The sequence below is a fragment of the Phodopus roborovskii genome, unplaced genomic scaffold (genome assembly GCF_943737965.1).
Source record: "Phodopus roborovskii unplaced genomic scaffold, PHOROB, whole genome shotgun sequence".
In the NCBI taxonomy this organism is placed as follows: domain Eukaryota; kingdom Metazoa; phylum Chordata; class Mammalia; order Rodentia; family Cricetidae; genus Phodopus; species Phodopus roborovskii.
Window position 1 is genome coordinate 8,596,629 of NW_026126578.1, and position 285,424 is coordinate 8,882,052.

The window sequence follows — 285,424 nt, forward strand, 5'->3', positions numbered from 1 at the left end:
TGGGATATTATGCACATAATAAAATTACTCCTTTTACAATACACTTCTCAAGAATATTTAACATATTGAGAGTTGAACACCATCATCACAGTCTAACATTTTCATTACCTCAAAAAGGAACTTCATACCCTTTAGCAGTTAGCTCTCAATTTCTCTCTCCCCTCAACCCTTGGCAACCACTAACCTTTCTCTCTCTGGGTTGATCTATTCTGGACATTTCATGTAAATAGAATCATATACTCTGTGCTCATATGTGACTGCCTTCTTTCAATTAGTGTATTTTCTAGGCCAACCCATGTCCTATCACATATCAGCACTTTATTCCTTTTTGGTGCATACTAGGCCAGTGTGTGGTTCCACAACATTTTGTTCATCCATACGTTCGTTACCTGATGGACATTTAGGTTACTTCTGCTTTCTTGGGCATCATGGACTAACGCTATAGTGCACATTCTTGCACATTTTTTTTTAAATCTGGGCACGTTTTTATTTGCCTTAGTTGTATACCAAAGAGAAATCTTTCAAGCGGTGCCAACAGAGGTGACTACAAAGCAAAATCTAAAAGAAAAAATATGCTGCACAGGGGAAGTGATATGACCTAGAGGAATCACTCACCATATGCTGGGTACTGTTTTACAGTATCTTCTTTCATGTGTGAAGAAAGCTCAGAGAAGCTAAGTAACTTGTCCACGAGCACGCAAAAAGGATATTTAAGTCCGTCTGGACAAGGACAACTCAGAAAGGGAAGTCTATCCCCTGAAGTGCTAGTGGGTAGCCAGATGAGTTTCAGATTTCTACCTTCCCCTTTTCCCTGCCTGCGAAAGTGTGGAAAGTGGCCTTGAATTTGACCGGACGGCAAATAATTTTAGGCGGATCTACACTGTGAATTGAAACCAAGCAGGTTAGCAGGTGTATGTATGACATTTGATGATCACTGAGTTTTTGGGCCAGTCACACAAACCTCTTGCATTTTCAACAAACCGCTATGCAGCAGGGAGGTCGTCCTCTGCCTGCCTTCTTGTCTTTCTGCCTCCCATTTGGTAGGCCACGCAATTCCTCAGAGTGGGCCCCCACTGGTACCACCCATCTCTTTCGCTCTCCTGGAGCACTCTTAGCATCTTCTTTCTGGACAAATCGTCATCCCAGCTACTCAAATACAGTAAATCCACAGCTCCCTTTCGCAGGCTGCGCGTCAGGTCACGTGCGGGCGTCATCACATGATACGGACCACGTGACACCACGGCGCTGGATGGGCGGTGTAGCTCTGGTGACTTTAGAGCTTGCTGTGTGGTGATGCCTTCGTGGTGAGGACAGCGGCCCCGGAAGGCAGGGCTGGGACCTCCTCTTCCCCAGACTTCAGCGCTTCTCATTCTTCCCGCTGCAAATGAACCGGACGAGCCCCGACTCGGAGCGGCCTCCGGGTTCCGAGCCCGTGTGGGAGCGGCCCTGGTCGGTGGAGGAGATCCGCCGCAGCAGCCAGAACTGGTCGCTGGCGGCCGACGCTGGCGTGAGCGCAGGGCCCAGGACCCAGGGAGGGGCAGAGCTGCCGATATCCTAAAGCCTTTCTAGTACTCAAAGGCGCAGTCCCAGACATCCGGGAGGGGTGGCCCAGTGGGCTTCTACCAGCGCTTTGCAGCGCTGACTTGGGCTTCCTTCCGTGCTGAGACTTTCCAACCTTGCCCTACACACCATCCTGCTGTCCAGAACCGTCTCTGCCCTGTTCAAGGATTGCTGTCTCTACCGAGGGCCTTCTGTATTGGGCTAAATAGGGCAACAGATAATCTGAATAGGACTCCTCACTCCCGGAACCCGAGAGCGCAGAACTTTCAGTTTCACAGTCCCACCATATAAGTAGGATTTGGGTTGTTTTGTTATGTTGCACTGTGTGGCCCCTGGAGAGTGACAACAAAACAGGCCTATATATAAAAAAAAAAATCCCTCTAGAAATGTGATAACAAGTGTTTTTGAGCTGGGTGCACTTACCTGATGAGCTTTGATAATGCTTTTCCGTATCACCTGACTCCAGATCAAAAGCACCATCCCATTTACATAACTACCTGGATGAAAGGGAAGGATTCACCGTGTGTTTGTTGTACCCCACATGTAATGTTGGTACTTCTGTATGTTCCTTTTCAAAACAGCTACTACAGTTTCTACAGGAATTCTCACAACAGACTATCTCCAGGACCCATGAAATTAAGAAGCAGGTGGATGGATTAATTCAAGAGACCAAAGCGACACATTGTCGTCTGCACAATGTCTTCAATGACTTCCTCATGCTCTCTAATACCCAGTTCATTGAGAACGTGAGTTGTTTTATTACATCTGACTTAACCAGTAGGTAATACCCAGTTCATTGAGAACTCGAGTTTTATTACTTCTGACTTAACAAATATGAGCTAATGTAATCTGACATGGTAATTAGGTTCTCTTCTAAGTTTTGGTGGATAGATTAGTTCTTGGTAACTGAAGCTCCTTTCTGTAGAATCACTGTCTTTTTTTAGTGAAGTTTTTGGCTCTTCTAAGCACCCTACAGCCCCCCTAAAAATCAATAAACTAATGGTAAGGTTTGCCTCACTCTGGCTTTTTTAGTTTTGAGGGCAATGAACAGTAGAGCTGTACTGTGTGCCTCTCCGAAAAGCTCCGGTGCTCGTCTAGTAAGATGAGCTATTTATCTGGCCTGACCGTTTGAACACCACTTTGCCTTCAGTTACTGATTGGGTCTTTATGTTTTAATCAGTCATGTAAGTGGAGGCAGATTCTTACTTTGCGTTTTTGTCAACTACGATTTTCTTGACATGGCTGAATCTGTGACACAGAATCATTGGCAGTAAACATGTTGCTGAGCTTTAGCTAAAGCACGTTTGAGTTTTCTTTTCCTAGTGAGTTTCTGAAGCTGCAAGGAATGAATACACAGGTAATTATCATAGCAAAGCTATGATAGAAAAGACACACGTGTTCCTGGAGCCAGTCAAGCAAAGGGAAGGCTGTTGTGAGAATGGGGATGAAGCTTACTTAGTTCCCATGATCAAAGATTTCTTTCTGGATTAACGTGTGAAAAGGCATCTTCTTCTGGGGGCAGGTTTGGTCTTTTGTTTTTGTTCTGAAGGGTCTGGAACTTGCTGTGTAGGCCAAGCTTCCCTGAACTCACCTTGAAATTCTCACCTCTGCTTCTCAAGGACTGGGGTCACTGGTGTACAGTCCTACACCCAGCAGTGAGAAGAGAATTACTTAAGGAAGCTGTGTTCTGAAATTATGTGTAAAGTGCTAAACATAATTTCCAAAACAGCTAAGGTCATAAAGCTCATGATTTAGGGTTGTGAAAATACCATCATGCCCTGTGCGCTGTGATATAGCATGTTTGCATAATTTAGTAGCTCCATGGTGTTTGAGACATGGGATTTGGTGAGGGCTCTTTGTTTACTACGGCATATGCCAGACTAGCTGGCTCACTGAGCTGTTACTGCACCAATTATTTCTTTCTTTCTTTCTTTTTTTTTTTTTTTTTACTGGCAAAGGGAAACATTGATTTTGAAACATACCATGTCTTCAAGAAAACCCAGGACAGACTGAATGCACCTTATCTGTCAGGGATACTTGGGACTAGAAGTTGTTCAGATTGCAGATTTTTTAAAATATGGTCTCTTTGCAGACCTGACAGGTTCAGCATCCCTAATCTGAAAGAACCCCATGTCCAAATTGTTTTGACTGTCCTGTCAGTGCTCAGAAAGTTTTGTATTGCACAGTTGTGGATTGGCATGCTCAGCCTGAAGACATCTCTGATGTGCACAGAATCTGCCTGGTGGCCCTGAGCACTTACCTCTCAGGGAGCGTCAGTTAGGGGATAGCAGCAGCTCCACCGCTTGTCATCACACTGGACTGGCTGCTCCTACTCATGCTGTTCTCACTATGCACCCTTTCTCAGCTCTTCTTGCACTTAATGTTGGAGCTGTCAATCAGGCAAGCAGCAGGAAGTTTTCTTTTGTACTTGATGTGCCTGTACCAGAATGGTACCAGATCCCACTTTTTCAGGAGGAGGAGGAGGCATCGTAAACTTCATTTTTTGATCACAGACTTTAGTTAGATCTTCTCCCCACTCCAGAGTCTTCTGGCAAAATTGCCTTAGAATTTTTGACAGCTTAGGTTTTGTGAAAACTTGTTAATTGTCCTTCATGTCTACTTTTTTTGTGGATTCTGTATTTCCATCCATCTCTCTGTCTCCTCATGATAAGTTCCTATCCCTCTACCCTTCCATTCTGCCATCAGCTTTCTCCCTGAGTGCATTGGTGCCATACCAGATGGAACTGTTTCTAAGACCTTTTGTAATGCCACATGGTACAGTTTCTTCCTGTTTGTGGAGCAGGTGATGATGTTCAGGGAATTGCTAGTGCTTAAGAAAACACCTGGGGGCTGGAGAGATGGCTTATGGGTCAAGAGGACAGGCTGCTCTTCCAGAGGACCCCGGTTCTTTCCAGCACCCACATGGCAGCTCACACCTGTCTGTAACTCTAGTTCTAGGGATTCAACACCCTCACCAGTGGACATTAAAAAATAAAAAGGAATCATCAAAAAATTAAAAAAAGAAGACACCTAACAAAAATACATGTTGCATGTGCTGCTCTCCTGTGTATTTTCTCAGTTGTTAAAAGAAAAAAAAAATTACAGTGAGTTTTCAGAGTGACAGATAGGTCTTGGGAAATTGTTAGTCATTTTGCCTTTTTTTCCCTCTCTGAGTCATATAAGTGTAAAAATTTTCAGTCATTTTAAGCAATAAAAGTATAATAATAAAAGTAAAAAGTAATTTTTACCTTTATCACATTCCTTATTCATTAAGGATATTTATTTAGTTGGTAAGTTATACCAGTTGATATTGGCAGTGGTCTTGGATGAAGGTACCTGTTAGAATCCTTCATTAGGTTAAGTGAAAAAAAAAAAAATGTACCAATTGGGTTCATAGTGGTTTCAGAACTCTCTGATCTGCCAATAGTTCCTCATGTTTCTTAGTCATCCATGTAGGTCTCTTTTTAAAATTTACTTTAGGTGCATTAACTGCTGTTCTTTGTTATTCATCTATGAGCGGTTGGTAGCGGTCCCAGTTGCTTCTCTGAAAAAGTCATTTCCCTGCATTTAAGCATTCTTCTTTGACTTGAGCTTTCACGTGTGACTCCGTCCCAGTGCTTAACTATGTAAACTGTTCTGCTTCCTTACTTAGCGGGTGTACGATGAAGAAGTGGAGGAGCAGGCACTCAAGCCTGAGGCAGAAACATCGGAACAGGTACTTGTGTTCAGCCGCTCTTTCTTTGAATTATTAACTCTGAGACGCGATAAAGAAGGTGATGAGGACTGGGAACGTGGGAGATAACTGCCTTTGGCAGTGGGCCAATAGCACTCTTTCATTTTTCTCTGAAGCTTAGCCTATTACTATGTGGATGAAATTCCGGAATTCTGGTGTAGAGTAGGGCAGAGGGCAGAGTCAACAGCACAGGATTACAGGCCACAGAGGAAGCTTCATCCTGGCTTCCTCCTTCTGCTTCCTCCCTTTTCTCTCCCGATCTTCCTATCTTTCCTCTTTTTTTTTCTTCCTACCCTTTAAAGATCTAGAAGCCCCTCTTCCTCAAGGCCATACAGAAACAGGCCACATACTGTGCTTTGGGAAATGAATGTTAGAGGTGAGGTCTCTGAAGACCCAGTTTCCCCGACTTTTTCTGTGACTGTTTCAGTCTTGTTCTGTCAAATCGAAACTGCATAGAAAGGTCAATATAGTTTTTGTCCATGCATATTTGAGGGCCCCATGGGTACTACAAGATGTGTTAGGACAGAGTGGGTGGTAGAGTGAGCAGTTGTTGATTCTGTTATAGGACTGCAGGGAGCTGATGACTTAGAACACTTGCTCTCAACTGGTTTCATTGTCTATCGAGGCCATAGTGGTTGTTGATCTGAACTGCATTGCATGGTTGGTGTTTTGGAAGTTCACACAAGGAGACACCTGCTGTTAAAACTAGCTGGGGAAAGCTTCAAGGATGAGATTTTTTCCAGACAAAGAAAGAAGGGCCAAGTAAAGAGCAGTGGGTAGGCCATGCCAACAACAAGAGAAAGCCATGTGCTAAGGTTGTTGCTTTGTTCTGTGTGCATAGGGCCTCATGCACACTGGGCAAGCTTTCTCCAACTGAGCTTCATCCCCCTCCCCATGGACTGGGTTTGTGGAAGTGGAGGTCAGAAAAGAGAAGGAAAGGAAGGTGTGGTGTGTGTGCTTTGGAAAGTAGGCCAAGGGATCAAGGAACAGCAGTTCCTACCTCTCCTTTGGTGGCTTGCCACGTGGCCTGTGCATACACATCCTTGCTTATTCCACATTGGTGTCCACAACCAAGAAAGAGATTCAGGGCCTTATTTTATTGTGCTCTGGAAGGTGCTCCCTCCTCTCATTCAGGAAAGCCTGGCAGATTTGAGTATGTTTATTGTGGAAGTCACCTTCAGTCAACTCTGACTTCCTCAGAAAGAGTGTAAGTCTCTTGGAAAGGTTGATGATGTTCTACTAAGAAGTGAAACTGTCAGATTAGGATATTAGAGTCCAGCTGTGGCTCTTTTTGTTCCTGGCATTTGTAGGAAAGTGAATCTTATTTTAATAGTACTCATGCACTTGCTACTCAGCAAAATGCAATAGCGTGGTTATATCAAGTGGTTAGTGTGTAGTGGAATATTTTCTGAGCACTACAGGACTAGAGGAACAATTCATTAGCAGAGTGCATCCTAACATACATCAGACCCCAGGTTCTATGTCCACTAACCTAGAGAGGTAAGAGGCATTAAGCACATTTTGTTCAAAATGTGTTTTCACTCTCAGTTTTGGTTTTTAATTTGAATGTTGAAATTCTAGAATTTAAATGATTTGATGTGTGTCCAGATAGTGACAAAATAGAGATTTAAAGCTTGTGCATTTACTCCAAAGTCTGTGTCAGAATATGACTGTGTTAACATTTTGAATTAAAAGTTCTGGAGGAGGGCATGACTTGAGAGTTGGCATTCTGGAGACACACTGAAGGGTGTTTTGTTTATAGGAGAAGACTCGGGAGCAGAAAGAAGTGGACCTGATCCCTAAGGTCCGGGAGGCTGTGAACTATGGGTTACAGGTGCTGGATAGTGCCTTCGAGCAACTTGACATAAAAGCGGGGAACTCGGACTCGGAAGAAGATGATGCCAATGAGCGGGTGGAACTGATCCTTGAACCAAAGGTAAAGGTGTTCAGTTACAATATTATGACTTGACTGCTTTGCCAGGCACAGGATGTGTAAGGCATAGGCATTCCCAGATTGACCCCTCTGAGAGCCTTACTTGACACAGCTTTTCTGTGGTACAAGGTAGGTAAAACAGGTATGCAGAGCATACCTTTTCTTGAAAGGTTTTTAGTATAGTCTGTGGGAAAGGAGGGATTTACCTGAGCAACCATTCTTAGAACCCTGAGACAAAACTGACTTACAGCTGAGAAGGCAAGGTGAAGGATGAGATTTTTAATTGGATTTGGTTAGTTTTTAAAAATTTTATTATTATTATTATTATTATTTTGGTTTTTCAAGACAGGATTTCTCTGAGTAGCTTTGGAGTCTCTCCTGGCACTTGCTCTGTAGACCAGACTAACCTCAAACTCATAGAGATCTACTTGCCTCTGCCTCCCAAGTACTGGGATTAAAGCCGTGTGCCACCACTGCCCAACTAAAATTTATTACTATTACTACTATTATTATTATTACTATTATTTCTTGTTTTTGTTTTTCTAGACAGGGTTTCTCTGTGTAACAGTCCTGGCTTTCCTGTAACTCACTTTGTAGTCCAGACTGCCTTGAACTCACAGTGGCCCCTCTGCCTCTGTCTCCTGAGTGCTGGGATTAAAGGTGTGTGCCACCACTGCCCAGTCAAATTTAATTTTTTAGTACTTAAACTTTGTCATTGATGTGTTTGCATGGGGCATGCATGTCCCATGGCACATGACTGAGAGAAGACAACTCTGGAGTTGGTACTCTCCTAACTTTCCATGGGTTCAGGGGATTGAACTCCAGTCTGCAGGCCTTTACCCACCCAACCATCTTATGGCTCATTTTTATTTTAAAACTGAAGTTTTATTTGTTATTAATTTTTAATAAAAGAAACATATACACATATATGTATATATCTGAGATATTTGGGGGAGGAAATCAGCTTTGCCTTGCTATTTTTGCCTAGGATCTAACGTTTTAAAAAATCACTGATGTTTTTAACCTTACATCGTATTTCCTATTTTCTACTTTTATTTATCTCCTTAACTTGTTTAAGATAGTCAGATGCAGCAGAATGTCCTGTAGAACACTTGGCTTTATTTATTTATTTCAGGTGATAGACAACTTTATTCAGTGCATCAGACAACCTGTACTCTGAGGTTAGGAAGGTCCCTATGAGTAATGTTCAGTCCCAAGGACAAGTTGCACATGGCAGAAACACGTTCTATGGCAGAAACACGGTCTTCCTTGATGCATATGAATAAATAACAGTGGCCTGCTGATAACCTGAAGTTACTCATTTCTAACTAGCTACAACACCTGGGAGAGGCATACAAGCACATTTCAAGAATAATTCTTGAGTTTTTTTTGAAGGAACTGAGGTCGTAAGACTTTTGTCTTATTTTCCTGGAGTTTTCATTTTTCCCAAGCACTCAGAAATCTCACATGACTCTATTCTTGGACTGTGTTCAGACTCTGGCTTTACTTTGAACGCATGTGTTTAATGGTTGTGCCCTTCCCTTCCTTGAAGGATCTCTACATTGACCGCCCTTTACCCTATCTCATTGGGTCAAAGCTCTTCATGGAACAGGAAGATGTAGGGCTCGGAGAACTATCCAGTGAAGGTACTTTCTTGCCAATGTTTCTGTCATGTTTAACATCTTAACTTTTTGTGTTAAAGTAATTAAAACTTTACGTTAATGTTACAAGAGCAGTGGGTAGATCAGTAGATTCTCTCGAGTTTGCCAGCTCATGGTTTACTCTGTGTTTCCATTATCTATAGTCATAGTTCATCTGACCCTCCTTTACCCTAGTGTTCTCTGTGTATTTTCTAAGAGCAAGGACATTTTCTTAACATAACCACACTGTAAAGTCAATTTCAAGTAATTGTACTGTTATCCAGTCTTTGGTTATATTCAGATTTTGTCTCTTGTCCCATTTCTGTCCTTTACTACCCATGTCACCTTCTTTGGTCTAAGACTTAAAGCATTTAGTTGTTAAATTGCTCTAGTCAGCTTTTATTTTAATTTCATTTTATTTTTTTTTATTTTTTGTACGTGTGGTTGACCTATGGGAGTTCGTTTCATGTTCTAGCCTGTGATTTCCAGAGACTAAACTCCAATCATCAGGACTGGTGGCAATTGCCTTTACCTGTCATTGCTAGTCAGCTTTTAGTCTGATATAATTTCTTCATGTTTTTGTAACCATGATATCCTTGTAGAGTAAGGCCAAGTTATGTGTGGCTTTTTTTTTTTTTTTTTAATGCATGGAAGGTACTTTGAAATTGTGTAATTAACAAAGATACTTTCATTCACTAAGTGGCATTGGCTTTATTAAAGTCTCTTTGGTGCTACTGTGGTTGGAATCTGAGAAGGAGCTACAGGTATTTCTGGTGAATGGTGTTGACTTTTATACTTCTTTCTGACAGAAGGCTCTGTAGGCAGTGACCGGGGAAGTATTGTGGACAGTGAAGAAGAGAAAGAAGAGGAGGTAAGGACATCGTATGACCAGGTCATGGTGACAGGGAGCCTAGGCTGTGTGGTGCAGGCTAAGCATGTGACATACTCCAGTTTTCATAAAACTGAAGGGGCAGAATCTGAAGTATTTTCTTAGGGTTGAAATTCTTTTTTGTAAGTTTTACAGAGAGAAGTAAGGGAAACTGCTTTGATCTCTTTTACTGTTATCTACCTCTCCCCCTTTCAACCTAATTCCTTCACATCTCATTATATTTTGAGGAGAGAACATCTTAGACACTGTGGTACAGTCTGCCTGAAACTTAAGTGTTGGAATGTGTTCTCCTTGAATAATCCTAGAAAAAATAAAGAGCTGCAATGAACAACTTTTTATAAGAGGATGATGGTGATTATCATTGTGTGTGTGTGTGTGTGCACCTACACAAACAGTTTTAAAAGATTTATTATCACCAGTGTCATGATTACTACTGTTATCTGTGTGTGCATATGTGTGTTCGAGATCATGCACACATGTGAGTGCATGTGTGTGCTGATGCCTGTGGAGACCAGATGTCAGATCCCCTGGAACTGGAGCTGCCCGATGTAGGTGCTGAGACCCAAACTCTAGTCCCTTGCAAGATCAGCATAATCTCTTTACCACTGAGCCATCTCTTCAGCCCCTGAATAATTTTTAAAGCCCTCTAATCAAAGCATGTACTTCATGTTTGCTTGCTAGTGTCTTAAGGTCACAGAGTAAAATGTTTATCTAGGGTCTAGGGCCTTGAGTTGTTCCTTCAGACAATGAGTATGAGATCCTAAAAGGAGACCTTTTTGTGTGCCTGATTTTCATTTCTTAATTGTTCTCCCCCTGTCTCCTGCATTTCTTCCTTCAGCCCTGCAAGTAGAAATCCTAGCAATAGAAATAAACTTGCCTGTTACTTTGCTATAGATAATTAACTGCGGAGTCCTTTGTTTTTAGCTGTAGCTCTTTACCAAATCAGTGTAGCAAATGCTGATGTTCAATTCTTGAGCTTAATAAAGTACTTATCCTACTAGAGGGAACACAGAGATTGTAGTCCAAAATGTAAAACAACCTTAACCTACCTTCTGATGCAATTAAAAGAGCTTTCTTTAAATTTTAAGGGTTGGATTGGGAAATACAAATGATATAAATGAGTCATTAGAGCTATTTAAATGAAACATCAATATTCTGGCAGCTAGACAATTCTTGTAGTATTGCCAGTCATTCATCTTGTCTACTATTTATGGTGACTGGGTGTAAGAGCTTTCCCTCTGCCTCACACAGTCAGCTCACCTTAGAGACTGACTTGGTCTTTTCTGTGTTAATAGCAAAGCATTTTCGCCCACAGGAATCAGATGAAGATCTTGCCAGTCGTAGTGACAATGATCAAAACCAGGTAAAGCTCATGTATTGAATTGAATTACTTTTAAAGCTTTAATTGAAGCATAATGTGTATACTAAAATACTAAAATGGCTTTTCTTTCTGCTTGGCACACAGGATTGAGCCTAGGGTCTTAGATGTGCTTGGCCAGCTCTGTATTGTCTTTGTCTCCCAAGTCTCCTAAAATGACTTTTGAATGATATGTTGAAGCATTTTCATGCTCACTGCTAGTGTTGAGTTTGTTGTGTATTTAGGGTTGTCACCTCCTTTGGATATTACCTTTTCCAAATTTTGCTTCTTTTTATTAGCCCCTTTTAATCATCATTTCCTGTTCTTGTTGAGAGTAATTTACATTCCTCTAATAATGAATATTTTCAATATTCTAATTTCCTAATCTTGTATTCTTTATTTTTATTTTTTTTAATATGGCATGCTTCACAAATTTGCATGCCATCCTTGAACAGGGACTATGCTAATCTTCTCTGTATCATTCCAATTTTTAGTATATATGCTGCCAAATCAAGCCCAATCTTGTATTCTTATTAAAAAGTAAAGGCAGGCAAATCTCTGAGTTCGAGGCTAGCCTGGTCTATAGAGCAAGTTTCAGCTCATCCAGGGCTACACAGAGAAAATCTGCCTTGAAAAAACCAAAACCAAGGGGGAAAAAAAAGTAAATCCTTTCTTTTCTTTCTTTTTTTGGGGGTGGGGTTTGAAATAAATAGATTTCCTCTGTGTAGCCTTGGATGTCCTAGAGCTAGCTCTGTAGACCTGCTGGCCTTGAACTCACAGAGAAGTACCTGCCACTACTTGCTGGGATTAAATGTATGCACCACCACTGCTTGGCTAGTTTCTAATAAATAGTGTGGAATGTGTGTTCCAAGTGTGGTTCCTTTTTTTAAGGGGAAAGATTAAAGACTGATAGTGTCTCCTTTTTAGTTTGATGACTTGCATTTAGTAATCCTGTTTACATTCTCAGCACACTGCACGGATGAGTGATGAGGAAGAGGATGATGATGGTGACCTTTTTGCTGACTCTGAGAAGGAGGGGGATGATATTGAGGACTTTGAGGAAAATGCCAAGTCTGTAAGTATATTTATCCCTTGATAAGGTCTTAGAAGCAGTGTTTGTACATTGATCCTTAAGATGGCCATTTATATTTGTAGTCATCTCTTCTTACATCATATTTGTAATTTGTGTGTGTAGCCAGAAGCAAATGGTGGATGACTTCTTCAATCACAATCCCCCTTATTTAGAATCAGGGTCTCTCATTGAATTTAGGGCTTAGCAATTTGGATAAACTAGCTGGCCAACAGGTCCCAGGGATCCTCCTGTTTGTCTCCCCAGCTCTGAGTTTACAGGCACACATAGCCACTTCTAGCTTTTTGTATGAGTGCTAGGGGGTCTGAACTCTGGTTCTCATTCCATGCAGAAAGTATTGTATCGATTGAGCTATCTCTACTGCTCACGTATTTGTAATTGAATTGTTTGTTTTTAAAGATCTGCCTTATTTTTTAAGTGTGTTTTTGGTGTATCTTTGTGACTGTATTTGCACATGTGTGTGGGTTTCTGGGGAGACCAGAGAGGGTATAGGATTTCTCAGAGCTGGAGTGATAGGTTATGAGACACCTGACAGGTTCTGAGAACCAACCTTAGGGCCTCTGAAAGAGCTGTGAATACCGTCGCTCTTGTCCCTTGCTTTAAGTTTTATAAATAGCAGTACATGTCCCTGTGTCTCTATTTAATTATCGTATGAGTGCCAGTTTTCTTCTAATGCTAGGGATTATTTTTAAGACAGCTCATTAGGGATATATTCAGCTCCAGAATTTTGAGATCAGATACTCCTCCATCTCCTTCCATACATTCATGTTAGTTTTCTTACAGAGACTTTTCAAGTATTAAAAAAAAATAAAGATGCAAGATCATCTCCTTTTAAAGGAATACTGTTGTTTAGTTGAGCTCTGTAGGTCCATGTGTTCAAATTCATTGAGAAAAGTTCTGTTTTTGCATGTGTATTGACACACATAAATAAACCTTAAAAAAAGCAAAAAGCCCTGTTTTGTTTGTAGTTTGATTACTTTATGACTGTTGATATAATTTTGTTAGGTGTTCAGAAGTAAATTGTACTAATTTGTTAGTGGTTTGTTTGTTTGTTTGTTTGTTTATTTAGTTATTTATTTATTTGCCTGTAGAAAAGACCTACATCTTTTGCTGATGAGCTGGCAGCTCGGATCAAAGGAGATATCTCAAATCAGCTGAAAGAGGAACAGATAGGTAAGCTCTGAAGGCAGGGTAATGGGTGGTTGGTTGGTGGCATTCGGTAGTTTGCTTGTGCTAACTCATACACATGTTCTCTGTCTGTGTCTATGTGCCTTTCTTTTTGAGACTGGGTCTATGCTGGCCTCAAATATGCAATGCAGGCTAAGGGTGGTTTTAAATTCCCAAGCTTCTTGCCTTCTTTGAGTGCTGGAATCATAAACATAAGCCACCATACTCAAACATGGGGTTAACTAATTACTAAGACCTGATAGGCTTACATTTTAGTTCTTGACCTTTTGTCATTGTTTTCTTAGACTTCTCTATGGTTGTTGTTTTACATTTTATTCATTTAACCAGGGAGTGGTGCCATGTACATGACTTGATGTGTGTTCTGAGTTGGTTTTCTCCTCCCTCCTTCTGCTGAGATATGAACTTGAGTGTCCTACTCTTGGCCTGTGTCGTGAGGATGAAGACTCGAGCAGAGAATCAGTAGTTGTATAACAAGAATGTTGAATATTGTTGAAACTGCGAGAGTCTGATAGGTCTTATCCTCAGCAGATGGAAAACCTCAGAAGACAGTGAAGGAGAAGAAGGAAAAAAGAACACCTCCAGATGGTAAGCTCTTCACTCATTCAAAGACTTTGTGTAATGAAAAGTCTCAGTGCTGACAAGTAGGCTGTGTCTCCATCTGAGTTTTCTTAAAGCATCTGAAAACACGTTTAGAGTTCTCAAAGGCAAGTGTGAAGTAATGTTTGTGAGTATTTGGCTTGCTGGTCTAAAGTAGCCATTGCCTGTCTTTCTAGATTTTTTTTAGATGTGTAGGAACTATGGGTTGCTAAAGGTTTTTTTTTTTTTAGTAAAGATTGTGTATGACACTTCCATATTAAGTAGTGACATCTGTTCCCTTGCCACTGTATCCTTCTATAGGATTGCTTTTCCTTTCTCAGACTTACATGTGGCAATTGAGCTATATCTTTGCTTTCAACTAAATCAGCCTAAGAGATTGGCCTAAAGAATCACTGTTGTCAAAACAGACACCCACAGCTAAACACTGAGCTGAACTCCTGGAATCCAGTTGCAGAGAAGGAGGAGTGATGAGCAAAGGGGTCAAGACCAGGCTGGAGAAACTCACAGAAACTGCTGACCTAAAAAAGGGAGAGCTCATGTATCCCCTGGGATGCTGGGAAACAAGCATAGGACTGATAGCTGGGAAACCAGCATAGGACTGACCCAGACCCCCTGGGTGTCAGTTAGGAGGTCTGGGCAGTCTATGGGGCCTCTGGTAATGGATCAGTATTTATTCCTAGTGTACAAATAGACTTTGGGGGCCCATTCCACATAGAGGGACACTCCCTCAGTCTAGACACATGGGGGAGGGCCTAGGCCCTGCTCCAAATGATGTGACAGACTTTGAACACTCCCCATGGAAGGCCTCACCCTCCCTGGGGAGCAGAAAGGGGATGGGATTGGGAGTCCTTGGGGGGGGGGTGGCAGAAGAGTAGGGGAGGGAGAGGGAACTGGAATTGACATGTAAAACAAGATTGTTTCTAATTTAAATGAAGCAAAAAACAAAAGGAAAGAAGGAAGGAAGGAAGAAAGAAAGGAAGGTAACATTCTCTTCAGTCCTGTCTCAGAAAAATGGGGAGGGAGCATGGCAGAAATCCCACAGTGCTGCCTGACCAGAGAGGCAGCAAGCATTGACCTAGGGTTAAAAATTTTAATCCCATTACTCAACTATTTCCTTCAATGCCAAAAAGGTGTATGAGATAGGCAAACCAGATGTTGCCACTCCCAATTCAGAAAGAATTAAAAACCTCAGCAAGGTTATAGGCTTCATTTAAAAAAAAAAAAAAAAAAAAAAAAAAAAGGATCGCTGTTGACTCTAGATATTGCTCATTTGAGGATGTCAAATACTCCTTGTGAGCTGTGGCTTCATTAAAGTCCATGCCAACACTGCATAAGGGATAGAGACAACTCCAAGAATTTGAATTCTGCTGGACGGTGATGGTGCATGCCTTTAATCCCAGCACTTGGGAGGCAGAGGCAGGTGAATCTTAGTGAGTTTTGAGGCCAGCTTGGTCTACAAAACAAGTTCCAGGACAGCCAGGACTGTTACATAGAAAAACCTTGTCTCTAAATAAACAAATAAATAAATAAATAAATAAATAAAAATAAAAATTTTTGGCTTCCTAGCCCATCTCCCTCCCCACCCCCATCCTTGTGTATTTAAGGCAAAGTCTTGCTATATAGCCCAAGCTAGTTTGGAATTCCTATGAAGTCCAACCTGGGCTCCATCCCATCATGCCCACCCAGGCTGTTCTTGGACTTTGATTCCTCATATCTTAGCCTCCTGAATGCTGGAATTGTAGGCAATGTGGCACCACCTCGTGCACACCCATTTTAACAGGCCCTGTGCAACATTGCTTTCTGTCAGATGAAGAGGACATCTTGTTTCCACCCCCCAAGCTGACTGATGAAGACTTCTCACCCTTTGGCTCTAGAGGTGGTCTCTTCAGTGAAGGACAGGGACTTTTTGATGATGACGATGAGGTGAGGTGGGCGAATGAACAAAGCTCTTTGTGTCTGTGTCATTGTATATGTAAGGAAGAAATCCCTGTTTTTGTTTGAAAAAAAGTAGCTTCTTGTTAGTTACTCCTTTCACTTTTGGGAACATGTGTCGTTCAGAACCACAGAGTGAGAAATACTATTTAATCTGATGTCCTATTGTCCTTTGATGTAAGGAGAGGCTGTGAGAGTATCAATAGTGGATAATTTACTTGAGTTACCCATAAGTAATTCTTTTCCATCTTTTTATTTAATTCCTTATAGGCCCAAAGTAAGTTTTGCTGTAGTCTGAACTTTGCGGCCATTTCTTTGACAGGACAGTAAACACATAGCATCAAAAGTATGAAATACTTGTCAGAAATCTTCAAATTCAGCTTCATTTATCTCTGTATTTTAAAATATCCTATGCCTTCTCACAACCAGAGTGACCTCTTCAGAGAAGCCTCCCGGGATCGGCCAGCACAAGCCCCTGTTAGTGAAGGTAGGCTTGGGAATGACAGCTTTTTCCTTGTGTGCTGTCCTAGTTTGCTGTTTATTGCTGTGATAAATGCCATGACCAGAAGCAGCTTGGGGAGGAGAGGGTCTAGTTATCTCCGTAGCTTATAGTTCATCAAGAAGGGAAGTGAGGCCAGAACCTCGTGGAAGGCAGGGTCTGAAGCAGAGGCCATGGAGGAATGCTGCTTCTTGGCTTGCTTTCCAGCTCATGTGTAGCTGTTTTTCATTTTCTCTCAGGACCATCTAGCTACGGGTGGCATTGTCCACAGTGGGCTGGGCCCTCTACATTCATCATTAATCAAAAAAGTGCCCCACAGACTTGCCTACAGGCCAATCTGGTGGAGGTAGTTTCTCAACCATTTTCTTTCCAGACAAACTCTAGCTTCTGTGGTTGAGAAAACACTACCCAGCAAACATGTTCTAATGCCTTTTCTGTTGGGAAACAGAATACCCAAAGCTTTATTTCTGTTAAGCTGAACATTGTTTTTGCCTTGAAACAGTTGAAGTCAGTTTGCCTTTGCTAATTACTATCTTAGGGATAGGCAGCAGTACCATCTTCAGACCCACAATACACATTTGCCTCTTAGAGGTCAATAAAAAAGTAAAAACATAGTTGATAGCTTTGCTGAGGCTAGCTTCACTATAATGACATTTAATTAAAGGGAACATTACTCATGTTGAATATATTAGTTGGTCACCAATAATTCCTCAAGGTGGCTGGCATCCATCTGAATCATCTGTAGGAGATTTTTTTTAAGCCCGAAGTATTTTTTTTTCTTTTTAAGAACTACAATTTTTATCCCATTAGATTTGAAGATCTGAAGGAGGCCGTTAGGCATTGGGAGCTGCTGTTTTAAATGACAGCCTCCTGTGTAGTCATTCTTTGTTGGATCCATCCCCATCCTTATCTTGCTGTCATGTTGCTTTACTTATTTTCTTGTTTAATTTTGTTACTTTTATTTTCTTCTACATCTCACAGGATTTTGCTTTCACTAGTTCATCTCATTGAGCTGGAAAGGGTAGTACTAGACCTGGGCTGTTTGTATTTCTGAGACAGTTTTGCTATGTAGTCCTGATTAGTCTGGTGCTTACCATGAAGCCCTGATACACTGTCATGCCTCAGCTGCTCAGGTCTCATGTCCTGCCATGCTAAACAAATCTGGTGAAATGACTGACCTTTCTTCCTTATTGTAGAATCTCCATCTCCAAAACCAGTAAAGAAAATCCCAGCAGGGGCTGTTTCTGTGTTTTTAGGTAACGGGGTTTATTTCTTGTGTGTGTGTATGTGTGTATTGTATGCCCATGTGATGTGAGGGGAAGCATCTGCCTGTGTGTGTTGAGGGAGATATAACATGTCCTGCTCTATACTCTCTTCTGTATTCCCTTGAGACAGGGTCTCACACTGAACCTGGACCAGGCTGGTGGCCAGTAAGTCCTAGAGAGCCTTTCAGCTCCCTGTGCCAACACTGGGGTTCCATGCACAGCCACAGCCACACCCTACTTGTTTTTACAGTTCTGGGGATTTAAGCTGAGGTCCTCTTGTTTCTAAAGTAAGCATTTACCTGCTGAGCCACCACCCCAGTGGTCTTCCTTAAGAACTAAAAATTCCATTTTGTTACCTTTTTATAAGGGCTGACTAGGAATTGAGAGGTACCCAGGAGCCCTAGACGGCATTGGCATGTATAACTACAGCTTATTTACTGATGATGTGAGCTCACATTCTATTAGAATTCAGAGGTTTTGGGGCTGGGGATGTGATGGAGTGGAAGAGCCCTTGTTTAGTATACACATAACCATGGTTTCCTCTTCAGCACTGCAGAGGCTGCAGGTGTGAGGGAAAGAGAGAGGAAAAGGAGGAAGAAGAGGAGAGATGGAGGGTGGGAAGGAGTGAGAGGATCAGCACAGTTTCAGATGTGGTCAGGCAGTCTTGAATTTTGATTTAGTTCTCCAGCACTAACACAAAAGTTACATCATTTTCTAAATGTGTTTTGTGGATGAACTTAATTCAAGAGTGGTGCTGTAGACAGAAGATTCATAACTCTGGCTGTCTTTTCATCATAGACACTTCTGCCCCATCCCTGAAGGAGTTCCAGAAACACGAGCAACCCACTCCAGGAAAAAACCCACATCTGCCAACTCCCTCTGGCCTCTTTGATGATAATGATGACGATGATGATGACAACTTTTTTGTGCCATCTTGTAACAAACCTTCCAAGACTGGTACCACTTTCAGCTATTCTGGGAATTTAGATAAGAACGTTGAGCTTGTGGGGCAGTGGTGGCACACGCCTTTAATCTCAGCACTCCACTTGGGAGGCAGAGGCAGGCAGATCTCGGAGTTCAAGGCCAGGACAAGTAGGCCTATAAAGAGAAACCTTGTTAGAAAAACAAAACAAAAAAGAAGGTTGAGCTTAAGGGGACACTGTCTTCACGTTCTGTGTCACTTCCAGTTCCAGATTGTCTTGCTGAGCATTGCTGTCACTGTCTTGTCTGTGCTTAAATTGTGCCACAACCCTGGGGTTCCTAACAGGCCAATATTTTCTTCATTGGAAACTAAGTACTGAGATTATATTCTTTATAAGGACCTGAAATTCTTCTGTATTCTTTTCTCAAAGTTTCTGCTTCTGCCTTTCAAAATTCAGATAGAAGTTTAGTCATACTTCCTCCTAGCAGCTCTAGGTAATTACTTGAGCAGAACATTGCGTGCTGGTTGATTAATTCCTACCATCTCTATTTTCTGCCAGAGTTCAGATTATCCTTAGCCTTGTCTCCCCATGGCATTTTTGGCCTATTGTCTGCTCAGTGCTCTTCCCTTCTCTGAAGTCTGTGTTGAAGTCTTTCCCATAAGTCCTTTGTTTTAATGTGCAGATGTGTCTCCGAAGGCTGAGTAGGTCTAGGGTGGGGCCTGAGAGGCTCCATTTCTGACACCCTCTGGATCACAGCTCCAACTCTAAGTTCACATTTGCAGGAACGACACTTATATTGATCAGGTATTGCTCTAGAAGAGAAGGGTAGATCCTGAGGTGCACATAATTTCAGCAGTTGGACAAAGGAGAAGATGGCATCAGGAAATGATACAACCAGAATGTGTTAGAACATGATGCCTGGTGTAATTTTCCAGGGTAAGGGGCAGAGTACGAAGACAGAAGCAGGAGTGTGAGGGAAAGTGATAATCTTTGTAGAAAAGTGGAGAAATATGCAGTGAGCTCAGTGGACAGACTTAAATGGCAATAAGTGAATGCAGAAGTGCCTTCTTCAGCTTTGAAGCTCTTGACAACTTAGCCAGCATTTCTACAACTCTGAAACCATGCCTTACTCACTGACACATGGCTATGCTTGGGGAACAAAAAGTAGCAAACCACTCAGGTTTTCCCCGCCAGGAAAGTGGTGGTCTTCCTGTTTAGTGGATTCTTGCAAAATTGTTGACAAGAATGAGGGGCTGGAGAGATGGGTCAGAGGTTATGAGTATTTGCTATCAAGTCTGGGGATAAGACTCCTATCCCAGCATCCATGTAACAAACCTGGAATCAAGTGCATGCCTTTAACTCCAGCTCTAAAGGGGCAGAGATGGGATTACTAAGGTTTGCAGTCTTCCATAGAAAAAACACAAGCCCCACGTTTAGCAAAGGACCCTGCCTTGAAGGAATAGGTAGGATACCTCCTGACCACCCTGTACATGCACAGATCCACACACCCACCCCTATACATGAGCACACCTCCACACAAACACATAAATAAATATCCCCCATACATGAGCATACACACACAACCACATAAATAAATATCCCCCATACATGAGCATGCACACATGCAAACATATAAATAAGTAAATATTCCCTATACATGAGCATACACACATACAAACAAATATTCCACCATATGTGAGCACACACACACACACAAACACATGAATGAATATACCCCATACATGAGCATTTGTGAACACATAAGTGAGTAAATATCTCTCATGTATGAGCATACACACATGCAAAAACATAAATAAATATGGATGTATGGATCTCATGGAGGTATCTACTTTTTTTCTCAGGATTATTTCCTCTGTATATTATATGGAAGCTCAGATTATTTAAAATGTAGTCTCATGAATAGTTGGCATTAGTATATGAAGTAGTGGGTTTAGACACATGTGTACCAAACTCCTGTCTTGTGAAGAAAGAGATAAGGAGAATTCCAGTATTTGCTTTCATCTATTTCTGTATAGTTTGCTTTTTAATAAAAACAGGAATCAACATTCACATCTCTTCCCTAGAACTATTGACTCTTTGGCCCTTTAAAGTGATCTTTGGTTTTTAACCCCATCTTAAATGCACTCAGCATAGGGTGCTTCTGTTTGGGTAGGGGTGTCATTCAGATGGTTAATGTCTGTCTTGTGAGTACCAGGGAGAAGGAACTGGGGAGAGTAGCTCAGCAGCAGAGCATGTAACTGGCATGTAGCTCTCCCTGCTCAATTCTCTGAATTGCAGGGAAAATGAAAAGGAAAAATACTAAAGGAAGACTATGATTCCATTTACTTTGTCTTTCTCTGTAAGTTATGAAGAAATAAGATGCCTTTCATATTTATCTTTAGGAGCAGATTTTTTTTTTCTGTGAATTTTGTAGTTGGATTTTGATGCTGGTGTAATTTTATGCTGGTTTTTTTTTTTTTTTTTTTTTTTTTTTTTAAGACAAAGTCAAATCTACTGCCATTATCTTTGATGATGAGGAAGGAGATCTGTTCAGAGAAAAACCAGCACCTTTGTCAGTGGCTTCTGTGAGTCAGGCAGATGAAAACACAACACGGGCAGATAAAACGGTAAGTAGGAGCACATCAGGATATTGGCCTGAGCATCTTACAATAGCAATTTGTCTGGATCTCAGAGGGATAAAGAGATCTCTTTTGTGTTTATTCCTTTAGTGTACTTTCTGTTGCTGTGATAAACACTGACAAAAGCAGTTTAGAGAGGAAGAGGTTTATCTGGCTCACAGGATGTAGTCCATCCTTAAGGGAAGAAGCCAGGGGAACCACTTAAGAGGAGGCTGTGGAGGACTGCCTCTGACTTAACTTGATTTCGTTGACTTGCTTAGCTACCTTTCTTACACAGCCGGGCCCACCTGCCCAGAGCTGGCATAGTAGGCTGGACACTTCCACCTCAATTAGCTATCAAGAAATGCAAGCCCATTTGATGGAAGCAGTTCTTCAATTTAGTTCCTACTTCCTAAATGTGTCAACACATTTATATTAATAACTTTGAATATAAACTCCAGATAACTGCTAACCAGATTCACGTATAGTGAGGATTTGCCAAATAAGTGTCTGAAACTTGTGCAACCTTACTTTTTTCAGAACTATTTGTAAGTAATTTGTAGTCATTACGATGTTTTAGACGTCTCAGCTGGTCTTCATTGTATACCAGAATCCCAAAGAAGTAGGCTCCAATGCCAGTGAAGGAATGGATTTGCCAGGGAGAGTGAGGGCAAGCAGGCAGATTGAGAAAGCTTTCTTCTCCTGTGTCCTTTATATAAGCTGCCAATAGAAAGTGTGGCCCATATTAAAGGATTCAAAATGTTTGGATTGGTGGTGTATCTTCAAAAGATCCAGATTAAAAGTAGGTCTTCCCATTTCAAATGATGTAGTTAGGAAAGCAATCCCTCACAGGTATGCCCTGCTACTTGGGGGTTAGTTGACAGCCAAGAGCAGCATCACACATGTCTCATTTTGTCACATCTTTGTTTTGCCCTCACAACTACCAAATTGCCAACATTCAAAATCTAGGTCCCTCAACTAGCTTTTCCTTTTGTCTGTCCCTTTTGTGCCCTGCTGACAGAGTACATGCTCCCATGTACACAAGATGTGCCCCATGCTCTATCTTGTTTGTATTATCTCACTGTTCTGGGGCCTCATCAAATCTGAGAAACTGACTTTCCAGTGAGTCTTCTCTGTTGTTAACTTTTACCAGTGTTTAAATTCTTTGTCATAGTACTTCTGAATAAAATCTTTGTGTGAACATTATGCAAATGAAGGTTCAAAGCATGTTTAGTCCCTTGGTTTGGTGCATTCTCATAGTAGAGGCTGGGGGCATTTCCTGAATGAATGAATGAATGAATGAATGAATGAATGAATGAATGAATGAATGAACGAACGAATGAATGAGCGAGCTTGTTTCCATGTCTCTTACTTACCATGTCTATTTTTTTCCTCTTTTTTTTTTTTTTTTTTGGTGGGGATCCAACTAGATCACCTTACCTTCCAGCAAAAATCTGAAGCTTATATCAGAAACAAAGACTCAGAAAGGCTTGTTCTCAGATGAAGAGGACTCTGAGGTATGGAATTCTTTTTAGTTCTGGGGGGTCATTTGTAGAATAAAACATTAATAATTTTCAGATCAGTTTATCAGTGGAGGTTTAAGACTTTTTGTTAAATAGTTCAGTTCTTAGTTTGAAAATAATCTCGGGCTAGGAATATAATTCAGTGTTATAAAATGACTGGCATATACTAGGCCCTATATTTTCTTGAAAATACGTGATCTTCAGAAAGCGATATATATACAGTATCTTCAACTTTTGGGTTTGAATTCATCGTATTTCCTTTAACATGTTTAAATTTAAGACTTTTGTTGGTTCACAATTGTGGTACTGTATGAGAGAAGAAATCAGCCTGCTGCTTCCTTTAATGGCAGTGACGTACTAGTGAGTTTGTTCCCACTGTGGTACATGTTCAACACAGCTTTTGCTTTTCATTGCTGGTGACAGATGACAGGTTGTGGGTAGGAAAGCTCTTGGGCTTCCATCCCTACGTGGTGGGTCTTTAAGCATGGCAAGTTCAGGAAGCAAGGCCTTTCTGGTGATTCAGATCGTGAGAGTGTCAGGCAGAGGCTGTGCTGCCTTTCTATCCTAGTTTTGGAAGTTGTCTTAGTTAGCTTTCCTTAGCTGTGAGAAAACACTGATCAAAAGCAACTTGGGGAGGAAAGGGTTTATTTCCTATTACAGGTTGTCCATCATTGAGGAAAGGCAAGGCACGAACTTGAGCAGGAATCTGGAACAGAGACCAAGGAGGAATGATGTTTATTGGCTTACCCTTTCCTGCTTGTACTCAGCCAGTTTTCTTATATAGCCCAAGACCACTTGCATAGGACTGGCACTGCCCACAGTGGGCTGGGCCATTTAAGAAAATACCCCACATATATGCCCACAATGCAGTGTGATGGAGTTACTCAATTGAGGATGTCTTCCTTGGTGAGTCAAATGACAGCCAAGATTATCCATCACAGTAGTCAATGCTTTTTCTTCTGCCTTGCTGCAACAGTCCTGGGATTGGAAGCAGGATACAAATTCCATTGAGTGTGTGTGTGTGTGTGTGTGTATGTGTGTGTGTGTGTGAAAGAGACATACCAGGCATTGAGCTCAGGGTCTCGTACATACTAGGCAAGCACTGAGCTATATTTCCGGTCCCCCAGCTTGATTTCTTGATGGTAGAGTTTAATAAACTAGAGGTTTGTTTGAAAACCACTACTCAAGGCTTTGTTCCAAAGGCATCATAGAATAAGTGTTTTTTTTTTTTTTTTATTGAATATTGTTAGAATTCTAGGCAAAGAGAAGTAACATAAGGCAGTCTGGGACATAAAACATTGAATTGGAAGGAATATGTTTTTTTTTTGTGGGTATCTGTGTCTCAAGTATGGACAGGAAGCTTGCCTTACTGAATTATTTTTGGGAGGGCATATTTGAGGTAATAAGTGTGTTTTTTCTCCCTGCCAACAAGGAAGGTCCAAAATGCAGAAATCTCTTTTTTGTTCTCTGGTTGAATTATTTTGATATTCTTAAAATTGCCAGCCCATTTGACTGTGTATAAACTGCAACTGGGCTGTAGAACACTGGAGCCTCTTCGCCTTTTGTCTGTAAACAGACCAGTGTGACTCATGGAGCCAGATGCTAACCAGTGTGCTAAGAATTCTCTCTAGGTCAGTGACCTCATTAAGTTTGTTGATGAGTGGTAGACATTGATTGTGTAATAAAAGATAGCATCCAAAGAGGTCATGGAAAATGTTCTTGTTTTGTTTAATTATCTGGCTCTTGTATTGAGGTTCCTCTGCCCTGGGGACAGTTGTCCTAGTTTATGTTTCTAGTTCATGTAGCTCAGTTTGCAGAGTATTCCTTGTGGTTTAAGCTGACAGTCCATTAAGTTTTGAGGACAATTCATAACTTGGCAGATCTTTTGCAGCATTTCATAGTTAAAGTTCAAGTAGAATAGTAGACACTTTCAGCACATGCTCTACCACTGAGTTATCTTCCCAGCATAAACCTTTTAAAGTAGGAATTTAGTTTGCATTCATTTAAAAGATGCAATCTAGTTTCTGGGAAGAGAGATCTTAACAATAGCGCAGTCACAGTTCTAGCATGTGGCAAATTTAGCCTGTTTTGTGGTAGAATGTGTATGCTTTTCTTTGATACTTTAGACTTTTGTCTCATGATAGGACTGACTGGGAAGTGTCTTCCTGCCTTACATCCTTCAGGTAGAAATATGCTTGCCCTACAGGCTCCAAAGAGCCTACCTGAAATATCCTGTGGCTCTCCCTTGCTCCTTGTGCCCACAAGGGCAGATGCCGAGGTCCCAAATCTAAATGCACAAAGCCATTATGTTGTAGTCTACTGTACTGACTGGATGTTAAAGCTGATAGGCTCTGCTAACCAGCAGCTTTGATTTTGATTCAACAGGATTTGTTTTCTTCTCAAAATTCAAGTAAGTCAAAAAGTACATCACTTCTGTCCAGCCAGCTTCCCACATCAGTCTCCCTTTTTGGTGATGAAGATGAAGAGGTAAATGTTGTTATTGCAGCACCAATAATTAGCCTAGAACAGTAGAAATTTGGTTTTTATATATACAGTCAGAGTGGCATATAGAGACGTGTGATGGAGGAGTTCCTAGGTTACCAATGTCTGGTCACATTGGTGATCCCCCAGGTGTTTCTAGTAATAAAATTAGGAAGTCATTAAGATCTTGATTAGTTTATTGAGTAAAGCCAAATAGTTGTTTGTTTGTTTTTAACACTTTTTTGATAAATAACTTTAGAGAGGATGATACCTTATACCAATGATGTATGAGAACATCTTGGCTGCAGTGGCAGTAGTAAGGAGGAGGCAGCCATGTTTTAGGTTTACATTTCCTGTTCTCTCTGGGTATAGAGAGTGGTAATGAAAAGGTAGAGGCAAAAAGTGCAGTGGTTGACCCATGTACTGTGGTTCCATACTCAGCTCCATCATTGTAAACCTAGACTTTCTGCGGGTACCTTAGCACCTTCTTCTTCTATGGGTTAAGGTCACTAGGTTCATTATAGCCACGGAAATAAATAATGTCACATCTTTGCACAGTGGTTGGTAGAGGAGTGAGATGTGTGGTTAATGAAAGCTGTTGTCACTAACATCCCACTGGACCCAGAGTGTTATCTATCTTTTCTACCTTACCAGGCTTTACTTACAGACCTCCTTTATCGGTGTTCAGCTCAGGATTGTCCACTGCCATAGTATATACTGTTAAGAGTTTTGTATCATAAGCCAAACTTGGGCCTGCTGGTGGTTTTTATTTAATTACCTTAATGAAAATGGGTATGCAATAGAATTTCTGCTGGGCCTGGGAGTGGTGGCAGGATCTCATAGGTAGTTCAGACTGTTCTTTAACTGACCGCGCAGTCCAGGCTGGCTTCAAGTTTATACTCCTGCTGCACTGGGTTCATGAATCCAGTGATCACAGGCGATGCCACCACACTCACTTCATATTTGATGGAGTGTTTGACTGGGTAAGAATTTATAAATACCATTGGATGTCCTCAGGATGACAGGGATTTTAGTTAGTAAACTGTTCCATACCTTTGTATTCTTTACTACAAATTAATTGTAAACAATTTCTTTTTCCAACTTAGCTGAAAAAACTCTTTTTTAGCCTTAATTCCATTTCTAAGTTTTAGAAAGAGGTGTGTGATTGTTGGTTGCTGCCAAAACTCTCATGCCCACAGGTGGACTGCAAAGGGCACCTGGTGTTTCTGTCGTCTTGACTTTCCTTTGTTGCTTTTGCTCTCTCAAGCCCTGGTCGGGTCCTGTAGTAACTCTTGAAAATTGTCCTCTGCGCTGTACACATACACTGCCCCCAGCTCACATACCCCTGTGCACAGTGCACACGCACAATAGTAATTTCAAAAGGATTTTTTAAGAATCCTGTGGTACTCTTGTTTTCCTTCTGTGGGTAGGGGTTGTAATTTGAAGAGGTTGTAGACTGAGATGTGCAGGTATTTTGTGATTGTTTCTCCTAGACCTGTGCTCTGCTCCTCACGTGAGAATGACTTGCTCAGGTTTCATGTAACTTGAACTGGTGACACCTTTGTGCACTTTCCTACCATTTATCCTTTTAGGATAATCTTTTTGGGAGTGCACCAGCTAAGAAGCAAGTTTCATCTGTACAACCTCAGAGTCAAGAGAAACCAAAACCTTCAGAGCAGCCCAAAAAGAAAGCATCTGCCTTGTTGTTCAGCAGCGATGAGGAGGTAGGTTAAGGTTTTCCCACACATGAGGTTTTGATGGGAATGCAGAAAGAGTCAGAGCTGTCCCAAGCATGTTCTCTTTCTGTTCTGTACCCACTGGAGCTTGGTCACCAAAAGATGGTGTTTATAAGATTGTATCTTTTCAGCACTCAGGAGGCAGAGGCAGGCAGAGGCCAGCGTGGTCTGCAGAGCGAGTTCCAGGACAGGCTCCCAAGCTACAGAGAAACCCTGTCTCAAAAAACAAAACAAAACAAAACAAAAAAAAGATTGTATCTTTTAAAGAAAAACATTTGTATAATGTGTTAAACATCAGTACTTTCAAAATGGAGTTAATATGGCCTCTACCACAAAGTTTATGGCTGAAGCTCTGGAACAAGAGATAGCGAGGAAAAATCATTCACTTCTCAGGTATATTTTAGGTGATAAGGAGCCTGTGGTGTGTTTTGCTAAGTATGATAGAGAACGGAGAGCTGGGGAGAAGCATGCTGGGATTGGAGTCTGGTCTGCAGTGGTAAGCTGAGGGGTGTAGCCAGGTCTGCTCATTCAGGTTTTTCTTTGTGTCTTCAGAAATGGGGCTATTTTTCATCCAGTACAGAGAGGATAGTCTTGGTCCTGCTTCACAGTAGATATTTGGGGTGTTCCTTTTTGTTCTGCTATTAGGGGAAGGGACAATGAGAAGGTCATTAAAGACTCGATACCTCTGCTTTCCTCATTGCTAAGGTGCCATGCTTGGATCAGGGAAATGTGTATTATCTTGTTAAGGACTGCTTTGTGTCATTAAGTTAGAATTACAGCTAGGCAGGCTAGGACCCAACTTCTTTTCTGTAGGACAGTGGATGTTTAAATTTGTGATTTGGATACAGATTAGCAAAATCAATAATAGCTTAATCATTATTCAGATTTAGCTTAGCAGAAGACCATAAGTATAAATGAAATTTAGATTTACATTTTATCTTAGGAGAATGAGAAGCAATCAGTATAATAAAACTTTGTGCCTTGAGTGTGAAAGGTCTCTCTGGCGCTACACATCCAGCATGAGCAACACCCCAGTTCTATGTCCAGCACAGATAAATAATAAAATAATAATAATACCACAAACTGTTAAAAGTGCTGGTGTTGTAGCCAAGAGGTAATTAGGGTTTCTATTGCTGTTATAAAACACCTTAACCAAAAGCAACTTGGGGAGAAAAGGGTTTATTTTAACTCTCAGATCATACTCCATCACTGAGGGAATTCTGGGGCAGAACTCAAAGTAGGAACCTGGCGGCAAGAACAGAGATGGAGGCCATGGAGGGGAACAGCGTACTGGCTTGCCCCTCATGGTTCACCAGCCAAGAGGTGGCACTGCCTACAGTGAGCTCTGCCCTCCCAGTTGAGTTTCCTTCTTCAAAAATGACTCTAGATGTGTCAAGTTGACACAAAACTAGCCAGCACACCTAATGTATTAGAAAACCTGGGTTCAACCCCCAGGTACTGGCTGTATTCCTGGTACTTGAGAGGTGGAGGAGGAGGTAAGTTCAAGGCTGTCCCCAGCCACATAGTGATTTAAGGCCTGCCTGGACTATTTGGGACCCTTTTCTCAAACGAAATATATTTAAGCGGAAGATATTCCTATTTAATGTTTGCGCTTTCATTATAGGGATGTTAGGAGGGCACCAAATTACAAATTGTAACTTCAAAAGTATTTATTGAAAGCAACTTAAAATGACTTAATTTATGTTTTCTGCTCAAATGTGCATATTGATTATAGATTACCCATCCCCCACTTCTCTCTCTCTCTCTCTCTCTCTCTCTCTCTCTCTCTCTCTCTCTCTCTGTGTGTGTGTGTGTGTGTGTGTGTGTGTGTGTGTGAAGTACAGGAGGAGGGGCTTGCTCTTTTCCATATGTGGTTTGGCTAACCTGGGATCCATGTATCTCTTCTCCCACCCCCCGTGCTGGGGATACTGGCATGAGTGGCCATACATGGGTCTTTTACACATAGGATCTGGGGATTTGAACTCAGGTCCTCATGCTTATGTAGCAAGTGCTTTTGCCCATTTTGTCAGCACTGCCCTGTCTGTAGATTTTTAATGCATGTTTTATGTTTTAAGGACCAGTGGAATATTACTGACTCACATACCAAGTTAGCATCTGACAAAAAGTCCAAAGGAGAACTGTGGGACTCAGGGACCATCCAAGGCCAAGAGGTGAAGGCTGTGAAAAAGACCAACCTATTTGAGGAGGACGATGATGAAGTTGATCTGTTTGCTATTGCGAAGGACAGGTGAGAGCTTTGCAATTGCAGAGAGAGGTTTAGTGAGACAGTGTTTCTGTTGCTAGTGGCTGATGTTTCATTGTCACACATACATGAATAGGGCCTGCCCTTGCTTTTCAGTGGGAATGTTTGACTTGATTTTTTTTCTCTGATTTTTTTTTTAACTTTGAAAGAGTTTTTTCCTCTTAGGGGAGATTGTCCCCCCCCCCTTTTAGAGTTACCCTAAAGAAGGTTATTTAAAAGTTTATTACTTTGATCAAAATCGTAAAGTGTGGAAAACCGTGATATTAGGAGTAGACTACCAGCAGGTGCTGACTACACCTTCTGGTCTAAGTGATTGTCTGAGCTGAAGCTGGTGGCTTGTGAAGAATGACACGGGCTGGGCTATCTGTGCTGCCTGGATAGCTGTGTATTCAGAGTGACTCCTGCATTTAACCCTTTTCCTCTGGGAGACTTATACGTGATTACTTGAAGCTCCACTAAATAGTAGCAGAATAAACAGGCAGTCCATTGAATGTGGAAATACCATGCTTTATGAGGTGGTCTTCATGAATGAATTAATAAAGTACCTCAGATCTCTCTAAATAGTTACATCTCATCAGGCATTATTGTTTTTCCTTTTAGGTGCCCAATACTTGACACCTGATGAATCTGTGGGCTCTGGTTCAGAGTAGAGAATGTCTGAAATCCTAATAAAGTTTTCAATTCTGACTCTACAGTTCTTATCTGAATAATTTCTCTTGCCTCAGATTTTTCATCTCCCAAAGGTCTATTGACATAATCATGTATCTGTGATGTGAAAATCTTTGTGAGGTAGCTGGCTCATGGGCAGGCTTCATCGTAGTGCAGGGAAATGCTTCCTTCTTTTTTTATTTGTATTGTTCTTTCCTGGGTTACTTTTCCTGCTTTTACTGATCACCTTGTGTCAAAGGTTAGTGCGAGTCCTCTTTTAAGAGCCTTCTATAATCCAGCCTTGAGGGAGGGAAGAATTTGGGGGCTTAGAGCAGAGGCATGCTCTGCCCTTACCTGTCCCTCTGTATCTTCACTGTAGTTGAACACCCTGTACACGAATGCCCTACCACACACATTGCCATGAACCTGATGACCTGAAACATGCTCCATGTTAGGTCTTGGTGCCAGCCACACAGTTCCTGGCTTTCAGTGATGATTTCTTTTTTATAAATTTAATTTATTATTTTACATGTCGATACCAGTTCTCTCTCCCTTCCTCCCTCCCTCCATCCCTCTCTCCCTACCTCCCTCCCTCCATCCCTCCCTCCCTCCCTCCTCCCTCCCTCCCTTCCTCATTTTTACCCTCCCTGCCCTCTCACATGCACCCTAACCACCCTCCCCTCCCATCCCCCCACGCCAATTCCATATGTAGGGCAATGCCATCCATGTGGGGTCATATAGATCTGACAGGTCATGTGAAGTAGGGACTAGGACTTCTCTCCTGTCTCTAGGTTAAGGCAGTTATCCCTCCATGGGGGATGTGTTCGCAAGGTCCTTTTGTGCACCAGGGATACATCCTGGCTCCACTGTCTGAGGTCCCTTAGACTGCTCAGTCCTTGTAGCTGAGACTCATATTAAGGGGGGCCTGAGTCAGTCCCATGCTGGCTTCCCAGCTATCAGTCTGGGGGCCCGTTTGCTCCTCCTTGTTCAGGTCAGCTGTCTCTATGTGTTTCTGCAACCTAGTCTTGTCCTTTCCATCTGCATCTGGGTTCTAGTTTGACTCAGTGTTTATGTATGTGTGTTTGCTCCTGTTTCCAACAGGTATTAGATGAGGGCTCCATGGATAAGTTAGTTGTTGATTTCACTATCCGGGAAGGGCATTTATGGTAGTCTTTTCACGGATGCTCAAATTGTTAGTTAGCGGCAGTCTTTGTAGTTCTCTAGACCTTTCTTTGAGTTCAATTTTCTCTTCAAACCAATATTGGCTCCCTCTTTTATGTTCTCTCTCTCTCTCTCATCATCTATTCCTAACCAGGCTCAATCTTCCTAGTCACAAGTGTTTTCCTTTCCTCCCCTTTGCTTTCTCCTACTTCTCTCTCCATTCGCTGCCCTCCCCACTTCCCCTGTGCTCTGGGGGACTTGTTCCTTCCCGCTTCTGTGAGAGACTTTATATGAATCTCTTAGAATACACCTTGTAGCCTAGTTCCTCTGATGGTGTGAATTACAGGCTGGTGATCCTTTGCTCTAGATCTAAAATCCATATATGAGTGAGTACATACCATGTTCCTCTTTTTGTGACTGGACTACCTCATTCAGGATGGTTTCTTCAAGAGCCATCCACTTGCCTGTGAATTTCAAGATACCATTATTTTTTTCTGCAGAGTGGTATTCCATTGTGTAGATGTGCCACATCTTCATTATCCATTCTTCAATTGAGGGGCATCTAGGTTGCTTCCAGGTTCTTGCTATTACAAATAATGCTGCTATGAACATAGTTGAACAGATGTCTTTGTTGCATGGATGTGAATCCTTTGGGTATATGCCTGAGAGGGGGATTGCCGGGTCCTGTGGTAAACTAATTCCCATTTTCCAGAGGAACTGCCATACTGATCTCCAAAATAGCTGCACGAGTTTGCACTCCCACCAGCAGTGGAGGAGTGCAGTGATGATTTCTTTATACCTCCAATTATTCTTGAAGGTGCCTATGAAATGTTGTGTGTAGAAAGTAATTCACAGATTTGATCAGATTTCAGAAAGGATTTCGTATAGGTAAAGAAGTGGATGACTATAAAATGATGTATTCACTTAGGAAAATGGTTTTGGTGTTTCTTTAGAATGTTAAGCCTGAGTTACCATGTGATCAAATAATTTAACTCTTTGGTATACAATGAAAATCTGCTGAGATAAGAACTTGTATTAGAATGCATATTGTAGCATTGATCTGTAAATATCCAGAAAGTAGAAGCAACCTAAATGTCCATTGGGTGATGAATGTATAAACAAAATATGGAGCCACACAATGGCCTATTATTACTATTCAGCAAGAAGGAATAAAGTGCTGATATATAATAGGACATGAATTGACCTAGAAAATACATTAATTGAAGAAGTCAGTTACATATGATTACAGATTGAATGATTCTATTTATATGAAATGTCCAGAATGGATCAACCCAGAGCTAGAAGTAGGTTGGTGGTTGCCAGGGGTTGAGGGGAGATGGGAATTGAGAGCTAACTGCTAGCTAGTGTGTATGGAGTTCTTTTTTGAAGTAATGAAAATGTTAGACTGTGGTGATGGTGAACTCTCAATATGTTTAAGATTCTTGAAATGTGTGTTTTAAAGAGAGTAATTTTATTATGTAAATTATATCCCAATAAAGCTACTCTGGATCAAGGAAGTAGAAAGCATGAAAGAGGTTTACATGGCAAAAGCTGACTCTGGTTCTGTGGTCTGTGATTCAGCTGCCTTCTTGGCCATGCTGGAAGTAGGCATTGCTACTCTTAGTTTATTCTCTGTTAGAGGAGGTGCTAATGGAGAATTCTGTGCTTGTGACTACCAGGAGTGCAGTGTGCCCATGAGACCTAAGAGATAGTGCAGCTGCATCATGTAGAAAGTGGCTGACAAGCTTCATGAGCAGGTCTCTGGGCTCTGGTGCATTAGGCTCTTCTGATAGGCACATGTGATGGCCACATCCTAGGGGTGTGGCTTCAGGTGTGCAGTCAAGCTGCCTGTAAGTCTATCTAAAGGTTTTTTTAGATCACCAGCTTTAAACTGTACAAAGTCAACAGATGATGGGAGGTTAGCTATTGTGGATATGGCCAAAAAAGAACAGTAGTTTTGTTTTAAAATTGTGTTCCTCCTGAATTTGATCTTCTATTTGTTCGTATAGCCAAAAGAAGACTCAGAGGACATCCCTCCTCTTTGAAGATGATGCTGATAGTGGAAGCTCTCTGTTTGGCTTTCCTCCTGCATCTGTTCCTCCTGCAACAATGGTAGTAATTTTCCTAGACCCAGAAAATGCCTGTAAGATTGTGCTACGTGAGTAGAGATGCCACTTGTCAGACTGAAAGCCAGACCCTGGAGTTGCTGTGACAACACACTTAACATAAAGAAGGAAAGGCTCATTTTGGCTCATGATTTCAGAGGGTCAGCCCTTAGTCCTCGGTTCTGTTGCTGCAGGACCTACCTGTATCAAGGCAGAACATCATGGTAATTGAGGCTATCCAGTTCATGGTAGACAGGACCCAGCTAGAGGGACAGGATATGGGAAGGGAAGACTTAGCTCCCAAGGACACGTCTTAGTGACCTTCTTCCAGCAATGCCTTATATCCTAAAGTTTCCAGAACTCCCTCAAATAGCACCACCAGTTGGGATCAAGCTCTCCATACCTGAGCCTTTGGGGGTACTTCATCTTTAAAATGTAACAGTCTAAGTATTGCCTGTTATCTTCTGCTTTTTTTTTTTTTTTTTTTTTTTTTTTTTGGACACAGGGTTTCTGCATTCTTTGTGAACTTATATCTTCTTTGTTTTCAAGTTGAAATCAGTCCTCTCACCCCAATTTTCATTTGTCATGTTTTTAATTATGTTAGTATTGTCCTTTCATAGTTTCCCACATCAGCCTTCCTAACTTGGTTAGGCATTGCTTCCTCATAGCTTGTTGGCTGTGGGTAACTCCAGTTTCCTACTCTCTAAACTCCACCCCCTGGCTTCCAAAGAATGAATTGATGTGCTGAGCTGAAGGTCTTGCAGACTTGAGCAACTACTTTGTGTAAAATGCTGTGGCTGGTCACTTAGTCTATGGTGCTTTCAGATAAGTGGACAGGTAGATAAGTAATAAAGTAATGTAAGGACCAGGTAAAGAGTGAAACATTCTGTTTATTCAGACAAGCAACTGATACTGAAGGGAACAGAGACCCCTTAAGTGAACATTTGCATCTGGGACTTGCTGTACAATGCAGATAGTCTTCAGACAGAGGAACCGAGGGAGTGGCAGTGTGAGAGTTGGTATTAAGGATGGCAAGCAGAGAGGAGCTGCAGACAAGGAGAGGGGCACAATGGGTTGACTGGTTGCTGTGGCTTAGTGCAAAGAGCACAGATTTAGAATAGCAACTACTGAGTGTTTTCATACAGGAGAAGTGAGAGAGAGAGACCAGTCATTGTTCTCCCAGTAACGACGTCTGAAGTGCTGTGATCACAAGTCTGAAGGAATCCTGTCTGTTACGTCTTCCATATTGAGGCCACAGTTATTATCCTGTCTACTCTTCTTGCATTGTACTTAGCTAATTCCTGAATGGACTGGTTTTGGCTAGCTCTATACATCACTATGTTATTCAGACATTTTTTTTTTTAATCATTGTGAATGCCATTTTCTCTTCTCTTGATAGAAAAAAGAGAGTATCGCTGAGGTGCCATCATTGTTCAGTGATGAGGAGGAGAATGAGGTACCATCCAGTGTGAAATCTGTGGATGTGAAGGTTGATAACGGCGAAGTGTCCCTAGAGGCGGGGAATGCGGATATTCCTAAAGTGGTGGAGAAGGTAAGCTGCATCTTTGGTTTTCCAGTCCATTTGTAACATATACACTCTCCTACATTTTCCAACACTGAAAATGCTTTTGCAAAAATACATATGTTTGTAGGAAGACTAGAAAACAGTATGGTAAAAAAAATTTTTTTTTAAAAAGTAAATAAAATAAATAAATAAAAATGGCCTGTGCCTTTGCTTTTCAGGGAATCCTCGATCGGGTTCACCTTATAGCTGAACTCCTGTACATAGTGAAATAAAAATCTCTTCTTTTACTTTAATGTCATGTTGGATAACAGTGCATCTTGCATCTCCGCAGAGTGGTTTTCCTCATCTCATTTTTCATGCTTACTGTATATTTCCTCTACTTGCTTTTCTCTCATGTCCCTGTTTTTCTTGTTCTATTGCCCTCACCTCTGAGTGCAGATACCACTTTCATGAAGTTAGGTTGCCATGCTTTTACTTCTGGTGATATTGACTAAATCAGAGCAATGTGAAGTGGGTTTTCCGCTAACCCTTACCTTTCTGTTCTTTTTGGAGGCTGTCAGCTAATGCTGCTGGCTATGACTGGGGACTCATGTCACAGTTGCTTTCTGTCTGTGGTGTGCCACATTTTCTCTGCACTCTGTGTACCTAGTTCTCTGTACTCTGCAGGTTCAGCTGCTCAGATTTAGTTTCTCCCAGGGCCTACAGCGAGTGACTTGTGTGTACCCAAGTCATTCTAGTCCTTCCCCTCCTAGTGGCTCATGTGGATCTGAATTACTCTGTCACAGCTCATTCTACCCAACTCACACTGTTATGTTGCCCTGCCCCTCTGTTAGGGTCAACTCCTTGAGGATTAGGTTTTTAGTTTTCCTTTTTATTCTTAAGCTCTTAGTATATTGTCTTTCACAAAGTAGGTATTACTTTATATAGTACCACTTCTCTAATGAAACATGCTTTTCCACTTTGAAAGCTAGGATACATTGTATAGTCAATAGTGTGTTTAATTGGAAATAAGTTTTTTCTTTCTTGGTGATACATATAATGGCAATTGTTTTGGCCAGTAGTATCTTGCCTAGGTTGTGATACTATGGGATTAATGTACTTTTAATGTCATGTTAGAGATTGTTCTATGTAGATGAACAATGTAAGGCTACGATTTGAGTGTGTGATTTTTCAGGTTAAGTTTCCCTCTAAGACTGAAGTATTAAAACTAGAAATTAGGGTCCATTTCTTATGATTGACATTATAAGTTAGAAATTTTTTTTCTAGTAAATAAACAACCTGTGTACATCAGGGTTAAGCCTCTGGCTTAACCTGATTGAAAAAATCACCTTTAACTGTGTGTTGTCTATACGAGCTCCTTGGTGACTGTGTCGTTTGATCACGTGATAGTATGTGATAACCTGTGTAGCGCTGAGTCATGTAAATGTGGCAGTTAATGGATTACTGGTGAACTTGTGAGGGCCATGTAGAACTTTAATTTCTAGTTATTAATTTTTTTCCTTATTTCTGTTTGTAGGAAAGACACTTGACTACATCCGATCAGGAAGCAGCTGGGCCTTCTGATTTATTTTCTTCTTCTCCATTGGACAAAGGAACCAAGAGTAGAACCAAAACTGTCCTTAGTTTGTTTGATGAGGAAGAGGATAAAGTGGAAGATCAAAGCAACCCGTGTGTGCCACAGAATGAGGGGGAAAAGGTGAGCAAAGATGAGCCTCGGTGAGATCGTTCCCCTTCAAAGGGTGCTGCTGACCTAGGTGCTAGGAAATCTTGATTTTTCCATACAGATGTTAAGTGAGTCTCTCCAGTCAGATGTTGATTCCCAATGACATCCGTGGCTTGCCCCTTAAGTCCCTCAGGTTAGATGGGGAATTAGAATCTGACGTGCTTCTTCTGAGATGTCCAGACCTTGTTGCTCTTGAGAAAGTTGACTAATTATAAGAGTAAGCAGTAGGAAAGGTAAGTTGGGACTTCAGTTATGCTAGCATTCAGCTTTAGAACTATTAGTGGTAGAAGGGCCTTTTATCAGTTCATCAGGTTTCAGCAAACCTTTTTTCTCTAAAGGACTATATAAAAACCGTGTTAGCTTTTGCAGGCCATATGGGTTCCCTTGTAGTTGCTTATCTGCCATTGGCTTTGGATTTCTGTGATGGCCTCTGCTGCACAAAGAGTTACACAAGGACAATATTTAGAATATAGTTAGATATTGTATTAGTTTAGGAAAATGTCAGTCGTGGTTCTCCTCTGGAGTCTATGACCTCTCTAACTGCAGGTAACTGCAGGTATTAGCCTAGGTTTACAGCCCTAGGCGTCTGCTGTAAGTCCAATTAGACAGCTGTTGGTTACAGCCAGAATAATAGTGCCACTATTATATCCCTAGGGAGGTCTTATTGGAACTGTCATTGTTGTTGATTTTTGGCTCTGTATCCAGTTAGGACTACCGATTGATTTTTCTCCCTTGGTAGCTTGCATAGCACCTTCCAATAGTTGTGAGAGGTAGTCATCAGGGAAGGTGGCTTCCAAGTCATGACTAGCTCAATTCCTCCAAGTCCTGTGTCTGTAGTATGTAGTATCTTCGGCCAGAGGATCTTTCTTTCAAGTTCCGGGAGGCAATCGAGGACAATGGCAATAGCCTATATTATTTGGGTTGTCTCTTGGATCCCCTGACAGCAATGTGAAGGGAAGTTTCCTATGCTTGGAACTGGTGGTTTTGTTAGTTTATTGTAGAGAGCTGCGAAGTGCTGCGCCTTAAAGATGGCACTGGCTTCCGCCTTCCACCTTCCTGATGGTGAGCGCTCTCTGTCGTAAACAAGTCCTTATTTGGCTAAGCCTGTTCAGCTTGCTTGCTTCCGTATAAGAGCAGCCTATCTGCAGGGTCCACATGGCTCACTAGGGTTGGTCAGCGCAAGGGGATTTAAGACTGTGCAGGCGTTTCCTCGGAGTTAGAAGAAGCTTGTTCAAGGATCCTGATTAAACTGCTAGAAGATCTCCCCTGAGTTGTGTCTTCCTTGCTGGTCGAGGTTGGGCGCGACAGTTTATGGCTCTTGCAGGGAGCATTATTACCCCATGTGTGTAGCTCCATTTAAACTATATGTACATACACACAAACATGTATACACACACAAATACGTATTTTTAGTAACTTTGTAAAATACTGCATTTCCCTTTTTCAAATACCCTTAGTGTTATTTACTCTGTCCTCACTCCTCACTTCCCCTCTGTGTTTCTTTTACTGCTTTTGAGATTCATCTTACCCTAGTCAGAACGGTCAAGATGAAGAAAACAGTAGGGCAGTGGAACCCTCGTCACGGTCAGTGTGGCCTCAGATTGGTACAGCTACTCTGGAAATCATGCGGAGAGTTTTCAAAACCCTAAAAATGGACCTATCATATGACTCAGCTATACCACTGCTTGGTATATATCCAAGGACTTGACATCCTACTCCACAGACACTTGTTCAGCCATGCTCATTGCTGTTCTATTCACAATAGCCAAGAAATGGAAACAATCTAAATGTCTTTCAGCTCATGACTGAGTAATAAAAATGTGGTACATATATGCAAAGGAATACCATTCAGTTGTAACAAAAAATAAAACTATACAATTTGCATGAAGCAGATGGAACTGGGCATTATCATACTGAATGAGGTAACCCAGACCTACCCAGACCTAGAAAGACAAAAGGCATGTATTCCAATAATTTTACTGCTGAACACAGTAGCCTTGTTCTGTGAGGCTGCTATTGTTTTGAATTCAAACTAGACAGATATATCATTTTAAAATTTTATTTTGTGTATATGAGTGTTTTGCCTGCATGCATGTCTGTGTACCACATATGTGTCTGGTGCTCATAGAAGCTAAAATAGAGGATCAAATCATCTGAAACTGGAGGTACAGATGGTTATGAGTTGCCTTGTGAGTGCTGGGAAACCAACCTGGTTCTTCTGAAGAGGGGCCAATGCTATTAACCACTGAGCCATCTCTCCAGCCCCAAAACAGATATATCTTAAAAACTACAGACTGATGTTTTCTAAAACATGGTAAAATACTCAACACAGTCCTAATAAACCTACTTTAGGAAAATCAGGGGAAAACCCAGCAGAAGAGGGATTTCTCTTAAGAATGCAAGGGTAGTTGATTGACTATATGAAAATCAGCCCATGTAATATATTGTATTAATAAATTGCAGGATGGAAAGCACATTGTCATCTTGATAGATACAGAAAGGGTATTTGAAAAAGTCCAAGCCTTTTCATGATTAAAGAAAGCAAAAACAAGAGCGTTTACGAAATTAAATGTAGAAGGAAGTGCCCTCAGTTTGGTCAGCACATCTATGAAAACCCACAGTTGACATGCTTAAGGCTGAAGACAGTTTTTTTTTTTTTTTTTTTCCTGGAGATTTTAAGACAGGAATACTTCCTCTTGCCATTCTAGTCAGCCTCGTACTTGAGGCTCTAGGTGAGGTATCCAGGTTAGAAGCTGTCCATGTCAGATAATAGGAAGTCCTAAAAACTACAGAATATCTAAGCAACATTTGCAGAATAGAAAATCAGTATATAGGGGTCAAGATCATGATTAGGAAAACCACAGAGACAGCTGACTGTAGCTAGTGGGAGCTTCATGGACTATGAACTGACAGCATGGGACTGAACTAAGCCCTTTGAATGTGAGTGACTGTTATATGGCTTCATATGTTGGCAGGGGTGGTGTGGGGGGGGGGAGTGGGCTGACAATGGGACCAGGACTTATCCTGGGCACATGAATGAGTTTTGTGGAGCCCACTCCCTATGGTGGGGTACCTTGCTCAGCCGTAATATGGGGGAGGGGCTTGGTCCTGCCTCAACTTGGTAGCCAGACTTTGTTGACTCCCCAAGGGAGGTCTTATCCCCTCTGAAGAGTGGTGGGGATTGGGAGGGGGTGGGAGGATGGGAGAACTAGGGCTAGTATGTAAATTGAAACAATTTTAAAAAAGAAAATCAGTTTATCAATATATTACCGTTTTATATAGTCTTAAAATTAAGAAATTCCATTTACAGCATCAATGAAAAGTTAAAGTACTTAGGAATACTTATTGAAAGCATTGCAAGACTTACACATGCAAAACTGTAGTTCAGGGGCCAGTGAGAGGGTTATTGAGAACAGGTGCTTGCAGCACAAGCCTGAGGACCTGAGTTGTCTTCAGTGGAGATGGAAGGGGAGAGCAGCATCCTTTACATGCTGGCCAGTCTTTGTGGCTCCAAGTTTGGCCCTCCTCCATTGATCACTAACTGAGAAAATGCCTCACAGCTGGATCTCATGGAGACATTTCCTCAACTGAAGCTCCTGTTTGATAACTGTAGCTTGTGTCAAGTTGACACACAAAACCAGCCAGTTCACCTAGGTCGTCAGCCACATAGGTTAGTGTTCTCTGAATGTGGTTGTGTGTGCAGGAGGACATCCATGTTTATGTGCATGTGTTTGGAGGCTAGAGGTTGGCATTGGGGGTTTTCCTTTCTTGCTATCACTCATTTTTGTCTCTCACTGATGGTTCAGGATGATGGGCAGCGAGTTCTTCCTTGTTCTTCACCCCTCTGCCCTGCCCCCAGTCCTGGGGCTATGGATGTGTACTGGCGAGCCCAGGTTTTTGTGTGTGGTGGGATGGTGGGACCCAGGTCCTCACGCTCCTGCTGCAATCACTTTGCCCACTGAGCCATCTCCCCAGGCCTCCTGCTTTAATACCAAGCCAAATAAATTGTCCATAGCAATTTCTACATTGTTCTTCCTTTCAGAAATGAAATGGAGAACTTTGTGTGGTTTGTCTTTACCCCCCTCAGAGTGCTGCTTCTTAGTCATTATAGAGCTAATGGATTAAGATTGGGTTATTTTTTTGGTGTTGGTGGGGTGGGATGGAGGTAATAAAATGTTTAGGTAACTACATAAAGAAAGAGTGTGCATATGTTATCTGTATTTACAAATTTATTCACCACTATTTTTGATAATTCATTTACCACCATGATTTTGGGTAGTCTTTCTCTTGCTGATTAGCACATAGGGTGTGGTCAGGTCATACTTTTACTGGGGGGGGGCATCTTTGTTATTCATTTTTGATCTTGCCTTTTGCCCAGGGTCTCAAAACTGATGGCCGCCCCAAGAGCACAGGTGTCTTCCAGGATGAAGAGCTGCTTTTCAGCCATAAGCTGCAAAAGGACAATGACCCAGATGTTGATCTTTTTGCTGGCACCAAAAAAACCAGGGTTAGTTCCTTCTGGTTCCCACTGTGTTAGGGACCGGGTGGCTCACAGCTGTAGGTAAATTGCTTTACTTTCGGATGTGTGATCGGAGTGTCATCTTTTTCAGTTGTCAGTGCCACGTGGTGGGAGCCTGTTTGGAGATGATGAAGATGATGACCTTTTCAGCTCTGTCAAGACTCAGCCTGTGGTACCAGCTTTTTACTCTTAGGCACGGGGAGGATAGGAAACCAGTCTTCGGTTATAGATGAAAGGAAATTAGCACAGTTTTGTAAGGCTCACTAGTAAATGAATGTCAGATGATGTAAGGAGCGGTATGTATGTAGGATGTGGCTTCTAGCTCATAACACTAACTGATCCCAATTCTGATTGTGGTTCACACTTGTTCAGTTTTTTAAAGATTTTATTGACCGACCCTTGCATAGAACACAGACTACATTTTTGTGCCTTTCTAATACAAACCTTTAAATCTGAGTTTTAGCCCATGTGTATTTTTTCCTCCGCTCTGTTAGGTTTTGTATATCCCCCCCCCCCTTTTATTGCAGAAAGTCTCCTGTATAAGTCACAGTCTTTTATTTTCCCCCTTCAAGATCTGTGCCTGCCAGCCAGCATCCTTTTGCCACTGAACTGCATCTCAGCCGTAGAAAACCACAGTGCTTAGGATGCTATTTCTGAAATGCTACTGATGAGTTGGTTAACCCTTATTTGTGTATGGACTTTAAAAACCCAGAGACCAAGTTCCTCTTTTCATTATTGTTTAAAATTCTGAAGATACATGATAGACTCTGGTGGTTTTCTTTTTCTTTTTCTTTCTTTCTTTTTTTTTTTTTTCCTTTGAAGGTACCAGAAAAAAAGGGAGTACTGAAAAAAGACCAGCCTGTTTCTCTAAAGAACGAGGAACCTCCTGAGTCTACTCAAGGTAGCAAAGAGAAAAGCTTATGGAAAGCAGAAACACCACAGGTTAGAACTCTCCTTGAGGGCGTTCAGCTCTCACCCCCTCCCGCTCAGACGGTTCCATGGCACAGACACAGGGTTACTCAGAATTCTTAGTTAAGGAGGGAATAGCAACCAGCACCTGCCTGTCACTATATCCACTTTTCTCCCCTGTTGAGAAATCGGTGATTCTGTATTTGATCATTATTGTGTTTAGACCAAATGCCAAATTCAGTTTCCAATTTGATGTTAAGATAGGATAAAAGATCATTTTTCAGTAGTGCCTCCGTTTCTCCCTCTGGGCTTCATTGGGGTTTAATTAATATAAATAATTCCCAGTTTCTTGGTTCCTCCTCCATCACTGTAAAACCTCCCACCTAGGAGTCCTCTTATTATGAATGGGGCTTCTCCACAAAGGAAGCCAGACAATTGCAGTTGTGTCTGGAAATGTCACTGAGGCCCCCTTGCCTGTGCTTGGAAAATGAGGCACTCCGTTAGCGTTTCTCTTAACTGGAATGCAGATGCTTTTGTGTTTAGAACTCGTGCACCAGGCCATTGGAGAGCTTGTGTGCTGTTTTGATATTTGCTATGTTGGATAACTCATCATGATATGTTCTGATAAAACTACAGCTGTCTTACTCATCGTCAGTGTCACACTTTTACTCCTGGTGCCTGTCAGATAGATGACAGACTTCCCTTTTGCATGCTGAAGGAGGTACCAGTGGAGTAAAGCCAGCAAGCCAAATTCCCTGAGGCTGCGGGGCGGAGTCAAAGAGCAGAGACAGCTTTTCTCCATCACAGATTTACTTACAGATTAGAATGTAATCCAAGAGACAGTTTGTTTCCTGTTCCTTCAATGGATTTTTAACTAAATTTAATTTCACGCAGGATTCTCCAGGTCTCACTCCATTTAAAAGCAGAGAGCCATCCAGTCGGATCGGGAAAATACAAGTAATTATATTGGATCTGGAGTCTTCATTGCCTGCCTGTGGCACCTATAAAATTTGTGGATTTTCAGTTTTTTTCAGCTGCTATCAAGCATTCTCTCATCTCTTCCCCTGCCAACACCATACCCTCCACCCTTGCCTAGTTGTTGCTTCTTACGCGCTGCTCTTTAATGTCTTTTGATCCCAGTGATGGGCACAAGTATGTGCCCCACTGAGCCTGGATCAGGTGATTTTCCTACATTTATATTCTCTTGTTTTCTACAATGTGTACAACACAGATACCATGTGTCACAGAAATGGTAGTCTGCCCCTGTGTTTAAGAACAAGTACTGAGTTCCATTTTTCTTCTTTAGGCAAATTTAGCAATTAACCCAGCAGCCTTGCTGCCCACAGCAGCTCTGCAGATCCCAGGAACAAAGCCTGTTTCATGTGAATTAGCTTTTCCTTCATCTGAACCTGGAAGGATCCATGGCCGGGAAAGTGTGCCCACTCTTCCTGGGAGTGAGGAGGCTGGTGTGAGTTTCGATCTTCCAGCCCAGGCAGATACCTTACACAGTGCAAACAAGGTGATCCAACTCTCTACTGTGTATTTGTCTTTTATCCAGACTAACCTGACAGCTGCTTTCTAGACCAATGTGCAAACTTGGTGTAGCCCAGCTTTACCTCCCTGCTTGAAGGTGGCATCTCATCCTTTGCTTTGTCCCCCTCCCTTCTGCCTCTTCAGTTTCCTAATTGTGCTTCTGCTTTCTCAATCACACACTTCTGTTCCAGCTTTGCCACTCATCATTAAATATTAGTCAGACCAGGCGCCCTGTCTCTAATCATATGCTATGTCCTGTTGTTACCTACTAGCCTTGGTGCTTTTCCCGCAGTGCTATAGAGCGCCATGCCAACCTCACTTCTGTGGTTTTCCCTGCTTGCCGTGGCTTGGGCCCTCTTCCATGGGCCTAGTAGGAAAGCTGTTGCAAAGGGTGTCCTTTGTGGGCTCTGAATGAACTCTTGGAAGTTTTCTTTCTATTTTAGTGAGTTTTCTTTTTCTCTTCAATCTCCCTTCTCTCTGAAGTCTTAACAGGTGTCCAAGTAGGCAACAAGGACCCAGGGCAATAAATAATTTTTAGTGTTTTCAGGTTTATTTTTCCTGTATTAAAAAAATAGTTATTTTTGTTGTCTTTCAAGCTTAAATTAGCTACTTTTTTTTTTCTAAAATTGTGGGGATTTTTTTGTTTGTTTGTTTTTGTCTTTTTAAGAGACTTTATTTATTCTTTGGCAAGTTCATGCATTGCATGCACTATATCCTGGTTATCCCTACCTCTGCAGGCTGCCAGCCTCATCACTCAAAGCCTCCTAAAATCATACTTCTTTGGAGCAAACAGACACAGTTAAGTATTTTGTCCAAAATAAGTTGGATCTTCTCAAAGCAGGACATGCTTTTGTATTTTGGAAAACATCAGAAATATTAAATCCAAGTCATTAAGAGATTGCTTTTTTGAGGTTATTGCAAAGATTCTCATGTTCCAGCCACATTTTACATCAATGTGTAATCTAATACTTGGTGTCTGTTGACTTAGAAAAAAAACAGCACCATTGGTCATAGATCCTGATAAAGTTGGTGCTAGAAGAATCCCTCTCTGTTTTTTTTTTTTTTTTTTTTTTTGGTGAGGTACCTGACTTTAAGGGGTATATAATATGTGTGTTTTGAGTTACAGAACACCAGCAACCAGCATACCTGCTTTCTGGGGTTTCGACAACATTGAAGCTTTTTTGCATGAAACTATTCTCAAAAGATTAAAATAAAGGAGTAGGAGGTGGCTCAAGTGGCTAAGAGCACCATCTGTTCTTTCAGAGGACTTGGGTTCAATTTCCAGCACTACACAGCTGCTCACAGCCGTCCATACTTCATTTCTGAGAGATCTGATGTGCTCTCTCTCTCTCTCTCTCTCTCTCTCTCTCTCTCTCTCTCTCTCTCTCTCTCTCTCTCTCCAAAACAGGGTATTTCTGTGCAACATTCTTAGCTGTCCTGGAACTAGTTCTGTAGACTAGGCTGGCCTTGAACTCACAGAGATCCACTTGCCTCTACCTCTCAAGTGCTGGGGTTAAAGACATGTGCCACCACTGCCCGCTTGCTGCTCTCTTATGGCCTCCTCAGGCACTACATGAATGTGATATGCAGACATATATGCAGGAAGAACACCGGTACACATAATTAAACTAAAATATATTTTTGGAGAAAAAAGCTTAGAAACAGAGAATACTAAAGTGTTAAGGATTGAGTCCCGAAGTAGTGGGAACCGGTTAACTCCATTTTAGAAATCGTAAAGGCCAGAGGGATGGCTCAGCTATAAAACTCTGGGCTCACAACAAAAAAATCATCTGAAACAACTTTTATTTTCCCTTAGGCCATTGGTTCTCAACCTGTGGGTCACAACCACTTGGGGTCCCATATCAGATATTTACATTATGATCCATTAACAGTAACAAAATTACAGTTAAAAAGTAGCCACAAAATAATTCTGTGATTGGCAGGGATCACCACAGCACAAGGAACTGTATTAAAGGGTCACAACATTAGGAAGGTTGAGAACCACTGGTTTAGGTGATACCTAATTGAAGTAAGCCAAATAGCTTTATGGTATTTTGAATTACTGAGTCTTTGCTATGTTAGCCTTGAACACTTTTCCATCAGATCATGGTGTGTGGGTATGTGTTTGCCTTTGCAGAGTCGTGTTAAAGTGAGAGGAAAGCGTAGGCCACAGACCCGTGCTGCTAGGCGGCTGGCTGCCCAGGAGTCCAGTGAGAGTGAGGACCTGAGTGTCCCCAGAGGACCTGTTACACAGCTGGCCACTAGTCCCATCTCAGCGAATGGCCACCAACCTCATCTGCAGCCCAGGATGGCCAGTGGAGAGATCAGCTCTCAGAAAGCCATGGCCCCAGCCGCTCCACCTTGGGAAAGTGGTCCTGCGTTGTCTCCAGTGGACAGAAGCTTTCTTGTGACGCCTCTGCCTCAGACTGGAAATGAGGCTGACCTTTTTGATTCTGGGGGCATCTTTCCAAAGAGTAGAGGAGCACAGTCTGTGGAGGGAACAAAAGTCAAGGCAGCAGTGACCCCAGCCCACTGGTCAGGAGGAAGTAACGAGAAGAACCTCGTGTTTCCTGCTCTCAGTGAGGCCAGCAGTGCCGACGATCTCTTCCAGACTGTCAAACCAAGACCAACAAAGAAAAGGAATCCCGTCCCCCTCCTTGAAGATGAGGATGATCTCTTTGCAGATCAGAAAGGCAGAAAGAATGAGTTGAAATCTGACAGCCATCAGAACATTGTATCAAAAACAGAAGACATTTTTGAGGTAACAAAAGTATTTCATGTCTGGGTCTTTAAGTAGCTGGTTGGCTTCTTGAGCTGCTGTGTGTCATGCTTGTCTGCTGTCTACTTGCTTATCAATCATGTTTAGGTCTCTTGTTAATAACCATAAGGCTGGTTCTTGCATGAGCCCTGGGTCCTCGTTTTTATATAGAGTGCATGTGGGTGTGTGTACATGTTTTCAATCATTTTTGTTTGCTGTTTTTTAAGGTTTTGCAGAATGGTGCTTTCAGCTTTGCTGACATGTAACACATATGAACTTCATTGGTACAGCTTGTGTGTTTAAGCTCTGGTTCTGGCTGGGACTCTGTTTTAGCAGAGTTTGGACGCCAAGGCTTTTGTGGTAGTTGTACAGCAGGTGTTTATTGAGCATGGTGGTCCTGGGGCCAGCAGGAGAGCTAGGACAGGCGCTCTGTCCTGAGATTTCAAGAAGACTGAGACCCAAACAGAGCAGTAGGGAGTTAAGGCACAAAATGCCATGAAGAAAACTGCCTAGGGCAGAGGACACTCACAGTGGGAGGTGGCTCTCCAGTCTGGGCTTGGTGGGTGTCTCACTGTGGTATTTGCATTGTGACTCGAAGAATGGTGAGGACAAGTTGTATAGAGACCTGGAGGAAGTCTGGGCTTGAGCACCCTGCTCACTGCATTTCTATAAATCAGTCAGCTATTTTTAATCTTAAAAATGCTTTTATTTATAAAAAATTGTTTTTGGGCTTATCTAGGATGATATATTTGCTACGGAAGCAGTGAAATCTTTTCAAAAAAAGAAAGAGAAGGAGAAAACTTTGGAACCCAACTTATTTGATGATAATATTGACATCTTTGCTGACTTAAATGTAAAGCCCAAAGAAAAGTCCAAAAAGAAAGTGGAGCCCAAGTCTGTGTTTGATGACGACACAGGTGAGTGTGGGTGTCCCACCGTTCTGTAAGTATGGCTGTATGCAGTACACTTAGAGGGCATGGCTCTTCACTGGCTGAGTGTGCTTTGTCTTGCTTGCATTCGGTTCACCCTTTCTTGGACTGTGTTCCTCAGTAGCTTTTCTTTGCTGTGGAAAGTCTGGTTAGTCTAAGAATATGATGTGTAGATGGATTAATCATTTTCATGAGGCAGCCTTAGGCTATGCTTAGTATCAAGGTTTAAGACGGTACCCAGCATTTGACCTGAAAGCAGAAGCTAACTTTAACTTAGTGCTTACCATCATCATCTGGCCAGCGCTATTTCTGAAAGGAGTATCCATAAGAACCTTCTTTCACATGCTGTCAGCAGGCCATGCAGTTGGTTGAGTGAGAATAGCAGCTGGACAGTGAAGGACAGCAGTACGAGAGAGCAGGGCTGTGCAGGGGGGTCACATATGAGATTTGGCCTCTCCCTGAGTTCTGTGTATATGGAACACGCTGTACCCACTCCTCAGCTAACAAGCAAGCCATAAATGTTGGGCTCCTGCTGGATCCTGTGCTGGACTGGATCTTGGACATGTCTTTTCTCCCTCTGTCCCTCTAAGACTGTACCTTGGGACTGGCTGGGAAAGCCTTTGTTGCAGAGCCACACTGAGTCTGTCCCCCTGACAACCCTGGCTCTATCCTCATGTGTGCTACTGCATGGAATGTAGAAGAAATTTCGGGTACTTGTTCATTTTTGACACATGATTTTGCTATAGCCCTGGCTAACCTTGAATTTACAACTCTTCTGATCTTAGCCTTCCCAAGTACTGGGGTTTCAGGCATACATGACTTTCTTTCATTTTTAAATTGTCATACATGCTTATGGGAATAGTCATACACAATAGAAAATTTTATAAGTGGAGGGACAAAAGCTTACAAGCTAAGCAATTAAGTTTGTTGTACATCCTTTAAGACATGGCATTCTTATGTATTTATATAGACTCAATATAAAAATAAATAAGAACAGACTTTACCTGCTCTACTTCTGGTTTCATTAGCACATAGAAATCTCCTTTGATTTCAGTGTTTTGAGTAATACCGCTTTGTGTTTAGCTGTTAACTTATTAAGGACAATCTAGATCATTTGTAGTTTCTGTTGTTAATCCCATGGTCTTCATAATGTTTGTACACCTGTCTTTACATACAACTACTTCTACATTACCGGGTAAGCAGCATGGTTAAATGTCTGAGACTTTATTCTCACTATTGAGGTGTGCCCCAGATTGACTCCTATATTCTGTATTGGCCTTTCCTTTGCACCTTCTCACTGCCCTTAGAAGCCAGAGTGGAAAGAAGCTAGAAGTCAGTTTCGTGTCCAAGGCTGAGTTAGAGAGCCAGTCCACCGTCCCGTTTCTCTTTATGTGCACAGACATACTTTCGTAGCTGACAGACTTATACTTAGAAGAACCTGGTTTACATATTATAAAACATGGGTGCCATGAACTGAGCCAGGACCAGAACCTAAGAGATTCCACTTTTGTAATGGTACTCTATAGTGTGTAATCAGAATTGGGTATTTGTATTGGTACTCTATAGTGTGTTATCAGAATTGGGTCTTTGGCAGTTTGTGTGGATGTGTCTTAAATTCCCATTTTCTTGCCTGTCTTAACTTCTTTTTTCTTTTCAAAGATGATATTTTCTCCTCTGCTCTCCAAGCTAAGAAGTCCAAACCCAAAAGCCAGCCTGCAGAGACCACATCTGAACTAAGATCTGATCACAAAGCGTGCAACATTTTTGATGACCCCCTGAATGCCTTTGGAAGTCAGTAGAACGTTTGGGGTCTTCACACTTCATCTTCCCCTTCTATTTTCAGTTAGTGATGCAGTCTTGTACACTCACTGCCTTCACTGGATTCCAAAAGCAAATACGGAAATAAGTAGTTCAACTGTTAACCAACGTAACTAATATTTTTCTGCACTGATTTTAATTATGCTTAAAGTTACAAATAAAAAATAAATGCTTCACAGTTTATTTTTTGTAAATTAGATTGCACAGAGGTCATGCTAGAGAGGAAATCTCTTTGTGGCTTTCATATATGGGTAGGGAATATGGAGACAGCCCTTGCCAGAAGATCTGAAGTCCTTGTACTGTGGCTGGGGCTCTGAATGCAGTGATGGTCTAGGCAGGTGAAAGAAAGGAGGTAAAAGGCTATGTGACTATGATTCTAAACCTGTGAGGTTTTCATTAAATTCCAAAAATGCCTCTGCAATCATCTAAGGGGCACTGTGCTTCTCTGCTGTCTTGATTTTAGAAAGAAAGTTTTATTGGAACACAGCCATACACATCCTTGCCAAATTATCTGTGGCTGTATTCTGGCTGCCTGTAATGCTGGAGTTCAGTAGTTGCAAGAAATGGTTTAATTGTAAGCAAATTTTTGCCTTTCTTAGCTTTTCTTTCCTCCTTTGTAAATGGTTTCAGTACTGAGCCTACAGGGTTGTTGTTGAGAATAGGTAAAGACCCATTTATCTGTCTGCCCCTTAAAACGGTAGGTGATGACTTATGGCTTGATGAAGTAATCAGTAGAAGCCAGACATCTAAAGTCAAACACTGGGTGCCAGAGTTACCTGTCAAGATTTCCAGCACAGGGATTCCTCTAATCTCTGACATTACCATCATGGCTCAATAGTTTGAAACTATTAGTGCTGCTCTAATCATGGGCTGAGTTTCAGTGCCACTGGCAAGAGGCTGACAAAGGACAGGGCCTCACCATACCTTCTACCTCAGTGTTCAATAGGTGGAGCTGCACAAACTGGTGGGTAAAAACTCAAGTCTCAGAGAGTGGGCAGATGGGAGAAGACTGGCCTGAGTCACAAGTTGATTATCCGAAGTTTCCTGGTCCTCTTCAGCAGCCCACCTAGTAAAACGCTTGAGTTGAACCACCCGTGAAGGGAATCAGTAGGGGCCCCATCTAGGTGGAAGGCATGTGCTGTCTTACAGCCAATTAGCTTATGTCCCAGTTTAGCAGTCTGGTGAGCAGCAAAGGCATGATGAGTTTTCAAGCACAAGGTGCCGCCTGTTTGACTTAAAAGTCTTCAGTAATTACTCAAAAGCAAGAGGCACACAAAGTCACCAGCCCCTATAAGTAAGGCATAAGAATATCCCCATTTTACAGATGATACAATTGAGTCATAAATGTTAGGAAAGAGTGGAGCACAAAAAAATAAATAAATAAATAAATAAATAAATAAATCTGTGTTTATGTCAGTCTAGCCTGGATGTTCTTTAAGTGCCCCAGACTCTGGAGAAGTCATGAGCAGACAGCAAATGTCAGGAACCCTTCCAGACCCAAAGAACTTTAGATGTGCCCCAGCCAAGACGCTCCCCTGGCACCGGCTCTTCCCCTTGGACTGAGGCAGGTCTCCAGCCTTCTGCCTTGCCCAGCCGGCTCCCGCATCAGTAATAAAGGGTCAACATCCGGGCCTCTTCCAACCGACAACCCTTCCTGAACGCCCGTGCGACCCCGGCATCCGAGCAACCGCCAGCCTCGGAAGGCTCGGCCCCTCCCCTCGCAGACTGATTGGAGGGCGCCGCCAGCGCTGGCCGGCGATTGGTGAGCGGTGTCACAAAGGGCGGGGCCTGAGCTTTGCAGGCCAGCGTCGGCCGTCGTCGCGGGCGCGCTCACCCCTATCGGCCTGCGGGCAGGCGAGCGAGCGAGCGGGCGGACGGGACCACCGGAGGGCGAGCGGGTGAGGGGCGCGGCGGGGCGGGGCGCGGCCGGGCGGGCGGGCGGCTGAGGGGCCCGCTGCGCCTTCGCGGCCCGGGCAGGCGGGACAGGTGCGCCCGCCTCGGCTGCAGCCTGGTCGCGCCCTCCGCGCTTCTCTGCTCCGGACTCACGGGACCCGGACAGCAGTGGCCCTGGGTACAAACTGGTCGCGCCCGCGACTCCGGGCGCCGCTGACCTGACTTTGGGTCTGAGCATATTCCCTGCGGGGCGTGGTCTCTGGCCCCAAGGCATCACAGCCCCACTTGGGCATCAGTCTCAGGCTAAATGAGTGTGACTCCACTCGATTTTCACACATCTGTAAATGTACAAGTGTCAGCATTTTAAATGGCTGCATCGTATTGTGGTTATTTTTATGTTGGGCGAAAATTTTAAAAGCTCACTCGTCGTGTGGCTAAGTTCCTTTGGACGAGAAGGAAGCAAAAGTCCAAGGTACTGAAACTACTTACTGCGTGTACTTATTGCTGCTTTTGTGGTTGTGTATTTAGAAAATTTCTAAAGATGAAAATGTTGGAGAGTCATTTTGAATTTTTCCTCCCAGTTTTTAATCTAATTTGTCAATTTTAAGGAACGTTTTATTTTTGTTTCACATCAGTATGAGTTGTCATTATCCATTGGTTTTCCAGTGCTCATTCATGCAGGCCACATGCCCCTCTCTTCTCAGTGAACCCAGTTTTAGTACTTGAACTTCCATTTGCCCCTGTAGTATTCTATTCTGATTTTGACAGGGTGCATAGCTTCCTTTGTCCTCTGTTACTTTGATTTTCATTGCTGAGAAGTATGACAGTTCTGTACATAAATGGTTTCAGTTATGGTTACTCCTCTCTGTCCTTTTTGTATGTAGAAAATTATCTCACTGACTGGGTCCAAACTTAGACGTTCCAGTACCATTGATGTTGTATTTACTGCAACGCTAATTTTCTTCTACTCATGGTCACTTTACCTAGACTTGTTTCAGATTTAGGACTTCAGGATCAGTCTGTATTTTCAAAAGGTGACTGTGTTTATATGTTATGGGGGGTACCAATTGAAATCAAAACCCAGAACACTGCCAGTTCAAAACAATGTGATAGCATGAAATGTTAGGAACTCTTTATTGGTACTGGAAATACAGAATTATTTGGCCACTTTTGCATATTGTTTCACAGGGTTTTTAAGATTTATTATTAGGTATACAATGTTCTGCCTGCATGTCTGCCTGCATACCAGAAGAGGGCACCAGATCTCATTATAGATGGTTGTGAGCTACCCCTTGGTTGCTGGGAATCGCACTCAGGATCTCCGGAAGAGCTGGTGCTCTTAACCTCTGAGCCATCACTCCAGCCCCTTGGCAGTTTTGTTTTGTTTTTTGTTTGTTTGTTTGTTTTTGTTTTTAAGAAAACCAAACATATTGGGGCTGGGGATGTGGCTCGACTATTGAAAGTAATATGCTAACCGTACCTGCCTGAGTATCTTAGCTTGGATCCCCAGTACCTGCATGAAAAGCTGGGCACAGCAGTGTGCACCCATTCCAGGCCTGGGGTGTGGAGTCAGTCAGGAGCCCTCATGCTTGCCAGTCACTCAGTCAAGCTGAATTGATGCCTTAAAGGATCAGTGATGCCTTAAAAACAAAGTAGATGATAAAGATATCTGATGTTGGCTGCTGGTCTGCACATGCACACAATGTACACCCATGCACACACTGTTCACACGTGTACATATGAACACGCACACAATGTACACCATGCACACACTATTCACACGTGTACATATGAACATGCACACAATGTACACCCATGCACACACTGTTCACACGTGTACATATGCACATGCATACAATGTATACCCAAGCACACTAGGTACACACAAGCACATATATATATATATATGCATACAGTTACACATATGCACATATACACATATATGCACTCAATGTACACACACGTGCATAAAAAGTGGAAATACTCTTATAATAAAATCTAGCCTAAGTAAGTTAAAAATATATCAATACAACCATGTGCAAAATCTATAACAAGGTTGTTCAAAATTACCAAAAAATTGAGTATGTAAGATATTTCTCAGGGGGAGAATGGATAAATGTAATTGTATTGCATCCAGACAATATAGTTTATACTTAAAGGAAAGAATCCATCAAGCCATGAAATGGTACAAAAATGCCGTAAATGTTTGTCCCTTAGAGAAACTGTGTATTGTGTGACTCCAGGTGCATGACATTCTGGAAAGGGCAAAGCTATGGAAACACTAAAAAGATCAAAAGTTGTCAGGAATTCTAGGCATGGGGAGGGATCAATACCTCCAATACAGAAGTTATAGAGTATGGAAACTACCCTGATACTGTACTGGTAAATACATGTTTTTATACACTCGTCCACACCTGTAGTGCACAACACTGAGAGTGAACCCTAATGTAAACTTTGGGCTCAGGTGACAATGATGTGTCAATTACTCAGTTGTTAATAAAATACAGTGTTAGTGTAGAATATAGGTTAGCTGGAGGTGAGGAAGGTTCAGATGCAAGGGCACTCCTAATTTCTTCAGTTTTGATGTGGATCTAAAACTGCCCTAACTTATTAGGTAGAAAAATTCATTTTTTTAGTCAATACAAAAAACAAACAAACAACAACAACAAAAACCTAAGAAAACAAAATGAAATACCACTCAAAAACAAAACAACCCCCCCAAAACCCCATATCTATAACCAAATAAAGCCACATAAAAAACTGTGGATTCCACTCCACTAATGGATCAGTTATTAACCTTTACCCTAGTGTGCAGAAGGCCTACCTCTCTGCAAGTCAGAGAGACTGGGAATGCAATGAAGTCAACAAGAAAAAACATAGTCTTCTTTTTCTGAGGGTTATGTTTCTCTTCTTTATCTTATTATTTTTTCTGTTGTTCTGTTCTCTTTCGTTCTGTTCTGCCCTGAGGTTTGCCATCTGCTTTCCTGATGACTTCCTTCCTTCTCATTACGTCTTGGTGTCGTCCTTTACATCTTTACTTCTACATCTTTTTTGGTGTTTTTCCTTCTAACTTTTATTTTTCCCTTATAGCTTGTATACCCCAGCAGAATCTTTTAAGCAGTTTAAAAATTACAATGAGGTTACCTTTTGTTTTTTAAGTCAATGTTGTTGGACATTTTTACTTTTTTGGTTTTGGGGGGAGCCCAAATAAATCACACATTGAGGCTTATTCTTAGTTATGAATGACCAGCTTTAGCTTGACTTGTTTCTTGTCAGCTCTTCTTAACTTAAATTATTCCATCTATTTTTGGCCTTGGGTCCTTTATCATTCTCTATTCCTTTTTACTCTGTTTGGCTGTGTAGTTGGATGGTTAGGTGGCCAGCCCCTGAAGTCCTCCTCCTTCCTCTCTCTTTTGTTCCCTAATTCTTTCTCTCCCAGATTTCTCCTCATATTTATCCTCTCTGCCTGCCAGCCCTGCGTATTCCTCTCTCTATCTCCTGCCTCACTATTGGCAGTTCAGCTCTTTATTAGACCATCAGGTGTTTCAGACAGGCACAGTAACACAGCTTCACAGAGTTAAACAAATGCAGCATAAACAAAAGTAAAACACTTTAAAATAATAATCCCTAACAAGTGTAGCACGAGTTCTAATAAGTCTTAATAATAAAAGCCCAAAGTCAGAGATAGGGGGAAATGTTGAGAGATCAGAGAGGAAGGAGCAAACCACACCTACCTTACCTACTCAACTTCCCAGCCAAAGAGTCTGAGCTCTGGTCTCTTCCCACCTAATCACTTCCTCTCTCTGTCCACCCATATCACTTCCTGTCTGTCTATACAGACCTCCAGACCTCTATGGTTAACAAGTGGCTGTGGTGATATATTGTTTATGATCTAATAAAGCCACTGGAGGTCAGAATACAAAGCCACACTAGTTAGCTATAGAAACTGAGCAGTAGTGGCACACACCTTTAATCCCAGGACTCAGGAGACAGAGGCAGGTGGATCTTTCTTGAGTTCAAGGCCACCTAGGGCTACATGAGAGTGAATCAATCTAAAAGATTAACAGAGCTCATGCCTTTAATCCCAGCGTTAGAGAAGGAAGAAGCAAAGGGCCTCATGTAGCAGTTAGTCTCCAGCCACGTTGAGAAGAGCATTGCAGTCTGGGAGTGCAGTTTGAGGCTTGGCAGAAAGCAGTGAAGTCAGCATTTGCCTCTGAGGATTCATGGAGACAGGATCACCCAATGCAGTCTGAGATAGAGGTGAGAGTTACTGGCTAGCGGCTTTGCTTTTCCGACCTTCAGTTTGAACCCCAGTGTCTGTCAGGGTTTGTTTATTTTGTTTTTGTTTTTAAATCAATCATGTTACAAATGGCTAGCTCCATCCTCTGAACTTCAAACTTTAGTTGTTAGAGTATAAAGAAGATATCAACAATTTCCCCCTTTTTGCCTAAAATAAAAGGCTATAATTAATAGAAAAATTATATATTATATACAATAACTATATACAATATTACAGGAAACAACACATCAGCAAGTGTCTAGTCCATTAACAAATTCAGAGAAAATACTCCATATCTGGTCTATCGTGGTGAGTCCAAAAGGTTATATTTAATTCATTTTCTATTCTAACTTGCATTACCAAAACTATCATTCTATGTCTCAACCTTACACACTTTATATTTCTTTTGTGTATTTCTTTTCTGAATCTGGAAGCAAAGAAAACTATAACTATAAAGTCTTCAACTCCATCAGAGACTCAAGAAAGCAATATTACCTGAATAAGCAGGAAGTAAAAGCAAGTGACTTCCAAAAAAATTGTGAGAAATCACAGAAACAGCTTGATTCCTGGGCAGCCACCCAAGGTCCTTCTGCAGTGTTGGAGCATCCATCTTCAGCCTGTATGCCTAGCATATCTGACAGACTTTCTGTGAAGCAGGATATTCTGAAGGGCTGTCCTACCTTGTCTTGGCAAAGTTTGGAAGTTCTTTCTTTTGTGTTCTGTCTCTCCAATTTGAACAGCATACTGTCAGCAGTTGAGACAAGAGCACTTTCTTACCCAGTGGTGTTTCTTCTTTATCCATCATCTTCTTTGAAGTAAGAGTGGTGCTGCCAGAAGCAGACTTGTCTCACTGATATATATATATATATATATATATATATATATATATATATATATATAAAACCTTTGTTATTATCGAAGGTTAACATCTTAAATGTCAATTCTGTAAATCTCAGAAGTGTTTGAAGATGACTTGTCTACCTAAAATATATCTGTTTGACCTTGAAAACATACCTTATATGACTACAAGTTCGATTGTAATAAGTGACTAATTGCTAACCTGCATTTCCTTATTATCTTAAATAGCTGGTAATAATAACTTTCAAAGACTATACATCTGCATAACATTGCTAAATGAGTTTCATAGGACAACACCTTGTGCAAGATTAGAAATGTATGTACACTATGTTCTAACAATAATCTTAACTTTGTAGCAATATACCAAAAAAATCCAAGACATGTAAATATTTAAAACTAGTAGTTGTTTTTTTTAAGTACATTCAATCTTACTTTTTATTCTATTTCTATATTCTCCCCTTAATTCTTATCAGAGTAGATTCAGTAATCTATTTACCCTTATATCCTGTCATGTCCATATTCCCCCCTTTTCCTTTTCAAACAAGGACTCTGAATCTAATCTTCTTTGTTCAAATTTCTTCCTGACCATAATCAATAACAACTTCTAACCAACCCCCCTAAACAATGACAAATATACATAACCTATTGAATGACCAAAAATAACCTGGGAATCATATTCTTAAATTTACTTTCTGCTGTCTTGGGGTGGGGGGGGGGGAAGCGACAGCATCTTTAGGGGATCCTGAAAAGAAAAATTTGGGTTAATTGACAAGTCCTGGGAGAGGCAGCTGTATTATTTGTTGCCCAGTCTCTGTCTAATGGGAAAGTGCAGGGCTTGTCTGAAGTCCTGGCTAGAGAAGTCTGTAAGGCTGGATCGTCTCAGCTAGCCACCTTGAAATTGTCTTAAGCAGTTTTAGTACAAAACCAATTTTGTGTAGTGTTTTTCAGCTTAGTGACATTATCACAGTCCTTATGGACTCATCTTTGTGGGGCCCCATCATCATTTTGAGACTTCAAAGGTTACTGTTAGGTGTGTTCATGGTTCACTGCAGAAAACTTAAATATTTCAAATATATGTAGCAGATCTCAAAGAAGTTAAAGATCAATGTTTGTTATGTACATCCAGAATACAAAATCTTAATTCCTAGTTACCTAATAGATACTCAAAACCAAAATCATGTATAGGAAGGTAGATGAAGCCTTTTTCTAGAATTAAATTAGTATTCTTTATGACCATTAATTTTATGACTAAAGAATTTTGAGGCAATACTTATGAAATTAGTGGCAATAAAATAGTCCTAATCAAGGGGTGTCTCTTGTTCAAATTTAATCTTTATCAATTTTGATGGTATCCATAGCTTTTCTTCTCCTGCGGGGGGGAAAAAAAGCAAAGCCCCTTCCTAAATGTAACACCCTGGTTTCCATCCTAAGGTCAGCACATCTTTAAAATACACAGGCTGATTTAATTCTGTAGGTTTTTTTCTATTATCCAGTGTCTCTCCATAGCTAACGTCTCCATTAGCATTCAGAAAATTCAAATTTAATACAGCATTATGCCATTATGCAATCTATTTCTGGGGATCTTTTTTTTTTTTTTTTTACCTCTTTCTGTTTATTTAGCATGTCCTTTAGCATTCATTTCTATAACTGCTTGCCCTGTAGGATTGTGTGGTATATCTGTAATATGCTTTATATTGTAATAAGCAAAAAACTGTTTAATTTTTTTGAAAGGCTTATGCTGGAACATTGTGAGTCTTAATTTGCATAAGTATTTCAACAATGGCTGTAACTTCTAACAAATTTTTGATTACAGAATCAGCCTTTACAGAATTCATAGTAGTTGCCATAGATATCAATGGTGTGGTGTACATTTTTAATTTTCAAATTCTACAAAATAAAACACATAACAGTTGCCAGATTTCATTCCATCGAGTACCCTTTGGGTTACTTCCTGCTGATAGTGGAGTTTGGGTATATAAAGAACAAGTAGGACACTTCCTTGTAATTTTTTCCTTGTCTTGTTGCCAAGTGATGGAAAAATCTTTTTTCAAACCTTTGCTATTGATATGGTGGGATTTTTGTTTGTTTGTTTTGTTTTGTTTTTGTTTGTTTCTTGAGACAGGGTTTCTCTGTGTAACAGTCCTGGCTGTCCTGAAACGTGCTTTGTAGACCAGGCTGGCCTTGAATTTATTGAGATTTGCCTGCTTCTGCCTTGGAAGTTCTGGGATTAAAGGTGTGCATCACTACTGCTTGACAATATGGTGATTTAATTTTTAATGAATTTCTGAGACCTCCAGCACATTTCCTACCAATAGTTGATGAATTTCATCATTATCTCATGCTAGAGGGCATGGCAGACTTGTATGGGATTGGATGTTAGATACACACACACACACACACACACACACACACACACACACACGATTCCTATTTCTGATTATTTCTTGTAAATGAATAAAAAGTAAAGTCAATTTTGTATCATCTGGTATAAATTCAGCAGTTTTAATATGCAAAACAACTTTTTCTACATATTGTAAATCAGTAATTGTTGTGTTGAGAGTTTCCATGAAATTCATTAATACCATGAGAATAGCATATAATTCTGACTTTTGAACAGAATTATAAGGATTTAGATCCACTTTCTTAAATTTTCTGATTTGTAACTTGCCTATCCTGATTTATTTGCATTAGTATAGAATGTAGGGGCTCCAGATATTGGTGTTCCCTGTAAAAATGAGGAAGGATTCAGTTAGTTCTATTTATAAATTGGATTCTCTTTTGGGATTTTTTGTTGTTAATCTCTTCCCAAAATTAGGGCAACCCCTTTGCCAGGGTTCACTTTCTGCCCTTAATTTGTCAATTTCTTCATTAGTAAAAGGTACTGCAATTTATGCTGGGTTTATTCCTGCTAATTGATGAAGTCTCAATTTTATTTTAGAATCAACTCAGAGACCTTTTCCACGTAAGTTTTTAATTTACTCTGTTTTATGGTAAAAAGATCAATTCTAAGAAAATATCTTCCCTCTGCATTAATATTCCTGTAGGAAAATGCTTAGAAGGTAAAATAACCCAAATGCAATGTAGCATTGGATCAAAACAATCCACATGTGCATCCTGTAATTTTTTTCCACCAAAGCTAATTTTCTCTCAGCTTCAGCTAATAATTCTTTTGGACTATTCAAGTCCTTGTCGCCTTCCAAGGTTTTGAACAAATTACTCAGTTCATTTTTTCAATTAGTGGGCCTTAGATAGGAAATGTCTCCTAGCAATTTTTGAAAGTCATTAAGAGTTACCAACTAATCTCTCCTAATTTACACGTTTTGGGGTCTAATTTTCTGTAGACCTGTTTTATATCCTAAATAATTAATATAATCTCTTTGTATTTTTTAGGAGCAATTTGTTATCCCCAACAAGACAAATTTTTCTTCTTCATTCTTTCTAAAATCTGTACACTTGAGTCAGCTAGTAAAATATCATCCATATAATGATAAACTATAGATGAAGCAAATTGCTTACATATTATTTCCAATGGCTGACTTACAAAATAGTGGTACTGGGTAGGGTTATTTACATTCCTTGTGGGAGTACCTTCCATTGATATCTCTTAACAGGCTGAGAATTATTGTAAGTAGACACTCTGAAGGCAAATTTTTCTGTCTTTTTCTTGTAAAGGTATAGTGAAAAGCAATCCTTTTTTTTTTTTTAAATTTTACATATCGATTCCAGATCCCTCTCCCTCCTTCCCTCCCTCCAAGGCCCCGGACCCCTCTCCCATTCCATCCCCCCCCCACTCCACAGGGAGGGTGATTCCTTCAAGGAGGGATCAACAAAATCTGTCAAGTCATTTGGAGTAGGGACTAGGTCCTCCCTCCTGCCTCTAGGTTAAGGGAGTATCTCTCCAACTACTCAGTGGAAAAAAACAATCTTTTAAATCAATATGAGAAGTTATCCTTTGAGTAATAGAGAAAGCAAAGGTCTCCTAGACTATAGAGACCTCATTGGTTGAATCATGTTGTTAACAGCTGTTAGATTGGTTACCATTCTTCATTTTCCGTATTTATTTTTAATAACAAATACAGGAGAATTCCAAGGGCTGGTTGATTCTTCAATATACTGAACATTTAGCTGCTTCTGTACAAGCTGTTCTAAGGCCTGAGTTTCTCTGTTGTTTAAGGCTATTGTGTAACTCACACAGGTTTGTCTATGAACCATTTTAAAGGTAGGGTTGTTGGTGCCCTTGAAAGATCAGCAACTGTTATGCCTTGTTCTTGTACAACCTGAATGGTTGGTGACTGTTCTTTATAATACCTTCTAATATTTTTTCCAGAAACATATGTTAATTTGTGGTTTGTTTCTGAGATTGTAGGAATGTTAATCTGAGTATTCCATTGCTTTAACAAAGCATGTCTCCATAAGTTCATTGCTATGTTAGCCACATGTGGCATAGGTTTTCTTGTTGCTCTGAAAAGGAGTTTCCTCCACAGTTATAGGAAATGACTGAACTGAATTTGCCGTGGAGGCCTTCTAGAGGCCTCTCAAGGCATTTCTTGACAGCAAAGAGTGACCTTAACTGTTCTTTTTTAACCTACATTTATTTGTTTAATGACGACTGCCTTTGCCATACCTTCTGTAAACCCAGAAATGAGGGGTATTCTGTGTAACATGAAAATTAAAAACCCAGACACTGATATTGAGATTTGAGCATCAAGCTGAAAACCAGAAAAGCAATGCAGTCAGTCACTATCTCTTACCTTTACCTCAGGCTGAAAGGGCTATTCTCTTCTTGGTATGACTAGAGAATAAATTTCTCATGAGACATTTTAAAAATATATTGGTTGGTTTAAATCTTTAAAAATCCAGTATCTTTTAACAGCTATAGCTTCTTCATCAGCAATCAGAAAATTTAAAGACAATACAATACCATACAGAATCCATACTCCCCATGTATTTTCCATCTTTATGTGACTTTGTTTTAGACTTGACTTTATTATTTTAAGCTTTTTTTTATGACTGTCTATATCCTTTCTCTTTTCTTTCCCAAGCCTATGTATATTTTAAATCACACTGCAACCCATTTAGAGTTTTCTTTTTCCCCCATCTGGATCTGTCTTTACTGAACATCTATATTGTTTTCTGATTGGATGAGATGAATCTTAAACTGCTATGTCAGCTGATGGCATTATGCAGCTTAGTATATGGCAGTAGTGCATAGTGGTTGGCAGCTGGCTCCATCTTGCAGGCAGCTGCCGGGAGAGTCATCTCTGTGCTGCAGCCAGCATGAGATCTACAAAGACTAGGAAGCCACATTTGGCTGTGTGTGTGTGTGTGTGTGTGTGTGTGTGTGTGTGTGTGTGTGTAGAAACTTTTAAAGCTTTCTCAGGTCTTATGTGGATGTAGGTGCTGGACGTTTAGATGTCATATGTAGATAGACTTTTCTGTCCTGCCAGCCAGTTTCCAAATAACCACAGAGAAACTTATTATTGATTATAAATGCTTGGCTGATAGCTCAGACTTGTTACTAGCTAACATTTACATTTTAAATTAACCCATATTTCTTACCTACCTTCTGTCATGTTATGGTACCTTTTTCAACATAGCATGATCATCTTTTCTCCGAGTCTGCTCCTGACTCCCATGACTCCACCCTTTTCCTTCCCAGCATTCTCTTAATCTGGTTTTTCCACTAACCTTATCCTTCCTAACTATAGACCAATCAGCTTCTTTATTAATCCAATCACAGTGAGACATATTCACACAGTATAATGGAGTATTCCCCAGTACGGAAATTTGGGAGTGATAGCCATTGGGTGCAAAGCTTTTGGGGATTGTAAAAATATTGTAAATGTAACTGAAAGAGGTTGTTGGTGTCACTCACTTTTAGAGCACTTTGTTGGCATACCCAAGGCCCTTGCTCAGTCCCCATTAGTGGAAGAAATAATGGTTGTAGTATTTGAACATTCTTAGTCTTAAAAATGAGTGAATTTTAGGTATTGAGTCAATTTATGGTATGTGAATTATATTTCAACAAAATTACTTGGAAAATGAGAGATCATCTCTCTAGAAAGATGCACATTTGTGTTGTTTAAGCTTAGCTCATCCACCCCCATACAAAATCTTCAGATAACAGCAGTTTTCAGTGCTATTCTATACTATTAACCTACTTTATGCATCTACCTGTTGTGTTTGTCTCTCATACTCATTAGCCATTGCATGCTTATGAGTAGAGATTGTCTAGTTTCTACATGTCAGGATGGTTGACAATCCCTGTAAGCCAAATGCCCATTTGTTATTTATTTAGTGGATCAAATTTTAATGGAAAATGTTAAGATGTTTGCCATTCTTTTTATCCAATGTAATTATGTATAAGACTCTAAAGTTTTATATGGTTTAAAAGAAAAACATAGTTTAGGAAAGGATGTACATACACTTGCAAAGTTTATAAAACTATATTGATATGTAGAATTTAAATATTAGCAAAAATGTTTGTCAACCATGTACCATATATTAGCAGCAATGCTAGGCTCTGATAAGGTACTGTAAAAAAATCAAAAGCATATCTATTCTACATGAATAGTCTACTTCAGGAGCAATTTCAGAGGCAGGCATGAAAATTTCACTGCCAGACACAGGTAACATTAGTAAAGTAAATGCTGAGCCTGTTTGGAATACTAGAATGATCTAGAATTATTCAGAAAACCTTAACAAAGAAGGGACTTTCAAACAGATTTGTTTTAAAAAGCCAATTTCTGTTTTTTTTCAGGTAAAAACTCAAACATGAACAACGATACATATTACCAATGTTCAAAGCTGATTTGGGTAGAACTAGAATACAGTTGTATACAACATATTCCAGAGGAATTAGAAAAGTCAAAGTAATGGATAACAGAAAAGAGCCTCCATTCTTCAATGAAGATAACGTGGGACCATTTTACCTCAAACTACCTTTCTATGACACCATGGAACTCTTCATCGAAACATTGACTGGAACATGTTTTGAACTAAGAGTTTCACCCTTTGAAGCTGTTATCTCTGTGAAAGGAAAAATTCAAAGATTGGAAGGTACTAGTCTTTGTTTCTACAATATAAGGATTATACATTTTAGAAGTATTTTAGTGGAGAAAGATTTAAACATGACATTAAAAAGAATAGGATAATAAAATCCCCATTATGTCTTCAACAGTAACTAACTTAGATATTGCCTCCTTTGAATTCCTTGTTTCCTCTGTCTTATCTCCCTCTACAAGATTTCCTCAATTTAGACCTCTGGCATCATGTTAATGGTACGAAATATTTCAGAATAGTTTAGCAAGTTGGTTCAACCATAACTATTTTTATTGGGAAATGTAATTTATTTCCTTTTAGAGAACTTTTTTTTTTAAATCTGTTCGTAAATCCTTTTTTTTTTTTTTTTAATGGAGAGTTTCTGAATGTTTGGGTATATATTCAATGTTCTAACATAGCAAGGAATGTATTTGTGGTGTTATAGGTTACTTTATGTTAAAATTACTCTTCCAGATTTTAGATTACCATTTGTTGTTGTCCAGTTTAGACTAGAAAATTAACTCATCCCATATAACATTAAGCAGCTCTTTGCTGATAGTCAAGTGGGACTTGTTTGTGACATGAAGGCACTAATTAGGATTGCTCTCCAGCCAACTTGAGTGCGGAATTACAGAAGGATGAGAGTGGGTAGATGTTTGTGAGATCAAGGACTCTGAATATTCAGGTTTTGAATATTTGCTTTTCCTTCATCCCTTCTCCTTAGAGTAGTTTTAGGGGGTAGTTGCATCTGGAACCATGTCAAAGAATGGCACATGCACACCTGTTTTCTAAGTGAAGAAGGCAGTGTCAATCATTGTTTGTGTTCTGCAGGAGGCTTCAAAAGAACAGTCTCCCTGGAAAAAGCAATCAGTTTTAATCCTTTTCTGGATGGCCTTTGTCCTTCCTCACTGGATGTCAGTCAGAGCTAACATGGGAAAAAGACTCTCAAGTTCAAATTAGCAAGATGTGGCTGGAGAGGACAGACGGGTCAGTGCTTGAGTTAGTCCTGCAGCAGAAATGTGTGCCTGCAGAAAGCTTTTTGCCTTTGGGTAACTTTTGATGATTTCAGAACTAGTGTCTGGTGGGAGGGGAGAGGGAGTGAGTTGTGGAGGAAGGTGAGGAGACTAGTGAACTGGGAGCACTTGCATTGAAGCAGAGAGAAAAGTGGTAGCTGTCGGAACTGTAACAGGTCTGGAAAGGGATGGAAGTGCCAAATCCACTCAGCAAATCGACATTGAGTTTTAAAATCTCATTTCTACTTATTTTATGTGTATGAGAACATAATGTACATACTGTATACTTGGGGAAGGCTATACCTAGGCTCTCTAACTTTCTTTCTGGAACTTACTAACCAGAGCGGTGGTTTATGAAGGTGTGGACATCGCTTCTAGAAGGTGTGCAAAATACTGCAGTGGAGCTGGGAAAGAAGTATGTGCCAAGGATTGCAGGGGTTACCTGGAGGGTGGAGTCCCTAGATGTGCCTTTAGTTTTGGCATTGCTGCTCCCTAAATAAATGTTTCTCCCCTGTACGTGGAGGAGGGTTGTTTTCTTGGTTCCTTATAAATAGTGGAGCTGTATTATTTAATTATGGACAATGAGCTACAGATAGACAATCATTTTTATATGACAACTGCTGTTCCATCAACATGGGTTCATGAAGGACCGCAGTGAGCAGACTCCCTGTGCTGTAGTGGAAGAGTAACGCAGGCAAGAAAAGATCTCTTTACTTTAAACCATTTTTTTAAAGAGTAGTTTGCCATTTGTGCATAACTTTTTTTATTTTAACATTAAATATTAGATAAGGGCCAGATGTTTCCCTGTGTTTTTTCACTAAAGTGACTTCATATTCATTGTTTGTTATTCTCCTGACCCATTTGTCAGTATTACGCTGTCATATTTACCAAAAGTTTTGATAATTTTTTTCATTTTTTTTATAACCAAGTCCATTTAAATGAAAACAAACATTTATAGACAATATTTGGGCGTCGTTCTTTCCAAACTACTTCCTGCTGGTAAGGGGCACTGTCATGGGGGATTCTAAGAAGATGTAGTCTGCAAGACTGCTTTGTCCAGCTGTTTTGAATGTAGGATCACCTGGTACTGTTTCAGGTGGTCTGGCTTGATCAAACCACATTAGTCTGGAAGGAATCCACAGCTTTTCATTTTCTGTGGAAACAAAAATAGAAATCCTTTTCCCCAGTAACTTGTCCTTGAACTTAAATTTTGGAGTCAAAGCATTTTTTTTATTTATTATTTTACATGTCGATCCCAGTTCCCCCTCCCTCCCTCCCTTCCTTCTTCTCTCCCTCTTTCCCTCCCTCCCTCCCTTTTACCCTCTCTGCCCTCTCACATGCACCCTAACCACACTCCCCTCCTATCCCCCCACCACAATACCATATGTAGGGGAATGCCTTCCAGTTGGGGTCATGTAGATCTGACAGGTCATGTGAAGTAGGGACTAGGGCTTCTCTCCTGTCTCTAGGTTAAGGCAGTTATCCCTCCATGGGGGATGTGTTTGCAAGGTCATTTTGTGCACCAGGGATACATCCTGGCTCCACTGTCTGAGGTCCCTTAGATTGCTCAGTCCTTCTGGCTGAGACCCATATTCAGGGGGTCTGAGTCAGTCCCATGCTGGCTTCCCAACTATCAGTCTGGGGGCCGTTAGCTCCTCCTTGTTCAGGTAAGCTGTCTCTATGTGTTTCTGCTGCCTGGTCTTGACCTCTCCATCTGCATCTGGGTTCTAGTTCGACTCAGTGTTTATGTATGGGTGTTCGCTCCTGTTTCCAACAGGAGCATTTTGCTCCACTTTCTTACTGATTTGCATTCTCTTTCTTTTTAAGAACCTGTCTCTGTGTGTCTGTGCATGTATCTGTATTATGTGTGTGGGTATGAGTGTACCACAGTGCCTGTGTGTAGTAGAGGTCAGAGAACAGCCCCATGCATGCACACATATAGTAGAACACACCCTCACATGTGCATATGCACTCTTATTCATTCAACTTTGTTTTCCTGTTAGTATTTTGAGAGTCCTGGTAAGTTTAAATTTTTCCCTCATTTTTATCTTCTTTGATCTGTGATTATTTAGAAGTATACTTTTATTTCCAAACCGGAGAGGCTTAAAACATCTTACTACTCATCAATTGTGGATGATGCAAGTAAATAGAACTTTTATGGTAAATATGGTAGTAATTTGTGGAGGACTGCTTAAAATTTGTGTATTATAATGAAGAAAATAAGAAAAAACAAGTGCAATGACTTTCACTGATATGATAAATTCAGATTTAACTTATTCAAAAATAGAGAAAAACAGACTTCTGCTCAGCCAGGTTATTCACAAGGCAAAAGCAAGAGGATCAGCTCAGGGGATCAGCTCAGGAGGCTGAGGATCGGCTCAGGAGGCTGAGGATCGGCTCAGGAGGCTGAGGATCGGCTCAGGAGGCTGAGGATCAGCTCAGGAGGCTGAGGATCGGCTCAGGAGGCTGAGGATCAGCTCAGGAGGCTGAGGATCGGCTCAGGAGGCTGAGGATCAGCTCAGGAGGCTGAGGATCAGCTCAGGAGGCTGAGGCCAGCTTGACCACTTTGCAAGACTCCATTTTTTTTAAGCAATCTGTTTTTAATTTTACATACCAATTCTAGTTCCCCTCCCTCCCCTCCTCCCACTTGCCCCGCCTCCCCCCCCCCCCCATCCACTCCTCAAAGAGGATGAAGCCTCCCACGGGGAGGCAATACTTCCATTTTTAAAGACAAACCAAAACCAAACAGACTTTTGATTCTGACTTTAGGGTATAAATTCTTCCTAGTTCTTTATGCATATAATTCAGTTACTGTAATATATCAGTAATGTAGTGTTGTATAGTTGTGTATGAATGCATGAAATATGTAATTTAAATGAAACAACACAATCCTTGGCAAAGCTTTTTTTAAAGAATGTTTTTAAATATTTGTTTGAACTTATATTTAGTGTCTATAATGGAAATAGAGCCTGACATAAGGAAGTATGATTCCTAGATGGACATGGTATTACATGTCTGTAATCCAGCACTTAGGAGGTCCAGGCAGGAGGATCAAGAGGACATCCTTACTACATACTAATTTGACATCAGCCGGCTGCATGCTGCCTGTTTCAAAAACAAAAGCAGCCATTGCTAAGTTTCTCATGCTCCAGAAAATAACACCACATCCATGCCATGTAGGCAACCCCAATTAAACTTAGTGGGTTGTTTAAAACTCATAAAGTAGAAGGGAGACCTGCTGCAAAGAAGGAATTAGCTGGGAGATTGAGAGAGGATGAGGGAAGTTAGTATGATCAAAATACATTATGAAACTCATTAAATCATTACATGTTTTTCTTTTGAAGTGAAGGAAAGAGAACTTTGTGAGGAGTTCAGGGTCCGTATACTTTTGCTTTCCTTGACAGAGATTTGAGCTGGAGAAGACTTGCCTCTGTGCAGTCACAGCAAGAGACAGAGGCAAGCCTTTTGCTGGAGAGGAGTGTGTATATAGGTCCTGCCTTTATGGGTCTGTGGCATGGATGCTGGTCCTGGCTCACTGATATCCCTGGGGTGTGGGGAGGTCCAGGAATGGGGGGTTGTTGACCCATCTCTGTGTAGTTCCTCTTGGGGCAGGTTTGGGGTTCAAGAAGCAGCTGAGCCTAGTAGCTAGCAGGGTTGCATGTACGAGTCTTCCTCTGTGCTGTTGGATGGCCCTTTATCTGTCTGGTTGCTCATGGCAGTAGGGCAGACAGACATTTGTGTTGGTTCTGTTTCTGTGTTGCCCTTCTGTGTGTGATGTCTGCCTCTAAGTCAGTGGTTCTCAACTTTTCTTCATGTTGAGAACCTTTAATATAGTTCTTCATGTACTGGTGAATCATAATGTGAATATCTGTGTTTTCTGATGATCTTAGGCAATCCCTGTGAAAGGTTCATTTGACCCCAAAGGGGTTGTGATCCACAGATTGAGAACCATTGCTCTACGTAGCTCACCAAATTTTCACCTTTTGGGAAGCTGTGTGATTGTAACTCAAAGTTGTCCCCATCCCCAGTCCTCAAATCATAGTCCCAAGACAGATGCCCTAGGTTCCCAGAGTGAGTTAAGCAGGATGGGGTCTTGCTCTCTAGAGCTACATAGGGGCTGACTCAGCAGGGATCTTTATAAAATGGGTTCTGCCACTGCTGCAGTCACATCCCAGAAGAAATGGAGATTTCCCTAGAACCATCCTGCCCTGGGTAGGTGCTGCCCATGAAGTCTGTCTTCTACCTTTGCTTCTCTCTTGCTCTGCTCCTTCCCTTCTTACCCCCTCCCTCTTTCTCCTCTCTCTCTGATGTTATTGAAGACACATTTTTAGAGGCTGTGATCTGGAGCAGAGGTTTCAACCCTCTATGTCATTCATTTCCCTCCTTTTCTAGGAAAACCACACTCACCCGTCAGGACCAAGGCTTTCACATTACAATGTGCAGTTTCTTTCCTATTATGTCCCCCAGAACCTCCTCCTACTCTTTCTTTCTTTTCTGATAAAGCTAGTGTGTTCTTGCTGTCAGGAAGGCGGCTTTCCAACCATCTCCCTTTTATTCTACCCCAGGGGTTCTAACAGTTGATGCACGAGTGTAATATGCTATCTTCTATCCCAATTGAATCTTTAAAAGAAGGCGGTGGGTGGGTGGGCTGGAGACATGGCTCAGAGGTAAAGAATACATATCACTCTTGCAGAAGACCTGAGTTCAGCTCCCAGAACCTGTGTCATGCAGCTTACAACTGTAACTCCAGGCCTAGGGGATCTGAAACCCTCTTCTGGCCTTGGCTGGTACCTGGTATTGGTACTCACATGCACTTACTTTGGTCTTTTTATTTTGAGATTGCAATTATGTCATTAGAAAGACGTGTATTTAATATCTGGGTATTTCTATACTAAAACAATATATCATCAATTGCAATAACATAAGAAATACAATTCTATACATATCAACCATGAAAATTTTACCTAGAAAAATAAACACAAGGCAAAAGATAACCATAAGACCACACTGTAGGGAGAGGTAGAAATTAATTAGAGTATTTGAAGACAAACAAACAAACAAACAAACCACTTTTAAGTTTCCACCCCTTCTTTTTCCATTTGACTACTGGAATCACTAGAGAAAAGTATAGTTGAGTTCTTGAGGTAGGCTTGGATTAGCTTAACTCAGATTGCCCTTCCTTACTTGTTGAGCCATCTTGCAGGCTCTGAAATAACTGTTTTGTTTTGTTTTTATGTCAGGGCCATCCTATTTTTCTTATAATAGTATATGGCTTTGTATTATAATTTGAAATTAAGTATTGTAATACCTTAACATTTGCTCAAGATTGCTTTGGGTTTCTTTGGGTCTTTTGTGATTCCACATGAATTTTGGGATTGTTTTTCTATTTCTATGAAGACCAGAAATTTAATGGGGATTGTATTGAATCTTTTGGTTCCTTTTGACAGTATATCCAGTTTTACAATGTTGATTCTGCCAACTCATAAGTATGGGGGGGCTCTTTATATCTTCTGGTGTCTTCAGTTTTCTTAATTATCTTAGATTTTTCTTTTCAGAGATCTTTCACTTCCTTGGTTAGGTATATTTTATTTTTATTTTTGGGGAGCTATTATAAATAGGATTTCTCTCCCTGACTTCTTTCTGAGCAAGTTTGTTATTAATATATAGGAAAGGTGCTGATTTCTGTATCTTGATTTTGTATCCTGCTACTTTGATGAGACTATTTCTTTCATATGAATTTTGGAGTCATTAGTATCTTTTAAGTTTAGGATCGTGTCATATGCACATAGGAACACTTTGGCTTCTCCCTTTCTTTGTGTCCTTTTTACTTCTTTCTCACCTTATTACTACTGTAGCAAAGACATTGAATGGGAATAGCAAGAATGAGCACTCTTACTCCTGATTTTAGAAGCAATGATTTCGAGGGTTTTTTTTTTTTTCCCCATTTAGTGTAATGTTGTCTATATGTTATATATGGCCTTTATTATGTTGAGGTGTGTTCCTTCTGCTCCTACGTTGCATGTATCCTTTACTATGTTGTGGTATTTTCCTTCTGCTCCCATGTTGTATGCAGCCTTTACTATGTTGTGAAATGTTCCTTCTGCTTCCATGTTGTATTCGGCCTTTATTATGTTGAGATACGTTCCTTCTGCTCCTAGTTTCCTCAGGATTGTACTATGAAGAGTTGTTGAATATTCTGTGTCTATTAAGGTGATTGTATGAGTTCTGTCCTCAACTAGCTAGAGATTCTGTTGATGTTATTTTCATGATTCTCAATGTAAATTTAAATGTTTTAAACATATATCTGCCTAAATTGTTTAAGAAAACCTCATAAGAATTATATTTAAGCTGTAATATGTAAATTCACACCATGATGACAACTGATCTTTTTTGGATAGTGGTTCACTGTGTATATAGTCAGCTCACAGAGGCCTGGCGTATCTTATATAGCCTAGGGTAGCCTCAAAGTCACTCTTTTGCTGTCTTAGTCATCTGATTACTGGGATTATGTGTGTTCCCATGCCCACTTCTATAATTCTTTGGTTGAGGCCTTAATCCCCAGTGTGATGGCACTTATAGGTTGGGACCTTTAGCATATAAATTAGGGCTACATGAGGTCATAGTTCTTAATGATAATATCTTTGTAAGAAGAGACATGAGAGTTCTTTCTCAGTGTTTTCATAGGAAGCAAAAGCCATGTGAGTCTATAGGGGACTGGTAACTACTTACATGCCAAGAAAAGTGGCCTTAGAATGAACCTGCTTGAAACCTTGAATCCATGGGCTAGTCTTAAGAACTACTAGATACACATTTCTGTTGTTTAAGCTACCCAGCCTATGGTGCCGCCCTCCCCCACCCCCAACCCCGGCATCCTGAGCAGATTCTTTCCATTTCTGTCTCATATATTATATATGTGGATAATCAGATATAATGCATCATAGCAACCTAAACAGTAATCAGAGATTATCCTAATATTCTTGGAGAATAGCATTTCAGTGGGAGTGCGTATGCCATGGTAAACCTTGAGTAAAGAAATTTGGGCAAAGGAAGCTTTTTAAAGGTAAAAGTGATAATGATTACAAAAGACACTTGAAGTTGTCATTCTTGACCACAGATAAATAATAGTGGTGCCAGTCATACATTGAAGAAGACAGTTGTTGGGCCAGAGTCCTTAAACCAGAGTTTGTTTAATTCATAAATATTCTTAGTTCTTTAGTGAAACAGCATTGTATCATGCTCTTTAGATATGGTGTTGAAATTTTAAACACATTTTATTATCACCTTTCCTTAAGGTATTCCCATCTGTCAGCAGCACTTAATTTGGAATAACATGGAACTTGAAGATGATTATTGCTTGAATGATTACAAGTGAGTGTAATTACATATTAGCAGCTTTATAGATATTCAGTATATTATAACTCCTCATGCCAGTGTTTCTTCGTGTCTCTCCAAGAGAGCTTGATCCCAGCTTTCATTCTGAATTCTGACCTCTAGATGTGCTGGCTCAGTACCGTCTTTGTTCTTGAACTTTGTTCTCTGATATTTGTAGTTCAACTTTAGTTTTTCATGCCGAGCTGTTAGTCCCTGCCTTCTTGCATGATTATATTAATTTGTCTCCTTAGCTTTTTTCTGTGAATATGGACCCATTGTCACCTGGCCATGTTTCGTTTCCTCCCATTTTCGCAAGTTTTGGGTAGGAGAGAGTTGCTCTCCACTGGGTCTGTGTTCATTAGGCCCCTTTCTCTTTAAGAAGTGGTACTGTGTGCATCGGTGGCTACAAATGTGCTTTCTGGTGGTTCACCTTTCTCTCTCTCATGTAATTTATCACACTGAAGACAAAGGCAGAGAGGTGGAAGAACGCCAGGAGTCAGCAGAGCTGCTGGACCTGCAGTGTTACTTTTACTTTTATTCTACCGAATGAATTTTCTGTTTCTTAATTCTTTGGGTTTTGACTAAGTTTCTTTCTTTCTTGGGCATCTTTTATTTTATTTTATTTTTTATTTTTCAAGACAGGTTTCTCTGTGCAGCTCTGGCTGTCCTGGAAATTGCTCTGTAGACCAGGCTGGCCTCTAACTCATAGGGATCCACCTGCCTCTACTTATGGAGGGCTTAGATCGAAGGCACACACCAACCACTGCCTGGCTGGGCCTCCTTTTCTAAAAAGCTTATGAGAACTTATAAACTTTCTATAATTTATACAGGCAAATAATTAATATATTTTTATTGCTGTATCTTTCTTCATATTTTAGGGAATATATGGTAGGACTAATAAATCAGCACATAATTAATGGTTCATTTGACACTGATTATTTTTGGTGATTATAGTTTATTTTGTGCTACTTATTCACAGCATTTCAGAAGGTTGTACCTTGAAGCTGGTATTGGCTATGCGTGGTGGACCAATAAGTACTAGAAAAGGTAGGCATACATTAAAGCAATCTCAGTCATTTGTAAGTAATTTAGCAGTATTCTTTTTCAAAGGGTTAATGTCTTTATAGGCTCTATTTTTAGCCAAGTTCTTTTTCTGCATTAGGTCTTTGATTCTTTTAGGCATTATTCTTTAAAACCTAGATATATAAATACTGAACTTCCAAAATATAATCCTAGAATGAACCCACAATTCTGGATTCTGTCCAGGGATATTTAAAAATAAGTCTTAGTAGTAAATGGAGGAGAAATGGAATGGTAATATAAATACCACATTAGCATTGTATTTAGATTCATGTCAGTCTTGCTGCTTTTTAAACTGCAAGTTTTAAATTCTTGGGATAATTATTTGCTATAGGAAATTCCTGAATTGCCTGTTTACCTGGGACGAAACTGAATTTCATAGTCCTGTTGAATCCTTTCTCAGAATATGGGTGATTTCTGGAATCCATTCATCCATTCATTTATTCATTCAACAAATGCATCTACTGCATTCTAAAACATATTTTATTTTAATTTTAGTGATATGTATATGTGTGTGTTTCTGTGTGGATATGTGCACATGAGTGTGGGTGCCTGCAGAGGCCAGAAAAAGGCATTGGATCCCCTGGAACTGGAGTTTCAGGGTGGTTATGAGCCACCCAGTGAGGGTGATGGGAACTGAACTGGGATCCTCTGCAACAGCAGTATGTGCTCTAACTGTAGAGCCATTTCTCCAGCTCCATCAATTGAATTCTGAGTGACTGTCCCAAGTGCAGTCAACAAGGGAGACAGAGTTTCTGCTTCATAACCACGCCTCCAATAAATATGAGAGATTGATGGATTCCAGGTGTTGTGAGTTCTGTGTGGGAAATAAACAGGATACTGTGATAAGATCTAGAGAAATATAGGAAAAAATCTGTGGGAAAGATGACATGAGCAGAAACTTAGTTGGTAGAAAGATTTGTCTTAGTGTTAATGCTAGTGTTAATGCTGTGAAGAGACACACCATGATGATGGCAACTTTTATAAAAGAAAGCATTTAATTGGGGCTGGCTTACAGTTTCACAGGTTTAGTCCGTTATCATCATGGCAGGGAGCATGGTGGCACATAGGCAGACATGGTAGCTGAGAGGTCTACATCCAGGTCTGTGGGAGCAGGAAGGGAGAGACTCTGGGCCTAGTTTGAGCTTTTGAAACCTCAAGAGTCCACCCACAGTGACACGTTTCCTCTAATAAAGCCACACTTCCTAATCCTTGTCAAGAAGTGCCACTCCCTAATGACTGAGAATTCAAACATAGGCGCCTTTGGGGGCCATTCTCATTCAAACCTCCACAAGGTTTTAGCCCATGGAAGAGCTGGGAGCATGCTTACTGGCCCCCCAGTCAGGTTTGTCACAGGCATCGCCAACACACAGAGCCATGCTCAGAGTAGTCCTGTTCCGTGGCCCTAATTTTAGGAAGGCCTTCACACTTGTTTGCTCCACCACAAACTAGAAAACTGGAAAGTGAGTATAGATTCCATTGCTGATTTATTTCCACATGTCAAATTATATCCCCGTGCTTTATAATTTTGGTTAAAATTGGATTATTGAAATGTTTTTTTCTTCTTTTAAGATTTATTTGTATGTTCTGTATATAGTGTTCTGCCCAGAAGAGGGCACCAGATCTCATTACAGATGGTAGTTGCTGGGAAATGAACTTAGGACCTCTGGAAGAGCAGCCAGTGCTCTTAACCTCTGAGCCTTCTCTCCAGCCCCCCAAAATGTTTTTTCTTATCTTCCTTAAGAGCAGGTTGTGAGAACTGTTAAACTATTTTGCATAAGATAGAGAAAACTAAGGAAATGATCTTAAAGCTGATTAACTAGTTCTCTGACATCAGAGATTCTCTGTTTACTGATTTCTGAAGTAGTCTTATGGGATAGAGAGATGGCAGCAGCTGAGATTGCTTGCTTCACAATCAGAGGACTAGAGTTCAGATCCCAGCATTCATGCAACCAGCCAGGCATCCCATAAATGCCTGTCACTCTGGCTCTGAGGGATCTAACCTCCACACCCTCAAATGCATATGTAGGCACACTCATGCAGACACATGAGTAAATAAATAAGTAAATAAATAAATAAATTTAAAAAGGAATGATTGTATGCCATACTGCCAATATTTATTCTGGTGAGAATTGTTCATAAACTCTGTTTACTGAGCCATTATATCAAGTTAGTGTTAGATAGTATTTAATGATTTGTGCATTCTATTTTAGGAAGTTGGTAATATGTTTTATTACATCTTTAAAACTCATTTAGTCTCTCTGATTCATCATTTGGAAAACACCTTCATCATGAATTACAATAATATTTAGCTTTTAAAATAACCATTATCTAAACAACATGGAGAAGCAGGCATGAATGGTGTACATGTGTAATCTGAAAACTCTTGAGGCTAAGGTGAGATGATCACAAATTACAGGCCAGTTTGGGTCATAGAATGTTAAGGCTTTGCCTTCAAATAAACAGCGCAAGAAAACAACCTTCCCTTTCTAAGCTTATATCTGAAACTCTATTGCTTTTAGGTGACAAAATATTTTTTTCTACAATTTTTATAGTTACATTACAAACAATCTTGTTTTACATTTCAATTTCAGTTCCCTTTTCCTCCCCTTTTCCCCTGCCCCCCCCCATCAACTTCCTGTCTCATCCCCTTTCTGTTCCCCAGGGAGGGTGAGTCCTTCCATGGGGGATCTTCAAAGTCTGAGGTGACAAAATCTTAATGAGTGTTCAGTTATGAAGAGCATGTACACATAGACAACTTTTAGTACCTCCCTGCATAAGACATGAGTTTAAGAAATGCTTTTAGTAGCTGTGGTAATAATTCTTAGTGTTGTAATATGGAAAGTGGGACTTTTAAGTTTTGAAAATAGTTCTGGATACTGTGGTGTTTGCCTGTCATCCTGGCCATGTAGGAGCCTGAGGCAGGAGGATTGAAAGTTCAAGTGAGCTCAGGCAACATAGGTGTTTCAAACAAGAAGGCAAGAAGCTATGTGAATATTATCTTTTTAACATTTATACATTTTATGACTGAAAGAGCAGATCAAAATGTTATGCTTCAGGCCATAGTGGTATTAAACTTAGACTATGGGGCATCTTTGATACTTTTACTTCATTACTTTCAGAGTTTAATATTTTTCTGTTAGTGTTTCTTTTTATTGTATTTTCCTTTCCAGTGCTGGCAGTTGAGCTTTGAGCCTTGTGAATGCTAGGCAGGTACTCTACCACTCGGCTGCATTCCCTGTTGGTGCCACTTGTTAAGGGCATTGCACTGTTCCAACTTTGTTAATAAGTAAATGAAAGTTAGGTAACTTTGAAAATTGAGGACAACTGGGTCTCACTGGTCTACCAGTTATGAGGAGTGTCAGAGTGGCTCCAGTCAGCCTCTGTGAGTCTCATATGCTCTGATTGGATGGACACACACACCCTGACCAAGACACCTGGCTCATGAGAGGAGCCTCTCAGGAAACACATATTGCTCCTTCCATACAGGGCAATTTTAGCACACTAAAACACCTCCCTGTGCGATCCTTGTGCACTTTTAACTATGTCAAGAAGCAATTATAAAGTCTATTCTCATATAAACCTGAAGGAAGAAAACTATTTACTTGCTTTTTCTTTCTTTGTTGCTTTATTTTGTTGTTTTCTTTTGCTGCTGCAGACTTTACCTAGGACCTTGGGCATGCTAGATACTCGCTCTACCATCAAATATTGTCTCTAGCTCTTTCTTGCCTCTGATTTCTTGATTCTGTCCTCTAATTATATGTATGCGTGCACGATTATTTTATAATCTAAACTAAGTGGGATTTATAATACATTTAAGTGATTGATTGTTTGAACCAGTAAATAAAAGCACAGGAAGCTAAAGGGGTCTAGATAAAATAATGATAATACTATATGCCCTCATGTTTTAAGTTAAGCCCTGTCTTTGAACATGTAACATAATGATGCATTTTTTCTCACATTAATACAAAACAATCCATGAATTTGAGAAGATGTGCAAGAGACATAGGAAGGATTGGAGGAAGAAGGGGGAAATGATGAAAATACAATACTCATTAAATTCTCTAAAAAATTAATAAGGGATACTTATAATATATAAAAATATCAGAAGCCTGGCTGCAGAGTGTCTTTTATCACATGTACAGTATGGTTGTATAAATTTAGCATATGTATTCCTGTTACTATAAGAAGATGCAAAAGTGTTGCTATGAATTGAAAGCCTATTTATCAATCTTTCCATTTGTAGTTCCTGTGGAAGACCCACTTAGGGAGCTGGCTGAGTACATGGACTCCAGTCGAGACGAGGTCTGGGAAAAGACCTCTTGCAACAAACAAGTTACATTTTTGGTATACCGGGAAGGAGATCAATTGAATTTCTTTCGTGTAGTAGATAGGGGAGATGGCACTTTAACACCATTATCTGAATCTTTAAGGTAAATAGGTTTCATTTGCATGTTTCACTTAGGAGACTATACAGAACACTTCAGGAGCCTTTGTGTGTTCTCTGGGATATTGAAGTAGCTGTAGTGTTTTAACAAGACCAAGTAAGTTCCATGTGTTTCCCACCCCTTTCCTTCCTGTATTGAATACTTAAAAAGGAATTACTAAATTTTAATTTCTTTACATGATAGTTTTTTAATAAAAATGGCTTATTTCCATTTCTATGTGAAACTCTAAGATGAGTATTAGAATATAGTCTTGTGATAATAGTACATTATTATATAATCATGACATAGCAGAAAGGGTTAATCCTAAAGTTGGTATCATTTTTAACTCTGCTACTTAGAAATGGGTAAATCTTTTTTATTTTGTTACTATGTAAGAGGACATAAATTATATGTTACTTTTTTTAAGAAAGGAAAATTCTATTAAAACCTAAGGAAAACATTTAGGTTGGCAGTAGAGAATGAAAGACTTGTGACAAGATCATTTCTTAAGTTTCTGTGCATTTTAACTTACTATGAGTCATTCCTTTCACTTTTATTTTTAATTATACTATTTATTTGTGTGTATGTGTGTTGGCATGATTGTCCCATGGTGCACATGGAAGTCAGAGGACATCTGGGTAGAGACAGTTCTCTCTTTCCACCTGAGGGTGGGTCCTGAGGATTGAACTCATGTAATAAGTCTTGGCAGCAATTTCTTTGGCTGGTTGAACTCTCTCTTTAGGTCTCTTTTCACTTTTAAGTCATTAAACAGAACTGACTGTTTATAGCCAGTACTAGCTAACATAGAGGCACCAATGTAATAAAGAGCATCTCCACCTTCACTGAGCATTCATCTACTAGCTCCAGTCCTGATGCCGTAATGTTGCATAAGAATATGATCTATGGGATCAGATGAGGTGTACTTCATTTCACCTGAAATGTAGAGTTAGAGATGGCCTGGCAAACTTTAAACAAATAAAGGAAAGATTCTACAGATAACTGAGGTGAGGCTCACAAAAAACTAAAAATCTAGTGCTAAAATTATTCAAAGAAACCCAGCTTGTGATCTGGAGAGCAGTGTCTTGGGGTGAGATGTCTATGTACAGGATAGCTTTGTTTTGGACCCCCCCCCCCCGTCACTAAAGGTGACAGCAGTGTGTGTTCTGTAGTTTTGTTAAGGGAAAGAACCTGCTTTCACCATCATATCCACAATGTGATAGAAGTCACAATAGTGATTGAGGGCCCTGGGTTTTTCTGGCTGCTTGTTGGCTCGATCTCTCTTTTGATTAATCAGAACAAAGTGATTTGGGTCCTAAATGACATCTTCAGAATCCCTTTACTTTTGTAATATTCAGTTGGGCAGACCAGTCAGATTGGTTCATACCCACGCTCAAGGACAGAATGCACTGGATATAAACACCAGGGGTGGAGAGCCATAAAATTTCCCCTAAGATTCTGCTCAGAGTGTGGGAAAGGTTAGAGCTGTGGGGTGTGTATGTGTGTGTGTGTGTGTGTGTGTGTGTGTGTGTGTGTGTGTGTGTGTGTGCAGAAGGCCGACTAACAATCAGAGTCTATTTTCTTGGTGGGTCAGGATCTGGGTAGCACTAGAAGTGTGACACTTGCCTTGGACTAGACATGGAGAGAGGTTAGCAATGAGGATTAATGAAGATCACTTACTGCCTTGAATCACTAGCAGAATTCTTTTATAAGTTTCTTCACATGTGAGACCCTTGATAATATGTCATCCTCAGATTTCTAGGCCTTTTCATATGCCATGTTTTTATATTCCTTTTCCTATTTGCTTGTAATGTCATTTTCACATCTCAATTTCATTTTCATTCAGCTAATTTCTAATATGCCTTTTCTGAAGCTAAGGCTGGCTTTGAACTTTGAACTCAGTAAGTAGCAGAATCTGGCCTTACTTTCCTTCCTTTACCTCCCAAGTGCTCAGAAATACAGGTGTGTGCCACTGTGCCTGGCTCCACTGGCTAATTTCTGGTCTTGTTATTTCCTTTTATTTATTGTGAGTATATGTACTTGTACTGTACATACATGCATTCGGATGTTTATGTGGAGGTCAGAGGGAATAGGCAGGAGATGGTTCTATCTTTCTATTACATAGGTCACAGAGATGGAGCTCAGGTTGTTAGTCCTACCCAGAAATTACCTTTATTTCCTGAGCTGTCTTGCTGGCCTATAATTTCAGTTTGTGTTTATTTATTTAACCCAAATATTGTCATGAAGTTCATGAGGTTAATGCGTACTTTCTGTACAGGTCACCAAAAATAGTGAGGAAAAACATGATGGAGTGATTGTTATGGTTTGAATTTAAGAAGTTCCCAAAGCTGCCTGTTTGGAGGCTTCAGTGTCAGTTGATGGGCTTTTGGGAAGTGATTGAATCCTAAGTATTCAGACATGACTAATAGATTTGTCCCTTGGTGGGTTTATGATAGCATATTGGTTGGTGGGGCCTAATTGAGGAAATGGGTATGAGGGGTATGTTCTGGAAACCATAACCCTGGCTGTGCCATTTTTCTCTTAAATATTTATTTTTGATTTGTGTGTATGTATATGTGTGTAGAAAGTGGAGGTCAGACAACTTGCAGCAGCTGGTTCTCTCCCCTATGGGTCCTGAGGATTGAACTCAGGGTGTCAGGCTTGGTGGAAAGAGCCTTTCCCTCTGAAAGCTTTCTTCTCTTTCCCTCTGCTTCCTTCTGGCTGTGACAAGGTGAGTAGCTCTGCCTGCCGTGTGCTTGCCACCATAATGTTTTGTGTTGTGATGGTCAAGGAATTACAGAACCAAGTGGCCATGGATTGAAACTTCTTAAATCATGAAGCAAAATAAATCTTCCCAGCTTATAAGTCATTCTAATTATTTGTCACAACAATGGAAGAGTTGAGACACTGATAAAAAATTTTGTTCCCGCTAAGCCATCCAGGTGATGACCAGTAAACCCATGAGAAAAGTGAGTTTAACTGCTGTAGTGATGCATGATGGATTTGTGTATTTATCAGATGTATACTATGGTGAGGGTCAAAAGAACAATTAGAGGCAGCCAGCACTCGCCCACTTCTTCACAAGTTGGAATTAAAACAGCTAGGGAGTAGCTTCTCAAGGAGATGAGACCGAGAGCGTGAGAAGTTCTAGACAAAGAGACATGAAGAAACACAGACTCTGAAGATTGGAGCAGAGACTGAGGAAGTGTCTCCATGCAGTGTGACAGCAGCAGCACAGCAGATGGAAGAGGTTCCCAAGCAGGCAGACAGCTAGGAAGTGCAACCAGCATGGAATTAGCAAGGTGCGGATGGGCAATCTCAACATTGCCTTTTAGGAATCCGAAAATCAGGCTGCTGGTAGACAACCTTCCTGCCTTTCTCAACTCACATTGTTGGTGCTGTTGTGAGGAGGACAGCAGTGTTCTTGAGAAGGTGTGTCAGAGCTTGTGGCTTCAGGAAACAAATCCCTGTACTTTACTGTCCCTTTCTGTATTGAAACCTTCTACAAACATGAATATGCTTTCAGTGAATAGCTTTGAAAACCAGTTTGACCATAGAGGAGACTGTCCTACTGTTCCAGAGGTACTTGGTGGGCAACAAGAAAAGGTTTCAGATTTCCATTAACACGGGAAGCTCTGGGGCTGGCTTAGGAAACGGATGAACCAATCAGACGCACCTGATTAGATGGCAGTTGAGAGAGCAGTTGTGGCTTGCTGGCCTGCCATCCCAGCTCCTCAGTGCAGATGGCTGCTCTTACTCTAGTTGGCCTCACAAGGGTCCTGCAGTACCTAACCTCAGCCTTTGCTCTCTCAGAGACACAGAACTAAACAACACATGGAAATAAGAGCTGACTGGAATAGTAGCGGGTGTCCACTCTTCACACATGTGGACCATTTCAGTACAGATAATGCTTTCCATTTTCTTTTTTTTTTAATTAGAAATCTTATTTTACATATCAATCCCAGTTCCCTCTCCCTCCTCTCCTCCCATGCCCCCCTTTGACTCCTCCATCCCATCCCTCATCCACTCCCCTGGAGGGTAGGGTATTGCTTGAGGGATCATCCAAATCTGTCAAGTCATTTGGGGTAGAACCTAGGCCCTCCCCTGTGTACCTAGGCTAAGGGAGTTTCCCTCCATGGGGAATGTGCTCCTGCAGTCTGTTCATGCTCTAGGGATACATCCTGGTTCCACTGCCAGAGGCCCCATAGACTGCCCAATCCTCCCAGCTGACACCCACATTCAGGGGGCCTGGTTTGGTTCCATGTTGGTTCCCCAGCTGTCAGACTGGGGTCTATGAGTTCCCCCTTGCTCAGGTCAGCTGTTTCTGTAGGTTTTCCCAACGTGGTCTTGACCTCTGATCCCTTTGTTCATCACTTCTCCCTCTCTGAAACTGGATTCCAGGAGTTTGGCTCAGTGCTTAATGCTTTCCTTTTTTTATTAAGATTATTTCGTTTGTACATCTGTTTTACTTCACATTTTTCTTTTTATCTTTCAGTACTTTTTGTTTTATTTGTATTATTGACTTTGTTTCTATCTTTCTCTTGTTTACTTTCACTCTTTTTCTCCTGCCTGGGTTTGAGTCCAGGGCTTTGCACATACTAGGCAGCTGCAAACAAGGAGTTAGCATTCTCTTTTAAAAATTTCCAGTGTTTTGTGACCTTTTCTCTTTGTTTTACTCTTAGGTAATTTTATCATTTAAAATTTAAAACAATTTACATCATTTTTTATTTATGTGTGTGCATATCTGCATACATGGTGGGTAGAGGACAACTTGAGGGAATTCTGCCTGTGGGTTTGAGGGCTTGAACTCAGGTTGTCAGGCTCAGCAGCCAAGTTCCATTGCATACTGAGCCATATTTACAGCCTTATCTTTACTTTGTATTATTTGACCTGCCATTCTAGTTGTTGGTGGCATTTTATATGTTGTAGTTCTCCTTTGCCTTTTACTTTGTTTCTGTGGCTGGTTTGCTTGCATTTAGCATGTTCCTCTTTCCCCATAGTGCTAGGACTTGAACCTAATGCTTGGAACACTTTGTGTAGATGATTTATCACTGAGCCATTCTCCATCTTAGTAGGAGAAATTATATCCTGCTTACTGTAGTTCATCTCTGCTGGGACTTTGGAATATCTCTACTTAAAAAATAGAGAACTTCAGGGCCAGCAAGATGGCTCAGCAGGTTGACCAGTATTTGCTGCCTGATACAAGCCTGAGAACGTAGGTTGGACCCCTGGACCTCACATCAAGGTAGAAGACAGGCACAGACTCTCTGGAGCTCTCCTCTGACCTTGGTATGTGTATCATGGCACTCTACCACACACACACACTAATAGTAATTATTATTAATTAGAAAAAATAAGTCATAAAAGGCCATACCTAAGAACTAGGTCTCAAGTAAGTACAGTTAAGGGTGCCTGAGGATCTATTCCTGGATATTCATTCCCATAGCACCAGGAGAGAGAGCCAAGATGGTGGATCTCATATGTCTAAGGGACCTCAGTACAGCCATTCCCATATTTCTTCAGACTGCACATTACTGCAAAGAGGGTTAGCCACATAGCTAGAGCTCAGTCCATATAAAACTGCCTAAACTGTCAGAAGGCTATCTCTTCTTATAAGACCTACAAAGAAAATAGGGATCTGGCTTCCAAATATTATCTAATCATTTCAGTTCTGTCTGATATAACATGTGTATGCTTCTAAGTCCATTTTTAATATTTTGATATATTTGATGAACACTGATTTTTTTTTTTAAGTTACAAAATAACGCTGGGCATGGTAATGCTCACCAGCAGTTTGGGAAGCATGAAAGAGTGGATCTCTGCAAGATCAAGATCAAGGTCAGCCTGGTCCAGGCAGGCAGTTCTAGGCCATCAAGCCTACCATGGCCTTGTTTTAAAAAAAAAAAAAGGAAAGAAAGAAAATGGTACCAGTACTAATACACATGGCATCAAAATGTGGATGAATTCTGATTGTATCACTAATTTGAATGTGCTAGCTTTGATGTGCAGTGCTAAGTATTAGATAACACTTAGCTCTCTGCTCTAGGAAACCTGGGTTCATGAGCAGATCTGAATTCTATATAAGTTTGTGTGTTAAGCAAATATGATTAAATTTTTTCTATTTTAACGTGTGAAAAATTACTCTTAATTCATGAGCCCACATAGGTGACAGGTTGACTTTGACCCATAGCTCTGTTTTTGCTAAGATACTTAACAGGTTCATTCACATACAAAATAATATTAATATTTTTAGTTCCAAATCATTTTAGTGACTCATGCTGCCTTGTTTTTTAAGAAGGAAATATAAGCATACATTGTAAGGATTAAATGATAACTTGCCCAAGATACAGGGTCAGATCTTGTGTTTGAAAAGCAAAAGTCAAATGAGAACTTGGCTTTGGGATAAACAATATTCACATTGAAGTAAATGCCCATCTTCAATCATATTATGAATAGTATAGAGAATATTTTTATCTTTAAAATTCAAGAGACTATTGGAGTATTTAAATATAGGGACTGGAGAGATGGCTTCATAGTTAAGAGTGCTTGCTACTCTACTTCTAAAAGACCAGAATTTGGCTCCCAGCACTCACATCAGGTGGGTCACAACCACCTGTAATTCTAGATCAGTGGATCCAATGTCCTTCTCTGGCCTCTACACATACCCCCAACATGGTTTATACTCCTTCCCAAATACACACACACATGAACAAAATTAAAAGCTTAAATCTTTAAAAAAATGAATATTAGGGACTCAAACTATTAAAAATTACTTTAGTCTAGTTTTATTTTCCCATTAAACATAAATGATTGGTTTCTAACTGATCTCATGAATCTATGATTGTTGAGAAAGTATACGAATATGATTCCTTAACAGGCATGTGGTACACATCTGTAATCCCAGCATTGGTAAGACAGAGGCATAATTGGCTAAGAGCTCAAGGCCAAAATGGTCTACATAATGAGTTACAGACTAGTTAAGGCATCATAGGAAGAAAGACTCCGTCTCATTCCCTTTCATGACCATAAGATTGTATTAGAAAGAACTTAGAGTTTTCCTTAAATGGTAAAGTTAAAATACCATAGTCCATCAGAGGAAGGTTTAGAGTTAAAATATTTTAAGATAATACCCAGGCAGTGGTGGCACATGCCTTTATGTCCAGCAGAGGCAGGCGTATTTTTTAGTTCCAGGCCAGCGTGGTCTACAGAGTGAGTTCTAGGACCACCAGAGCTGATACATAGAGAAACCCTGTCTTGAAAAATTTTTTTTCCTCAAGATAATCAAGACTAGAGTATACTGAATCATTCCTTCTGACTTCATAAGATAAACTGATAGAAATCTTCATGTGTCTTCATTTTTCAGGTATGTTGATATATAGAGATGAAGCTATCACATATTATTTTAATTTTGTCACTCATTGTCAAGCATGATACAGTAACATGTGCTATTTGTTACTCGGGGAAGCTACAGGAAGTAATAGGAAAATTTAGTTTTGGAACTAGACAAATTGACTGTTTGGATCTTGGGCCTAATATCCACTTTCTTTCTGGTCTTGAGCCAAATCATTTAACCTCTTATTTTTTAAAACTAGTTAAAGTTTTTTTTTTTTTTAAATTAGATATGGGGGGGGGGGGTTCATTCTGCAGCTCTGGCTGTTTTGGAACTGTTTTGTAGGCCAGACTGGCCTTGAACTCATGAAGATCCAACTTCTCAGCTTCTTACCCACTGCTGTCAATCTGGGACTCCTTGGGATCTGAACCCAAGTTTGAATGGGAGCTTTAAGTAGGCTCTCCCAGAGCCAATTCATCGGCACCTACTGTGAGCCTACCCACCACTACTGGGCCTTGCTGAGCCAGACTTAAATCCTACTCAAACCCACTCAGAGTCAGTGTCTACATGTGTCATCTCCTCCTCTGTTGTCCTCTGTTCACCTACCAGTCAGATCTGAGACTGCTTTGAGTCTGAGCTAGAGTTTGAATCAAAACTTCATCTCAAATAGGGACCCCCCTACACAGTTTCAGCCAAAGATTGAATTTGTAGAGCCTCAATTCCCAGCCTCCTACCTACCAATGATCCCTGAGACCCCTTGATCCCAATCAGAGGCACAGTTAGAGATAATCCAACCCAGGCCTCTCCTTACCCACCGATCCTTTCAGATCATGTGGAATCTCATCTGGAGCCCCTGAGTGGCCACAGGACTGAAAACACAAGGTTTCTGTTGCTGTGATCAAACACCATGACCAAAAGCAACTTGGGGAGGAAAAGGTTTATTTTAGCTTACAACTATCAGATTTCACTCCATCCCTGAGGGAGGTTGGGGCAGGAACTCAGCACAAACTTGGAGGCAGGAACTGAAGCAGAAGACATGGAGGAACTCTGCTTACTGGCTTGTTCAGCCAGCTTTCTTACAGCACCCAGAACCAACTCGGTGTGGTACTGCTTACTGTACACCCTCCCGCATACATCATTAACTAAGAATATTCCCCACAGGCTTGCCCACAAACCAGTCTGTGCAGATATTGTCTCTGTTGAAGTTTCTCTTCACAAGTAACTCTATTTTGCATCAAGTTGACAAAAAGACATATCAGGTAATAAGTAAGGAAATGAGATATCACCATTCCTGACTTTCAGTTGTATTCCAGAGCTACAGTAATAAAATCAGCATGGTATTGGGAAAAAATAAACAACTGAAAAAAAAAATCAGACAAGTTGGGGCTGGAGAGATGGGTTAGTGATTAAGAGGACTGTCTACTCTTCCAGAAGATCTGGATTTGATTCCCAGCACCCAAATGGTGGCTCACAACCATCTGTTTCTAGGTGATCCATCACTTCCTGTAGGCTTCCAAGGGTGCCACATGCACATGGTACACAGACATACATGCAGTTAGAAACCCATATTCATGCAAAATATTTTTTAATTAAAAGAGAGGCACTGATTAACCGAATAGAATTTAAGGTCTGCTCTACAGGACCCTTGATATTTTACAGAGAAAGCAAAAATACACATTGGTGAAAAGACAGCATCTTCAACAAATGGTCCTGGTCAAACGGAATAGTTACTTTTAAAGAATGAAGGTACACCCTTCTCTCTCACCCTGTACAAAGCTGGATTCCAAATGGATCAAGGACCTAAATATAAGACCTGATATCCTGAATCTGATGGAAGAGAAAGTAGGAATCGAGTTTGAACATATAGTCACAGGAAAAAAACTTTATGAATCAGGCCCATATAGCACAGACATTAAGATTAAGAGTGCATAAATGGCAAAGGAAATCCTCATTTGAAGAGGCAGCCTAGAGAATGGGAAAAATATTTAGCAGTTCATCAAAAGATGAAACACAAGTGGCTGAAAAACACTTTGAAAAGTTTTCATCATCCTTAACAATCAGGTACACACAAAACTGCATTGAGATTTCATCTTATCCCAGTCAGAATGACCAAGATTAATAAAACGACAGCAGATGCAGGGAAAAGGGAACCAGGTATTCACATCTTGTGAGAATGCAAATTGGTACAGTAACTATGGAAATAGATCAGTGTGGAGGTTCCTCAAAAAGCTGAACGTAGATTTACCACACGATCCAGCTATACAGCTCTTGGGCATATGCATCTTACTACGGAGGTGCTTGCTCATCTGTATCCATTGACTCTGTATAACAGCACCCGGAAACAGCCTAGGTGTTCAACAACTGAATAATGCACGATGGCAATGTGGAACATTTGTAGATGGAATATTATTCAGCTGTTAAGAAAAATGATTCTGGAAAATTTTCAGGTGAATGGATGGAACTGGAACATCCTGAGGTAAACTAGAAACAGCAAGCCTAACACTGTGTGTTCTGTCACATGTGACCGTTAGCTTTTAAGCTCTAGAAATGTGTGTTTCATTTAGAATGCCCTCCTCTAGCCAAGAACATATTCACAATTAACAGCTTCTGGGAGAGGGAAAATCCATTTTCTTCAACGGAGTGCCACTGGGTACATTAACTATAGTCCAGGGTAGACCAACCCAAACCAGACTCCATGGCTTCTGTTTGTTTTTAAAGAGAAAGGGAGAACATGAGGTTGGGTGTGTAGGGAGGTGCGGATTATCTGGGAGGAGTTGGGAGAGTAATGAATGTGATCAAAATATACTGAAAATCTCAAAAGAATAAATGAAACATTATCTTAAAAATACTACTCTTTGTTTGTTTGTTTGTTGTTTTAGACAGTCTCACTATGCAGCCCTGGCTGGCTTGGAGCTCACTATCTAGACTAGTCTGGTCTCAAATTTACAGAGATCCACACACTTCCACCTCTAGAGTGCTGGAATTAAAGGCTGCATCACCAGTCCAGGCTTTACAAGTTTAAATTTTATTTATTTATTTAGTGTGGGGGGAGGTGGGTATGTGCCTGCCATTGCACACATTTGGAGATTATTTACTGCAGGAGGGGGATGTGCCTGTTGCTGCACACATCTGGGGATTATTTAGTGCTGGGGGTGGGTATGTGCCTGCAGCTGCACACATCTGGGGATTAGAAGACAACTTTCAGGAATTTGTTTCCTCTTTTTCCACCCTGTGAGTGCTTGGGATTGAACTCAGGTGATCAGGGTTAGTGGCAAGCACCTTTCCCCCCTGAACCATGTTGCTGTCCCCTCCCTCTTAGTTGTGATTTTTCATTTGTAAAAGGGCATAGTATCTATAGACTTTTGTAAAGGACCAGTCTTCAGGGAGCGCTGATAGAGCAAGCGTCCAGCACCCAGCAGGTGGTGTGTGAGTGTACTGCAGTGCTAGCGGGAGCTCAGCTCCTTTGTCTCAGCAGTGTGGAGTAGTGATGCAGCATTCCCCTGGAATGTTATCTCCTAAGAAACGTTTGTGTGAGCTATGCGTTTGTGCACATGTGAGTGAGTGTGTGGCACTTGTGTGTTGGTGGGTTTGTTCTTCAGGAGCTGTCCACCTTGTTTTTTGAGATAGAGTCTTTCATTGGCCTAAAGTTCTGTGGGGAAGATAGACTGGCTGACACTGAGCCCCAGGGTTGTGCCTGTCTCCACCTTCCCCATGCTAGGATTTCAAGTCCTTCATACCCAGCTTTTAGAACTGGATTTTTGGAACTAAACTCCAGTACTTGTGCTGGCAAAGCAAGCAATTTACCCAAATTGTTTTGGATGTGCTGGATGTGTAGCTCAATATCTAGCATGTTTGCCTAGCACACACAAAACCCTCAATTCAGTCCCTATGAGTACATTGAACTAAGTGTGGGTGGCACACACCTGTAATCCCAGCACTCAGAAAGCAGCAGCAGCAGGATCAAAAGAACAAGCACTTCCTCAGCTACATAGCAAGTTTCCGGCCAACTTTGGGCCAAAGAAACATTTTTGAAATTTATGTTCTTTCATTTACAATGACAAAATATAGTTAGTATTTCCCCCATAGCAATTGCTGTTGTGCATAGGACTGTTAATTCTTACCTGGTGCCAAGCATGTTTTAAGTCCTTTCCATTTTCTTTGCAGTGGTGGTTCTGTGTATAATTTATATACAGATGAGGATGAAGAAGCGGAGCCTTCTCCTTCTGGGCAACAGATCATTGAAAATTCAATAACTATGAATAAGATGAAGCTGCTGAAGGCTAAGATGGAGAACATGAATCTCAGCAAAAAGGTGAAGCTGTTGGCTCTTGGCCAAGCTTTTCTCTAGCTTAAGTGGTGGGACTCACGTTGCTGAGGTCTGCCGGTGACTATGGAAAACTATAAAATATTAATTTTTTCACGTTTCTGGTCTCAACTTATTTCTTAAGATGTGACAAATGAACATTGAGGTGTTTAGTCTAGCAACACACTTGAAAGGGTTATGCACACATCTTTAAAAAGTCATAGCTGTAGCATGAAAAGGGATAGTAAAAGATCGCTTAATCTTTCAATAATTTCAGTAATAGAAATATGATTTCAAGTTTACTCTCATAGGCACTGAGATAGGCACACTATAGCCCAGGCTGGCCAGAACTTCGTATATAGCCCAGATCTGATGAACGCTCAGCAGTCTTCTCTCCGTGCTCTGAATGCTTGGGTTATAGGTATGTGCCACCATGCCTAGGAGATAGTTACTATTTTTGCTTCAGTGATGGGCCAGTTTTCTAAAGCAATTCCAAAGTGAATAACCGACTTACATTCTTTCCAGCACTGGGTGAGACTTGCAGTTTTCCACATTCTTGACAGTTGTCTTTGTTTCTGGATATAAGTCTGTCTGTTTCTGTCTGTCTCTCCCCTCTTTTTCTCTCCCTGACACCACACCCAGCTGCACTATTCCTTGTCTCTTTCCCCTCTGTTAGTGCCTCCCCATATCAAGTACACAAGTTTTTAAAGTACTGCTTGAAACCTGGCCAGATGATCAGCAAATTAGTGTACTTGCCACATCCCTACAAGCTCAGATTCAATCCCTATTAAAGGAGGAGAGAACTGAAAGTTGTCCTCTGACCATGACAAACCACTCTATAATAATAATAGTAATGTTAATAGTAAAATTTAGGCTCTGCTTGATGCATTTTTGTAGTTAAATATACTTATTTAGCTATAACTCAAAGTAGTTCCATGTTTTCTTTTGTGTTTCTCTTTTATTTGATTGAAATAGGATCTCACTGTGTTTGCCTGGTTTCTTGGAACTCACTATAGATCAGGCTAACCTTAAACTCAGAGAACTGCCTGCCTCTGCTGGCATTAAAGGCAAGTGATACCACATCTAGTTCCCTGCCTTTTCCTGTAAAAAATTCCTTCACAATCTTCCCTAAGATTATCACTAGTGTTACACATATTTTCACAAATAATTTTTGTGCACTATGGAACTTTATATAAATAAACACCATAAACAATCGTTTTTTTTTTTTTATAAAATTCCAGTTTATTTTCTTCAATATCAATTTTGAAAACATTTTAAATGTATTGTACAATTACACAGTGGTTCTTTTTGTTTCTCTTTTCTATGGTCAGCATTCAGGTGTCTGAGTTTTGGCCTTTATTAATGGAGCCACTTGGAGCATGTTTATACATTCTTTAATGGACACAATGCACTTTGTTCTTTTTATCATATACTTAGCAGGAAACTTACAGTCACAGGAAAGATAAAATGTTTTCTGGAAACAGCTAGCTGTTTGATGTATACCATAGTATACTGCACTTCGTAAGGTATAGGATTATTCTGCCTAAGTAAGTTCTATGCCAGTTTAGACTACCATAATGAGTCCCTGTCCCAAAACAGACAAACAGAAAGAATTTACAATGGCTGCTTTGTATAGATTTTTCACCAGTTCATACTTCCATTAATAACAGAGTGTTCTGGTTTGTGCCAATCCTTGCCAACACTTAATATTTGTCAGTGTTTTCATCTTAACCATTCTTGGGATTGTGTACTTTTTTAAAAATAAGGAGTAATGTTAACTTTTAAAAATGTTGGCTCTTTATTTGGTTAAAATTCTGTCCTTTGTACATTGCTAAATATTTTGCTCATTTTAAAATTAGGTTGCCTTTTATTTATTGATTTGTAGATATTTAAAAATGTATTTTGGAGCACTCATGTAATACCAGGCCTTCGGAGGTGGAGGCAGGAACATCAGGGGTTCAAAGTCAGCCTCAGCTGTATAGCATGTTTGAATCTAGTCTGGGCTACACGAGGCCTGTCTCAAAGCAACCAACACACATATATTTATATGTATGATATAAAATCTTGATCAGATGTATGGTTTGCAGTTTCTATTACTGTGTGACTTGCTCTTTCACTTATTTTTGATGACTGTTATTAATTTTAATGTATTATAATTTATCAGTTTTGCTTTGATGATTGGTATTTAACAATTTTTTATGAAATATTTCCTATCACAGGTCTTGAAGACATGCTTCCATGTTTTTCTCCAAAACTTTTAGAAGGTTATTTCTTTCCAATTTAGATCTACAATTCTTCTGATTTTTAAAAAAATATATAAATTTGGGAAAAGATCATTTGTTTTTACTCAGATGTTGAACAATTGACAACAATTAGAACAACAAACTATGTTCTAATTTTTGTTTATATAGTAACAACTTTGATGTTTATGAAGCAAAACTACAAGAAATAGATGAGTGTTTATCCTCAAAGATTTTACTCAGCATAGCTGCTAGAACAGAGAATTGGAAAGGTTTCCGAGAGGACCTGAGGAACAGTATCAACTTACTTGACCCAGGTGGCATTTGCACATGCTACAGCAGAATATACATTTCCTTTTAAGGAAATAAATGTAGAGCTTTAACAAAAACAAAAACAGTAGTTTGTACATAAAATAAATTCTAATAAGTTTTAGGAAGATTCAGATCATTAAAAAATGCTCTGGTTTACAAAAGAATAAACCTTAAAACAAGTGATAGATAACTGGGAAAAAAATCTGATGTAGTTCATAGGTCAAAGAAATAGGAAGAGAAGTTGAAACATATTATACTGAATAAAACAATTCTGGTAGTGCAGGATAATGAACTTTTTAAGAATATGAAATAATTTTGTGTTGTTGGCATGACCCACTCTTGGTTATGATGTATTTTCTTTTCTATGTTTCTAAATTTTTGCTAATTTTTTTCTCAGGATTTTTATTTGAGGGGAAGTGATCTTCAATTTCTATCATACAGAGAGGACACTATCACCTAGTTACTATTTTTAACTTATTTTTATATTAAGTAATGATAAAATATTTGAAATTTACTATCCTTCTTGTTTATGTTTTGTTTGTTTATGGACAGAGTCTCACATAGCCTAGGCTAGCCTCAAACTCTCTGTATAGTTGAGGCTGGTCTTGAACTTTTAATATTCTTGTTTCTACCTCCCACATGCTGGAACTATAGAAATGAGCAACCATGTGAGCTTTAATTGTCTTTAAATATAATCCTGTTAGTGGTGTTAAGTATGTTTACATTTTTATCCAATTACTCTTTAAACCTTTATCTTACAAAACTGAAACTCTATATTCCTTAAAACCATCTTTCTATATCACTCCCTTTAGCCTCAGGCAAGTACTATTCCACTTCTGTTTCTGTGAGTTTGTATACTGTAGACAACATACATAAATGAAACACTGGAGTGCTTGTGGCTCGATCACTTAATTTAGTATGACCTCTCTGAGGTTCTTTCATAGTGTAGCATATGTCAGAGTCTCCTTTCTTTTTTAGACTGAATAATTCCCTCTCACATATGTACCACATTTTGTTCATTATTTTACCTATCAGTAGACATGTAGGTTGCTTTCACATTTTGGTATTGTGAATATTGGTGAAATGAACATGGGTACAAATATCTCTTTGAAAATTTGGCTTCACACACACACTTTATTCTTAGATATTTTGACACATATACACAATGGGTAATGACCTTCTCCCATTTCCTTACCATCCCTTTCCAACACCCATTCTCTCCACTGAGTTTAACCAGGAGCATCTATCTATATGACCATAAATTTGAACTTGTCTAGTGGAGTCTGGTAAGATCAGCAGTGGTTACACAACTGGTGACAATTTTATTAGATATTTTAAGGAGTATAAGCCCATTGTTTTGTAAATTATTCTTGTTTTGATTTGTCTATGTTACGTTATGATTAGATACTGGTTACTTCTTTGGCATACATGTCTCATAAAAGATATATTCTATGTATAATACATTCATAGAAACATTATATCAATTGATATTATTTTAAATTTACCACTTTAGGATTTTCCTCTTAGCTCAAAAGTGGTTGAGTAGATTTAGATATGTTTTGCTGGCTGAGGCCTTTTAACTTTTCATTTATTTAATTTTTAGTTTTATTGCATGAAAATCAGACAATGTCATTTATAGTTCTGCTATTTAGAATTTAATTATTAGAGATCTGATATTCTCCTTATGTATCTAGTATATATTCAAAAGATAGTGTATTCTCTCTCCAGAGTAGAAATTTTATAGGTCTCTATCTGTAAGACCTACTTTATTGATTGCTTAAGTATGATTCTTATTTTTGCCAGTTTGGTATCTTCTACAATGAGAATCATGATACATGAAAACCTACTAAAGGTTTCTTTGTTTCTTTTCATCTTACAGGAGTATTTGCTATGTGGTCTGACAAGTATCAGTAGCACTTTGGTTATGCTAACCCTAAGGGTCAGGGGAGACTTGCTGTCCTGAACTGTATCTTTAACACTTGCTGTCCCCATGTCATCCCCAGAACTGACACCCTTTGCCTCGTGCACATTAGCTAAGCAACAGACAGAAAACTTACTTCGCTATCTCCTTTCTTCATTTTGTTTCCACTTTCTTTTTTAGATGAGTAGCATTTCTAATTTTAAAGAATATGTAATGGAAATATTTTTTCTATTCTTAGCCCTGCTGATGTTTTAGTATTATTGCCATGGTTGCTAGAAGTCTTTTTATTGAACTTTCCCCCCATACCTTTTGATTAGTTGCATATCTTAATAAATTCCACAGGAAAAACTTGGAAGTATTGAATTTTCAGAAGTCTAAAACTTAAGAAAAAACCTTAAGTGCTAATTTGAAGACTACTTTCAGGGATCATTTCTATTAATTAGTGACTGATGATTTATTCAGAACAATGTTGTTCTGCCATTCCGCTGCTTTTTATACTGCAAATGAAGTCATCTTGCCAATGTACCCCACTTTTTTTTGTAAATGACTTTTTAAAATTGTATGTGACTGTTTATCTTAGTGTTCTTGTACTGTGAAGAGAAGCCATGACCACAGCAAGCCTTATTAAAAACAAAAACAAACAAAACAAAACAAACAAACAAAAAACCATTTAATCAGGGTTTGCTTACAGTTTCAGAGATTTAGTCCATTGTCATCATGGTGGGGAATGTGGTGGCCCACAGGCAGACATGGTTCTGGAGAAGTTGGGAGCTTCAGGCAGGAAGAGAAAGACACTGGGTCTGGCTTGGGCTTTTTGAAGCCTAAAAGCCCACCCCCAATGACATACTTCCTTCAGTAATGCCAGACCTTCTCCAATAAGGTCATGCCTCCTAATCCTTTCAAATGGTGCCATTCCCTAAGCAATCAAATCTTTGAGCCTATGGGGCCCCATTCTTATTCAAACCCACCGTAATTTTATTTTTCAGGTTCTTGCTATGTATGCAGACTGGCCTTGAATTTGCAATCTTTGAGCCTCACTTTACCTATCAGGTTCTGTTGGTTTTTGCCCTCCTCTTATGCCACTTCCCTCTCACTTCCCTAGTCTAGGGTCTCAAACCCAGGGCCTCACACAGGCTAGGCAAGCACTGTAACACAGAGCTACACCTCCACTACTGGCTTTGGTCTTTTAAAGCTATGAATTGGAGATGAACTCTTCTAGGTCAATTTCACTGCATGCTTATACTCTTTAACATGAAGTACTTCACCATTAGTTCTTATCACTTGTTAATTTTGTAACGGCTATCCTTTTTATTAATTCATTTTTTACATTCCAAATGTTTAGCTTTTATTTCACTTTGATTGTAGGAAGCTTTCTTTATATGTTGGGACATCATTTTATAGTAACTATTTTCTATTATCTTTTAAAAATCTTCATTATTTTCATTCTTTTGGATCCTTAATTGATTAAATGTTTTGTTGAATCTGGTTTTCTTTGGGTGTCTTATGGTTTAATTTCCATTTTGAAATGATTTCATTTTTACTGATTATTTCTAAGGTTGGCCAGGTTATATAGTGCCTTCTAATTTTTTTTATTCATTGTACCTTTTATGATTTGATGTATTCTGTGAATATTATCTGCAAAAGCTGAACACACTCCTGTAACCCTCACACTGAAGAGGCTGAAGCATAAGTTCTAGGCCAGGCTTGACTTTCCCTTTCCCCAAAACCAAGACAGTCTTGGGAGACTGCAAGTATGAGGACCTGGGTTCAGATCTCCAGAGCCCACATAAATAGCCAGACATGACAGCCTGCATCTGTAACACAAGCAGAGACAGGCAGCTCCTAGGCGTTCACTGGCCAATCAAATATAATAGTGAAATCCAGCTTCAGAAAGAGACCCTGTCACAAAGAGTAAGGAAGGCAGCAACTAAAGATCCCTGCATCAACCTCTGACTTCCACATGCATGCACAGACATCTACCTGCATACATATACCTACATGCACACACCAACACATTAATAAACAAAAATATGAGTAATAATTTAAAAATATTTCATTTAGGTTGGAGTATTGTGGTGAAGTTTTCTTTTGCTATGTTTCGTTAGCGGGGACTTTGAATGTGCTAAAATGTTCTGATTCTCACTTTCTGCTTTATTCTAATATGGATTCGTTGCCCCTTTTCCTCTTCTTTTTCTTATAGCTTTATTTAGGTAAGTATTAAGAGTTATGGGTTAATACATAAAGTAAGGATATTATGTAGGGAGGTAATTTATTTAAAATGCACTCTTTTTGTGTTTTTAAATCATTGATGCTCCCATCACAGGGAAGAATAGGTGGGTCTTTTGATTCTGTTATTTCTGTTTTTTCTCTATACCCTGTCTGCACAGTAGAACCTCCTTAAAACACCATCCACCATTAGCATAGACCCCAACAACTTCACCTTGTTCCCTTTGGGCTTTTATTAGCCCATTTTGATATCCCTGACATTATACTCTTTTTGTTTTTTGGTATTTACACAGGTGGGATTTTCTCTTATGACTATATTTTATTTTTATCCGATCAGCCTACCTCTCTTTTTTCTTTTTGAAGCTCTACATTTTTGCTTGTCACCATAGGCATAAGCTTTGCATATGAACCTCCTACATTGATTATTTTCAACCTTATGGCTAATTTGAAGGTCATACTCTCTGTTTCTTCATTTGCTGATGATTTGGGTCATGGGTAATTTTATTTGCATGTACTGTTGATCTCTTTGGATGTCTGTGTGCTTATTTATTTGGGAGCATACATGTTGTTATTTAGGTTTTGACAACTGTTGTCAATTTTTAAGGCCTAGAAAGCAATCTCCATTTTTGAAAAATTATATTTTGGTAGATATATAGCTACATGTTGGCAGGATCATGACTTCAGGGTAAAAGTGGCTGTAAGAGCTGGCTGTCTTTTGCAAAGGACTTGCATCTGTCCAGCCTTTCTAGTTCTCTGAAGGTACCTACTGGCCAGGCTGTTGGAATGTCATCCTGTGTCTGCTGACCATCCCTGTGCTCAAGGGCCCAGGGTCCTGTCCTGAGCTCTCAACTTCACTCTTTCTGTGATAATTGCTCTGTAAACTTTCTGTGTTGGGAGTGGCGGGCAGGTCGTGTCCTTCGTTTACTGTCATGCTAGGCTCGGTTACAATATGCACTTGCACTATGGCTAAGACACATATTCAGCAAAAGGAAACAAAAGCAAAATTAACAGGGAGAAGTATATGGACCCAAGTCCAGGTGAAGCAGGCACAGGCATCATAGAGTCCTCCCCCAAAGTAATCTTAAGACAGGCTTGATTTCTCTGTCAATGAGTTGTGACAACCCATGTTAAATCTCCTCTCAGGTTACAAAGGGTTTTTTCTTTCTGTTTTTAGGCTTGTTTTTTTGTATACCCTCTGCCTGCTATGTATCTGTACATTTAGACTCAGAAGGAAAGCAGGTGCTCATTATAAACCATTTCCATTGCACAAGCAATTGAGACTCAACTACGTGATAGGTTAGGGTAGGAACCTTTCCTGAAATGTACACAACAACCAACAGAGAACAGTCTTTTCAAGATCAGAAGTTTAGTCCTATTAGCTTTATCTCTGAGTACCTACCTAAACACAGTCATCTTACTAGGAAAAATGCCATTATCTTATATAATCTACAGTCTCTTCTTAGTAAAATCCTGAGGAAATAAAACAAAATTATTTTCCCTTAAACACCTTCAGAAAATTATGCTCAATAAAGTAATATAACAAGTCCTTCTCCACCATAATCTTAAGATTTTTAATATTTTAAACATTTCATTTGTTTGTGTTGAGATGACTCATCTTGTGATCTAGGCTGGCATGGAGTGGACTCTGTAAACCAGGCTGGCCTCAAACTCATCTCAGACATCCTGCTTCAGCCTCCAAGTGCTACTGTGATGGGCGTGGGACACCACACCCAGCCTTTTTGAGCACTGTAAATTGAGGTAACAAAAATGCCAATATGGTAAGTAATATTTTCTCCACTGATTTTTGCCGAAAGACAGAAATAACAATGTTGAAGAATTACATGTACACTCTTTTCTTGTAGCCTAAGAAAGTTGTCAAGGTAAAACCTCGTCCACCTGTAGCTCCTCGTCCTCCCAGCAGTCCCACAGCTGCAGCCAGGCACAGACTGTTGAGAGTCCTGCCTCACATTGGGCAGTCTTGTTTACCTTCTCCTGGGAATGCACATCTCCCCGAAACATCCAGGAATGCAGCTCAGGCCCCTGCAGATAGACCAGTGTCATCTCTCAGGAATGAACTGCTGAAGGAGGATGATAATTGGGAGATCAACACACTGTCTCATCCTACGGGTAGCATCAGACTGCTACCTCAGATGGCCCACATAGAACTGGAAAATGACAAAGAGCTTGCAGATTCCGGGCTTCATCTTGGATCACCTCTGCCTAGGCGGACGAAGCTCCTTTCAGGGAACTTGCCATCGAGTAATGAGGATGATGTCGTCTTATTTCCACCGTCAGAAGAGTGTGTATCTGAAGAGTTGCTTCTCCCGGAAGTAGGTCCTTTTGCTCCATTTGCAGAAGGAAATGGTGTGGAGCAGAGCAGTGGTGTAGAAGGCATAGGGAAGGTAACGCCAGAGTTCCCACTCACTAAAGGTGATAGAGGGCTGAGAGCAGCCGAGCAGCCCCTGAGCCATGTGGCCAGAGTGTTGAGCAGTGACCCAGTAGACAATGCAATTCTTAACCACCACCGAGAGTCGGGCTCTCACAAGAACAGACTCCTGTCGCCACTTCTCTGTGCTGCACCAGTGTCACTACACAATTCTCTGGTGAAGCCACAGAGACAGTCTGGCAACCCCTCAGCGCCTACTTCATCACAGAACGCCCTGCGGGAATTGGACATTCGAACCATAGCCGATTCTTCTTTCTCTAGGACTGCTCGCTTCCGTGGTGTTAAAGTCGATTCGCCTGGGAAAAGATCTGATGTTATTTCCAAAGTCGAAGCTCGGGATATCACAGAAATGGCTAACAAAGCTTCCAAAGAACCTGTTGGTTGTGTAAATAATAATGGCTTTTTGGCTTCACTGGCACGGAGTGCAAGCAGAGACAGTTTGCAGAGCACACGCGGGGCAGGCAGGCTTCGACCCTCTGGAATTGGATTGTCTACAAACTTCCAGCACTTTCAGGATGAAAACATTAGGAAAAGTTCTCCCCAGTCAGAACCTACAGAATTTTTTTTAGTAAGTATTTTCTTTTCAGTTGATTCTTTTAGATAGTTTTGTAGTGAATGTCTATTTCAAATTTAGGCTTCTGTTTACATAAAAATACCTACAATTGAATTGTTTTTCCATTCATTTCACTAAAATATTTACCTAATTTGTAGGAAATCCATTGATTTTTTTTTTTTTTTTTTTTTTTTTTTTTTTTTTTTTTTGAGACAGGTTTCTTGAGTAGCCCAGACTGGCTTGGTACTTTGGGAATGCTCTTGAATTCAGATCCTCCTGTTTCCAGCTCCTCAGTGCTGGACTTACAGGCATTATTGCCGTGTTCATTGTTATTCTGTAGTTTTCACTGATACATAGTCATTAAGGTTTTTTCCAGTGTCAAGACTTATCTAAGCTATCAAATTTTATTTGTTTAAGGAAAAATAACAAGCACAGAAAGCAAGTTAATTTAATCAAGAAAAAAATAGAATAAATAATTTACAGTGGCTGCCCACCAGCATTTTAGTAATAGAATACAGGTATCTGAGTTAGGTGATCTGCGTGCATTGACTCACCTCTGCAGGTGTTTTGTGTTTTAATTGCAGTCTGCTCGTGGTATTGGAATGAGTGGAAATAATGCAGCAGCAGGGAAAAGAGTAGGTAAGCTCCAGCTGATTTTGGAAACTACCTAAGAATTACATTAACACACTCTTGAATTTTCCAGGAGAGATGGCAAGGACGCTCTCAGTGGTATGTACAGGGTAAACTCTCCTAAACAGTTCATGTCATAAAATAATTTGTGACCTCCCTATGAGGACAGCACAATGAAAAGAAAACCATTTTGTTTATCCATCAGTCAGTACACACATGGGTTGCACCCACATTTTAGTTACTGTAATACTACTATTTCCAAATTATCACAGTATTTCTTTTCTGTATCATGTTACAGTCCTACTAACAGTGCGTATTGAGTGTAGTTTCTCCACATTTGTACTTTGTTTTCTGGTTTAGGCTTACTTTTTGTTTCTATTGGAATGAATATGTGATGATATGTTACTGTGTTCTGTATTGGTTTTCTGTAATGATTAGTGATACCACTTGCACAGTGTGCTTACTGGACATTTGTCTGTCTTTGGGGAAATACAGTCATTTACCTATTTTTGATTCAGGTTGGGTTTTTACTGAAGTCCTTATTCTATAAATGACTTTTTTATTCTCTTGAAAACATCTTTTGTGGGTTACCCAAGTGCCTTAGCAGGTAAAAACATCTTCTGCCAAGCTTTATGATTATCTACCTATCTATCTATCTACCTACCTATCTACCTACCTACCTACCTATCTATCTATCTATCTATCTATCTATCTATCTATCTATCTATCTATTCATCTATATATTGTTTTGGATTTTTGAGATGTGGTTTCTCTGTGTAGCCCTGGTGTCCTGGAACTCACTTTGTAGATCAGGCTGGCCTTGAACTGTTAGGGATCTGTCTGCCTCTGCCTCCCAAATGCTGGGACTAAGGCAGTGTGCCACCACTGCCCCACAAGCTCTATAATCTAATCCAATCCCCAGGATCCACATGATTGAAGGAAAGAATTAGCTCCTGCAGGTGTCCTCTGATCTCCACATGCATGATTGAACATGTGTGCACCCAAATAAAATTAGTAGATGTAAGAAAACTTTTTAAAAAATGAAAATATCTTTTGATGTACAAATTTTTAGTTTAATTTTGATCAAGTCTATTTGTCTGCTTCTCCTGATCCATCTTTTGATGTCATATCTAAGAAATTACTGCCAAATCTAATGCTAATTCTTTTTAATTTTTTAAAAAATAAATTTTATTTAAATTAGAAACAATCTTATATATCGATCCCAGTTCCCTGTCCCTCCCTTCCTCCCATGCCTCCTACCAACCCCCCCCCATCCACTTCCCAGGGAAGGTGAGGCCTTCCATGGGGGAATCATCAAACTGTCAAATCATTTGGGGCAGGAATTAGGCCCTCACCTAGGCTGAGAGTATCCCTTCGTGGGGAATGCCCGAAGTCCTGTTTGTGCACTAGGGAAAAATACTGGTTCCACTGCCCAGAGGCCCTATAGACTTCCCAGGCCTCCTAGCTGACACCCATGTTCAGGGGGTCTGGTTCAGTCCTATGCTGGTTTCCCAGCTGTCAGACTGGGGTCCATGAGCTCCCACATGCTCAGGTCAGCTGTTTCTGTGGGTTTCCCCAGCCTGGTCTTGACACCTTTGCTCATGCCTCTTCCCTCTCTACAACTGAATTCCAGGAGTTTGGCTCAGTGCTTAGCTGTGGATCTCTGCTTCTGCTTCCATCGGCTACTGGATGAAGGCTCTAGGATGGCATTTAAGGTAGTCATCATTCTCATTATAGGGGAAGGACATTTAAGGTAGCCTCTCTGCTATTGCTTAGAATGTCAGTTGGGGTCATCCTTGTGGATTCCTGGAAATTTCCATACTGCCAGGTTTCTTGTTAAGCCCATAATGGCTCCCTCTATCAAGGTATCTCTTGCCTTATTCTCCTTCTCTGTAGTTCCTCAACTCAAACTTCTTGATCCCTCATGTTCTCCTCCCCTACCTCTATCTTTCCTCTTTCTCCCCCCCCCCATATTCCCAATTTACTCAGATCTTGTCCCTTTCCCCTATCTAGACTTTTAATTACTGATTATCTTTCATTTGGTGTTAGGGGTCTGTTTAAATTGATTATTTAACCTTGATTTAACTTTAGTAGGTCACATATCAAGGAATTCATACATTTCTTAAGATTTTTATTGCTGGAATACAGATTTTTAAACTATATATTTTGGTTTTTCTGAAATTCCTTGGCATCTGTTGTAATGTCTCCCTTCTCTCCCTTTTGGTTACTTTGGATAATGGTTCTGTCAATCTTGTTGATTGTTTTAAAATAACCAACTATGGGTTTCACTGTTTGTTTATATTGTTTTGTTGTTATTACTTCTATTTAATGAAATTTAGCTCTGCGATTATTTTTTCTTGTCTGTTGATCCTGGTCTTGACTGAATTTGCATTCAGTATGAGTAATTTAGTTTCCATGAGTCTGCATACTTTATTGTTTCTGTTGTCAGACAGGATGCAGGATTTTTTTTTTCAATTTTTCTGTATTGAGTTTGGCTTTGTATCCTAGTATATGGTCAGTTTTGGAGAAATTTCCATAAGCTGATAAGAAAGTACATTTCTTCATTAGTGTTTGGGTGTATTGTTCTTTAAATATCTTATAGATTCATTTGATTTATGATATTATTTAATGCTAGTTTCTATTTAATTTTGCCTGGATGATCTGTCTGTTGGTGAGAGTGGAGTATTGAATTCATGCACTCTTACTGTGTTAGCATCAATGTGTGGTTTGAGATATAGTAAATAGTGTTTTTTTTTTTTATGAAAGTGGGGGTTTGTGAATAGGTGTTTAGAATTGCAATATCTTCTTGGCCAAATTTTCCTAGGTCTTCTGATTTAGTTTTGTTTGAAAGTTGTTTGAAAGCTTGCTTCTTGGCTTTCTGTAATTGGAATATGGTTTTCTATCATTTTACCTTAGGATAGTTTCTGACGGTTAGGTGTGTTTCCTTGGAAGCAGTAGAAAAATGGATTCTGTTTCTAATCCACTCATCTAGTCTCTCTCTCTCTCTCTCTCTCTCTCTCTCTCTCTATCTATTTCTGTCTCTCTCTCTGTGTGTGTGGGGGTGTGTGCGTTTTAATTAGGAAGCTGAGACTATTAGCATTGAGAGTTATTATTCAGTGTTCATTAATTTCCATTTTGTGCTTTGTTTGAGACCTTGAGACCTGTTTTGGTTAACTGTTCTGGGATTGTTTGTTCTTTGTGTTCTTTTGGGTATAGCTAATCTTTAGACTGAATTATCCCTTCTGATATTCTCTGTAGAGCTGGGTTGGTAGACAGAAATTGCTTAAATCTGTTGAAAGCCCATGGAGAGACCCACAGCCAGTCATTAGTTGGAGCTTGGGGGAATCCTCCATCTGCTTCCATCAGTTGCTGGTTGAAGCCTCTCTGATGATGGTTATATTAGGCTCTGATCTACAAGGACAGCAGAGTATCATTAGGAATCATTTCATTGATTCCTCTCCCCCATGCCTCTATTGTGTATCCTTGGCCTCTGGGCTATCTAGACTCTGGTTCCAGGCCCTCCATGCAGTGTCAGGAATGGGCTCCCTCTTGTGGCATAGGTCTCAATTTGGACCAGTTGGATGCTTGCACAAGTTCTGTACCATTTTTACCCTAGCACATCTTGCAGACAGGACTAATTGTAGGTTGAAAGTTTTGTGGCTGGGTTGGTGTCCCAGTCCATCCACTGGAAGCTTGCCTGGTTATATATAGAAGATGGCTAGTTCAGGTTCCGTTTCCCCATTACTAGGAGTCTTGTTTAGGGGTGCCCTCATGGAGTCCTGGGAGTTTCCATTGGATGAGGTTTCTAACTCATTTCTAAAATGTCTCCCCAATTCCAGTCATTTCTCTCAGTCCTCTCTCCTTCCACTCCTCTGCCTAATCCCTCCTGTTCCCATCTCCATGTGCTTCCAGTCTACCCATGAAATCTATTCAATTCCCTACCCCTAGGGATGTTGTTGGTTGCTTTTACTATTTACTCTTTAAACTTTTTGGAGAGATCACCACCCATCTCCCAAATAAATCACACACTGAGGTTTATTCTTAGGTATGAATGCCCATCCTTAGCTTGGCTTGTTTCTTGCCAGCTTTTCCAAAATTATCTCATCTGTCTTTTGCCTTGGGGCTTTTATTCTCTATTCTTGTATCCCTTTTCTTTCCTTCTTATCCTTGTCTGCCCATGGAGCTGGGTGGCTGGCCCCTGAAGTCCTCCTCCTCCCTCTCTCATGCCCCAATCCTTTTTTCACAGATTTCTCCGCATATTTATCCTTTCTGCCTGCTATCCCAGCCTGTTCCTCTCTTCTACCTGGATATTGGCCGTTCAGCTCTTTATTAGACTATCGGATGTTTTAGACAGGCACAGCAACAGAGCTTCACAGAGATAACAAATGGAACATAAACAAAAGTAATACACCTTAAAATAATATTCCCCAACACAGGGATATTCATAGTCCACCCTAGGGCCCTCTTTGTTACTTAGTCTCTCTGGGTCTATGGATTGTAGCATTATTATCCCTTACTTTATAATAGCTAATAGCCACTTACTTACAAGTAAATACATACCATGCTCCTCTTCTTGGCTCTGGGTTACCTCACTCAGGATAATTTTTTTCTATTTGCTTCTATTTGCCTCAAATTTTATGCATTTTTTAAAGCTGAATAATATTCCGTTGTATAAATGTATCACATTTTCTTTGTCCATTCTTTGGCTGAGGGACATCTAGGTTGTTTCCAGTTTCTAGTAAAATAAAGCTGCTATGAACATAGTGGAGCAAGTATCCTTGTGGTAGGATGGAGTAGCCTTTGGGTATATGCTCAAGAGTGGTATAGCTGGGTCTTGAGGTAGATCTATTCCCAGTTTTCTGAGAAACCATCATATTGATCTCCAAAATGGCTGTATAAGTTTGCACTCCTGTTAACAATGGAGGCACATTCCTTTCCTTCCACATCCTCTTCAGCATGAGCTGTCACTTATGTTTTTGATCTTAGCCATTCTGACAGGTATAAGATGAAATCTTAGGGTTGTTTTGATTTATATTTCCCTGATGGCTAAGGATGCTGATCATTTCTTTAAGTGCTTCTTGGCCATGTGAGATTCATCTTTTGTGAATTCTCTATTGAGATCTGCACCCCATTTTTTAGTTGGATTACTTGGTTTGTTAATGTCTAGTTTCTTGAGTTTTTTTTTATTTGGGATATTAGCCCTCTGTTGGGTGTGGGGTTGATGAAAAAATTTCCCCATTTTTGTAGGGTGCTATTTTATTCTGTTGACATTGTCCTTTGCCTTACAGAAGCTTTTCACTTACATGAAGTCCCATTTATTAATTGTCCATCTTAGTGTCTGTACTATTGGTAGTCTGTTAAGGAAGTTGTCTCCTGTGCCAATGCATTCAAGGCTATTACTTTCCCTTTTATCATCAGGTTCAGTGTATCTGGGTTTATGGTGATGTCTTTGATCCACTTGGACTTGAGTTTTGTGTAGGGTGATAGATACAGGTTTATTTGCATTCTTCTACATGCTGACATCCTGTTACATCAGCACCATTGTTGAAGATGCTTTCTTTTTCCCATTATATATTTCTGACTTATTTGTCAAAACTCAGGTGTCCATAGGTGTGTAGATTTATGTCTGGGTCTTCAGTTTGATTCCATTGATCCATGGGTCTGCTTTTATGCCAATATCAAGCGGGTTTTTCAAGCTATTTTTATTACTATAGCTCTATAATAGGACTTGAAGTCAGGAATGGTGATGCCTCTGGAAACTCCTTTATTGTACAGGATTGTTTAAGCTATCCTGGATTTTTTGTTTTTCCATATGAAGTGTTGAGTATTGTTCTTTCAAGGTCTGTAAAGAATTGTGTTGGCATTTTAATGGAGATTGCATTGAGTCTGTAGATTGCTTTAATAAAATTGCCATTTTTACTATGTTAATCTTACTGATCCATGAGCATGGGAAATCTTTCCATCTTCTATCTTCTTCGATTTCTTCAAAGGCTTGAAGTTATTGTCATACATGTCTTTTACTTGCATTGTTAGAGTTATCCCAAGATACTTTATATTATTTTTGGCTATTGTGAAGGATGTTGTTTCCCTGATTTCCTTCTCAGCTCATTTGTTGTTTGTATATAGGAGGGCTGCTGATTTTTTTTTGAGTTAATCTTGTATCCAGCCACTTTTTTGAAAGTATTTATGAGACCCTCTTCCTGCTAGATTGGCTAAAATTAGAAACACCAATGACAACTTATGCTGGAGAGGATGTGGAGAAAGGGGAACACTCCTCCACTGCTGGTGGGAGTGCAAACTCGTACAGCCATTTTGGAGATCAGTTCCTCAGGAAAATGGGAATTAGTTTACCACAGGACCTGGCAATCCCCCTCTTAGGCATATACCCAAATGATCCACATCCATGAAACAAAGACATGTGCTCAACTATGTTCATAGCAGCATTATTTGTAATAGAAAGAATCTGGAAGCAACCTAGATGCCCCTCAACTGAAGAATGGATAAAGAAGATGTGGCACATCTACACAATGGAATACTACTCTGGGGATAAAAAAAAAAATGGAATCTTGAAATTCACAGGCAAGTGGATGGAACTTGAAGAAACCATCCTGAATGAGGTAACCCATCACAAAAAGAGGAACATGGTATGTACTTGCTCATATATGGATTTTAGACCTAGAGCAAAGGATCACCAGCCAGAAGAACTAGAATACAAGGTGGATTCTAAGCGATTCATATAAGGCCCCTCACAGAAGGGGGAAGGGACAAGTTCTCCAGAGCACATGGGAAGTGGGGAGGGGCAGTGAGTGGAGAGGGAACTAGGAGAAAGAGAAGGGGAGGAGAGGAAAGCAGCTGGGACTAGACAGATTGAGTCAGGGGAGGAATAGAAGATGAGAGAGAGAGAGAGAGAGAGAGAGAGAGAGAGAGAGAGAGAGAGAGCATAAAAGAGGGAGTCATTATTGGTTTGAAGAGAAAACTGAGATTAAAGAAATGTCTAGAGACCCACAAGACTGACTCCAACTAACAATTTGAGCAACAGTGGAAAGGCTACCATAAATGACATTCCCTGATAATGAGATCATTAACTAACTTATCCACCATCATGGAGCCCTCATCTAGTACCTGTTGGAAACAGAAGCAGATTCCTACAACTAAACACTGATTCAAACTAGAACCCAGATTCAGAGAGAGAGGACAAGACCAGGGTGCAGAAACACATAGAGACAGCTGACCTGAACAGGCCCCCAGACTGATAGTTGGGAATCCAGCATGGGACTGACTCAGGCCCCCCTGAATATGGGTCTCAGCTAGAAGGACTGAGCAGTCTAAGGGACCGCAGACAGTGGAGCCAGGATGTATCCCTTGTGCACAAAAGGACCTTGCGGGCACATCCCCCATGGAGGGATACTGCCTTAACCTAGAGACAGGAGAGAAGTCCTAGTCCCTCCCTCAAATGACTTGATAGATTTAGATAACCCCTTCTGTATGGCATCATGCTACATGTGTGGGGGGGGATTGGAAGGGAGGGTAGTCAGGGTACATGTGAGGGGGGGAAAAAGGGAGGGAGGAAGGGAAGGAGAGGGAACTGTGATTGATATGTAAAATAAAAATAAATAATTAATTAAAAAAGAAGTTCCCTGGTAGAATTTTTGGGGTTGCTTCTATATAGTATTATGTCTGCAAATAGTAATAGCTTGACCTCTTGTTTTCCAATTTGTATCCCCTTGATCTCCTTTGGTTGTCTTATTCCTCTAGCTAGAACTTCAAATACTATATTGAAGAAATATGGAGAAAATGGACAGCCTTACCTTGTTCCTGATTTTAGTGGAATTTCTTTGAGTTTCTCTCCATTTGATTTGATGTTGGCTATAGGCTTTCTGAAAATTGCCTTTATTATGTTTAGGTATATTCCTTGTAACCCTGATTTCTCCAAGACTTTTATCATGAAGGGTGTTGGATTTTGTGAAAGGCTTTTTCTCAGCATGTAATGAGATAATCAAGTGCTTTTTTCTGTGATTGTTTATATGGTGGGTTACTTCGACAGATTCTCATATTTTGAACCATCGCTGCTTCTCTGGGATGAAGTGTACTTCAGCATGGTAGATGTTCTTTTTGATATGTTCTTGGATTCAGTTTGTGACTGTTTTATTGAGTATTTTTGCATCAACGTTCATGAGGGAAATTGGTGTATAATTCTCTTCCTTTGTTGAATCTTTGTGTGGTTTGGGTATCAGGATGACTTTAACCTCATAAAATGAATTGTATAATAATCCTTCTGTTTTTTGTTTTGTGGAAAAATTTGAGGTGTATTAGCTTATCTTTGAAAGACTTTTAATGACTGCTTCTATTTCCTTAAGGATTATAAGTCTATTTAAATTGTTCATCTGATCTTGATTTAACTTTGGTAAGTGGTATGTATCTATCAAGAAAACTGTCATTTCTTTTAGATTTTCCAATTTTGTGAAGTACATGTTTTTGAAGTATGACCTAATGATTCTTTGGATTTCCTTGGTGTCTATTGTTATGTCTCCCTTTTGTTTCTGATTTTGTTAATTTGAATGTTCTCTCTCTTTTAGGTTGCATAAAATTTGTCTATCTTGTTGATTTTCCAAAGAACCAACTCGTTTCATTGATTCTTTGTATTGTTCTCTTTGTTTCTATTTTATTGGTTTCATCCCTCAGTTTAATTCCTGCTGTCCACTCCTCTTTGGGTATGTCTGCTGCTTTTTATTCTAAAGCTTTCAGGTGCATTGTTAAGTTGCTAGTATGATAATTCTGCAATTTCTTTATAAAGGCACTTAGTGCCGTGAACTTTCCTCCTTGCACTGGTTTCATTGTATCCCATAAGTTTGTGTGTGCTGTGCATTCATTTTCATTGAATTCTAGGAAGTCTTTTATTTCTTTTCTTTCTTTCTTGACCCAGTAGTCATTTAGTAGAGAGTTGTTCAGTTTCCATGAATTTGTTGGCTTTCTGTTGTTTCTGTTTCTGTTGAAATCCAGTTTTAATCCATGATTGTTTGATACGAACGTTGCAGAGAGTTTTCTCAATTTTCTTCAATCTGTTAATACTTGCTCTGTGACTGAGTATGTGGTCAGTTTTAGAGAAGGTTCCATGAGGAGCTGAGAAAAAGGTGTTTTCTTTTGTGTTTAGGTAAAATTTCTATAGATATCTGTTAGCTCCATTATTTCTCTGTTTAGTGTTTGTTTGGATGACTTGTCCCTTGGTGGGCTTAGGGTATTGTAGTCAATGTATAAGGGTTGACATATTTAAGCTTTAGTAGTGTTTCCTTTATAAATGTGTGTACTGTTGTGCTTGGGGCATAGATGTTAATTGAAAAATCATCTTGTTTGATTTTCCTTTGGTGAGTATGAAGTGTCCTTTTTTTGTCTCTTTTGATTAACTTTGGTTTGAAGTCTATTTTGTTAGATATTAGAATGGCTATACCAGCTTGTTGCTTAGGTCTATTTTCTTAGAAAACCTTTTTCCATCCCTTTAAGGCAATATCTATCTTTAGTGTTGAGGTATCTTGCAATCAGCAGAAGGATGAATCCTGTTTTTGCATCCATCCTGTTAGTCTGTATCTTTTTATTGGGGAATTGAGTCCATTGATACTGAGAGATATCAATGATCAATGATTGTTAATCTCTGTTATGTTGCTATTGGTGGTGGTGGTGGTGGTGGGGTGTGTGTGTGTGTGTGTGTGTGTGTGTGTGTGTGTTTCCCATTGCTGTGTTTTGCTGTTGAGAGATTATTTATTGCCTGGTGTTTTGTTTTTGTTTTGTTTTTTTTTTTGTTTTTGTTTTTTGTTTTGTTTTTTTTGTTTTTTTTTTTTTTTTTTTGCAGGTGTCCTTCCCGTACCTTTTGTAGGGCTGGATGTATGGGTAGATATTGTTTGAGTTTTTATTGGAATATCTTGTTTTCTCCATCTATGGTTATTAGAAATTTTGCTGGGTATAGAATCTGGGTTGGCATCTGTGTTCTCTTATAGTCTGCAGGATATCTGTCCAGGCCCTCCTAGCTTTTAGAGTCTTCATTGAGATGATGGGTATAATTCTAAAAGGTTTACTTTTATTTGTATTTTCATATTTTTTGTTTTGCAGTTTTTAATATTCATTCTGTGTGTTTAGTGCTTTGATAACTAAGTGGTAAAGGGACTTTCTTTTCTGGTCCAAAGTATTTAGTGTTCTTTGAGCTTCTTATACCTTTATAGCCATGTCCTTCTTTAGGTTAGGAAAATTTTCTTTCTATAGGTGCTGATTTCTGAGTTTGCCTTTGTTGGATGGGTATTTTGTTCCTTGGTTTCTGTTTCCTCTCTGATCTTGTTGTCACAGTGGTCTGTGATTTAGTAAAGGGTCTCCACTCAAGTAGGGCGCTGGAGATCTGGCAGCCAGAGTGGCCTCTGGTCTATTTGGGGTCCTCTGGGGTCCTGGGTGGCAGTGTAGCCTCTGGGGATCTGAGTGCTGGGGGAGGGGCTTCTACTGGAGGTGTGGCTCATGACACACACTCAGGTCTGATACCACGTTTGGGGAGGCTGCACTGTTATCATCTCAGCCTGCTGGCCTGTTGTTCTAGCACCGTCCGACCTTCCTTCCACCCACCGCTTTCCTGACACCAAGGACTGTGGTTGTACATGAGCTTCAGGTCCTTAAAGCTTTTCATTTCTTTCTCTCATTATTTCACCCTTTTCCTTTTCACACGATGCTGAGGACTACACTCAGTGCCTTGTTCCTGCTAAGCGCATGGCTTACCACCTGCTTCTCTTTCCTCCCCTTTAATTATAGAACTTAAATTACTGTAGTATTTGTTTTTATTCACTGTTTTTCTTCTTGTTTAGGCTTTGGTTCATTTTGTGGTGGTGGGGATCAAATTCAAGCCTTTGAGCAAGCTTTACCAGCAAGCTGTATCCCAACCCCTTTGTTAAAAATCTGTTTGTACTGTTTTAAAATTTCTTTCTGTCTCCATGTAACATTTTTGTTGTTTGATCTAATTTGTGTTCAAAGCATCAAGAGCTGTCAACAACCCATGATTCCTCAAACTAGAGCCTATGACACCTGCTGCTGTTTCCTCAGCCTGGGTACCTAGAAGGAACTGTATATCTTTAAAGTAAATTACTAAGTTCTTTTATCTTTTATCAGTTATCCCTTAGAGATTTTACCCATTGTTGTAGCTATAGCCAGCAGCTTCAGACAGCTGACTATCAAGCTTGCATTTGGAACATTAATTTGTTACCCTTTGGATTTCTTTCGGCTGAGTGATTATTGCATTAGATCAAACATTTAGCTAGGAAACATAAAGGAGTTAGTTATTACAAATGCCTTTCATCCTGTCTGAAAAGTAACTCCTCACTTGAATGTTATTTCATTTTATTCATGTTTGACAGACTATGAAAGAATGCTCTAGAGAATAGTTGATAATTGATTATGTTTTACAGGATAAATAGCATTTTATTAGAAGAAGAAATTACGGATATTATCTTATTCAGGGGAAAGCTTAAAATGGTAAATGGTAGGAAATGACTCTGGGAAGTTAGCCTCCAATACTAGTACAAAGAATATTAGAATGGTGTATATTAGTAATGACTCCTAGCATGGAATAGATGACTAATAGTTATCTCTGAGCGGGGTAGAAGCGTTCACAGCAATTCTCACAGAGACTTAACTCTCATTCTGATTTTGTGTTGTGTTACTCCTTATTTGTCACAACTGTGTTTTGTCTGTGTGAACACTTACAGAAATACTTGAATGAAAAAAGGTTGAAAAATTCTTGAGTTAATCATTCCAAAGGAAAGAAAATGTTGAAAATGTGACTCTACTGAACTAAGTTATGTCAATAGATTTCCCCACCATCAATTAAGAAAGAATATAGTAAGTCTGAATTTCAAAAACAGTTGCCTGTAGATGTTCTCCCATCAGCTGTTCTGGGATAGAGCTCCCATGGTCCTGTGTAAGAGCTTCTTTATTTACACATTTGAGAGCTAGAGATTAAACATGGGGCCATGTGCTTGCCCACTAAGTAATTCCCTCGGTACTCTTTATTATTTCTTTAAGAAGTAAAAATCACTCCATCAAGTTAGTGACATATCTTGGATACTTCCAATGGCATTTGATAAAACAAGCTTTCATTAATTAGATTAGTGCTCCACACACCATTAGGATTGTAACTCAAATAAAAGACTCAAAGACTCATATTGGGGTTCAAGATTCAAGCTGAATATCAGAAAAATCAAAGCAGCCAGCCACTAGCTTTCACCTCTACCTCAGACTGAATGGGCTGATCCTGTCTCCTCAAGTTCTCACCAAGCCTCAGACTGTAACCTCTCCTCAGTGTGGCTGGAGAATGAATGCCTCTCTGAGACCTTGCTTCTGTCTTATATACTTCCCTAATGTTGGGGTTAAATTTGTGATCTGTAATTCTGTTTTAGACTGATTCACTCTTGTGTAGATCTGGGTAGCCTTGGACTCATAGAGATCCATTTACCTATTAATCCTGAGTCCTAGGATTAAAAGTGTGTACCACCACCTCCTATCTTCTGGCTGCTGGGATTAAAGGTGTGTGCCTGGCTTCTATAGCTTGGGCTGACTTTGCTTTCTGAGTCCTCAGTCAAGCTTTAATAAATCATAAACAGTGTATCACCACAAGAGTCATTCAGTTGTTTCAATTTTGTTTTTCTAGCTTTGTGTAAGAACCAGGATTGCCTTTAAGATAGTAATAAAGCAGATTTATTTTGTTGGGCTTACAGCTACTCAGTATCTGTTTTTCAAAAAAGCAAACACAATGCATCAACTAACTGAAAAATTCAAAATACGAACCCCTAAAGGATCTCACAAAACTTTACCAAATAAAGATTAATCTCAGGCCTTTCACACCTTTTTCTGTGATGGAGAAAGGCCACTTACCATAAGAGTGCTCTGCCCATTCCTATGACTTGTTCTTGCTGTCTTCCTTGGCCTTTGAATACTACCAGATATCTCTGTGCACTTGTATTGCTCCTTCTTACAACTATGGACAGCAGCTTTGAGCCTCTCTGCTAAAGATCTAGGGGTTATTAATATTTTGGTCCATTTTAAATCTGTATAACTTGTTAATTAATACTTGACTTACATTTATTTTCTTCATTACAACAGATGTGCTCCTATTTTAAAGTCAAAACGTCAAACATTCAGATAGTATAGAATTTAGTAAGTATATTTGGAAAGCTAAAAGTACTGTAGAATTTAGCCAAATATTATTAGTCACTATTGGTAATATATTTTATATAATTATAACACATTTAATATGTTCAGAGATGGCTGGGCATGATACAGTTTTAATCCCAGCATTCGGGAGACAGAAGCAGACAGATATCTAAATTTGAGGTTAGCCCAGTCTGCATAGTGAGTTCCAGGACAGCCAGGACCATGTCTCTAAAATTAAAACAATACCAGAAATAAAATATTCAGAGGCTTTTTACATTATGTAAACTGAGTTGGCATTAGATGATCTTAAAGCATTGTTTTACTATGTCTTTTAAATAATTTTTTCGTTACTTTTGAGATTTTCATGTGTGGATATGATAAAATACAATTATTTGTGTTCCCCTTTCTCCCCTCCCGCTCCCCTCTCAACAAGGACCTCTCCCACGAAGAAAGGGGGCAGGTGCACACCATGGTAGAAGCCAGGACTCGTGTGTGGGTTAGTTTTCTCTTTCTACCATGTAGGTCTTAGTTATTGAATTCAAAATGTCTTTGCCTGCTAGGCCCTTTCACTAGACCCTGTGTTCTGTCATCTTAAAGGTATTCAAATTGCAAATTTTGAAAAAAAAAGTGGCCTGTTTAATTTGACAAATTTACTTTCTGTGGTGTAAAAGACCAGTTTCATGATATTCTGGTATTTATTGATATATACAAACAAAATTATTATATTATTTCAAGAGGGTTTAACAGATGGGATCTTTCTTAATTCTTTTTAATGTTTGCTGTACTATATTCAGATTATTAGATATAGTCAGAGCAGTATTAGTGTATATAAGAAGACCTAAAAAGTCCAAGTCCTAGTTAGTAGAAACATCATATACATACATACACACACACACACAAATTTTACTGGCACTTCATTTATACATTTCATAAATTATTTTAAGTATAAAATATTACAATATATAAGACAGGGATGTTTTACTTAGTCATTGTTAAAATTTAGAAATTTAGAATTTTATGTTTGTATTAATGAGGTGTTCTTTCTCTAACCAGGAGAAAGCACCCGCCATCTCCCTCCTGTGAAAGCCCCTCTTCAAGCAAAGAAGAAAATAACGAAACATTGTTTTCTTTGTGGAAAGAAAACAGGACTGGCCACTAGCTTCGAATGCAGGCAGGTGGTCCCTGGAGAAGCTGAGAGGCTTTTTCTATGGGGACTTAGCATGGGAGTTATGCAAAATAAAACAATGTTTAAATGGCATTTATAATATCAAGATGATGTCCTACCAGAAATCCTGAGATGAATTCTTAATTGTCCAGAGAGAGAGAGAGAGAGAGAGAGAGAGAGAGAGAGAGAGGAGAGAGAGGAAAGAGAGCTCCTAAGTAGAGACTCCACTGTCATTGAAAGAGGACATTTCAGCCAAGTGATTTGTTTGAATAATGCTTGAAAGAGCCCCTCCTTCTAGATTCTATTTTAAGTTCAACAAAATTGAACCAAAATTGACAATTCACTATATATTTTAACATTTGGTACAGTTATTTCAAAATATATGGATATATATTCTTAAATAGTTTTTTCTTTTCACAAGTGTATCTTTGATTAGCATTGATATCTTTCATTGATTATTTTTCTCTTTTTTATTAATTTATTTTTTACTTTCCAGTTCCAGTTCCCCCTCCCTCCTGTCCTCCTGCTCCCTCCCCCACTTCCATCTGCTCCTGGGAGAGGGTAAGGCCTCCCCTAGGAAGTCTACTAAGTCTGTTCCATCAGATATCTTCTCTTAGTGTGAGGACAAACATTCAAAGAATTGTGGCCTTTTAGAGTACATTTTGCTCACATTAAAAATAACTTTAAAAAATCTGGAATGTGTTTGCAGGTTTAATTTGTTTCATGAGACAGAGTCTCATCATGTAACTCTGGCTGGCCTAGATCTTGCTATGTATACCAGGCTGGCCTTGAATTCACAAAGATCTGCTTGCTTCTGCCTCTGCCTCCTGCTGAGGTTCAAAGCATACACTGCCATGTCCAGTCATAATTGCTATTTTTACATGGCCTAATTTTCTAATGAGACTTAATTTCTTAGGATTCAAATTTACTAAGTGTAAGAGATATGGTGGACATGTTACCAGCTTTCAGTTTTTACTTCAAAAAGATACATAGCTGTCATTCAGTCATGGTGTTCTTATGGCAATGCTTTTGCTGACTACCTGAAGTCACACACTTCTTCCTAAAGAGATGAGCCCTCTGTGAAAATCTGACACTCACATACACTTTTTTGTGCTTTAGATGTGGAAACAACTTCTGTGCATCTCATCGTTATGCAGAAACTCATGGCTGCACCTATGACTACAAGAGTGCAGGGAGGAGATACTTGCAGGAGGCAAACCCTGTGGTTAATGCACCAAAACTTCCCAAAATCTAACTCTTCTCTGCGCTTTACTGCTCTGCCTGAGGAATCCTATTATATTGACAGAAGAAATATTGTTTAGACTGCATTATTTTTGTTCGACTCCAAAAGATTTGCCAAATAACAAGAGCACACAGTGCATACTGTTGGAGAATGAAAATGCCTATTGTATTGATGTCTTTATTCTTTGGTGAATCAAAAGTTTTAAAAGTAGTTTTAAAAACTTTACACTATAATGATTTAGTTTTGTTATTGCATGTCTGTGTTAAGTATTTTATATTTGAGATTGGAATTATTTATTAGACAAATCTTCAAAAGATGCACTTTAGGAAGTTACCATTGGCTGTGAACCAGGCTTCCATGTTGTACAGAAATGAGTGGTTCTGTAATGGCTCTATTCAAACTGAGCACATTTTGCTCTTTTTTCTTTCTTTTCTTGTGGGGATGGGGTACTTGGGATTTTTTTTTCTTTTTATAAATCCCACGTGTGAAAGTTTATGAGGTTTACTAACAAGTTCTTTTTTTAAAGAACATTTGTTTTTTCCAGTGTGATTTTTAACACATATATTTCTTCCATATTCAGATTGGCATTCATATATGTATCCATTCTGTAGAACACATCATGTTAATATAGTATACATTTCTTAAAATACTACTTTTTAAATGGTAGTTTTAAAATAACAGTGTCTTGTTGCCATTGAAAACAGAAACCAACTTTTTACTTTTCAAAAATGGCTATATATATTTTTAAAAGTCTCACAAACTCGGTTTATTTTTCTTACATATTGAGTGCTTTTACAGGGAAAAATATTCAAATAAATATTCAACTTCAAAATGACTTTATTTGATTATTTACAATACAATTTCTTTCATAAAAGACTTAGGTAAATCAGTGACTTATACTTGGGGAAAATGACTGGCAGTATAAAAGGATTATTTTAAGGTCTAAGGGCCATGTTCCTTATGTGTAACAATTTTTCATTCAGGACTCTGGAAGGTCACAGAAGCTTATTGATGCCAGACAGCAGCTGTTAGACAGCCAGCTAGTGGCTGTGCCTCTGACCTCTGTAAGAGATTCTAGGAGGCTGTGTTGGTATATCATAGACCACTTATTCCAGTAAGCATTGCCTGGAAAACTCCTGATACTCTTCCCTTATTTCTTGTGACAGACTGAATGTTGATGGACAAGATGCTGTCAGACCTACAGTAAAGTACATTTGTAAAAGAGAATGGTTTAGAAAATGTAATAGAGGAGCCTTGAAATCAAATGTGGAAGGCATGCTGTTGGGTTTGTTTTGGTTTTTGAGATAGGGTCTCACACTGTATCCCAGGCAGGCCTTTGAATTCGCAACAGCCTCTAAACCTCAGTCTCTTGTACTAGGTGTAGTTGATTGTTTTACTCCTTTTACTTTTTGGGGGCCCGCCATGCAGCTCCCAAATAAGTACATGGAGCCTTATTCTTATGAGTGTCCAGCTCTAGCTTGGCTTGTTTCTAGCCATCTTTTTTTTAAATTATCCCACCCACCTTTTGCCCCTGGGGCTTTTATCTTTCTCTATTCTCCAGTTCCCTTCTTCCTCTGAGGTTTGCTGTGTAGCTGTGTGGCTGTGTGGCTGTGTGGCTGTGTGGCTGTGTGCCTGGTGGCTGTGTGCCTGGGTGGCTATGTCGCTGTGTGGCTGTGTGGCTGGGTGTCTGGCTCCTGATGTCTTGCTCCTCTTTCGAGCTACTGCTTCTTCTGTTTATCTTCTCTGCCTGGAAGTCCCACCCATTTCCTTCTCCTGCCAAACTATTGGACATTGAGCTCTTTATTAAACCAATCAGGTGTTTTAGGCAGTCAAAGTAACACAGCTTTGCAGAGTTAAACAAATGCAATATAAAAGAATGTAGTACATCGGCATCACTAAACAAATATTCCACAGCATAAACTGATATAACCCATCTTCACCTAATATTCCGCAACAGCTAGGATTATAGGCTTGAGCAATCACTCTGCTGACATGCTCTGTGTGTGGTACATACTTATGAGTGTGTGCATGTACTCAAAGGTGACCTGGACCAGTAGACCATTCTTTAGTGACAGGGTCCTAAGTGAGATGGGTAGGAGATGAGAAGATGGGAAATCTGGGGTCAGGAGATCTTATGCCAAGTGTACAGTATCTTAGATACTGTTTCCAGAGGAGAAATGGCACCAAGTCAGTGGAAACTATCATATAATGGGACATAGTCAGCAGGAAGCCGGTCAGTCAAGCAATGTTGAACAAAAGAGAACACAAGAGAACACAGATTATCCCAAGTACATCACAGACTGAGCACATGATTACTCCAGTCTCTTTCAGGGGTGGGAGAACCTAGTTCCTAGGAACCAAAACCAGCCCGACTGGACCTTGCCAAGTCTACTCCTGGGCAAGGACACAGAACTAGGTTCCCTTTCACTGGGGCCTCTGTGAAAGCCTTAGATCCCTGATAGTCAGGTGTCTTTCTCTGATATATCACTCTCCACCTTATTGCTTTGAGACAGGGTTTTGCCATTTGGGTTGGCTGGTTGGCCAGCTCCAAGGATCTGCCTGTCTCTGCTCCCTGCAACCCTCTCTGTGCTGCGGTTACAGGCACATGTAATCATGCCTAGCTTTTCACACTGATGCTGGGCATTTGGCTCAGTTCCTCATGCTCACTTGCAATTCAAGCACTCTTAATCATGGAGCCATCTTTCTAGGCACTGAAATGCATGTTCCTAAAGAGGAATAAAGTTTAAAGGCAAATAATTTCACCTATCAATGAATAATTCTCTTCTTCCTTTAACAAGTAATAAATGTGATGTAGGAATATAAAAATTAAACCTCATTATGTCCGGCCACTGAAAAATGAAACAAAGCATATTATTCTTTAAATATGAATAGCTAGGGTAAGCTGGATATATGCTTTATGTACGTTTAACTCATAATTATTAGTAGAAATGTCTTGTTTTAATTTTTATGACTGCTTTTGGTCAAGGTTGCATCAATTTTTGTCTGATACTGGGGATGAAACATGTAGCTTAAGCAAGCACCCTGACATTGAGCCACACTCACAGCCCACAGTTGAGTTACTTTGCTAGTTTCTGGGTCACTTAGAGATGAAGTATTTTAGTTCAAAAAATATTGAGAGGGATTTCAGAGACTTCAGACCAGTCTTCGTTTCAGTGATGGGGAGTGTGCACTGGATAACAACCTTGGCTACAGCCTTGAATAAATATACTTCTGTATCACAACCTATATAACTATCAAATGCTTTTAAATTGCAATCCATTTTATATTCAGTTTTTAATTTGTAAAAGCAGCGCACATTTGGTTTAACAGCACTGAAAGTCTTTGTATTTGTTTTGTTTTGATTTTCAGACATGATCTTCCTCTGTAGCTCAAGTTGACCTGAAACTCACAATGTAGCTCTGGCTGGCTTCAAACTTGTGATGGTTCCTGCCTCAACTTCCCAATATTTTAAACTTTTAACTATGTAAAATATTTCAAGTAACATTTAGGGCCCAGGATGTAGCTCAGGTGGTGGACTGTTTACCTAGCATGCACAGAGCCACATAACTGATGGGATGCTGCAACCCTAGCACTGGAGGAGTAGGTCAGAGTTCACCCACATCCTTGGCTTACATAGTCAGAGACGAACATGGTTCCATGAATCTGAATTTATAAAACAACAAATAGTTATATTTAGTGCAATTAATCACTTAGCCATAGGAAGTTAACATGCTTATATGTTTTTATATTAGTACTTCTGAAGTGATTTAATTGTAAAATAGAGATAGGATTTTATCTTAGGACTAACATGGTTTTAAGCCACCATGATAATCAGATTTTGTATCCAGAAGCACTCTTATAGTGTGTCCTCTGTATCCCTCTTGAAACTTGAGGTGCTTTTAGGATAATGTTTATGGGAAACATTCTAAAATAATTAATTTCAATGTCTGTCAGAAAAATAAAAGTACAAAGGTAAAAGCATGTTTATTCAAACTTTTAAAGAGCAGAGTGATCACTTACAAGTGGCCAGGACACACATAATAAAAATCACAGATCTGAATGACCAAAGTTTAGGAAATGCAGGTATGGTATTTTAACTTTCCTCTAAAATCATGTCAAATCTCTGAAATTTCTAATGAATGTGATAGATACAGTTTTTAGAAAAAATTAGAAAGGTCAAAAAGAAAACTCTTCAGTGTCTTTTAATACAGACACTAGTTCAAGCAAAATTTGTACCCTGAACATGATCTGATTTAATCACAATTACTTCTTTACTCCTCATGAAACTATGCTGGGGTTTAAGGCATCAATATGAATTTGGGGAAGATAGATGAATTCACTCCACAATGTTCCACTGTTGGCCCCACAAAATTCATATTCATATTCTTATGTGAAAATTGTAAGTGAAAAATTCTATCGTAACAGTCCCACAGTCTTAATTTGTTTCATGAGATTTCGATATCCCAGTCTTATTTAAATACCATCTAAATCAGGTCTAGGAAAGACTGAGTCTGATTCAGCCTGAAGCAGAATTCCTTTCCAGCTGTAAACCTGCCTGTCAAATCCAACAGTGGTCAGTCATGGGATTGACATCACTGCTGCAAAAAGGAAAACCCAGCAAGAGATGGCGGTTTCCTAAAGCAATCCCAAACCTACAAGGCAAATCCCATTAGATTTTAATGCTCAAGAAATACTTTTTTTTTTATCAGATGCGTTTTCCAGGCCACCAAGCAATTGTAACCCTTATTGAAGTACATCCTGGTATTTTCCTGGACAGTGGTATAATGGCCTCTCTGGCAGGGAAATACCTGGTCTTGGAAATGGAAAAATCCTAAGTCCCGAACCCTGAGCACATTGGCGAAATGAACTTCCTTGCTAACTTTGAATCACAGTTTGGAGACTTTTACAGTACTAACATGGAACCCAGGGCCTTGAGCATGCTGGGCAAGGAGCACCACTCAGCTACACCACAGCTCTTTGCCTATTTTTGGAGAGTTTCACTGAGCACCCCAAGCCTGGTGTCCTCAATCCTACTTCAGCTTTCCAAACACTAGGGTCATGAGCATGCTCAATGCTCCCTTGGGTATATCAAGTAATATCAATAGGATTTATGTATTCTGTGCACAATGCTGGATGCATTGCCTCACCTGGACTTTAGAACTGTTATCCTAGGGATTATTGATAGCCAGTTTTTAGTGGATGTTTTAAGAATACTGTAGCAACCAAGCTGTTCCTTGAGCTGAATTACTACATTGTGGTAAGCACCAGTTGTCTGAGTTGCTTCATTTTGATTGAAAGAGGTGGAGAAGAAGGATGTGACATCTTGATTGGGCAAGTAAATAATCACCAGAGGTTGCACATACAGAATTTATTGAAAAAAAAAAAAAACAGCTTCACAGCACTGTCATAAGGCATAGCCTGGTAAGTTATTCATGCTTATCTGTGAACTTAACATATCAGATGCACATGCGCACAACTCTCATTAACCACCTTAGGAACATGAGGCATGGGTAGGTGTGGTGGCTATTATAAGTACTTGATAGCAGGGCCTATCAGATTCATTCAATTGCTTATTCGGTGCATCTCATATACAAATGACTGCAGTGAGATGTGGGGATATAGTGGTAAAATAGACCAGCAGAGTTTGACTAGCTAACGCTAACCGGCCATTACAGTAATTTTCATAATCTAAAGGCAAAATGGGTGGAGCTGTGCAGTGAGCAGCAAACTTCAGGGCTCTTTTCAGTTGAAACTTCTCAAATAAGAATTACCTAGGAAAAAAGAGGTAACAGGGAAGAAACAGGATAAAAACATACTTTCAAAAGGATTTTTATTTTAACTAGGCAGTGGTTAAGGCACACACCTTTAACCCAGCACCCAGGAGGCAGAAAACAGGCAGATCTCTGATTTAGAAGCCAGTTTCAGGATAGCCAGAGCTACACAGAGAAACTTGGCTCAAAAACCAAACAACAACAAAAAGAGGATCCCCCCTCCCCCCGAGGTAGACTTCACCTCTCTGACGACAGAGTCTTGCCGAGTGACATTTCCCTGATCAGAATGCTATTAAAAGAGAATCTGGAAGTTATTATTTTTTTTTTGCTTTTCTATTTAAGTAGCTTTAGAAACTGACACTGTTGTTTAGCTACAGAATTTTCTCTAGGGATTAGATTTCAAGAAAGAAGACTGTAGTTTGTACAAGGTTAGGTATGTATTTATGTATGTATGTATGTATGTATGTATGTATGTATGTATGTATGTATACTCCTTCCAATGAAGAGAGTACAGCAGACTAGATGGTGCACAAAGTGCATTCCAGTCTTCTAAGAAGGAAATGAAAGTTGGATGTGCTGTTGCAAACTTGTATTCTCAGCTACTCAGGAGGCTGAGGCAGGAGAATCATTTTTTGGTGATGAGGGAAGAGAGACACAGGTTTGTGTGGGCAACCTCAACCATTATCTCTAAGGGACCTCAACAAAGACACACCAGGGTTTGATGAAGAAAAGAATTTTAGGAATAGCCAGTTTGAAGCAGAGTAGGGAATTAAAGTATTTTAATATAGGCTTAATCATGAAATTTAGGGAAAAGACCCCAAGGAGAAAGAGAAAATAGGGTATATACAGCATGGGTGTTGGCTTATCTAAGTAAGGGTTGCAGAAATTAAGAAATAGTGAAGTGTTGGAGGGACAGTGGCAACTGACTTTGCATGACACGTATACTACTTTGGTATCAAGTTATTTCTCAAAAGGTTGCTAAGAAACTTTTTATCTTTTGATAAGTGAGGGGACGTGGTTGAATGAGATTTGATAAAATGGGGTAAAAACCAGTAAATTCTTGGGTTGCACAGGCTTTAGTGCTTGTCTTGTTATGAGCACTCTTTCCCACCAGCCTGGCTCCATCTTGGTTAACTCTGTCTTAATTACTAACCCATTTCAATTAATCTAAGTGTTTCCATGTGGTCTTATCTTACCAGAGAAAGCTCAAAGGGCCTGTTAATCCTCAGGCATCCTACATGGCAACTGACCTCTGCCTATACCTGCCAGAATCATCCTCATCTCCTAGACCCACCTGTCTTGCTGCCCTATTGGCCACAGTGTTTTATTCATCAACCAATAAGATAAACACATTTACAAAATGACATCTCCCATCACTTCCTCCTATAAATGGGGTTTCTGGTGAGAGACCTAGAAAAATTCAGGTTTATAGCAGAGAAGAGAGGAAGCTCTTTAGTAGCCGTTGAGGTGAAATCTCAAGCAAGACGCTTCTCCTGCTGAGGAGGCCCATTCCCCTGCCTCCATACTTCCCTGTTTTTCTAGATTTACTGATTTATTAAAGCTTGCCTGAGAATTCAGAAAGCAGTCAGCCACAGTTATAGAAGCCAGGCAAATACCTTTTACCCAGCACCCAGAAGTTAGGCAGTGGTGGTACACACCTTTAATCCTAGGACTCACTATTAATAGGTAGATGGATCTCTCTGCGTCCAAGGCTACCCAGATCTACATAAGATGGATCCAGTCCTAAAGAGAGACAGCTCATACAAAGATGATCTCAGCATCTCGGCTCATGCCTTTAATCCCAGCATTAGGGAGGTATATAAGACAAAAGCAAGGTCTCAGTATTAGGCATTCATTCTCCAGATACATTGAGGATAGGAAGACATTGAAGTCTCAGGATTCCCCCATCATGCTGAGGAGAGGTTACAGACTGAGGTTTGGTGGAGCCAGGATTATCTTTCATTCTGAGTTAGAATAAAAGCTAGTGACCAGATGCTTTGCTTTTCTGGTCTCTGGGTCTTTTTTTTTTATCATGCTACAATTTCCTTTCTGAATCTATAGTTATTCAAGTATCAAGTCTCAGCCTGTCTGAACTAAGGGGATATGTATGATCTTGCTTGGAGATTGTGAGGCCATCATTTGAAGGGAATCTAGAAGACATCTAGAAGACTCAAGACATCAAATCACATAAACAGTAAAGCATATAGTAGATTGTTATGACTAAGATTAGCATTCAAAATAGCAAGGCCTCTTTATCATGTGTTAATCATGACTTTGGTGAATGATTGAACTCAAGGCAGAGTCGGACAGGTTTAAATTAGGTCTGTAAATCTTAGAGTGAATTGAGGACACATTATTCTTAATTCAGTTTCCAGAGTATCAAGTGTGATCAGGTTCTCATCTGTGATATACACTTCCTCATCTTAAATTTTGAGTTCAAGAATGAGCCCCTAAACTAAAAAACACCACTTAAAATACTGAAAGAGATGTGTCTTTAACTTTTAGCATATTTCTTCTTCTTGTTAGTAACATTTCATCTGTGGGACTGTCTCATTACAGTTTCTCTGAGAAGGCCTAGAAGACACACTAATCTAGGAGCAGTGAGCATGCTTCATGCCCAGATGGTGGCTTCTGGTACAATTTCTCAATGACACCACTTTGGAGAGGAGACTGGCCATAGTGGTGGGGCAGGAAACATAAAAACAAGCTACAATATCAGAGAGTAAGGATATGATTTTAAAAAACAAAACAAAACAAAACAAAAAACCCACCATGGCCAGCTTGTGTGGCCTTTAATCCCAGCACTTGAGAGATACACCATCAGATCTCTGTGAGCTGGAGGCTAGCCTGGTATGCAGAGCTAGTCCCAGGATAGCCAGGGCTACACAGAGAAATCCGGTCATGAAAAACCAAAAATAAATGAATAGATTTTAAAGTCATAAATCTACAATAATGACATGTCAGAAGGACACAAGAATTATATGAATGTGCTCTAAGTGGCCAAACCTTGAATAATCTGTACAAGAAAATTGTGGATGGAGTTTCTCTATATTTTTATAACATATTGTAACCCACTTAGAAGTTTTTTTTCCTGTCTGGATCTGTTTTACTGAGCATCTGTATTATTTTTTGATCTCTTGAGATGAATCTTAAACTGCTGTGTCAGCTGCCTCTGGTGTAGCTTAGCAAGTGTATGGTGGTAGTACTGGCAGTTTGCTCTTCCTGAGGGCCGCTCTGGGAGGCTCGTCTTTGTACTGCAGCTGGCATGAGAGACACGAGACTAGAAAGCCATGTCTGGCTCTGTTTTATCTGTTTAGAACCTTTTTAAAGCTTTCTGCAGTTTTATGTGGATTTAGGTACCCCACATTGGCCACTATTTGTAGATGGAGTTTCTCTGTGTCTCGTTGGCCACTCCCAAATAATCGTTCAGAAACTTGTGATTAATTATAAATGCCCAGCCAATAGCTCAGGCTTGTTACTACCTCTTACAGCTTGAATTAACCCATTTATATTAACCTGTATTTTGCCTTGCGGCATTACCCTTCTTTCATCTTGCACCTCCTGCTTCCTCTCCATGTCTTGCTGGTGACTCCTCTCTTTCCATCCTTTTTCTTTCCTGTGCCCTTTGTATTTTGTTGTACCATCTATACCTCTAGCCTAGCTATTGCCCAGTCAGCTTTTTTTTTATTATTAACCAATGAGAGTAATACATATTCACAGTGTACAAAGTTTGTTTCACAACATAAAACAACAGTATTGAGTTAAAACCTAAAGAGTAAAAGTATTATTAAAAGGTATTAAGGGTTAGAACTTCGACATTATGAATTTGGGAGACAGAATCGAGACTCTAACAGATACTATATTGTGCCGTGGTTTCAAATTAATCCCCCAAAGCTCAGTGGGTGGGGGCTGGAGAGATGGCTCAGTGCTTAAGAGCAATGACTGCTCTTCCAGAGGACCCAGGTTCAAATCCCAGCACCCACATGACAATTTAAAACTGTAACTCTGGTTTCAGGGGATCTGAGAACTTCACATCAATGCACAGAAAATGAAGTTAAATAAATTATTTTTTAAAAGAAAAGCCAGTGAGCTGAGCAATCTCCTAGGGCAGTTGTCCAATAAAGTAACTTGGGGGCTCAGGCTGTTTACTGAACAGAGTTCCACAATGCTCTGAAATTATTGTAGTAGCAGAAGAGAAAGCTGGAGCATTGCATGTGGCACTTAAATGTTCTTATCTAGATAAGTAAGTTCTCAGGACCTTGTTGCTCAACCAGTGGTGGGGATATAGCACTACCCTGGATTAACTGCATAATTGCAACCAAATAAGAGATCCAAAGGGACAATCATGTGGCACTGTCTTCTCAGCAACCCACATGTCTGTTTATTATTAAACAATGAAAAGAGAAACTAAAAAGTTTTCATACACCCAACAACAAACTTCCAAGCTGTGGCCTATGCTCACTGTCAGCAATTGCAAGAAATTTAGTTTTAAGGTGTGAGTTGACTTTTCATTATTAGTATTATTATTTATATATTGTTTGAAGCTCACACTGGCTTCGAGACTTGACTGAGTGATCTCCAGTCTCAGCCCACAGGCCACAGGCATGTACCTCTATGCCCACTTTTGTTTTACTTTTTCCAGTTATAGAGTGGTGCAAACACCTCATTCTAGAAGAAAGGATGAGTGTCCTGATGGGCTCAATCAAAGAAGTTGGCTTCATAAATACTACACAACAACAACAAAGGAAAACTGCCCTGTCATCTAAGGTTGAACACCCCCTCCACAGTCTTGAGCCAAATTAAGCCTTTTCCATAAATTATCCCTGGTGTTATACCTATGAAAAGCTGTCAAGAAAGTAAGGAAATGTAGATTCCAGGGTGGCTCTTCCACAGCATAGTTCATTATTATTCATCTTAATATGTTTGCTAATTCCTGTTATTCCTCACACTTCATATCAACTGTGTTAAATGCCATTATGGTCATAGACAATTTCAGTTATTATCACTCACTTTTTTAAAGGTAAGCTATGTAGACTAGGTTTGACCTAGAATTTATGATCTCTTGTCTTGAAAGCCTCCCAAGGGCAGAAATTACAGGTGCCCCTTACCATGTCGACTGTAGCAGCATATTTTGTTCTCAATGAACCCTTAACTGATAAAACCACTTATGCTTAACCATTTGGAGAGTTGGTTGTAACTAGTTCTAGGGTAATGGCCTTATGCCTCCCTTACCATTCCATAATCTACAGTCTCCAGGAGAGGGAAGGCATACCCATAAGCACAGTAGACAGGGAGGATCAAATGCCACAAGGTTTCTAGGACTGAACACATGGTCACCCCCAAACAATTCACTTATTAGCAGCCTTACAGTCTACGTACAGGTGCTCATTCCCACTTGGATTTGTTTTCTCCTTGACAGTCTCCAACTAAGCTGTAAACTGGAGACAGTAATTTGGACTCTGGGTTTGGACACATACAAGATGTCTTCCTTCCTTCCTTCCTTCCTTCCTTCCTTCCTTCCTTTCTTTCTTTCTTTCTTTCTTTTTTTTTCTCACACAGGACTCTGAGCTTTGTTTTAGGCAGATGAAGAAAGGCTTTGGAAATCTCTTAGGCAGTGCTGCTTGAGTTAGGACTCACTCTAGCTTTGCCCACATAATATGCTACCCAGCTCCATAAAAACTCCCAGAAGCCGCCAGAAGCCCGAAGGCTTTGTCACTTCTTACAGTGGGATGGAGGCAGCCTTCCGTACTACTGTATCAGTTACCCACTGGAGGCATACACCTGCTGCCAGAAGGGGCAGGAAGATTCTCTCAGGTTGTAGCTGCTGCTTTCCACAGCAAAATGACTGCCTGGAGGAAATTCACCATTATATTTTTCTGTATGAATGTTGTTTTCAAGATGACTTGCAGAAATGAACCTGTTTGGGCTTTGTTGAATGGATTCAGGTACTTTGTCTCTTGACAGTTTGCTCTCTAGATAGCCAAATACGCAAAGCGATCAGCATTGTGGGGAGGAACGTTGTTAGCTAAATAGACTTGCTTCTAGACAACAGAAAACTGGAGTGTTGCGGGGAATTGCTTAGAGATCTATCACAAATAAAAAAAAATGCTCTTCAATGCACCGTGTAATAAAGGTTATTGGGTAAATAAAATTGTCAGTGGCCTGAAACCTCTGCTTCTGTAAGGTGTGACTTAGGAAAATCAGAATTGTAAGAAATATTAAGAACTAGGGATGAAACTCAGAGATAGCTTCTGAGAGAAGCCCTGAGTCCACCCAACAAGAATAGGGTAGGGAGAAGTCGCAAAGAATGCCACTCTAGAAGTATATTCAGGGAAGAGTTAATGTAGACAAAGAAGAGTCAAATATTCACTAATAAACACATGTTTATATAATGAACGGCAATATCCTCATGAAAATTATAATTGTATGTTTATGTATCTATATCATATACACTCTATTTCTAGGTTAGGGAGAGCAAAAAGAAGAAAAAAAATAACAAACTCCCTGATCGTCCATACAAACAAATGTTTTATAGCTTAGTTGCCGCTGCCACTTCTATTTGCTAGCTTCCCGTACCGGAAGGTTTCCCTTCCTCTAGGTGGAGAAGGTGAAGCCGGGCGGAGTCTAAGAGCAGCCTCACCTAGCGCGGCTGGCGTCCTCACCACCGTCGGGTTGTCGCCCAGTGGGTCGCTGCGGCCCCACCTTCCCAGCGCCCCAGGTCGCCCCAGCAACGCTTTTGCCTGGGGCGCGACGGGCACGTGACCGGCGCGTCACGTGACCGGTCAGTCGGCGTCCTCTCGCTGGGTGGTGTAGACTGCGCGCTGACCCAGCGGCCCCGCGGCGTCCGGACTGTGTCATGCAGGAAGCGGGCCGCGGGTGGAGCTCGGCGCCCACCTGAGCTGCTCGCGCCGAGGTGCGGCGTGGCGGGACCGCGCGCGCCCGGCCGCCAGGGGTGTGGCTGCCGGGAGGCCGCGACAGGTGGGTGCGCGGTGGTCGCGGCCCGGGGGAGGCCGCGTGCAGCGGGGCGGAGTCGGATCATCCGATCCGCCGGCGGCCCGAGGCCTCCTGCGCTCTCAGGTGAAGTCTTGGCCAGGCTGGGCTGTCAGGGCGTGCACGCAGCAGCCCCTCCAGCCTTTGCCCCTGCTTCAGTTTCCACATCCGAGATGGAAGTGTGGACTCCTGCTTTCTGAGTGCCTGACGTGGCCTCGGGAGAGTCCTGCTCAAGCAGAAGCGCTGGAGGCAAAGCGTAGGTAGGCTGCTTTGCATTTTAATCGCCGCCCTTTTGCTTGTCTTTAAACATCTGCTTTTCTTGGAATCGACTTGGATTCTTCTTCATCTGAGTCAGGTTTTTAATAGAGAACTTATTAGGGAGAATCGTAATGGCTCATCTTCTTGTTCTCACGGTTCTTAAACGCGATGAAACCTTCCTCGAAAAGAAGAAACGCTTCTCTGAAAGCCCACTTGAAAGATAAAACAAAAAACAAAAAAACCTCTTTCTGCCTCATTGTCTCCTCCATGTGGTGCCACAGCTGTCAAGGTTTATTATGGAGTTGTGTTGGGTTTTGTTGTTATTAATTTGATGGTGTCTGAAGATAAATGTGGTGTATGGCCCTTTACATTAATTTTTCTCTTTTTTATTTTGTTCGATTATATTGTTATGCAATTAGAGAAACAATTAATATATAACTTATTTCCTGGAAAAAGCACCAATATTTCTGACCAGTCCCAGGAGAAGCAAGAGTGTGTTTATATAGTAGACCTCACACCTGGGCAATTAGTTTCTCTAAATGGGAGTGGAATACTCGGTTTAGAATACTCACATCACCGTCTGTGAAAAAGAATGTGTGAGCTCCGCTTGTAGAGTTATAGAATGATGCAGACACAGTCTTTTTTTTTTTTTTTTTCTAAATGGTGGAAATCTCAAGCTATGGAATTTTGAATTTTGAGAGATTCAGTTTAGGAGAAAAATTTTTTTCTGTTTGATACGGGAAGTGAATGTATGTAGAGTGTGAGCTAGTGGAGTACAGGCAGAGGCAATTGCCAGGAAAGTTCAAATAAAGAGCAGCATGTACTTTCTTAACTTCTTGATTCTGGAGATTTTGCTGATAAAATATGTACTGGAATTTGATGTTAGGAGGGGAAAATTGCTGGGCATGGTGGCACACGCCTGTAACCTGGTTCTGGGAGGGTGGAGGCAGAAAACACGTTTTTAATAGTTTGTCCTTTGGGAGGGAAGTGGACAGTGGAGGTCTAACATCAGTGCGACCCAGGTGCAGTGTCTTCTTTACCCAGGTAATTTGATTCCTTTGCCTTCACTTTAAGCTTATGTAAACTGGTATTATTTATTTATTTGTTTGTTTTGATTTGGTTTTTTAGCTCTGCTCTTGAGTGTGGAAATTGTGTTCCATGACTTGGCTACAACTAGGATTGTCAGATAAAATACAGGATTCACAGTTAAACATGAGTTTCAGGTAAATGCAAAATATGAGGGACATACCTAAACTAAAAAATTCACCATTTATTTGAAAACAAGGTTTAACTCTACTTGCTTGCTTGTTGTTGCTAAATCTGATTGCTTTAGCTCTGACATATTTATCTCATTTAAACTAGCTCTGGGAAAAATTAGCTCGAGGCCTGGACAGGGTGGAACTGATTCTCTTGCTAAGCACACACGGGGCCTTTGTCCAGGCTCCAACACCAGGACAGAATAATGACGAACCCTCTCTACTGTCAGTTGAACCTTCTGCTTCTTGAAGGATGTCACTTCTTCACATGCGTTTTATTTCTTCTTTTTCTTCTACTAGATGTTCTGCTTTTTCACTTTCTAGGGATTGTATATTGGGTCTCCTAGTGAGCAACAGCTCTACCACTGATCCACAGTCCACCGCCAGCTGTTTTTATATGTTTACATTACCTCCCCCTTTTCCATTCCTCCATTGTGCCCCCCCAACTACCTCTGAAATCCATTTATTTTATTCTTTTATTCTTCACACACACACACACACATACACACACTTGTTTGAATACATTTTTGTGAGTCCCTTTAGTGTTGTTTATATGTATACACGTTTAAGCCTCCAACATGAGGTTGGAGGATTGGGTGTAACCTATCAGGGATGTTGTCCCTGGAGAAGACTGACTTGCCCTCCTTTTAGTAGCCATTAATTGCCTGTAGCTCTTCATCCAAATGTGGGGCCTTGTGAAACTTTCCCCATCCACATTGGCATGTCAGAAGGTGTTGTCATTGCTCAGGTTGTTTAAGAAGGCATACTGTTGAGATTTTTGTGGCTGCAGCTTCTCTGTCATTTACAGAAGACACTGCAGCACACATCCTGGCACCCGGGTCCTCCGGCTCCTACCATCTTCCCACCCTCTCTGCTGATATGTTCCCTGAGCCTAAGTTGTAGGGGTTGGAGTGTGGTTGTATCACCCACTGCCAGTTGTTCTCTGCATTTTGCTCAGGTGTGGCCTTCTGTAATGGTTTCTGTGTGTCCCAAAAGAGCCTTTGATGAGGGCTGAGACCTACACTTATTTGTGGGTATGAGGGTAAGTGTTGGCTGTGCAGTTAGAAATTATGCTGATTCACCAGAGTAGCTTTCCACTTTAGGATCCATGAGCCTCACCAGTCAGGGGTAGTTGAGTAGGGTTATAATATGAGGCTTTTTCTCTTCCTGTGGGACTGGCCTTAAGTCCAATTACATGGCTGCTGGTTACTCTTAGTATATAAGCGCCTGTGCCTTAATTACCTTGCTGTTGCTGTGAAAAGACATCATGACCGAGTCAACTTGTAAAAGAAAGCATTTAATTGGGGGGCATGGCATCAGGTAGTCAGGTTTGGCACTGGAGCAGTATTGAGAGTTTAGATTTGATCCACAGGCATGAGGTGGGTGTGGCTGGGGAGAGGCAGACTGACTAGGCCTGGTGTGGGCTTCTGAACCCTCAAAGTCCACCTCCAGTGACACACTTCCCCCAACAAGGCCACACCTCCTAATCCTTCACAGAGCAGTACAACTACTAGGGACCAAGTGTTCAAATGTATGAGCTCACTCAGACCACTGCAGCCACTATTGCACTATTGAGAAGGGGTAGGGATAGTGGGTAGCCCTGTCTTAGTCTGATTTTAGTGTGTTGTTTTGAGTTTTTCTCCATTTAGGATGATATTGGTTTCTCCTTGGTTTTAATTTGAAGTCTATTTTGTCATATTAAGATAGGGACCCTTGGCTTGCTTTCTGGTCCCATTTGCTTAGAATATTGTGTTTGGTTTGTATTTCTGTGATAACAGCATGGCCAAAGACAACTTGAGAAGAAAAGGGTTTATTTCAGCTCATAGTTTAAGTTCATCATGAAGAGAAGTCAGGATAGCAAGTCAAGGCAGGAACTTGGAGATAGAAACTGAGGCAGAGGCCATGGAGTAGTGCTGACTAGGCCATGGAGTAGTGCTGATTACTGGCTTGCTTCCTGTGGCCTGCTCAGCCTTCTTTATTATAGCATTCACAACCTCCTGCCCAGAGGTGGCACAAACCACAGTGGGCTGGGCCCTCCCACATCAATCATTAATCAAGAGTATGTTCCACAGACTTGCTTATAGGCCAGAAAATGGAACCAATGACCCTGGCTTGGGTCATGTTGACAAGAAAAAAAAAAAAAAAAAAAAAATCAAGCATTTCAAATATTTTTTCATCCTTTCACTTTAAGGTGACTCCCGTCTTTGAAAGTTAGATGTTTCTTGTAGACATAGACAGATGGATTTGGTTTCTTAATCGATTTAATAAACCTGTGTCTTTTAATTGGCATATTGGGGTTATTAATACTTTAAGTTGCTGTTTGTTGATGACTGTCACTTTCATGAGGGTTGTTCGTTTGTTTTGCTGTTTATGTTATTAGTCCTCCTTTGTGTTTCAGTAATTATCATTTCATTTGTTTTCTTTCTGTATTCTTGGCTGTGCTTAGTCATCTCTTCAGTCCTAAGTATTGCTTCTAGAATATTCTGTAGGGCTGGTTTTTTTGGAAATGAGTTTATTACTTTATGTGCGTATGTGTTTGTGCCTGCATATGTGTCTTTGCACCATGTATGTGCCTGATGCCTGCAGACACCATATCCCTTACAATTAAAGTTGCAGAGAGACGGGAGACTCCTTGTGAGTGCTGGAAATTGAAATGGGGATTCTGGAAGAGTATCCAGTCCTCTTAACTGCTGAGCCTTCTCTCCCATCTTGGAAATGATTTCATTAAGTCTGTTTGTATAATGGAAAGTTTTTCTTTCCTTTAACCCTGACAGATAGCTTTACAGTAGTCAAGGATGGCATCCATGGTCTTTTAGAATGTGAAGTGAATTGCTCTAGGCTCTCTGGTGGCTTTAAAATTTTTCCACTGAGAAATCAGCTGTTATTCTGATGGGTTTTCTTCATGTGTGACTTGTGGTTTCTCTCTCTTTTTTCCCAGTACACCATCCTTGTTTAGTCATTATAATCTGCTGTGGGGAGTTTATTTTCTGGTCATGCCTTGATTTATTTAAGTGTCTTTCCTTAATTTGGGGAGATTCTGTTTTGTGGTCTTGTTGAATATCTGGCCTGGATAGTTGACCTGGGAGTTTTGGTCTTTTCAAGGTACCCAACATTTTTATGTAGTCTTTTCATGTTTTGTTTAATTTTTATTTAAACTTTACAGTGTTTGATTGAGTAGTTAGCTTCCTCCACATGTTCAGTTCCCGGTAATCTACCTTTTCCTTGAACCCTCCTACTTCTTTCCCTCATGTTCTCTAGCTGTGTTACTGAGTTTCATTTCAGGTTTTGTTCTCCTCAATATTTTTATTCGGGTCCAGAATTCTCTTTGTCATTTTTTAAAGCCATATGTTTATGTTTCTTGGCCATCATTTTAAAACTTATCTGAATTCTGTGATAAAATTTGTGATTATCCTTTTAAATTCTGTCCTGGAGTTCATCTAGGTAATTCCTACTGGAGAAATGTATATTTGGGCTGAGAGCAGACATTATGTCTTGGCCTTCCATATTGTTTATGTTTTGTGTTATGGCCTAGGCCAGTAGACTTGTTTCTTTGTTTGTATGCCTGATGTTAGAGTGTAGCCTGATGCAGAGGCTGATTGACTAGAACTAGACCAGGGACGGTACATAGGCTTCTTGAGTGTGGACAGCCCAGGAATAGGCAGTGCATGATCTTCGTGTCCACGTCTAGGCCTGCTGGTGTGGAGTAGGGTCAGGGGCTGGTGAGAGGCAAAGGGACCAGTATCTTTTTTTTTTTTTTTTTTTTTAAATGAGGCAAGGTCTTCGTGTAGCCCAGGATATCTTAGACTTTCACTATCTTCTTGCCGTATCTCTCTCAGTGCTGAGTAACAGATGTATACCGCCATGCCTGGTGCACACTGTTAACTTTTCTGTGACTGGGTTGTGTTTCAGGTAGTTGGACTGTTTCACTCTCCTATTAGCAGTGTCAGAGTTCCTGTTATCCTGTCTGCATGTTCACTGCAGTTAACTATAAGAAAATCAATTGTCTAATTCAATGTCGGTGTGTGTGAAGAATTCTCACACATCAGCAAAGGAGTACCTTGTGCTATGTGATTCTGCCAGTGGCGTGCCGACCTCAACAGTGTAGAGAGAGCTCAGCATAAAAATAAGCAAAGGTTTGAATGAATATTTCTTCAGACATGACAAAAGACCAGTAAACAGTTCAGTCCTCAGTAACCCTCCCTGTAGTGAGATAATCACTTTGTCCACACCTGTGGCACAGACCACGCACATTGGGAGTGGGGACGGGGCAGATGTTACCTGGGGGAACTAACTGAGGAAGGGGCTCTCGGAGCTCTCTTGCTTGCAGCACGGGGACAGGAGAACATCTGGAGGCATCCTTGGGACCTGAACCTGCTGGTGTTCATCTGTCCATGTTGTAAGGTATTTCTCCCTGAATAAACATCTATTCGGCCTATTTGTTTCTCCTGATCCTTATTAACCTCAATACCTCCCCACCCCATTTTATAGTGAAGTACATCAAATCTACTAATATGACTAAACTAAAAAAGATAGATCTAAAATGTGTCCGTGCCGCCGTGAGGAACTGGAATCTCCCTCCATGTGTGGTTGGGGTGGAGGTGGGGGGTATGAAACAGTCTGGTGGTTTCTCCGGTACTTACATACAGTGATACATCGTGGCACTCCCAGGTAATACACCCGTGAAGAATGTAGCTATAACCAGGCCAGACCTTGCACATCAGCCCGTGCTATTTAGAATAGCTTAGAAGGAGGAACAACTCGGATTTACCAGCTGATGGAGGGAGAATTGGAAACTCAAGGCCAGTCTGCCTGCTTAGTGAAACCTCATCCAGAGAAGAAGGAAAATTGTGGGAGAAGATGGTGTGGGTGCTCAAATACATAACTTGTTCATGTCTTTCTTCGTTGGTGAGCATCTAGTGTGCTCCAGTTTTCCCCTTTTATAACGGCGTTGCAGTGACCATTCTTGTATATATGTCTTTAAACATTTGTGGGATTATTTTTACACTACCAAGCCCTGAAAATAGGACTATCTGGTCACAGAGGACTTGTATTGCAATTGTTCGTTTGCCTTATGTTTAGTGAAGCGGCGCTTCCATTAATGACACGTAGGTGCTTTGTACATTGACTTTTTATTTTGATACTGGAGGACTTGGCCATCTTACACTCTTAATTACCTTTCCTCTACTCTTGAGCCGTGTTTATAGTTCTATTTTTAGTGAAATCAATAATTAATATTTAATCAGTGACCCATTGTTGAGTCACTTAGGAGTCTGTGAGTATATCTCATCTCTTTTAAAACATTTTTTTATCTAATTTTTCCCTTATTCAAATGCAAATTTTATGTTTTTCCTGATTTTCACCCTATTTTCATCTTCTCTGCTTTTCTGGGGGAGCTTTCTATCATCCTATATCAAAGAAATCAGAAGATGATGGTTTGTTTGGACCCCAAATTTTTTTTTTTACATTAATCATAACTTTTTAAATTAACAAGTAGTGAACAGGACACTTTAAGATACTGTTTACTACACACTGAAATAAACAGCTGTTGTTAATTGAGCAACCCAAACATTTACAGTAAAATGTGCTTACACATAAATATGATAAAAATCTATTTCAAGCCCCTGGTAGGTCCTAAATACATGCAGTTACCATGTAAAAACAAGACCATGAGTTGACGAAAAGAAAAAAAACAAAACAAAACAAAACAAAACAAAACACTATTGTCACCATAACTAGAAAAGAAACAAAAAATATCCAAGTTATACTGTGTTGTAATAACAATAGCAGCAATTACTTATTTTTGTAATGCAGAATCCAACAGAAGTTGGTATTATCTCCTCTATTTGTAGCTATGCCAAGATGGCAGAGGGAAAGTTAGCTGGAGGGTGTCAAGTGAATGCTAGAAGGCATTCCAAGCCAGACCTGAAAGTGGCTGACACCACTTTTCCTACAATGTAGTAAACAGGATCCAGTCACATAACATCTAACATGGTTGGAAGAGGACTGGAAGATACAATCTTATTTATTGATGGCTCAGGGATACTGAACTGTTGTGAGTGAGGAACATTGGCTCTAGCTGTTGCACTCCTCAGACTAGTTCTTTCTTCTTGGGACATACAGAGCACAACAGTCTGAGTGAAGAAGGCCGACCAGAGTCCTTTCCAGTCATGGCTGTCAGTTCAAAGTACAGGGTCTCTGACTTGGGAGAGCCTCTGGGAAATACCTAGAATATGAAACTCTGCTTAGCTAGGCTTGTCTCAGCGCCACATGCCGTACTGTGCTGCCCAGGAGGCTCGCTGCTTTATGTGAGCAAAAGTTGATGCTTTAATAACCTTAACTTGATTTCCAAGTTGAAATAACCTTCTATTTTCTGCCAAGAGGCTACTTATTATAAATTTTTAAACTTTATTTTGAGTTGTTAAAATGTAATTTATTCCCAGGAAGGGTAACTTTTACTTGGGATTTTATTTTAGTACACATCCTTTAAAGAATTACTAGATGCCTTGAGTTAAACCCTGTTTCACCAGTTGTAAGGATGTTCCAAAACTTATCCAGATAGAATATTGGCTGGGTAGGAAGTGAGTATCATTGGTCATCGTTTTTTTTGCCATATCGTCTCTGACCTGGGTTTGTCAGTGTCTTGTGGGATGATAACCATTATACTCCCTCCCTAGGGGTCATTGTGAAAATTAAATGAGTTACTATAGGCCCGAGATCTACATACACAGAACATACACCCGCTGTTGATATTTGATCTAGATATATATTGTAATGAATAGTTACAAAATGGTTTACCACCAAAAAGGATAGTCAGCTTGCCTGAAGATCAGAGTGCAGAGCTACGCCATTAGTTAGCCATAGAGGCCAGGCAGTGGTGGCACACACCTTAATCCCAGCACTCCTGAGACAGAGGCAGACAGACCTCTGTGAGTTCAAGGACACCTACACAAGATTGAATCTTCCTAAAAGAGAAACAGCTTACACAAAGGTGATCCCAGCACTTGGGATCACATGCCTTTAACCCCAGGATTTGAGAGGTAGAGACAGGAATGATATGGCTGGGCAGAGAGAGGATTATAAGGCAAGAGGAGACAGGAGCTCAGAGCAGTCTGAGTATTTGTAGAGACAGGATCGCCCCTTCGGTCTGAACATTGGTAGAGGAAAGAACTCTAGTGGCTGGCTGCTCTGTATCTCTGATCCTTCAGCTTTCACCTCTAATATCTGATTTCAAGTTTTTATTATTAAGAACAATTAAATTTGTGCTACAATGGGATTAAAAAAAACTTAACATACTAAAAACATTTTTTTCTTAATTTTACCATAAAATTTGAAGAAACTGCAGTCCTGTTACATAACATTTTATTATTTGGTACAACTCTAAGGGCAGGACCCAGAATCTTTGGTCTACCTGTGGCTTTCCCAAGTGGCTGCTTGACTGTTGGTGGGGTCTGGCTTTTCTTTCTGCGTTGTCTACTCAGTTATAATAAAGGTGAGATGGCTGTTGGTAGATTGGTCTCCAGCTTCATTCTAGTTCTGCCATTCTGTTATTGTCTATCATTGATTCTCTCTTTCTCTCTGTCCCTTCTTTCCCCTCCCTTCCTCATTTTTAAACATTCACCTGTGTGTAACCCCACCCATCCACATGTGTGTGTGTGTGTGTGTGAGAAAGAGAGAGAGAGTGAGTGAGAGAGAGAGAGAGAGTGAGAGAGAGAGAGGCAGGGAGGGAGGGAGGGAGGGAGGAAGAGAGAGTAGTTCTCATACCGTGTAAGATTGGAGGATCAGACTCAGGTGCCAGCCTGGTGGCAGACATCTTTTACTTGCTGAGCTATCTTCCTGGTCTTATCATCCATTCTTTATTGTGTAACATAAAGAGCTAGGTATAACACTCTCTGGGAGAAAAAGGCTGTCTCACACAGCCTAGAGAAGAAAAAGGCTTGGGGTTGGAAGGGCCAGATGATGCAAGAGAAACTTAAGGGCTGATGTCCTGAGAAGCATTAAGCTTTGTTCATATGTTCACGTCCTCGTGTTCAGAGGGAGGCTCTGTTGAAGAGCACAGTGGACACGTTTCTGTGTTTCTATGGTTTTCTTCCTTAGCTGTGCTGGAGCTTGGACCAGGGACCTCAAGCTGTAAAGCAGAACTCTTCCAGCTGTTCTGTATCCCCAGCTCCATGTTTTGTCCATTTTCTTCTTTTCCTGAAGGCAGGGTGGAGTTCTGTAGCCTCTTCTAGCCTTAAACTCATGCCTCAGTCTCCCACTGCTAGGACTGATGTATATACTACCTTGCTGACTTCTAGTCAATTTCTATTGGTTCTTCCCGTTTAGTGTTGAAATGAGCCACCCTAAGTGGTAGGTATGCCCTAACACGGGACAAAAGTTACATCAGACAGGCAAACGATATTTGCAACGTAGGTCAGAGTTATTTATGTCTCAGCCAGGGATGGTACTAGAGGACTTCCCCAGCCATCTGGTCTTCACAACAGATCATTGTTCGATAAAGGCATTAAAATAGGGAGGCACTGTTGTGGTGTGATTCACTGGTCATGAGGGTAACTAAGCTATAACAGTGTAGCCGTGTTCTGAAGTGCTTTCTTACTGGCATCTGGTTTGGGTGGAGGTTCAGGTTGTGTCCTGTTTGTTTCCAGTGCCACTCCTGTAACTCTTGTGCTTTTTTGATGATTCTTCTGGGAGCAGCACTGGCCTTCAGTACTTGCCACCTCTTTCCAGATGACCAAAGCTGGGCCTGTCCTTCTGTCCTGTTGAGATACTCAGCTCAACTTGTCATGGTTCTGTGGGTCTTTGCCAGCTGTGCAGGAGGTGTTTGCCAGCCTGGGCAGTTTTGATAGTTGTTATCTTCTCACTGTTGCTGCTAGCAAGCAGCATGTGAAGAAACCCAAGATAATACCAGGAGAAGGCGTGCATACCACTCTTCTTCAGCTATAACTTGTTTCCCATGCCTGAAGTAGAATTTTGGTACCCACAGGAACAGTTCCCTTCCCCTGTTGTAGCATGTGATTAAGATTGTGTGTGTGTGTGTGTGTGTGTGTGTGTGTGTGTGTGTGTGTGTGTACAGGGCCTCTTACTGACTGCCAGTATCACTGACTAAGCAGTGGCAAGCAAAAATGCTCCAAGGCACACTGTTCTTGGGTTGAAAAAAAATCACCACTGTTGGAGACCACTGGAGACCACTGATGTCCTGATGCCTCCATGCTGGCCCTCTGCTAGATTAAGGTAATTCTATTCCTGGTCTGGTTGTCAGTGTTCCCAGACTTGCTCACATCCTCCTCGACACTGACCACTGTGCTCTGCTAATGAGGTAGAAATCGTACAAGTAGAAGGCAGACTTAGTAGGGATAGGGCAGAGCTGCTGCTGCTGTATACACAGATGGGCGTGGTTTTGGGTGGTGACTCGTGATTAGACTGTTAAATGTCTTTGACATGAAAGTGAGCAGATGGAATACTTCACAGAACATAGTCAGGTATGTGCTGCATTTGTACCGTTCAGAGCCTGCCTTGAAGATCTGGGTTAGGAAAGAGAACTTGGAGGACTGTTTTTCTTAATGTCTTTATTTGAAAGAAACAAGGAAAAATTAACTTCTATTTGATTAACTGCCATATTTAAGGTATCTTTAGTATGGTAGCTAGAGTCCATTTCTTTGAATGTAAGAAGTATGGTAGAAGCCTTTGTAAAGTGAAGCAGCTAATGTTTACTGGATGTAGCTGGGAAATGTGTAGGCCTTCAGGTGCCGAGGGAGCAAGATGGGAAGGTGGGAAGGAACCTGCAGGTGAGGAATGTTAGTGTTGTCTTGAATAAGTAGAAGGGGGCAAGTCGGCTCAAGTAGATCAGTGGGAGACTAGATCAGATTTCCATACCCCCATTTATTTTCAGTGATTATTCCCTTTTAGTACTTAATGAGTTTAGGCCTTAATGAGTTCCTTTTTACTTAAGATCATCCAGCATACCCATCTTGACATTTTTTCTTTTGCATTTTTCCCATTTAATTATCTTTTAATGACAGGATGTTGTATTTTGTGGTTATACCCCAATTTCCATATTGCTGAACATGTGGATCATTCTAAAGAATTTTACTACTACAGATACTCTTTGATTAATGTCTTGTTTTTGGAGTGTGTGTAGTAGGTGCGTGTATGAGTGTATACGTGGTACAGGCATGTCTGTCCTCTGGAGGCCAGAGGAGGATGTCAGGTGTCCTGCTCTGTCCCTTCCCCATCTTAACTCCTTTGAGACGGGGTCCCCTGGAGAGAATCTGTCAGTCGGCAAGGTCCGGCTGTTCTCCTGTCTGCACCCCAACAGCTCTGGGGTCACAAAGCCACAACCAGGCTTTTATGTGAGTGCTGAGATCCATACTTATGTCCTCATTCTTGTACAGCATTTGTTCTCATCCACTGAGTCATCTCTCCAGCTTCTGTTGTATATAGTGGAGCATGAATTTCAGTTCACAGTAGAGATTATTTCTTTAAGAGAGCACAAACTTAATTAATGAAGATATTTTTAAAGCTCTTGAATCATAATGCTGAATGGCCCTTCTGAAACTGGCTAGTTAGCCATTCCTACCGCTAACTCCTGTTGAATGGTCATTTTAGGAAGTCTGCCATGTCAGCCTTTCTAAAAAGAAAATTACTGATATTATGGGAGAAGATCTCACTGCTGTTGTACTTGTTAGTGAAGCTAGGGCTGCTGGCATGCTGCAACTCCCAGACCCCAAAGCCTTTAGACATTAAAGGTTAATGGCCTTTTGTCTAGGTATTTGTTTGAAATATTTCTTTAAAATATTTTTCAATTTTGTTTTTTGCTGTATTATTTCAAGTTTACAGAGTTTAAGAAGTGCACAGGGAACTGCCCTTTCCTTGCTGTATTCTACCTCTGGAGCAGGTGTGTGCGCGCGCCTGCGCTCGTCTTTTTTCTTTCTCTGTGTGAATACACAAGCCTTTTTCTTGTGTAATGTTGACAATGCTCACAATTGATGATCTGCAGTTGTCCATTTGGTTGCTTACTGCTCTTCTGGTTTCTCTGTCTAGTTTCTAATCAAGAATCATCTTGGATTTAGCTGTCATGTTTATCAGTTTCTTGACATGGAATAGTTCCTTAATCTCTCTTTATTCTTGACATCAGTGCCTTTGAAGGGTACAGACTATTTCTTTTCTAGAATATTCTTAATTTGTACTTCTTTGTAGTTGCTTCATGGTTAGTAGTAGGGTTTCTGACCCCCACCCTCCCCCAAATAGGTTTCACTGCTAATGCATAAGCCAGATCAAGCCAAATTGAAGAAGTAGAACAATAGGTTCATTTGAGTAAATCTACTCCCAGGTGGGTTCTCCAGTCCCAGAGATGGAGGCTGGAGAAGCCAGCCTCACACCTGAACTAAAGCAGGGAGATTATATAAGCTGTAGGTGAGGACGATGACAGTGTCCACTACAAGCTGCATCTGTGCCCAAGTAAAGTCAAAAGTGAGCACTTTTAGGCAGGGACTTGGGCTGTTAGCAACTTCAGGGGAGGAAGAGCTGGGCTTTTTGGTGCCTTCCCTTTGTTGGATACTCTCTGAGTGGGCGGGGTTTGGAGACTGAGTGGGCGGGGTTTGAAGAGAGAGGATTGGGGCTTTCCGTGTATCACCAAGGGGCAGACTGGAGGTTCCAGCCGAACAGGTAGATTTAGCTTTATATTTTAGATAACAATGAAGCCCCCAAATACTTCTGCTTTCCACATTATAAAATAATAGGAGCCGTGTGTCAGTTTGTTATATACACAGCCAGACACTGCTTATTCTTTAAGTTAGTTCAACTCTTCTGTTCCTCAGCGACTTTTGCCCACTAGTTTTAGATTTGAGTTGTGGTTTTTCAAATCCAGACTTCTTTCTGCAATAATTGTCTTCTGTTGTGAGGAAGGGCTTTCCCTCCTGCCACCTCCTGTTTGTTTATTCATTCAGTTGTTTATTTGAATGATAAATATGTATACTCATTTGGAAACACTTAACTACTATAGTTTGTTTGCTTGTGTACATATTTTTGTCTATAAACCTTCATTTATTAGTGTTGGTATAATAAAATGTAAGACTGGATAGTTTATAAATAATGAAAGTATTTAGGAATATTATTTTTTCAAATGGGTATGGTGCTGCATACCTTTAGTTATAGCAGTTAAGTCAGGTAGAGCTCTATGAATTAGATGCCAGCCTGGTCCACATAGCGAGGTCAGTGGATTGTGTATTAGTCTGCATTTCATACCCTTGGTCCTGTCCCTTCATCAGTTTGTTTATCCCTGTGCCGTCACACTAGGCCCCCTTCTCTGTGTCCCCTTTCTTTTCTCCTTTTCCAAGTCTGTGCTCTCTTTTTCTCTTCTCTGTCCCCCTCTGTCGTGTGTTATGTGAGATATGGCTGTACTATATTGCTTAGACTATCTTCCAACCCCTGGACTCAAGTGATTCTTAATCTCAGCCTCTTGAGCTGAGACATAGGCACCAACCACCTCACAACCGACTTGATTACTTGAGGTCATTTAATTTGTCCCTGAACTTGCACTTTTTTAGTATTATTTTATCTGTTCTATGTCTGTTGTTTTTTTAATATATAAATTTTAGAACCAATGGCCAGTATCTGTAAAAGTACCTGGTAATGGCTGGAATTATGACTTGGGCAGAATCAACATTATTAGCATAGTATGTCTTCAAATTGATCTAAGTATTTGATTTCTCTTTGTTTTATATATCTATTATATGTAATATGCATATGTTTACTTAGGTTTATTCTTGAATAGTCTACTTGGGTACTTTTTTTTTTTTTTAGAAAAAAGTTTTAGGATTTAGGGAGAGAGCTCAGAGGTTAAGAGGACTTGTAGCTCTTCTGGAAAATCTGTGTGAGGTCCCAGAACCCACATTGAACAACTTACTAGCACCCATAACTCTAGTACCAGAGGATCTGAGTCCCTCTTTTTGTCTCAATTGGCACTGCCCCTCACACACAGAACACACACACACACACACACACACACACACACACACACAAGCACACACACACACCCATTACTAAATCTGAAAAAGGATGCAATTTGTTTTTATTGCTAGTAAATAAGAATGAAATTGAGTTTTGCTCATTACACACCCATTCTCTGAGCTTGCTAATGTGATTTAAGTGCATCTTTCTAGACCAACTTAGAGTTCTTAGACACATTTTATAGATTCTTTGAGAATTTCATGCAGCATATATTGATCATGTCCCCCTTTTACTCCTTCACCTCAGTCTAGATTCCTTTTGTTAATAATTAAGTAGCTTGTGATTAGAAAGTTTTAAGCATTTTTCTGTTTTTTCTCCTCCCCTCTCTGGAGATTGAGGTGGAGATGGCTGTGGAACTGAGGGTCTCATATGTCTTTGTCAAAGGTCTGTCACTGAGCTGTTCCCCCTTCCTTCTTTTTTTATGCCTTTGATTTCTTTCCCCCATGTACTACATTGCTGAGACCTTGGGATATTGTTGAGTACAATGGGTGAGAAGTGGTCATCTTTGTCCTTATTGCCAGTCTTTTGGGCAGAGTTCTCCCTCTCTCCCTCCCTCCGTCCCTCCCTCCCTCTGTTGTTGTCCATCTCCTCCTCCTCTCCCTCCTTCTTTGTTGGGGTGTGTGCATGCTGTGTAAGCACTTTACCTCTGAATTATACCTCCAACCCTACTGTAGGTTAGTTAAGTTTATATAATTAAGGACATTCTATAGTGCAATGAAATTTGAATGTTTGATAAGATTGGGTGTTGAACTTTGTCAAAAGCACATTGGGTATGCATGCTTTATTTGGTGCTAAGTGATACTGTCTTCTAGATGGTAATCCAGTTTTTTTATTTGTTTGTTTTGTTTTTTTCTCTTGGGATAAACCCTGTGTGATTATGATATATTACCATTTTATAAAAATCCCTAACCCTCAAAGAGACTGGGCTTCCGTTTCTTGAGCTCCCTCTGCTTTGCAGACAGCTGTTTTCTCTGTGTGCCTTGCTGTGTGTATTTCCTCATCCCTAGTATGTTTTGTTGGTTTGTTGCCTTTGATTATTTGCAGAAACATTCCTGATTTTTTTTTTTGAAGTTTTGAATGTTTACTTGTGTGTGATGGGGGATAGCTGTGTATCCACGTGCCTGGCACATGTGTGGGGAAGAGGAAAGCCTGCAGGAGCTACGTCTCTTTCCCACCTCAGGGTTTTAGAGATGAGACTACGGTTGTCAGGCTTGTGGCAAGTTTGTTTACCCCAAGCCATCTCTTCCAATTGTAATTTCTCTACTATCTTGGTAATTTAAAATTTGTGTTGAGAATTCAAGGTCATCTGCAACATTTTTGATGATTGGAAATTTTGGTTGGAGCCTATGGTGCAGAACACAGGAACTACTCAAACTTTGTGTCCCTGAGTATGAGAAAGGGCCTCTCTTCTATGGTGTACTGTGAGAAGTATAACTGGGGGGGAATGGGATGTAGGAGTTCATTATCAGAAAGAAAAATTCTCCCTGTAACGAAGCAACTGGCTTTTTTAGGTAAACCGATGGAATACTGGCTGGCCTGTGTGACAAAAGGAAGAGCTGCATATATTGTGAGCAGTTCTGATTCTCACCAGGAACAGCACCATGACAAGTATGAACCTGGCCCGTGTGATGAGGCAAGGTAGATTGTTAATAGACTGAATGTGTAAAAGCAGTGATGGATGAGTTCTGTGACCTTTGAGACAGTAACAAACAGGAAGATGCTGATTTGCTCATCACCACTTTGATACTGTGTTAACACATGCTGGAGAAACATGACATTACTTGGAAGGAAGGCAGGGTACTGGGAGATGGATAATTCCTCATTTATTTGTAGTGAGAACAGAAATATGAAGCCTTCTATATGTCGCTCTTGTTAACTATAGCTCCGTACAAAATCCTTAGTAAGGCGCTAGTTTGGAAGAATTTCAAAGGCCTTTCATTATAATAATGGCAGTAGTTGCTCCCCTTAGCTAGGCATGCTCTCACCAGACCATCTGCTCTAGCCTGCCAGCCCATGCCATCACCACATTGTAAATGACCAACTACAAAAGGGCTAGGGCTCTTCAGCAGCCTCTGCCCAGCCTCCCTCAGTTCAGGCACCACCACGACCACCATGCTATGTGCCCTGGCCATGGTTCATAATTTTCTTGTAATTATTTTTGGTTTTGGTAGTAGTTTATGTAGTGTGTGGCATGTCTTTTATTTCATTGTGGTACGAATTCTAATTGTTCTTAATGGTAAGAACTTGGAGTCAACTATCAAGGGGTGAAAGCTGAAGGATCAAAGAAGCAGAGCGGCCAGCAACTGGCGTCCTTACCCCTGCCAATGCTCAGACCAAAGCCGGGCGATCCTGTCTTCTGACTGCCTCCGCAGACTGACTGCTCAGACTGCATCAAGCACCTATATCCTCAGGCTTTATATTCCTCTCTTGCCCCGCCATGTCCCTTCCTGTCTCCACCCCCTTAGTGCTAGGATCAAAGGGGAGTGACTCCAAAGTATTGGGGTTAAAGGTGTGTGCTACCACTGCCTGGACTCTGTGGCTCACTAATGTGTCTAGCTCTATACTCCCATCTTCAGGCAAGCTTTATTTGTTAGATCATAAACAAAATATCATCACATTCCAACCTCTTAACTTTGGACCTGTTAACAGTCAAAATACATCTCTTGTAGACATGATACAGTTAGGTTTTTTTCTCTCCCTCCAGTCTCCTAGTTGTTTCTCTACCTCTTAATTGGACCATTTATGTATTCTCTATGTTTAATGTATTTAATGATTATTACACAGCTGATCTGATGATTTTGAGGATTATAATCTGCAAAAAGCAAAACAAAACAAAGAAGATTGGTTTGTGACCCTGCAAGCAATGCTTTTGAAGTCCTTTTGCTCTGTGCTCCCAGATGAAGTCCGATAAAGCCACTTCCGGCCCTCCCACCTCACTTCTTACTCTGCAAACAGTAGCGTTCCCTGGTCTGCTCCGTGATGTAGTTCACAGTTCATGTCTGCCTCTCTTTTTCTTTGAGACAGTGTCTCACAGTACAGCCCAGGTGACCTTGCGAGCCTTCCACTTCAGCTTCCTGGGGGCTGGGTTGCAGGCATGTGCTGCCACACCTGGCCTACAGTGTGTGCCTTTTTTTGGTAGTGGCTTCCTGTTGAAAATGACTCCCAGCCTTAGTGTAGAGGTTTGCTATAGTGTCCCTGAGTGAAAGAAGATGTGATGTGCCTTGTGGAAAAAATATTTATATAAGTGGAGCAATCAAGAAAAACTAGGAGATAAACAGAATAGTAAATTATATCTCACTATTCACATATGCTTCTGGTTATACTTTTTATGCTCATTATTTTCTGTTTTCTTTATAATATTTCTCTTTATTGTATTATTTATTCATATAATTAAATATATGATTATACAATTTATAAATTATATAATTTATAAAATAGCTTAGTTACATAATATAACAAGCATATAATAAATGGCTAGTAAATTAGTTATATAATCAAATGTTAGTTTTTTTTTATAATAACTACTATTTTAAATATGCTCACTCTTTTTGTCTTCCCCTTGGCCTCTCTCACTCCTCAGTGTTGTTGTTGTTGTTTTGTGTGTGTGTGTGTTTCTGTGCAGTAATATCTTTACTTCATCTTCATTCTTACAGAGTAAATTTGAAGCAGGGTGTTGGAGGTGCACAACTTTAATCCTATCACTTGGGAGGCAGGGGCAGGTGAATCTCTGTGAATTTGAGGTCAGCCTTGTCAATAGAGCAAGTTTCAGGACAGCAGGCTCCAAAAGCTAGGGAGAAACCCTGTCTCAAAAAAAAAAAAAAAAAAAAAAAAAAGTAATTTTGATGGATATACAATGCTGGTTGACACCTCATTTTGTCTGTACACTGAGGACAGCACCATACTGTCACTGGGCTTTTCATACTGCTGACGAGATCCAGTTGTAGTGATCACCTGTTTTTCTGGCTATTTTTAAATACTTTCTTTGTGTTTGTTTTGAAATTTATTACAGCATATCCATCTGTATAGTTTCTTTTTTTATACTGATTTGTGTGTATTGTGATTCATTAATATAAATTGAAACCTTTCATTTGTTTTTTATTATTTTTTATTTATTTATTTTGGTTTTTCGAGACAGGGTTTCTCTAGAGTTTTGTTGCCTGTTCTGGAACTAGCTCTTGTAGACCAGGCTGGTCTCGAATTCACAGAGATCCTTCTGCCTCTGCCTCCCAAGTGCTGGGATTAAAGGCATGCACCACTAACACCCAGCTTTGTTTTTATTTTAAAACTAAAAAGAGGCCTTATTTTATGCATATGGGTGTTTTTCCAGCATGTGTGTCTGTGCGCCACTTGCGTGCTTGGTGCCCATGGAGGCCAGAAGAAGGCGTTGGATTCTCTGGGGTGGGAGTTACAGATGGTTCAGAGCTGCCCTTGCAGAGAATTGAACCTGGTTCTTTGGGAAAGCAACCTTTGTTCTTTACTGAGATATCTTTCTAGCCCCTTAGCTTTTTTTTTTTTTTTTTTTTTATTTTTTATTTTTATTTTTTGAAAATGCTCAACTTTTATCTTCTCACATGTAACTTCTCTGTTTCCTCTGGGACTCAAATAGTCTTCAGGGAGGCCATGCTATTTTATTCTTGTCTGTTTATCTTTCTCTAATACTTTTTATTTCCTAATGATGAAAAAATTCAACTCTGGCATATAATTTAGTGGGTTTTTTTTTTTTTTTACTTTGTTGTAATCATTCTTATTAATTTCTAGAACTAGTGTTTCATTCATTTTATAAATTATTTGTGTGTGTGTGTACCACATCACATGTGTGGAGGTCAGAGGACAGTTTGTGGGAGACAGTTCTCTCCTTCCATCCTTGTGGATTTGGGGAATGGAGCTCCAGTCATTAGGCTTGATGTTGGTACCTTAACTAACTGGTATCTATTCTTTCTCAAGCTGCCCATTTTTGTTGTTTCTCATTTAATAGTTCCTTTTAATGGAAATGTTTAATATCTCTGAGAATTGAATGTTCTGAGAAAAGGGCAGGAATGGTGTATGCAGTTTGTTTTCTAATAACCCTTCTCATAGAGATCTCTCTTTGAATATGGTAGTTTTAATGTTTTTTTCCCCCAGACCTAATCTATAATCACCCAAATGACTTTAAATAGAGACTATTTGAATTCTGCCAGAAAGCCAAGAGCACTTTTGTTATGGGTAAAACTAACTACTAATCAGAGTTCTAGTCATTCATTGAGTCTTGTTCTCTTCCATGGCCTCTTGAGCAAGGCCACCCTTAAGTACTTACTGTTGCATTTACCAGTTATCTTTTTAATTCTAACTTCACCTTAACCCCCAACTCTTCTGAGCTGCTCCTCCCGCCAGTTCTCCCTTTTGATGGAGTTCTGTGATAAAAACTACCTGACCCTGGCTTCCCTGCCAACTTGGAATTCAGTCCTCTGCTGTCTGTAAGTCAGGGCCTGGCTGCGCTGCCTTTTCAGCTTTAGAATTCAGTGCTCTGGGTTCTCCTTTCACATTTCCCTTGTGGTTTTATGTACTTTTCTTTAGCCGCCTTGTGGTATTTGTGGGAGGCAGTTGGGGTAAATACATCTTTACTTTAGCATTTCTTTCAAAAGCTTTGTACTTTTTTTTTTTTTTAATTCTGAGTTAACTACCAGTGATATCAGAGATGAGGGTGTCCTATTTTACAAACTAGGTGTCATGCCCAGTTCATAGTAGCAAATGCCTTATTTATGTTTTATCAGTTCTCCAGACAAGAATGACATAATGATTGATAATAAAATTGATTAGTTTAGAACTTGAATTCAGATTAGCTGAAGCAGGCTGTGTCTTAACAGTTCCTGGCAAACTGTTCAAAGTATGCTGTGCTGCAATACGTTTGTGGTGGTCAGTGGAGGCAGATTACCTACCATGTAGAAAAACAAGGCTGGGTCAGAGCTGCTGTGACCAGGAAGTTCTCCAGTCAGAGGCTTCCGGTTAACACTGCCCTCCTTACTGTTTTACACACTCTTGGGTTTCTTCAGGAGGTCTGAGGAGACTAGGCTGGCTAGCTCTGAATTCTGTACCGGAGCCTAGAACGGATGAGGAATGCCCAAGAAACCTTGCCCGTGTCAGGTATGTTGGCATGCATGCAGAATGCTAGGTGCTGTGGTAAAACCACTTGTAAAATCTCACAGTCCTGGGGATGACCTGCATCAGCTTCTGTGCTGCAAAGATGACTTTAAAAACTTAGCCAGTATCCCTCCCTCCAGAGCTCAGAGCCAGTCACAGAAGAGGGGCGGTAAGGAGAGCAGAAGCTGGAGAGGAGTGTGGCAGCCAGTGCACAGACACACTCCCTGCAGCACAGGGTCAAGCCTGCAACATTCCATCATGAATGGGAGGTTGAGGTGGTCCACACCTCCCTAGTCAGAGACTGTTGGCTATAAATGGTTGGAGGAGTCGTTTCCTGCAGTGGCATAGCCACTGGTAAGCTGCCCATGCTCCAGCAAATAACCTCTCGCTCCTGTTGGGGCAAGAAATAGCAACTAAACTCAGTGGGCCACATACAAAGAAAACCTGAAAGTAGAAAGGCTTTTGTTGAGAAGGGTTTCAGTGGCAGACAGGGGAGATAAGACAGGGAATGGGGAAATAATGTAAAAAAAAAAAAATTATCCAGCTGGACCTTTGCTTCAAATCATGGGGAAGAAAACACTTTTGGAATCAATACTGGGCATCTGAGCTTGACATGCAGCCTGAGAAGAGGACAGACAGGCAGCCCCAGAACTCACTATTTTCCTGCTGGTTCAGGGCTGCCGCTTCAGAAGCATCAAGAAAAGGTTGTGATGCTGTAGAACTGCTTAGAGTGTTAGTGGTTTCCTGTGACAGCAAAGAGCTTTTGAGTTAAGAACAGCTGTGAGTTTGGCTACATGATGAAGTGTTTACAGGTTCTTGTTTGTTGTTTCCAGCAGAATGGCTTTCTGTTATAGTCCAGATCTCTTCCATCTATTTATAGCATGAGATACTTCAAGAAGAGTTGAAGCCCTGTAGTGGAAGGTCTTCAGGAGGTTGCTGATTGATTGGATTTGCATAGGGTGCAGGGTGTTATTATGGCAGGCAGACTCAAATTCACTGCTGATGGGAATGGCATACTTTAGGATGAAGGTTTTGTCTTTGAAATAGATTTTGCTGTATAGTACAGGCTGACCAGGAATTTGTGATCTTCCTGCGTCTGGTTCCCAAATGGTGTGTTTATAGGCTTATCCCACTGTGCTAACACAAGTGGTGTTTTGAGAACAGTTGTTGATGCCAAGTGTCGTGGGGTGGCTATGTAGCTTAGGCGTGGGTGTAGCCCAGAAGCAGAACAAGTTTGGAGAGTGCCTAGTACGTGGGACACGTCCTGGTGGCTATCAACAGTGTGCATCAGTCATGACAGCAGTCTCTGCAGGGTGAGCCCAGTTCCAGAGTGACGTTTCCTGTGCTGTGTCCAGAGCTTCCTCAAGTGGAAACACTGCTCTGAAGCCATCTGCACTGAGAGGTCACAGCTTTACAGTTTAAAGATACATTGACTTGAAATGTTTATTTCATTGGAACAAAATAAGATTTGTTCAAACACAAATGAGATTCTGTGATAAATTCTGTGCTACATTTTAGTGGTTTTGTCCTGTATTTCTTCCCTTTGGGCCTCAATATGTTCTACTTTACATATGCATTATTTCTTTTAAGATGAAAGTTTTATTTCATTGTAACATTCATTGTAACATTATAAATGAAGGAAAACGCAGTTTATATAGCAAAAGCAGAGTTCTGTGGTGATTTGGCCCCCACTGCTGAGTGTTCTGCTGCAGTTAGTCAATAGCATGTGCACATATACATGAGAGTGTAATTTTGTTCTCTCACAGCCAGCTGACGGGGTGGGGTAGGGGGTGGCAGGACTAAGCTCTGGTACCCCATGCTGCTGCCACACTGTAGCCTCTATTGTCAGTGCAAGCATCCTGTGTTGACATGGCTACTGTCAGGACTAGAGCAAGCAGGGTGGTGATTATCTCCCATGCTGCTGGTGGGCTTGGCTGGCAGCTGATGCCTGTGCTGCTGGTTGCCCTTCTGAGGCGGTTCTTGAACTAGAGGCACAACCCCCTCGTTTTTTTGTGGGGTAATGTGAGTCATGGAGACAATTTGTCCTCCAGACTACTGTGTTTTCACATTGTCTGATCGTAGTTTGACTCCTGCTTTAGGATGGAGTGCTCCCTGTCTCCAGTCACTAAGATGTCAAGGTCCTTTTTGTAAGCAGGGTTTCAGTCATGTACAGAATCTCAGTATCTTTTTTGGGGGTAGCCTCATTAATGGTTCAAAATAATTAAAGTTTCATCTGATACTAAAGGTAATTAAAACTATAGTAATGGGAAGAAAAGCACTATTGATAATTTTTATACATTATGCTAAATTATTCTTATTAGAATAATTTTAAAAGTTTGCAAGTATATGTGTATATAGTATGTATATATACATACATAATACATATATATATATGTTCAAATATGTTGGGGCACAGATGTGTATGAGTTTTTATGCCTGTATGTATGTGCCTATGAGATTGTGTGTGTGTGTGTGTGTGTGTGTGTGTGTGTGTGTGTGTCTGTCTGTGTCTGTGTCTGTGCATGTGAGGAGGAGAGAAGGGGAGAAGATCTGAGGATTGACTTAGGGCGTCTTCCTCCATTGCTCTACTTTTCACTGAGGCAGTGTCTTTTGGTTAAACCCACAGCCAGTATGGCTAATCTAGCTAGCCGGCTTGATCTAGGGATCTCCTCCTGTCTTTTTCCAGACTCTAACAAAGCCATACCTCCTGATAGTGCTACTCTGTCTTGGGGATGTTTTCTCTTAAAGCACCACAAATGACTACATAATATTCCACTGGTTATGGTAGCATCACAGTTTACTTAACAAGTTGTCTTAATTTTTTTTAGGGGGAAGGGGACTGGGAGTTCTTCTCTTTGTTGTAAGTAATGCTGCCTTGAGCAATCTTTGAGATTGAAGGCTTTTGCATATTCTCTTATACCAACCTAGCAAATGTGTTCCTATGGTAGTTGTTCATTTGTTTACTGTGTTGCTTGTGTTTTTGTAATGGGCACTCAGTTTTTGTTGCTATCAGAATCATATGAGAATATATGCCCAATGCATTGGTCACTGACAGGATTTACTAAATATTTACTTTTAATGTTTATATATGTAATGTGTGCATATCTGTGCAGGTACACACATGCCATGAGGTGTGTGGTCGTCCTCTGAGGGCAGAGGACCTAGGAGTCGGTTCCCTCCTGCTTGCGAAGGTAGAGTCTCTCTTGTCTCTGCTGCTGTACTGTGTATCCAGCTAGCTGACCTGTGAGATGTAGTTTTCCTGTCTCCACCTCACATCTCATTGTAGGAGGACTAAGATGATAGATGCTGGATGTTTGGCTGGAACCTCCAGCTCACTCCTGCTTGATCCAGAAAGCTCCATTCTTCTCTCCAGACCTGCCTTCTCAGAGAATCTCCAACAAAAAAAGGCACCAAAAAGTCCAGTCCCACATTGGCCGCTGTGGCCGCTCCTTGTTTGAAGTTGCCAGCAGCCCAAGTCCCTGCCTAAAGTGGTTAAGTTTTGGGCATACATGGGTGCAAATCCATCTTGTGGCAGACACATCATCCCTCACCTACAGGCTATATAACCTCCCTTTTTTAGTTCAGATACTTGACTTCTCCTGTCTTGATCTCTGAGTTGCTTTGCTCAAATAATCCTGTTCTTTTATGTTTTCGATTTGGCTTGATTTGGCTTACTGCGTGGGTAGAGAAACCTATTACTCGCTTCTGCACCTGGCCTTTCCAGTGGTTTCCTCAGGCCATTGGGTTTACACTGCTGCAACACTGTTACCTGTGGAGCCATCTTCCTGGCCTAAGTGTAGAATGTTATTAAAGAACAATATAGTTGCATGAGCTCTTGCCTTCCCTTGTTCCTTTGATGTTGTGGTCCATGCATGAAGCATCCCTTCTGTCTATGAGGGCTTTGCTTTTTCTCAAAAATTTGTTTGACTGCATATTGTGGCAGAATCCCATAATCAAAAGCAGGAGAATTGCTGTAAGTTTGAGACCTAACTGGCCTACCTTGTCTGTACTGCGTTTCAGGCCAGTCAGGGCTTCATAACAAAGCACTGTCTCAAAAGACAAAACAAAAAGATTTCTGTCCTGTGAAACACACATTTTCCAGCCTTTTGTTTTGCCTATTTTAAGTACAGAGTCAAATCAACAAACCTTTGTACCTTATGACTTTAAAAAATGTTAATTCTAGGTTTAGAAAGATACTCTCTTTGAGTTCCTTAATAAATTCATTTGTAATAGCATTTTATTCTTACTCTATGTGCATGCATCTATTTACATTTAATTTTTATGTCCATCAATACTTATGTACTTATTTACATGTATTTATTTGCTTGGGAGAGCTGGACATGTGGACGTGTGTCAGAGGACAGCTTGTGGTAGTGGCTTCTCTTCTTTAATCATAGAAGTTCTGGGATTGAACTCAGGCTGTTGAGCTTGGCAGCAAGTACCTGAACCCACAGAGTCATCTCACTAGCTCATACCAGAATAAAGTGTATGAGAACTGATTTAAATGTTTTCCCTTCTGGATTATCAAGCTGTCCCAACTCCAGTAATTGAGTAGCATGGGCCTTGCTACTTATGTTGGCTAATACACTCTTCTGTACGGTTCAGTCTCTGGGCTTTTAAAAATCTTGTTGCTATTCATTTGTCTTATTATAATTGTCTTATAATATTTAAATATTTTATAGAATACATCCTTTTACTTTTTTTTCCCAACATTTTCATTTAGTTATCTTATTTTTTTTGTATGATTTTATGATCATTTTTTCATGTGAAGTCTGTTGTAGACTTTGATTGGGTTACATTTAATATGTGTTTTAACTGGGAGCATACTTTATTATATTTCAATAATCAAATATAATCCATATTGAAAATTCTTAATTTACTTTGACATTGTCTGTCTTTGTTTTGTTGGTGTACAAGCCTGGTAACTTTCATGTATACATATTTTATAGTAGAATAGATTACTGATTTTTATTTTTACATGTATCTTTGGCTGACCTCAGAGTTATTGTGTAGCCAAGGATAAACTTGAGGTTCTGATTCTCCTGTGTCCACCTCCTGAATCCTGGGATTTTAGGCATGCACCACTATAACTGGTTTATATGCTACTGGAGAGGAACCCGTGGCTTTATGTGTGCTGTGCAAGCTTACCAACTGAGTTGCATTACTTTCAACCCAGCCTACACTACTAAGTTTTGTATGGATGTGTATGTCCTTAAACTGGCATCAGTAATTCTTAGAAAACTCCTTTTTTAGTAGTTAAAATACATGCTTTGCTGTATATGTTAGGTTTTTTTTTTTTTTTTTTTTTTTTTTTTTGGATAGGTACATTTTTTAAAGGATTTTTCTATTGCTGCTTTTTAAGTTTTTAAGGCTTTATGTTGATGGTGAGTTCTATTTTTGTATGCAGTACTTGATAACATGAATGACTGATTCTACAGATGTGTCTTAGGAGACAAACTTATACATATGTGTTCCATATCATGAACTTGCTGGTGATCCTCAGTCTGCATTGTGAACATACCTCGGGTTTCTTGTAGGCATGTGAAGTTTAATAACCCTGCACTTGGACTCTTGGTTCTTATGTGCAACTCTTTCTTGATTCTTAGAATAGAGGGGATGGAATCTGGTACTTTGAGACAAGGGTGAATGGAGACAGGTGGACCCTTCTTGGGGTGACTTCCATGTTGTTATTTTTATTTGTTCACAGCATTGTTGTTCTAATGAGCAGAATCTTGTGTTTATCTTGTCTTTTTGTAAAGTACATAGAATAGTTAGATTTTAAGCTATGTTGGGTGTTTTCCTGATCAGACCTTTTTTACTGGTACTATATGCCAGGTATTATTGTTTTTGCTTTTCTGTCGAGAGGTCATAAATAGATGTCAGAAGGATTGGAGGGCCCATGTTTATAAATCTTGAACTGAAGAAGAAAGGGACATTGATGGAGGATGTCTTTCCGTATGTTGTGGATATGTTTCTCTTATTGGTTGATGAATAAAGCTGTGTTGGCCAGTGGACAGGCAGGATTTAGCCAGGTAGGAAATCCAAAAGGGTAGAGAAAGGTAGTAGGTGGATTTGGAGGAGAGATGCCATGTGGCTGCTAAGGAAGCAAGAGACCTGGGCATCACTGGTAAACCAAGATCACATGGAGATACACAGATTAATAGAAATGGGTTAATAATTAATAGAGCTAGCCAGTAAGAAGCCTGAGCAATAGACCAAACAATTTATTGTTAATATAAGCCCCTCTGTGTTTATTTGGGACTAAATGGCTGCAGGACTGGGTGGGACAGAAACTTCTGTATATAGGACATAAACCAGTGATAGAAAGACCCAGTGTGCCAACAGGTAGGAAAGCTGGTAAATGTACTGCATAGAACCCTGTGTGTGTGCACATGGAAACAGTTATTTGATCTTCATATTAACATTTTAAACTGTTAAGAGGTTATTACCTTTATCTTTTATAGACAGGAAATAGCAGTTTAGAAGTTCAACATTTTCCTAACTTCACACAGTTGGTGGCAGGCTTGACCTTTGATTTCTCATTGCTACTTTTGTACCCTTTCCCTTGTTGTACTTAGAGGTGGGAGGGTTAAGAGAGCAGTGTCTATCTCCAGGCCTTCTGGAAAAACTAACTAGATGTAGCACAAAGGAAAAATTCAGAATGTTCTTAACTCAGTTACATCCATAAAAATAGATTTATTGAGATGGTTTATATGCATTACAACTCACTGACTTAAATGGATGCAGTTCTAAAGTTTTCATTGCGCATGCATTGTGTGGCATCACCATAGACACTTAGGTCATGGTCATCACTCTAAAAGGAAGTCCTGTTATGTTAAGCAGTCACCCCCTTGTGTTTTACCCATTTTCACCATGACACTCAGCTGTGTACTTTTGTCTATGTAGTTTTATCTACTCTGTATGTTTCAAACAAATGTTACCAAATATTTGATGGTCCTTTATAACTGGCTTCTTTCACTTAATATTTTTTCAAAGTTTATACTTTTTTGTTGATGAATATTGTTCAGGTGAATGGATTTATACTATATTTACTTACAAGTTGATATAGTTTTGGTTTGGTTCTACTTTATGCTGTTAGATAATGTACTATGAATATTCATGAATAAAATTAGGGGCAGTGTTCATGAATAGGGCAGATATTTTAATTTGTTTTGGACATGTGTGTTCTAGAAGTTAAATTGCTGGACCATATGGTAACTTGTGTATTATCTTGAGGGAGAAGTAGATTTTTTTTCAAAGTAGCCTATAACATCCCCACCACTAGTGTACAAAAGGGATAGTTTCACCATGTCCTTATCAACACTTGTCCATGTATCTTCAGTTAGGAGCATGAATGGTGCCTTATGGCTTTGTTGTGCACTTCCCTGGGGGCTGATGATTTTTGAGTAGCTTTTTCTTATTGGGTACTTGCCTTTTTTGTCGTTGCATTGTGAGAAGTGTGTGTATTCTAGAAACAGGGTCCTTGCTAGTTGTACCATTGGCAAACATTTTCATCTATTTTGTTGTCCCTCCTTCCCTCACTCCCTCCTTTCCCCCTCTCTGTTTTGTTTCTTAGAGAAAAGGTCTTACTGTGTATAGCACGTGCTGACCGTGAACTTATGATCCCCTGCTTCCCTTCTGAGTTCTGGGGTTCAGGACCACCCCCTCCCCTGTCTCTCTCTCTCTGTTGTTGGTTTTATTACTGTTTACTCTTTGGCTTTTTTTTGTTCTTAGGGGGGCCTGCCACACAGCTCCCAAATGAATCAAACATGGAGACTTATTACTTATGAGTGCCCAGCCTTAGCTTGGCTTATTTCTTACCAGCTTTTCTAAACCTAAATTACAGTAACTGCCTTTTGCCTCAGGGCCTTTCCCTTCTCTTACTCTCACTTTTGTGGCTGGCCCCAGGTGTCATCCTCCCTTTGCATCTTCATTGTTTCTCCTCCTCCTTTCTCCTTCTATTTATAGTCTCTGCCTGCCAGTCCTTCCCATCCTTGCTCCTGCCTTGCGATTGGCCGTTCAGCTCTTTATTAGACCATCAGGTGTTTTAGACAGGCAAATAATCATAGCTTTACATGCAGCATAAACAAAGAGTCACATATTTACATCATTAAACAATATTCCGGGGCATAAACAAATATAACACACCTTAAAATTATATTCTACATGTGTATGTGTAAATGGTAGATGTCAAACCCGGGGCCTTGAACATGCTATGCAGGCACAGCCCTGTTGAGCCACACATTCAGCTTCTCTTTTCACTTTGTCATGGTGGGTTTTGAAAAATGCACATAAAAATTATTTTGTTGATTTCTAGTTTTTCTTTTATTTCTTAGTGTGGAGAAGGGATCCAGATTTATTTATTTATTTGCACGAGGCAGTTTAGCTGTCCTGGCATTCATTGAGAAGTGTGTTCTTTCCCTATGGAATTGTGTTGTTATTCTGTGGAAAGTTATTTGATTATAGGTAGATGAATTTATTTCTCAACTCTTCACTTCAGTTCTCTATATGTATCTATGTGGATAAATCTTCCTTGATTACTGAGCATTTGGAGTAAGTTTTGAAATTGGGAAATATGAATCCTCCAGCTTTGCTCTTCAGGCCTCTTTTGGTGGGTCTGAGTCCCTTGAATTTCCATTTTCATTTTGGGATCATTTTGTCAAGTCTGTGCCAAATAGCAAGCAGCTCAGATTTTGATAGGGATTACTTTGATTCTTTAGATCAGTTTGAAGATTCCCCCCCCCCAACACATTACCTTGCTAATGCTACACAAGCATTCTACTACTGGGCTACATCCCAACCTGTCAGAGTTATAATCTTAACAATGTGAACTCTCCTGATCATGAACTCGGCATTTCTTCCTGACTCGATCAAACCTTAGGAATCTAGTTCCTCTATAGATGTTCATTTCAGCTGGCTTTGATTTATGTTAGTGAAATTGAAGTCCTCATTAGATGACCAGGCACAGTGCCAAGTCTAACTGTTCTTCATTAAAAATGGATTAATATAAAATTAATATAAAATGGATACCTGTCTTATGCCTTCTTTCGTATAAACCTTCATGTACATAGTGGCATTGTTTGTTGCTTCTGGCAAACTTCCAGGTCTGTTTCCTGGAGGTGGGCACATGTCAGAAAAACAGCTGGAGTGACTATAAGCTGAAAGGAAGGGGACCCTTCAAAGCTGCTAACATTGTGACTCTTCTTGGTTTCTCTTTGGCATAAATAGTCTTTCTTAAGCTTGTCATGGGCAAGTACCAATGATGTAATAATGGTGATTATATCAGAAGCACCACAGGTAGCTGTTGGCATGATAGGTAGTAAGGTGTTGGACATGGCTAGTTTGACTACCTGTTCCAAGAACCACATGGAATCCATCATCTTTGACAGAAGACTTTAATGCATTAGTGATGAAGACGGTGCTCACTACTCTTGTAATATTCCAGAGTGTAAGCAACTCAGCAGTAAGTGTGTGCCTCTTGCATGGGATAACCTGTTTGGGTATAAACATGCAGAACATTTGTAGGGACAATATTTCCTCTACCATCTTCATCAGAGCCTGAAGAAGAGGAGGGGATGTGTAATGGGTAGACATTGTCATCTCTATTTTCTTAAATTTTATTCTCAGTCATCATTTGCCTATTATAAAACAGGACTCTAAAATAATATTCTTGTACTTCATTTTCATTTGCGTGTTGGTCTGTAGCTGTTCTCCCTTCCTTCCTGTTGCTTTATGATTTTATCTGTGTGCAGGAATCCATGTGTGAGTCCTGTTGATCCCCTGCCTGGTCAGGGAGACTGTCAGAGTTGAGACCAGGCCCATAGACAGTGTTGTTCCGAAGCAGAGTTCCAAGAGAGGAGGAACAGATGTTTCTCAAATGTGACCTTAGGGTGCTCTGGGTCAGTTGTTTACCCTGCTCACCATCACATTCATTACACTTTGCTTATAAGTGAAGGCCCCCAAATTAGAGACATATTCTTTTGGTTTCATGCTCTGTTCTGTTAACATTCGAACAGCATTATGAAACATCACTATTGTAAACATGGATAGTGTGTATAGGAAAGAGAATGGGATGGAAAGAACACATGATTTGATTACTAGCAATGAGAGAGAGTATATGAAAGGAAGCAAGTGTACTTGGTCACATAAGATAGCTTATATAGACATTGTTACTTTACATAAAGGCAGCCTTCTCAGGGTCTCAGGAATGTCCCTGATGACCTACATCCTCCCTGAGGAACTGCTACTGAAATAAGTCATGGGCCAAATTTATTCTGCCACCTGTTTTTTTTCAAATACATTTCTATTGATATACAGTACCTGTTTATTTGATCATAACAAAATATACCCAATATTGGGATATATCTGGTTTAATTAGGTCATAGTTCTGGAGATCCATGAATAGGACATTAGCACTGGTTTCTGGTGAGGGCCTCTTGCTGTATTGTAACAGGCTAGATGCCATCACAGGGTTGGAAAGGGAAATAGTGGGGAGAGGAAGCAGAGCTGGAGGCTTTGCAACAGCTGTCACTGAGCTCTCTCATGAGATGAATTTATCCTTCGGCAAAAACCCTTATCTGTCCTCAAGACCTAGCCCATAGCTTTTCAAAGTGTTAAGAACTAATTCATGTTACACTGGGTACCAGACTGAGGCCAGTGAACTTTAGGGTGCAAACTGTATCTAGACTATGACATGTAACCATTCCTATTTATTTACCCATTGTTAATGGTTGTTTTCACACTACACAGTGGAGTTAAGTAACTAGAACAAATTTTGTCTAAATGCTTGACATATTTATCTTGCTCTTCATAGGAAAAGTTGGCCAACAGCTGATTTGGAGAGTCTAGACTTTTGGAAGGTTATGCATGAACCAGAGATACTTTGAATTTCAGCAATCTTGCCATTATATGAATTTGAGGTCAATTGGACAGACTGACTGATTATTTTCCTTTCTCCTCCCTCCTTATTTTTCTTATTTAGAGCTTCAGACTGGAAATTGAACTCAGGGACTTAGGTATATAGACAGCTCTACCATGGAACTATAACCCAACTCCAAGAATAGCAATGGTGATTTTGCTGTGTGTGTGTGTGTGTGTGTGTGTGTGTGTCTAATGTTTGTTTTAATTTTTTTTTTTTTTTTTTTTTGGTTTACAAAGGATCTTACTATGGAGCTCAGGCTAGTTTCAGACTTGCAGCCCTCCTGCCAAGGGCTGTTGTCTTAAGGAAAAATTACTGTATCAGGATGCATGAGACTTTGGTTTGATTCTCAGGGAAGCATACACATCCACAGCAATACTTGCTCATGAGCAAAGGTTTAACTTGGAAAATAATATAGTAAGACATTGTTTTAAAACTAAGTGCATAACAAGACTAAACTATGATTATTTACAGACCTGATTCTCTAGCTTCCTTCAGATACCATGATTTTATTACAAGAAAAATATACACAGGAATACTTGCTTGTGAGCAAAGGTTTAACTTGGAAAATAATGTAGTAAGACATTGTTGCTTTAAAACTAAGTGCATAACAAGACTAATCTGTGATTATTTACAGACCTGATTCCCTAGCTTCCTTCAGATACCATGATTTTATTACAAGAAACACGTTCTGCTTTTTCCCAGTCCATTCTATCCCTTTTGAAGATCAAGTATTTGCCGTCATAACTCACTCAAATTTAACACAGTGCCAGTCTTACTGTTGGAAATTAGGTATTTTAGCTCAGTTTGTTTCTTTTCCTTTCTCTCAGCTTGAAGTCAATGGCCCAAAATGACTCTGCTAGAGGAGACTCACTTCCGTAAGGAGAAAGACCGGGCCACAGGCTGGGATGAGCATGCCACTGCACCAGATCTCTGCCATCCCTTCTCAGGACGCCACTTCCACTAGAGTGTTCAGAAGCAAGACCAAAGATAAGGAGTGGGAGCAGGTAACCGAGAACTCCTTAAAGTGCCTTCCTGTGGGAGTTCTTTCCTGTGTCTGTGGCCAGATACTGGCTGAGCAGCAGGGAGGGAGGGAGGGAGGATGGATGGAGGAAGGATGGATGGGCTGTTCTATTTTCATTTGAGGGCAGACATTTGCAGTGAGGACCACATGGTGGCAGGAGCATGAGGTGGTGGGTCACATTGTATCCAGTCAGGAAGCAGAGAGAACATTGGTGCTTGGCTCACTTCTCTTTATTCTTAGGTTGGGTGTCCCACCTGGGTTAACTCAGTCTGTAAACACTTCACCACATACCATAGCATTGACTCCTAGACGATTCTAGACCCGATTAAGTTTACAATCGATAGTGACTGCCATCACAAGTATATTATTTTAATGTGTATGGATTTGTATGGGGGTTTGAACATATTGTGACCCACCAGTAGAGGCCAGAGGACATCTTTGCAGAGTTGGTGATCTTCCCCTGTGGATCCTAGGAAATAATCTCAGGTTGTTAGCCTTGGTGACAGTTACCTTCACCCCATCAGCCATCTCCACAGCCCCATCCATTACAGTTATTTTATTAAAATTCTACTAACTACAATCTAGAATAATCCCTGAGCTCAGGATGCCTGGTTTCTCTGCATATTTGCTAATGAGCACAGCTGGCCATATTTAGAAGAGATTGTCTTCTTCTGGTTTCTGGGTCCTGAGGGTTTGGCATAGGCTTATCAGCTTTTTAGTGGTAAGTTTCACACTCATCTTAGTTGGCTAAGTTCCTGATGATGTATAAATGTGTTTGAACAAAAATGTAGGACCGTGTTACTGCATCAGGAGGTCTTTATAATCAGCCTGTCTCTGTTTTCATGCTGCTGGCAGTTTGGCTTGACACTTAAACACCAGTTTGATTAGGTCAGTGAAGTCAGGGAAGTCTTTCTGTAGGAAACTGGGATTTTGTGGAGAACTGTAGTTAAGGGAAAAGGAGAGGCAGATCAACTCAAGTTGAGGCAATGTATAAGGTCTACCTTAAATCTTTTGATGCAGTTTACATCTGCCTGTGCTGAGAAGTGAGATTCTGGGAGCTACATAGATAAGGTCTTTATCTTGGGTAATACCCAAGGTGACCTTATGCACAAATCTCTATAGCATGCATTGCATGGGCCTATATCTGTTCCACTGTGGAGGGCTAATGACTTGTACATAGCTACACCATCTTGTGGATGAAGATGAACCTTACATTGGGTGGTATGAGGACTTCTGAGAATATTTATAATCATAAGGGATTTTCTTACTACCACTTTGTAGCATGAATTCTAATTGTTATTAATAAAACAAAAAAAAAAAAAAAACAAAAACTCAGAGTCAGCTATCAGGAGGTGAAAGCTGGAAGCAAAGCAGCCAGCCACTAAAGTTCTTACCTTCACCAATGCTCAGATCAAAGGGGCAATCCTGTCTTCAGACTGCCTGCCTCAGACTGATTGCCTCAAATTGCACTGCTCCTCAGACTGTTTCCTCAGACTGACTGCTCAGACTGCATCCTCAGACTACCATAAGCTGCTGTCTCCTCCCATGTATATTCCTGTCTCTGCTCAACTATATTCCTTCCTGTCTCCACCTCCCTAAGTGCTGGGATTAAAGGTGTATCACTCCAAGTGCTGGGATCACCTTTATGTGAGCTGTTTACACTGGATCTATTTTGTGTAGCCTAGGGTGGCCTTTAAATAACAGAGATCCATCTGCCTTTGTCTCCCAGGTGCTGGAATTAAAGGTGTGTACTACCACTGCCTGGCCTCTGTAGCTAACTAGTGTGGCTATTTTTGCACTCTGATCTTCAGGCAAGCTTTATTTATTAGATCATAAACAAAAAAAACATCAGCATAGCACTTACTAGTGTGTAAACAATCCTTTAAAAGACTACTGAATTTTAGTTTTGTTTTAATTTTTGAGACAAGGTCTCACTATGTAGCTCAGGCTGTTCTGGGACTTATTATGTAGATCAAACTGGACTTGAACTCACAGAGATTCACCTGTCTCTGCCTTCTGAGTGTTGGAGTTAAGGACATGAGACACCATGATGGTATTTAGGTTTTTAGACTCTTACCCTCTGTTGTCCTAGAAAGGAAGATGAAGAAAGCAATGGTAACTGAACTAGAATTCTTCAAAAATATGAAAAGTATCTTTTGCTTCCTATGTAGCTGTCTAAATAAAGCTGACTATGGATTACCTTTCTGATCCAATGATGTGGACTAGTTCTTTTAGGGTAGAAAGAGAAAGTGTATTTTCTGGATAATAGTTTATTCAAGCATATGCAGATAATTGTAGCACACTTACTGTTCATGAACCAAGAATGATGCCTTCCTTACTAATACCATTTTCTGCCTTATTGTTGACAATGTGGAGGCTAGTTCTGAGGGTTTCCCTGGAGATTAAGAAAGGGAGGGATGGTGCTGTTGTCAAACATTAAATTCAGTGTTGCTAAGTTTCAACTGTTTTGTCTTTTTCGAGTTCTTGGATCTTAAAGGACGGCTTGTTTACTTGTGTAGAGTATGTAGCTGAACTCTGGGCATTGGTCTAGGCAGGGGATTTTGCTAGAGTTAACATTATCTGGATAAAACAATCAGAATATGTTGTAAGAGAAACATTTGCTGGTGGTTCTTCTGTGTTGCATACAAGTTGAGTGAAGGTGATAGAATTCATTAGTCCGATATCACTCATGAATGTGATTTGTTGGTTGTTAATGCATTAGGTAAAAGATAACTTTCCAGATGTCCTTTCAGTAACTTTTGAAAATTGAAAACATCCAATGCAGATTCACTAAATAACACTGTAGGACACTATTACAGTACTCTAAATGTTTATCAGTGCCTTTGAATGCTTGACTTCAGTATGGCAGCTCCTTTATCTCATGTAAGAATGAGCAGACCCAAAGAGAATTGTGGTCATCTGAGTTTGAATGTTTTCTCATGTTTCTTCTAAAAACAATTCCTTGCAGATAAATATAAATTAACTGCACACTTTCATTCATTCATTTGTATAGTTATCTGTATAGATATTTATAGCAACAGTGTATTGGGTCTTTGAAAGAGCCTTTCACTCAGAGAATGTGTGACAGTGCAGGGCACATGGTGATAGTTGTCTCAAAGGGCACCATAACCCAAGCCATTTATCTGTGATGAGTCTTCCTGGGTTGCAGAGTGTTCTCAGATGTTGTTTCCTAGACCCTGCCTCCAGCAACCCTTCTGCCCTCACCCTTTGCTCTGACTGTCACTCTGGTTTTCTTCTGGGCTTGTAGCACAATAAATAAAAGATCCAGAGACTGACACTGGGGTTCAAGCTTCAAGCTGAAGATCAGAAAAGCAAAGCATCTGGTCACTAGCTCTCACTCTACCTCAGACTGAAAGGGCTGATCACTTGCTCTTCAACAAACCTCAGACTGGCTCCTCTCATCAGCATGGCTGGGGAATCTTGAGAATTCAATGTCTTCCTATCTTCAATATGTCTGGAGAATGATTGCCTGACACTAAGACCTTGCTTTTGTCTTATATACCTCCCTAATGCTGGGATTAACGGCGAATGATCCCGGGTGCTGAGATCATCTTTATGTGAGCTGTTTCTCTTTAGCACTGGATCCATCTTGTGTAGATCTGGGTGGCCTTGAACTCACAGAGATTCATCTATCTCTTAATCCTGAGTCCTAGAATTAAAGGTGTGTACCACCAGCTCCTAGCTTCTGGCTTCTGTGATTAAAGGTGTATGCCTGGCTTCTATAGCTTGTGACTGACTTTGCTTTCTGAATTCTCAGGCAAGCTTTAATAAATCACAAATAATATATCACAACATGGGGTCACTTCTGCCATTGACATTTTAATTTTATATCATTTTATATCCTTGCAATATATTTTCCTCTTTGTTTATGTGAATATATCATTACAACCTAATTAGCTCTAGCTTCTTGTTTAAGTATTAATTTTTCCCTGCTTCTGAGAATTGTCTTGCTTGTTTTGAGCTTAGGGAATGCTACTACTAAGGTGTAAGTTACTGTAATAGACGGTTGCTTCATGCTTTCTGCATGCCTTGTTCTTGTAAGGCCTTAGTATTGGGCCATAAAAACAGCATGATCTTTATGTGAATGCTGAGAACAACAGACTCATTGCCCTCTTCTTCTTATAGAGGAGCTATACGGGCTGCACAATGTTCTCTGTGATAGGTGGTATCAATAGCATTCAACACACACCCCTCACACTGTGTTCCTCATAGCCAAGCTCTCTGCTAGCTACTTAGGCCAGTCTCTATCCTCTGTGAGTACCTTGTCCACCTCCACTCTCTCTGGTTTTCTATGCCTTTAAGTCCTCATTAATTTATTAATTATTTGCATAAGTATTCACCGAGCACCCATTATGTACTAGGTGGTGAGTCAGACATCAAGTGAACACATGGCATGTAAAGATACTCTCTGTGTTGTCTGAAGGAACAGACCCAAAGAGAAATGTGGTCACCTGATTGTGATTGTGGTCTCTTTCCCTAGTTCATGTCTTCTGCCAGTCCCCACGCTCAGCACAGACCCTCTCTGCCTAAACCGAAGCTTTCCAATTAGTGTCCTTGCCTCAGCCCCTCTCTTCCTGTCTTGTTCTGTAACTAGAAGCAAAAAACAGACAAAGAGTCCAGTGAGAAAGGTTTTGCAGTAAGAGCCTCTGACCCAAAGAGATTTTCTGGAATAAGATAAATTAAAGTTGAGCCTTTCAGAATTTCCAGGACTTGGGTTGGGAAGAGAGCATGCTCAGTTGGTTAGAATGCTTGCCTATCATTTCCAAAGCCCTGGGTTTGATCCTCAGCACTTCAAAACCTGGTCATGGTGGCATACCTGTAATCCCAGCACTTAGGAGACAGGTGGCAGTAAGAGGATCGAAGTTCAAGGTCATCCTTGGCCACAAAGTGAGCTTCAGGCAAGTGTGGGCTACAGGAGACCCTGCTTTACAAGAAAAGAAGTAAGAGTGAAACGAAGTTGGAGAAAAATCTCAGAGAAAATGGTGCATTGGAGAAATTTCAAGGGAAGATGAGAACATGTGTTGAGCCATATATCCTTTGTTGCTAAATTGTCATTTGTTGTTTAGGCTCACTAAGAAGTTGGCTTTGGAAATGGAATCCCTTCCTCCATCACTTCAAATTGAAGTGATTGTATCTTCAAAGTGACAAGATTCCCTGTCAAGAGGGGCTCTTCCCCTTCCCCGGGTCTATGGCAGGGAGAAAGGGAAGAGCTAGAATGGACACCATTCTGACAGAGTTTCTGTTGTTTATCCCAAGATATAAAAATGTCTACATTGGGGGAGTCAGAGCTCAGCCATGGGAAGTGTAGCCATCGAGTAAGCTCAGTCAGGGCCCCCTGATCTCCACCCTGACTTCCAAGGTGATTTCTAGATGCTTGTAAGCCCCAACTTGAAAATGTTATTGTTGGTTCTCTCAGTCTGGATACTCCACTTGTCTCTGTTGGATGTTGAAAACTCCTCATTTGATGTTTTGCTCTGTCTTCTGCTTGCTATTTATTCTATTTTTGGTTACTTGAACTTAATAAATTCAAAACCGAAAGTTCTGCTCTCATAGCTCATTCTCCAGATTATACAGAACACTTTGCCATCATGAATTAAACTTATTTGTACTAGAATTCAAAGGGTGGAGACTACGAGCACTGAGAAGCCAATGCTGAAATCAGTGAGACAGGTTAGTTCTCTGACTCCAAGGCCACTTGAACCGCAATTGTGCCAGTCCGGTGATGAGGAAGTAAGTATTGCTGGGGTTAAGACAAACTAGTTAATTTCGTGGAGATGGATGAGAGGTGGGCTGGGCAGTGCTGGGGCCCACACACTGTGGTGGCCACATTCACACCACAGAGGCAGGAAAGATAGTGAGGATAAGTGTAGCCACAAAGAGTCTAAGGGTGTGGTGATCAGTCCAAATATGGATACCTAGAATTCACTCATGTTTGAATCTCTAGAGAAGTGCAAGTTAAGGACGTTTGGCTGTAATCCCAGCACTCAGGAGACTGAGGCAGTAAAAGCTTACATTCCAAGGCCAGCTAGGCCATATAATGTAACTGTCTCAGTTGATAGATGTTTTGGAATTCAAAAATGTCTAGGAGTAGGTGAGATTACCCACCAAGCTGAGTAATCTGAGGGAAGAAATGGTGTCTGTCAGGACACCGAAGGACAGTGGCCACTGTGAGTCATTGATTACACTCTCTTATCCTACAGTGAAGATCCTTGTCTTTTTGAAGCTTGCTACATCTTGGATCATTTTATACTGTTGTTCTATCCCCCTTTTCAGTAGAGGATAAAATATCATTCCTTTTAACTCATCTTCCTATTGCTGAGTTTGCTTTCCTCATTTTTTAGCCAGAGGAATTCAGCATGTCACATTTCAGAAGCCTTTCTTAAAGCAGAACAGGCGACTACGATTGGAGTCACCTTGTCAGGTGTGGTGTGGGTTAAAGGAAGTTCCTCACCCCAGGACTCGAGAGTTGTGCGGGAGACTCCTGGCAAACAGTGTGAGTCCATCATGTGTTGTTTCAGTGACCAGGAAGGCTGTTAGAGAAATCCCAGGTCGGTACTTGTGTAGGATTTGAAGTCTTCTAGATTGATTCTGTCAGTGGGAATTTGCTATGCAGTATGTGGAGACGCTAAAGAAGATAACAGTTGAGAGGCAATAGAGAGAAAAAGGGAACACTGTCTAATAATTCAAAACATAGAAGAAATATAGACTATCATCATCTTATATTGGAAGACTTACACAGAATCTTACACAGAAGTCTTTTATGTAAGTTTATCCCAGAGTCAGTCTGCTAAGAAGGGCATGGAAAATGCAGAGAAATTTCCTGAAAGCAGAGAGGAATGTGAAAGGCCACCCCAAATCTCATTGTATCAAGTTTTTGTTTCTTCTAATAGTTATTTCTTTTGTTAGTTTCTTGCAAAAGAAATTTTGGTTTCAGACCCTGAATTTTAAATTAGTAGAACTAGGCCTGAATACACAATTAATGTTCAAAAATAGGAACCAAGCCAGTCTACACATTTCTGCTGATGAGAAACAAGTTTGTATATTCCTATAGTATCAAAATCCACAGTCCCTCACAGAAGGGGGAAATGGCTATTGTTACTATGCTGAATGAAAGGAGATGGCAATTTAACACTACAACTTTCTGATACTTTGTCAGTTCATAAGCGTTTTCACCTCCCAGCTTGCTTTCATTGCTGGTCTACAATGGCTTCTTTGGCAACTTCTCCTTTAGTTGTAAGAGGATTAGCTTTGGCAGTTGCTCTCAGTCAGTCACTTCTGATGGCCGCCACTGTACTTCTCATCCTTTTAGAAACTTTCCGAAAGAGTCACCAGTGTACTGTACGTTCAAGAGGAGTCCTGGACAAATCATTGTCAATGGCCAAGAGCTTTCTCTACTGTTTTATAGCCCTTTGGCACTTGAATAAAAAAAATTTGAATTAATTTTTTTTGTCTCACATCATCACCACAGATAAAGTAAATATGAAATAAACAGCAAGTGGTGAGAAATAGCTGTTAAAATGAAGATTAGCATAACCACATTTATTAAGAGTGTGTTAGCACTCAGTGGCTAAGAACGCTGAGTGCTTATCTAGAGGACCTGGGTTCAATTCTCAGCGCACACATAGCAGCTCACAACTGTCTGTGACCCCCATGTTGTAAGGGAGTCGACACCTCACACATTCATATATGAAGGCATATTTGAAGCAAAACCACCAATGCATATAAAATAAAAATACATAGATTCTAAAAGAATAGCAAATTTCAGCTGTGAAAAAATTGCAGTTATTTTCCCCAACCTAAAAGAAAAAAATCTACTTTTATGTTAACTTATATCATCATTATCAGGAGAGGAGGTTCTGAAGTATGAGAGAGTTGTGTGTGTCTATAATCCATGAGAAAGAATTTTAGTAACTTATTTAAATGCTGATTTATAGTTCTGCTATCAACTGTTAACTGATGATCTAGTGAGACTGGTGTCTGAAGTATGACTTGTTTATGCCATATTTATTAGTGAAGCTACCATTGAGCTAGACTGTGACACTCTTTTAATTTGCTTTTTACAATACAGTGTTTCCATTGATATTTTAAAGTAAGGTATGCATTTGTTGGCTAGTAAGTATACTTTTATTTCCATATAAAGCAAAGTGGATAGAACTAGCTGTGTGGGAAGCTATCTGGAGAGCTGTTCCTGGGAGTATTGAGGGGACATAAGTATGGCTATGACATTAGAAGATAAAGTGGCTTAGGCTTCTTAATGGGTTGGAATAGATGATATTTAGATTTTTGTTGTTTTTCCTTTGATAACAAGGTTTTGATTTGTAACCCAGGATGGCTTTGAACTCATGATGTTATGTTTCCAGGGAGCTGGAATCATAGCCTTGTATTAGCATGCTCCATGCTAGGTTTCTGTTAATTCTAAGAATCATTAATTTTTCTAAGCATCCTCAGACATATTTGATTCCTTTAAAATAAGTTTGAAATTCTATGGTGATTTGAAAATACTCTTGTTAACATAAGAGGGCTCAGTATTACAAATAGATAGGCCACTGTTATTAAGATGCTTTCAGCTGCAGCTATCTACTGGGTAGTTCAACCTGAAAAACTTGGCCAGCTCATGTACACAAGCATTCATATGAGAAGGATAGGCTTCAGGTGTGGTTGACTTACTGCTTCAGGGACATACTCAAGGCCCTGGTTCTCTCTTTGCTCAGCTATTCACAACCACCTGTCTTCACCTCAAGGCAAGTTTCCTTACAGTAGTAGGTGGCTGTCAGTAGCACTCCGCACAGCACATGGCCTTATGTAAGGAAGAAGAGAAGCTTCTCATTTTTCTCTCTAAGGATGAGGAGAATGTTCTGGGGTCTCTAGCAGCTCTCACTTCAGGAGCCTTATGAAATAGGCTCTTGTTAGCCTGACAACTCAAGGAGGAGGGACATTAGCATCCCAGAGATACATGGTAAACAGAAAGGATATGGAAGAAAATTAGAGCTGAGTTGAGAAAGAGGGAAGGAAGGGCCAACATGTCAGTACATAACCCTCCATGTAGTTTTTGTGTCATAGTACTACATTTTAGAAAGGTGTGTGTGTGTGTGTGTGTGTGTGTGTGTGTGTGTGTGTTCATGTGTGGGCATTCTTCCACAGTGTACATGTGGAGTTCAAAGAAAAACTGTAGCCTTGTTTCCATCCTTTGTCTTCATGGTTCTAGTGATTGGGCTCTGCTTGTGAGGCATCAGCAAATGGCTTTACCCACTGCTGGATATCGTCAGCCCTTGTTTGCACATGTTTTGCCATTCTAGAGCTAGAACTGTTTTGGTGAAGCCATTTTAGATCATTGAGTTTATCCCAGCACTTGAGAGGCAGAAGCAGGAGGAGCTTCTTGAGTTCAAGGCCAGCCTGGTCTACATAGCAAGTTCCATGGTGACAGAGTAGGGTCCTATCTTGATATATTAATCAATTAAAGGATTATTGGTATACTTTATTTTCCTTAAGTAATATCTCTGTTTAAAAAGAGTAAATCCGATTTCCAAAATACCATCTTTTTAGACTCAGTAGTATAAAGATTAAATAAGTAAAAACAGGTAGAAATGTACCAACTACAGATCAGTAAAGAAAACAGCTAATGATCACTGTGGGGGATGTCTTCAAGAATTTAGAGGGCTTGCTTTAGAGAATCCTTAACCCCATATTGTGTAGAGGCTCTGTGTCATGAGCACAGCATCAGAGACAGGTAGACGCATTTGTGTCTTTCTTTGGTGGTAAAATTTATTGTAAGTGACTTCAGTTTCCTCAGCAGCAGTTTACCTAGTCTCTGCTTACCTTGGTAGCTGGCTATTGGCTAGAACTCCTTTATCTCTATCTCAGTCACAAATATTGACTCCCAGATCACATTGCACAGGCTATGTGTATTTGTGTGTGTGTGTGTGTGTGTGTGTGTGTGTGTGTGTGTGTGTTGCAGAATTGCTACAGCAGTGTTAGGCCACAGCTGAGTTGAAGTTCAAAGAGGCCGTACAGGAGGCATTGGCAGAGAACTAATGCAGGTGCAATGTAGCTACAGCATTAAAGAACCCAGTTGGATTGCTGCTAAAGATTCCAGTGTTGAGAGGTAAGTTGCAGAGACCAGATGCAGGACAGTGGATGCTGTAGAGGTGGGGCGTAGGACTGGATTTGGATGGGCAGATGCACACTTGGACCATAGTCTGAGTAGACTACATCAGCCGTTGGGACCTAAATGAGATGAAGCTCTGGGAACAGGTGGGAGCTCTTGACCTTTCTATTCCTTAAAAACACACCAAGTAATCAGGTGACAGGCTAGTGTTAGGTGTCACTTTCTTAGATGTGTGTCACCACACCTGGCTTTAGGTGTTCTTTTCTTTACAGGATCCATGTGAGAGTATTGCACCGGTGTGTTCAGTCAGTCTTCAGGCCTGGCTTTTTGCTGAATTTTAAAATAATATATATTTACTTAATTATTCTCTCTCTCTCTCTCTCTCTCTCTCTCTCTCTGTGTTGTGTGTGTGTGTGTGTCTGCCTGTCTAAGCTTAGTTGCAGTTACCAACTGAACCATTTCACCAGTCCCTAATGTGATTTTAATATGCCCATCTGCTCACATATTCCTAATCTACTGTGATAAATTTGAAGATGTTGCCTTTTTACTTTTAGGAGGAAGTTAGTAAGTCCTACCTCCACATTTGCATGCTAAGTAAAGCCAGGTGCTGCTTTGATCTCTACAGTGTCTGATAAAGACATTGAGCAATCTTTCCAGCCTCTGAAGGGGAAAAAAAAAAAAAAAAACCAAAAAACTTTTTTTTTTTTTTTTTTTTTTTTTAAAGGCAGAATCTCTATATAGTACAGACTATCCTGGAATTAACTATGCAGACCAAGCTGTCCTCTCACAGAAATCTCCCTACCTTCTTCTGCCTTCCAAGTGTTGGGATTAAATGTGTGCATCTGTTATCTGGCTCCTAAAAATAAAATCTTAAAAACAACAACTAGAAAACCACTTAATAGAAAGCATAAACCCAGAAGTGATATAATAAAGCAATAAAATTAATTGAAAGGAGAAATGCAGCACCAAGCAAATGCATGGAGGCCAGCAAGTAAGTAGGAAACAGCTAGAACAAAATGCCTCCCCTCCCCCATTCACTAACAGCACAGACATGACATGTGCAGGGAGTGCAGTCAGGCACCAGGGCAGGGTGTAGGCAATGAGTAGATAAAGTGGCCAGAGGGAGGAAGGGAGGGGCTCATCCAGCCTTTTGGTTCAAGTTTCTCTTGCAATTGTAGCTTTAGGCATCACTCATTTGGAAACATGCAAGCATTAACAGGTTGAGGGAAATGAATGTTCATCTGCTTCCTTGAAGAATGCCAGTAAGATAAAAGGTTTATGTATAGCCAGAGAGCAGGAAAATCCCCCTAGAAGCAGCTTTGTTTCCTAGCATTACTGTTCAGAGCTCCCTTCCCCCAGCTGGCATGTTTTACCAGAACTCTGCTGCTTCCCGGTCTGCTCAGCTGTGGTAGAACTAGTGGGTGGGGGTGGGGGTGGGGGAGAAGGAATGTCATTCTTTCAGATACCTGTAGTTAATTATTTACCCTTTCTACTCCTTTTTTTGAAGTCTCTCAAGTAAGTCTGGGTGATAGGTTAACATACAAGAACAAACAGATCCAGTACCATTTACTGCCATCAACTGGAAATTGAACTTCTATTATTTGCAAGCCTGAAAGTATAGCTTAGAATCTTCACCTTGTATATTGCTATAGGAGGACCAGAGAGCAAAAGGGAAATCGGTTTCAGGAATGGATTTGTCATGAATTATTCATTAACTACTTAATTCCTTCAAAATCACTTGGAGGAAGTAGTTTGATCACAGGGATGTTGCACTGTAGTCCAGCAGCAAACTGAGGCTCTGCTGCTGCTGTAGGGCTGCGGGGCAGCCACAGTTTAGGCACAGCCTGTCCCCTGCTCAGGGCACCATGCTGCACTGAGGACACGCCCTTGCATTCCTGTTGGAAGATGAAGCTTCAGGTAGGAGAAGTGTCATCCTGTCAGCACTGCCCAGGCTTCTCACTGACATAGGGATCCTGCCATAACAAGCCCTGGAACTTCAGACTTGCTCAGGGATCCTTCCCTGGAAGCACCAAACATTAGTCTTGCGGTTTGTATTTCCAGGGATGTACACTGTTTCTAACAGAATTTGCTCTCACAGAATATATCCCTTGCACTTGTTGAACATATTCCTAAGACAATAAACATTTAAATGTCATGTCCCAATTTTTTATTGCCATCCTTTGATGTAAAAATATGCTTTTATTAATTAGTGTTGGCCATTTATTTTTGAATTGTGGAGTTGGGCTTTGAAAAACCCTGAGAAAACCAACTTAGTATTTGAATCAGTGAAGCTACAGACTCTTTTCTATAGGAGGGATTGTTGGCAGAAGCCAACTCCGTTGTTTCTATGGGAGCATTTGGAAAAACAGAAGATGGAACAAAGGGTCTTTGTTCTGTTTGTTGATGTTATTTATCATGTATGCATGTGAGCTATTGTGTGTGCATGTGTGTGTATGTGTGGGCACATATATACTTGCAGACATTTCATTTGACAGGACTATTCTGATGTTGCCTTTTGCTTTGTTAGATTTTGTGTAGGTGATACCTTTGTTGAGACTGTGAGATGTTCCTGAGCTGTGGGACACATAATTACATAAAAGTAATCAGGAGGGAGGAGTGGGGGAGACTAGGTCTTGCTAAATGGACTAGACTAAGCTTAAACCAATAATTCTCCTGACTCAGCTTTCCAAATACTGTGAATATAGACATGGGCCATCATGCTTAACTTTTCTTCTTCATTTTATTAAGCTCTATGAATGGGGGGTATCTTTGTTTTATTCTACACCCCCATTCTGGCTTGTAGTAGCTAGTTTAAGTGTGTCTCTAAATGAGTGCATTTTTAGCTAAGATTTCTAATAGCTTTGGTGGTTCATATACAAGTGTAGGAAGTATAATTTCAGTAATTTTATAGCAAGTAAATTCTAACTTTTATTGATATAGATTACTTTAGCTTTAAGGTTTAAATATTTAATACATAATTTTTTAAACAAAATTTTTTAAGATTTACTTTTATTTGTATGAGTGCTTGCCTGTATGTATGTGCACCATGTGTGAGTCTGGTGCTCATAGAATTCAAAAGAAGTCTTCAGAGCCACTGGAACTGTAGCTACAGGCAATTGTGAGTGGTTCTGTGGGTACTAGGAATCAAATCCTGGCCCTTTGGAAGAGCAACCAGTGCTTCAAACTGCTGAGCCATCTCTCCAGCCTCCATGTATAATTTTTAAGAAACAGAAATGTCTGTTTACATAATTAATAATAAAAATAAGTTATGAATACAAAGATCCTTAGTGATCCTTAGATTATATTCTTCAGTACATTGCTGCCATAACTTTTATTCTAAATATAGCATGTTGTGTGTTACAATTTGAAAAGTATTTTTCAGCTTGTGCCACAAGAAACTATATGTTATTTATTTATGGTTTCAGGAGTTTTAAATTTCATATATCTGGTATTTAGTGATATTAAGAGAAGCAGTATGTTCCACTAAGATACAATATGTTTAGCTGGGGGTGGTGGTGAATGTCTTTAGTCCCAGTGCTGAGGGCAGGCTGATGTCTGACTTCAAGGCCACTCTGCTGTATACAGTGAGACTTAGCTTTTTTTTTTTTTAAAACACACACACACACACACACACACACACACACACACACACACACTGTTTAAGAGCTCAGAGTTACCACCAGTGTCATCTCCTTTAATACACCCCTCACCCATTTATAAAGCCCACCTTATAAAAGAGAAAGCTGAAGAGACTAGGGGATGCTCAGATCCCTGCTTTTAGAGGACTCAAGTTCAGTTTCTGTCATTCATGACAAGTGGCTCACAGCTATCTTGAGCTCGGAGGGACACAGCATACTCTTCTGGCCTCTGAGGGTACATGCATACACATGACATACACTCACACAGACACACAAACATACATATAAGAAAATGTTTGAAATTGTAAGAAAGTAAAGTAAAAGAGAAAGCTGAATTCCAGAGTTTAGGTGAATGGTTCCCGAACAAGTAATAGCTATTATATTTTATGTTTAGTCATCTCATGTAACACAAGAAATACATGACCCAGAGAGATATTGGGGTTGAAGCTGATGATCAGAAAAGCGAAGCAGCTGACCACTAGCTCTTACCTCTAACTCAGCTCAGACCAAAGGGGTGATCCTCAAACTGCTCCCAACTTCACAGCTCCTCAGATTCACCCAGACTGCTATGCTCTCCTCAATGTCCAGAGACCAATTCTGAGACTTATGACTGAAGACCCTGCTCCTATTGTCTATATCTCCCTAGTGCTGGAATTAAGGGTGTGAGTTCTGTTACTCTTTTTGTTGTTGTTGTTTTGTTTTTTTGAGACAGGGTTTCTTGTATAGTTTGTAGACCAGGATGACCTCAAACTCACAGAGATCCACCTGCCTCTGCCTGCCTAGTGCTTGGATTCAAGGTGTGTGCCACCACCACCCAGCCTGTCATTTTTTTTTCTTAGACTGATTCAATCTTGTGTAGCCCTGTGTGGCCTTGAGCTCAGAGAGATCCATCTGCCTTTGTCTCCTGAGTCCTGGGGTTAAAGTTGTCTGCCACCACTGCCTCATTGCTATAGCTTGAGGCTGTCTTTCCTTTCTGAATCCTCAGGCAAGCTTTTAATATATCATAAATACCACCACAATCTCATCTATTTTCTTAATGTTTGTCACTCTGTTATTTAAGTTTTAAAAAGAATTAAAAAACAAAGCAGATAACTACATCACTATTAATTTAGAGTACACTGCCTCATGATTAATGGTGCATTTTGTCTTCAGGTAAGTTCACCTTAGTATATTTGTTGAATATAGGTTTATAAGTCATAGTCAGATTCCTGTTTAAGATTGTGTGTATGGTGTATATATGTACATACATTATAAAATAGCATCACATATGAGGGACAACATGCATTTTTTTTCCTTTTCTGAATTTTTAAGTTACCCATAAAATGTTATTCTTTCCTTAAATGTTTTTTAAAAACTTCAATTAAAGCAAGGTGTCCTTTTATAATGTATAATTCTGTTGCCTAGGAATTTTCATTTAGCACTCAAAAAATAATAAACATCAAGTATTCCGTATTTCTTTAATTACAGCCCCTCAGTAGTTGCAAGATGAATTAACACAGTATCAGAGAACTATTTTTCTAAATATTTCCTGTGTCTAAATATTTCCTTGAACTTGGTATTGGAGGAATGTCATGGAGACAACTGAATGCTAGGACGCTGACAAACCTGATATAGTACCAGTGCTATTGTGATGGCCGTCACACACCTTTAACCGCCTTTCATCCCAGCACTCAGGAGGCAGAGGCAGGACGATCTCTGAGTTTAAGGTTAGCCTGGTCTACAGAGAAAGTTCCAGGCCAGCCATGTGTACATAACATTTGGAAACCAGAGTGTTTTCAGAGCAAATAAACAGAATGGATACTTTAAACCAAGTGCCCTGAAAGCAAACCATAAAAGGTAGCCAGCAGCTAGAATCCTAATCCATCTCATACTAAACTACTGGACCAAACCAAACTAGGTTTAGGCGAGAGCATCAGAAGGAACTCACTAACCTTCAGGTATAAGGCAGCCAGGCAATAGGTAGGAAGGACTAATTCTGTCCTGGCTCTGATCAGGGTGACTTATCCCATGAGGGTGGCTTGGCCTTGGGGTTTCATATTAAAGGTATCATACCCATTGAGGCAACAGGCAAAGCTCTCAGAGAAAGAAGTGAGATCGAATGCTCCAAAGCTAGATTGCAATGACTGTGACCCAGGAACACAGATTCATGTTATCTTATACACAGATCCAGTATGGTAACAGTTTCGTGATGTTTTATAGGAGCAGAACAAAGAAAATAATACATTATGACCCTTTAAATATATTGGGGGAAGCATGAAGCAGGCAGGTAACGTCAAGCAGAGAACCCTCTGCTATAGGCTCAGAGCCTATCTGATGATACCTTTAGCTCTGGGTAGGCAAAAGCTGTAAATTTGTTTATACATTCCAAAATAATATGCCTAGTAGCCACTTGTCTTTAGGACCAGAAAGGGGAGGAAGCTACAGAGCGAGAAAAAAGTGTGGACCCAGATGATCTCTCCATGTGAGGCTGTGTTACAGACACAGCAGACACAGGCCGCAGCACAAGTGTGATCAGGCTCTGAAGCAAGAGAAGCTATAGTCCCACCAGACAAAGCAGGGTGCCCAATCTTCAAGGTCTCCAAGGGAGGAGGAGGGGCTTAGATTATTATGTGACCCCATTTGTCCAGGTGCCTGCTGGATAGGAGGAGCTTGCCAGGAGCTTGATATGTGAGGGAGCAGCGAGAGGGTCTGTGATCTAACAGCCACAGGGACCACACACACAGCAGTGGGCAGCGACTGATTTCTTAAAGGGCTTTAGTTTGGTTCTGGACCTGCAATAATCCAGCCTCCTCATAACCACTGGCATTTTGATCAGATGTCAACCTGTTAGTGTCGAATGTAGGTGTGATTTCTTCTTGAGAATGTCAGCTAACATTCCATCTAGTGACCCCCAATCTGTCTTTGGGGTACTGATAGTGAGGTTTCTGTTTAAGTGGGAGGAGGGTATGTGGTACACTTTGTTAAGCAGTTCTGTCAGCAAAGTGGGACCCATCCACCACTGAACTATGACCTGAAAGTATCTTAAGACAGTTACAGTGGCTTAGTTTTGGAGCCAGTCCTGGAACTAGCTCTGTAGATCAGGCTGGCCTGAATCTCACAGAGATCCGCCTGCCTCTGCCTCCCAAATGCTAGGACTAAAGGTGTGCGCCACCAATGCCCGGCATGGCTTTGTTTTTATAGTTCAAATATCCTGCTTTTTCCTTGATGAGTTCCTTTAGGACAAGGGACATTGTTTTATTTACTTTTGCCCAAATTTCCCATTTTAATACCTAGGAATATATATCTCTAGTATAGTGGCTTGTGCTTACAGGAATAAATTGTAACTAGAAGTGTTGTATTGATTGTTTGTTCCTTGAATATTTTTAATCATAGCTTAATAATTACTACCTGTTTTGACTTTCTTGCAGAATGAGAAGACTTTGGGACATTCCATGAGTCATCCAAGCAACATTTCTAAGGTGAAGTAGCAACAAGATATATTATTTAGTACCCTGGGAGTTTTGTATTCTTAGATTTTGCATGTATTAAAACTCATTTTTTGAAAATGGGGGTGGGGTGGGATTGCATGTGTGTACATGTTCCTGTGTGCATACTAGTATATATGTGACCTCTGGAAGCCAGAGGTCAGCATCAGGTGTCTTCCTCTATTGCTCTCTATTTTAAATTTTTTGAGATCAGATCTGTCTGATGCTCATTAATTTAGCAAGACTAACTGGAATTCAAGCTTACTTCTTAAAGCTTAGGCAGCAGACATTCTACCATCCGAGCCCCTTCCCAGCCCTCTTTTCTGGATGCATTTCTATAGTCCACTCTGGGACCATACCCTGAGGCAACTTTGAATGTGTGCCAGGGGATGTGACTTACAGAAGACTTTTTGGGCAGAGAAATCTCAGGCATCAGAGTCTGGTTCTCCAGTTAGAATGTGTTTGGCTGGAAGTGAATGTATATGACTCAGGTGTCAAGATATCTGGAAGTAAGTAGTCTAGAGCTGAGTTGTTCAGAGATCTTTCCAGGCCCACTCTGCCTTTGTGGTCCACCTTTCTTACTATGTCGTCGCCATTCTGCTTGTCATGTGGTTCCACAATGCATCTGTCCCTCCTGAAGTGTGTTCCTGTAGTTAGCTTTCTAGAAGCATGTTGCCCACCAGAATCTGGCCCAGGAGGCAGCAGCTTCCCACGTGACCTTTCTCTGGGTTGCATTCTTACCCCAGCATCACTCTGACCCCATGACCATTAAGACATGATCTTGCAGATTACCTTGTAGGTTTGAACCTTTCCTCATGTCTTTGTCATGCAGCCAAACAAAATACAGTCCTGATGGGGGAAGACTTGAACAACATAGCAAAAACCTGTCCTGCTGCCTCGGTACCTCTTGGGTCTTCTAAAATGAAGCTATGGTGTGTCCCTTTGCTTTGCTTTGTTTGGGTTTTGAGAGGGGTTTCACTGTGATGAGTCCGTGCTGGTCCTGGAGTTAGCATTACTCTTGCCTTCACTTCCAAAGTGGGTCATAGGTAACACATCATTGCTCCTAATGCATGTTTCTTTTTCATTTATAGATGCTATCAGGGTTTTTGTTAAGCTCACCTTAGCTTTGGAATTCCTATTTTGGTAGGTTCATCTTTCAGAGATGTGTATGACTTTATAAGGGGCTTTTCAAGAGAAAATAATACCCTCTGAATTCATTATTTGATTATGTTTTTTTTTTTAAAAAAAAAAGGCTGTATGCTAAAAACCAGACCTTGAGAGAAACACTCCAATTGAGGTATATTCTGTATAAGTTAAATACGGAGTTTATTTTTTTTTTTTTTATCTGCCGGGGGTGGGAAGGATGACCATCAATTTTAAACATCAAAATTTTGAAGGTAGGGCCTTCCAGGTAAGATGGCAGATTAGAAACCCTCATACATTTGAAATTGGTGGAAAGGAATGGCCGGAGTAATACACATGGTGTCTAATTTTTTCAGTAGCTACAAGTGATTTTATAAAGCAGGTGAAATCTCTGCATGGAAATAGGCAGGAGCTGGTGCCCAGTTACATACTACATGGGTTTGGCCAAGGTCAGTAAGAACTACCAGAGAGTGCTCTCCCACCTCATTCAGTGGTTAGCTGGACGGACCAGGGAATGGACAAACCATTGTCAGAGAGACCAGGACCAGTGCAGGCTCTACAATGCAGGACTAAGGAACTTGAAGAAATTCAGCCCCAGTATGCATGGTTCCAGCTGAGGTCAGTGGTGGCTGCTACATGAGAGCTTATAATCCCTTTTCCTACATACCAACATTACTACTCAACAGCCAGAGAGAGAGAGAAGAGGTGTGGAGCAGGACCAAGGGCTGGGGACACCAAGGACAGAGAGAGACAGGCCAGGGATGGATGTGTGCCTGAAGCAGAGTGTCTTCTTGCATGCCTATGGGGACCAAGAAGCCGCCAGCAAGGTCTTTCACCTTCATCCTTTGCTCCACACCAGCGCTGGAGAGGGACAAGCTGAAGTGATACAATGCATACATAAAACCACAGCGTGGTATACCAGGAACAGATACTGTCAGGGCTAGTGACTCTGAAGCTGGAGGACACCCTCACTGTCACATGTACTGACAATGTGGGAACCAAGAGCTATACAGCATGGTACATGAAGTATCCATGGGAGGGGAAGGAGTTCAGAACCCATCCACTGAAGAAGGAAGCATGCACTGATGTGATTGTGATGATGTGTTTTTATCTATTATACATTTATTTCACTTGGCCATCTGTTTTTATTATGCACAAATAACTCTTAATGGCCTTATTTTAGTTTTATATTACTTGGGTTTTATTATTTTTCTGTATGCTTTGTACTCATTCTATTTTGTACTTTTTACTATTCTTATACACAGCGTATAGACACCTCTCATCCCTACCTCATTTCCTCCTCCTCCTCCTTCTTCCTCTTCTTCTTCCTCTTCCTCCTTCTCTTCTTCTTCTTTTTCTTCTTCATATCCTGCTCTTTTTACTTCTCTCCCCTCACCCTGTGTATGCCCATGTTCATATGTGAGTGAGGGTGCATATATGCACATATGAGGAGCCCGAGAACAATCTCATTTGTCAGTCTTCACCTTCCATCCTTTTTGCCTGGCAGTTCCCATCATCCTCCAGTCTCCACCTCTCCATCTCACCATAGGAACAGACATCCACTACTTTGCCAGTTTACATGGGTTCTGGGGATTGAAACTAGGGTTCTTATGCTTGGGCAGCAAGTACCTTACTCACAGCGCTATCTCCCTGGTTCCTCCACTTAACTGTAACCTTCCATATCTTTAATCTTTAAATGCTGTAGACCCTAAGTATATCTTGGCTTCCTTGTTCCAGCCATCTTTTCCCTCCTCAGTGTTTTTCTCAGTTGACCCAATAATCTCCATCATAATCCAGCCTGTTCCTCCTCTACCCATAACCTTACTAATTAATACCTTTCTTTTCTCTCTTTCTTTTTGAGTCAGTCTCACTGTGTAACCCTGGCTATCCTGGAGTTTATTATGCAGACCAGGATGACCTTGAACTCACAGAGATCTGCTTGCCGCCATCTCCTGAGTTTGAAGGCATCCACCAGTACACCCACCTAGTAATTAATATCTTACCATATACCTTGCTACTTTGTTCTTTTTTTCTGATTAGATATTAAAATTAGAAGGATGCATTTTTTAAAACCTCGGTGATACCATATTTTCATAGTGGACCTCTTGATTAATACTGATTCTATACTCTGAGGTAATGTAGGGGATTACACTTGGTTCCCAGAAAATGTAAACTATGAATTTAGCTAGTATATTACTATAAGTACATTAGTCCCACCCGAATCTTGCAAATACTTCAGCTCAAAGAGCCCATAAAAAGCTAGCCATGGAAAGATTCCCTGATGCACAAGAAACAGGAAAAATGAAGAAGTATGTCCCCTCTGATACATAGAAATACCACAGTAATGGGTTCCAGTACAAGTGAATTAGGTGAAATTGCAGACAAAGAATTCAGAAGAATAATTATAAGAATGTGTGATGAAATTAAAGAGGAAAAACACCTAACTTAACTGAGGACTGGTGAAATACGGTCAGTACAGGATATGAAAGAAGAATAGAAATGCTGAAAAATCTTACTGAAATTTTAGAACATTTTACAAATGAAAAACTCAATAAAAAATTCACCAATGGAATGGATTGATTGGAAATGACGTATCCGGAATGTATGTTAAGGTGGATGAGTTAGAACATTCAGACATTGACAACAAAATAAAATACAACATATGTATTAGATACAATTAAAAGACTGAAATTGTAAGTCATGGAGATAGAAATTGTCAGACTAAAGGTATAAATAATGTATTTAGAAAAAATCAACAGAAAATCCTCCAATTCCAGGAGAAAAGATTTGGATGACTCAGGGCATTTAGAGCTCCAGATATATAAAAGCAGAAGGAACCTCCCATTCCTCACTACAGTTAGAACACAGAACCCACAGTTAGAACACTGAACCCACAGGACCAGAACTTACAGTTAGAACACCAAGCCTACAGTTAGAACATTGAACTCACACTTAGAACACTGAACCCACAATTAGAACACTGAACCCACAGTTAGAACACTAAACCTACAGTTAGAACACTGAACCCACAGTTAGAACACTGAACCCACAGTTAGAACACAGAACCCACAGTTAGAACACAGAACCCACAGGACCAGAACTTACAGTTAGAACACTGAGCCTACAGTTAGAACACTGAACCTACAGTTAGAACATAGAACCCACAGTTAGAACACTAAACCTACAGTTAGAACACTGAACCTACAGTTAGAACACAGAACCCACTGTTAGAACACAGAACCTACAGTTAGAACACAGAACCCACTGTTAGAACACAGGATCTACTGAACCTACAGTTAGAACACAGAATTCAGTTAGAACACGGAACAAATTAGAATACTGGAGAGTGAAAGGAAAGTTCTGAGTAACTTGTGAAGATACCTCCATCAGAATTGTTAGGAATGTGCAAAAGCAATCATGGTTTCAGACCACCATTTTAAATTATAGTAACTAGGCTCAAACATATCTGTTTAATCAAAACAGGAAGAGTCCAGGCAACACTTTTTTTGCCAACAGGAAAGAAACCTGTTTAGTATTATGAAAACACATATTGTACCATTAGCAATCTATAGGCTCAATGCAATCCCCATGAAAATTCCAGTAGAATTCTTGACAGAAATAGAAACAAAATCCTAAAGGCTCTGAGTAAAAAAAGAGCAATGTTGGAAGGAAGCACCGTTGTATCCTTCTTCACTTTAGACTGTACATAGTAATAAAAGCAGCGTGACACCAGCACAAAACATGTAGCTCAATGGAATAAAACAAGAGCCCTTCCTTCTTCCTGGGACTGGAGTTTTGTTCCCAGTACCCACATTGAGTGGCTCACAACCACCTGAAACTCCCATCCCCAGGGGATCCAGTGCCCTCTTCTGGCCTCTACAGGCACTGCACTCATGCACAAACAGACACATATGCATACAATTAAAGTGACTTTTTTTTTTTTTTTTTTTTTTTTTTAAAGAAAAGATAATAGAACGTCCTTTGGAAGATGTGGGAAAGCTAGAACCCTTGTACAGTGCTAGTATGAATGTAAACTACTCTGGTCACCGTGGAAGCCTTGTAGGACCGACCTTAGGTGTCTATTGATAGAGGAATAGATAAACAAAAACTGGCATGTATACATAATAGAATCCAGTCATAAAGAACAAAGTTGTGTCATTTACTAGAAAATGGGTGTGTCTGGAGATAGTCATGTCAAGCATGTTAAGTATGTGTCAGGAAGTCACCTTTTCTCTCATTTATGGATCCTAGACTTTATAGATTCATAAAATATTGTAGGTTAGATATGACATGAAGGACAATTGTGATCTTCTTTGGGAGAACAGAAGGGATGAGGGGTAGACAGAAGTGAGAATGGGAAGGGCCGGGGAATATGGGAGGATGTGCTCAAAGTTCATTATATACCTATATTTAAATGTCCATGTGAAATTGACAACGAATGTACACCAATTAGAAAAATACTTTTAACAAATGCTTCTGTACTGTTAGGCATTGGATTGCAGGACTCATGTTGTCCTGGCTCTTCTCACTTTGCCAAGGATTCCTTAACCTGATAAGTCAGCACAGCTCTGCGTCATGTTCGTTAGATACACTGTCTATACATCTCTTCCCCCTTATGCTTCCTGTGTTGCTGTCAAATGACTTAACTCATAATTTTACATAAGCTTATAATGTCTGAAATCACATTAGTTTACATTTGAAATGAAAATATAACTATTAATACAGTATATTCCTCAATTTATCATAACTGAGGAAGTCATTGTCACTCCCTAGTTGTCTTAATTCTTCCTTTTATAAGACAGAGCTCTTACTGAGGTGGGGATTTGGGAGACTGTTGTAGAGAGCCTCTTCTTGTTGGGACCTGTCACTTAAGGGGAGGCGGAGAGCCTTGGAAAGTGGATGGGGCGCAGCAATGTATTGAGCCTGTACTGTGCCACCACGACCTTACCCCCTGCAGGTTGTCTTGCCCCACTGTAAGATTTGTCCTTGCTTGTTAACACAGACAAGTAGGCACAGTATAGTTTTTATGGCAATTGCACTCGCTCATGCAGAGACCAGAGGTTGACATTGAGAGTCTTCTTTTTCTCTCTGCCTTATCTTGTTTTGAGATATGGTCTCTCCCTGAACTTGGAGCTCTTTGGTTAACAAGTGAGATTCTGGGAGCTGCCTGTTTCCACCCCTCCCCCAAACACTGGAGTTACAGGCTTACACCACCACACTTAGCTTTTTGCATGAATGCTGAGGATTCAAACTTAACACACTGAGCCATCTCTCTATCCTCATAAGCCTTAACAGGTATAATAGAAGAAATGAACCAAGTGTAAAGGCAGAACAGGCTTGGTGGTGGTGGCGGATGCCAGACAGTGGTGGTGGCACTTCTTTAATCCCAGCACTTGGGAGGCAGAGGCAGGCGGATCTCTGTGAGTTCAAGACCAGCCTGGTCTACAAGAGCTAGTTCCAGGACAGCCTCCAAAGCCTCAGAGAACCCTGTCTCTGAAAAACAACAACAAAAGGCAGAATGGGAGGATAAGAAGCCCCATTTGAAAACAAACCTAAGGCAGGGCCATCACTGCAGGTTGGTCTAGGAGCATCCCCAGAGACAGAAGGTGTAGGGCCGAGGCCTGAGGAAGGCTGAGGCTGTTGAGGCTGGTGAAGTTTGAAGATGGCCTCATCTTCTTTTGGGTTAAGACATGGGTTGGTAGCTTCTCAGTGGTAGTGTGCATGAAGCTCTGAGGTGGATAGAATGTGTTTCCACAGAGAGTATGTGTGTTTTAAGGCGAGGGGGATATGAACTTTAAAAATGGTTGATTTCATTTACCACCTTCAAACTCGCCTTACTTTGGAGTAGCATATCTAGTGTAATGTCCTGTATTATCACTGGCATTATTCTCCATCTGTGGTTTAATCTGGAAGTTGTGTGTCCTTGAGCTAAGGCTGGCAAGACAAGAAACCTGAATGAGGATTGCAGGTGAGGTTGTACTATGGGAAGGGGTTGGTTCTAGCAGATGAGGAGCCTGTGGACTCACCGTGTGAGACATCAATGGCAAGTCTGCACAGAAGCTCTCTAGCAAACACTACATGCTGTGTGTGACCTTCTTGCCTCTCCTCTGGGTTTACTTGATCGTTGTAGCAGGTCTGTGGTTTGACCTGATAATAAGTAATTTAGTGTGTATGCACACTCATGTATACGCTCATGTATACACGTGCACTCAAGTGTGCATATACACGGGGGAGCAGAGGACAGCCTTGGGTGTTGGATCTCAGGAGCTGTCCATTTTGTTTTTTGAAACAGGGTCTCTCACTAGCCTGGGACTTGCCAAATAGGCTAGGCTGGCTGGCGAGTGAGCCTCATAATCTATTTGTCTCCATCTCTCCAGTGGATTAGAGGAGGGAACCATAATGACAGGCTCCCTCCCAACAGCCTTGTAGACTCTAGGAATGGAAGTCAGGTCCTTGTACTTGGCTGTTGACTGAGCTGTCTTCTCGGGTCCTTTACCTGATGTTTAAATGACTTAACTCTGGTAGTCTGCTTAGTGGAGTGGTCCCAGAGCACACTGAGGACTCCAGAGTCAAAAGTCTCTTTTGCCACCACCCCAAAATGCTGTAAGAATTATTCTTGGCAGTGACAAAAATAACTATTTAAAGAAAGCTACATTAGTGAAAGGTCCATCTGAGTGATATGCATATACACAGACATAGCCCTTTGACCAAATTCATCACTGATGATTTTGAGCCTTTATATGGTCACAACTTTAGTTTCTGGAGCTATGAAGGCATCTTTGCTCAGAAATTGTTGCCTTCAGTGTCCTTTATTATAAGCATGGTCTTTTGTGGAGATTCTAGCTACAGAGACTTTAGGAAGGCAAGTCTTAAGAAAGCTTTTTGGGTGCAGCTTTTCTTCTGCGTTGCCCTATGGCTCTCATTGTACGGGAGACATACTGCTGTCCACATGACTGGGCACCAGCAGGCCAGGAAAGAAGAGGCTGCAGTGTTAATGCCACTTGCTAGGCAGCACTGAGTCATTTGAATGGAAATACTTTTGTATTCCGTAGTTCTTTATCATGCATTCTCCCCCATGAATTCTATATTGTATCTATTCACTTTTTAGTGGACAGACTATTTCATTGCTCTTGTGCAGGCTGGTTCTTGGCACAGCCTTCCAGCAAGAGCCATGATGTATGTATCAGGCAGACACAGAGTGGCCTCTTCTTTAATTGTAGCTCACTGTTTAGGTTGGATACAACCGGGTATTTATTTATAGAAAGGGTCCTCTGACAGTGAAGCATTGGCTTTCATGAGTAATTTCACTAAACTGAAAGTTTGCTGAGACATAATCTCAGTGACTATAGACACCCAGTGAGGCTGGGTCTGCCTTATGAAGTCAGGGCTGCTGAGCTGGTGGTTAGCAACAAATCACTACCTTTTAGTTTGGAGTGGGAGGACAGTGACCTTTAGCAACTTCCTAAGAAGGAAACACAAATTAAAAGGCATTCTGATAAACAAAGCCTCTATGATTGAAGCTTTGTTTGCTATCAGGCTTACTGTCCTGTCTCCGAGCTGTGCCTCATGCCCTTACTCTGTATATGCATAGATGTGGTCATTCCCCATTGTACCCTTTTGACGTGCATTATTTGGAGCTGAGAGGAGAGTGACAGGTATTTTCTCTTGACTTCAGCTGAATGAAACCCATCTCTTCCCAGGACACTGGTCCTGGTTGGGTACAATTTTCCAGATTAGACCTCATCCCTTCCACAATACAGTCCTTTCACAACCAGCAAGTGAATTTGGTTCCATGAGGGTCCTATCTTCTTAAGATAACAGGAAGAATCAACTAGGTAATTCCCTCTGTCTCCCATCCCTTGTGGGGTGGAGGCTTTCTTCCATACATCAGTGCCACCAACTGAGTTTGACCCACAACACAGAAGAGGTTGCTGCTTAGCATTGAGGGAATGGTTACACATAGACATTCTGCCAAGTTTTCAAGGGGGTGGGGTGATGACTTATTTCTCTTTTATGTACTGTACCTTCATGATATATTTTTGGCTTTTCCTGTGGCAGCTGCACAGAGCTGGCTCATGAAGGTTTTCAGTCTCAAAATGTTATAGGGACTAGAAAGCAGAGAATACCAGTGATTGTGGGAGTGTGGGCATTTTAAAATAGTTTTCAGTCTGCCTCCCTGTGTAATTGACAGTAAAGCTTTGGTACCAGAGACCTTGTGTGCTTAATTCACGACAGGAGGATCTCCCAAGAGGTGGATGGGGCCTTTGGTGGCTTCCATGGATTGAAGATGCTGGGAAAAGAGAAAGATGGTGCCCAGGGATGGCTCTTCTCATAGTGTTCTGGAACCTCCTATAGCAATCATTAATCAAGAAAATGCCCCACCCCCAGACTTGCTTACAGGCTAATCTGAGGAAGGCATCTTCTCAATTAGCATTCCTTCTTCTCAGATAACTCTAGCTTGTGTCAAGATGACAAAAAATTAACAGGCACAATTGACCCCTTGTTAACTTGATACACAAATGCATTACTATTTAGCCATAACCTTTCCTTGCTTTTTTATCCCCAAGATACATAATGCTACTATCACAATATAAGCTGTAAAAGTTTCATGTCTTTAAAAATTCAAACACATTAAAAATTCAGTCTCTTTAAAATATCCAAAGTCTTCTTAAAATACCCATTGAAGCAAGACCCAAGTGCAGACGTATAAGTAGCCCAACGTCTGACATCTGGAACTCACAATCTTTTGGGGACCAAAGGGCTTGGGGCTGCTCTACTTCTCTGTCTCTGACATCATCAGTGCATGTAGCTTGTCTCATAAGCTTTCACCTGCTGCTGTCCTTGTTAGTCATTCTACAGTCCTGGCATCTCCAATGCGGTGATCTCCATGGCTGCATCTTCACCAGAGGCCTCCTGACCTCTCTTCAGGACCTTGACCCTGCCACATGGTGCCAAACTGAAGCTTTTCTTCATGGCCCCTTTAATCCTGGAGTCTCCCCTGCAGCTAAGGCTGCACTTTCATCAGTGGCTTCTCTAGATTTATGCAGTGCCAAGCCAGATGCTGACCATAGCCCCTTCAACCTTGCAGCTTTCTTACCATCAAAATCTGTACCATCTGGAAGACTCTTACACATTAAGTTCAGCTACTAGTCTGCAGCTGTGGCCATCTCTGGGTCACAACTGTTTGTTCATCATGAGGGAATGCTTCCTAGAAACTTTTACCTCCTCAATGATTCTGGTTTCTTTTTGTCCTTACTGGTTTTTCAGCCCCATCATTGTCTCAGTAAAACAAAAACTTCACTTCAGTGGTTCTGGTCTCTTGCTGATCACAGCTGATTCTTCAGGCATGACTAACCAGAAAACACAGCTTCTTAACTCTAAGTATCCTATGAATGGTTCTACCTTCTAAGTTTCCACAGCAACTCATTAACTTCTGAGTACTTAATGGCTTCTCTATCCCAAAGTTCCAAACATTTTCGCAATCCTCCCTCAGACGGATTTGTCACACCAATACCCTGTGATCCTAGTACCAATTCCTGTCTTACTTTGCTTCCTATTGCTGTGAGAAAGACTATTACCATGCAACTTGGGAGAGGAAAGGGTTTCTCATCTTGCAGTTTGTTGTTCATCATAAGCAGGAACTGAAGCAGAGCAGAAACCTGGAGCAGGAACTCAAGCAAACTCATTGCTTCCTGGCTTGTTCTCCATGGCTTGCTCAGCCTACTCTCTTATACAACCCAAGGCTGCCTTGCCCAGGGGTGGCACTACCCACAGTAGTCTCAGCCTTTATCACTCATTAATTAAGAAAATGTTCCCACAAACTCACCTACAGGCCAATCTAATAAAAACATTTCCCCAGGTCACTCTAGATTGTGTCAAACTGACAAAGAAACTAACTAGAGCAATGTCAATTGTCCATATATATGTACATTCAGTTGGACAGTTTAGATTGGTTGATGACTCAGATGTGCTAGCTCAATGATACCGGTGACTTCGCTATATACATACACCATGTTAACATGTATCTTCTGGGTCAAATTACTTAAGATTGAGTTGATTAGAGATGTTTAATTTTGCGCTGCAATATTCTTTCCAGGCTGGTATGCTTGAATATTGGCAGAAGGGGATAGAGTTCCAGTTCTGGGAGGTGGTAGTGCTGTTTGGATGGCTGATGCCTCATTGATGGAATGTCAAGATGAGAGTACCCACCTAGGGTACACTTAAAAAGTGAGGTTAGTTCTCACTTTTGGGGCAGGGTGGAGGTGCCTGCAATTACAGGGTGGGCTCTAGGTAAGCTGAACTGTGTTGGGAACTTACCTAAGGAACATGATTGTTTTCCTGCTGCTTGTTGTGTTTCACAGAGCAAATGGTCACTCAGGCACCCTGTTCTAAGGAGGTGCCACACAATGGTGGCCACACAATATGTGTGGCACATAATGATGTTTTGAGCAGAAGTGGTCTGAATAGTGATGACAGTGGCCCCATGAGTCATAACATAGCTGGTAAATTCTTCTAGTAACACTGCACCTGCCTAAATGCAGTGCATGTGTTCATGCTTATGCTCATGCAAACCCTCTGAGCTGTGGGTCCCACAGAACTACAGCTCATAAACTGGTCACAATAGTCAACAGTTGTGGTCTCCACACTATAGTTATCATTAGTTTAGAGCACACTCTCCTGCTGTAATCTAGGCATGGCAACACACCCGTGTAATCCCAGCATTTGGGAGATTGAAGCATGGGAGACCCTGCATTTGAGGGTTGGGCTATAATAGGAAGGCAAATACTATGTTGCTATGAATCAGTACACTACATCACCCCAGCACCAGCCTCACCCATCTCATATTGACTCCAGCTCTGGATCAGTTCAGGTGGCCATGTGGAGTAACTAGTTTGTGCCATCTAGGACTGTGGAAGTATACTGTGGGATTTGTACAACAATAAAACCTCACAGGTTTCATACCAAGCATGTGCCCTCATTGTCAATAAAAGAAAGATGTGTGATAGGTGCCAGGGTCTGAAGCCTAGACGGCGAGTCTTGATGATACCTAGGCAGTGGCTTTACATCCTGAGCTCAACTCTTTTCTGGTCCCTGTCCTCTCCATCCACTTCTCGCTGTGATAAATCCTCTCTGTCCATGTCTTTCCCTCCTTCTGGTTGGTTCACCACTGTTTATAGCCCTGTTGTGTCCTGTGAGCTCGTTACACATCCTTTCAGGTTTAAATTTCTTGAGTATGGTTCTTAATTCTCAATTCTAAGATTATGGTTCTTAGGAAGCACTGTGTCTCCATCTCCTCTTTAACTAGGATCCTTTCCCAGAGTTGTAATAGGGCAGTAAGATTTTAAGGCTCAGCTCCCCAGTTCTGTATGTGAGATGGTTGGGTAGAAAACCACAAGAAGGCACCTGGCTTGTTTTCTTTCACATTTGTAGAGTGCTTTATAGGTCTTGGTCTGCTGACTTGCATAGGAAGATAAATACAGGTACAGGTACAGATACAGATATGCATGCATATTTAGGGGAAAAGCTGCCAAATCTTCAGAGCTTAGAAGTGATAGCCTATACTCTTAAAATATCTTTTAGCTATGTTTTTCTTCACAGATGCAAAAAATACCGTTAGAATACTGCCTGAACTTGTATGGATCTGATGCATGCTCCAGCCAGGCATAGTGGTGCACACCTTTAATCCAATCCTCAGGAGGCAGAGGCAGAGGCAGAGGCAGAGGCAAACTAATCTCTGCATTCAGGGCACCCTGACCTATGTAGTAAGTTTCAGGCCAGCCAAAGCTTTAAAATGAGACCCTGTCTCAATAGAACACATCAAAGAACCTAATACATATTCTTCTAAGAGCAGTAGGAAACAGCAGACATTTGATTTTCCACCTGCTGCCATTCCCAAGGAGACTGTGTGTCTGAATCCCTTGGCTTCTTCGCAAACACTGACTGAAGGTGTGTCATTACAGGCTGGGAGTAGTCCTCCATCCACGACGGCTCCAGTGTCCTCCTTCTCTCGCACTTCTGCCACACCATCCAACCAGGACATCTGCAGGTAACACTCTGCTTCACATGCTCCCGTGGCCTGTGTCAGCCCAGTATTCTGTTTCCCATTTGCTCCATCATTCCACCTTTGCTCTAAACAGCCCGGGTTTATGTGCTGTTTGCTCGCCACGTTACAACACAGTCTCATTTCCCCACTTTGATGTCTGCTCTCTTTAAACTTGTTTTTCCTTTCTGTGCTTTATTCCACTGTTCTGCATGCAGTTCCAGTGCAGTGTTTTCTGAGTGTTGTCACTACAGTCCCGTGCAGTCTGCTGTTGTCTTGAAAGCTCCATGCCAGAGTTCTCTGACACAAGGGCTCACTGTGACAGTTATCTGTAAAGACACATTACAGGCATCAAAGAGAAATCCCTTTGGTTCAGCCTGGGACCAAGCTTTGAGGCCTGCTAAGAATACAAAGGCCAGAAGAGCCCTCAGAATCTCCAAGTCACTAAGTGATGTGGGTGAGAAGACCCAGGGTACTTTGGAAAGCTTTGACTATATGGAAAGAACTTGTTCTGAAGGGAAACTGGTGCTTCCTCAAGGTCCAGCCCTGCAAAAGAACAGGCTCCGTCATAAAGCAAAAAGAGCAGAGCACTGCCCACCCCTCAACCATTCCAAACACTCCCATGTCGTATCCCTTTCTACCAACCATTCAGCTGCCTCAAAGAGGGAAGTTGGCAAGGGGAGTGTACGCATCCCACTTTTGGAGGAGAAAGCTGATGGTGAGGCCAGGTTAAGAAGCCAGAGACTGCTCCGGTACCTGTTCTCACTCTCTCGTGGCTCGAGTGCCAGTAGCCTGCATAGGTTCCATGAGCTGGAGAGCCATGCCAGCCATTTGCACACTGCCAAGTCCTCCAGCTGGCTGGCAGGGAGCACGGACTTCTGTTCTGATGAAATGGGAGATGACGACGTCTTTGAGGATACATCATCTGCCAAACTGAAGAGCAGAGTCCTGCGTGCACCCCTCTGCTCAGTAGAGAAGGACAGTGACCTGGATTGTCCTTCTCCGCTCTCTGAAAAATGCACCCCCATCTCTCCTGTGTCCACCTCAGGGGATGCCTGCAGGTTGGTTTGCCAGGAGCCACCGTCCGGCTGTCTCTGCTAACACCTTCATAACCTTACCTTGATTTAATATGTGAAGTTTCTGCAAAGTGAAGTAGAGCAATTGTGTTTTCCAAACAGTGACACCATTTGGAAGCTAATTTCATAAGATGCAGAAAGTGCACATATTAAACTGACTCCTCTCAGCAAAATAAGTAGGCTTTGCCTAAATATGTGGGAAGAAGGGAAGTAGTCCTCCAGCTTTCTAGCTTGCCCCTGTGAGTATGGGAGTGGCTTGTCTCCAGTAGTCTGCCCACATAGCACCCTCCCTCTCTCTCTTGCTTCCTCCCTCCTTTCCTTCCTCACCTCAATGTGTCCTACCCTTGCCCAGGTCCTAACTCTTACTTCCTACCTTTATCTTCCTTGAACAGCATCCTTGCCGGGCCCAATCTGAGCTCATCTGTTTCCACCCCTGTGCCTCCCCTAGTCTCCCCTTCTCTGTGTCAACTGTTAACATTTCTTATGGTTGCATCAGAAAACCTGTTTCTGAAACAAATAACACAGCAATCTAAGTAGGCATGGGCCAGGCCCTCTTCAGAACAGCTGTTTCTTCCTGTGATCCAGCTGTTGGAAAACCTTCTCAAAAGCCTAACTTCATGGAGGTTAGTAGTTGAATCCAAGATGTTTCTTTGGAAATAATGACTGCTTTAATAATTCTTACTTAATGTGGTGAGTAATCCCCAAGAGAAATGGAGTTGCAGGACCATTTGGAGCTTTAAGTGGAGACAAACAAAGTACTGTGATCTCTCTGTCGGATCTCCAAGAGAGGGCGGGAGGCAGAGCTATTGTTGATGTGATGGTGAGGGGGTGGCTTCAAGCCTTGGAAGCCACTGTGCTCTTTTGGAGATGAGAGTTCTGATTTAGGTTTTGTTTTTCCTCTGGGGTCTTATGTTCTGGAAGATGTCTTTATTGTCACCTAAACTTCAAGTTTGAAGTCTTCCCTAAAAATGCCTGTTTTGTCATTTCTTGTATCAGTCTTCCCTTTCCATTCCAAATGCCATCCTGACGCTGCTGCTATGGTAAGCTGACCTTGAGCCAATCGTGACTGTTCTCACTGGAGCCTGGGTGTCCCTCTGCTGACAGTCACTCTTACGGTGTTTATTTCTGAACTTTGTTTGATGAGGAATTGGCCTTCTGATAGTGTCATCTTCCTTGTTCTAGACCCTTCTTTCATTGACTAGTTTGTCTTCCACCATAGGATCTGCCACTGTGAAGGAGATGATGAGAGCCCTCTGATCACCCCCTGTCACTGTACAGGAAGCCTCCATTTTGTACATCAGGCTTGCCTGCAGCAGTGGATCAAGAGTTCTGACACACGCTGCTGTGAGCTCTGCAAGTACGAGTTCATCATGGAGACCAAGCTGAAACCTTTGAGGAAAGTACGTGCGAAGGGGGTACCCTGGAAGAGTCACCCTTGCAGACTCTGCCCTAGCCACCCGAGTTTACTGCTTTAAAAGTCGGGCTGGAGTTCACATTGTAGATCATTGTTTCTGGTGGTGATGTCTCAGCTCTGACCTCCATTCATTCATAGCAATTCTCTTTCCTTCACATTGAGACTGTTTGACTACCGCTCTTCTCCCCTTTGACCACCAACTATCTGTGACAGCATGCTCAGCCTTTAGCTTCTTATGTATTAACTGTTGTATGTCTCTAGTTAGGACACACACTCCTCAACACTCAGCCCAGTTTTGCACAGCCAGTTTGTTTGTGTATGTCTTTCCTGGGTGAAAGGGTTTGTGGATGAAGAGGCACCCCAAGTTACTGCTCCCTTCATGCTCCTTAGTTTCATATATCTCTTTCTGTGCCTAGCACAAAACATCACATTTGGAAGTAGAAGAGGGGGATCCACTGTGCCAAAATCACTAAAATATAAGTTGCTAGAGCACTCACATATCATGGGGCCAGTGAAGTGCTACATTGTTTGGCAGTAGAGAACACCGAGACAGAAGTGATCTTCATGGCCAGTCTCATGCGGGGAGGGATATTGTAAATGCTGTGGCTTTGAAGGAGTTCTAGATGTGTGAGAATGGCAGGCAAAGTGAAAGGGCTCTACAGGGGTAGGGTCGCCTCTGGAGAAAAGTATCCACTTCAGGAGTGTGGAAGGGTTGAGCTGTAGACATTTCAGGAAGGAGGGAATCGAGGCACAGGAGACACCAAGATGCTCACTGTGCTTCAGGTGGGATCTTGCTTCTTACACCCCAACAGAAAGTAGCTGGGTATTAGAGAAGGTAGGTGCAAACTGCTTAAGGAAAGGTTTTGCCTGGTCAGAGTCTCCTGAAACCTACTCTGTGTGAATCTGTCATGTGTACTACTTAGGTAGGATAGATCATCAATGAAGCCCGATGGTCTGTGGCCATGATTAGCAGAAGATATGCAGAATGTTTACACTTTGTTCTTTCTCTCTACTTTTATGTCTTTTCTTCTGATTTGGGAACCAGTAAATGACAAGGCCAGTCTGTTTGGAATAAGTTAATGAGCTCCTAGAGGGATGGCCCTGGCAGAGGCTGCTTGAACCAGGAACTCTTAAGCATCGATTTCAAGCTGTTGCTGCCAAAGTAGCAGAGGACCAAAGAGTGAGAGCCTTCTGCCTCCCCTTCACAACATAGACTCGACTCATTCCTAGTGTGTTGTGCTGTTATCACTCTTCTTCCATCCCTCCATGTCAGTTACTACCACGTAGCAGCTGGGTCTGAGCTGACATGTTCCTTTGTCAAGCTCTTCATTATCTGCTTACAAGAATCAGGGACTAGCGAGTGGGAAGTCACTGCTCCTCTCAGGCCTAGCTTCTCTCCATTGCACAGAACGCTGGCTGTGTCTGCCACCTCGTTGAAGCCAAGTGGTTTAAAGTAGTTCTGGGTGTTTGGGGAAGTGGATCTGGCCTGGGAGTGGGGGGGAAGGAAAGCCAATCATAGCCATGAGCAACAGCCACGCCCATTGTGGTCCTTTGCTCTGAGTCTGGGCCTCATGCTCCCTGTGTTGTCTTTTCCAGTGGGAGAAGTTACAGATGACTTCCAGTGAGCGAAGGAAGATCATGTGCTCAGTAACATTCCATGTCATTGCTATCACCTGTGTGGTCTGGTCCTTGTATGTGCTCATTGACCGTACTGCAGAGGAGATCAAGCAGGGTCAGGTGACAGGTGAGTGCCTGGGCCATGAGGTGAGTGTTGTTCACAGGTCCCAGGGCCTGAGACGCTGAGTTTGTAAAGGGTGAATACCAAGGAGATTTCTCTGTGTCTTCAAAGTCCATCACAAGAGATGAGGCTTGAGACCCCTGAGAGACCGGGTAACCCACAGCAAGAGCTCTTCACGCTGCCTTTGGGGAGGGGGATTTGATGAGTAACAAATCTATTTAGTGATTGTGGAGTTCAGAAACCGGGTCCTAGTTTCATCTTAAATGAGGCTCCTGACAGGCTAACTGGGTCTTCCTCCCTTGCAGGAATCCTAGAGTGGCCTTTCTGGACTAAACTGGTAGTTGTGGCCATTGGTTTCACTGGAGGACTTCTTTTTATGTATGTTCAATGCAAGGTATACCTACAATTATGGAAAAGACTCAAGGCTTATAATAGAGTGATCTATGTTCAAAACTGTCCAGAAACAAGTAAAAAGAATATTTTTGAGAAGTCTGCACTAACAGAGCCCACCCTGGACAATAAAGAAGGACATGGAATGTGTCATTCCACCACAAATTCTTCTTGCACAGAGCCTGAAGACACTGGAGCAGAGATCATTAACGTCTGACAGGGTGGAGGGTGTCAGTGCCCTGATGTCCACAAAGAGCCGAAGGAATTTGTTTACTGCCAATTGTGTTCCTTCCTTCTGTCATTTAATAGCATAGACTGGGCAGGTGACTATTGATAGTGGCCTCTGTTTTTCTCAACCTTCCTTGGTGTGAAAATCCTAGAGTTCCTGTGGGGCAGATGCCACTGGTCCCATTCTGCCAGGTTCTTCTGTGGGTTGGGAAGGTGGGAAGATACCACGTAACCACAAGAGGAGCCGGCTGAGTTCCGGGCCTGGTCTTGAGCAGAATAAGGAAGTAAAAAGCTAAACCAGGGGGCGGAGCAGCATGGGGGAGACTGGTGGTGAGAGAATCCCCAGAGGACAGAGCAGTGAGGGTCAGGGAGGGCTGCTGCAGGTGGGAGGGCTCCCTGCTCACCGACACGAGCTAGGAGACGGAGGGAACAGTGCCTACACGCAAACCCCTGCCTCGCTCGGCTGATGCTGCCACATTGCTCTGGGGTGGGTAAGGCCTTGGGGCCTGTGTCTGTTGGTGTGTGACTCACTGAGCAAACAGCACTTTATGAAAGTTTTTATTTTGTAATTCCTGTGTCTAGTGGGCGTGGCACTTAAAAGAATGTCACATTTAGACATGTTCTCTTTATTGCCCCTCTTATCTCTTTGCATCAGAATTGATTTGAAACCATTTCTGCCTTATATATTATGAATAGTAGGATGTCTTTCCATGTCCAGAAAAGACTCGCGACTTCAAGCAGGACAGACAAGTCTGAGATATTTCTCCTTAACAGTGTCCATGGGAGGTAATGGATGTTAAGGACATACTCTTTGATTTTGAGCCTGTTTGCGGACAAACCCTAGCTTACAAGCCCACTCATACATTTCTGTTTTGTCAATGTTGAAATGAAAGGATTTTGAGATCTAATGGATGTGAGTCAAGCTGAGTATTTAGAGAATCCCCCTTTGACTGACAGAAGTCTCCAGATGGAGTGGACACACACTATGAACACCCCTGTGAGCCACCTCAGCTTCCCACAGAGCTGACCAAGTTCTTTGGAGTCAGCTCTGGGATGAGGTCTTGGCATGAGCAGTCAACTGTCACAGGCCATTGCATCATGGGCTGGGCCACACCCATTCATCGCCTTAACCAGACCTGACAGGATCATTTAGGGTCCTTAGGGCCACATGTGATCCATTCTGTCATCGGGGTTACTCCTGCAACATTTTTCACAAGACAGACAAAGCCAAATCACTACCATTAAATGGCCTTTGTCCCTTTAGAAAGTCTGCTGAATATTTTTTCTTGAAGGCCATTGTCACAGCAATAGTCAACTCACAATGTGACAAGAGGGATCCCAGAAGTGTACTCTCCCAAGTGGCCGCTGTTGGCGACAGGGTCTTCAGAGCCTCCTGAGGTGAGAGGGGTGGTGTCTGGGGGGGCCTGGGCTTTGCTGCTTTTCCTGACTTCTTCAGAGGCTGAAGATGCCAACGATGGATCTTTTGTGGTTCCCAGTAGAAGCCCTGTGCTTGGTTTGCAGGGGCAGGCTTTGTTCTGTTACCCCTTATCTACTCTCTGGGGTCATGGGGTTCAGTCATAGAGCTGTTTTGCCAGGGATTTCAGCCATTATCCAATCAGCCCACCCCTTAGGTTAGCTTGCTCTCTTTCCCAGACCACACAAGCCTCCCTGTGCTCACTATGCCCCAAAGTGCAATTACTCACATAGCTTCTCAGTCTGGGGACACCAGGAAGCTACAGACGCCCATTAGGGAGCCCTGCTGATACCATTCAGCAGCTGCTGCAGCTGAGTCCCTAATCCTGTCCATCTGTCCCTGAAGCAATGCTCACCCAACAGTGGGTGGGTAATCACATGAACATGGAGATTGTTTGAAGTATAAAGTCTCAACCAGCCACTGAGGCTTCTGTAGAGAGGACATTGGGGGTAGCCCCTGCACAGCTGCCCCAGGGGCCTTATCCCACACATAGATAAGTTACTTTAGAACCATGGCTTTCATGGTGTTCTCTTCATTTCAGGAAGGCCTAACTCCATCTCTTCTCTGGCTACTCTGATGAAGTCTGTCTTCGTCCTTCTTCCCTTCCCAGCTACCCTTTGCTCATTTTTCCTATTGGTGCTCTGATGTAGCAAATAGCTGTACCTATTGGCAACTCAATGCAGGAGACCGGCAAAGCTCTGGGTCTGCCCAGACTCCCCTATTCCTTGTCTGGTTTCTTTCTGAGTATTTTTGCAGGGTTTATCTGTCTACCCATTTCTCCTCAATTTGAGCCTGAATATAGTGGAGATCTAGGATGAGCCTCGGGGACAGGAGGGCTTGTGGGTCAAATGAAGGAGAAGGAGGTAGTCTCAGGGTGTCACTGTTAGCCCTCTCTCTAACCTAACCTTTACCTCCATGTGTCATGGACCCATTGGCACACACCTTTGACTTTAGTTACCACAAGTAAGTGGGTGGGAGTTGTGCCCAAGTTCATTGCAAGGATTTCCTGGAAATGTTGTGACTTTCTCATCTTTCTCCAGGTCTCTCTGTTTCTCCTTTCTGGCTTTAGCACACTCTTTAGTCATGCAGGCCTAGTTTCCAAACCTATGGGTGTCTCCACCTGGACTCAGATGTGCCGACCTCAGGCAGTGCAGGAGGGACAGTTCAAGGCCTTGGACAGGCGGCCAAAGGCTGGATGGGCAGGGTGAAGAGCTATAATTTTGTGGGTGTGATTAGATGCATTTGCATGTTTGAAATACCACCTCACCAAATCTGGTTTGAGATAATACAGGTTTTATCTGTAGCCTAAGAAAAGCCCAAAGCATAGGGAGAGGAAGGCGTTTGTCTTTGCGTTGGAAGTGATTGACAAAGATGTGTGATTGGCACACATTTAGATGCAATGTTTAAGATTGTTAATAAAAACCAAATTTACACTGGTGTGTGTAGTGTAGTTTCTAAAAAGCACTTCACATTTTAAACTTTTCTTAGAAAATTTCTAGTAATCTGAATGTCTAATTTTTTAACCCTTTTGTGTATGTTCACTGTTCCTCAGTATTACTGCTTGAATAATTCTATGTACAGGGGATTTGTTTGTGCTATACCCGGGGCATCTAAAGGTAGCAATAAAGCTTTTCTTTACAAAGAAATTTTGTGATGAGAGTCTTTCCAATCGGAAGTTGGAATACCCTTTCCAGCCCCATATCAGTAAATAATAGTGAGGCCACGGGGGAAGGGGGTCCGGAGGTGAGAGGGCTGGGGAGTAGAGGGGGATTTGAATTGATACTAAGATCCATGTGACATATGTTTCAGTGTCTGAGTTACTTCATTTAGTCATTACAAACCTGCATCAAGAGACAAGCATCAGCCAGTTGCCCTGTGGGAAGGAAAAGGAGGGATGCAGACAATGGTACCTGTGCTAGCCCAGGGCACAGGAGTAGACAAGGTGGGTACCCTGTCCTTCCAGGGCTCCCTCCTTTAGGGGAAGGCTATTCATTCATGAAGGCAACAGCAGAATCTAGGAAACAGCCTAGATGTCCTTTAGCTGGTGAATGATAGTGAAAAAAATATGTATATGTATGTGTATACATATATATGTACATACATACACACATATGTATATATACATATACACACACTCACACACACATATATACATATACACACACATATATACATATATATTTGCAGGCAAATGAATGGAACTGGGAAATGCTGTGCTAAATGATGTGACTTGGACATGGAAAGAAAGACAAATGTCTGTTTTAAACAAATTTTATTTTATAACAAAACCTTCATTCAAGAGATTTCTTTAGGCACCTACTACATGAAAGCAGTTGGGCAAAGCATAAATAGAACAAGGTAACTCTGACCCAACCAGGACAGGTGGCACTCTGATGGACTGTTGCTACTTAGTGCAGAAGTGCTGAGCTGGCCTGGGGGTCACAGCTGCACAGCCCTGCTCCAGGTGGGAGGTCCCTGTACTGTGTACATACTTCCACCAAAGATGGGAGCATGTCCCCCATCCTAGAATAGCGGGCTCAGGCGTTGCACTGCTAGCTTGGAAGGAAGATGCAGTAGCTGCCTGAAGGTCCATCTAGAGCCTGCCAGGCAAGCTGGGGGTCTGGCTGGCAGAGCCACTGGCCTTCCTGGAGAGATGCTGGGCCAGGAGGGCCAGGCTTAGATGGCTACACTGTTGGGAATCCTGTCTGGTGACAGGTAGTAGTAGGGGAGCTTTTTGTTCTTATTGCGCTCAGCGATCACACTGACGATGGCCTCCAGGTTCTTGCGGAATCTGATCATGGCCTCCTTCACTGGCTTCTCAATGAAATGCTCCTCAGGGTACATGCCCAGAAACAGCTGAGGGGCAGACATGGAGAGACAGTTTACGATGGTGCTGTATAGACTTGTAGGCCTGGTCCCACTCACAGGCTTCCTTTGGGAGGAGGGATATATACTCAACTCTCATCAACTCTGACCTTTGCCACCTGCTGGGATTGGTACATACATGCACACAATGAACACTTCTTGGCCATACAGATTGAAATCCTGTCTTGGGAACACAGATTAACCTGGAGGCCATTGTGTTAAGTAAAAGAAGCAGATGCAAATACCATATCTGGGATATTAAAGACTGCTACCTCGCTACACGCAGTGGCATGCACCTTTAATAGCAGCATTTGGGAGGCAAAGGCAGGCAGAGCTTGTGAGTTCCAGGCCAGCCAGGGCTACACAATGAAACCTAGTCTAAAAAAGAAAGACTTGCCGCATCATCTCAAAGAAGTCACCAGAGAGGAGGAAAAGTGGCAAAATCAGTGAATTCAAAGGAGGGTAATATTCTGCAGCATGGCAGGGTAAATAGTTAACAATGTGGTATATATTTTTAAATGAGAAGATCTGAATGTTACACAAGGAAATGGTAGGTCAGATGCTATAACTGAACAATATCAATGTATACACACATCACACTATCAGAAATATGCAAATACTGTGTGTCAGTAAAAAAAACATAGGTTATACAAATTTGTATGCCACCTCTTTTTCCCTATGAGAGGCTCAGGGCTGGAGCTTTAAAAGGAAGTTACTCCTAATTGTCAGGTGCTTTTTAAGACAAGGAAAGATACAGGGGAGCCTGCAAGGTCTCCGCTCTGTAAGTTCTGTGGCCTCAGGGTCCTGCTGGCCTGTCCTTTGTCTTGCCCATCTTTTAAGGCTTGAGATAGGTAGAGGCCCTGGGTGTCAGGAAGTGGTGTTGGGACTGAGTGCAGGGGACACCCTGCTGGGTAATGTGCTCCTTGCTTGCTTACACTAGTCACTGTGAAGTGTTCAGTGACTGGAAAGGGGGCGGGAGATCTTGAGTTTAGTTTGCAGAAGGTTAAGTCAGCCTTGACATCCTTTGACCAAGAAGTTAGTCTAGGAGAAGACGTCATACTGAGCACAGAACTAGTATATCAGCAGGCCGAAGGGGCTCAGCCAACGGAGCACTGAAACATTGCACAGGGCTGTGTCTGCCAAGACCTTCGTAGCTGGGAGTACTGGAAGGGGCATGGGAGCTGACTTTCCCTGTAGGGAGCCAGGAAACCACATGGAAGATCAAAAACTGGGGGTGGTTTAGAGGGTGGCATCACACGCCCCTCTCTGAAGACTTGTCCAGCCCACCCGGGCTCAGGCTCAGGCTGAGGACCTGGGGTGGGGTGTCCCCTTCCCCCCCCCCAGCAGTTCCACCTTAGAGGACAAGATTCTTGGCTGCAGGTGCCCAGCCAGAGCCTGCGTCCCCTGGGCTGGCGAAATGGCTGAAACTGCAGTGACCTCCACTGCATGCAGTGTTGTCTAGTCTCACCTCATTTTCTTGGAACTGGCTCAATGCCCACACTGCACCTAGATGCCAGCATGAGCGGCCACGGTCTGGCAGAGTATCCACGATCTGCTCGATGGTCACCACACCCTTGGTCGTGGGCGGTGGGGCCCGCATAGTTGGAGGAGCATTGGGTATCCAGGAGCACCAGTCATACTGTGAGAGCAGCACCAACAGTGTGGATGCCAGAGGAGCCGGCACCTGCCCACTGCCCACCGCACGGGGAACCGGCTCTACCCTTCCCTGGGGTACCACCCACACATCCCTTTGATGAGCCCACCTCACCTTCCTTGGCCCCTCTCCTGTTCCTTAAGCCACACCTTCCACCATACCACCTCCTGTGCTCCTCCCCCCCTCCCCCCCCCTGCCCCTCTTCCTTCCTTCCAGGGCTCCCGGCCTCCCTCAGGAATGTTCTCTCCTTTCCCTTCTCAGACCCCCCCCCCCCCCCCGTCCAAGGCCAGGTGGGCGCCTTAGGCATGCCTGCAGAATTCATGCCTGCTACTGCTGGTTCCAAACTCAGGGACTGCATGGGGTTGGGTGGGTCAGTAGGGTGGGAGCTGGAGGTCAGGGAGTCCAGGGGGATGAGGGATGGTTCCCACTGTGGGGTACCTGAGACAGTGGTACCCCAGACGGCTATCTAGGCCTACCTGGCCGAAGTTTACAGCTGCATGCTGGGCCGAGGCTGTGAAGATGACCACAGTCAGGTACTCAGACAACTTCTCCCTGCTCTTGATGGACTTGGGGAAGCCTAAGATGGAGCCACAGACCGTGAGCCCATCCCTGTGAGGGACGCCTGGCTCAGCCTCTGTCCTGATTCCCCCACCCACACTTTCCAAGATCTACCCAGACAAGATTCCTGGAGAAGGGAGGTGACAGGTGCTAAGGGAGGCATTTGGTCGAGTGAGTACCCTTGGATGTCCTGCCTCCCATTTCTCGAGACTTGGGCTCTGCTGCAGAAGCATAGTATCATGGCGGCCCACCTGAGGCTTTTCTGCCGCGCATGCCATACACATAAACATCCTTCACGAAGTCCTGCAGTTCCTGGTCCTCCACCACCACCTGGTCATTCTCGTAGTAGATGCTCACCACCTCAGTTGTGAACCTGGACCAGGAGGGCCAGCAGCAGTGGGTGTCCAGCAGGTCCCTCTGGCAAGCCTGTCACTTCTTCATGACTGACTCTAGACATCCTCTGCCCCTTCCCTCCATCAACACCCAACCCAGAAGCAGGCCCACCTCACCGCTCTTCATCAGGGTTTCCTTTCCCACAGAACCTGGCCTCACTTACGACTGGATGGCCTCCCACACCAGGAGTCCGTCGTCACGGTAGAAGTAGTAGGGGATGTCCTCAGCGCTGTCCATGCCCCTGGCCTTGATGGCCTCCGGGAAGCACAGGGAGGAGTAAGTCAGGTCCTGGACAGCCCTCTGCACCATCTGCACATGCCCGCCACCCCCAGTGGCATTGGCCTGGTGAGAGAGCAGAGTGCCCAAGCTTGGTTGCTTCTCCCCCCTCAGCTGTCCAACTTCCCAGCTTCATCTGTGAGAAACTTGGGGTGGCCGGGCACAGAGAGGGCCAGCCTGTGTCCTATGAGGTGCAGTGAGATGAGTAGGCCAAGCTCCCCCTTCCATGAGGGGGTCACATGGGGACGCCCGTCCAGTGCGCTGGGTACTGCATAGCTGCAGCAGAGAGCGGGCTTTTGTGCAGAACACAGCTTCTAGGCAGCCTATCAGCTTCTAAGAGCTGGCAAAGCAAGGACCTGGATGCTCAGGGGTTGGGCACCAGGCAGGATGGCAGGGGCATAGCCAGGTGGGGGGGGGAGTCACAGGTATCTTGTAAGGGGGAAGGTTTGTGGGTTGTATGGAGATGGCTCAAGGACTGGAACTGGGCAGGATGCATATAAAGGTAACAGACAACACACGGAGGAAGGCAGAGCTCTTCCAGGCACTCACCTTGTCAAAAAGGCCATACTCGCAGATAAGCTGTTCCCGGGCCTTAGTGTTGATGGCTATGGTAAACCTCACATGGGCTACCAGCAGCTGCAGGGAGGAGGAGACTCGTGAGTGTCTGGATGCTCACTCAGCACTCCCAGGCCAGCCCACATCACAGTCACTCCGGCCCCAGAGTGTGTGGAGATCTTCCCACCCAGCTTTTGGAGGTCTGTGGACACCATTGTAATGAGTGGTTCTTTGTCTTGCTTTGAGCCCCAAAACTACAGTTGACAATATTTAGTCCATTAACATACCATTATAATGCTTACTGGTAATGGCCCTGGTGCTGGCCTAGAGCTTCACTGTGAGCAAATTCTGACCACCATCCTTTGAGGCAGGTGCCACATTTTGACCTGTTTTACCATGAAGAGACTGAAGCACCCTTGTATTTTTAGCTTGTAGTTGACCCAGCAGTCAACTGCTAGTGGCATTTTGGAAGAAGAAAGTTACTTAACTGCCTTTTCAAACTCTGCTTCCTGGCTAGCCAGGCTGTTCAGACTCTGGACCTGACCCCTGAGTATCTGTTACAGGGCCCCTCTTTGCAACCTACTCCTAGCCACCACCACCCCAACACACACACACACACACACACACACACACACACACACACTCACACACACATACACTTACATGCATACACATATATACACACACACACATACACACACATACACTTACTCACATGTATACACATACACACACTCACACTCACACATAGACATATACAGTCACACACATACACAGACATACTTATTCACACACATACACATACTCACATGCATACACATACATACTCACACAAGCATACACACAAACACTTACATACACACTCACTTACACGCATACACACACACATAGACACAGTCACACACACACAGACACACTCATTCATACACATACATGCATACACACACACATAGACACAGTCACACACACACACACAGACACACTTATTCATACACACACTCACATGCATACTCACACAAACACACACACACACACACACACACACACACACACACACACACACTGGGGTGCCAGCCACTGTTCCAGATGTTCTATTCTTGCAGATGGAGCCGTGGGTGGCTGTACCTTGAAAACGGGATGCACAGCAGGCAACTGGCGGTACATGGCAATACCAAACACCTCAGACACCAGATGTGTGCGCAGAAGGTGGGTGATCGTCTGATGGACATGGAAGTCACTGGAACGCACCCAGATTTTGGCCAAAAGCCAGTCATATTTTGCATCCGAAGGGAGAAAAATTGGGTTCTTCTCTCCAGGGGCTTGGTTGAGCTGGTGTGTTGAAGAAAGAGAAAGAATACAGTGCTTTATTTCTCTTATAGCTGTGAGAGGGCCTGGCCCCTAGGGAAATTCCAGAAGAATCCAAACAAAGTGACTTTCAAATCACAAGAAGCATGTGGGGAGTGGTGGAGCGTCCTAGTGGTGCATCTTACAACCTGTTTGTGAGCTGTAGATTCCTTGTCTGTAATGTGGAGACAGCGGTACAAACCTCAGAAAAAGATCAAGCAGCTGCAAGGGGCCAGGGCCCATGCTTCCCTCCTTGGCCCTCCCCACTGCTGGCTCCCTCCCACTTCACCCAGTGCTGCTCAGCAGCCCCCTCCATTGTCCTTCCCCCGCCCTACCGCTGGCTGAATGCTGCTGTTCCCCAGGCTCAGCTCCTCCTGGGCCTGAGCTGGGGCCTCATCTCATGCAGCCCAGTCCCCATTCCCAGGTCAGGCTTTGCAGCTGGAGCTCCGCCCTGAGCCTCACCCCTAAGCCTTGCACCCAAGGGCCCCGCTTGCCTTAGCCCTTCCACTTGCACTCTGTGCTTGGGTCGAGTGGTTTTGCTTTAAACTGTGAAGAGTTTGCTATCTATTATTTAAAAACAGACATCTTTAAAGCCAGAAAATAAGGTCCCCGAAGTTCTGGGTGATTTAGCTGCTGACACCACTGTATAAGGCAATCTATTATGTCTCTGTCTCCAACGCCAGGCCGGGCTGTGGTTCCTAGCATTGTTTGTGGAAGCAGCCACATCTCAGTGGTGTGTGTGTGTGTGTGTGTGTGTGTGTGTGTGTGTGTGTACATACTCATGCACACATGCAGTAGTGCTTATCAAACCCAGGCAAGGCAAGCACACTCCTGCTGAGCCACACTCAAATTGCTCTTACCAAGCTTCACTTCAGAACCTGGGGGTGAGAACCCTGTGAGTCTGGAAGGTGGCAGCTAGTGCTTCCCGACCTTGCCAGACAAGGAAACCTTGGAAGACCTAGCGTTCCAGAGGACCTGGTGAGAATAGTGTGCCAGAAGGGAGTTCTATAGCCAAGAGTAGCCAGGAAGGGACTTGGGAGACTGTCAGTGGAAAGACTTCCAGCAGAGGCCTGGGAGCAGACTTGGCTGTGCCCTAACTAATATGGAGGTGGCTTTGAGGTTTGAATGTCATGTCCTGGGTGTCTGAATACTTAGTTCCCAGCTCACTCTCTGCTTCCTGATTATGCATGGAGCCAGCACCCCATACCTGCTGCCCTGCCTTGCCCTCCACGATGGGCTGCATTTCCTTAGACTGAGCACCAGAATAATTGTCCTTCAAGTTGCTTTCATTGGCATTTTGTCACAATGAGAGAGGTTGTAAGTGCCTTCCTGATTTGTCTCTCCGTCCAAAGTAGCACTGGCCAATAGAAATATAATGCAAATACCACAAAATCAAGTTTCCAGGAAGCCGCATTTTTAAATTATATTTTTAGTCAGCCATATTTTTTTTTAAAGAAAAAGGAACCCTGTAAAACCTGAGTAAATAATATTTACGTCACCCATCTTTTCACTTCAACATGAAGCCAATCTGAAACTAGTCCATGACAGATTTCATCCCTTTTCCTTCCTCCAAGACTTTGGATTCTGGCATGTAGTTGGAATGTACAGTGTGTCTTGCTCTGGATTGCCTGTGTTTTAAGAACACAGGAGCCACACGAGGCCAGTGGCTTAAGCCATTGTCCCCTGGGGGACAAGGCAGGGCTGCTGGGGGAGCAGCTGTGTCCTCTGCTTAGGGATGAGCAGGGAGGGAGTAGGGAGACATTATTGCCCTTCACAGTATTCTTGTTTTATTTTCATCAATGACTTTGTCATCCACCTTTATCAGATAGTTTGAGGTGAAATTTAAGCGGTTAGGTTTAGGAGAGAGGGCTCTGCTACTAGTCCTCACAGGGCAATCCCTTGCTGCTAATGAGAGCTAATGAGAAAGTTTCTCCAAGCCCTGTGCCTGCCAACACTCACTCCATTTCCTTAGCTGCCCACAGATGACTGCCCCGCAGCCTGCATCCTAGAGCACATGAACACCCATCCTATTCAGCATCCTCAGACACTGACTTCAGAGACCCCGTGTACTAGGATTGTGTATGTTATCGGTAAATCCCCACCACAACCTGACCAGTGGGTGTTCCTCACCCTTCCAAATCCGTAAAGGGAGAAAGTGAGGCCCTCAAAGATGAAGCCACTCTCCAGGTCCAGAGCTGAGCCTGGATGCCCGATTTGCTCTGCCTGCTGTAACCCCACCACATTGTAGTCCTTTTCCTCCCTGACTGGCCATACTATACATGAGCACCCTTTGTGGGCTTTTACACATGGCCTGTCACATCCCCACGTCCCAGTCTTGTCCATGTTCCAAGTCTACAATATGCCCAGGGCAACCTGTTTGCATTATTTAAAGGCTTTTTGAAGTAAAGTCATCTTTTGTTTCTTGCTAGCAAGTAACATGTGCTTATTATTTTAGACCAGTGGTTCTCAATCTTCTTAATGCTGTGACCCTTTAATACTGTTCCTTGTGTTGCGGTGACCCCCGGCCATAAAATTATTTTCACCACTACTTCATAGCTGTAGTTTTGCTATTGTTGTGAATCATACTATAAATATCTCTGTGTTTTCTGATGGTCTTAGGCAACCCCTGTGAAGATTGTTTGATCCCCAAAGGGGTTGTGCTCCACAGGTTGAGAACCACTGCTTTAGACTATCCCAGCTTTATGGGACAGTACAAGAAACAGTGAGAAGGTCACTTCTTGCCCAGTCACAGGGCTTCACTGCTTCTGGAGGTCTTTGTGCATGTGTGTATTTACGTCTGCTTTTCATAGACTAAGCCTCTTCTTACTTTTCCCATTTGTTCCCCAACCTGTTCTCAACCCAGCTTGGTGACCCTGTGTCCATCGTTTCACCAAGCCCACCCCAATGTCTACCCATGTAAGCATATGGTTTGTGGTGTGCTGCTGTGTTCCTGCATTCATTTTGCATAATTGAGATGACATCATCCATATTCCGTGGCTTGCTTTTCCGCTTTGGTAATAGCCTCGTGGAGATCCAAGTCAGCCGGGGGCTAATGTAACCTCTAGAGGGTGCACAGTGCTACAAGTTCTTCCTGGTTTGGACACAGCTTCATCCCACCAACCCTCTTCTACACTCACGATGTCTGCAGCCTCACGCAAAACCAGTGCCACGATCCCCGTTCTCTAGCATGCCTCTCTGTTGATCCCCAGAAAGGCTAATTCAGCTGCTGATGTCTTGGCAGGGGACCTCTTAGAACTGCTTCAGCTGTCCTGGTCATGCCAGCCTCAACATGGAGAGCCATGGTCCTTTTACAGCTCAGCCTGAAATCCAGACTGGCAGCACCTGCTCAAGTGCTGACCCAGGAACTGTGCTGCTACCACTGCCCTGGGAGCATCCGTTCTTCTGGGCAGGCATAGAGAAAAGTTACCCAGATCCTGTGGTTTGTCTAAAGCCCTACTTCCTGCTAGCAATGGAAAGAGCTGAGATTTAAGCCACGCCCATGGTTCTAGGAGACTCTAATAAACATGTGTCTGAGACAAGCTAGTTGAGCACAGGTGTCCATGGTAACTCATCCCTCCCCTGGCATCATCTTCCAGTGGTGATTTCCCATATCCCCTGTGCCTTCACCTAATGCTCTTGGAGCTTGGAGACTTGTAACCAACTGCTTTGGTTAATTAATAAACTTTTGACACTAGGTATCACTCTGTAGCCCAGGCTGGCCTTGAACTCACAGCCTGAGATTACAAACATAAGCTAAACTTCAGGTTTGAGACAGCCAGCCTGAATCCCACCTCTGGCTCACTGTGGGCACCTGCACCTTAGTCTCCTTAGCTGGGTAAGACGGTAATCAGTAGGGTGGTGATTACACAGATGGTGACAGGCACCATGTGGATGTCATATGCTTTAGATCCAGAGTGTTCAGGATGTCAGCAATGCACATGCTTCACTTATGTGGCAAGTCTCCCCTCCAGGTCTGGGACAACATAATGTATCTGTTATTTATAGCAACACAGCGATGTTTCTGTAGTGAACCATTTCTGTATCATATTGAACGGAACAAGCATAGTAAAAGTTCTGAACCTTGTGGTCCAGAGGTTTATTTAAAACTAACAGATTTGCTGGAAAAATTAAAATGTGTCACAGTTTGACAGCGTCTTGGTGTTTTGTCTAAGATCGAGCGTAGTGTCTGCTCTCAGGTGCTTAACACATAGCAGTTTTTCAGGACCTCTTAGACTTCCCTGGTGACACCTTTGGGACTGTGCAGGGTGAGCTGCACATGCAGCCGATATTCCCATACACCCAGTGTCACAGGCACTGTGTGCTGGCCGCTCATCTTTCCATCCCCCACAGGACCGATGTAAAGCCCTATCCCCCAGGGACCTTCACTTATTCCTGCTTTGCCTCTCCTAGACTCATCATTGCTGTCTGCAGTTAGCTCTCACAGGGCAGATAGATGAGACCCTGTGCCCACCTGCCTCCCACGAGATCGTCCCGCTGGCCCTCCACTGTCCTTGGGATTGCAATAATTTACTTGCATGGAAGACAATGCCACGGGACTGGTGAAGACTTTGACATTGCTCAGTGGCTTCTGTTTGCAGCTTAACTCTGGTCTTCACCTGTCTGGCTTGTGTGGGCATGTTCATTTGGGAACACTGGCCAAGAGGTAGGTGGGAGGAGCAGCACATCATCGCAGGACAAGCCCTCCCCAGTGTGCTTAGCCCCAAGGGTGTCTGGGAAAGCCACTGTCTGCCTCTTGTAGTGCAGACAGCTTGATTCACAGCAGCACTGAATCCCAATAGCTCCCTTTTCTCTTCTGACCCAGTGAAAGCTGGAGGACTCTAAGTGTCCCTGACAGAATGGGCGGAGCTGCCCCAGAAGGCCCTTCCCAACCTCACTCCTGAGGTTCAAGTCACACAGAAGGGCTGGAGGTCAGCAGCCAGCCTACCTGGATGGCAATGGGAACAATCTTGTTGGCTAAGTTCTTATATAACAGGCAGATGGGGGCAGCCAGGAACTGGTGTGTGCAGGGGTCAGTTTTGTTGGCATCGATGCCATCCAGTAGCTCGTAGTCCACAATGAAAATGTTCCCTTCCTGCAGGAGGCAGAGAAATATATTCAAGCTACTTTAAGCAGAAATGGACCTGGGAACCAGGCTGGAAGTAGGATGTGAGTGATAGCCTTCAGGACATCCAACCCAATTCCTTGTAACTCAGTGTGTAGTGTGCAACAAGCACCTAGAAACTGTTTATTAAGAAGCATGACTCCTCCAGTGTGCACAGTAGCCAAATGCAGGGTGATAGCCTGCTATCCATGCCTTTGTTTTGTGTTTTTCACTTTGTGGCAGATTCCTGCCAACTCTGCAAGTCAGTATGTTTACCATGGAGGAGTGTCTGTCAAACCTATTCTCTTTCTCTTCAAGGCCAAGGACACAGACACGGTCCTCTTTCTCTCCTGCAGTATATATTTAACGCAACAATGTCTTTTACATTTACACTCAACATAGTGATCCATTCATGTATCATACAGAACAGAACAAAAGTTCTAAGCTGCCTCCTTCGTGGTTCTGGGGTTTATTTGAAACCAAAATATTTGCTGCAAGAATCTAAGATATGTCACAGTCTTGGGTTCCAGAAACAGCCAACACCTACCAGGGCTCTCACACACACTCTTGCATCAGGATAGTAATACTACAGCCCAGAGCAGAAGTAATCATCTTGTAGAAACCAGATTTTTTTTCCCTTCAATCAGCAGTGAAGACATCTTTGGACTAGTTGCAGAACCAAAACAATGATCAAACAGACCGCACCTTGGCCAGAGCTGCTTATTAAGCCAAATCTTTTCCTCTGCCCCAGGTCTTTCTCTATTTAATCCTAAAGCCCATGTCAGTGTCCCAAGATGGACTTGGGGTCATTGGACTCCATTATCTCTTCCATCCCATGTGTCCATATTGATTAAATCTCTGTCTGCTTTTTACTGGTGTGTTGGGCTGGGTGGCCTCGCCTAGCCCGTCAGCCTCAGGAACCTGGGCTTTTTGTTTTAAAACTCTGGTTACAAGTGGGATTCAGAACCAATGGGTTTCAGGTTTCTAGTTCCTAGCTGGTTTACACATGGAATTTTCAAAGCTAAGATGAAAGACTGGCATGACTAACTTGGTTCATTGTAACTGAAAACCTGCTTGATTCTCACGAAGGAAGTTGCAAGACAACTCTGAGGGGTCAGAGGGGGTAGATGAGAGAAGCCAAGCACCCAGATGCCCCACAGGACTTCATTTAGGTCATGTTCAACACTGGGAAAATTAGCATTGTTGTCCAGGACAGGGTCCTTCTGGAAAGGAAGAGATGGGGCTACTCTGCACAGATGCAGGGGAAAACAGGGACCTTCAAGGGTTCTTCCATTCCTGTCCCAAAAATAAATTTCACTGAGAAAGACTAAAAAAATATTCACGGTTTGGTAACATAGCTCTGTGGGAGGGCTTTGCTAAAGCACGTGAAACTCTGGGTCCAATTTCCAATACTGGAAGCAAAACAATTTAGGAGCTATGAGTTTAACATGTCACTGAGGCTATCACAGAATGGTGTTAAGAACTGTGCTGTTGTGTTAATTGGGGACAGTGCAAGAGATAAGGTAGGATGTATGTAAGAGTCTAGTCAGTGGTGGCTGTTAGATTATTGGATAATTGTCTCATGATCCAAACCACAGCAGATCATCATGATCATGTGTTTGATGGGTCAGCTCAAAGTGAAGATAATCCATGAGCCACCTTCCCTGGAAGTTGCAGGGGCTCAGCAGTAAGAGGATGTTGCCTTGGAGAACAAGGTTTTGCTTGCTTTTGGGTGGCTAGGGACAGTGATGGCTGTTCAGGTCCTCTTGGTTCTAAGATGCTGGTTTCTGTGCTTGGGGGTGGGTGCAAGAATTGTTACTGTTATTGCTGGCTGTCCACCTGGCTACGCAGTATCCAGGGACCCAGGCAGGTCCAGAAGAATGTGGGACCGGACTTCAGTTGGGTAGGTAACCTCCCAAAGACAAGTAGGCAGGAGGTTAGGGCTGAACAATGTGTATTTGGAGTCTCAGTGTGAGCTGGGTACTTAGATGGGGTGATCAGGAGCAGTGAGGCTACATGGACAGCTGGAGATGGGAGGCCCAGTGATGCTGACTTCAGTGGGGAGAAGGAGAAGACAGAGCACTCCGGGTTGCCATTAGGACTCTCAGCAAACAAACAAACAAAAAACTAAAACGCCTAACACGGGAATGCATGAAAGATCCCATCAGATACAAGCCAATTTAATTTGAATTCTTCCTGTGTTAAAACAAGGGGATCCATGGAACTGGGAATGAAGGGTTGAGCCTGCAAGTGAGAGCCGGGAGAGCCTGGCTTGGGGAAGTGAGGAACGCACAGATGGCATGCATGTTTCTAATTAGAAAGTAATAAATCCTACCAGTCTCTGTCTTTTGTCCCTACACAAAGCCTACTTCCTTAGCTAGTTTCCTCTCTTTTGCAAAGTGGTTGACGTTTGGTTGACCGTGTTTAGAACACACCTGTCACAATGCCTGGCATTCTACAGGCCCTCTTATAATTATTGATATGGGTATTGAAAATACTGACACTAGGTTTGCAGCTGTGAGGCTGGTGTAGATACAGTCCCTCCTGTGACTCCCGAAGGCTTGCACAGTGCCCAAGACCCTCATGGGTGCTGCTGCCAGGAAAAAGAAAAAAACTTCCGATATACTGTCCGTTAAAAAGACAAACCAGCAGTCCGGGGATCAGCAAGCATTGGTCAGCAGGAAGTGGCTTCTGTGGAAAGATTGTCTCCAGCCAGCAATCCTACCTTTACTTCCTGTTCTAAACTGAGATGCCGCTCTAGGCTGCACTCCACCATCTCTGTGGTCACCGGGAGTTTCTGGGGCAACTCTGTGCAGCGCTTGATGAGTACGGGGTTGCAGCCATTCAGGAACTGGTAGCCGAACATAAGGTCCTCCTGCCAGTGGTTCTTGACTCGCTCTGTGGGGAGAACAGGAAGGCACGTCCCCTAGATAGGACAGCAGGGTATAACCCCCATGGCCCTACCTAAGGACAAGTCTTTTCAAGGACCCCTTTCCAGGGCACTCAGGCTCCTCTCACTTGCCATTCCCCACTGGCTGTGTGCTGCTCATCAATGGGTCACTATTCACCTAGGTCCTTGAGCTGTGCCTGAGTGACCAGCAAGACTCCCAGACATTCACTCTTTTCAAGATCTCTAGTTGTTCAGCATGGTATGAGAAGGGAGAACCCTGGTCTCCTATGCTGAGGTCAGTAGCTTTATCCAACCATTCTTGAGTCCTTAAAGAATGACGGCTCTCAAGACTCTCCATCCATTACTGTCTAGTACAGTATCAGGGCTCTAAGCTAACAAATCCTGGTCCTAAGGACCCCAATGATGCTTTAAATTTTAATTTTACTATTATTATTCTCTCTCTCTCTCTCTCTCTCTCTCTCTCTCTCTCTCTCTCTCTCTCTCTCTCTCTCTCTCTCTCTGTGTGTGTGTGTGTGTGTGTGCATTTGAGTGCAAGTGTCTACAGAGATCAGGGACTTTGGATCCCCTGAACCTGGAGTTTTTGTGGTTGTGAGCCACCCAGTGTAGATGCTGGGAACTGCACCTGAGTCCTTTGCAAGAGCTTGGCTATCAAGTCACCCTTCAATGCTATTTTAATGTAAATGCTTAAAAATAAATAGCCCAGTCCTGCCTTGGCTCTGTGTAGAAGAGCCACAAATGATGTATTTGTGTAAACAGAAATCCCAAAAGTCTTGAGACTTCGGTGAGATGTCCAGGGTGCTTAAGTTGAACGGAACATCAGCCAGTCTCGAGCAGAAAAGTAAACTTCCCCACCCCCACCACCCCAGGAGCCCTCTTACCAGAAATAGTGTTGCTGATCTTGACAAAGATTTTCTCAAAATCTGCAAAGTCATTCCAGGAAGACTGAAACATGTGCATGAAGCGATTGATGAACAGGTTCTCCATCCTGTAAACCAGGGAACAGGTCACCTTGTCTGCCTGGTATGCCTCTGTAGAGTGTCTCAACTCCTTACTCAGGAGCCTCCTGATATCCCAGACAGTTCCCAGAGAGCAGGTGCTGGCCTCGTGGGACCAGGACAGAAATCAGCCCATGTCTGATGCTCTTCCTATTGCATCTCAGCTGTGTAGGAGCCCAAGCCAATGCTCCCCAGAAGAGCTTTGAGTGCTCCTTCCTCATGCACGTGCTCATCCATTCCTTTGCAGAGCGCAAACTAGAAATGGGGCAAGGCTGCACCTCTTGAGCTCTTCCAGATAGCACCCCCAAATGTTACCACCCCCCAAACCTATGGAGGACATTTCTCATTCAAGCCACACTCCACTCCCTGGTCCCTATAGGTCTGTGGCCATATCATAGTGCAAAATGCATTTAGTCCAAATCCACAGTCTCCATAGTCTTTCTATCTCACCACTGTTTAAAAGTCCAAAGTCTCTTCTGAGACGCAAGGCAGTCTCTTATAAAATCAAGGAGAAAACTACATTCTTCCAACACAGAGTGCCACGGAATATACATTACCATTCCACGGGAGAGGAAAGTGAGCATAGCAAGGAAATAGTGGGTCAAAGATGGAAACCCTGCAGCACAAGCTCCAGTGCAGCCCCATGCCTGCTGTCAAAGGGCTTCAGCGTCTCTGCCCTTCCAGCTTTGCTGACTGCAACATACATCCTTCTCCTGGACTCGTTCCAGTCTATGTGTGCCAGTCTCCTTGGCAGATGTCTCAGCTCTGACATCTCCAACATCATGTGGTGTCCATTGCAACACTTGTACAGCTTGATGCAAAGGCCTCTCAGAGCCTCGCGCTTTCCCGTGGTTTTCATCTAGGGGCACCCTTGCCACACAACGCCTTGCCTTAGTGGCTTTGTAACTCCATGGAGGAAGAATTCACAGCCCCTTCATTCTTACCTCTTTGTTCTCTCTAAAGCCAGCGCCTCATGGGTGACACAGCTAAGTCCAGTTTGGGGTGGACCCTGGCCCTCCACACCACACCACACCAGCACTTTCATTCGGTTGCTTTCTAGAGCAGAAATCTCTGTGGCCTTCATTCACAAGTTGGAAACTGCCTGGTCAGGGTCTTTCCCTTTAGGCATCTGTCCCGTGTTTCAGTGCATAGCAGGCCTCTTAGCTGGGCTCAGCTCCTTAGCAGTTGCAACCTCGCCTCTAACACATGCCTTCCTACTCTTTTCTCTCTCCAAATTGTACACTTGCATTCCTTACTTCTCCGCTTCCTCTCTTTCTTTGTAGACCCTAATAAGTATTATTAATAATAAACGGACACAAAGTTGACATTATGCAGTTTCAAAAGTTCCAAAGACATAATTCCATTACTTTTAAATTTAGCTGTAGGTAAACTCTCAGGACACGGGCAGAAAACAGCCAGATTCTTTGCCAAAATATCAAAGGAATGGCCCCCAGCCCAGTTGCTATTAGAGTCCTTGCTTCCCTCTGAAAACTTTTGCATGTGGCCTCTGCAGTCTGCATTGCTCTCGCCAGTGGCGTCTTTCAGTCTCCCGTGACCGTGAGGATAGCTTGTTAAGTTCCATTTACAGTGTTCTACTGCTTTTCTAGTCTCAAGTTCCAAAGTCTTTTATATTCCTAATCAATAAAACAAAACAAAAAGACCCACTTCCAACTGAACAAAGCTAAAACAAAAACAATAACGGAAGCATGGTCAGGCTCTTCACAGCCACAGCCTACTCTCTGCTATCATCCGAGTTCATTCTCTGTTGATGTGATAAAACATCATAACCAAGCACGCGTTATAGAGGGAAGAGCTTATTCTGGCTCATGTTCCATTGGGTTAGAGTCCATAATGGTGGGAACAACATGGCAGCGGGCACCAAGAGCAGGAAGCTGAGAGCTCATATCTTCAAATGCAAGCACAAGGCGAGAGAGTGGACAGGGAGCGACACTTGCAAAGCTCACCTCCAATGACACAGACCCTTCAGCAAGGCCACACCCCCTAAACACACCTTGTCAAATATGACCACCAGCTGGGTGCCAAGAGTTCAGACACCCAAACCTATATGGCCATTTCTCATTCACACCACTGCAGTTAGTTTCTGCCTTAATGTGTATAGGTAAAGTATTTGACCTTCACCCACTGGAATCTCCGTTTCATGGGTTCCATGGTGTAATGGTGAGCTCTCTGGACTCTGGAATCTCAGTTTCCTTACCTAGAAGTGATCAACGATAGCTGTCAAATTTAAAAAGAAGTCTATAGTTCGAGAACACCCAGACTGAGGAGACTGGCTGCCTCTCAGCCCTGGCTGCTTGTTGGATGTGCAGTCAGGCCCCACTTTCAGAGACTTGTCCATGGTTGTGCTGGGTGGGTGCTAGGAAGTGCCAAAAGTCCTCAGGGGAGTATAAGGCTCAGTTGGGCTTCATGAATTTAGGGTTTTCTCGGTGTGTATGATTATAAAAGCTCTCTAAAAGTTAAAGTATAGTATGGAAGCTATTCTTGCTAGCCTTGGTGTGGGGCTGAAGATCTATATTTTTGGCAGTATCTGTGATTCTTCCAGCATCCTGCAGTGATGCTGGTGTAAACATGTAACCCAGAGTTCAGTCTCTGTTGTTTATTTAGCAGAGGACCTTAGGGCCTTCAGCTTTCTTATTTCTCTGATTCCTGGGCTGCAAAGAGGGGGCAATGTGTGCTGTGCAGTTTGAATGGTCCCCATAGGCTCATACATTTGAGTGCTTAATCATCCGGAAGTGAATTGTTTGAAAGGATTACAAGGATGAGGAGTGTGTCCTTGTTGGAGTAGTTGTATCTTTGTTGGAGGAAATGTGTCACTGGGGGTGGGTGGACTTTGAGGTTTCAAAATCCCACACCAGGCCCAGGTCTCTTCTCTCTGTCTGCCTGCCATTGGGTCAGGATGTAAAGCTCCCAGCTACCTCTCCAGCACCATGTGTGCCACTATGCTCGCCACCTTGGTGACAACCTCTGAAAATCCCCAGATGAGTTTCCTTGGTCATGGTGTCTCCTCATAGCAATAGAATACTGACTAATACATGCGCCTACTTCATGAATCAGGAATCTTCATCCTAGGACCAACACTGTCATTCTAGTTATTGTCACTATAGAATCTGCCTCTTGGTAACAGTCTGGACACCAGACTGGCCACAGAAAGAGTGAATTGGGGGTGGAGATGGAGTATTGTAAGTACAGCTCCTGCCTGGGCTGAATGCACAGTGCTGCTAGTGTTGGAAGACTGCTGGGTCCAGGTCATCTCCCGATTGCACAATGAGCAGCTATCCCCTGGCCCAGATATGCACAAATGCACTGGGAACGGTGTCCAGCTGAACTGTTCACCCTGCTCAAGGCTCTCAAAGGAAAAGAATGAGAGTCCTATTATAAGAAAGGTAAATGTGAGTCTTTTCTATCAAACACTATAAAACTTGTGTTAGAGACAAGGAATTAAAATCTCCTTGTCCTCCCCCACACAACCTTGTAAGAACTTTATGGAAATGCTTGCATCCCCTGCACCCCCAGTGAAACCTTTATTTACAAACATCTACACCTATATTCCAGGTATTTGATGGCCTGGAAAAGCGAGACCTTACCCCTTCCTTCACTTCCTGTGCGCCAATTCTTTTCAGACTAGCCAGTTAATTCAAGACTGTGGGTTGGATCCAGTCAATGGAGAAAAACAGAGCCACCACCTGAGTTAGAATCAAGACCAAGTGCATTCCTGTCTTGGTGTGTGTTCACTCCTCGGAGTACACATTTGCAGTTGCCTTGTCCAGACAGGTGGAATGGTGCTCTCTTCCCTTGTGATCCCACACTCACTTCTAAGAGTAGCCCATATCCAGCTTCCAGCAGGGCCACCCTCTCCCTGAAGTTCCTAAAACTTACGCCTTTGAGTAGTTCAGAACAAAGTCCACTCCTTTTTCACTATCGAACTGGATGTCTCGGGGCAAATCCTTGTGACATTTGGCATCGATACTCAATGGGAAGCCAGGGTTCCACTCCATCCATCTAGCACGAGAAAGGTGAAAAGGAAACTGTTAAAGGATGGGTGGTCCTTTGGACGGTCCCCTCAGCTGAAGGCTGCCATGTTGTCAGACAAGGTTATATGTGGCAGCTGATTTTCCCACTGTAAGCTCAACACACTACAAGCTGAGGTACTAGGACCCCTGCCAAGGTTGTGCGGCAACCACTTTTGCTGTGGCCTGATCCCAACTGTAGAGATATGAGAGTTGGGGGACGGAACAGGTGTGAAGCAGTGCACAGGAAGGAGGAAGGAAGGAAACCCTAACCTCACAGGGACCCCACTCAGCACAGGCGACTTTGGATATCCACGGGCCCTAGGAGAGGTTTGCCTTACAGTCACAGGAGGAGGACTTTAAGGCTGCTCTCATGCTACACTCCACCAGAGTGTCAGATGTCCTGCCAGTTTGGTCAGCGCACGTCCTGATTCTGTGTGTGGTGGTTAGGCGAGGGCATAGTTTTCAGGCTCTCACGGTAGAACCATAGGGCGTTAGAGGAAGTGAGAAAGGAAACTAGGTACGTCTAGACCGCTGAGGGAAAGCTCCCTGTGACATCAGCCTGATCAGGTTTGGAGATGGTCACAATCAAAGCCAGACACAAACTACAGTGGAGATATTTAACTCTTACCGCCTTCGTAGTCATCATGCATCATGCATCATTTTTACTTAAAAAAAAAAAAAAAAAAACCAAAAATCTCACCAATCTCAGAAGACAAAACTAAAGAAAATGAAATCCTTGTTCACTCATTTGGGACACAGAGAATGAGTTGCTTTTCTTAGAAGCTGAAATACCCATGTTGAGGTCAGAGTGTTCATGTATGCTCCCTACTACCCTCCCTTTTAAAGCTCCTTCTAGGGAGGCAGAGTTTAGACATCCAGACATCTTCAGTGCTTTAACTGGATCTTGTGTGTTCACTGTTATAAATTCCTCGCTGTCCTCCTTGGCGTCTGACAGGCTCATGGACTCCCTTAGAAAGGAACATTCCCGGAAAGAAATGGCATGTGCAAAGGCTAATGGACCAATTGAAACCATAGTTGTGGAGTTTGAAATATCACAGATCTGTTCTCCCCTCGACGGTCAGGGCTGTAAGGGTCTGTGAGGAATGCCCCTCCCCTAATTTAAGGCTTGTCAGTTTGAACAAATGGTGAGGCTGATTGATCCCCTCAACTTAGGGATAAAATGTCCTGATCTGGCCTTGAACTTGTTGGCCAGGTCACCAGCAGGGGGCCCTACTGTCTTACTTGTAGGAGAGAAACAACTCTCAAGCCTTTAAGGCTTGCTTTGCCTCGGGTCAAGAGTGTAGTGTGGGGAAGACCTGGAAGGTGGCTATCTATCTGTGTCCTCACTGCCTATCAGGAATCTCTCACTTCTAGACCCTCCTCAGTAGGCCTCATGAAAACCTATTTTTGTTGTTTGTGTGGCCTTTACTACAAGCACATTAATAAGAATAAAAATGACAGTTGTACAAATGCTTTTCTGTTTATTTGGAAAAAAACGAGTAGAGGTGTCTCCAGTACACATCTAAACCTGAGCCAGTCGTTGGGGAAGCCCACTGCATGACCGCTCGCTCCTCAGTCACATAAATGCATTGCTCTTCATGCTGGGCATTTCAAGGGATGCAGTAAACACAAAGGAGTTGAGTGGAGCCGAAGTTTTCAGTGATCCAATAAGGACACATGTACCAGGGATAGCATTCCATGTTTTATTGTTTGTTTGTTTTTAGACAGGGTTTCTCTATGTAGCCCTGGCTGTCCTAGAACTCACTTTGTAGACCAGACTGGCCTTGAACTCACAGAGATCGCCTGCCTCTGCCACATGAGTGCTGGGATTAAAGGTGTGTTAAAGGTGTGCACCACCACTGCCTGGCAGCATTCATGGTTTGTTTTATTTTTAAATTGACATTTATTATTAACTTGTGTGTAGGTGATATGTGTGAGTGCATGACAGTATAGGTGTGTGCATACCATTGAGTGCTGGTTCAAAAATAGACAGGCGGAACCATTCATGGTAGCACATGTGCTTGATCCAAAACTCCTAAGAGGCAGAAGCAGGTGGATCTCTGTGAGCTTGAGGCCAGCCACCTCTACATAACTAGCTAGTTCTTGGCCAGTGAGACTGTCTCAAAAACAAAAATAACAACAAAACACCATTGAGATGCATTTCAGGTAAACTGGCCCTTGTAATACTGACCACCACAGTGGTGCCTTGATCCCAGACTGCAAATGAAGGAAGAGTCCAGAACAATTCTTTTGTGTTTCCCCAAGGGGGAGGTGCTATAAGGTACTTTGATCCCTTAATCCAGGAAGGAGCTGATAAGAAGTGAGTCATAATTCAAAGTGTCCCTGGCCCTTGGCAGCAGTGGGAAGGTTGGGCTTGTTTGCAGCAGGAAGGAGAGAGACAGCCTTTGTCAGCATGCCTTGGCCAACTGTGGTGTAGGTAGGGGTTGCAGGAGGTGTGCTTGGAGCTCTCCGGAGCTGTTTTGTTTCTTATGGCTGCAGCTTCTTAATGGAGCAGGACCACAGGGTACTGCTCTGGAAGTTGGTTCTCTCCTGCAATGAGTCCTGAGTTCTGAGAGTAGACTGAGGCCATCAGGCTCGCACAGCAAGTGCTTTCACACGCTGAACCATCACACTTGCCCTAAATTTTCTTAAGAGTTTTCTTCAGTGTTTGGATGTTGTTTTATCAGCTCAGTAAGGACTTTCTCAGGATTTGACACCAAGGTACTATGGACACGGTGCACTTTGGAACTAGGACGTGGAGGATTTGAGCTGGAAAGGAGCCAAAAGCATGACCCCTGAGGACTGGCTTTCATGGTGCTACAAGGTGAGGAAAGTGTTAGTAGTCTTAACCAGCTGTGCTTGCCTATAAACCACAATGACCATCATGGCAAGATGTTCCTAAAGGGGCAGTAGTGGCACTTATACCTTGGCAGTAAGCAACAGCTTTCTACTTGGACTCAAAGCCTGCTTAACAGGAAAGAAATCACTCCTGGCACTGGAAACCTAGCCAATTGCACTTGGCTAGGGAGGTCACAGATCATAGAGAAGAGTTTACTAGTGCCAATTTTCCAAACCAGTATAATTCTCAACGGCATCCTGAATACTTGTCTGTACACCCACAGACAAGTTTAACATTGAGCCCTCTTCAAAACTCTCCTTTTGCAGCAAACAGAGACCATTATAGAAAGCCACAGCTAGTCCGAATAAGATAACAAATGATCATGTGGTGTCCAGCCCTAGTGGCGATATCTACCATGCAACTCCAGTGCCTAAGACTCAGGAAGCACCAAAGAAGAGGGGTGGAAAAACAGTAGAGAGGACCACAAGGTCTTCTGTGGGATTGCCCCTCCTAGCTGTGATAGGGAAACTACACTGTGAAATCCCAACAACATAGCCGACCCTGCACAATTCCAAAACAATTGGCATCCCCACATAGACTGGAGGAACTCTCACAAGCAATTAACCACTGAGAGAGGGAGAGTCAGTCTTGCCTGGAGATAAACCTCTTGCTTTGCTATCCAGTACCCGAGTGGTCAGCCCTAGAAACACACACATGCAGGCAATACTTAAGGGACAAGGACTCAGCAGGTTGTATTTATGCATTGACTTATTTAGATGCATACATACCAACAATGGTTACAGAAGAGGCTGTGAACTGGGGGGGGGTAGGGTGGACAGTGGAAGGGTGGAGTTAGGAGAGGAGGGGAATGATGTAACCCCACTTTAATTAAGTTATAAAAAGACTATTAAAGTAGTTATTTTTAACCTGATTTATTTGAATGCCTTTATTCATGTAATTGACAAATAAAAAATTATATGTATTTGTAGTGAATTTTAAAAGAAGACTTTGCTTAGTTAACTTCCTGCTTCCCTTATCTATTGTATTTTTCGCCTTTAGGCTGTGTTCTCAGTTTTAACTTTAGGGATAACATTACTGTTATCTGTCATATGTAAATGCTTTATCAGACGCAGAGGGAGGAAAAAGGTCAGACTGAAGTCACGATAGCTGGTAAAATGGTTACAGATGAAGGATGCCTTCCTGAACAATTTCACAGCCTAGTTCTCTGTGCTGAAGCCTGCTCTCCTGCCTGCCCAGCCTTGGGCTTATCAGGGCCATGGAATGAGCCTTCTTAGTGTCACGGACATAAAACAGCGCTCAGTTTCTGCATGCACAAGATGTGACGCTTGCCCAGCACAACTGCGAACTGATGTCCCCAGAAGAGAAAGCCACACTTACTCTAAAGGTTTTATAGGGCTGCTCGGCTGACTAGAACTTTGATATGAAGAGTTGGGGTTGCAGGTCTAGAGAAAAACTATTTTGGGCCACCTTTTTGTCTCCTTAATAACCAATCTTCATCCCACCCCCTGTCTGGCTTATCACCGTTCCGACCATCAGGTGAAATCTTTGGACTGTATCAACAGACCAGCAGCTTCTTTACCAACCCCAAAGCTGGGAACAGGCAACTATCTGTAACAGGTTTTCCCCAACTGGATGTAGCTCACACACTAATGTGTTTAGAAAACTGCTTTGGTTTATTCTGTGAGTATGGAAGTTTATATAATTGCTTCTGTGTGGGAACATGACATCCACAGCACCCTAGTCAAGCTCCCAAGCAAAGGCCATTCATATTTGCTTCCCGCTACATAACCTCATTTTCTGTGAGGTGAGAGCTGTTTGTTTTGGAGAGAGATCTGGATTGAGTCTGCAGTGCATATGTATAACCCAAGAATATGTAGCAATTTATAAAGAAAAAAACATGCGATACAATCACCCATCAGACCAACAAAAATGAAAACGCCTCAGATGGAATGTGTTGATGATGCAGGGGAATGGCATCTCTCAGCAACAGCAGCTAAAGGTGGAAAGTGACAGAACACCTGGGCTAACAATCGCCAAGATCTAGAAAACTCAGAAGATGCACACATTTAGCAATTCTACAGATCTGCTTCTAGGCATATTCCCCATGGTAATTCTGTAATGAGAGCATGCACAAACATCAGAAAGCTCACTGTAGCTCAGGCCGAAAGCACTAGGAGGTACCCACGTGCCCATTAACAGATAGCCAAATGAATGTGGTACAGTGGTACCCAAGAATGATATGGGTCAGAGCTGGGGCTAGATTGCTTGCTTGCTTACCTGGGTTCAGCTTCGAGAACCCCAAAAACAAAATGTCTGATGAGTTGAAGTGTACAGAAATTAAAATGAAAGGTTAGCCACGTGTGCCAATGGCTGGTCTTCAGAGCACAATGTTGAGTGAAACTGCAGGGCACAGAAGTGTCATTTCAGGGATGCAAGGGCCCTCAGCCTACAGGATACTGTGTCACGCACAGACAGTGCAGTCAGTGAGGGCCAGAGGTCATGGAGCTCTGACCCAGGTCCTCTCTGTCCCCTTTCCCAGCTGGGCTACCGAAGAATGCCAGCAGCTTTCCTGGAACTATTCTCTGCTCTTGCTCAGCTTCCACACTGTAATCTGGAAGCCGGAAAAAAAGCCGCATGAAAGGGGAACTTCAAGATTGTGCAGACAGAGCAAAAGTTCAGCATTTCCTGACCGGAAATGGGGGTAGAGTGGCCGGGGTGGTGGTGGTGGAAGGGGGGAAGGCTGAATTGAGCAGTTGAATGGAAGGAGAAATAAAATGACAATGAGAGCTAAGAAAGGGACACAACTCACAAACTCCTTTCCCTTTCTGATCCTCTCACAAGAAGCAGGTTGTGATGACGCTAACTGGCTTCCTGAAGGTCAGGCTAGTTACCATCTCTTAGGTGAATAGACATGAAGTGTAATTGTATCTGAATGAAATTGAAATAAGATGTTAATTAACAACCAGTTAAGTTAATCTCATGCTCTGACTTAGCCCATCCCACAAACTAGAAGCCTTGCAGAGTTTGTAAAGGGCTTTGTCACAGGATGCAGCAGAGAAGAAAGATAAAGAAGTATAGAAACAACAGCCCCATGAGAGGGAAGGCAGACTCGTGGACCATGTTCTGAGCGCTGTATCGAGTACACAAGTCCCCAAATATGTCATACGGTGTTGAGCAGGAAGGCTCACACACATCGTAGTGTAGCACAGTTACGGTATAATCGGGTTACTTTCTCACACCAGGCACTACAGGTACAAGAGTTTTAAACCTTTTAAGTGTGAAATAGGGTGTGTAAACACACACATCTCTGACTTCAACCCCCACCCCCAAAACATTTCTCTAGCCACCTCCCAGGTCAGTGACAATACCCTCAACCCTTACCCTTGGGAATAGTCTCCTTAATTCCCTTTTCTTTTTGAAACAGGCCAGCCCTGAACTTCTGGGACTAAATGATTCTCCCATTTAGCCTCTGAAGTATGCTAGTACAATAGACAGGCCACCATGCCCAGTCACCTTTGCTAGTGTGATGCTACTTCTTTGCTATTGGCCATGGCTCCACCGCCATATGCTTCCCTAAGCAGTGCAATCCAGACCTCATGGCCAGCTGGACATGTTTCTGGCATGCCTTCATCATGTGATCATCCATGCTGGTTTCTTAGTAGTTCACTGACAGACTGTTACCTGGAAGTGTGAGGTGAAACGAACCCTTTTCTTCTCAACTTGCTTTTGGTCATGATGTTGCACCAATAGAAACCCCAACTAAGTTGCTACTAATACTTGCATACAAGTATTTAGGGTTGCTACATGGCTCAGTTACTATTGCTAGTATTGCTGCAGTGCAGGGGACTGAATCTACAGCTCTTTATATATCAGGTAAGTGCTCTAATTAGCCACACCCCTAATTCTGGTTGTGTTATTTGTGGAAACACATATGAATAGAGGTGCTGCTGAGCCACATGGTTCAAGATGGGCCACGAAGTTGTATGATTTGCAATTCTGAGGAAGCTTTGGCTTGCCCCTAAGAATGCCTGAAGCTGTTTGACCCGGCTAGTGGTGTCCTGGGTTTGATCCTGGCCCCCTCCTTGGTAGGTAGCACTTGTTAGGGTCTGTCCTTTTTAATTCTTGTCAGAGTTTATATAGTTTGAATTCAAGCCCCTTACTGGATGCAGTTTGCAGACGTTGGCCCATTCTATCTTTTTACTGTTTTAATAGAGCTCAATAAAGCAGAGAAAATTCAAGTTTTGACAAAATGCAGCTTGTCGTTGTACTGTGTCTGCTTCCGGTGTCATATCTAAAAGGCTTTGCTGAGCCTGATTATCAAGAATTGCTTTTGGTCTCTATACGTTGTACAGATTCTGTTCTTACACTCAAGTCTATCTTATGTTTTTAATTCATTAAACATTTTTTACAGGTTTTAGAGATATAATTTTTTCACCATAAAATTTACTCCATGAAAGTCAAACATGCAGGTCTTAGTAGCATATTCACAGATATGGGCAACCATCACCATAGCCAATTTGAGAGCATTTTTTTTTTTTTTTTATGATTTCTGAAGGGAGCCTGTGTCTTTAGCCACCACCCCTATCACTGGTCCTTCTTTGACCTTAGGCAACATCTATAGTTTGGATAAATGTTCTCCAAAGCTTCATGAATTAAATAGAGGCTCAAATTCCTGATAATGGTGTCCCTGGAAAGTTGTGAGACCTTTGCAAAGGACTCAGTGCTGGAAGTAGCATTCCCTTGAGGGCACGCTGGACCCTGGGCCCTTTGTCTGTCTTCCAGCTGCTGTGAGGTAGGTAGCTTTGCTCTGTACCGCACTAACTTTGTCATAATGTGCTTCTTCGACATGAGGCAACACCATGGGTCCTCCTGGTTGGGGACCGAAACTTCCAGAAACTTCCAGAACTATGATCCAAACTATGCAATACCCATCTTAAGTGGCTAATGTTGATGGTGAACTTGATGTGACCGAAGATCACTTAGGTGGTAAACCTCAGAGCACACTTGTGAGGTAGTTGCTAGTCTGTTGGTGATTGGTATGGAAAGACCCACCCCAAATGTAGACAGTACAGTTCCAGAACTGAAGTCCTAGATTGAATAAAAAGGAGAGAGCACATAGAGCATGCTGCTTCATTTCTTCCCTGACTGTGGGCTCAATGTGACCAGCCCCTCATGCTCTGCCTGCATGTCTTCCTTCAGACTATACAAAGATGCAAAACATCAGACAAAAATCCCAAAGCAAAACTTCCTTCTTTCAGTTGTTTCTGTCAAGTATTTGTCACAGAGATGAGAGCAGTAGATAATATGTAAGATTGGTACTGAAAGCAAGGTAAACACCATGACAAAGCTTATCATATCAGGCGGGTCTTTCCCCTACATTTACTCTCTCTCTCTCTCTCTCTCTCTCTCTCTCTCTCTCTCTCTCTCTCTCTCTCTCTCTCTGTGTGTGTGTGTGTGTGTGTGTGTGTATGCTTGCCATGACATGTGTGTGGAGGCCAGAGGACAACTTTTGGGAGTCCGCTCACTCTTTATATAGAAAATGAATGAAGTACTAATGTGCACGGGTCTAGAAAACATTATGTTAAGTAAAAGAAGCCAATCACAAAATGTCATTAATTGTATAATTTATTTTGTAAGGAATGTTCAGATCAGGGTAATCTTCAAAGCACTAATGCATTTGTTTAGGTATCAGTTACTTCTACCTTGCTGTGACAAAATATTTGACAAAAGCAACTTCTTGGGAAAAGCTTATTGCAGTTTCCAGTTTGAGTGTACAGTTCATCTTGGTGGGGAAAACATGGAGGAGGGTGCTTTCCATCTCAATTAACCTAATCTAAAATCTCTCTATTGGACATGCCCAGAGATGTATTTCCTGGGCAACTCTAGATCCTGTCAAGTTGACAAGAATAATCCTAACAAGCCCACCCTCCTTGTCAATTTGAAAAGCAATCATACCATTTTTAAGCCATAACCTTCCATCATTGTTCTCTGTAGATTTATAACAATTGTATAATGCAAAATAAGTTTAGCCCATCCCTAAAAGCCCTCAAAGGTTCCAAGGTCATCCAGAAGTTCAAAAGCAATCTCTCTCATAGAAGTCCTGGATGAGATAAGTTAGCAGTAGCTGCAGTACAGGCTAGATGCTATGCTGCTAGAAATTTCCTCTGCCAAACATATCAGTTAATTATTCTCTAATTACACTTCATGCAAGTTCTCAGGCCATGGGCAGAATTAAGCCAGATTCTTTGTCAGAATATCACAAAGTGGACTCCAGCTCAATCACCAGTAGAGTCCTTTGTAGTGAGATATTCACTTTGTTTGCACCTGTGGCACTGACCATGCTCATTGGGGGTGGGGACAGGGGTGGACATGACCTGGGGGAACTAGGTCTGGGGAAGGGGCCCTGGAGAGCTCTCTTGCTTGCAGCACTGGGACAGAGGAGCATCCAGTGGCATCCTTGGGACCAGGAATCTGCTGATGTTCATCTGTCTCTGTTGTAAGTTATTTCTCCCTGAATAAGCATCTATTCAGTCTGTTTTTCCTGGTCCTTATTAAACTATAATATCCCTTGTTCTTAGAAAACCCATGAACCAGGTTTCTACTCTCCCTATGTCTCTTAGCACTTCAGTCTTCTGAAGTTCTACCAGGATGGTCCATATAAGCTCTGCTTGAAGAATTATAGGGCTTATCTAACCCAAAGGTTCCAACTCTTACATATTCCTCATAGTGGGACTGATAAGACGGTTCATCAGGTTAAGGTACTACCACCAAGCCTGATGAGCTGAGTTCAATCCCTGGAACCCACATCAATTATATAAATATATGACATTTTATCCAGCCATCCATTAATAGACATTAATTTTTATACATCTTTGGATTATTGGGGTTATTAGTACAATAATCATGCATATAGGAGTTTTGTGTGTATGTATGTATTTGTTTATCTTTTTCATCAGTGTGAATCCAAGACAAATTCAGGGAAGAAAGTTCTATTTTGTTCAGTTTGAGAAATTTTGTCCATCATGGGTAGAGTGAGATGTAACAGAGCCATTCACATCATGGTGGGCCATGAAGTGGAGAAAGGGGAATGCAGGGCCCTCCTTGTCTTTTCTCTTATCTCCCTTTAGACCATCTAGGACTCTAGGGTCATAGGATGGAATAGCTTATGTTCAAGTTAGGCCCTTCCCACTTATTTCATTCTCTCTGGAGCTCACAGGCACACTGGCCTACCTGTGTGCCTCCTTCTCCTGTGTAATTCCATATCAGGTCAAGTTGGCATGGCACATTAACCATCCCAAATACACATTTTTCAGACAACTAGTGTGTCAAACACCTGCCTTTTTATATGTTTATTCCTCATTTATAGATTTTTTTCTTGGAGAAATGTCCATTTATTTGGACTTTGAGTTCTTGTCCATTTTTAAATTGTATTATTTGTCTCTCAGTGAGTTTTTAAGAGTTCTTTATAGCCCAGTGGTGGTGGTGCATGCCCCTAATCCCAGCACATGGGAGGCAGAGGCAGATGGATCTCTGTGAGTTTGAGGACAGACATTATCTACAGATCTACAGAGCTAGGACAGTCAGAGCTACACAGAGAAACCCTATCTTGAAAGAGAAAAAAAGATATATATATATATATATATATATATATATATATGTATATATATATATGTATATTCATATATATATAGTTTGGATATAAGTCTTTAGTCAAATAAGTGATTTGCCAATATTCATTCTCATTGTTTGGGTTTTTTGTGTGTAGGAGTGTTTGTATGCACACATTTGCCCATTCGTATGGAGGCCAGAGGACAAGTCAGCTGTCATTCTTCAGGAGCCATCCACCTTGCTTTTGAGATATGGTCTTTCAGTAGATAAGAGCTCACTAATGAGGCTAGTCTGGCTAAGTAGAGACCCCCAGGGATCTGTCTGTCTCTGCACCCCCAGCACTAGCTTTACACATGTTACCATGAGTGATTGCATGTTTTTGTGTGTGGTGGTGTATGTGTGTGTTGGGGAGTGGTGAACAATAGAAGTTGGTGTTGGGTGTCTTGGATCATTCTCTACTATATTTCTTGAGACTAGATCTCTTCATTGATCCTGGGCTCATAGATTTAGCTAGACTGGCTGACCAATGAGCTCTGGTCAGCTGTCTCTGTCCCAGCAATGCTGGAGTTATAGACATGCATCGTAGCATTTGAATTTTATATAGCTGCTAAGAACTTAAACTTAGGTCCTCATGCTGTGTGGCAAGCATTTTATTCACTACGAGGTCTCTTCAGGCCCCACAGTTGTTTTTTCAGTGTGGATTATGAGGGTTAGATTTAGTTTCCCGTGCTCATAAGGCAAATACTTTCTCAACAGAATCTTTCATTTCATTTTCTTCATGGTGTCCTTAGAAACATAAAAGCTTTAAACTTTGGTGATGCCAAAATCATCTGTTTTACTTTTGCTACGTATGTATGTATTAAGTTTTCTCATCACCATTTATTAAAAAGGCTATTTTTTAATCCATTGATGTGACTTGCTGATTTTATCAAAAATTAATTGACCATAAATACAAGGGCTTGTTTCTGGACTTAAATTCTATTTCATTGATCTGTGTATCTATCCTCATGATGCAGCCACATTTTCCTGAAATCTGGGTATTGGGAAATGTAGACTATCTTAGTTTTCTTATTTTTAAGAGTGATCTTTGATACCTTATATTTTCATCTGGATTTTAGGAATATCTTGTCAGTTTTGTTTAAAACAATGCTAGCTGGGATTTTAACAGTGATGGCTTTGAATCTCTGTATCACATTTGGAAAGGAGTATTGTCCTCTAATCTATCAACATGAGATCTTTTGCCTTAGGTCTTCTGGAATTAATTCTTTTCAACAATGTTTTAGAGTTTTGCTGTGTTAATCTTAGACTGCTTTTGTGAAATTGCTTAATATATATTCTATTGATTTTGACATTGTAAGTAGAAATTTTGCTTCTTTTGCTATAATGTAGAATCTTTAATTTAGCCGGTATCTTGTAATCTTGCTGGTTTATTAGTTCTTTCATAGAATAATTACATTTTATTAGTTATATAAAAGATTGTGTCTTCCATGAACGGTGATTATGCCAACCTTTTTCTTTTTCTTCTTTAAGTGAATAGATAGACCCTTCAGTGAAATACTGAATAGAAATATGGGCATCTCATGTTTCTAGATCTTATGAAAAATAAGTTTGCCTTGGGATATTGAACTTTTTTCTTATTTTGTTTGTTTGTATTTTGGTTTTTCAATACAGGGTTACTCTGTGTAACTGTGCCTTTTCTGGAACTTGTCAATCTGTAGACCAGATTGACCTTGAATTTACAGAGATCCACCTGCTTCTGCTTCCTGAGTGCTAGGATTAAAGATATGTGCTACCACCTGCCCTGTTGAATTTTCTTAAATTTGGATACGTGTGTGTGTGTGTGTGTGTGTGTGTGTGTGTGTGTGTGTGTGTGTGTGTATTAAGATGGTTGTAGGAAATTTTGTTCTTTATTGATATATTAGATTGTTAAAATTTTAAATGTTCAAAAGCATTGTATGTATACCTAGGGAATATCTCATCTGTTAATGCAATATGAACTTGGCTTGCTAATAGTTGCTTGAAAATTTCTGCAGTTGTATTCTCAAGAGATATTTGTTTATTGTTTTCTATTTATGATGTCTCTGCCTAGTTTTTGTATAATATTGGATTCATACAATGTGTTGAGAAATACTACCTTTCACCTATTCTGTGAAAAAAATCTATGTAAGATTGATATTACTTTCTTAATGTTTCCTAGAATTTACCCATGAAGTAACTTGGGCCTGAGCTTTTCTTTATAGGAAACCTGAAAATTGTTAATTCAATTATATTACATGGGATTGGCTTATTCAGATCTTCTATTTCCTTAAAAATAGTGTGTGTGTGTGTGTGTGTGTGTGTGTGTGTGTGTGTGTGTGTGTGTGCAGGAATGCACATGCAACACCATTTGTGTGGAGGTCAAAGTTCAGCTTTCGGGAGTTAGTCCTCACCTTTCACCTTTTGAGGTAGGATCTCTTGTATTGTTTCTGCTGCTGTGCTGTGGTCTGAGCACTTCTGGTTGATTATCTTCTTCATACCCCATCTTTGTGAGTGGTGCTAAGGTTACAGATGTATGCCACTACACCTGGATTGCTTGGCTTTTGCCTTTACCCACTGAGCCAGTGCCCTGCCCTGGATCCTCTAATTTTTAAGTCCATTTGATAGGTTGACTTTCTAGGACTTGGCCATTTTATCTTATGTTGGCATACATTTGTACATAGTATCCTATTAAGTTATAATAAAGTAATAATTTCCCTTGCTCATGCTTTTTTTTTTTAATTAGGCCCTTTTTTTCTTCTTGGTCATTTATGCAGCAATTTTCTAAGTGTAGATTATGCATAATTTTTATAACTGAACTATTACAGGAAGACACAAATAGTTAAGGCAGCCCACACAATACTGGGAAAGCATCTAGGTGACTCACACTGTGTGGCCCCATCTCCCCCGATGCAATATGACCATTCTCAACCTTTCTCCTTGCCCCTTCCCTTTCTCTGCCTGAAGAGGGGGAAAGATGGTGGTCCATCTACTGTGGCCAGGCTTATGTCATACCACAGACCGGATACAGGCGGGGCTGTGCTGGCCACTTGGTCCACACCGTAACTCACCGATACTGTTTTTGCCGAGCCTCCAGCTCTTTACGCCTGTGCTGCTTGAGGGTGTGGATTTGATCATCTCGGGCCAGCTTTGCTGTGAAAGAAAGGCAAGTGTGAGAACAGCCTGAGCAAGAGTGACAGCTTCTAAATAATGTCAGGTTTTCCTGGGGCACCTTCCACTCAGCCCTTAGTTTCTGCTTGTATAGGAATCCTGGGGTCACTAGTCCAGACCACATGCACCCCCCACATATGTATATATAATATCCTATGTACATGTAATATTACATATATGTTACATTTCACACACATAGATGTGTGTGTGTGTGTGTGTATGTATGTATGTATGTATGTGAGACAAGGTCTCACATGTATGTAACTCAGGCTGGCCTGGAACTTTCTATTTACCCAAGGCTGGTCTTAAACTCCTGACCCTCCTACTTCCAAGTGCTGGGATTATAGTCCAGGCTTCTTATTATCACTTCAGCTTTTGGTGAGTCTTTGAAACCATTTTAGATTAGCCCTATAACTCTTATGCAGAGATGGCATCCAGCTGATTTCCATGCTGCCAGAGAAAGCACCAGGAGTCTGGCTCTTATGTGTCTAAGTCCGTTTGGTTGCTTCATGAAAAATACAGAACTCAAGTCCCAGCATGCAGAACACTGTCCAGTCCCTTGTGCTATCTACACAGAAGGCAGACTCTGCTCTAAAGTGAATGTGGTCACCTAGGCTGTGGGTATAGAAGAGATACAAGCAGACACAGACTTGGGCTCTGTGGTTTAAAGTCATGTAACCCAGAGTAAACTGCCTTGACTTCCTCACACATAATATGCCTACTTGTTGGAGTCTTAGGGAGATGCTAATGTGAGAACATCGTAAAGCATTCTGCACCATGTTAGTCCCGCTTAAATACTCAATAAATGAGAATAATGATTATTATGGTTTGTTCCCATAGCAGATCTTATGTTTTCCTGACTGTCTACAAGCCCAGGAGTCTCAGCCTATCATCGCTCATTTCAGAAGCTTTGGCAAATTGCTAAAGGCTCTTAAAACAGATGAAATTATAGTCAACTGTACTGCAGTCTAAGGCAAATCCAGCAAACATATAGGGTCCCAAGTAGGAAAATCTGAAAAAGGTGTTTATAATATATACTATCATATAGCGTTGTACTATGCTACACTACACTATACTATACACCCCAGCTGTCTATATAAAATATTTCATTGCATTAAAAATTTACATTTCTGCAAAAAACATTAAAATTGATGGAAATTAAATAAAAACATTAAGAATGCAAGCCCCATTTTTATTTTATTAGGTTTAGCATCCACGAGATTATTGTTCCAAGGTGTTGTGATTATTTCTCAGACAACTACTCTCAGGTCTCTGCCCTCTTACTGCAGACCCATTCCCTCCAGTTCTCAGCCTTTAGAACTCTCCAGCTCACTGTATGCCTGGCCTCAGGCGTGGAACTAGTCCCAAAGAGGAAGGTCAAGACAATGAAGCAGGCTCAATACCACTGAGGTTGAGATGAGTCAAAACTGTGACAATGTCTATTGTCACTGGCTATGCTAGGCATTGTTTTGAACATTTGATATTCTTTGCCAAATGCCAACTGCCAGAATATTCCTTGGGCATCTTGACTCTCAGAGGCTTCATTTCTTTACCTGGGCTGGTATGCATAGATTTCCATGGATCTCAACACATCAAGTTGATCCAAGACAATGGCTCAGTCTCCTCAGCTATGAGACCCCAGCTATCAACTGATGGAACTTTCCAGGCTATGGGAGGACAAACTCAGCTGCTTCTCAACTGAGTACAGAAGAGCAGCTCCCCAGGGGCTGTCATGAGCCCTGGAATGAAGCATTTCCCCACACATATGCTAGGATCATGGGACCACAGTGACAGTCCTATCACTTTTATGATTAACAAGGTAAAGCTGTAAAAGCACTAGATGTAGGCCATCATGTGGTGGGAAATGGGGTCACTTGTGGGGTGGGTCCTCCTCTTGCCACATTGTTCAAAGCATTGGTTGTGCCATGGCCATAAATAATTTGGCCATGGAATAGATGCCCAAGTTTAAATTGAGATGTTCCAATGTCCTTCCCCTTCAAAGATAGGTGGTAGAATTACTGGTTCTAAAGACAGGTCTGAAGCCTGACAGCTTCTATTCTCTCTCTCTCTCTCTCTCTCTCTCTCTCTCTCTCTCTCTCTCTCTCTGAACTTTTCCTCTTAGAAGTCAACAGTCAACTGCTGTGTAAGAAATGCAGCTACCCTGATACCACCATGCTGTAAGATGCCTTAATGAAGGGGGTGTTATGCAGAGATGGAGACCAAGGAGCTCTGAGTCATGGGAGAGAAGAGCCATCTTTGAGGTGATTCCTCCAGCCCCAGTCCTGTGAGTTAATGACACAGGGGACACAGATGAACTACTCGGTAGAGCCTTCCAAGATTCCAGACCCATATGATCATTAGCCATATTAAATGACTGTTGAAAGCAAAGATGGACAGTGCTTAATGGAAGTTGCCAGCCAGATTATTTATGACCCCAAAGACCCCCTCCATATTATCTTGTCTGTAAAGGTGAAAAGAATGGATTGCTCCAGTGGGCTTCCCATTAGACTCAGTCCTGGGAACAAACTAGAGTGGAGGTCCTGGGAGAGTGTGTGCATGTTGAGGCTGGGCTGAGTGTTTTCTCTCCAGTCTGCTCTTCATTGTCTCCCAGAATGTCCACTTTTCTCCTGAGGTCACAGCTCCTCATGGGGGCTATCTTTAGAATACTTCCCTTCTGCATCATCCTGTGCTCTTACAATTTCCCAGCTCATCAGGGTTAGCCATGGTGCTGCCCCTACACACAGAGGTGGCTCCTGCAGAGGAGTTGCTTCCTGAAGTCTCTCTTTCTCTCTCCCCTCCTTCTCTCTCTCAGTGCCTCCTTGGATCATCTTATTCTGCCTGCACCATCTTGCCCATTGCTATGGAAAGCTACAGAAAGCAGAAAGGCTTCACTGAGATCTTGAGTAGGGGCAGACAGAAGAAGGGCTCTAAGGCCTTCAAAACACTGGGCTAAGAAAAGCACCCTGTCTGCAGCCTTCCTTATTCTAGTTTGTGTGTGTGTGTGTGTGTGTGTGTGTGTGTGTCTGTCTGTCTGTCTGTCTGTCTGTTTCCTGGTGATGTTGGGGGAAAGGGTGATAAAAATCCTTCTAAACCCAAGTATCCAGTCCAGAAAATTTCCCAGAATTTGGTTTAAGCTCCACTTCAAGGACAATGGGATGTGATCTGAAGGTCAAAGACATTAGATGGAAAAGAACTTCCTGTTTTTTGGTCTCTCTCTCTGTCTCTCTCTCTGTCTGTCTGTCTGTCTGTCTCTCTCTTTCTCTGTCTCTCTCTCGTCAAAAGTGGAGGTGTTTTTTTTTTTTTTTCTTTTTTATCAACCTCATCTTGTCTACATCTCTCAACTGTGGAGAATGAACCATGGCAAGGGATTTGTGTCCCTGAGAAGTGCTCATTGCTGCCTTGAGAAGCAGCAGCCATCCTCCTCATTGTAGCAGCACTTGGCAGGTATAGGCTTATCATTCCAGATGGAGACTGAGAGCAAACTCAAGGGCCACAGCTACAAGGGAGAAGTTTGCCAAGGCTTGAGTTTGACCCATCTGACCTTTGATAACTGCTTCCTTCTCCAATCCTCTTTATCAGCCCGCTGGGGGGCCCCTGAAAAGAGAATGGCCTCTTACAGAGGTACCAAACTGGGCCCTGCATATCTAGGGTCTTGGGAGGCTAAAACAGCAGAGCTGAAGGTTCAAAGCTGGCCTGAGTGATGTAGTAAGATGGATGCTTTGTTTTCAAAGCAAACAAGTAAAAAAGGTGATGGTGAACTCCAGTTTGCCTCTGGCCCTTGGAGCTGACATTCCAGTTGGTAGTCTTAGCCTAACCCTCTTGTCTCCAGGCCTTCAGGAGATATCCTGTGGCTCTGCCCCCCCTTCTTACAGAGGACAACCAGGGAATTTGGATTATGAGGCCATGCCCTAACCTGCAGAGCTCCCCATTTTCAGGACTAATTTCACAAGTGCCCTCAGGTACCTAGTGGCAAAAGAAGGCATCAACTCCACATTTTTCCAGGACAGTGTGCAGAGGGCCACAGCTGGAGGCCTTGGGCTACTAGCTCCATTCTAGAGCTTGTTAGTTCCCAGGAAGATCACACCTCCTGTAAGGCACAGGATATAGAGGTGTGCTTCAGCCAGGATGTCATTTTCATGCCCAGACATATGGCTCTCTGAGATGGGGAGACTTTCTAGTTTCCAGGAAGCCTCAGAGTGAGTGGCTGGGGTCCTAGCTGCTTACCACGTCCATCCCTCAGCACAATCTCGCCCTCGCCTGTGATCCAGCGATAGCACGGGAACTCGATGTAGTCCCCATGGGGTGTCTTCAGTGTGATGTACTTCAGGTACCAGTCATCGTGCAGCCAATATTTGCGTTTCTCAATTTTGACTAGCTGGATCTCACCCAATTCTTCATCCACAGTGACATCGTATGAGTCCACCTGGGCAGGGGGACAGGAGAATCAACTGTTGTCCCACCCTGGGCCTGAATTCTGAAGCTGGTAACATTTAGGGAGTGGTAACACTCCCTAAACATGCTGCTCCACCATACTAAGTATTATTAGAGTTAAATGATATAAATGCCCCAGGTCAAGATCACGTTAACCTTTGCCTTTTCGTGAAGGTCTTCCTTGGAAGGAAAGCAGAAATCTGCACCATTAGATGTGTTTAGCTACCTTGAACATCCCTAACTTTCCCAGCCCAGCGCTCTTTCTTTATCACTTGCTTTTCATATATTTCAGCTCACAGATGATGGCCTCTCATTGCTTTTGTGAGGCTTCATTTAATGCTAAGTGACATATGACATATATTGCTATATTAAGCAAATTTTTGTGCTTTCCTCCTATTATTTTTGGCTTATGCCAGTTTGATTCTCAGGCTTGCCTGATTTGAAATGGGATGGACTGGTTTTGTTTTGTCCATGGTTAATTTTTATAGCTGACAGTAATAAGTTTATAGAGTACAGCATGCATTTCGATATAAACCTAGAAGAAACATTGACAAACCAGGGCAATCAGCATTTATGCTAATTGTTACTTCAAACATCTACTCATCTGAAAAACAGTAAAAACTTTCTTTTCTCCAAGCACTCGGGAGGCAGAGGCAGGTGGATTTCTGTGAGTTTGAGGTCAACCTGTTCTACAGAGTGAGTTTCCGGTTTGCCAGGGCTGGGATTAAAGGCGTGTGCCATCACAGCTTGGCGTAGCCAAGCTTCTTAAGGAATCTCTTCATTTAGGTGGCTTACCCCATGGAAGAACCTGACTTTACACAGATGGGCTTTAGTGACCCTGGAAATGTCTTCAGTCTATGTCTGACTCATGCTGTAGGAGAGAAAGGAACTCAGGCCCCTACAAATTCCTGCAAAGCCAGGCTTGGTGAGGGTCCTGTTCAATTGTCCCTATGTTCTGGAGGATGCAGGCTGGCCCTTCCATGGAACAATCCTTTATAATGTACAAGGGCCTGCAGACAATGACTATGGCTCCTGTAGCACTCTTGAGAGGTAGGGGAATTATTATGTATTTCATAGAGACGATGCCTAGGCCCAGTAAGTCCCACTTCAGCTATTAAATCACAGATCCGGAATTCCATTTCGTGCCTTCCTGCTATGACCACTTCATCTCTTTCTCATTCTCAGGGCACCAATCAAGTTAGTAGAGTGATCTCATGGTCCAAGTGCTCCTGGGACAGATGAAGTTCACAGCCACAGAAGCTGAGAACCATCAGTAGATCCATGCATCCACAGCAATTATAATAAGTTGAGGCCACCCTGCTGCTAAGAAGTGCCACCCAAGATTGTGGGCAGTGCTTCCATCTGGGCTCTAGGGACTGAGCTTTTGGATGCCCAGGGCTTGCCTGCCTCCAGGGCATGGGTGGACATGGCATCAGTGCCCATGGCCTCTGGGTAGCTGTAATCTTCACAGATTAATGGCTGGCAAGGGGAAACGGTTCCATTGACTACCAGGTTTGGAAGCCTGGACTTGATAAGGCAAATTTAAGGCAAACATCCTTATTTTCCATCAATAGAAGAACACAGAGTTCTACGTGTGATAATGAGATCTCATTGACCCCCTATTTCTGCCCCTCTTTCTCTCAGCTACTAGGAATACCAGAAGACTGCCTACAAGGAGTGAGAACTTGGGTGTTTTCACATTCCTCTCAATTTTGACTACGCTAGGAAGTTTTTATGTGGTGGCCACAGCCAAGTCTAGATGCTCTGGACCCCCAGGAACACTTTCTGAGAATGAAGAACCAGGCTCCTTTGTGGGATGACACATCAAGCCCTTTCAGAAGAGCCTGCCTAGCACTGGAGTGTCTCTTCTGTGGGACAGAGGCACATCCCATTTGGATGTCCGCAAGAAATATAACTTCTGCTCTACAGAGAGCGAAGGTCACTATCATGACCACAGAGAATAATGACCCACTACAAGGTGGGATGAAGTCAGAAAGCCTTGTGATGCATCTAAGGTGCTAGGACAGAGATGTGGCTTCCAGATGGGGGAGGAAGTGAAATCTCTACACGGAGATCTCCAGTGGGTCAGAACAGGTTCTGATGGGATCGGCTCACATGTCCTGGGGACTTGGGGAACATTCAGAAGAACATAATAAGGATAGGATGACTTGGAACGGGACACCAGTGAAGTTTGCCCTTATGCTAAGTCCTACCCTTGTCATGTGTGTACAGAGCCCACAACTCTCCTGTGGATCAAGATGGGGACCTTGAATCCATTTGAGGAGTTGGGGGAGGCCAGTGGTGGGGAACAGAGTCAGAGAACTACATGACCAGGTGTTTAGGGCTTGAGTCCACATTGTAGGTGCAAACTGGCCTCATCAAATTGCTTTATTTCCTTTTTCTTGCTCTCTTCCTTCTCTTCTTCCTCCCCCTCTTCTCCTCATTACTCCTCTTCCTCCTCCTTCTCTGTCCACTTGTCTTCATATTTCTGCCCTTCTTCCTCTTCTCCCCTCTTACCTCTTTCCCCTTCTCCTTCTTCGTCCCCATTCTTTGCCTTCTCTCTCTCCCTTTTCTCCCCTCTCCTTTCTGTGCATCGTCCTCTTCCCCTTCTCCTTGTTCTACTCTTCCGCTTCTCAGACACCTTCCTCCTCCTCCCTTTTTTTTTGGGGGAGGACAGTGGACAACCTTGGATGTCATTTCTCAGGCACTTCCACCCCCACCCCAAGTCATTGTCACCTATTGACCTATAATTGACAAAGTAGGCTAGGCTGGCTAGCCAGGAAACCTCAGTCTCCTTTTACACAGAGCTAAGATTACAATGTGGCCTCGGTCTGACTTTTAATAAACATGGGGTCTATGGATCAAACTCAAGTCCTTGTGCTTGCAAGGTGAACACTTTACTCTCCGAATGTTTCTTCATCTTTCAAGAAGAGATAGCAACTAGCTTGCAAGATCATTGAGAAATCAGAATAGCAGGTGCTTGAAGTAGTTTACTTTCCCCAAGGGCATGGTCCTCCTTCTGTGAATGTCAGAACTGCATGGTCTGCATTCTCAGACTCCAAGAGAGCTCATATGGCAAGATGCTCTCTACACTATCTGTGAGCAGTCGGAGCCAAACTTTGCACTGCAAATTCATCCACAGTGGAGTGAGAGAAAGAAACTGAACTTGTATACTCAAGCCAAGGGCTCAAAACTCGGGGACGTGGAGAACTCCTGTGGGGATTAGGGATAATGGAAAGGACTGGTGGTGCATGCGGAGGAGAGGGAAGTCAAGATGTGGTCAAAACTAAAGGGCGGCCACCAAGAAAGCCTGGACCCAGCCCCAGGACAGCTGCTTCAGAGGAAGTGGCTTTCCTGTGGTGTTGAGAGGCTGGAGAGGATGGTCTTCGGGTGAAAAGGGATGACATCAGGGAGGTTGGGATGAATGAGGAGAGGGCACCCATTCCAAAGTAATAAGAAAGATCTGAGGGGAAAGTTACACACTTTGAGGACATCTAGAGAGCTACATGTGGTGATCCATGAGAAAGACACTAAGTGGCTTATCTGGGGGAGGGGAGTCTGATCCTTCAGCACGTCTATAGTTTAGTCACAAGAAATGGGACCTTACAGGTGTCCAACTCCACCTGGGCTAAGGGCCTCAGAGATACACTAGGATGGGATCACTGGGCAGTCTTCTAGGGACTTAATCTGCTTTCTGATAGGATCTTCCCTAGGAGTTGGAGGTCAGGCCTGTAGTCTGGTTTTTCACTGATAAGTCCAGAGGCTTTGCTGCCTGGCTTCCAGCTTGCATGTGGCAGGAGAATAAGCAGGAGTTGAGGGCTCAGCTAGAACCCAGGAAGTCTTAGGGGTAAAGTATGTTGTTTGTGGGTCTAGGACTACAAACTATAGCTACAAGATCACAGAAAGTAAAGAAAGGCTTCCCTCCGGGAAGATACAGGGTGACACGTGCTGTCCCACAAAAGAAGGATTTGGGAGGGTATGTGGAGCCACCAAATGTGCTGATCTTTCCGCCTTTCTTAGTGGGTATGTTGGGATAACATTGCACTAGTTGTCTATGGCTTTGGCATACTGAGTTCTTTATGGTGGGCACTATAAAGTGTCGCCACAGGTGCCCAGAGCTGTGCATATGACTGTATATGTGGATGGCCATTCCATTCTACAGGGGTAGCTGAGACTTGTGGCCAAGGGATGATGGTGTTACTGAATGAGCGATCACCTCAGAGGTTTAGAGAACGGAGAGGAGTGACGAAGAGATACAGATATGGGGGAGGAGGCAGAACAATGTCCTCAGTTCAGTGAATTCACCCCGAGGAGGAAAGTTAGGACACAGCTCCTACAGATAGAGGTACCACTGCATTGGCCAAAAAGCTGGAGAGAGACATGGAATTCACAAGAGACCTGGAGTTCAACTAGCTAAAGTCAGGAGGGGCCAGAAGGCTGATTCCCCTTGCTGTTTTTGTTTTTTGAAACTTTGTTGTATATTTGGTCTTAAAGTTTCCAAATATCAGTGATAGGGATATGTTTTGGGAAATGCATTGTGAGGCAATTCTATCATAGTACATATTTACACAAACATAGACAAATATTACACTGTAAGCCCAGGCTATATGATACAGCCTATTGCTCCCAAATGATATATCTGTAGAGAATATTAAGATAGTACTGAATATGGTAGGCAATTGTAATATGATAACGAGCACTTGTCTGCTTAGACATAGTGGATCTACCAGGCAACAGGACATTTCAGCTCTGTTATATCTTACAATGGCACCATCGCCTATGTGGCCTGTTGTTGACAAAAACATCACTATGCAGCGCATGAATGTCTCAGCAGAGCCTTAGTTGATCAGCTTCTGTTTATGCTTTTTATCAGCATTTTATAAACAACTGTTCGCTTATTTATTACTCCATCTCTGCCAGAGGACAACTTTGCATGTTATTCCTCAGACACTGTCTACCTTCATTTATGTGTAACCTTTCTGTGGAGGGCTGAAGCGAAGGCATGGCCCAACTGAGCTGTCCATCTTGGATGGGGTCCAACGAGAGACAGGTGGGAAGAGGAAGAGGCTGTGGAGTAGAGAAAGAGGGAGATTGGAGGGCCAAAGAGAGACCAGGGCACAGGGAATGAGAGACCAAAAGGAAGAGAGGTGAAGATCAGAAGTTACAGAGCACGAGAGAGATGGGAACAGTAGTTAAGAGGATGTGGGGAAACGGGGCTGAACTGTGGGGACTGAGAGGGCATAGAAGAGGGCAGTTAGGGGAAGCTGAAAGATAGAGAAGCAAAAAGACAGAGTAGAAAACAAAGGAGAGTTAGAGGGCGAGTCGGGGACAAAGGAAGGAAGGAAGGAGAGGAGGGTGAAGGGCAGGGTGTGGAGGAGTTGGACAGCAAGGATGACTGGTATAAGAAGTTAATGAAGAGAGAAATATTTGTCCTCCGTTGATGTTCTTCATCATAAAGAGGTCCCATAGAACTTACTCTTCATAAATATAAGAATATTTGTTACATAAATTTAAAAAGCATATGATCTGTAAGATGCATTTATGTGTACCACATATATTCAAGAACCATACACTCAATAGCATGCTATACTTGACTTTTTCAAAGTACTGTTGAGCAGGTAAAGTAGCCAACCAAGCTGTCCTTAAAATCTCCGAATTTGTTAAAGCTGTTCCACGCAGAAATAGCTTATGAGACAAGGCCATTCCATGTTCTATCTTGGCTGTCCTCAACAGACGTCAGGAAACCACTGAATGCCTGACATTCAGGAGAACCCAGTCTGCAAAGGACTCTGTTCCTGACCTGAATCCCTATGCAGAACTCTTATGGGAATAGTGAGAGATGGGCAGCTGTGCAACTTGCTAACTGAATTAGTACTGTCCATTATTCAATGCACAGGAAGGGGGTGCTGGAAGTGACCTCGGACATTTGGACATTTATGGTGGCCATTTTCCCTGTTGTTCATGGCAACACTGGCGTTTTTCTAAGTTAAGTGGGACAGCCTTATCTTCTCAGCAAACATTTCCCCTAAGGTTCCTTTTCTACCTTTACCCAAAAGGGACGTCTGGACTTTGAAGATACACAGCCACAGAATGAGGAAGTAGCTATGGGTGCGCAAGACAAAGTATGTAGCAATTTTGCATCAACAGGAACTTTCTCAAAAGCTGTTTTCTTTTTCTTTCTTTTCTTTTCTTTGTTTTTTGTTAATGCTCTTTTTGCATTCAGCCATGGGACAGCAGCAGTTCCGCTTGACCTGCAGGTCCCTGTCTCCCATGGAAATATGCATGCAAATCTCTCGTGAAATTTGCCTCTGGGGTTCTTGCTGAGGTGTTTAATTGCAATATCACTTGAATATCTTTTCAGGTTGGGAAACAGAAAGAACAACGTAAATAATGAACAGAGCAGTGGTCTCACTTCCTATCCAGCCATCTACGATGGCCACACTGCTGTCCTCCTGGGGGAAATGACACACCATTGTGTGTCCTGTGCTATATAGCCTGAGCACACTCATAGTCGGAGCTTCAGTAGATATGTGGAGAAGGCCCCTACAGTCCATTTGTGAGGAGGAAGTAACCTGTCCTCTTTTCTTTTCCCGAGACACTGGGAAACCCCCAGAATAGTGAGAATAAACAAAGTGCTCTGAAGATTCCTTAGGTGTACCATCCCAAATGGATGTGACACTTTGTCTTCTGCAGCACAGTTCAGGGTCAGCTCCCAGACTGCAGAAACCTAGCATGAGATGCCATTCTGAGGCCCCCCCATACAGCTTTGCTTGAAGGGAGTTCAAGCCTGGTTAGTAGCTTGCAATTCCTGGCTGCCTGCCAGGTCTCAGGATGGGAGTCAAGTCTACTTAGAGTTTGGAATCCTGAAAAGGGGCTAACTGTGACTTCCTTAGTTTAGGCTGACCAGATCTGAAGTGAACTTCATCCAGGAAGTATTCAGTGGAAGCATACGAAATTGTGGATTATGTTTATCACAAACAGTTCATTTCATGTGGGTTGACTCAACCGTAAACTAAGAAGGCAGCCTGGTGAAATCCAAGCTTTTTGGGTGTGTTTTAAGATCTGGAGGTGGTAGGAGGAAAAAAGACACCCCCTGAGTACCTGCAATATGTCTGTTAGAGTCACTCACTGATCAAGTTTTATGTATTGGGCATGTAGTGGGATCCTGAAAACCGTGACCTGCCTGTGCTAGCTGTGAACTAGAATGTACACACCAGTAGCATTAACATCCAAGATGAATGGTCTCCCACACTGCCTGGGTGGGGCTGCAGATGCAAGAATACTGGCTACCTTGGCTCCTGAGTTACCAGACTCCAGAGTCTGCACAGGGGGAAAGAAGGAAATCTTCTGCCCCCACCCCCAAGGGAGAGGTTAATACTCAGGGAGGAAGTGTCCCCATGCATGTATCCTGCTGACAGGCTTTCCAAAGGCTGCTGTGCTGGGGTTTTCTGTCTTGAAATTCCTCCAGGGCTGGGTTCAGGGAATATTAGGATGCCTAGGTGTGGAAACAACTCCTGGATTCATTTCCAGACTAAATGGGATTGGACTTCTCTATGACTCATGGATATGATTGGACCTAACCTATTTTCCACCTGAGGTCCACAGTAGGGATAGAGAAGAGTGATCAGGCCCAAGTGGAACTCGGGGCTCTGGTTCCCCGACTTATACTGAACCCCTGCCTACACAAAGCAGACAGTTGTGTAATAGGGCTTTCTGTGCTTTTCAGTAGAATAGCTGAGACACAGAGACCTCAGAACTCCTCTCACAAGTACTGGGTCCCATTTGTGAAACTTTACGCCTGCTCCCATGGAAGAAACCAGCCCCATGCAGACTCCACACTGGCAGTCCATGCTCTCTTAAGGGATCCCGACTCCAGGAAGCACAGGGTTCCTCATTACCCAAGTCCCACTTGCCCTGACATGTGCGACTCTGGCGCTGCAGTCATGGTCCCAGATGCGCTCACAGTTGGGGCTCAGGCACTCGGATGGCTGCCAGCCCTGCCCCGCCTCAGGCTCTTTGCCAGTTTCCCCACCCTCCCGCCCCCTGCCCAGTCCTTGTGTCCCGAGCGCGAGCGCGCATCCTCACCGCACCACGCTCAAAGTCATTGTAGAAGGCCTTGTCCAACAGGTGCTTCTCGCTGCAGCCTGCAGAGCCAATGAGGCTGAGGTAGATGTAGTCATCGGTGCCCGCGAACCACTGGCTGCCGGTGGCTACCGTGACAGTGTAAGAAGGCATGACGCCGGGCAGTGAGTGCTGCTGGCGTACGTGCAGGAGCCCACGAAGCTCAACGTGGTAGCACACCAGCTTCTTGACCCTGTCACCCGAGGCAGCTCCCTGCCACAGTGGTCAGCAGCCGCCTAGCCCAGCATTTGGATCAGGCCCCGCCCAGGACCCCGCCCTGCCCTCTGACTCAGTCTCCGCCCCTGAATGGCTAGGTGCTATACATTGGTCATACCTTGGTGTAAGTCAGCTCTTTTTTGAAAGCGCTTATCTTCCTATTTCCACAAAGCCTTAGCCTATTTCCTCCCCTTCTGGTTTTCTCCTGTCTTCCTTCTCTATCTCTAGATCTTGTGCAAAGCCTTCCCAGATGCTGCTTCTTCCATGGGTCTGTTTGCCTCTCCTTCTCTTTGACTGGCATTTCAGTTTTTTTTTTTTTTTTTTTTCTGACACTTACTGGCACATTGCCATTCTGTCCCACCTGGGTATGCTGTATTCATTTCCCCCACCGTGTTATGAGGTACTTAGGGACTGGTACTGTATTTCAATCATCTCCTAGTGTAGCACGATGTGAGGCATGGATCCTAGTAGGGGGAGTTGCTGGGGAGCCTGTAGCTCGCTAAGAAAGCAGGCTTTTGTGGTTGGCAAAGCTGAAGGTAAGATCAGAGAAGTCCAACCCTTACCTCCCCTGGCTGGTGGCATGATTCCCTGACTCATGCACTGGCATGTCTGTGAGACATTAGGCCATTAATCTGGAAGAAAGCAAGAAGGGGTATAGGTATGGAAGAAATGGGAGGGGGAAATGGTGTAATTATGTCTTAAAAAATAAAAGAAAGAATAAAAGTCCAAATTATCAGCAGCTCAATCATAACCAAATTTCCAAGTTCCCTTACCAGGACAATGCAAATCCAGCAGTAACAATCCGGTCTTTTTCAGGGTTGGAGGTAGAGCCCTTTCTGAGGAGGATGCTGACACCATCAATGACCACTTGATGGCAAGCACAAGCTTTTGTTTTTGTTTTGTTTTGTTTTGAAGGGGGGTGAGACAGGCCTTCTCAGAGTAGCCCTCAATGTCCTGGAACTCGCTCTGTAGACCAGGCTGGCCTCTAACTCACAGAGATCCCCCTGCCTCTTAAGTGCGTGCTGGGATTAAAGGTGTGTGCCACCACAGTCTAGCTAAGCATTTGTTCTTTTAAGTCCTCGATAGATGTTGAATAGATGACTCTTGCTTTTGTGTAACTCCTGTTGTTCTTTGATGCTTTGTGTTTGTTCCTGTCATGTAACCTTATGTAACAAGCTCTGGTGTTTTGCTGCTGGGCCAGGGAACTAATAGTAAGTATCACGTCATTCTATCAACATTACACCTTGGTTCATAGATGCCTAATGCTTTCTCTGAGCATGACTTTTTACAAAAGAGATTTTAAATGACTTCTTTGCTAATTTTATGCTTCCATAGTGTATCTTGATCGCACTTACCCCTCACCCCTCCCCTTAAATCCTTCTGTATAAACCCTACCTCCTTCCCTTCACAACGTCATGTACTCTTTATTTTTGATTCCCTTATAACTTACTGAGACCAAATCTTGCTGCCCATATACACACTAGTGAGGGCGAGCATGGTCGGCTTACTGGTGACCACATCACTAAAGAAAACTGACTCTAGCCTACCCTAGCTGACAATAGCTCCTTTGCTAGGGCTGCCTGCTCCATATTGGAATACTGAGAGGCTTGATCTTGTGCTGTGATCTCCAGAAGACCCTGTTTTTTCCTGTCTTCACTGAACTCTGGTTCTCACAGCCTTTCTGCCCTTTACTTCATGATGTTCCCTGAGATCGGGGTGGGGGTGGGGTGGAGGGGTGGGGGAGGTCATGCTATATTGTCCTAATTATGGCTGAGAACTTCACAGACACTCTCTGCACTTTGACTGGTTGTGAGTTTCTAGGCAAAGGGCTGTCCCCTGTACAGTGAAGTTCCTCTAGTGAAAACTGAGAGCTGCACTCGTCTGTCTGTCTGTCCATCCATCTGTCTGTCCATCCTTCCGTCCATCCATTCATCTTTGTACCCATCTACCTATCTATCTAAGTATATGACAGTTTGATACTATGCCAAATTAGCAAAATAGTAGGAGTAGCTTTACTCCTGGAGCCTAGGATCCCAGCCACAAGTTCTTGGACAGATTTACAGTACTAGGTCTGTGTTTCTCCAGTGAAGTTGGGCCTCAGCCAATCAGAAACTTATTGGTTACTCCCATAACATTTATGTCATTATTTCATTCATGGTAATATAGTGTCAGACCAGTCCCAGGGTTCACAGCTGGGTGAGATTGTTGATGGCTTTTCTCTTCCAATAGCCTACACAGCACCATCAGGTACTAGCAAAGCTAGCTGGAAAGGAGACAGTTTTCCTGCCATTATTAGCTGGATTTCCCCAAATCCTGTGACCAAAGTATGTAGTGTCTTCAATAATTGCCATAAGTTCTGGTGGGCAAACAAGAGCAATGACAGAGATGTGTCTGGGACACCTATGATCAACAACTCGAGGGAAGTATTCCATACAAGGCACTGGGCTTTTCATTTCATAACCTATTACTTTTGGAAAGAGTGTTATTCCTCAGTAGGTTTATTTATTTAGTAGCTTACAGAACATTAAGTTCCATGTGGCTTCTTTTAGGGGGGAAGAAAGGGTTTATTTCAGCTTATATTCCACATCACAGTCCACAATGAAGGGCAAGAATTTGGCAGAGGCCACAGAGGAGTGTTTCTAACTGGCTTGCTCTCCATGGCATGCTCTGTCTACATTCTTTTTTATTTTAAATAATTTATTTATTTATTTATTTATTTTACATATTGTTCCCAGTTCCCTCTCCCTACCTCCCTCCCTTCCATGCCTCCTGACCCCACCTCCAGTCCCATTCCCCACCCACTCCACAGGGAAGGTGATGCCTTCCAGGAGGGGTCATCAAAATCTGTCAAGTCATTTGGAGTAGGGCCTAGGCCCTCCCTCCTGTCTCTAGGCTAAGGGAGTATCCCTCCATGGGGGATGTGCTGCCAAAGTCCTTTTGTGCACCAGGGATGCATCCTAGTTCCACTGTCAGAGGTCCCTTAAACTGCCCAGGCCTTCTAACTGAGACCCACATTCAGGGGCTCTGAGTCGGTCCAAGGCTGGTTTCCCAGCCATCACTCTGGGGTCCATGAGCTCCCCCATGCTCAGGTCAGCTGTGTCTGTTGGTTTCTGTAGCCTGTCTTTACCCCTTTGCTCATCACTCCTCCCTGTCTGCAACTGGATTCCAAGAGTTGGGCTCAGTGTTTAGCTGTGGGTGTCTGCTTCTGTTTCCAACAGAACATGGAGGTTGTAGGATGGCAAGTACATTAGTTATCAATCTCATTATCAGGGAAGGGCATTTAAGGTAGCCTCTCCCCACTGTTGTTCATATTGCTGGGGTCAGTCTTGTAGGTCTCTGTACATTTCTCTAGAGCCAGTTTTCTCTTCAAATCTATGATAGCTCTCTCTATTATGGTATCTCTTTTTTTTGCTCTCATCAATTCCTCCCTTGACTCAGTCTTCCTGGTCCCATGTGTTCTCCTCTCTCCCCTTCTCTCTCTCCCAACTCCCTCTCCACTCACTGCCCCCTCCCCCTCTGCTCCCAATATGCTCAGGAGATCTTGTCCCTTTGCCCCTCTGTGAGCGACCTTGTATGGATCTTTTAGGTTCCTCCTTGTATCCTAGTTTCTCTGGCGGTGTGAATTGTAAGCTGGTGATCCTTTGTTTTATGTCTAGAATCCATATATGAGTGAGTACATACCATGTTCCTCTTTTTGTGACTGGGTTACTGCACTCAGGATAGTTTTTTCAAGTTCCATCCATTTGCTTGTGAATTTCAAGATTCCATTCACCTCCACCACCACACCCCCCACCACTGAGTAGTATTTCATTGTATACTTCTTTTTCCATTCTTAGGCATCTAGTTTGTTTCCAGGTTCTTGCTATTACAAATAATGCTGCTATGAACATAGTTGAACAGATGTCTTTGTTGCATGGATGTGGATTATTTGGGTATATGCCTAAGAGTGGGATTGCCGGGTCCTGTGGTAAACTAATTCCCATTTTCCTGAGGAACTGTCATACTGATCTCTAAAATGGCTGTATGAGTTTGCACCCCCACCAGAAGTGGAGGAGTGTTCCCCTTTCTCCTTGACCTCTCCAGCATAAGCTGTCATTGGTGTTTCTAATTTTAGTCATTCTGACAGGAGGAATATGGTATCTCAGAGTTGTTTTGATTTGCATTTCCCCGATGGCTAAGGATGTTGTGCACTTTTTAAAGTGTCTTTCAGCCATTTTGGATTCCTTTATTAGGAATTCTCTATTCAGTTCTATACCCCACTTTTTAATAGGATTATTTGGTGTTTTGGTGACTACTTTCTTGAGCTCTTTGCATATTTTGGAGATAAGCCCTCTGTCAGATGTGGGGTTGGAGACGATCTTTTCCCAGTCTGTGGGCTGCCGTTTGGTCTTGTCAACACTGTCCTTTGCCTTACAGAAGATTCTCAGTTTCAGGAGAACTTATTAATTGTCACTTATTAATTGTCAATCTCAGTGTCTGTGCTACTAGAGTTATTTTCAGGAATTGCTTTCCTGTACCAATTTGTTCAAGAGTAACTCCAACTTTCTCTTCTAAGAGGCTCAGTGTGGCTGGATTTATGTTGAGGTCTTTGATCCATTTGGACTTATGTTTTGTACATGGCAATAGACATGGGTCTGTCTGCAGTCTTCTACACACCATCATCCAGTTGTGCCAGCACCATTTAAGATGCTTTCTTCCTTCCATTGTATAATTTTATCTGTTTTGTCAAAAATTAGGTGTTTGTAGGTATGTGGACTAATATCAGGATTTTCGATTGGATTCCATTGGTCTACCTGTCTATTTTTCTGCCAATCCAAAGCTGTTTTCAGGACTATAACTCTATAGTAGAGCTTGAAGTCAGGGATGGTGATGCCTCTGGAAGGTCCTTTATTATACAGGGTTGTTTTGGCTATCCTCAGTCTTTTGTTTTTCCATATAAAGTTGAAAAGTACCCTTTAAAGGTCAGTGAAGAATTTTTCTGAGATTTTGATGGGGATTGCATTGAATCTGTAGATTGCGTTTAGCAAGATTGCCATTTTTATTATGTTTATCCTACCTGTCCAAGAGTATGGGAAATCTTTCCATTTTCTGGTATCTTCTTTAATTTCTTTCTTTAAAGACACAATGTTTTTGCTATATAGGTCTTTCACGTGTTTGATAAGCATCACCCCAAGATACTTTATGTTGTTTGTGGCTATTGTAAAGGATGATGTTTCTCTGATTTCTTTCTCAGCCCCTTTGTCATCTGTATATAGTTATCTTGTATCCTTCTAGTTTGCTGAAGGTGTTTATCAGCTGTAGGAGTTCCCTGGTAGAATTTTTTGTTCACTTCTATAAACTATCATATCATCTGCAAATAGTAAAAGTTTGACTTCTTCCTTTCTAATTTGTATCTCCTTGATCTTCTTTTGTTGTCTTATTGCTTTAGCTAGAACTTCTAGCTTTAGCTAGAACTTGAAGAGATATGGAGAGAGAGGGCAGCCTTATCTTGTTCCCTGATTTTCGAGGACTCGCCTTAAGCTTCTTTCCATTCAGCTTGATGTTGTCTGTTAGTGTACTGTACATTGCTCTTATTATGTTTAGGTATATCCCTGTTATCCATGATCTCTCCAAGACTTTTATCATGAAAGGGTGTTGAATTTTGTCAAAGGCTTTTTCAGCATCTAGTGAGATGATCGTGTGGTTTTTCTTTTTCAGTTTGTTTATATGGTGTATCACATTGATAGATTTTTGTATTGTTGAACTATCCCTGCAACCCAGGGATGAAGCCTACTTGGTCATGGTGGATGATTTCTCTGATGTGTTCTTAGATTCAATTTGCCAGTATTTTATTAAGTTCTTTTTTTTTTTTTTTTTTTTTGCATCAATGTTCATGAGCGGTATTGGTCAGTAGTTCTCTTTCTTAGTTGTGTCTTTGTGTGGCTTAGGTAACGAGGTAACTGTAGCCTCTTCTTTGAATTTCTGGTAGAATTCTGCACTGAAGCCATCTGGCCCTGGGCTGTTTTTGGTTGGGAGTCTTTTGATGACTGCTTCTATTTCATTACATTAAATTGCTTATCTGTTCTTGATTTAATTTTGGTAAATGATACATATCCAGAAATTTCCTTTGAATTTTTGATTTTTGTGGAGTACAGGTTTTTAAAGTATAACCTGAAAATTCTCTGGATTTCCTCAGTATCCATTGTTATGTCTCCCTTTTCATTTCTGATTTTGTTGATTTGCATGCTCTCTCTCTGCCTTTTGGTTAGTTTGGATAAAGGTTTGTCGATCTTGTTGATTTTCTCAAAGAACCAATTCTTTGTTACATTGGTTCTTTGTATTGTTTTCCTAGTTTCTATTTTATTGATTTCAGCCCTCAAATTGATTATTTCCTTGTGTCTACTCTGTTACGTGCAGTTTTCCCACCAGCCTGATCCCAGAGCTGTATCAGCTCCCAAATAACACACAGAGACACTGTATTAGATATAAAGCTGTGGGCCTGTTACTAGTGTTTCTTATTGACTAGCTCTGTCTTAAATATTAACCCATTTCTAGTCATCTAAGTGTTTCCACGTGGTCTTATCTTACCAGAAAGAGGGTTCGGATCTCTTGTTCTCAAGTCTTGAATCTTCCCCACTATATTTCCCAGAATCGTCCTTGTCTCCTTGTCCTGCCTATTTTGCCTTCCTATTTGCCAATGGTGCTTTACTCATTAACTAATAAGAGAAACATATATTCAGAATGACATCTCCTATCACTACTCCTCCTGGGTGAGTTTGCTTCTTTTTGGAATAGGGCTTTCAGTTGTGCTGTTAATTCTCTAATGTGACTGTCCTCTATTTTCTTCATATGGACACTTAGTACAATGAACTTTCTTTGTAGTACTGCTTTCAAAGTGTCCTATAAGTTTAGGTATGTTGTGTCTTCATTCTCATTGAATTCTATGAGCTCTTTAATTTCTTTCTTTATTTCTTCCTTGACCTGGGAATGGGGCAATTGCACATTGTTCAGTTTTGATGAGTTTGTAGGGTTTCTGCAATTTGTGTTGTTGTTCAATTCCAAATTTAAAGCATGGTGGTCTGATAAGATACAGGGGACTATCCCAATTTTTTTTGTATCTGTTGAGGTTTGTTATATTGCCTTAGTATGTGGTTGATTTTAGAGATGGTTCTATGTGGAGCAGAGAAGAAGGTATATTCTTTTGTGTCTGGATAGAATGTTCTACAGATGTCTGTTAAACCCAATAGAGACATAACTTTTGTTAGTTCTTTTGTTTCTTAAGTTTCTGACTGGTGGTCCTGTCTAGCAGTGAGAGTGGGGTGTTGGAGTCTCACACTATAAGTGTTTGAGGTTTTCTGTGAGCTTTGAGTTTTAGTAGCATTTCTTTTACGAATGTGGGTGCCTTTGTATTTGGGGCATAGATGTTCAGAATTGAGACTTTGTGCTGATGGATTTCTCCTGTGATGAATATGAAATGACCTTCTTCATCTCGATTGGTTTTGGTTTGAAGTGTAACTTGTTAGGTATTAGGATAGCTACACCTGCTTGCTTCTTGGGTCCATTTGATTAGAAGATCTTTTCCCAACTCTTTACCATGAGGTAGTATATGTCTTTTAAGCTTAGATGTGTTTCTTGTATGCAACAAAAGGATGGATTTTGTCTTCGTATCCATTCTGTTAGCCTATGTCTTTTTATAGGCAAGTTAAGACTATTAATATTGAGGGAAAGTAAGGACCATTGATTGTTAATTCTTGTTTGTTTTAGATTTGTTGTTGTTGGTGGTGGATATATTTGCCTTGTTTTTTCTTTTGAGTCCTGGTAAAGTGGGATTATCTATTGCCCATGTCTTTGTGAGTGTAGTTAACTTCCTTGGGTTGGAGTTTTTTTCCTCCCAGAACTTTCTCTAGGGCTGGATTTGTGGATATATATTGGGAAAATTTGGCTTTGTCATTGAATATCTTGTTTTCTCCATTTATAGTGATTGAGAGTTTTGCTGGGTATAGTAGCCTGGGCTGGCATCTGTGGACTCTTAGTATTTGTATAACATCTACCCAGGATTTTCTGGCTTTCAGTTTCCATGGAGAAGTCAGGTGTAATTTTGATAGGTCTGCCTTCATATGTTACTTAGCCTTTTCCCTTCACTGCTCTTAATATTCTTTCTTTATTTTGTATGTTAGGTTTTTGATTATTATGTGGCAAGGGGGCCTTTCTTCTTTGGTCCAGTCTATTTGGTGTTCGGTATGCTTCTTGTACTTTCAAAGGCATGCCCTTCTTCAGATTGGGAAAGTTTTCCTCAATGATTTTGTTGAATATGTTTTTTTGCACTGTTGAGCTGGAATTCCTCAATGCCTATTATCCTTAGGTTTGGCCTTTTCATGGTGTCCCACATTTCCTGGATGTTTTGTATTAAGGATTTGTTGGATTTACAATTTTCTTTGGTCGATGAATCTATGTCCTCTAGTTTATCTTCAGCACCTGAGATTCTCTTTTCCATCTCTTGTATTGTGTTGTTTATGCTTGCATCTGTAGTTCTTGATTATTTACCCAGTTTTTCTGTTTCCAGCATTCCACAGTTTGTGTAGTCTTTATTGCCTTTATTTCAGTTTTTAGGTCTTGAACTGTTTGAATTGCTTCCTCATGTGTTTGATTGGTTTTTTTCTTGGCTTCCCTTTCTTTTTTTAAAAGAGATTTGTTCATTTCTTGCATTTTTTGCTTTGTCTTTTCCTCTATTTTTTTCCAATTTTTTGTTTGTTCTTTCTTCTATATCATTTTTGAGCTTCTCCATCATTTTTATGAAGATATTTTTTAAGTCGTTCTCTTCTGCTTCATCTGCTTTAGTGTGTTCAGGTCTAGTTGGTGTAGAGTCCCTAGAATCTGGTGGTGTCATATTGGTCTTTCTATTTTTGGGTGTTTTTTTTTTTTTTGTATTGCCATCTTCCCATCGATTCTTCCAGTGGGTGCAGGTGGAATGTCTCTCTCTATCCTGGTCTCCTGGTGGGTGTGGATGGGTCAGGAGTTCAATGTCCGTAATTCTGGATGGTCCATGCTCTCTCAATCAGAGGCCATAACAGGGCCAGTGATGTGGGGAAGGCAGGCTCAGGATGGTCTCAAGCACTCAGGCAGAGAGCAGGTGCTCAGGACCAAAGATCAGGTGAATGTAGGCTCAAGATGGTCCCATATGGATAGGCAGGTTCAGTATGCTCAGAGCCACCTAGGAAGTTCCAAGGAGGTGGAGGGAGTGTCGGACCTGCACTCTGGCCCAATGCTCACCCCGAGCAGTGGTCCCAGCAGGACCTCCATATGGCTTCTTCAATTGTCAGTGTTATCTTTCCCCGACCTGTCTTGTGGCCTGCATACCCCTCCATTCTCCACTTAAGCCCAATTCCCTTAATTAATTAAAGCTCTTGGGAAGGGTCTTTCTCTATCAATCAAAACAGAAAACATCCCCTCAGTTACCCAGAGACACACTTCTTAGTTGATTCCAGCTTCAAACAAGTTGACATTAAAAAAAAAAACTAACCTCTACAAGTCCACCCTTTGTCAGCGTAACACCCAATAAAATCTTATGTCATGTTGAACGTACAAAGAAGACAACAACAGTATCATAACTACACCTAAGAAAACACAAATATCCCATTGCACTGGCTAGTTTTATGTCAACTTGACCACATGCTAGAATCATTTTTAAAGAGGGACCCTCAACTGAAAAATTCTAGAGCCAGATTGGCCTGTTGTGTATGGGACATTTTCTTTATTGAAGATTGGTACAGTAGGGGCCCAGCTCCCTGTGGGGCATAGCACATCTGGGATGATGGTCCTGGGTACTACTAAAAAAAGAAGCTAAAAAGCCAGTAAGCAGAACTCCTTCTTGGTTTCTGCTTCAGTCCCTGCCTCCTGGTTCCTGCTCTGACTTCCCTCAGGTATGAACTATTTCCTGGAGATATAAGACAAGACAAACCTTTTTCTTCACAAGTTACCACTAGCTGTTTTTTTTTTTTTTTTTTTTTTTTTGCAATAAAACCATATTTAATTCAGGAATTTGAACCAGGAGTGGGGTATTGCTTGTGACAGATTGAATATGTATTGTGGGAAGAATTCTGGAAGAACTTTGGAATTTTGAGTTGGAAAAGTCACTGTGTGCGTACTTACAGCTTGGTGGATGGAGTATATTCTATGGGAACAGAGAAGATATTGTTGAGACCAGTACAGAACAAGGAAGCCTCGCTTGTAGTGTTTCAAAGAGAAGTTTGAGATTTCCTTAAAGACTTTATTGGCACAGCTGATGTTTTAAAATTAAGAACTACTGAAGTTAAATCTGTGCTTTACTGAGACAAGTGAACTTGTCAGCGGGGGCTAAACCATCAGCTGTGGTTAAGAAGAGACCATAATCATTAAATGATGTCTCTGGGAAGTGTTTCCTCAAAGTTAGCATGAAGACTTTGTGTTCCAGCAATGGCTAAATTTCCTCCTTATGCCACCAGTAGAATACAATAGCATCAGAATCACACAGATGGTACTGGTTTTGAAAGCATGGAGGGGTTATGGAGAACAGCTGAGATTTGGCACAATGTGGCAGAGTACAGTTCCTGAAGAGAGCCCAGGAGAGGCTCTTGGTGAAGGTGCCTGGTTGCAGTGGAGACCACAATGTTTTGGAGATGCCATGGGATATCATCACAGCCCTTAGCAGCAACACAGGCCTCACCATGGCCTAAGATGGCAGTGTAGACCACTCACATCAATTTCCTCCCCCACCCAGTGTCTCCATGGCCCATGGACATCAGCATGGCTTTAGGTGGCAGCTCAGGCGACAGACACCCACATATGGCCTTCGGTGTTAACAAGGCTCATGGATATTAACACATATCTCAGCTGCAATAGGACTACAGACCCAGACATAGCCCTCATCAGCTGCATAGACCCAGACATCATCATGGCCTCAGGTGGCAGTGCAGGCCACTCAGATTATCATGGCCCCTGGCAGCTGCAGGACCCATGAACATCAGTGTAGATTCAGGTGAGACTTTGGATATTTTAGAGAAACTCTGACAGCAACTTGGAATGTCTAAAGTTTGAAAGACTAAAGTTTTAAAGTGCTTAAATTTTAAAGACTATGGGACTTTTAAAGAAGGAATGTTTTATAGTGTGATTTTTATACAATATATCTGCCCTGTTTTGAAAATAGATTCTTTTCTCATACAATATATCCTGATTACAGTTTCCCCTTTCTTTACTCCTCCCAGGTTTTCCCCCACCTTCCCCTCCCCTCCAATCCTGATTCACCCCCTCTCTGTCTCTCATTAGAAAAGAACCTGCTTCTATGAGATAACAACACAATAAAACACAGTAAGGAAGGACAAACATCATCACATCAAATTTGGACAAGACAATATAATTGTGATATTAATATTAATAAGTCATCTTGGAGATAAATGAGAGAGGAAAGTGTCTCGATGAATATTGATGTGATTGAGTATCAAGTTGACAAGGGGTCAGTTGTGCTGGCTCCTTCATTTCCATGTGACACAAGCTAAAGTTATCTGGGAAGAGGGAACCACAGCTGAGAAAATGCTTCCAAAACAATGGCCTATAGGCAAGCTGCAGGTGATGGGGGAGGGTCCAGCAATTATGGATGGTGCCATTGCATGGCAGGTGGTCCAGGGCTGTATAAGAAGGCAGGCTGAGCAAGCCGTGTAGAGAATGTGTTTAAGCCACACCCCTCCATGGCTTCTGCTGCATTTCCTGCATCCAGATTCCTACCTTACTTCCTGCCCTGATGTCCATCAGGGTAAGCTGAAATAAACCCTTTCCTCCTCGAGTTGCTTTTGGTCATGGTATTTCTCACAATAATAGAAACTATATCTAATACACAAATCTTAGGCATATACCTAAAGGACTCTATATCCTACTACTAGGACACTTACCAGTGGTCATTGCTGCTCTTTCACAATAGCCAGTAGGAAGCAATATAGATGATGATTGACTGGTGAATGGATCATTAAAGTGTGGTACAATTACATAACAGAATACTATTCAGTTGATTAAAAAATAAAATTATGAAATTCACAGTTAAATGGATAGAGCTGGAAGCAATCAATCTGAGTATGGTACCCCAGAACTAGAAAAATAAATATTGCATGTTTCCTTTCTTAGTGTATATCAGTTTAGATATGAGTGTTTTGTTTGGAATGCCTATAGAGATTAGAAAAGAGCAATGGGCAAGGGAGACAGTGATTTAAATGTTGAAAGAGGAATAATGAGACAGGAAAGAATAGATGGGGTAGGAGAAGGGAGAAAAAAGTAATGAAAAGAATATGGGGAAGAATACTAGAAGCTTTTTAAAAAGTCATATGGAAACAACTACTGTAGAGCCTTCATAAAATATATACATATACACACACATACACATGTAAAAGTGTTTAAATGGAGATAGCTCATAATGAAGGAGTGTGGGGACAACATAACTGTTAGATACCATTCTAGCAAATAAAACACCTGTTACCAAGAATGAACTATCCCTATTTGAGATATTTTCCAATAGGGTCCCATGAACTACAAACAATATCAGGTATTCCCATTTCTCTTGGTTACAATCCATAAGCTGATTGTAAGACCCTATTGCTGAAAATGCTACATACATGAGTCATAGAACATGGCAAGATCAAGGTGTACTCATCTGGAAACTTTGTCCTACAGGCTAGCTTCCATAGTGGTGAAAATGGCCTTGACTATACCAAAAGATGAAACTAATTGTCAGTCTCACCCAGCTGTATGTTGTAAGAATTGCAATAATGGATGGCTTGGTAAGATTTGCCTACTGGTTCAGTAGTAGCTCAAATGTCATGATTGTGACTCAACACTCTGTGATTTGATTTAGAGTCTGCTCCACAAGATGGGACCTATATTGACATTATTATCCTTTGTAGTACAGATATTACTACCATCATTTTGATAAATGAGTATTGTTGTAAAAATAACTCCTAATGGCTTATATCTATACCTTTTGCCCTAAAAGGTGTTCTACTGCTGTGAAGAAACAGCATGACCAAGGAAACTCTTATAAAGGATAGCATTTAATTAGGGTTGCCTTAGAGTTTGGGGGGTTTAATTCATATTGTCATGGCAGGGAGCATGCTGGCACTCAGCTAAACATGTTACTGGGAGGTAGCTGAGACTTCTGTATCAAGATATTCAGGCAGCAGAAAGAGTGAAACACTGGTCCTGGCTTGGCCTTCTGACACATCAGAAGACCATCCCATTGACACTTCTGATGACAAGGCCATACCTACACCAACAAGGCAATATCTCCTAATAGTGTCACTTCCTGGTGACCAAACATTCAAATCTATGAGCCTATGGAGGCCATTCCTATTTAAACTATCATACCCATAGATTAGTTAATCTCTCAGCCCTCACCAAAGTATCTTCTTCTTCTTCTTGTAATAGACAGCAATGAACACACAAACCCACAAATTGTCATTATGCATAGGATAAAACTACCGGGTGCTCAATAATAAATGGGATATATATATCAAGCCCTTGTCCTGAATTTTTGTGGATCATCATGGAAGAGGGTTTGGAAAGATTATACAAGCCAAGGAAGGTGGATATTATAAGGGACATTCTTCTTTATATATGTTTCTCTTATTGGTTGATGAATAAAATGCTGTTTGGCCAATAAGGCAGGAAGGTAAGCAGGACTAGGAGACAAGGATAATTCTAGGAAAGGTTGGCAGACAGAGCTGGCTGGAACAGTTGTCATGTTGACTGCAAAGTAGTAAGAGTTTTGGACCCTTCTCCAGTAGGATAAGACCACACAAAAATATTTAGATTAATATTAATCAGTTAATAATTAAGACAGAGCTAGCCAATATGAATCCCTAGTCATCAGCCAACAGTTTTATAACTAATAATGTGTCTGTGTGTTTATTTGGGGGCAAAACAGCTGTGGGCCAGGTGGGACAAGGCTGGAAGAAAACCAAGCAACATGGATGACGATAAAGAAAGTGTTTTCTGGACCTAACGGGGAAATTGTCCATATGAACTCACAGTGGTTGTGACCTGCACAAGCTCAAATGAGATAAAATCCCAGCAAGAAGAGGTGGGGAGAGCATGAAGTACCATCACTAGCTGAGGAGATATTGACAATTTGTAGGTGTGGGAAGAGGGAGTGCCAGGTTTCTTTAAGGATGTGTGGGTACATGGTAGGGCAACTCTACTCAGTTACAAGTACCACACCGAAAAGTATTAAGACAGCACAAATAGTATTCAATGAAAGAACTGGGGGTAGGGAAGGGGAGGGGAGGGGATATTGACTTCTGGACAATGTATGCCAAATACCACAAATAAAATCAGACAAACCCTTTTCCCTACCTTTCATTTGAGTGTTGAGAACTGACTGAGCTTAGCTGATGGTTTAGGTGGTTTCCTCTCAGAGGTTTTCACAAGACTGTGATTAATAATGGCTGAAAGTATTGAAAACTTTCTATGTTCTCATGTCTGGTGCTTGGGCAAGATGGAGTCAAACCTCCAGCCTTTTTCTCACCCTCTACCCAGCCTCCCTAGATTTAGTCCTAGAAAATGTCTTCCAAGTACATGACTGTCTTGTGTTGTGATGGTTGACTCAGAAGCGACTATCTGGAGAGGACACCAGGCAATGGATATTGTGCCTCACACACACACTTTTCTAGTAAGTCACACACTTCTGCCACATTCTCCCCACTCTCTCTATTCTTATTCTTTCCTCATAGCCTCCTTCTCATTCCCACTTCTGTCTAACTTGTTAAGTTCCTCGTTTCTTTACACAAATACTTCTCTTTTAAAATCTATTCTTTGTAGATTTCGTTTGTGACAAGGGGACAGGTAATAGAAGGGAGCCTTTTCCAGCGGAAAAGGTCCGTGTGGCAGGTTGGAATATTGTTTTTGAAAATGAAAAATTTTTGTCGGATGACTGAAATAAAAGTCATCTGTACTATACTTATATGTGTGTCTTTCTCTTTTTGTGTTTTTTCAATTATACATCCTTCTTAAATAATAAAACCATGAAAGAGGAATTCTGCCACCCAGAAATCTACTTTACAAATTAAGGCTAGGATATGACTAAATATATAACAAGCATGTATGAAAATGTCATAATTAGTACAATCAATACAAATGAACAATACAGTGACAAGAGAGAGAGTGTTTTTACATTTCTTTCTCATTATGCACGTTCTGTAACATCATGCATGAATTAGTGTCCATTGGCTTAATACAATGCATTGATTTACAGTGGTTATTTTCATATGACTTTGAACATGATTTCATGACCACCTTTCCTGTAGCTTTGATATTTGATTTTTGTGAGGCTTGGGTATTGGGAGAATTTTCACATCTGAGTTACACTCAAGTAAATGTATTTGATTATGAATTTTCAATAAGCTGGAGCAATAAAGTATTTCCAGTGTTTACATTTACAGCGTCTCTCCCTGCTGTGCTTTCTTAGATGTTCTGTAAAGTTGTAAAACAAATAAAAACACTCTCACTTAGTGTACATTTAAAAGATTTCTTTCCTGAAGTTTACATAGATTTTAAGGAATGGGTGTTATAGTTATTTTTCTCATTGGTAGAATGAATGCTTGACAAAAACACTTATAATGCGGTGGGTTTACTTTGGCTCACAGTACAGTACTAGATAGAGCACAGTCAATCACAGCGTGAAAGGTAGGGAGGCAGCTGGTCACATTGCCTCTGCGTTCAGAAAGGAGAGGAAGAGGGATGCTTGTGGTCAGCTCATTTTCTCTTGATCCTTTGGATAGGTTTGGATGCAGAAGGTTGGTAATTCTAACCTGCTAGAGTCATGAGGTATTGACACCCTCATAATGGACAGAGCAACACCCAGAGACTGCTGGGGTTTCCCTGTCTGTCTGTCTGTCTATCTGTCTGTCTGTCTGCCTGCCTGCCTGCCTGCTGTCTGTCTATCTGTCTGTCTGATTTCCAGTGCTGGAGAACAAATCCTGAGCTTCCAAGTCACTTACTGGTGAGATCTAAGACAGTCCACATGCATCTTGATTGTAACATGGAGCAAGGGTAAGGAAACATTGCAACATGGTTTTGTCTATACACCATGGTTACAGAGAGTTTATTATGTACCTGTGCCCTCCATCCAGACGTGCCATGTATAGCAGTAGTTTGTTTCCACCACATCAAGAGGTTAAATTGGGTCAAGAATATCGAGAGAACAAGGGCCTGTGACTGGTGGATGATTCGAAGAAATGATGTGATTTCCTGGACTGATTGGTGCTATCAGAGATAGAAAACTGAGCAATGGGTAAAGTAGAAATTGTGCCACTTCCTCTCTATGGCTCCCCAGGTTAGGTAATGGGACTAATTTTAAGGAATAACACTACATGAAAAGAAGAACTGATCTCCCCCCCCCCCCGCCCCGGTCTGTGGGATATTGTCACTAGTGTAAGGGTTCAGGCATTAAGCTAGCCTGTCCCTGTCACCTGGCAGAATGCACTCAGCCCACGGTTCCATGAGTACTAGTTTGCAGGTAGGTGTAAAGGACCCCTTTAAAAGTCATATGCCTGCCCACTTATGCTCTCTTTTGCTCTATTTGCTCTCTTTTAGCTCCTTTCTCTCTCTCTCTCTCTCTCTCTCTCTCTCTCTCTCTCTCTCTCTCTCTCTCTCTCTCTCTCCCTCCCTCTCTCCCTCCTCTCCTCTTCTCTTCTGTTCCTGGTGCCCCTATGTCTCTTCCCTTTCCTCTCACTCCCCTTTCTAAAGAAACTCCTCATTCAAGCTCTGTCTGCCTGGTGTGTTATTCCTTCCGCCTTGGTCACCCTAACCTACTATGGAACTTGATATGCTCTCCCACGGGGACCCTTACCTTGGGACCCCATGAGGGACCATCCACTTCTCCAGCTTTATTCCTATAACTGTTAACAAAAAAACAAGACTTGCTTTTCAGGCTGTTGGAGGAAACAGACTCATATGTCCCTGCAATGCAAGGAGAGAAGGCAGAGGCATTCCACCAGACTGAGGCTTAAGCAACAAGACAAAGCAAAGGTCAAAATAGAGTTCAGTTGGTCGAGGAGGACAGAGTGATTTTAACACAAGAGTAAAGGAATACACAGACAGGAAAAACATGCACAGACAGAAAGATGGTAATGGGATCTGGGAAGGACTCAGACTAAGAGAAAGCTGAAACTGGTATCTCCAGGGAACTCTCCCAATTGGCCTCTTTTGAAAAGATATGGTGGTATTCAGAAACCTCCAGGTTACAGACACAAGGTTCACCTGTGGCATCAATAACCACTGGTCTAAGGTCTCTCATCTCCCAACCCCAGTTGCTCCTCTTCACTGAATCATTTCAGAGAGTTAACTGTGGTCTCGTGCAACATCACCCCAGTCATCCTGGAAGCCATCAATAGTCTGTTTGAACCAGGGAGTGCAATATTCATGCTTCCATACCTACTCTGGTCCTCAGTGACACTCGCTAAGAATGATTACACAAAACACTTGATATCATTATTGTCAGTAATTTCATTCAATCCATAGGTTGACATTGTCATTATTGTACTTAGAAAGAAACTAGAGTTCACATTGATTTAGTGCTTCTGTCACTAAATATCAAGGCTTTGCCACATTCTCACTTGCTCTCTGACCTTGGGTGACAACATTGCTTGGCCCTTGAGAAGCAGCACTGCCTTTAAGCCTGTATTTGCCATTTCTAGTAACTTTAATTAGGAAACTTTCTTCTTCCATATCATCTCAAATTTCTGCTTTATCAAATTCTTATTTGTTAATGCTCATTTAAGTCCCAAATGTATGTCTAAACATTCCTTTAAAATCCATTGTAAAATATAGAGATTGGAAAAATGAGTAGAAACTAAGGTATAAAAATAAATACTCTTCGTGGTGTACTGAAAATCTATTCATATCATACTGAGTCATCAGTAGCTGTTGACAATGTCATATTTATTGAGAACACTTAGAGATCACTGAAAGCATCAAGATATTGCTAGGGTGTCATAATTTTACTGTGGAGATTAGACCTATTCCATAAGAACCTGTACATAAAAGCCATAGTAAACTATAATTCATCTACTTCTCAAATTTCATGTTCAAATAAGTTTGCTTCTAATGAAAAGGATAAGAATATGGATGAAGAAAAAGGGACCTCTCATCTCTCCTAAAATAAATATCAACTTGTATTCTTGGTTTCATTTAATCCTGCAAATAATATGTGGCTTTATTTTTACCAAAAAATATCTAAATATTAACATTTTTCCTGTCATCATGACAAAGAGAGTGGATTTTCCCACTAGGGTTTTTAAACACAAGAACAGACTCAAGTTCTCCCTGCATGAGATACAGATTTGTCCACCCAAGTTCATTCAGAAAAAACAGATAATGTAGCCTTTTTACATTGCTTTTGTTAAATCTTACCCATGTCATATCACTTGTACCTAGCCCTGGACAATGAACTGGATCAGACCCTCAGAATTTAAGGTCAACTGAAGAGGCGAGAAACCATGGGTATTTTTCTAGGTGCATAAACCACATCATCATTTAATAAAGATGGAGTTGTCACAGTAAGGCAAAGAGGAAAACCAAAAATACCTGTCTCACCTTGAGTCTAATGTCAGTGAGAAGAAAAGGGAAAAGCAGAAACAATAGTTTACATTAACATAAAAAACTGTCATTTAGACTTCCAACAGGAAGAGTTGAGGGAGAGTAGAAGCAGTGATCAGAGGTCATCTGAAGCAATTCTACAGTCATGCAATCCTCAGAATGCTATGGTGTCCACATGTATCACTCAAATTCTAAGTGTGATCTTTACATGAAGGTTGTGAACCCAAATGAAAGAAAGGAATGTAATACAGATGTAAGACTAAGGCTCAGGGACACTTCTGTCCTCTTAAAGGGTTTTGTTCTTCTGACAATAAAGTGTACTATATCCCCCTGGGTTCAGGCACAGAGACCCCAAGTCTCAGTCTCAGAGCTGTGTGAGCTCCCATTCAACCACATTCTTCCATTAGTCACTGTCAGATCACCAGAACTTTGAGTCATCTCCAAATACACTGCATTGGGTGGAAAAGGTTAGCTTACTTACATTCTGTGCACACACAAACCCAGCATGTGCCCATGGGAAACCAATCCACCATGAACCCCAATCCCAAGACAAGAGCTCCACAAATCACATTTAATTTTTGAGGAAAGGGAAAAGTTTTCTGAGAGCTGCTTTGACCTCCTTGTTTCTCAAAGTATAGATCAGAGGGTTGAGTGTAGGACTCAGCATGGTGTAGAGCACACCAGCAAATTTGCTCTTCTCTGGGTTGTAGCTAGAGACAGGGCTTATGTAGGCATAGAAGACAGCAGTGTAGTACATGCACACCACAATGAGGTGGGAAGAGCAGGTAGAGAAGGCTTTCTTCTTCCCTTCAGTAGTTCGCATCTTCAGGATACTGGAGATGATGAAGCCATAGGACACAATGGTCATCAGGAAGTTTAATATGCCATAAAAAGCATCAGCCAAGACAATCATGACACTGTTCACATAGGTGGAGCTACAGGAGAGGAGCAGTAGAGGCGGTACCTCACAGAAGAAATGTGTAATGACGTTGGGGCCACAGAAATCCAGTCGTGTCATAAGTCCTGTGTGGATGGCGGTGTTGCAAGCACAGAGTGCCCACACTCCAGCAGCCAACATGCTGCAAAATGCTTTGCTCATCATGTTGCCATAATGCAGAGGATGGCAGATGGCTGCATAACGGTCATAGGCCATAACTGTGAGAAGGAGCAACTCTGAGGATGCGGACCATGTAAGGAAATAGAGCTGGGCCATGCAGCCACCATAGGAGATGGGGTTCCTCACTGACACCAGACCCTTCATTGCCTTAGGCATAACAGAGGATGTACAAATGATATCCATGGTAGCCAAATTCAACAAGAAAAAGTACATGGGCGTGTGGAGCCCAGGGTTGCAGGTGATGGCCAAGATTATAAGAACATTACCTATGAGGGCCACAGAGTAGAGAGAGAGGAAACAGATAAATAAGGGCAGCTGGTACTGTGGGTGCTCAGAGAAGCCCTGAAGAATGAACTCTGTCACCAAGGTCTGGTTTCTCATTGTCCGTGACTGGCAAGGATATCAGAGACTATTAGATGATCATCGACCCATGTTTTCATGAGATTCCGGGGCTAGAAAAAGAGGTGAAAGGTTTCTTAAGGGAGGTCATTGCCATGCTCCATTCACCCCTGATAACATGGCATGAATAAATGACAACACACAGCTTTCTTGTGATAAACTAAGAAATACACCCTACTGTTACATAAACATTCAGTTCATAAAAAATAAGTGCAAGTCACCAATTAGGCTCATTAATTCTCAGTATTCCTCAGCAAGAGAGAAACTAATTAAATGAAAGCTCTACTCTGTCATCCAGGACTGGATGAACTTAAGAAGCTGACAGACTTAGCATTCACATGGCATCAAAAAAATTGGAAGGATGGGCTTGCGCAATGGTGTTCAAAGTTGTCCTCCTGCCTCCATATGTCATATGCATTTGGACACAGGTATGTGCACATTTAAGTGCACCAGAACACACACACATAAACACACTTCAGTTTGGGCAATAGTGTCCAGAAATTTTTCTTGGGTAAATAATATAAAAAAAGTCTCAGAGCAATACAATTTAGGACTGGGAATTACAAGGCCATCTATCCTCTTCAAGATGTGGTTATCACTGTGGAGCTGGATACTTACAAAATGAGACATTGACAGCCTCTTACTTTTAAAAGATAATGGAAAATTTAAAAATAATATGTATAACTATTAAGAGTTAAAGCACAAAAATTAATAAACAGGCATTTGGTGTATATATGAGGAGGCAAAATAACATATAACAGTCCCTGATTGGTTTTCCTTTCATTGTTTTTGCTAGTGTATTTTCTGAATTTTTTCTAAAGTAGCTCTTCTGAAAAGCTGTTTATCATAAGAACTCCTTCTAATGATTCAGCAACTCCTCACTGTTGAGAGTGAATACTCCAATACAGTACAGAGGAATCTCCTCTGCAGACCCTTCTCACCTGTCTTAACCATCAAAGCCACAGAAACAGACACAGCCTTGGGCACAGCAACAGGCTTGGACACAGGCATGGTCACATATGTTGATAGAGACACAGACAGACAGAGTCATGGATACAGACACAGCCGTGGTCTCAGCCACGGACACATAAATGGCCACACCACAGTCACAGACACGGACACAGTCACAGCCACAGTCACAGACAGAGACACAGACACACGCACAGGCACACTCACAGACGCAGGCACAGGCTCAGACGCAGGCACAGGCACACGCACAGGCACAGGCACACACACACGCACAGGCACAGGCACACACACACGCACAGGCACAGGCAAACGCATACCCACAGGCACAGACGCAGGCACAGGCAAACACATACCCACTGGCACAGATGCAGACACAGGCACAGGCACAGGGCACGGGCACAGACACAGGCACACACACACGCACAGGCACAGGCACACGCACAGGCACACGCACAGGCACAGGCAAACTCATACGCACAGGCACAGACGCAGGCACAGGCACAGGCACAGGGCACGGGCACAGACACAGGCACACACACACGCACACAGGCACACACATGCACACGCTCAGGCACAGGCAGCTCTCTGCAAATGCACCAAGTCCCATCTGACTTTCAGTTCCTACACTCTCCCCAGACATGAGGCCCTCCTTCTCAACAGATAAATGGATCGTCTCTTCTTCTTTCCAAACATCTCACCCCAGGAAGAAAGGTCCACTCTCCCTTTTGTGAACCCTCTAGATGCTATGCTGACTGTTGTTCTCAGATCCACTACAGGTGCTGTTGGCCAGTTAAGAAGCTGCCTCTTGAAATGGGTCCAAATGCCCATGTATGTTGTGTGTTTTTGTTTGATTGTTTGTTTGTTTTGTTTTGTTGTTTTGTTGGGGTTTTTTCTGGAACAAGTGTTATGCCTTATATTCAACTCTGTTTGTTATTTCAAAGCCCAAATAACATCTAGCCCAAATAACAGCAACCACGTTTTTATTCTTCAAGCAGTGTGCAGTGTGGCTGGAGAGAAAACCAGCCTGTGTGTCACCACATCTGTGCTTTCCCTCCTTTCAATCCCTTAGTCATTAAACGTTTAAGATGCATTCTTTTCTACTAAAAAAAAATCTTTCTTGGAAAAAATTGGCAAAAAATTGGCATATTAAATGCTTACGAAAAATGCCTAAATGTCAGCTACAGCTTAAGTCATATTGATCTTCTGTAAGATGACAAGTGTCCTTTGAACAGAAGACCGGCTATCACAGTAATGTAAGGCAGCAGATGATGTAGGAAAGACCGGTGCTGGTGGACATGCTGGGCATTCACCTCAGTATCCTCCTGGCTCCTAGGATCAGACCCCAGCTCTTTGGAAGAATGAAGTAAGTACAATGTGTGTGTTACACTGACTTCATTTTTATTTGAGAGAAAATGACTACATAGTGGTTTTTTCTTTATTTCTGATTTGGATCAAGAGAAATAAATGCAACATTGTGTGTTTCTCACCACAGCCCAAAAAATTGAGTTTTTCATCAGCAAGGGAGACAGAAATGCCGAGTCTCACAAAGTAAGTCAGGATGAAAGGGAACAGTGCTGGCTCTGAGGGTCTAGGTGTCTGCACTCTGCACTAGAACTTCACACACTGATTCCTGCAGCCATTGTGGTCCCTCCACTGCATACACTACAGATTAAGCATAGTACTGTTGCCATAGCTACACCCAAAGGAGACAAGAGCCTCCTTCCCTACACTCCCAGAGCAGTAAGGACTTCATCTTCACACATGTTACAGGGCTCCAAGAAAACCCAGCACACAGTGAAGTTTGAACCTTGTTCTTTTTCCTCAGGTCCAGAGTGACAACAGGGAATCTAAAGAACCTCCAACACAAATGAAGGATCTTTATACAGGAAGAGAGTAGTCCCATCGAATTTTTTAGAGTGATTTCCAGGCTAGGTGGACAGTCCCCTGGTCCAACTAGCCAACAGAGAGGCAAGGGATCAGGATGCCAAGAGTGTTCATGGAAATGACCATGACATCTCCTCTTTTCCCTGCAGAAAAAAAGCTGACTCTCCTGTGTGAATTCTAAGGTGTTCAGTTCTCATCACAATTCTCATAATTATCACTAACGACGTGAGTGGACAGAGCAGGACTCAGGTATCAGCTACCCCTTGCACACTCCTGCCAGATCCAGACTGCACAAAGATCACACACGGGATAGTTAAACAAGGGTTATCCTACCCACATGCCGAATCCTCTAGAGGTTAAGCCTCTTAGAAAATAAACATACATTGTGGATTTCATCACTTCAGAAACACAACTTCACTGTAAATCCCCATTAATTTCATTTTTTCCTGAAGCTGTGTTGAATATTAGTGAAACACAATATACTTTTAGTGTAATTTAATTTTAGTTCCAATTTGTAGTTCATCATTTCATAAATAAAATATTACCGTCTTGTGGTAACTAAGAATGAAGAATTTACTATGTTTCTGTTTAAAATCTCTATAGGAGCTCAGGGTTTTCAGAAGCACTATATAGTTTATCCAATGTACTTTTATATTATATGAAGAAACATAATCACACTTTAAGTGGATTTTAAGAACAGAAAACTGAAAATCAGAACATGCTAAAACATCAAAGATTTCATGTTAAATCAAAGTGACTGTGTTCAGTCTATCTATAAGATCACTCTAAATGGCTTGACGCAATCATGGAGCATTAGTGGACAGGGTTAGTGTTCAGTCTCAAGCTGTTGGATTCCAGCCCAGAATTCTTTGTTGTATAAAACCAACCTACATGAAGTCCAGCAAATATTACAAAAGGTTCCCCCTCCCAAAAAGTAATTCCCCATCAACAACTAGCTTGGGTATTTTTATGGCTGTGATGTGACATACAAAGCTTAAACTCAGCCACATTTGGCATCTCATTTGCATGGTTGTCGTCACATTCATGCATCAAACAGTAATATTCCCTGGAAAAAATAATTCCATGTTGCTGCTGCTACATAACTAAATATATTTCATTAAATAAACATGGGCTGTTTTTTATGTCATTCATTGATATTAAGCAGGCAGGTTTACAAGTCAAACTTAACCCCACTGTTTTATGTCACCCCATGGAACAAATCATCCTTGAAATTACTCATAATTACCTTGACAAAATGTCACCTTTGACAGCTTACACATTGTATTTGTGAAGTTCTCTCTGTCAACCACAGATGAAGTTGGTAACATGAAGGAAATGAGTTCCTGTAACAGAGAGATGGACCTTTTTGTTGCTCCATTTAAGCTTGTATTTCCAAGAAGTTTAGGCTCATCTTTTGTACAATTTGTCCCTGTCCCTGGAAAATGCTTGGGAGGGATGTTCCGGGACATTTCTTTAAATGGACCCAGAAGGAGCAATTAAATTAAATTTCTGTGTGCTGGGGACTTGGCTGTCACTGATGGACACAATAATGCTAGTTTGGGCTTCATGCCAAATGTATGCAACAGGGTATCAACCACATTGGGAAATGGCAGGATATAGCTAATATCCCAGCTCAGAAGAGGTCAGACCCAGGCTCAGTTGCTCATAATGATATATTGACATCTAGAAAAAGTGTTGTTTTGCTTTCTCAATGTGAATGTATTTGTTGAGTATAATGCCAGTCATTTATATCCATCTTCCTACAATATTGGATAATTTCATTTATTGATTAGTGAATAAAACTTTATTTTCTATATATGCCACTTTTTCTTTATCTATTCATCTATTGATAGAAACCTAGACTTATTCGATAACTTAGGTATTGTGACTAGTGCAGTCAGATGCATGATTGTATAAGTATTTATGTGGTACATTGACTTATAGTCCTTTGACAATATACTCAGCTGTGTTATGGATGGTTCATATGATAAAGGTTTTTAAGGAACTTTCAGACTGATTTCCATGTTCTTTGGACTAGTATACATTCCCACCAACAAGGCATGAGGAATTTCTTCTCCCTACATCTTTTCCTGTACTTGTTGCTATTTATGCTCTTAATGGTGGCCATTCTGACTACAGTGAGACTAAATACAGTTTTTTTTTAAACTTGCATTTCTCTAGTATTTTTTTCATGTTTATTGATCCCTTGTATGTCATCTTTGGAGACTCAATTGCCTACTAGCCCATTTATTTGTGAATTGTTTAGTTTTGTAGTATTTAGTATTTTTAGTCTTCTTTTTTTCCTAGATGTTAATTTGCTGTCAATGCTATGGTTAAGAAAACCTTTTCTTCCATTGCATAGATTATATCTTCAATTGTTGCTTCCTTTGCCATGCAGTTGTTGCTCTTGTTGTTGCTAATGTCACACAAGTCCCGTTTGTCAATTCTTGGTTTTATTTCCTGAGCTATATTGGTATCCTTTTCCAAACATTCCTTGCTTTTGCCTATGTTTAAGTTTTCCACTAACAGTTTCAGAATTTTAGGTATATTGAGATTTTTTTGACATGCAAATATTTTATTATCTCAAAAATGTGCAGTTTTTATACCAAGATCCTTGATAAAGATATGAACAAAGTTTGTGTGAAAGAAAACAGCAAAGTCAGTGGCCACAGTCACCAGGCAGGGGCAAAGCTGTGGGGAGTACAAACAGATCAGTCACAAGGGTTCTACTGCCCCTTCACCTTTCCCCTATTCCCCTGGCTTCCTGACCTCTTCAAACATTCCAGGTTAAATATATAGATCTAAAAATTCAAAGCATTAAGATAACTGCTACATCTTGAATCATTTTTGACCAGGGTTAGAGGTAGGGAATCTAGTTTCATAATTCTACATGTAGACACCTAGTTTTCCCAGAAGCATTTGTTGAAAAGGTTTCTTTACAACATGGTTTGACACACTTTGTCAAGAGTCAGTTGGTTTTATGAACAGGGTGATTTCTACCTGTTCACAGCACTTGGAAGTTGAAGATGGAAGGATCAGGTGTTCAAGGTCTTCCCCAGCTATATTGTGGATTCAAGCCCAGCCTGAGCTACTAGAGACCCTGCGTCAATAAACAAAATATATCAGATGTGTGCATCTGTGTGGTTTCACTTCTGGTTCCTCTAAAACCCATTGGTATGTATTTCTGGTTTTGTCCAAGTGTTCTGTTGTGTTACCATGGCTGTGCAGTGTAACTTGAGGTCAGTGCGGGGTTTTTTTTTTTTTTTAATTTTTCTCTTTTTTTTTCAGCATTATTTTGGCTATTCAGAAACTTTCATACTTCCATATGAATTATATAATTATTTTTCTATTTCTTTGAAGAATGACATTGGAGTTTTGATGGGAATTCACTAAATGTATTTATCACTAGTAGTAATTTAAACATTTTTGTGATATGAATTGATAGATCTGTGACCTAAAAGGCCTTCTAGTATCTTCACGGTTTTCTTCAGTTTTGTTTTTTGTTTTTTTTGTTTTTTTTTTTAATGTTTTCATTGCAGAAGCTATTCACTTCCTCAGCTTTTTTTCCTAGGTATTTTTTAAAGTTATTATGTATAAGACTGTTGTTCTTATTTCTTTCTGAGCATGTTTATTACTTATATATAGGAAAGCTACTGGTTTTATATGCTGATTTTTTGCTACTATTTTGTCAAAAGAAAGTTCTTTGGATATGTGTGTTCATGATGTGCTGTGTGGGTACAGATACAGGTATATTCAGATGCCAGGAAGCAACCTAAGTGTCATTCCTTGTCTTCCACTTTGCTTGAGACAGACTCTCTGTTGTTTGCCTCTACAGCTGTCAAGTTAACTGACCCATGAGTTTCAGTGGATTCTCCTGTTTCCATGGTCCATCTCACTTGTAGGAACTACCGTGCCTGTCTTTACATGAGTCTTAGAGAAATTCAAGTCCTCATGCTTTCGTGGCAAGCACCTTAACCACTTCTCTGTTTCCCTAAGCCCAAGGTGAGTGAGTCCTAGGAGTTTTCCAATCTGTCTCTTACATACAGGATCCTATCACATGCAAATAGACATGTGACTTCTTCCATTTATAACCGTATTTCCTTTCATTCCTTCTCTTGTCTTCTCCTAGCTAAGACTTTGAATGCCATGTTGAATTAGAATTCAGAAAGCAGACTCCTTGTTCTGTTCCTTGTTTTAGTGAAAATACTTCCTGCTTTTCCCCAACTTAGTATTATGTGGCTATAGGTTAGTCACATATATGCTTTATCATGTGAGATAATATGTTTCTTCTATTCCTATTTTCTTGAGAACCATTTTTAAGGGGAAGTTTTAAAGCAATTATTATTAGTTCTTTGGAAATTTGGTGCACTGTATTTTAGTCTTAATCAACATTTCCCCTAGACCCTCTAAGATAAATCCCTTTTCACTACCCAGAAAACTGTGTGACACCCTCCGTTTTTAACCCATCAATCTAGTTTGTGCTGCCTAAATACTCATGGCTGTGGGCTTTCCACCTACTAGGGGCTACATCTTTGAAATAAAACCTGAATCTCCTTCTCCCAGAAGCTATCAACTGTCAGTGTCATCTCAGCTGAGAAGCCAACCTCCTATTTCCATCTTAGGCATTTGTCTGGGTTGGTCTTTTAGAGGTCTTGTGTGTGTGTCACAATAGCTCCTGTAAATTTACATGTACAGCGGCCCTACTGCATCTGGAAGACACCGTTTTCTTATAGTCATCCACCACCTCTGACTCTTACAGTCTTTCTGTTCACTATTCAGCCTGGAGAAGAGGGGCAGAATATAGATATCCCATTTAGTGTGGAACATTCCACAATCTCTTATTCTCTGTACCTTGGGCAGTTGTGATAATTGCCACCCACTGTGTAATGAAGCTTTTCTGATGAGAATTGAGGAGTACCCTGATCTACAACTATAGTGATAAGTCATTAGGAGTCATTTGAATCTTATGTTCATTTAACAGAATAGTAAGTAGTATATCCTTCTCAGTGTCCTATGGCCAATCTATCCACAGGTTCTTGGCCCAGATAACAGTTCCAGATATGGGTTCCGTCTCCTGAAGTGGGCCCTAAATCCAATCAGATAGTGTCTGGTTATAATCATGACATTTGCGTTGCTATTGCACCAGCAGCCATGTCTTGTCAAGCCAATCGTCATTACAGCTTTTAGAAATCCCAGTTGTGTAAGACTGATGATTACTTTTCTCATCCAGCACCATGAAAGCTAGCCAAGAGGAATGAAGATTGCAGGTGAATAACAGCTTGACTTCTCTGAATATATATATATTATTATATATATTATATATATATTAGATATAAATTTGAAACAAGCTTGTTTGCTTGTTTTACATATCAATCTCAGTTCCCGTGTCCTCCCATCCTCCCCTGTTCCCCCCACCAATCCCCATCCTATCCTCTTTCTGCTCCCCAGGGAGGGTGAGGCCTTCCATGGGGAGTCTTCAAAGTCTGTCATATCATTTGGAGCAGGGCCCAGGTCCTTCTAACTTCTCTGAATTCTATGAGTCAAATATATGGTGTCTTCAGCAATAGAATTATGGTGATTTGAATGAGCTGTCCCTCATTTTCAGGTATCTGAATACTTGGTTACCAGTTGGTGACAATATTTGGTAGGTTTAGGAGGTGTGTCCCGTCATTGCCCCCATCTGGTCACCCCCACTCATGCCTCCACCAAACTCCATGCTTGGACCAGTACTACATCCTGCAATTCAGCCCAGACACCTACATCTACCTGACTTTATCCCACTTACACCATAACCAACATTCAGGCCCAACCCTGTCCACACATCTGCTCTGTCCCAGCCTGCTGTGTCTATATCAGAAACAGAACTAACAAAGAAAACCCATATACCCAGGCCCATGCCCAAAAAAAGCAGATGATAGGTACCCCCAAGACTATGCAGAAGTTACCTGGGATCTTGTTGAAATGTTAGATTTGAAGATATTTAAGAAAGCAGTCATTTCATGTGGTATGTATTTGTGCTTTGTAGAGCAGACATTAAATTCATGGCAACTAGGGACAGAATTATTTCACATGACTGTAGAGATTTAGCTTCAGCAGTGTTAGAAGCCAGTCCACATGGTGAATAGAGGAAGCAAGGGACATAGAACAGCAAAATAGGGCTAGAGGTGTTGAAATTTTCCAAGATCAGCTTCTCAGTGAGAAGAAATATGCTGATTTGAAAAGACAGTCTAGACACCTTGGTGCAATGTCAAATAGCAACTTTGAATGCTTGGGACAGAGTTGAAGAATCAGGAAAGAGGACTGAATAATTTACTAAAATTATACAAGGTCCCAAGAAATCCTTACTGATTTTTCACAAAGATTGACTTCAGCTGTAAATAGAATGATATCAGATCCAGAAGTTAGAAAAATATTAGTTGAATCTGTGCTTTTTGAGAATGCTAATTCAGAAGGATCATTAGTCCTTTAAAGGAAAAATTGGAACCAATAGATGAATGGATTAGAAATATGAGTGATATTGGTTCTCATGCTTATGATGTTGCTTTAATAAGAAATAATTTCTAGAAATGTTAAAAAATTAAAACATTAGATATTTTAATTATGGTAAACAAGGCCATTTGAAAAGGGATTATAGGCAAGATGATCCTATAAACAATGTTTTTTATAGAGATAATACAAACAGAAGGTCTCAGCCTTATGCAGAAGGTGTGGCAAAAGTTGGTATTGGACTAATGAATACAAATCAGTAAGGGACAGTCAAGGTAACCCTTTGCCTTTGAGAAACACCCCAAGGGGCCTCCCACAGGCTCCAATATCAAATTTGGCTAAATCATTCCCCATTGGCATTGGAGAAATTCATCCACAGAACAATTAAAAGACAGTATTTGTTGCTGAAATCACAGTGCTATGGATATGACCAAAGATAGAACAATTTCTTATTTATTTATTTATTTTTTTATAAGGATAGTAACAACAAAAGGTTCAGGAGAGATCAGAAAACAAGTATTTTGGCAAACAGTTACGAATGATCAGACACCAAGTACTAATTATATTGAATAAGTACGGAGAGAGTCGACATCCTTGTCTTGCTCCTGATTTTAGTGCAATTACTGAGAGTTTCTCTCCATTTAAGGTGATGTTGGCTATGGACTTGAAGCTGCCTTTATTATGTTTAGGTACGTCCCTTGTATCCCTGATGTCTCCAGAACTTTTATCATGAAGGGCTGTTTGATTATGTCAAGGGCCTTTTCTGTATCTAGTGAGCTGATTATGTATTTTTGTTTATATGGCGGATTTACATTTATTGATTTTCATGTATTGAACCATCCCTGCATCACAAGGATGCCTTTGATCACCAACCTACCCTAGCAAGAAAGGCACATCAGCTAGTAATAACCAGGCTGCCTTGCTGCCTTTGTTCTTGTTTTGGTTTGGTTTGGTTTTTTTTTCTCAACAAGTCTCTTGACTAACCATTAAAGGTATAACTTTTTAACCTTTAAACTGTTTCTGAAGACTTTCTTCATCAAAGCCATTAACAAAAATATCTTAACCTAACTTTACTAACAATCTGCATGTCTAAATTCTTTCTAAGGGTAGTGGTTGAATCATTAATCTGCTTGCTTGGGTAAAGTTTATCACTAATTTATTGCAAGTACCAGTAACACAGCACAGTGAGGGGCTAGAAACGCCCTTAGAAACTCCCATACAAATCCTCAGTTATGAGGGACTTGATGACTGTGAAGGCAATAAGCAGAGATACATGGTAATATATTATTTATAATTTAATAAAACTTGTCTGAGGGTTCAGAATGCAAAGCTAGCCACAAGCCATAGAGCTCAGGTAGTGGTGGTACACACCTTTAATCCCAATAGCCATACTAGTTAGTTATAGAGCCAGAGGGTGATGGCACACACCTTTAATCCAAGGACTCACGAGACAAGCAGATATATCTCTGTTAGTTCAAGGCCACACTAGCTACATGAAATTGATCCAGTTTAAAAGAGAAACAGCTCACACAAAGGGGATCTCAACACTTGGGATCACATGCCTTTAATCCCAGCACTTGAGGTATATAAAATAGGAGCAGATATTCAGTATGGGGCTTTTGATTGCAGCCACATTCGAGCAATTAGTCTCCAGCCATATAAGAGGGAAGGAGTGCTTCAGCCTGGGTAGAGATAAGAGCTACTGGCTTGGCTGCTTTGCTTTTTGGATCATTCAGCTTGAACCCAAACATCTGTCACTCAGTTTTACTTTTCACGCTACAGAACTATGCTCAGGAACAGTATGAGATCCTCAGGACATGTAGTCCTTGGGGCTTTGCATCTCCAAAGCTCACTTGATAAGGTTTTGCTGTCCAACAAGTTATATCCTTTGTGTTCCAAAGCTGCTTGATGTTCCTTTCACATGGCTCCTGACCTAAGATGGTTCCATTTATCAGTTAGTGTCAAAAGAAGTGTCAACAATGAACATGGATATGCAAATGATTCTGGGAAAACTAGATATCTACATGTAGAATTATGAAACTAGATCCCTATCTCTTACCCTGGTCAAAAAATAATTCAAGATATAGCAGTTATCATAATGATCTGAAGTTTTAGATCTACGTATTTAACCTGGAATGCTTGCAGAGGTCAGGAAGCCAAAAAAAAAAAAAAAAAAAAAAAAAAAAAAAAGGAGCTTCGGGCTGGGGAATGTCTATACAGTTAAGGGGAAGTAAAACCCATGTGATCTGTTTGTATTACCCTCCCTAGATTTGCTCCTGCCTGGTGACTGTGGCCAGTGCCTTTACTGTTTAAGCACAACTTTTTTTCCATATCTTTATCAAGGATCTTGGTATAAAAACTGCACATTTTTGAGACAATAAAACATTTGCATATGTCAAAAACATCTCAATGTACCCCAAATTCGAACCTGTTGGTGGAAATTTTGAATATAGGCAGGAACAAGGAATGCTTGGAAAAGGAATCTCAGGAAATAAAGCCAAGATTGACATGTTGGACTTGCATGATATTAGCAACAAGAACAACAACTGCATGGCAAAGGAAGCAACAATTGAAGATATAATCTATGCAATGGAAGAAAAGGTTTTCTTAACCATACATAGCATTGACAGCAAATTAATATCTAGAAAAAAAGAAGACTAAAAATACTAAATACTACAAAACTAAACAATTCACAAATAAATGGGCTAGTAGGCAACTGGGTCTCCAAAGATGACATACAAAGGATAAATAAACATGAAAAAAATACTAGATTTTCTAGGCCATTAGAGAAATACAAATGAAAATGACATTGATATTTAGTCTCACTGTAGTCAGAATGACCACCATTAAGAGCATAAATAGCAACAAGTACAGGAGAAGATGTAGGGAGAAGAAATTCTCATGCCTTGTTGGTGGGAATGTATACTAGTCCAAAGACTATGGAAATCAGTCTGAAAGTTCCTTAAAAAACTTTATCATATGAACCATCCGTAACACAGCTGAGTATATTGTTGAAGAACTATAAGTCAATGTACCACATAAATACTTATACAATCATATTTCTGGCTGCACTAGTCACAATACCTAAGTTCTTGAGTAAGTCTAGGTTTTTATTGAGGGATGAATGGATAAAGAAAATGTGGCATATATAGACAATGACATTTTATTCAGTCATTAAGATAAATGAAATTATTCAATTTGCAGGAAAATTGATATAACTGACTGTCATTACACTCAACAAATACATTCACATTGAGAAAGCGAAACGCCACATTTTGTAGATGTGGATATACCATTCTGAGCAACTGAGCCTGGGTCTGACCTCTTCTGAGCTGGGGCATTGGCCATGTCCTGCCATTTCCCAATGTGGTTGATACCCTGTTGCATACATTTGGCATGAAGCCCAAACTAGCATTATTGTGTCCACCAGTGACAGCCAAGTCCCCAGCACACAGGGATTTAATTTAATTGCTCCTTCTGGGTCCATTTAAAGAAATGTCCCTGAATATCCCTCCCAAGTGTTTTCCATGGACAGGGACAAGGTTTACTAAAGATGAACCAAAAATTCTTGGCAATATGAGCTTAAATAGAGCAAGAGAAAGTCCATCTCTTTGTTACAGGAACTCATTTCCTCCATGTTACCAACTTCATCTGTGGTTGACAGAGAGAATGTCACATGAACAACGTGTTAGCTACAAAGGTGACATTTTGTCAAGGTAATTATGAGTATTTCAAGAATGATTTGTTCCGTGGGTGACATAAAATAGTGGGGGAAAGTTTGACCTATAAACATGCCTGCTTAATATTAATGAATGACATAAAAAGCCTATGTTTTTTTAATGAAATATATTTAGTTATGTAGCAGCATTAGCATGAAATTTTTTTCCAGGGGCTACTATTGTTTGATGCATGAATGTGACGACAACCATGCAAATGAGATGCCAAATGTGGCTGAGTTTAAGCTTTGTATGTCACATCACAGCCATAAAAATACCCAAGCTAGTTGTTGATGGGGAATTGCTTTTTGGGAGGGGGAACCTTTTGTAATATTTGCTGGACTTCATGTAGGTTGGTTTTATACAACAAAGAATTCTGGGCTGGAATCCAACAGCTTGAGACTGAACACTAACCCTGTCCACTAATGCTCCATGATTGCGTCAAGCCATTTAGAGTGATCTTATAGATAGACTGAACACAGTCACTTTGATTTAACATGAAATCTTTGATGTTTTAGCATGTTCTGATTTTCAGTTTTCTGTTCTTAAAATCCACTTAAAGTGTGATTATGTTTCTTCATATAATATAAAAGTACATTGGATAAACTATATAGTGCTTCTGAAAACCCTGAGCTCCTATAGAGATTTTAAACAGAAACATAGTAAATTCTTCATTCATAGTTACCACAAGACGGTAATATTTTATTTATGAAATGATGAACTACAAATTGGAACTAAAATTAAATTACACTAAAAGTATATTGTGTTTCACTAATATTCAACACAGCTTCAGGAAAAAATGAAATTAATGGGGATTTACAGTGAAGTTGTGTTTCTGAAGTGATGAAATCCACAATGTATGTTTATTTTCTAAGAGGCTTAACCTCTAGAGGATTCGGCATGTGGGTAGGATAACCCTTGTTTAACTATCCCGTGTGTGATCTTTGTGCAGTCTGGATCTGGCAGGAGTGTGCAAGGGGTAGCTGATACCTGAGTCCTGCTCTGTCCACTCACGTCGTTAGTGATAATTATGAGAATTGTGATGAGAACTGAACACCTTAGAATTCACACAGGAGAGTCAGCTTTTTTTCTGCAGGGAAAAGAGGAGATGTCATGGTCATTTCCATGAACACTCTTGGCATCCTGATCCCTTGCCTCTCTGTTGGCTAGTTGGACCAGGGGACTGTCCACCTAGCCTGGAAATCACTCTAAAAAATTTGATGGGACTACTCTCTTCCTGTATAAAGATCCTTCATTTGTGTTGGAGGTTCTTTAGATTCCCTGTTGTCACTCTGGACCTGAGGAAAAAGAACAAGGTTCAAACTTTACTGTGTGCTGGGTTTTCTTGGAGCCCTGTAACATGTGTGAAGATGAAGTCCTTACTGCTCTGGGAGTGTAGGGAAGGAGGCTCTTGTCTCCTTTGGGTGTAGCTATGGCAACAGTACTATGCTTAATCTGTAGTGTATGCAGTGGAGGGACCACAATGGCTGCAGGAATCAGTGTGTGAAGTTCTAGTGCAGAGTGCAGACACCTAGACCCTCAGAGCCAGCACTGTTCCCTTTCATCCTGACTTACTTTGTGAGACTCGGCATTTCTGTCTCCCTTGCTGATGAAAAACTCAATTTTTTGGGCTGTGGTGAGAAACACACAATGTTGCATTTATTTCTCTTGATCCAAATCAGAAATAGAGAAAAAAACCACTATGTAGTCTTTTTCTCTCAAATAAAAATGAAGTCAGTGTAACACACACATTGTACTTACTTCATTCTTCCAAAGAGCTGGGGTCTGATCCTAGGAGCCAGGAGGATACTGAGGTGAATGCCCAGCATGTCCACCAGCACCGGTCTTTCCTACATCATCTGCTGCCTTACATTACTGTGATAGCCGGTCTTCTGTTCAAAGGACACTTGTCATCTTACAGAAGATCAATATGACTTAAGCTGTAGCTGACATTTAGGCATTTTTCGTAAGCATTTAATATGCCAATTTTTTGCCAATTTTTTCCAAGAAAGATTTTTTTTAGTAGAAATGAATGCATCTTAAACGTTTAATGACTAAGGGATTGAAAGGAGGGAAAGCACAGATGTGGTGACACACAGGCTGGTTTTCTCTCCAGCCACACTGCACACTGCTTGAAGAATAAAAACGTGGTTGCTGTTATTTGGGCTAGATGTTCTTTAGCTTTGAAATAACAAACAGAGTTGAATATAAGGCATAGCACTTGTTCCAAAAAAAAAAAAAAATCCCAACAAAACAACAAAACAAAACAAACAAACAATCAAACAAAAACACACAACATACATGGGCATTTGGACCCATTTCAAGAGGCAGCTTCTTAACTGGTCAACAGCACCAGTAGTGGATCTGAGAACAACAGTCAGCATAGCATCTAGAGGGTTCACAAAAGGGAGAGTGGACCTTTCTTCCTGGGGTGAGATGTTTGGAAAGAAGAAGAGATGATCCATTTATCTGTTGAGAAGGAGGGCCTCATGTCTGGGGAGATTGTAGGAACTGAAAGTCAGATGGGACTTGGTGCATTTGCGGAGAGCTCCCTGTGCCTGTGTGTGTTTCTGTGGCTTTGATGATTAAGACAGGTAAGAAGGGTCTGTAGAGAAGGAGATTCCTCTGTACTGTATAAGAGTATATTCACTGTCAACAGTCAGAAGCTGCTGAATCTGTAGAAGAAGCTCTTATGATACATCTGCCTTTCAGGAAATACATTAGTAAAAACAATGAAGTGAAAACCAATCCTAGACTATTATGCATGTTACTTTGCCTCCAGATACATACATTAAATGATCCTTTGTTAATTTTTGTGCTTGAACTCTTAATGGCTGTGTCCATTATTTTTGAATGTCCAGTGTATTTTAAAGGTAAGAGACCGTCAGTCCATCATTTTAACAAGTATTCAGTACCACAGTGATAAACTCAACTTTAAGAATGCAGGTGGCTTTGTAATTCCATGTCCTAAATTATTTTGCTCTGAGATTTTTTTCTTTTAGTATTATTTACCCAAGAAAAATTTCTAGAAAGGAAAGTGTTGCTCAAATTGAAAATTTTGTGGGGTGTGTGTGTGTGTGTGTTCTGATATGCTTGCATTCTCAGATAATTGTGTCTAAAAGCATATGGAGCTCTCGGAGCAACTCCCAACAAAGGAGACCTGACTATCCACGTGGGACCACCTGTAATTTCCACCGGCTTGGTCCCTGACCCCGCCTCCAGTCCTCTGCTGGAGTCCCAGGCCCCTCCCAGAGATCCGCCTATCTCAGCGGGTCCACTTGGAGTTCCTGCAGGCAAGATCCTTGACCCCCAAATCCGGGCCCCTGCAAAAGAATGAGGTCTCAGCTGGAGAGCGCCAGTTTCCAGTGAGATCCCACTACCCTGCAAAACCTTCTCAAGTTCCAGCCCAGCCCTCGTCCTCTTCTGCCGGCTATTGGCCAGAGGTGAGTCTGGGCCCAATCGGGGCTGCCTGTCCCCTTCAACCTCTTTACCCCCCTCCCCCGCCTGAACTCCCTGGATTGGCCCCTGATCCTGCTGCTCCTGTCTCCGGTCCCCTTTGAGAGCACCCTTGGAGCTCTGATACACCCCCACCCATCCCAACCTCCAGCCTACCCCCCCCACCCTGTGCCCTACCCCACCTACGGTCCTGCCGCTCTGGTTGAGCACTGGGACAGAGGGTGGAGCCAACAGTCCACCCTACTTCGGAGACCTCTCGGAGCAACTCCCAACAAAGGAGACCTGACTATCCACGTGGGACCACCTGTAATTTCCACCGGCTTGGTCCCTGACCCCGCCTCCAGTCCTCTGCTGGAGTCCCAGGCCCCTCCCAGAGATCCGCCTATCTCTGCGGGTCCACTTGGAGTTCCTGCAGGCAAGATCCTTGACCCCCAAATCCGGGCCCTGCCAAAGAACGAGGTCTCAGCTGGAGAGCGCCAGTTTCCAGTGAGATCCCACTACCCTGCAAAACCTTCTCAAGTTCCAGTCCAGCCCTCGTCCTCTTCTCCCGGCTATTGGCCAGAGAGAAGCCTCCTAGAGAGCTTGGACCACACAGAGATACAGACATTGAATCTTTGATCCACATAAGCCCATCTGGGAAGGACCATAGAGAGAGGGAAGAGACACCACCAACACCTACAGGAAGAAACTATGGGAAGAAGGCAATACAAGAGAACACCTAACAACAGAAAGACAAACATGACACCACCAGAATCTAGGGAATCTACACCAACTAGAATGGAACACAACAACAAAGCAGAGGAAGCAGAAGGGTATGACTTAAAAATCACCATCATAAAAATGATAGAGGCCCTCAAAGAAGATATGAGAAAATCCCTTAAAGAAATAGAGGAAAAAACAAACAAAAAAGTGGAAGAAATGAACAAATTCCTTAAGGAAAGTACAGAAAGCCAAGAAAAAACAATTAACCAGGTGAAGGAAACGGTTCAAGATTTGAAAACCGAAATTGAGAAAATAAAGGCAACACAAATGGAAGGAAAGCTGGAAATTGAAAAGCTGGGCAAAAAATCGGAAACCACGGACACAAGCATAACCAATAGAATTCAAGAGATGGAAGAGAGAATCTCAGGCGCAGAAGATAAACTAGAAGAAATAGATTCATCGACCAAAGAAAACCATAAATCCAACAAATCCTTAACACACAATATCCAGGAAATGTGGGACACCATGAAAAGGCCAAACCTAAGAATAATAGGCATAGAGGAAGGTGAGGAAGCCCAGCTCAAAGGTGCTGAAAACATATTCAACAAAATCATCGAGGAAAACTTTCCAAATCTGAAGAAGGACATGCCCATGAAAGTACAAGAAGCATACCGAACCCCAAATAGGCTGGACCAAAGAAAAAAGACCCCTCGACATATAATAATCAAAACACCTAGCATACAGAATAAAGAAAAAATATTAAGAGCAGCGAAGGAAAAAGGACAGGTAACATATAAAGGCAGACCTATCAAAATTACACCTGACTTCTCCATGGAAACCCTCAAGGCCAGAAGGTCCTGGATAGATGTTCTAAAAGTATTAAGAGAACACGGATGCCAGCCTAGGCTACTATATCCAGCAAAACTCTCAGTCAATATAGATGGAGAGAACAAGATATTCAATGACAAAACCAGATTTTCCCAATATGTATCTACAAATCCAGCCCTACAGAAAGTATTGGAAGGAAAATTCCAACCCAAGGAAGGTAACTACGCCCACAAAAATGTAGGCAACAGATAATCCAACTACACCAGAAACCTAGGGTGAAGCAGAACAAATATATTCACAATACCACTGCCAACAACAAACCTAAATCAAACAACCATCAACAATCAATGGTCCTTACTCACCCTCAACATTAATGGTCTTAACTCACCTATAAAAAGACACAGATTAACAGAATGGATACGAAGACAGAATCCATCCTTCTGCTGCATACAAGAAACACATCTTAGCTCCAAAGATAGACATTACCTCAGGGTAAAGGGTTGGGAAAAGATTTTCCAATCAAATGGAAATAAGAAGCAAGCAGGCGTAGCTATCCTAATATCTAACAAGCTAGACTTCAAACCAAAACTAGTCAAAAGAGATGAAGATGGTCATTTCATATTCATCTCAGGAGAAATCCATCAACACAAAGTCTCAATTCTGAACATCTATGCCCCTAATACAAAGCCACCCACATTCGTAAAAGAAACACTACTAAAACTCAAAGCTCATATAAAACCTCACACACTTATAGTGGGAGACTTCAATACACCACTCTCAACACTAGACAGGACCACAAATCAGAAACTCAACAAAGAAACAAAAGAATTAACAGAAGTTATGTCTCAACTGGGGCTAACAGACATCTATAGAACATTCCATCCAAACACAAAAGAATATACCTTCTTCTCTGCTCCACATGGAACCTTCTCTAAAATCGACCACATACTAGGAGACATAACAAACCTCAACAGATACAAGAGAATAGAAATAGTCCCCTGTATCTTATCGGACCACCATGCTTTAAAATTGGAATTCAACAACAATACAAATAGCAGAAAACCTGCAAACTCATGGAAACTGAACAATGTGCAATTGCACCACTCCTGGGTCAAAGAAGAAATAAAGAAAGAAATTAAAGACTTTCTAATATTCAACGAGAATGAGGATACAACATACCCGAACTTATGGGACACCTTGAAAGCAGTGCTACGAGGGAAGTTCATTGCACTAAGTGCCCATATGAAGAAAACAGAGGATAGTCACATAAATGAATTAACAGCGCAACTGAAAACCTTAGAACAGAGAGAAGCGAATTCACCCGCAGGAGCAGACGCCAGGAAATAATCAACTTGAGGGCTGAAATCAACAAAATAGAAACCAGGAAAACAATACAAAAAATCAATGCAACAAAGAGTTGGTTTTTTGAGAAAATCAACAAGATTGATAAACCTTTATCCAAATTAACGAAAAAGCAGAGACAGAACATGCAAATTAACAAAATCAGAAATGAAATGGGGAACATAACAACAGACACAGAGGAAATCCAGACAATTTTCAGGTCATACTTCGAAAATCTGTATTCCACAAAAATTGAAAATTCAAAGGAAATGGACAAGTTTCTGGATAACTATCACTTACCAAAATTAAATCAAGAACAGACAAACAACTTAAATAGACCTATAACCCGAAATGAAATAGAAGCAGTCATCGAAAGCCTTCCAACGAAAAAAAGTCCAGGGCCAGATGGATTCAGTGCAGAATTCTACCAGACATTCAAGGAAGAACTAATACCACTACTCCTCAAACTGTTCCACAAGATAGAAACAGAAGGTTTATTGCCAATCTCTTTTTATGAGGCCACAATAACTTTGGTACCCAAACCTCACAAAGACACAACTAAGAAAGAAAACTACAGACCAATATCCCTGATGAACATCGATGCAAAAATACTCAATAAAATAATGGCAAACCGAATTCAAAAATACATCAGAGAAATCATCCACCATGATCAAGTAGGCTTCATACCTGGATTGCAGGGATGGTTTAACATACGAAAATCTATCAACGTGATCCACCATATAAACAAACTGAAAAAGAAAAACCATATGATTATCTCCCTAGATGCAGAAAAAGCCTTCGATAAAATTCAACACCCTTTCATGATAAAGGTATTAGAGAGGTCAGGGATAACAGGAACATACCTAAACATAATAAGAGCAATATACAGCAAACCAACTGCCAACATCAAACTGAATGGAGAGAAACTTAAGCCAATTCCTCTAAAATCAGGAACAAGACAAGGCTGTCCTCTCTCTCCATATCTCTTCAATATCGTACTAGAAGTTCTAGCTAATGCTATAAGACAACAAAAGGAGATCAAGGGCATCCAAATTGGAAAGGAAGAAGTCAAACTGTCTCTATTTGCAGATGATATGATAGTTTACATAAGCGACCCAATAAACTCTACCAGGGAACTCCTACAGCTGATAAACACCTTCAGCAAACTAGCAGGATACAAGATAAACTCAAAAAAATCAGTAGCCCTATTTTTTTCAGACGACAAAGAGGCAGAGAAAGAAATCAGAGAAACATCACCCTTTACAATAGCCACAAGCAACATAAAGTATCTTGGTGTAACGCTTACCAAACAAGTAAAAGATCTATATAATAAGAACTTTGTGACTCTAAAGAAAGAAATTAAAGAAGATACCAGAAAATGGAAAGACCTCCCATGCTCTTGGATAGGTAGGATAAACATAGTAAAAATGGCAATCTTACCAAAAGCAATCTACAGATTCAATGCAATCCCCATTAAAATCCCACCACAATTCTTCACCGACCTTGAAAGGATAATAATCAACTTTATATGGAAAAACAAAAGACCCAGGATAGCCAAAACAACCCTATACAATAAAAGAACATCAGGAGGCATCACCATTCCTGACTTAAAGCTCTACTACAGAGCTATAGTTCTGAAAACAGCCTGGTATTGGCATAAAAATAGACAGGTAGACCAATGGAATCGAATTGAAAATCCTGATATTAATCCATGCACCTATGAACACCTGATTTTCGACAAAACAGCTAAAATGATACAATGGGGCAAAGACAGCATCTTCAACAAATGGTGCTGGCACAATTGGATGAGGGTGTGTAGAAGACTGCAGATAGACCCATGTCTGTCGCCATGCACAAAACTCAAGTCCAAATGGATCAAAGACCTCAACATCAATCCAGCCACATTGAACCTCTTAGAAGAGAAAGTAGGAGGTACCCTTGAACAAATTGGTATAGGAGACCGCTTCTTGAACATAACTCCAGGGGCACAGACACTGAAAGAAACAATTAATAAATGGGACCTCTTCAAACTTAGAAGCTTCTGTAAGGCAAAGGACACAGTTGACAAGACCAAACGGCAGCCCACTGACTGGGAAAAGATTTTCACTAATCCTATATCCGACAAAGGGCTGATCTCCAAAATATACAAAGAACTCAAGAAACTAGTCAACAAAACACCAAATAACCCTATTAAAAAATGGGGTACAGAACTGAAGAAAGAATTCTCAATGGAGGAAATCAAAAAGGCTGAAAGACACTTAAGAAAATGCTCCACATCCTTAGCTATCAGGGAAATGCAAATCAAAACAACTTTGAGATACCATCTTACCCCTGCCAGAATGGCTAAAATTAGAAACACCAGTGATGACTTATGTTGGAGAGGATGTGGAGAAAGTGGAACACT

At 41.6% G+C, this 285,424-nt stretch overlaps 5 protein-coding genes and 1 non-coding gene across 18 annotated transcripts; 3 read left to right on the plus strand and 3 right to left on the minus strand.

The window, feature by feature from the left end:
* Positions 1–1,314: 1,314 nt before the first annotated feature.
* On the plus strand, positions 1,315–49,033 carry Washc2c (WASH complex subunit 2C). 2 transcript variants are annotated; one of them, XM_051203806.1, is made up of 30 exons: positions 1,315–1,507; positions 2,142–2,306; positions 5,213–5,275; positions 7,056–7,229; positions 8,779–8,872; positions 9,676–9,737; positions 11,071–11,118; positions 12,080–12,187; positions 13,294–13,375; positions 13,916–13,975; positions 15,795–15,910; positions 16,349–16,406; positions 17,615–17,674; positions 18,482–18,640; positions 21,106–21,233; positions 22,655–22,741; positions 25,133–25,234; positions 26,821–26,952; positions 29,040–29,212; positions 33,046–33,148; positions 34,541–34,693; positions 36,183–36,362; positions 40,768–40,896; positions 41,000–41,080; positions 41,731–41,850; positions 42,712–42,774; positions 43,124–43,336; positions 45,488–46,111; positions 46,848–47,025; positions 48,697–49,033. In XM_051203806.1, exons 1-30 carry the CDS (start codon positions 1,385–1,387, stop codon positions 48,834–48,836), a joined length of 3,978 nt encoding a protein of 1,325 aa, XP_051059763.1. In that variant the 5' UTR covers positions 1,315–1,384; the 3' UTR covers positions 48,837–49,033. The 2 variants fall into 2 exon arrangements, with proteins under 2 accessions (XP_051059763.1, XP_051059764.1); XM_051203807.1 differs by having other exon boundaries at positions 13,919–13,975.
* LOC127236265 (U6 spliceosomal RNA) lies at positions 11,523–11,626 on the minus strand. Its single transcript, XR_007835764.1, has one exon. It is a non-coding gene; the product is annotated as a U6 spliceosomal RNA (small nuclear RNA).
* Positions 49,034–62,653: 13,620 nt separating the features above from the next.
* Positions 62,654–115,194, plus strand: Zfand4 (zinc finger AN1-type containing 4). Of its 6 annotated transcripts, XM_051203647.1 has the most exons (9): positions 62,654–62,944; positions 71,232–71,307; positions 72,290–72,357; positions 76,637–76,823; positions 88,309–88,456; positions 97,009–98,160; positions 98,730–98,784; positions 113,005–113,122; positions 114,236–115,194. In XM_051203647.1, exons 1-9 carry the CDS (start codon positions 62,683–62,685, stop codon positions 114,369–114,371), a joined length of 2,202 nt encoding a protein of 733 aa, XP_051059604.1. In that variant the 5' UTR covers positions 62,654–62,682; the 3' UTR covers positions 114,372–115,194. The 6 variants fall into 6 exon arrangements, with proteins under 6 accessions (XP_051059604.1, XP_051059605.1, XP_051059609.1 ...); XM_051203648.1 differs by lacking the exon at positions 113,005–113,122; XM_051203652.1 differs by lacking the exon at positions 113,005–113,122 and having other exon boundaries at positions 98,708–98,784; positions 114,236–114,370.
* An 11,764-nt stretch (positions 115,195–126,958) lies between these two features.
* Positions 126,959–198,075, plus strand: Marchf8 (membrane associated ring-CH-type finger 8). Of its 7 annotated transcripts, none has more exons than XM_051203822.1 (8): positions 126,959–127,108; positions 159,505–159,681; positions 176,870–176,920; positions 190,030–190,115; positions 190,328–191,170; positions 192,405–192,585; positions 194,196–194,343; positions 194,643–198,075. In XM_051203822.1, the coding sequence occupies exons 2-8, from the start codon at positions 159,583–159,585 to the stop codon at positions 194,942–194,944; spliced, it is 1,710 nt and encodes a 569-aa protein (XP_051059779.1). In that variant the 5' UTR covers positions 126,959–127,108; positions 159,505–159,582; the 3' UTR covers positions 194,945–198,075. The 7 variants fall into 7 exon arrangements, with proteins under 7 accessions (XP_051059779.1, XP_051059784.1, XP_051059777.1 ...); XM_051203820.1 differs by lacking the exon at positions 126,959–127,108 and adding an exon at positions 127,235–127,380; XM_051203823.1 differs by lacking the exon at positions 126,959–127,108 and adding an exon at positions 138,003–138,110.
* Positions 198,076–198,688: 613 nt separating this feature from the next.
* Positions 198,689–243,541, minus strand: Alox5 (arachidonate 5-lipoxygenase). The gene is made up of 14 exons (XM_051203728.1): positions 243,280–243,541; positions 234,988–235,186; positions 230,664–230,745; positions 216,976–217,098; positions 212,965–213,071; positions 211,901–212,073; positions 209,020–209,166; positions 203,856–204,059; positions 202,725–202,811; positions 202,063–202,241; positions 201,758–201,879; positions 201,425–201,525; positions 200,763–200,933; positions 198,689–199,285 (listed from the first exon to the last, which is right to left on the minus strand). The coding sequence occupies exons 1-14, from the start codon at positions 243,427–243,429 to the stop codon at positions 199,106–199,108; spliced, it is 2,025 nt and encodes a 674-aa protein (XP_051059685.1). The 5' UTR covers positions 243,430–243,541; the 3' UTR covers positions 198,689–199,105.
* Positions 243,542–262,693: 19,152 nt separating this feature from the next.
* On the minus strand, positions 262,694–263,679 carry LOC127236187 (olfactory receptor 13A1-like). The gene is given in 2 exon segments (XM_051203712.1): positions 262,694–263,628; positions 263,631–263,679. Coding segments are annotated over 2 exon segments (984 nt in total).
* Between the last annotated feature and the right edge of the window lie 21,745 nt (positions 263,680–285,424).

Bases quoted from the DNA above. Each gene is read 5' to 3' on its own strand.
- Washc2c (XM_051203806.1), top strand. From the start codon at position 1,385: ATGAACCGGACGAGCCCCGACTCGGAGCGGCCTCCGGGTTCCGAGCCC. The intron at 25,235-26,820 runs GTAAATGTTGTT...TTATCCTTTTAG, and splicing joins TTGGTGATGAAGATGAAGAG to GATAATCTTTTTGGGAGTGC. The intron at 42,775-43,123 runs GTAATTATATTG...TTTCTTCTTTAG, and splicing joins GTCGGATCGGGAAAATACAA to GCAAATTTAGCAATTAACCC.
- Zfand4 (XM_051203647.1), top strand. From the start codon at position 62,683: ATGTTCAAAGCTGATTTGGGTAGAACTAGAATACAGTTGTATACAACA. The intron at 71,308-72,289 runs GTGAGTGTAATT...ACTTATTCACAG, and splicing joins TATTGCTTGAATGATTACAA to CATTTCAGAAGGTTGTACCT. The intron at 76,824-88,308 runs GTAAATAGGTTT...TTTTCTTTGCAG, and splicing joins CCATTATCTGAATCTTTAAG to TGGTGGTTCTGTGTATAATT.
- Marchf8 (XM_051203822.1), top strand. From the start codon at position 159,583: ATGAGCATGCCACTGCACCAGATCTCTGCCATCCCTTCTCAGGACGCC. The intron at 176,921-190,029 runs GTGAAGTAGCAA...GTGTCATTACAG, and splicing joins ATCCAAGCAACATTTCTAAG to GCTGGGAGTAGTCCTCCATC. The intron at 190,116-190,327 runs GTAACACTCTGC...TTCTGCATGCAG, and splicing joins TCCAACCAGGACATCTGCAG to TTCCAGTGCAGTGTTTTCTG.
- Alox5 (XM_051203728.1), bottom strand. From the start codon at position 243,429: ATGCCTTCTTACACTGTCACGGTAGCCACCGGCAGCCAGTGGTTCGCG. The intron at 235,187-243,279 runs GTGAGGATGCGC...CCCCCTGCCCAG, and splicing joins ATGACTTTGAGCGTGGTGCG to GTGGACTCATACGATGTCAC. The intron at 199,286-200,762 runs GTGAGACTAGAC...TCTGCCCCTCAG, and splicing joins GCCAGTTCCAAGAAAATGAG to CTGTTTCTGGGCATGTACCC.